A 288,358-nucleotide genomic window follows, 5' to 3' on the forward strand; every position below is an offset into this window, starting at 1 on the left:
AAGCATGATTTTCTTGACCCCGTGGTTAGTTGAACCAGTCAGATCTTGTACTCTGTGGTTAGTTTTAGCCTTCACTGTGAAAAGTTCATTACTTCTGCAGTTTTTCTTACTTTTGACCTTCACCACATCCTTTATTTTTGTTATACTTCCCTCTTCATTTCTCTCTCTTTTAAAGACTGATATAAAGTCTTATTTTGTACAGTATAAAGCTTATATTCCCTACGAAGAAACCCAAGGCATTTTAAAAAGGCTTAAAACTTCCATCAGTTTTACTATACTTACCCATGGCACAGTTTACTTTGTCTGCACATCCCGTTTCTTTGCTTTTTGGATGAAGAGCTAATTTCATTTAGTGCTTGTTCTGAACTCCCTTCAGTGCAGGGACTTCACCTGCGCTGGGAGCCTTGTGATGTGGCTACAGGTTTGCACCGAGACTAGCTTAAGCTGCCCTTCTTCTGCCCCCCACAAGCCATCTCTTACTGCTGTTGCAAACTGCTTGTTCCTCTTCTGAGCCAAGACTTGCTGGTGCCTTTGTTGTGCTGCTGCAGTAGGGCTGTGCTTGAAGCTGGATCACTGCAATGTTGCACTTGAAAGCCACATCCGCCCCCTCGCCCTTGTTTTGATGGCTAGGAGACCAGCTGTTTCCCCTAAACTTTTATGAGTCACCTTGGAAAGAAATGGGTTAAACTAAGGGTAATAATCAGAAAATTTAATTGTTGTAATTGTTGAATTTGAAAGGGCAGCAATCTAAATGGGAATTCAGATTTGAATCTGAATTGCTGGTTTACACCGGGTGATCTACTCAAGCCAGCATGAGTCTGGTGTAAAGGTGCAGGGAGAGATATTTTTTTCAGGACCCAAACGAATTAACAGTTGAATTTAAGTAGCACTTCAGCAAAACAGGCTCTATGCCCTAGTTTAAGACACTGTAAAAATGCTCTTATTCTCAGACTTTTATTATTAGCTCTACTTACTGCAACCAGATTGTTTTGAAGATTACATTTTTACAGCTCTTCTACCTCCTCCTGCATCTTCCCTGCAACAGTGCGTTGGCAGTCTTTGGGTTGTTTAAAGCACTTACGTGCTCTCATTAAAATGATGAGCAAGAAGTAAACAGCTAACAACTGACTACAGGGAGTTATCTGGCTTCAGCTGGAACAGGGTCAAGTTTTTAAACCATTCCCTGGTCTGATGAAAAGGGAGAGGGCATTTCTGAACAAGGACACAGAGATGTGGTCCTCTGGATCTTCAACCCAGTGCAGCCCTGACCTGCACTGCACCAAAGGATGTGGATAGCTCAGCAGGGGCCCTGTTTGCCCTATTTGAGGACTGCACCAGGGCTGTAAACCCCATGGTGAGGGGGAAGCTGTGAGCAGCCATGAAGGAAGCAAACCACAGGGCTGGCAGGAGCACCACCGGCTGTGCCAGGGCCAAGGCAGAGAGCAGCAGCAGCAGCAGCGAGGGCAGGGGATGGCTCCTGCAATGGCCCAAGAGCTGGCCTTGAATCCCCATAACTGTTGCTCCTCACAGCCTTACCTCTGCTTGTGAGACTGCGGGGGATTTGTTTGCCTCAGTCTATACTCCCTATAAGATGTCTTTCTCTGAAACCTACTTTATTACCTACAGAAAGGACACGGACTGTGGTCCTGCAGAAGCACTGATTTTTGTTACTGTGAGAACATCAGCTTGTAATTTATGAAGAGCCATTGGCTCTGCATGGTTTACGATATACTCTTACACCCAGGAGAGGAGGAAGCTAGGACCACACTTACCCCTCTTTTACATGCTGTTTCCTTTGGTGTGAGGGGCTTTCAGGCTGGCAAGAACATGAAAGAGATCTCAAGAAACTTCTGTTTACTGGTGACACTCCAGGGCCAGCAGTGGCTTTGTGTGCCACAGTGTCAGCCAGTGAAGTGTGCTTCTGAAAGGAGGCAAATAATAATGATGCCTGTTGGTACACACGGAAATGCCACTTGTACAGCAGCTGCCACAGTGATGAAGTGTCTGTTGTCTTCTGCATAGGTACGCTGCAAGCAAGGAAGCACTGAGTGCCTGGTGGGGTGAGGATCTGCTGAACTTTCAGAAAGCTATGTCATGCAGGCGGGTGTGAAAATACACATAGATAGCTCCCTGGGGTGCTAGTTCTGGACTTTTAATTATGAAAACAAAGCTGAGTGCACAGTGCCAGGAATAAACAAATGGGCAAATGTGATAAATAGGCGATAAAGGACAACTAGCTCTGTGCATATGAATTGAGATGAAGCTGGCTGCAGCATTTCCTCACTGTGCAGAATGACAATGCCTCAATGTGGTGTGCTGTGACGAGATATATATATCACACCCTATGTGGACAGGCGCTTTCTTGGTGTGAGGCTTGGCAGAAAGCAGAGTACAGATGCTTTAGATGCTAAACTTGCAATCAGATAAAGTTTGTTGCAAATTCCTGTGCCGAAGCAGGTGATAGACTATTTTGATAGGCAAAAAATAATGGTGAAATTTGCATTTGCAGAACTTTCTTAGGCCAGCAAAGCTTGAAGTAGGCTGTGATTAATTCCAAATTACTTGAAAGCCAGGTAATTTGGAACAATGTGATATGTAAAATAGATGTTGACATATGTAAGCCAATTCATATCAGAAGATACAACATACATTGCTTACAGGCATGGCTGTGTTGCTGAGGAAAGGAACCTCCTGTTTCTGTATTGCTGTAAATGGCTGGCACATCAACAGTCAAGAATCAAACAAAATGCTGTAACTGATAAGGTCTGGAAAAGGAAATATGACATATTATAATGCAATAACATTTATGCCTTTTAGTAAAATATCCTCATCTGGAGTGTGTCCAGCTTAGGTCTTAACTAAGAAAGACATAGCAGAAATAATGTTTGGAGACATAATAAAATGTCAAAGAACTAGCACTTCTCATTAGACTATATTGAAAAGACTGACTTAGTTTAGAAGGAGACACCTACAAGGTGGTAAGTAGCTTTGACACTATGAAACTCACTTGAAAGTGGCTGTGAGCAAGCCAGTGCCCCACAGCTCATGGGTAGTGTGGGACACAAATGATTGTAAATACTGACTGGATTTAAGCTATGTTTTAGAGACCAAGACAGATCTCTGTGCCACTGCATGCAGGAGCAGGCCCCGGGCCAGAGCTGCAGCCCGTGGAGAGGAGCCCACGCAGGAGCAGGGGGTCTGGGGGGAGCTGCTGCCCACCCGTGGGGGACCCGTGCCTGAGCAGTTTGCTCCTGGGGGATGGATGGACCCCGTGGGATGGAGCCGTGTGGGAGCAGTGCTTGAAGAGCTGCTGCCTGTGGGCAGCCCCCGCCGGCCCAGCTGGGGAAGGACGGCATCCCTGTGAAGGAGCAGCAGAGAGAAAGCATTTGGGACTGATGCCCTGTTCTTCCCCTGAACAAGGCAAATAGGGGGGAAGGTGTTTTTGGTTTGCTTTTAGTTTCTCACTGCTCTAGTCTGTTAGTGATAGGCAATAAATTACATTAATCTCCTTATGTGAGTCTGTTTACCCATGATGGTAAGTGGTGAGCAATCTTCCTGTCTCTACCTCAACTCTTCAGTCCTTTTTTTCATATTTTCTCCCCTGTTCTGTTGAGGGGTTGCGGCAGGGAGGTGAGAACAGTACGGTGGTGCTCAGCGAGCCTCAGTGTGAAACCATCACAAACGGCTGGAAAAAAGGGCTGACAGGAACCTTTTGAAGTTGAACAAGGGGAAGTGCAAAGTCCTGCGGGGGGTGGAACAAACCCAGGTACCAACACCTGCTGGGGTCCACCCAGCTGGAAGGCAGCTCTGCAGAAAAGGCCCTGGGGGCTCAGGGGGACACCAAGCTAAACATGAGCCAGCAATGTGCCCCGGTGAAGGCTAATGACATCCCGGGCCATGTTAGTATTGCCAGCAGGTGGAGGGAGGTGATCCTTCCCCTCTGCTCAGCCCTGGTGAGACCACCCCTGGAGTGCTGGGTCCAGTCCTGGGCTCCCCAGTATGAGACAGCCATGGTCATACTGGAGAGAGTGCAGTGCAGGGCCACCACAAAGGTGATGGAGGGACTGGAGCACCTCCCCTGTGAGGAGAGGCTGAGAGAGCTGGGGTTTTTCAGCCTTGGGAAGAGGAGACTCGGGGGGGTCTCATCAATGTCCATAAATACCTGAGGGGAGGGTGCATAGAAGACAGAACTAGGCTCTTTTCAGTGGTGCCCAGTGCCAGGACAAGAGGCAGTGTCCCTCTTAACAGCAGGCAACACTTCTGTGCTGTTTGGGTGTTGAGGCATGGGCACAGGCTGCCCATAGAGTTGTGGTGTATCCTCCCTGGAAATCTTCAAAAGCCTTTCGGGCATCCTGCTCTAGATGGTCTTGCTTGGGCAGAGAGCTGGACCAGGTGTCCTCCAGAGGTCCCTTCTGACCTCAGACATTTGGTTTCTGTGATTCACTGAGCTCTTAGTTGTCACTTTTGCTCAGAGAGCTGAGTTTCCTTCTTCTTAGCTTGAGTCTTGCCTACGGCAGGTCTTCCAGAGACTGCTGAAAACCATTACAAGTCACTCCTCTGGGCACCAAGACACCTGAGGGTAAGGTCAGGACATACCTGGGCCAAGCTTAGGCAATCTTGCATCATCCCACTTAGAAGGGCCTGTGTCAACTCCTTGTCCATTGGGACTGTGATATATGCCAATCTAATCTTATCAGTGTATCTAAGGCTAATGTAATTGGCTAATATTGTTCAATCCTCCCTGAGAAAATAAACAGCTACAAGAGACCTCCACTGTTTTTAGTCAGGTAATGACACACAAAATGTCTGCTCTTACTATGCTAGTACAAAGAAGTGTCCTTATCCATCTGACTTCGCATACTTTTATGTTATAGTGCAGCAAGAGGCTCCCAAGCTTTATAAACATGACTTAAATATTTAAAACCTTGGACTTAAGATTTAAATGTAAGGTTTCAACAGGCCGGTGTTCATGGCAAATCAACAAATAAAAACCACAACACAGCCTTTTGTTGGTCATATGTGGAACTGACCCTTTCGGAGAGGAAGATTTTCTTTGTTAAACCACTACAGTGAGACAAAGCATTTGTCAGAAACACTTCAGGAGATGGTGACAAGTCAGCCAGGATGGGGACTGCAGGAGAAAGAGCGCTCCAATTGTCCTCACAACCCTGGGGAAGGCAAGACTTTAAAAAACAAACCTCCAAACAATCAAAAACTGAAATAGGAATTTCACAGCAAAGAGCTGTGAAGTTACCCACAAGCTGCAAGAGGCAAAAAAATAAATAAATTGATAATTAGTTTTAGTTTAAAGTGCTTTGCTCTGTGGATTGAATGTGGTAACTCAGCCACCTTGTTTCTGATCTTCAGACTAATGCTCAGTTTTGTTTTAGCAAAATATTTTCTGTTGCATTTTAAGGTCTGGGCTTTTGTTGGGATGCAACAGTGCCTGTGATCATTGGTTGACTGCTGCTGTAGACTGAGGCTCTCCAAGTTCTTCTCTGCTCCAGCAGGTTTGTGACCAGGGTCTCAGGGGGAGCTCTGTGCTCAGACTCATGGGTTTCCCCAGAGCATTCTCCATTAAATGCAAACTTCCCTCTGCAGCAGCTACTGAGATCTGTCCATCCTGGAGAAGGCCAGGTTCTCCTTCAGGAGGCAATGTACACCACTCACTGAGCCCTGATCTCCAAATCTGCAGGATTTAGTCCTATTTGGTCCATTCTGAGCAGCAACGTGAACCTTCCCTCATGCCTGGTTTCTGCACGGAACCAGGAGTAGAGTTTGTATAACTCTAAGTGGAGAGACTCTGATTGCTCTGTGGATCTGAAAATGTCTTCTCTGGGGTGAGGCCTAGTGTGCAAACCCCACGCAGCACCTGAGCCTATGAAGCAACCAGCCTGTTGCAAAAACCGGATGGGGGGCAGGAATGAGAAAGCAGACAGCAACAACCTCAGCAATCTCCCACTTCTAAACTAATTAATGATGAAAACCAAGTAAATATGTTAAAAACATGTTAATGAAAACACAAGACTAGAACAAAAGTCAAAGCTTGGAATTACCGGGACTCCTTCTGTTGCCTTCAATGGATTACCATCCCACTGACAGAGTACTCCGAATTGCAGCCAGAGCCAAGCAACACTTAAACAGGAGAAAGCTAAAGCTTTTTCTACTCTGCTTCTAGTCTTGCAGATTTAAAATCACGAAAAGATGACATGGGCAGAGTAGAATCCTTCAACTGCCAGCACTGAAACCCTTCAGAAGGGTGCAGACAGGGGTAGTTCTTTGAACTGCTCAGAAAACCCAAGGTCTTTTCCTGGGAGCAGGATCTCTCTCCTTTTCCTCTTGTAACACACAGGAAATACTCTGACGGCTTTACTAAATGCTAATTTTGATAAGTGAAAAGAACAATATATTTTAAGACAGTCATCATGACCAGCTAACTTGTGAACTTTTGAAACAAATCTGATTTTATGCATTACACAGTTTATATGCATGCATCTTTTTTTTTTTTTTTCTAATGATAAATGAAAAAAGACAGTTTTGGAATTTTTCATATTCAACAGAAAACAATACTATGGGCTTTATCATCTTTTGCCCACTGGAAAATCTCAGAAATCTTTACTGATTTCTTAGATAATAATCTTTACTGAATTATACTTTTGATAGAGCTGTTGCTTTTGTTATGTCTACTCTAGTAAGCAGAAATGGGCATAAGGAGATGCTCAGACATCTAAGTCATTGAATTTAGTGAAAAATGACTGAGTTTAAAAAAAAAATAAAAAACAAAACAAAACAAAACCACTTCAATGGATTCTCTACCATTTGTGTTATTATGTGCTGTAACATTGTTGTAACCTGTGGTAACTACAGTTGTTGAGATAAAGTATTCTACAAAACTGCTCTTCAAACTCTCCTCATCTTTCCCTGGCTAATTTGGAGATGAATCTTTAAAGATCTTTTATAGCAAGGATACTAAGTAATACAGAGGGGAAAGTTTGCTAACTGTTAGGAAAATGCACCCTAAAATCACGTTTCTGAGTGTGATGCCACCTGTTCCCCCTCCCCTCTCTCTCACACAGAGACAAACCCTAGCATATGACCCTTCTGCTATTTTGCATCGACTTGAATTTTCTCTGCACATCCAGTGGATTAGTGCAACAGCAGATCTGGGCACGGGTTGAGTTCTCCTTACTCTGGAGTCCTCCCTGCTCTGCTGTGTCTCTCTTTTAAAAGTCTGGTCATGCTTTTGACATATTCTCTGGTTTGTTAACTGTGACATTCAGCACAATCCACATGCTCTCCCTGCTATTTGCAAGACTTGCCCCACTACTCTGATCATTTTATGAAGAAGTGGAAGTGAAGTCTCCATCTGGATGGCTGGGAATGGGAAAAAAAATAGGCTCATATTTCAGCTTCAAGATGAGCTATACTTAAAAACCCAAGCAAATTCCTTCCTTCCCTAACACAGAAACAGGCTCAAGTTACATATTAATCACACGAACATAGATGTTGTTACAGAACACAGAGATGTGTCCAAGTGTGCTTGTTACTAATATTCCCAGGGCAGTTGCTAAGAAGAGATAAAGCAGAACACATGGATGTGCATATACACACCCCCCTTTGTTTTTTCTTAGAAAGAAAAGGTTACAACTGTACAAAAAGTAATTAACTACCTAAATGTTTAAAATCTTAACTGAGATCTCAGCTATGGGGAACGTATCTGTCTCCCAGGTAAGAATTAATTATTTATGTAATAGTCATTAAAGATGTTGAGAGCTAATCACGGTGGAACAGAATGGGACCAGAACTGTTTGTGTCTACTATTTCAATCTAGATTTGCAAAAAGCAATGTGAGCTTTAGTGACCTTTCCAAATACTCATTTCAGTGATAACATTCTGAAATAATTTCCTTAGAGCAAAGAACAAAAATGGAACAAATACTGATGTTAGTCTGTGCATTAACTCATTAACTTTTCCTAATGGCTCCAGTTACATAGCATATACTCCAGTTCAATGCTTTTTGGGAAGTTAAGTCTCATCTTGCTACCTTGTCCTTTCAAAATCAACTGAGTAACCTTGCTAATGGTGTTTCTGAAGCAAGTAGTGATCTTTTCACTTAGTGGCTGGTGGCACAGCACCTTTCTTTACCCAAATCAAATCCAAAGATGGAAGAATTAAGTTTTGGTGGTGAGATCAGAAATCTCTCTCTGATTTTAAACAGCTGCATGCTATAGGTTGCATGACAGTGGCCAGGATTGTCTAAGCTAGGTTACAATTTCAGTACAATAATCTTACCACTCTGAGACATTGAATAACCTAGTGTACTTTTATTAAGTAAATGGAAGCAGAGGTTAATGAACATTTATTGGACCAACTTAACACCTTGAAATAACAGGCATCAGTCAGACTGAGGCAGCATACTGATAAGATCAAATTTTCTTTACAAATCTATGAGCCCCTGTACAAAAAATAAAGTATAAAAGGGGCAAACAGAAATAATTGTTTTATCCCAAACCTAGGGCTGCTTCTGAGGTCATGTTCAGCACAAATTTAGAGCGGTCCAAGAGGTGCTCTGAATTATGCAGTGATATATACAGTACGAGGAGGACCCTTTCTCCAGTTGGAGATTGAATAAGGAAATTGTAACATTAGTTCTGCACCTGCATGAGGTTTCCTCCTGCAAGCAAAACTTCCAGCTGCATTTATGGCAGCCCTTTGCCCTCTACGTACCATACAAATAACACAGATGCACCAGCAGGGTTTGGGCAGGAGGCTGGGGAGGATTGGACAGATGGAGGCATTTTGGGCTTACTCTATGCTCTCTGTAACTGTGTTGAAACTGGTTCATGGAGTTCAGGGTGCTGCGTGGTTTGGCTGTGTGGGAAGCCTAGGTGGATTTTAAGTCAATCTTTTGCTACCTAAGGTTCCTACAAGGAAAACAGCCTATGGTGAAGAGGAAGCAGGATGGTTTGCTAATGGATGGATGTGCTTTACAGTATTTGTCTCTTGATAAAATGCTATGCGGTGAGAATAAAAGACCCAAAGCTTTCCAAGGTAGTCTTTTTACTGTGTAATATTAACTGAATGGTGGCTTCACTTAAAATAAGAAAAGCATTAGTTATATTAAATCACTACTTATTGTCGTCTACGTAAGGCAGAAGCAGCCTCATGGGCTTATCAGTTTTCTTTCCTTACAGGCTGGATATACAGAATTTTCAAGGAATTCATAGTAAGAGTCAAAAGCGTGTCATCAAAACATGGCAGACTATACCCTAATTATCAAAATTATTTTACGTGTTTATTGTCATCAACATTTGAGATGAAGAATGTGTCACTGAAATCAGATACCAGAGATGCTTACCAGAGAAGAAGTTTGCATTTCTAACACCAGAAACACTCCACTGCGTGATTTTCAGTAGGTCTTCTCTTTGTGCTTTACTGGGAAAAGAGGTAGTTTTGAGAGTGAATGAAGCTGTCACCTGGGTGAACTTGGTGAGTATGCAATACTACCAATACTGCCATTGCAACAGTTGATCTACACAAACACCTGCTAGGATGCCATCCAGAACTAAAAATGACATAACACAAATACTTGAAAAATTACCTCTTATGCACTATATAGTACCCAGCTTGTACCCATGCCCTTTTAAAAGGGCTAAATTCAGAACAGATGAGCAGCTGCTATCAATGTGATCTGTTCCTTCTTGTTTGCTGATTTCCTTGCACTGGGCCTGCACAGATTGTTCCTCATTAGCTTGTTACTAGTACTCCACATGCTATAGGCTCAAGGGACGTGGTTACGGTACCCGTTTTGGGACTTGGGTGTGGAACTGTGAATCCAGCTGTGGCATAAATGAGCTCTGTGTTAGGGTAAAGCTATGGATGCGGTTCCCAGCTGTCCTGCACACTGTGAGCTTTGCTGTGAGGGCTGCACAAAAGAAGCACGTTGCTTGGTTTGGCTGGAGCTAGGCTTTGCCTAATCTTTCCAAGAATAGAGATTTGACCACCTGAACTGCAGTACGAGTAGGCAGGAGAAAATTAACAGCTTATGAACCTGATTATTATTGCCCCTATTTTAAAGTGAGAACATTTACTGTTTACACGTGCAGTGGTCCCCCACACCTGAAACAGCCTACAGATCAATTACAGCTGATAGCTCAACCTCTCCAATAAATAAATCCCTTGAGAACACTGTAATTTTAACTTAAATGCTAAACTTCATACTACACCATAGTACAGCCCACAGAGCTTTTAACACAAATTGTTGTAAGGAACATTGTATTTCTGACACCTAAAAAACAAGTGGTAATGCTTCTTTCTGTTAAGCGCTTTCAGGAAAAAAACGTAAACCATCTGGTCCAGTAAGGGCATGGTAAGAAGGGTAACAAAACAAAGTTAGCACATTTAATTAATTTTTCTTACTTGGCACTGCACTGATTCTAAGCTGTCCCTGTGCTCCTGCACCAGGGCCTTCACTTAACAGACTTCAAGAAACCTTTTCTTGCTGCAAGAGTCACTGATTTGTTCTTGGAACTCCCTGCGATGAAATGAAGGACCCAAAAGCATTCAGTTGTTGAACACATAAAAGGAAGTATATTTAAAATAAAAAAAATTGGTCAGACTGTAGAGTCAATTACCATTTTAAAGGAATTTACAGGGATGTTGTAGATGAGTCTTTTGGAATAGTCAGTTTATCGCAATGCCTAAACTGGTTTCTTCATTGCACAGTATTTTCTTTTTAAAATGTGTGCATTTTTAAACAATTACATACATATTAAAAATCAGCATTTCTTTGCTTAAACTTAATTAAAACGTTAATACTCTCAGACAACACAGATCTGAAATGGTGAAACCAGTAATTGCCCCCTCCCACCTTACAACAAATTAAATTGAGACAAAATTACAAACACATTTCACTACATGATTATTATTAATAAAAATCAGTTTTTTTCTTTTTTATAAAGTTGCCCAAAATGCAAGGGATGTGCATAGGTTTACAACTTAGTCAGAATAATATTTTACTTTATTCCCTTGGGTACGTTTTCCCATGAACGGAATGTACTTTGCTGTAGATTACAGTTTTTTTCAACACAGATACACCAACGGCATGAACGCTTGCGACTGTCCACATGCATTAAGAGTCAAGACCCAATTTCAAATTTCTAAAAGTTTTACAGAGTTCTTCAAAGAGACAGTATCACATTATCTGGATGTTACACAAAAGTACTTGAAAATACTATCCTAAAAAAAAAGCGAAGAAAGGCCTTTAAAATTTATGAATTTGTTTCGTAACCACTAGACTAATTATTTCAAATAAATAAAGGAAAGCAAAGTATTCCAATCCATAAAATCAGACTCTAAAAAGAATGTAGTGTTCCACCCCCAAGTTAAGGTAACAGAATCATATTATTATTACTATTAAAATAGATTATAGAAAGCAGCATCTATTTTGTGCAGTTTTTAGGGGCCCTTGAAATAAAAAGCTATGATTTCAAAAAATATAACATTCCAAAGGACTGAATAATACATATATTTAAAGATACACTTTATTAAAGTTTAGGAGAAATGATTAAAAAAAGATACTGTCTCTTTAAATTAGTGTTTAATTTTTTTTTTTCCCTCCTCCTATCTATTAGGACATGACAATAATTATAAATTTAGGTCACACTACATCTAGGTAGTCTCTAGGGGGCCAAGACCTGTTGACACAAGGTCGGTAACGTAGAGGTTTTCCATGTATGAGGTGGTTCCCAGTAATGACAGGCTTTTTCAATTCTCTCATGAGCGGCCTAATAGACCCAGGAGACCGGCACCCACTGCGACGCTGTGCAGACGAGCTCAATGGCTTCCTCCAGGTGCCTGATTGTTTCATCAATTTCGTTGTTGATAATTGTTAGGTCAAAGTAGTGTGCATACGTTCTCTGCAAGATTTCAGACTCCTTTTGCAGGCGCTGAAGAGATTCATCCTATTCGGTGATCAGAAAAGGAAACAGGAGAGCTAAGTCAGATCCTTTCCTATTCTTGTACAATACCTTTCTAGCTATTGCTTACAGGGAAGAAAACAGGCAAAAAAGCAGTAGGTTGGCATGGGTGGTTTAGAACCCATACCTAATTCTTTGAAAATTACAAGGAAGAAATTGTATGTTTTCTGTCTTAAAGTTGACATTCAAACACCAGTTATTTTTTGACGTTACTTGACACGAAACACATACTTAGACTTAAAAAGGCAAGGCGGAGGATGAAAGCTTATAAAAGCAGCACAGACATGGAGCAAAAGAGACCACATATGAGTAAAACATATGAAGCGCACAAATACGAGCTACTTGGCCTACGTCCAGGTAAGAACACAAGAAACAGAATAGGGTGTATTGTCAAGTATCAGCTGTTCCCAGTTTTGGTAATGTTTTACTGTTCAACACCAGTCTTCTGGGTTTACTTCCTTTAACCATCGCTTACTGATGAGGAAGTTCTCACTCCGCGTTGCACCGCAGTTCCCATTTCAGAGTACATCACTTCTAGCATCTCTCAGTGTGCTGTGCTGAAGACCCAATCCCGCGGTCTGAGCTTGAGAAGGGTCAGCTACTGAGGGCTTGGTACTACAGCTTTGTGTCCATTCCTTACAGGATCCCGTTTTGGGGGTGTACTGCCTAATTCTCTGTAGCTTGTGATGCTACTGCAGTGGGCTTTGTCAGTGGGACTTGTGTTTCTGAGAGAGAGAGAGCTTGCAGAAGGCTTGTCTCTATGGTCCTGGAGTAGTTGTGAGTTACAAGCCTGAATTTCCTTCCTGCAAATTCCCTTAGAAATTCAAAGAATCATTTTGTGTTTTCAGGAACTTTGAAATAGCCACAGTGATCAGTTCCTTCCCTCTCTGTGTGTTTGGGGTGGATATAGGGCTAAATAGGAGTTGGACTTCAAGATCCTTATGGGTCCCTTCCAACCCAGGATATTCTATGATTCTAAATCACATATGAACCAGCAGAGACTCCTGCTGCTCTAGTATCTATAGGGTCATCCTCCTTGTTCACACAGTTGTAGGCTGTAGGAAGTACAGAAACAGCTCCTATAGCTGGTTTTACAAGAAATTATTTTGGGAACAGAATTATTTCTGTCTAATAAGAGATCTTCCTCCCACCCCCTTCCTCCTCATTTATTTATTTATTTATTTTCCCCCCCAAGTGTTCTGTTTAGACTTCCGAAGCACTTCTAGCTGCAGTGACACGCCGATGTGAAATGGTGGCTTTCAGGTCCTCTGGAGGGAATAACCTGTGCTGAGGCAGTTCTCCTTCCCTACAGCCATGAAACCAACCGCTTCCGGAGGAGACGTTCTCAACCCAAGTTACAGTTCTGCTTCTTCCTGGAGCTGCAGCCCCAGATGGGGAGGGAATGAGACCTCCACTTGATAATCACTGAAAATCTCATTCAAGGTCAGACAAATGCTTCTCCCGTGCACCTTTGCATAGGGCATGCTGCTTTTATGGACCAACACATGTCTACAGCGATGCCTGGCACTTCTGTAGAATAGCATGTGAAAAAATTAATTTACTCCAATGTCAAACTGATCAACACAGATAAACACTAATATTTTTGTGGAACACTTCATATGGCCCAGTGTCTTTAAGCCAAAAACCTAGCTAAATAGTTATCTGTCAAACTTTCAGAGATTTTGAAAGAAGACATCAGTTTACGTCAGCTGAGGATCTAATCTTTTCTGTTTAAATTAAACTATCATACTTGTCAAGTAGACATCCTACCTGTCAAGCAGAATATTTTCAATGCTTTAATCTGATCTAATTAAGATCAATTTTATATTTAAGGCCAGTCTTAGCAAAATCATACTGTATCTTTAGATGAGTTTTAACCTCATGGCACAAGACTAATGCTAGCTGAAAAATACACACAAAACCTTAAAGCTGTTAATTCACATGTAGCTTTTTAACTGTTATTCAGGTCTCACATCAGTGTCATCTTTGCCATGTATGAGGGTGAACTTTTCTCATTGAAGTGTCTATTTTACTGTGACTGACAGAATAAAAATCTGAAAAACGTACAGCTCATCTTAAAAAAAAAAAAAACACCACAAACGGGTAGATAAAGAAGAATGAATGAAAAAACCCTTCCAAATATTAATATTTACCTTGTACACACATACATCACAAAACCAAGAGTTTTAAAAACACATTAGATTTTAATATTTTTCTGACTTAGCTTCTCCTAGGTCTAACTCTACTGGAACTGAAGTGGGTTCTGTTTGGGAATATCTGAACATCCTAGACCACTGGAAATGTAAGATGCTACTTCTTTCATACACTTTCAGGGGCAGTAAAAGGTTGGGATAGGCCATTGCAGCAACTTTCAGATAGATGCAAAGTTTCTCAAATTTGTGAGAAAAAGACAGGTTACAGTTCTTGTTCTTTGTTTTAAACTGAGGCCAAATGTTACCTGTGTTTGTGATAAAGTATCTGTTGGTACATTCAATACCGTGTCAGAGTTGGCTAGGTGTTTCTTGTGTGTCTGTATTAAAGGCCAAAATTTGTCTTTGAAACTAACACTTCCTCAGCATTTTGCTGTAAGTTCTTCTCAATTTCCTTAAAATTTCTTAATTAAATCTTGAACAGTGAAGATTGCAGAATATTCTCAAGAAGAATATTCTCCAGCAGCTGTGTTCTCAATAGTGTCAAGAAATAAGATATTTATCCATGTGTTCTAATAGCTGAAGACAGACAAATGCATGACTTCATTCATTTCATATTTGGGAGCAAAACATGTCTCTTCTTCTTCCTCAGCTCTCATGTAACAGGTATTCTATGTAGGTCTAGTTGCAGTGTGTCCATTATGTGGAACAGACTTCTCTTTCCTATACTAGCATTCATAGTCTCTTTTTCTAATCTTATTTCAATCTCCACCAAACCTGAGATGGAAAGGAGTGAAAAACACCTTTCATCCATGAAATCTCTCCCACATGCATAATGGCCACCGCTGATGTCTTCAGTCTCTTTCATCTCTGAGATCTCTGAGGGCTTTTTTTTTTTTCCTTAAAGTACATAGGCCAATAGCTGCCACTTGTGACAGTCAAAGCACAGACTAACAAATTACTAGTATTTCTTTTTGAGGCTACGAACAACTTAAAAAGATACCAATCAGGCCTTTGCCAATTTTGTTCCAAGAGGAAAAAAAAATCTCAATTTAAACAGCTGATGGACTGCAAGCATCTTAAGAAAAATTCCTTTTAGTCTTTCCCTGTATAAAAGGAGGAAACATAGCTATAAGGGAGAAAGAAGTTACACATTGCTCAGTGAAGATTTAGATCTACAAAATAGCGCCTGTCAACACCTCTTTGCTGCTGAATGGGCAATGGGAGATAGAAAACACCCACAGGAGAGAGGAACTATTCCACTGTTCCCTGATATGCACTTTCCTCTCTCTGTGTTACCATACTAATAACCTGATTTAAGTTTTCTTAGGGATGAGACAGCAGGGTACACTCTTGGAGATTTCCTATATGTTTTAAATTGGTTTTGTGCTTTGTAGAACTGGTCATAGTGCACTGCTATATATTAAGTCAGGAAGTATAACATTTTGTCTCCTACCTTACTGTGTGATCCTTGTTCCTCTTCACTGTTTTTTTACTATGAAGTTCACAGGTACAGCTTTGAGTGGAAATTTTACTCTCTAGTTTCTTTTTACTAGCAAATAATCCTTACTTGTATCATAGCACCGATATCTAAAGCCTTTATTATATTAAATTTTTATTCCAGTGACAAAAAGTAATGTTGAATGGGAACAAGCAGATCTACATTCTAAAACTACTAAAATAACCAGAACTACCTTTTTCAGCCCCTAGCTGGTACTTACAGGCAATTTTCTGCACCATTTTGGCAGCTATATACAATTAGTACGAGTGCAGGAAAATGAAAAGAAAAGCAAAGATGAAATTCAAGAAAGCATAAGGGAAAAAAAGGACAGTCAATTACAAAAGTGTTCTCAAAAGACGTATGTAAAATAAACAAAGCAGGATACGATGATAGACAGGGACAATCATTATGCATATGAAGCTTTCAAAAAGTAAGAACGAATGGGGAAATACGAAACACATACTTTAGAAATCTTGTTTGCTGCCTTACAGGCTGGTAATACACAGACATAACTTGCATATCTCTCTTCACGCAGCAGAGTAAATTTTGGAAAATATGACTGTATTCGGGTAAGTTCTGTTGCTGCTACTACGATTTCCTGCCTCTCTTTAAGTTTAATTGGTTCATTAATTAGGTTGTTTTTTCAAGTGTGGCCCCAGTTCACCAGCTCTGAACTGAGTGCCTGAGTGAATCCCTATGTACAGAAACACTTTGGTCACAAGAACTTAAAATAAAGACAGTCTTACAGTATGAATCCAAATATTTAGAATGTAGTATCTTGCTTCTATTAATATTTATTTGCCATGAACACATATTTCCCCACCACTACTATAAAAGGTGCATTTCTATCCTCTTCCCAGTATACCATGGAAAACCTCTTCTCCCTCATTAACTCTCCCAAATTTCTCTGTATTGTACCTTATAGCTAGTGGATGAAAATCTATGTACCACTGGCAAATCAGCAAGGCCAAGGACAACAATTTGAGAACTGAAACATAGGTACAAAGCAACAAAACCAGGTAATTACATAATTTTACAGAATACCTGGTCTCCTTGGCATTGCTGTAAGTGCAATGATTATCTGACACATCTTAAGAACTTTTTTTTTCTTTTTACATGATGCTATGCCATTTGCTTGCACAAAGACAAATTCAGTGTAGAATATACATTTTTAATGTTTTTGCAAGATCCTACTGATTTATACCATACGCCAACACCAGCAGTTAGACAAGCTAACTTCACCAGTGTTGCTGATTTTGACATCCTGAGACGGTTTATTCACTTGTGGCACTGATCAGTTATAGTATGGGTCCTTAAGACGCTGTAAAATGACAAAACTTACTGCTGCAGAAGTGAAAAGATGGGAGGGGGAAGAAGGATCTCTTCTTGGCTATATGGTTTCACTGTTTGTTCTGGTATTGGCCATTGTCAGAGCCTTTGTGAGCTGCTTGAAAACTGACAAAAATCCAATGTAGAGCTACAGTAGCTCACTGAAGGGTCTGGTAAGTGCCACGGCCCATGCATGGGCAGTACACGTCCAGAAGCAAGCTAGAGAGAACAGCAACAGTGAACTAGGAGAACACCTCAGCTGCCAGTAAAACTGCAGCTTGAGGCTGGTATTTTTCACTCTGCTTACAATTTTAATAATCATTCAGGGTATGTGCACTTAAATACGTTTGTCTTGTTCCTTATTTTCTTGCAAGCCTCTGCAGCGATGTCGTAGTTTCTTATCTATGCTACTATAATTAAATTTCTATAGAAACATACCAGCTGTAGAGACAGGGCTTCTGACTTTATTTTTGCATAAGGAAGGCACATTTAGGAGACTTGGAACAGATTTATGGTCAAATCCAATTAATTAAATACCTTAGTGTTAGGGTTTAAAAAATGCTGAGCAGATAAAGTGTTTGTATAAATAGTATTTGTCCTGTTGTGAGCTAAATGCAGATTTGCTTGATAGCCTCTGAAATGAGTAGCACCTTGCAGAGTGGCAACTCTATGAAGTAGGAAATTCAGGGTGTGGATCTGCATGAATACTCAACTTAATTCCACAAGCAATTACCCCTTTGGTCAAAGCTTATGTCCAATTCTTAGAGATTTTTTTTTTTTAAATTAATAAGCCTATTTCTGATATATATTTGTGCATAACAAATACTACAGGACAAAGGTGGGATCACAGTGCAGTTACGCATACCCATTTCTTCAGTCGGGCCATCTGTAGTCTATCTAGTGCTATAACTCAGAATTGAGTAATTTTGCTAACTGAGAAATTTGTGCTAATGATTAGTCAAGGATTTGGAAATGTATCTGTGAGGTAGGGCAGGGAACTAAATAAAAATGCATACTTTTAGAATATGTCATGTGGGTCCTTTAACTTTAGTCAACTCAATAATGCTTCTATCCAACTGTCCTTTTGATTCTCTGCTTACAGACAAGTAAATGCTAGACTCTTATCTGCATCTCTGAATCCCATCCTTAATTTTGCCTCTCATAAGACATTAGATTGTAATATGGCATACCTCATTAATGCCTGGGGTAATCGTAGGTGCAGCAATAAAAACAACAAAAGGAGCAAACTCTGCAGTTCTCAGGACCTTCAATGCCTAGGTTAAACAAATAAAAATAAAGTCAGATACATTAGAAGAATCCCCCACCAATCAACGTGAAAAACGTTTAGTCACATAAGCAGAAAATAGGAAATTATGACTTATAATTGCTGGCATTTATTTTTCATTAATCTCGAGTCAAGACCTTAGTAATGTACACACTTATTGTTTCATTTTGAATGTTTTGATACTCAAACTGTACATTTATCACTAAGTAAAGTGATTTTTTGAGACAATAAAATCTTCTGGATTTTCAGAGAGGTTCTTCACATAGTTTCAAGGAGTGCAGAACTGTATTTACATTTTAAGCTGGATATTTAAGACCAGGTTAAAAAAACACAACAGTGATGCCATAAAAAGGTAAAAAAAACAAACTGTATTTTAGAATAAATAATAAGTAGAATATCATTCTTAGTCTGACTTGTTATACAAACCAACACTTTTTCTCATTTTCTGAATCAAATGAAAATGTGAGACAAGATGTTTTAGTAGCAATAATAGCAAGTATAGCATTAATGCAGTAAATGCAGCACTGTGCCCTTGAACTGAATCTATGCAAAAGATGAGTGTTCTTACTAGAAAACTGGACTTCATCATCATCTACTGTGTGACACACACAGCTGCCATAAGTGAAGTTTTGTTTCAGATCCAAGCTATCAACTGAAGTGTAGGATAGTAAGTAAACATACCTCAGCTCAACTCAAATATGTGGACAAGAAAGTAAGACTACTAAGGGTTGTTTTTTTCTTTTTTCTTCCTTAAAAGCAATCCATCCCTTTTTGCAACCTAAATAGGTTTTAATCTCTGCTCCTTGAAACCCATCTGTATGTATATAATATATGTCAAGCTCTTCTAAACAAAAGAGAAACCCCATATTGTCAAACTCAAGGAGACTCACAAAACTAGTAAGAAGTGGTGTAAGATAGCTAACTGATAATAGGTTCATAGACAGGCTGTCCTAAAAGAGCTGAGATAGATGCATGAGGAAGCTGGTTAAGAAAGAGGCTGGCTAAACACATGCTGGAGGATGTGCAGGACAGGCAGCTGTTACCAAATGTAAATACACTCTAATCAATATTAAAATGGCTTCTGAGAATTTTAATGCTTCTGACCAAACCGAGTTTAAAAGTTTTCTCAAGAGAGCTTACTTTTAACAGCTGCTTCATTTGAACTGGCTATAAATGCTGCTTTCTCCCAGAGCAGTTAAATGTGAGATTTTATTTTCAGAACAGTACTATAGCTGTGCCAAATTTAGTCAGGTATCTTATTTCTATTATGAAGTTCTTAAAAAAATGAATTTTTTGAATCAAAGAAGAATGTAGCATTCAAATTTAAATACTTAACACCGATCACAATTTAATTTCTTCCTCCCATTTCCTTCAATCTGCTAGAATAATATAAACATCAAACCTGTCCATATTCATGTAGTTCCCCTTAACAAAATATATAAACACGTTCCTATGAACTGAAAGTCATGACTACATAGATGTTTCAAGGGAAATGTGCCAGAATTTTCCACTGAAGATTTTATATAATGAATGAACAAACTATTCTCGTTTCTTGAGAGCCTAATTTTTTATCCTGCCCTCTTCTACAAAGTATAATACCGTAACACAGAAAGGAGTTCATAAAGTAATGACACTGATCTAGTCATTGTGTAAACAGGATCGGTACCTGTAACTGACCACAAATGTTCCTGACATGGCTAGACAGTGGTATTGGAATTGAGTTAGTTAAGATCGAGACTGCTCTCCAAAACAGCATCAGAGAGAAATTTCAGAACATACTGAAACAAATTGTCATTGATTGTTTTGTTTTTTTGACTGTATTGATTGTTTGCAGATGACACCAAGCTGAGTGGTGCAGTTGATACACTAGAAGGAAGGGATGCCACCCAAAGCAACCTGGACAAGTTTGAGAAGTGGACCCATGTGAACTGAATGAGACTCAACAAGTCCAAATGCAAGGTGCTGCACCTGGGCCAGGGCGATCCTGGACACGAGTACAGACTGGGAGAAATCACTGAGAGCAGCCCTGCAGAGAAGGACTTGGGGGTTCTGGTGGATGAAAAGCTTGATATGAGCCATCAGTGTGCACTTGCAGCCCAGAAGGCCAACTGCATCCTGGGCTGCACCAACAGAGGGGTGGCCCTCAGGTCAAGGGTGGTGATTGTCCCCTTCTGCTCTGCCCTTTTGAGACTCCACCTGGAGTGCTGCATCGAGGTCTGGGGCCCCCAGCACCAGGAGGACGTTGATCTGTTAGAGTGGGACCAGAGGAGAGCCACAAAGGCTGGAGCACCTCTCCTGTGAAGAAAGGTGGAGAGAGCTGAGAATGTTCAACCTAAAGAAGAGAAGGCTTCAGGGAGATCTTATTGCAACTTTTCAGTACTTAAAGGATGATTATAAAAAGATGGTGAACAACTTCTTGCTCAATCAGATAATGACAGGATAAGGGGAATGGTTTTAAATTAGAAGAAGGGAGTTTTAGATTAGAGGTTAGGAGGAAATTCTTCACTGTGAGGGTGGTGAGGCATTGGGACAGGTTGCCCAGAGAGGCTGTGGATGCCCCATCCCTGGAGGTGTTCAAGGCTAGGTTGAATGAGGCCCTGGGCAACCTAGTGGGTGGCATCCCTTCCCATGCTAAGGGGTTGGAACAAGATGGTCTTTAAAGTCCTTTCCAACCTGAGCCATCCTATGATTCCCTAGTATGGTAATGAAAATCAATTGTTTTGATACATTTCACTGGACGTGAGGCTAAAATATTACAAATTTACACAGTAAACAGATTTTCACACTATAGTGGTTGCATACCACTATGAACAAACTAAGAATTAGATTCTGCAGTATGTTCTTCTAACCAAATGATTAGCAAAAATCTACTTCATAGATTGATACTTTGACGTTCCAGGGACTTCTGTCTGTACATATTACTGTATGCACTGCTTTACAATATTGATAAAAGTATCTGCCAATACTGTTGAAGGATTTGTGATGAGTCCCATTTTCATATAAGTTACCTGAGGTTCTACATCAAGTATTGCAATTAGTCCCTGCTCATGGATCTTTCGTATTGTTTCCAGTTTTGTCCCATACATTGCATCCTCATGGCTGCCATATTCCAAATATTCATTGTTTGATATATCCTGCATCATTTGGTCATGCGATACAAAGTAGTAATTTTTTCCATTTTCTTCATCTTTCTTTGGAGGTCGGGTTGTGTCTGAAAATTAAAAAAAAATATTTTTAATGCAAAAGAAATACTAGGCTTACATAGAACATTTTGATTGCAATTTAACAGATTATCATTTGGTGATTAAGCATTGATAAACCACATAGAACAATGAAGTGTGAGCTGGGGGGATGCAGGATGATACTGGGGGACATGTTTGGAAAAGCAGGAGATTAAAGGATGTAGAAAAGACAAAAAACAAAAAGTTAGAGGAAGAACAGAAGGGCATAATTAACCTATACTATAGACTCTAAGACTCTAAGACTCTAAGACTATAAGACTCTATCAGCTGCTTTTAAGAGCAATACCTTTGCTGCAGAAAAAGCAAACAGTATCCTGGGCTGCAATAGGCAAAGTACTGCCAGGAGAGGGAAGGAAGTGATCCTTCCCCTCTAACTGAGCGCTGGCAAGGCCAAACCTGGAGTGCTGGGTCCAGTTCTGGGCTCCCCAGTACAAGACAGGCATGGCCATACTGGAGAGAGTCCAGTGAAGGGGCACTAAGGAACTGAATCATCTCTTCTGTAAGGTAAGGCTGAAAGACCTGGGCTTGTTCAGCCTGGAGAAGAGAAGGCTTGGGAGTTCTCATCAGTGAGCTCAGATATCAAAGGGGAAGGTGTAAAAAGACAGAGCCAGCCTCTTTCCAGTGGTGCACAGTGACAGAACAAGAGGCAATGGGCATAAACTGGAACACAAGAGGGCTCTGTCTGAACATCACGAAGCACTTCTTTACTGTGTGGGTGACAAGAGTAGTGGCACAGGTTGCCTAAAGTGGTTGTGGAGTCTCTCTCCTTGGAGATCCTTCAAAAGCCACATGGACATGGTTTTGGGCAGCCTCCCTGGGCTGTCCCTGCTTGATCAGAGGGTTGGAGCAGGTGACCTCCAGATATAGAGACCTCAAACATTCTGTGATTGCGTAGGCCATCTGCTCCTCTTTTCCCCACAGGCACACTTACAGGCATTTGCCTCTCCTAATATTCTCTGACAAAGTGATTTCCTTTCATATTTTTCCACTGTCACATTTATGCTGGTGACACCGCATTTGAAACACCACATCTCTTCACAATCTAATCTCATATGACTCAACAGCCTTATCATAATTTCAGCCAACGTGTTAAAAAATTGAACTAATGTTCCATTATTGAATACGTCTATTACTATTTTATGGATTAGATAGCAATGTTAGTGTAATTGAAGATAAAATTTCTATAGAAACATTAGTATTATAGATCACAGTTATTTTAAGGAATTCAAGAACAATGGATTATAGAAAACCTATAATATCACTTTAATACTCAATGCTGTCATAGGTCTACTGGAATTACTGTACTCTCCTAAATTTCCCCCCAAATACTCTTCTTTTGTAAAAACATTTCTGTATTTTTTTTTTTCACTTATGTGGTTTTCTTCTTCTGAATGTGAATTCTTAAGTCTTAAAAGTAGGTGAGAGCCTGACTGCTTGTGGTCAAGAGACAAAAGCTGCAAATGTATTGCTTCTGCAAACCTATGTGGTAAGAAACCTGGCCTACTAATCCATTTAATTAACTACCACTGTGTGTGACATAACCTTTTGACCTTTAAGATCAAGTTTTCAGTAGCTAGATCATAAAGCATGACACGAAACTCTACACCCAACTTGAAGCCTGTCTTAGAAGCTACCTATGCTCACCATGATTTTTTTTGAAAGAATAGAGAAAATGAAGTAAAAATTCATCTCTGAGAGTTTGAGAGAATAATTCCAATTACCTAGAGTCAGCTGAAATATAGGTCAGGTTTCCCTAATACTTAAAGAATGTGGTACATTTCACATGATTTATTTCAGATACCTAAAATAAGGGATTACCTTAGGTCCCTAAACACCAGAATAAAATACTATATTAAATGTCCTAAATCTGCCTTAAATTAGATACATCTATATAGTCTGATCAGATATGACACATGAGTTAATGGAGATCCCTGTTCCTCTGGAGTAGGGCTGCAGGTTAAACGATGTCTAAAACACGTATCTAAACATAATACTGATGCTTAAGCACCTAAAATGCATCCTGAGTCCTGGTCTAGCCTTTTCAGTTTTCTTATATAATCAGGGATGCAATTTACATGCTTCCACAAAGCAGGAACCTCATGCAAACAATCTAAGGTATGGTCTTCATGGTATAGGAAAGAAAATAACTAGTTCAGCTTCTACCTTGCCAGGGCAATACACTTATTACTTTAGTTCTTTGTAATGGAGAATATATCTCCTGGGTTCTTACAGTTCCTATGGTTTCTGAAGTCAGCCTGAAACAGACTGGACAGATTTAGCTGATGGGTGGTTTTGTTTCAGAATGCCTATGCTTGAGGAAAAAAGGTGCATCTCCAACAAACCATGCAGTAGGATATGCAGTTCCTGCCATGGTACTGGTGGACATTGCTGTTAAGGGAAAACATCCCTATTGTCTCTTGGCAACAACCCGTTTGGTGAGCTAATTACATTTTATTTTTCTTACTGTCATCTCTGGAAATTTCAGAATTATTTTAATATACTACCAGTCCTCAAGGCTAGCCTGTGAAAAGTAATTAAAGATAGATAAGGTAGACACTAAAAATTTCCTCTAAATCTAGTTTATTTTTCTTCTCATGGGAATTATACAGTTTTTAATCTCATGGTTATTTCAGCCTTAAATAAGCTGTTAATGTAAAATTAGCACAGAAAAATGTAAAATGTTTTAGTCTTCCTTCTAAGTTAGCAAATGTTCTGGGTAGAGAAAAGTAGACTTAAGTGTTATGAATGCTAAGAAACATTCAGTGTAGAAGTGGTATTACTTACTACCTCTCCCCCTGACAAAACAAAACAAGAAAAATATCCAATCTTATCACAGTTCATCCATCTTTAACAGAAGATTAATCTCAGTAGAAATGAACATATGTATGATGTACTACAATGGGTACATGACAAGGACGCTACGTATAATTTTTGCATAACATTGAACATTGCTACTTACGAGGAATGGGGTAAGCAAATCTGTCCGGGTGTTTTGTGATGAGTGTGTTTTTTATGTGTCGTCTTCCAACACCATGTGCACCTAATCCACAACACAAAAATTAATTATACATTTTCTACCATAACGGGTTCAAAACTATGCTGTTATATTCAGAATAATTCAAAATTACCTAGTAAGACTAGTGTTTTCCTTTTGAATGCTGGCAGTTTTACTACTTCTTCATATGTGACGAGATCTAATTGATCAAACACTAAAACAGAAAAGAGACCCCCAGAGGGATAAGAAAAAAAGGCATATTAAGGGTGATAACTAATTGTGCTACAAATGATCATTTTAGCAAGTGTTAGATTTACAATACAAAGTAATGTGTTATGGAAAATAAAACAATTTCATTACGCAATTTTAAGAAAAGTGTTCATTAAAAAAACTGTTAAAAAGCAATAACACAGCTACTGAAATGCTCAGCAAAATTTGCATGTCCTTTCATGCAGTATTCAGCAGACCACAAAAATCAGCTAAAATGGCATGCCATTCATGTTTGCATTCCTAAGAAATAGCAATACTAAAGAAAAATCTGTAGACAGTGACCAACATGAATAACAATATGAGAACATCTATTTACACTAAGGATAGGGATATTTTCATAATCATGTTTAACAAGAACTTTGAGAAATGCATAGAAAATACAGTTAATTCTTTGTGGTATTTCTTCAAAACAGCGACCACATTAATTGTAATTAGAGTTCTCTTTAAACAGACGTGCTAGTTAAACTGACATGCTTTTAAAACTTGTGACAGAATGAAAAATCTTAACAAAAAGTGATGGCATTACATAAAAGAACCTCCACCATATTTAGGGAAAAATTGTAAAAGTATTATTTCAGAAAAAAATTCAACTGCAGTGAATGAATTTCATCTGCCTATCAATCTATTGTCAATTGCCAAGGTTTATAATGATTGACAAATCAAGTTTTGTTCATTAAAAACAACTTCTTACTCTGCTCAATAACACAACATTTGTGCCTATTTTTGAAGAATTCTAATGAATAAACCAGGAGACAGCTAAGTGTATTTATAAAGATTACAGCAATGAGCAACTGTGAACAGAATAACTACCAAGAGTCTTCAGTTCTGTATTTGTGCATGCTGTGAAAAGAAGGGAGGAGAGACTGCATCTGAGCTATGACATTTGTGAGTGCTTCCAAGTCCTAAGGTGGTGTATTCACCCGAACAATATCCTGTCCGTCTTTTAAGGAAGAATCTAGATATATGGAATATCTCTTCACTCCCTGTCCCAAACCCCTTAGGTAAGAAGGCAAGGGCAGGGGCTTTAGTTCGCTTGCTCCAGAAGTTGCCAACCACCAAGAGCAGGTGACATTCAGACTTGGGCCTACCAAAAAGCACATGCTCTTTGTACTAAAGTCCCAGTCAAAGCAGCAAAGGGTTTACTTAATATATTTCTTGTTATAGGGCAGATTTTAAAATTCAATGGCAGTGTTTTTACCCCATAGAAAAAGTACAACTAATTTAATTTGGTCAAACTACAAATTAGTCAACTGACCTACTCAACTTTTTAAGGCCTATGAAAAGATTTGGATTTGAAAACTTCCTAAGTCCATTTAAAGCATTTTGAATTTTATCATGAAGAAAAATCTCTTTCAACCTTTCCCCAAATATTACAGGGTAATACAAGCAAGAAGTTAGTAATATTCTTTTCCACAATCCTACAAACACGTAATTCTTCATTTTTACAACTTTGCATAATTTAAATGAACTATTATTTCATTTCATAGCAGGAATATCTAAAGATCTACAACATGTTAAACAGTTTTACCATTCTAACCATTGTAGTATTACCACTCTGAAGATGTACCGGGGAAAATATCTTTCCCCATTAAAAATAAGAATAAAAAAAAAAAGTCCTTTATTTTCTTCTTGAACAAAACCACATTATGTTAGATACATACACAATGGGAGTGACCAACAAAAATGATACATATTAATGCCTTCATCACAAATTAGTAGCATGGAGAAGATATGTCTCAGTCTACATGGAATTACCTAATGATTGTAGGGTTTTCAAACACAAAAGGGTAATGATTATTTTTTAAATATACACAAGATATGAGGAATACAGGACACATTTAAAGACTGAACTTTTAATGCTTCTGTGTTACTAGCTAATAAAGAAAAGGAGTTCTTGAAAGGAAACAGTAAGAAGCAAATAAAGAGGCATTGTCACTTGACAGGTTACTTACATGCACAGAGGCCATTGGGAGTAAGACAGCATGAAAAATGTACAGGGGTCATTGAGATATGGCTTGTAATATATTAGTAAAATAAAAAGTATATGCACAAAATAAACTTTACCATGCAATAGTCTAAACACAAGGCAAATAAATCACATTAAGAAATGATAAACATAGTTTATAAAAGCTTGGCAATTTTCTACATTATGCATAATATGAAGCACAGTTCTAGTGTTCTGAAGAGTGTTCTCTTATGGAGTCCTGCATCAAAATTTCAGTAAAACAAATTAAAAAAAAAAAAAGTTATCACTGCAGCATATCTCTAGAGCATTTATATACATGTCAGTGAACCTAATACTCAAAAAAACTTTTTTTTCCTGTGGGCTTTAGTTTCAAATAGACTTCACTATGATAAGATGTATGACTGTGAAGATGTCTCTTGAAGGACAAAATATTTTAATATGAAGTACGGAGGAAAGAAAAGTGTGATGGCCAATTTTTCTTGCAAAGGAGAATATCTTTGCTTTTATTTATAAAAAGTAATGGAAATATTCTCCTTTTGACTTCATAAACTATGTCTGATTGGCAGAATAATCAAATTTCTAGTTCCAGTAATATCCCAACATACTACAACAAAATCTTAGCTCTCCTAAGTTATTAGCTAGACCCATGCACTGATCTTAGTTGACTCTGAATTGCTTTAGTAGCTCATTTCCCAGCAACCCTGTTCAGTCTGTTCCCTGAGATAGAAGTAATAGAAAAGTCCAAATAGATTGCATAGTGCTAAATGATTTAACTTTATACTAAACTATAAGAGAAATAAACTCTACTTTCTTCTACGAGCCAGATTATGACATCTGGATCAGACTTCTCACTTCCAAATTCATTATACTTATTTTGGATAGAACAGATGTTTTTAATTCTGAGACAGACACACTAGAAACCTGCAAAAAGCAGTGTTGTAATATTCCTGATTAACAACACCATTCGTTATACAGTATTTTATAGAAGGAAAATTCAGTACTATCTTAGTTAAACTTAACAAATACATAATAGCATCACAGCATTTCAGCGAACCTCTTAATATCCTACATTTTTCTTCATTCCCTGGACTATTACTGGCATCACCTTTATTACCTGAAGGACACCATGATCAATACACATTTCTGAGAGAAATACTGATTCCAGTTTGTGCTTTTGTTAAATGTTTGACTTCTTAGGGGGAAGGGGAAGTGTCAGATTATATTTTGAAAAGAATAATTTTATATGTTAATATTTCTAATTTTTGGTAAACCTTGTACTTTGATGACAAATGTCTACAAGTATTGGCAGTGGCAAGCACTAAGGCGGTCAAATCGTGCAACCAAAGTGCTGTCAACCTTCTCCAAAATGTCCCCCCTAAATCAAGACGGGGAAGTTTAGGTTACCTTTCTTTGACAGGGATTTGATTGATACAAGGTATTCAGGAGCAAAACTAGCTCATTGCATTGTCTGCTTCTTCCCTGACCATCCTCCTTCCTTTCCTTATTCCTCTGTAGTGTGCCATGCTTAGTCACACTGACATTATTAACTATGTAGTTGCGCTGTGAACCATACGAAGAAATTTATCTGTCCTGAAGAAAAAAAGTGTTTTTTGTTGGGTTGTTCTTCAGTTAGTCCTGTTGACAGCACAGCCATGCAAAGTTATACTGGCGCAACTGAAGGGAGTAGCATGCTGTGAAAATGTATGCTGGGCGCAATTAGTAATACTTTAAAGCCGATATTCTCAAAAAGTTCAGGTGGCAAAATCTAGTTTATTCTCAACAGTTTTTATTAAGGTCATAATTAGTAAAATGTGGTTTAGTGTTACTGCAGTGAAGTGGAAGCATTAGAACAATTGAATGGCAAACCAGCAAAAGAAAGGAAACAAGTTAAAGCTTTCATTTAGAGAAAATACAATACAATACAGGTTTCTGGCTAACAAGTAACTTTGTATTTAACTGTGAACATCTTAAATATGGCTGTGAGTTAAGGAGTACAAATGATAATTACTGTTCCTTGACTTTCTTAGACTTTATTTTCAAATGGCTTTTAACTTAACGCAGGTTCTGTAGTACTGATGTATTATGAACTGTGATACTCCACAAAGATTGTACAGATAAAGAGAAATGCAAAATATAGACTTGTATTACTTTCAAAACAAATCAGTTTTTCATCAGTCTAGATAGAAATCCAAATCTCAGGATTCAGGCAGAAATCACTGCAAAGAGAAAAACTTCCACAGTTTGTTCAGTTTGGTAGCTGTAAAATAACAGGCTGACTACACTGTGGTTCCTATTACGATTGCAGCTATAAAGATTTTTTTTTTTTAAAGGCACCTTCATCATGTTTTTACATATATAATCTATAACCGTAGACACATACTAACAAGAATGCTACTGAACAGTCTTCTGCATTGGACAGTCCAGTACCAGACTGTAAAATTGATATCCTGTTGGTTTCTAGTGCTTTTTTAAATATAACATCCAAGATGATGTAAGTCCATACTAGGATATATTATGATACATTTGTTTTGTTGCAGCTTGCTTCTAACTGATTCAGCTGTATGTTAAACAGCAATGAACAAGCAGAGTGTTGTTGGCATAACAAAAACTTTATTTGTATTTTTGTAAGTGACTGTTTAGGTTAAAATAACAGTGCCAGCTAAACTATTAATGGAAAGGTTTAGATTGTAAAGATTTTAACCTCTTAAAGATACTTGCATTTTTTTTTCATACCTGCATTGTGCTTTGCCAAATATTTGTCTTTGTACTGCTTTTTTTTCTTTCCAAACCAAGTACAGCTGGCCTGTTGCTCCTGTTTGGTCTTCTCCATGGCAATACAAGCAACTCGCCTGGCATATGCAGTAGAAAGAAAAATTGTTGTAATAACTGTATTTTTAAAAAGCCATGCATGATGAATTAGAAAAATAAGATTGTTTAATAGCACAAGAGTACAGTAATGCTTTTCCAAACTTTTATTTTTAATGACTTAAACGCACTTATATACTAATATGTTTTGATATACAGAATGTTCTTACTGGTAGATCATTAAAGCTCACAGATCAAGGGAGCATGGGAGGGAAGGTAGCTACTGAAATGGTTGTAGACCACTGCAGCAGACTAGACTGGAAGAGCAAAGTCTAGAAAGGCCACTATGGTCTAAAGTTCAGGGAAAATCTTGTGTTGGGGAAATGTCTTGAGGATGACCTTTAGGATGAAGTACTGCATGTGTTCCTACTCTAGTGTATACTAGTGTCTTCCATATGTCAGGGCTTGCAAGGGAGCTCTCGAGATTCAGTGAAATGGCTGTCTGCCTCTGTTTCTCTTCTACCAAAATTTCCCTTAGCCAGTACAGGTGATACAGGTGCTGTTAAACCCTTTACAGCACTCCAATTCTTTATACAGAATATCTGTGAAATATTTTGGGCTGGATTATCCACACTAATAAACTTCCCTGAGTTATGTCTGTTAACATTCATGCTCCAGGACCTGCCTGCCAGAGTTTGTACCGATATATTTAAAACATTTATGAAGCAGGTTCTGCAGGAGGTTGTTTAAAGGCTCTGCATTGCTTTTGTGGAACTGGGTGCCATTGCTGTTTGTTTTACCTGTTCAGGATTCTCTGCACCATGATTTCTTTCTGCTATTTGGCTTTCACATGAAAAAGGAAAAGGGAAGAAAACCCCCAAATTCCCACAATGATGCTTGACTGCTAGCCACAACCTTATTCCTAAATAACTTGCATGTCAACAGTACCAAAGGCAACAGTGTTTATAGCCTAAAAGAGAAATAGATTTCACCCCCTTATATAAACAATTTGTATGTAAACTCCAGTCCTGGTTTTCTAAAATATATCAGAAAGCACAGGTTTTAAAGTTACTAAAAGTTATTAAACCATGTACTTATTTTTCTAATATAACACATATGATATTTCAAGCAACTCTTAAGCATATATGAGAAAAAAAATCAATGCCACAGAAACAGAGGCAATGTACTTTTTTTTTTTTTTTAAAAAAAAGGAAAGATTACACAAAAATTAGCTATACAACAACGACAAGCATGAAAGACAAAAATGCAAGCAAACCTAAATTCATTTTTACAGAAAACTGTAAAAAGTCATACCATTCTTGAAGTTCAGGAGAAGGAATAAGACCTGCAGTACCATTTTTTGAGTTCTCCAGTTTACCCTGCCACCAGTTGTGATCGTCTTTGCTAATGATTTGGATAATATCACCAACTCGGAATCTGATGCCAGCTTCTTTGCAAGGAATGAGGTCATCCTTTGCCGGATCATATTCAAATTGTGCTCTGACATATATCTATAAAGAAGAGTTTATAAAAGACACTGCCATATTATTACTGGTACAGTATTAAGAGAAACAGATGAAAACTTGATCTGTGCATGTAGCTACATATACTGCTTGCAACAAGCAAAGGAAGAAACAGAAGGGCAAAAGCATAGTTGAAAATGAAACAGAAAAAAATATCAGCAAACAATGGAGACGTATGATGTTATTTTGAAAGCTCGTGCCTTCTACATACTGTAAAACCTGAACAGCAAAATTGAGCACATGTATGCTTCTGAATACTTTATGTAGATCTATAATAAACTGATAGGATCCTTCAAATCAACATTAACTATTGTAAATCATTATAGACCAAAGGCTTATGACTTGAACTGCACTGCACTTTCCAACTGAAGTTCCATGATATGTTTTAAAATGTGTATGACAAGAAATATTACTTGACAACATAAAGGACTTAGGCTACATTACTTGAAAATTTAGTACCATTGTTTCTTTTGTTTAGATTAAAGAGGAAATCCACTGTTAGGCCTATTACATGTAGTTAGTTGGGTGGAATCTACAAATTCTCTGGATAGGGTTTTCAGTAAAAGTCTAATCCTATATAAACGAATTGTCCCATATAATGACTGGAGTAAGGTATTTTCTAAGCAACATTAACAGAAGAAATTTAGATTTTGACTTCACAATTTAAAACAATATATAAATCCCTGCTTTGTGTGTTAGGGAGGCCCCAGCCCTAGAAAATAAAAATAAAAGCTATCACTAGTTTTCATTGCTAATTACAGCCCTGATGCATCCAAGGATCTAAAAAACAAGATTTAAATGTCATGCCCAAGACGGATAATTGGATAATTTCTGCAGTTTATGAAATTCAAACATCATCCTACAGTGACTCAGACAGCCATGTATACTCTACTGCTGATTTCCTTACTAAGGATGACTAGATTAAAAAAAAAAAGCTTTACATTGCACAGTAATATCCTTCATTTAAACTGCAACACTTTTCAACTCTTCTTATAAAACTGTAGCTATGCAATCTTAGGCACTTAAAAAAGTTTATTTCTGTAGAAATCCAGTCTGCAATCCAACATATGAATAAATTAACTTAAAATGACTTATCACTACTATCGTGTACCTGATGCATTTTTATCTATTTAGAGTTAGCAACTGATGGTAACACCAATGCAGAACTCAACCTGTAATATTCCTAATCTGACCTTCATTCTGCTGGGTAGTGGGTGTGTGACTTTAGATAAGCAACCCAAGTTCTTTTTTTCACCTGAAAAATAGGATATTTTAAAACCAAGTACTCTTACTTAGTAATTCACTTACTCTGATGTAGTCAGTATTGAACTATTTCCTTGTTTTACTTTACCCTAACTTAATATAGGTCTAGAAAAGTGACCAGTATTTTTATGATCTAGAAACTTTTCCTTGCTTTTCATGTCCCTGTTGCAGTTTAAGACAGTATCTACAAAATCTACACCCAAAGACAATACTGTCTGTACATGGAACATTATGCACTTCCTTATTTATACCAGTGTATCTATTATCCTTACTGTCTCAAGCTACCAGAAAAAAATATGCTGGGTCAATGGGAAAAGAATCCTGAAATAAAAGGGTAACTATAAATGGTGAGAGAATGAGGGACACTCTGGTTCTGGTATTATTCTGATATTTTCTTGAACACACTCTTCTCCTGGGAAAAATACCTCATGAGAGGAAAAACAAAACCTAACACAACAGCTCGGAACATCTGTCACAGAGCCTCTTCAGGACTACATTCACACAGCCTGAAACTTCAGAAGACAACTGAAAGCTGAAAGAACCAAGATATAAGCTTTAAAAATGGGAAATGAAGCAAGAACAATCTATTCTTGTAATAACCATTCCAGCCAACACAACCAGACAGTAATACAAAAATATTTTCAAAGGCAACAGACTATGAGGTCCATTGACTCTTTTGAATGGAATTGCAAGAATTATTATAAAAACCCTTTGAGTCCACAGTTAAAGATTCAGAGGCATATTCTGGAAAGGTTAACCGTAGCAGTTATTGAAGATGAACCACAAATCCTTCGATGCTATGTGTTGGTTTGGAGGCTGCAGTTAAAAAAAAATATCTTAAAATTGCAAAGGGAATCACTGGGTATCATTTGCAGAGCCCTTAAGGGCATTCTTGAGGTTCTCTGGATGGAAGACCTTTGGTCTACAAGGACATGTACATTTGTCAGGTTAAAGTTATGAAGCTCAGGATCTGGACTTGTGACTGAAAATATGAGGATATCCTCAGACCTACCAGTGCTTAATAGAAATTGTCCTTACTTACTTCTTTGAAGAGCTTTGTTAATGTTAGTAACTAGTTATAAACCAAATCAAGCTTTAGAAGCTTTATCTATACAAAGTTTTAGAGTATTACACACTTGTACTACTAGTCTCCATTTCAGCTAAACTATAATATTTTCATCTAAGATGAAAATCTATACAGGCCACTACTTGACTGCACAACAAGTCTATGAATGCATTCTGAATTAAAACAACATCTCAAGTTAAATTTACAATGAAATGTTACTCTTGCATATGGACACATGAAAAAATGCTACTTTGAATTAGCCACAAACAAATGAGTGAAAAAGAAAAATTAAAAAAAAAAAAGGAACAAATTTTCTAAGCTTAAATGTTTTAGTTCAGCACATACAGAATATGAGGGGAAAAAGGTAAGCAGGGATGTTCACTAGCAGCTAAATTTATAAATTCCCATGGAGGATATCTATTCACCTGTCGTCCTTTTGGTTGTGTTGTCGATGGCAAGTCCTGCAGAATAAAGCCAACCCAGGAGAAGAAATTTTCATTTTACTTTTTAAGGGTATACAACACCATTTGTTAGTGATTCATACTACATTACAGTAAAATGGTAAGTCAGACAAAAGTATAAAAGCATTGACCCATTTTAAAAATACTTTTTTCTTAAAGAAAAATCAAACCCAGGCTGTTTAGCAGCAAGCTGAAGAAAGCAGGTAAATAGTTTAAGCAGATAGAGAATGTGCTTTTTAATATACGATTCAGCATCTTCAACACAAAAGCACCATCAAGTGAAAGAGGCTCTTTATATGAATGCCTTTTTCCACTTAATACTTCATATTATTTTAAAAAGAGAATGTTGGCTATAATAAATACTAAAAATTGTATTATTAAAAATGTATAGTGACAAATTATGCCAAAGAGTAAGATTATAACTATTAATCATATCACAAATTTGATTTAATTCACAAAAATTTCTTAATTTTTTTTCATCCACACCATTATTTTTTATTGTATTAATTAGATGTACTTTACCTTGTGGCAAATCATTTCTCAATTGTAATGGTGTATATGTATTTTTTAATAGTTAAAGGAGTAGTTTCTTAGGATTTTTTTTTTTCAGGTAGTCCCATGACTCATGATATTGACAGCACTCTTACTGAAGGAACTTGCATGTACAGTTACTACATTGGTCCAAACAATGACAAATGGTAAACAACACAAATTTTAACATTACCATACATTAGAAAAACAGGAGATCAACAGCACCTTTCTACCTGAATACATACGAAACAGGAAGTACTTTGTGTTAAAGATGTGATGATAATAGCTTGGTTTGTAGTGCAGTTTAAAGCCACTTCCTTTTGCTTTTCATATCCAGGCAAGGCTCGTATTTCACAAAGTATGTGCACGTACCACAACAGCAGAGGGCACACCAATTCGTTAACTCAGATAGCGGAAACCAGTACACGTTCCAGAGGTCTCGCAAAACACAAAGCTTAAGGAATCTACAAGGTCTCGAAGTATTAACTGCACAGTTATTCTTTCTTCAAACACTGCTTCCAAAGTTTAGGATGGAAATAGGACTTCCACTTGAAACCTTTGCTTAGTTTTGAGGAAACTGCTGACAATGATTTAAGGATGACTGAAGTGTCACATTACAGTTATTAACATTTAACTCACTATATGGCTTTCAATGAGAAGAGTATGTTGGAAAAAACTCTTAGAAAACAAAAATGGGGAGTTACATATGCAATAACCTAGGTTCTATCAGCAGGACAAAATTTTCCACTGACCACACGATAAGTATAACAGTAATGGCAGATGAGCACCAACAAAACTTTCACACTTTCTCTGTGTGGAACTGGAAATCTTACCGAAACAGAATTGTTAGTGCTGCTATGGCCATTAGCTGGGGACTGTCTGGATGTAGAGGGGGAATCTCTCTGAAATAAGACACAAGGTTCATTAACAACACAACACTATCACAGGAACACAGATATATTTTAGAAAGAACAGTTACATCCACAGCCTTATAACCACTTGCGTAGCTGCTTCATCCGTGAAAGTTTCCACACTACAAACTCTGTAAATTTGAAAAGTTTGTTCATAGCTTGAAATTCAGGTTTGACATTTTGATGTGTCTTAGGTAATAACTATTTTTATGTTGCCTCAGCAATCAAACAGCTGAAAATCTGTTAACTCTCAAATCTTCTATGGTTGACAACGCTAAAGGACTTTAGCCATATTGGTGCCTTTGCTAAAGGTAATTACCTAGAAGTTATATGCTGCATACTTGAACTACAACAAGGCAAATATTCCATTTTAAAGAAGCTTCTAAATTTTTTTTTTTCAGCCACATGGAGGTCACCGTCTACTTCTTCTAAGGTTGACCAACTTCTACATGTACTTGTTAAGATGTATTTCTGTAGTGTCTCAAAGACACTGCTGCCAATATAGGAGCAGAAAGTTGGATACTCTTCTCTTTCCTCATCCATTTTACATTATATTGCTTAATTATTATTTTTTCCTTCCAACAGTCTTATGGGCTTAAAAACATTAAACTTTGCAAAAATACATCATTTAAAAAAGCCACCTTTCTTGAGTCACACTACCAGTGTAGTCCTACACTTCAGTGATAAGACAGCAGATGCAAAAATTCTACAGAAAGGATAACAGGACTTTCTGGCTAGCTTTTGCAGAGATAAGAAAGTTACTTGCTGAGTAATCTTTTTCACATGCCATTTTGATCACTTATTCCTTAATTCCGTAATATCAGATCATTGAGTTTAAGTAGCCATCTCTTCAGGAAATTAAATGATTCACTCATGCATTGTGAAAAAGTAAGAATCCCCTTTAGCCCCAAAGGAATTTTGGAATACAATATTCCTTTTCAAAGGTCAATTTAGGAATGTTTGGTAACTTCATGTAACATCAAGGATAGTACATAAAAGGCATAAAAGGGGTAAAACAGTTTTCAAAGAACACAGTTACCCCGTCACATTTTATCAATATGAGTGCCTTTTGTGAACAGATTAAAAAACAGAATTGGAGCTGAACTGTTCATGTAACAGCATTAATCAGGCAAAAATCCTCTATTAATATTCTCTAACTTTTATTCATTATGTGATAGCATCCACAGCTATTTTAAAATATAAAAAAAATAAAATGGCAGGCGATACTTTCTCATTCTTGTTGCCTTCATACTTGATGTGCAACAAATTCATTTAGAACTTCTGCACTTCTTTTGGACTCATTGCATATGATTTCAGAAAGTTCCATATATAGTTATCTAGATGTTTTGATTTTAACACAGTTGAGGAGAAATCTGAAACTATTACCACTGCAAAATCATTGCATATATAGGTCTGTATACTCCTGCTACATGCACACAAACAAAATGCTCATTTGGCTCTTGAAATGGTTTGCAACACATAACGAACTGGAGGAAATCAGTACTAATTATATTTACACGATCACTCCAGCATAACAAGTTCCAAATGTTCAAATGAGACCAAATAAGCTACTCATTATTGGAAAAAAAATACCTAAAGGAACCAGTATTCCTTTTTTTGTGTGTATTGCATATTAGTACCACATCCATAATTAAATAGCAGCAAGGAGATACTTCTTTCCAAATAAAAAAGTAGCAACTTCCTTCTTTCATATGCAGATCTTACCCTTCCTCAGCAACTCTGGCTCTGCCAATTTCTCTCACTTTCAAGAAGCAATGAAGGATAAAATTTACTTTTTGTTGTCCTGTTTTGTTTGCTTGTTTTTGTTTTTAAACCTAGTTTGTTGTGACTACTAGTCCAGTGATGGCTTGGCTAGGGAAAGCTTTGGAAAGTTATGCAAGCACCCAGGTCATTTGGAGAATAACAACTTTAGAGTAATGTGAAGAATGCTGCTATTTCTGGCCTCTCTTGAAGGCTTCTCCCTTTGAAGGAAATTTTCTTGTTTTGAAAATATTTTGATTTTATTCCTCCAACAGTTCTCAGCAGAACACTACTCAAAGCAAATGCTTGTCACAACATATTGAAGAAAACACACATTTTCAGCGCTATTGGTGATTTCAGTACTAACTATAAGAAGATAATACATCAATCTAGTCAAGTAGCATATGTACAATTTTTAAGTATTTAGTTAATTTGGCCACAATTTTAAAGGCAATTAGATTCTTAATTTCCTAGGGGCCTAATTTTTCTTTCAAAAAATATCAGTCTCAAAAGTTAAGAGAAAAACTGTATTATGCACGGTCTAATGAGACAAGTCAATGAGCAGAGAGATCCTTGTAGGAAGCTAGGACTGCTTAGACCTGGACTAGAAAACTTCATCTTTGGTTGTGACTTTGTTCCTCCACTAAATCAGAGAAATTCCTAGTTCTCCTAGGGATAACAGCAGAAAAACACTTGGAGGAACCAATGATTCTGGGTAGTGTAGAAATGAGATTGCAGTATTACTTGAATGTCTAGGCTTTCCAATTTTGTCTAGCCACAAACCAAATAACAAAATGGTACTCTTTTGGATCATTGCTCTTTAGTTCATGCATCACAGCTGAACCCTTAGAGGAAACAATCACAATCACTTCCAAATGATGGCAAAGTGAGTTTCCCATTGATTCCTTGTTGTTATGGGTCGATTCTGAATTGCAAACCTAAGTGTCAGACACAATCCTATAGCAGAAGTCAATTACATCTACTAGATATGGCTCAGTCAAATTAGATGCTGACAAAAACAGCTACATTAATGATGGTGTTGCCATATTCACAAAAAACAAGACTTTAAAAAAATCTGCAAATACATTTCAATTCCAGTTTTGATCACAGAATCTTTTTGGAAGCATTTTTAACGCAAACATAAAAAAGTTTAAGAGTATAGCATCAATGGAAACATTGAAAGGCTAAATAAGTAAGTCAATGATGATTAACAATATATTTTTAATTCCTCACATATATAAAGGCTTCTTAATGAAACAACTTAAGCTTTTCACAAGACAATCTGAAATGAAGGGTGTTGTTTATAAGGAAAGCTCTTTGTTTAAAAAACAGTACAAACCAAAAAAACCTTCCCTTTCTATTTTTACATATCTAACACTATAAAAAGTTCGTAAGTTTTTCAAGTACAAAGTAAGAATGCAAATGTAGCTAGAGCAAAATGCTTTCTCAGTTGGATAAAGTACTAGCTTAAATGTACAAAGAGCATATACAGCCACCAGTCATTCTAAGAATGTGTTGTAATAATTGCTTAAGTTCACATTTGTGTAAACAGAAGTCTGTAATTTTCTGGGTATCTGAAGCAGAACATACAACATCCTGACCGCTATGTTATCTAGATACCTTCGTAACTTGGTCCACAAACCACGCCAAAGATTAAGAAGGTGCTCTCACATTAGAACAACTGGATCAAGATTTTCTACAAGGGAACTCACAGTAGTGTGTTTTTGAGCAAAGTCTATTCCATTAAATAAAAGACTTGGGAATGGAATGGAAGGCACAAATGCAGTAGAAGCCAGGAATCCCTAAACAACTTGAAATTATTCAGTCAAGATTTTGAAAACTGTCTAGGGACACTGAAATCTGTCACATACTATAAGGACAAGACTTCCCAAAATATACAAAGTTGTTTAAGTATTTAGAAAACACCACCACAACACTCATCAACTACAGGAAAGTGGGATGTAAATCTCTATTTGATAAATATGTTCCTCTCAAAAACAACTCCTATATGCCTTTGTATTATAAAGGCATATAGACAGCTTTTATATAAAAAAGCATATATGCATATTACATCTGATTATACTACTATTTAGTTCTGCTTATTCAAAATTAGGTATTTTGCAACCCAATGATGTGATCATGGTAAGAATCTTAAAAACAAAACAAAGCAAAATAAACCCCAAACAATTACTGATTCTATTTTACATTCTTCTTCTGGTAAAACTACTCTACATCAGCATAAATCCACAACTAATGGTGGGCAGGAAAGACCAACAACATAACTTTCTTGAAATATCCAAAATACTGCCAAAAATCTTAACTAGTACTATTAGTGAAGACCCAACATCTCTGAACTTAGCTTGCTGGAGAGTCTTAGTAATATCATTTGTCTATTTTTAGCCTGTATCAATGGTAAAGAATATGATTCCTCATCTGAATCACAACCCTGAAAAATCCTGTGAAAGAAATTCTCTCTGTACCAAAGGACTAGAGGTGACTTAGTAGGATAACTTGAAAATATTGGCTTTTTATGAACACTTCTAACAGTCAGAGCACTAGCCAAAGTCATAGATGTGACCAAACAGGTGGAATAGACTCAGGTACCTCTGATTTTCTGGGTATCTGAAGCAGAACATACAACATCCTGACCATTTGAATGCAAAATGCCACAAAGTGTGATAAATTGTCATGCTAATTTTGTTTCTGTCTTTGATCACACATTTCAGTTCTGCTGTTTTGTCCAATGAAAGGTATGATTCCTTTCCTCTCTTCTATGAAATAAAGCCATGAAGAACATGAAGACAGAAAGCTAAGGAAAAGAAATGACCTACTACTACTAAAATTACATCTAATGGTATTAAAGTTGCATGCTGAATTTAATTTTTGCCAAATAATCATCTTCCCAGGAGGTATATAGTTTCAGCAGTTTCTGTGTTTCAATATTTGGAAGTGTGATATCTTTTATTATTACAGCTATTTACAGCAAAATAGTTGATACATAAATGCATCAGCACACTAGAATTTCTGTTTGATTTTTTTTAAAGCCTTTGTATTTCATGAAGAACTTTTGCTTCATATTTATACCTTACAGGTGAAAATTTGCCAAATGCCTAGTCTCTAAAACCTGTTAGTTCTTGTTGACTTCTAGAACAGAAGGCAACCAAAAAGCAGTAATTTTTTCTTTTACCCAAACAGATTGTTCTGACAATCACAATAGCAGCTTCTATACGTTCTAGCATCTGCTGAGACACAAAAACAATTAGGGTGAAATCACAGCTCTAATTAGGTTAAGGTGTTTGACTTCAACAGGGATTGTGATTTCACTCTTGGAATTCTAATTTGGAAACTGTTTGCGCAATTAAGCATGTGGCACAGAACGACTGGCATCATCTCCATAGTGCATATGCCATCTGTACACTTAAATTGGAACTGTAACTCTCAAGTAGCCATTTTCGAGAATTTAATTCCCTTCAATTGCAATCTGGAACATAATTTTGTGACCAAAAGGGAATTAAACAATGCTACTGTGCAAAAACCATAACACCAAGTTTCTAGTTCAACAGGAACTGAACTCCAAATCTGTTTTTCTTCTGTAATGACAAATACCATTTTAGCATGGAAACAGAATATTGAGCCACATGTAACTGTTACAGACAACCATCACAAATTTACCTCAACAGGGTTATACAGAAACAGATTCTTCAATTAACCCTTAACAGCCCAAAGCAGCAAAATAATGTTTCATGCCTAAAAAGGGAGGACAGCTCCTCAGCTTAGGAACTTTAATAGACTTCCTGGAGAATGCGTTTAAATTGTAATTTTTAAAGGGGCTTCCTAAATGCATGAGTTGAGGATGCCCTCTCCTATTTTATTTATTTATTTATTTTTGTTTATATAGGCTGTAAAGAGTTAGTTAAGGTGCTGATGAGATGAATATGAAGGCAGGGCTGAGTAGGTAGGTGGGACCTACTCGTGTTCCGTTATCTTTGTTGTAAAATTGGTGTGCGTGATCTAACAGGACAGGCAGAAACAATTTCCCAGAAAGCAGTAACATTCAGCCATCAGCAGGCAGTTAGTTACAGGACTGAGGAAGAAATGGGACGGTTCATTAAATACATTACCTCACAGGATGAAGATTGCGTGCGATAACTTGGCACAATCTTAAAGGTGATACTTCCACGCATTTCCCTCTGTAAAAAGAGAAATGCTTCATTAAAGATGCTTAATATAAAATTTCCAAATCAGTAATGTCTGATAGGAAAGCGTCAGAGTTAGTCTGAGAACAGCTGTAGGTTTTCCTGAAGTAAGTATTCAGAAAAGCTAAATTGCTGCAGCAAATTTGTCATTTCACTTACAAATGAACATTTAGAACAAACATTTAGATCATCTCTCATTAATTTAAAAAAACAAACATGCATCATCAGTTTGTTCACCTGACCAGTTTTTGAATGTCTAGAACATACAGCTGTATTTTAAGGTGAAAAATTCATGGATGTCAATCTTTTTTTTTTTTTTTTTTGGTAGCTATATGCTTGTGATCTACACAGTCTTTGCTGTAAAAGTGGTATTTTCTTCTTTCATCATACATGCTAATGAATGCATATGAACAGTTTCTGGAAAAGCTGCATGTCACTTCATTAGAGGCAGAAATGTAAGAAATCAAAATAGAAGATGGGGGTCTGACAGTTTGCATTTGCTACATTGTAAGAATATTCATAACAAGAAGTAACTGTAAAACAGCAGTAGACTATGGCAACGTATTTTCACAGCCATATTTTCTTAAAAGACAGTTAAAATATAAGTGCCACCACATGGCTGACAACGGCAGGACTTGTATCTGGGCAGAAAGGTAACCAGATCACTTCAAATGTTCTTGGAGTTTTTCCTTCTCTCTCTGTCTGGCTATCTTGTAAGCCTCCAAATACTACTTGCCTGGATTTACTTAAGCTTGTCTATTTGGTTTTGGACACAACAAGAGGAATAATGATTATCATCCAAGATCAGGGTTGCATGCAGAAAAAAATGTGTTATGGAATATCAAACTGACTACTAGCAAGGCCCATGATACCATTTTCCTCCAAAAAGCCAGACTGTTTGAGCTCAACATATATTTTTTCTTTGTAACTTCAATAACTGTAAGTCACAAGAGTTCTAAGATGAAATAAGGGATGGTCCAGCAACATTTTTTCTGTATATAGTAATTAAGTATTGGAACTGTTTGCCAAAAGAGGCACCTGTCCTGTTCCTTGGAAATTATCAAGGCCTGACTAGATTTCAACAAAGCAGACTTAACATTATATATAAAAAAACAACTTTTTAAAATGTAGAACAGTTATAACAGAAACTGCTCAGAGAGTCTGGGGAACCTCCACCACTCAAAATCTTTTAAGAGCTGATGACATATACATCTTGCAGTAACAGCTGGGTGTCAGTTACCTTTCTGTGGGACTAAACAGAATAAATAAAACGACACACAGAGGTGCCTTCTACCATTCCTGGGCAGAATGTGCAAAAAAGACAATAGAAAAAAAGAGGAAAGAGCTTGCAGAGTCCTGTAACAGCTGAACAAAGAAGATTTTGCATTATAGGCACCTGGTGGCCATCAAGAATAGAAGAAAAAGGGGAAGTTGCAAAGCAGTTATGGAAAATTTTGTCAAAGTATGACAGACAATTGCATAAAGAACGTGAGAAAGATTTCAGGCACTTACAAGCATTTTTTGTAGTTGTTCTACAGTCTGATTTGCCACACTGATTCCGTTTATTTCTCGTATTTCATCGCCTACATGTAGCGTACCTGTAGAATCAACAAAACACACAATCACCACAATTAATCACACAAACTTAATTGTAAGACAGTAATACATACAAATGCATAAATATGAAACAACATTAAAATAAGTTTTTTGGCTAGATTCATAAAAGGACTGTGGTAGTGATGCATTAGAATCTCTTTGAGACTGCAGTCAATATGCCAGCATGAGATGCCCCAGCACCTTTTATAGTTAATGGGAAAAACATCGGTTCCCTTACAGGCACACTTCAAAAACTCATGCATTGAACAGAAAGTCCCCTGCAACTAGCTGACTGAGTATGTTCAGCAGACACATTCCAGTATTTTATCAGATGACTACTTAATGCAGTCTGGCTTCTGGACATAGTCTTAATTTTATCTGTCAGACTGCTATATTTTTTCATTTCTCTGATTTGTATTTGTCACAACTACAGTATGAATTTTCTGTATGTACACTTGACTTCAGCTTGAATCTAGATGATTGGTGTGACTACCTACAATCTCATTTGATGAAAGAAACATCTACTTAGCTCAGGCAAGTCATAAACTGCCCTGCTGAAGCTGAGATAGGAATGGCATGCCACAATGTGTCTCTTAAGACCCTACAAAAGATAAACAGGGAAGTGGCACCAAATGAATTAATTATCCTCAGGATTAGAAGCAACCTAAGAGGCTCTTTTAGATGACAGTTTTAGACTTGAGTAATTCAAACCTACTCAATTTTCTAGCGATTTTCCATAAAAAATTCTACGGTATGTGCAGGAACTTCTTACTCTTCATATATATATTCTTGTCAGTAAAGAGTATTCTTGACATTTATGAATAATTAGTCTTGCATACCATTTGTGGCTCCCATGACATACACGCTTAACCATCTAATTTTGGTTCCTTTTCTACTGGCTGTGCTATGTTTACTCAGAACATAATCTACCCATGAATTACTGTTATATAACACACACATCTATAATAACAAAGAATGGATGTACTTCTGGAGTAAATGGTTTCCTTCTTTGTTTCTGTAAGCCAGAGTGAAGACAGTTTTAGGAAGTGTGCTTTTACTCTCCACACAGAAGTATGAGAATGCCTACTCTATTACAGAGGAGACAGAACAAATTCCTGGGGTCCCTAACCAGAAATGTGTTTTGTAGCCAGAAGAAAACTCTGTTACTTGGAAACGAAGTGACTGTGAACGTACCATTGTGTTTTTACCAGGACATCACCTGCATTTTGTTAGAACTGAATAAGCCTTACCAGGACTATTAAGTCATTTTGAGAATGCAGCATTGACAATGTACAACTACTGTTTTTCCAGAGTGGCTAAAGGGGAAGCCAGTAAATCCTCTTCCTTCTTTGGAAACCCTGTTTTTTTTTTTTTTTTAAATGCCATATTGAGACCTCTTCTTAAATGGATTTTAATAATGAATTCACTTTTTTGCATGTGTAACCCCAAACCAGACAATCAGCAGGAGAAAAAAAAACACATTTGGGTTACAACACTAAGAGCTGCCACTGTCAGTAGATCTGTTACCTAGTCATTGCTGTTTCTGTCTGGCAATTCTCCACATAGCAAGCAGACAGCAGAAACAGTATCATTAAAAACAAACAAACAAACAAGAGCCACAGACCTTGTCTACAGGATTCAAAGACATGTACTCAAGATGATGACTCAGTGACATTTGTGTTGTTCTTTTCAGTAAAAATATTCTAAATTCAGGCAGTTATATGACATAGTGAAGCTAAGAGGCACCTAGAGCACTCAGAAGATTAGATACACTAAAAACAGATGAGAATACTACAGAAACACTGAAGAATGGTTAAACCTATGTGTGCAAAAGAGCTACCTTAGTTAGATGAAGTATGTATAGAATAGGTTACATTTCACACATTTTGAGAAATCAAATGCGCTATATAATTAAAAAATGAGAATATTAGGGAAAAGAGTGTTTTACACTTCCCTTGTTTCATGCTTTGTTTTCCTAATTCCCCGTTCCTAGCTTCTTTTGAAATAAAACAGTAGGCTTGAAGGAACTCTGGTCTGACAAATTATGTAGACTTTTGTGCTTACAAAATGCAAAAGACAGCAAACTGGAAAAAAATAAAGTAACCCTTTTAAAGGTGTGAACCTAGCTTGCAGCTAATAACAGCAGGGAAGATTATCTGTTTAAAGTTGGACAAAATCCAGCTAATAATTGTTTTTTTACACCTGATCTGTTCACAAAACCTGGAAAAAAGTAGTAGATTGGAGATGAGAAAATATGGATGCTTGCAGGTATTTCTATAATAATGAAAACTGAAAATAAAGATATGTGTTGTAGGGACTAGGGATGTTTTTATTTCATAAATTGCTTCTATAAGCCTCAAAATCAAAAGTACATTGATCTTCAAGAACTGCATGAAAATACATGGAGAAGCTTAATTTTTTTGCTGAACAAGGGTCCTCCATTTTTGCAAGGAGAAGTACTGTAACCAGTCTAAGGATTTTTATTTTTAAATATAGGATTAAATAAGTTTGGCTTCAGACATTATTGGCATTTCAGTCTCTCAGTGAGCTATAACCCCATTCCTCTAATTAAGGCCTAAATGAAACATAATGGGCCCTCATCTCACAACACAAGCAGATATCTACAAGTGAAGGGTGCTAAACGCAGTTAACAGGACTCCATCTAGATAGGGGTTGACAACTATAGAACAGTAGCAATCAAAATGAGGAATATGTGCCGTTACACAGTTTGTACAAAATGATCTAAATCTTTTTTGAAAGCAGAACCATTTATGACACATGATTACCTTGCCGGTGAATCATTCCTCCGTGCATAATTCTTGCCACAATGCAATGGTTCAGCTCATTCATTTTTAAAGTGATTCCCTAGAAAAAGAAGTGTTTATACTCTTAAGATAAAACATTCAGCATTGTGACTCTTGAATGGTTAAGAACAGTCACTGTTCCTAAAACCTTGAGGGCAGAGTATAAATTTTAAGGTAAAAAACTTTGCCACTCATTTAAATATGAGCAATGAAAACAGATGCTATTTATAAGATGAAGATGCAATAATTTCATAAATCAGCATATAAGATTCTGGTTTGTTAAAAATGCAATTTTATATTCAAGTAGAGATTGTCCAGTTCAGTTTTACATTTCAAAGCCTAATCTAGTAATAACTACTACAAGTTCATTTTTAAACAAAACCAGCTACAGAGGTACTACTGCAATATAAATACATGCACAGAATTTTAACCAAAGGATATATATAGGATATATAGGAAGGTAAGGATATACAATGGCTGCTGAACTATTCCATCTACACTGGCAACTTCAAAATGCAAAAACTTTCACTGAATTCAATATAATATCGGTCTTTACAAGTATAGAGTCAAGCAAAACAAGCAACAAGGTTCTCCCCATACCATTGGTTCATCTGTGTTCTTCTGGAACTGCACCAGTCGAACTCGTGTTACATTCTCCATATCCATGTCACCGTTGGCGCTTTCTGGAGAATCTCCGTTTAAGTATGGAGAGGTGGGAGGAGGTGTAACTCTCAGCGCTTCATCACTGTAAACTTCATGTGCCACTACATCATGAGTTTGAAGTAAGGCCTAGAGGAGATTACAGCAACAAAACACCATCATCTTCCACCATCTCTGCTGCCCTTCAACTCATTCCAAATAAATACTTTTGAGGCTCTCCAGACATTAGAGGAAACTCAGGGTATTTCTGCCTCACTTTCTATACAGGGACTTTTCTCTGAAAAGAGTCTAAGATAAACTTTATCAGACTGTGGATGCATATCCACAAACCCAGACTTTAAAATCTACACAAGTAAACATCATTTTCTACTGTAGATATCACAATGAAAATGAGGTTGCTTCCCTCTCCCCCATCTTCTCAACACCTGCAAGGTATCAGAATTAAGTCATTATTATTTATGTGCCACATAAATAAACACAGAATTAGGAAGCTGCCTTTTTAAGCAAATTATTCCACAATAATTACCCTTCAAAAATGAAAAGGTATTCGGATCCCATGGTATTTCATTATAATAAAGACAGACTGTGGATCAGTACTGAATTAAATACTTGTTTTGTTTGTTTACCAGTTTAAACACTTCCATATTCTCCTTCTCCTACTGCATGGCCTAAGTACAACTGCACTGAGTTCAAAATACTTGATGAAAGTTATAATCTAAATCAACAAACTGATCAAATACTGCTTCATTAATTTTGCTTTCTTTCCTGATGCAAAGAATGGTACAATACGTAATAGATTAAATATATTTAATTATATTTGGAAAGCAGAACTACTGACTGTGCAAGTACTCTAAGCTAGGGCAAAGACATGAAGCCTGTGTAGCTGTTAAAAGTGTAACACATTATTATAAGATGAAAGTGAGACAAAGTGTAAACATTTGCAAAGCAGTATTCAACAGTACCAGGCTTTTTAATATTTCACTTTTCTCTAGGGTATCTTTAAGTGCCCTGGAGCATATCCATTTCATACTTGCATTCAACTCTTAACAATGAGTATATTATAGATAAATTGCTTCTGACCAAAAACTAAGTATGAATTATATGTGAACACGCTTGTACTACTCCTGTACTAACTCATCAAGGATTAAACAGAGAAACAGAGAAAGATCCCACCTCTGTAAGCAAATGGCTGGACTTTTCAGAGAAGGACTGATAAATCCAACCTAAGTTCTTACAATATACAGTAGACTTATCAGTCACCACTGTAGTTAGGTCAATATGTATGATAGTCAACATCTTGTTAATTGCCATTTAAATGCTCTTACAAAACCCATCAATCTTGCAAGGCTTGAGATTGACCACCTAGAATTGTTTTTGGGAGAAAAATCTGATTCTGCTACATCTTAGTCTTCAATTAAAATGTTTAAGCAAAACAAACTGAAATAGCAGTTAAAAATGTATTTCTGAAGTGGAATTCAATGAAAAACCGGGATTTTCTTGGCCTCTATTAAATTCTAAATTTATTCCTAAAATAGCACTTCTGAAGTGTACCATGTTAAATAAGACAGCTTCATAACCAGTGTAAGTTACCTCTCCTCAAATCAAACTATAGTTAGGAATTCAGCATTATAATGATGGAACAGAATTCCCTAAACTAGCAATGCTCTGCTCACATTCACTCCTGTTTTTCCAGCATTTCAAGCTTATCTACATAAATACTATTTTACTTAAACACTGAACTGTATCTGCATTTTTTTTTTTTGTCTACCACAAGCTCAAACTTGCAACAATTCCTCTACCTGCATCTGTACTACCTAAAAGCAATGCTTTCTATTTAAAGGTCTTGCCCATAAATGCAAGTCAAAACATTTTAACTAAATCAATTCTTTATTTATTTAATTGGGTATAAACTTTTATGTTAATACTCCTATATAGGTTTACAGCAAACATGCAGATTTAGCTTAATGCTGTATTTCTAAACATCAGATACTCATTCCAGTATCTGAAAGCTGTTTGCAGTTGTCCTAGGTAAGACCAGAGCATCCAAGTGCAATCAGGCCTTAGCTCTGGCTGTTAAAACCCATCCATTCTAGGAGCACAGTTTTGGCTTTGTGTGTGGACACTATTTAGCAGAGCAGAATAATCTTCTGCACCTCCCTCAGCTCTATCTACTCAAAACTACTTATTCAACTTCATGCAGCTGCCTGTATCTGCTGTGCTGTCCACCCTTAGTATTGCATTTCTTATGTAATTCAGTGCCTTACCTTTGTTTCACATCAAATACTTGCCTTGCTTAAACTGTATCTTCAGCAATAATATATACCTTGTTTAAGACTAAAATATGGTAATTGGAACATTTTTAAAGCTTCACAATTACATTAGATGACTTCTGAATGTTTCAACAAAAATTAACACAAATTCATAAGCACAGACATTAAAGTGCACTAACCTCAATTTAAATACTGAAAACATTTAATATAAAGACTGCTATTAGACTTTACCTAAAGACACTTATTTTCATGCATTTCTGTTAATCCTGATCATTTAGATTTTTTCCCTGTCTCCTTATTCCCTGCAGAACATATTAATCCTGCTGAAGATAAAAGTTTAGTGAGAACAACTGCTATACTATATTAAATGATCATTATCTACAAAGAAGAGTGTAGGAAGGCACAAGATGACAGAAAAGACTTCTAATATTTAATTAAATAAAAGTCTTCTAGTACAGCAAACATTTCAATTATTGCCACATACTAAACACATATAACAGAACCTGTTACAGAAAAATCTCTTTGGTGTATTTGCAAAATTACTGATAGCTGTGCAATAGAATAAAAGCTCTTTGAAATTTGTACACAAAAAACAAGGTACTTGATGATCTTTTAAATGATATTTGAATTAATTACTTGCTGGAAGACTTTTATGTAAATTTACATACATTTATTCAAACCAATGTTCAAAATGTATAGAATAAATTCATAATTTATTCCTGTACCTATATGGCACACAAGAGTAAAATAACAGTAAAACAACAAAAACCTTTGAACTCGAACATCTCCAATTGCAATAACAGTATTGACAAACCTGTACATTATTGACTTTGATTCTGTAAAGACCTATACATAGTCTAAACTGTAAACACATATAAACTTGCAAGTAAACGAGACAGATTATACACTATTGGCTTCTAATTAAGTATACACATTAGATAACAATATAAATAGTAGTAAAATACTCTGTTTCAGGCAAGTGTTAACACACATGTTGCTATTTATTGCATTGTATTGCTACAATTCCTACGCATTGGAGGTCAATAATTTACTAACAAGAGTACTGCCCTATATAATGCCTGGCAAAGACATTGAATGCAGACCGACAACACTGTTTAACACGGTTATTTCCTTTCATAATAATATCTATTTTAATGGCTTTTGCTCTGAAGAAGCTTGGCAGAATGCCATTAAAAACAAACAAACAAAAAAGGCTTGCAACATCCTAAAAGATGCATCTAGGAGCAGGAGTAGAATGATGGGAGAGAATGGGATTGTCTCTGACATCTGGAGACTCTTAGGTATCTGCACCCTAAAGGTATGGTGACACAGCAACATATGCTGACTTAACTGCTAGTTTACATGATTGTGTCAGTCCTCCCCTTGCTCATTCTGGCTCTGGCAGTATTCCAGTGGTCCCTAATTCTTCTGGCTAAACTAATCATTGCTTTGTTGGAGTAATTTTCTACACTTAACACAGTGCAATATATGTGTGCAATATCAGAGGAATGTCAGAACAACTGCAAGGGAGAGGATGAAACATGGGAAAAGCACATGAGACTATTAACAATTTAGCTTGGGTTGCCATAGATTAGCTAACTGAAATTATTCCTCATTAAAAATATTTGTTATGAGATTGCAGCTTTTTCATTATCAAAAATACCTTCTACAGAACTGTAGCAAGACAAGCCTGACAGCTGCTTTTAAATTCATGAGGATACCAGGTGGAAATTGAGATATCTAATAAGAGAGGATTTCTGACTTACCTTTCTTGTTGCTTAGTAATTAAAATTTCATATGCCACAATAATTTTTACTGATTCCTACTTCCAAAATAGTTCAGAATTAAAAAAAAAAAAAAAAAGCTCTTTCTCCACACTGCCTAATGTTTTTGCAATACTATGTGGTAATTATGCAAAAAATGTAAATAAAATTAATATCAAATTGCATTTACAAAAGCTAAGCAACACAGAGTATTGTCTGTGGCAGATTTTTCCATTTTTATCTTCCTAACAGTATGGGTGAGAACTATTCTACCTTGTTTTATGTTTTGTTTCAAGCAAGTATTCCTGTATTTGATCCAGATTTGCTACAGGCTTCAGGAGAGGTATCATCCCCAGGAAAAAACATATCAGCATGTTGCAGAATACAACAGAAAAAAATGGTGTTTGCATTAGCAATAGGTGCAATGAAACAATAATGGATTGAGAGAGTAAAGCAGCTAGACTAGTGAGGACCCTATGTATACACTGTACTCATTGCAGGAGTTTTAATTTCTGACAAGTTTCTACCTTTCCCTGTAAACTGTATGACCATCAGCTGCTAGGTTACACTGGTTGAGCTTCTGGAGGACATCTTCACAGTTTTTAAATTTACCTGCAAGGAGCGTAGTTCGCATGCCCTGTACATGACACAAACCAAAGTATTGTAAGGGTGATTCAGGAGATTCATTTGGAAAAAATACTCCTGATCTGATCTAAAATAATAACATAAATGTACCCAAAGCTACTCTGGCTATCAAAAGAAGTTACTGGGACATGTAGCTACCTAGATTTCTTCTTATATATGCATATAAGGTTGATTTCAGCTCACTCTTTCTTGGAAATCAGGTATGCAGATTTACAGTAATTCAGCTTTCAGGTGAGCAAATTCCACAAAGCCCCCTGCATAAAATTCTTGTGTTAGGGAAGTTCACAATTCCTTACTTCCAACTGATGAGTGCAGAACAAAGAGAAGAAAACACTGTTTTCTGAAGTTATGAACGTCATCCATAGCATAAAAAAAAGAAATCCTTTAACTAACCTCTAGTAGCTTATTATAAAGCAGGGACATCCTGCATCCAACAAGATTTTAAATATAAAAAATATGTTTAAAAAAAATAAAGACAAGGGTTAACATTTGCTTACCATGAAATGAGGTTGTGTTAAAATACGCTTTAGCTCCTTTGCATCATTGTTCTCTGGGTAACACGAAATTTCTTCCAATACCTGTACAACAAACAGTAAAGATACCCATAGTAACTGTCTTCTAAAGAAAGCTATTAATCAATCAAATTAAACTCCTCACTGGTCAGTCAGTATATCTCCTAAAGATTATATAAAAGAACATTTTTGACAGAAAAGTGTGTAGGAAACCATCATTCCACTCCAAGAGAATAAAACACCTCATTTCAATTTTCTTACTTTCTGTGACAATAAAGAAGACATTTGATGGAAACAGTTGCTCTTTTTTCAATTGATGGTATTCCTGTAACAGCTAAATATGGAGACAGAAATGAAGCACCAACCTATAGGTCACATATACCACCACCACCAATTGCTACTTTCACACATAATCTCAGCTTATTAAAACCACCACTTTAAAAGCAGAATTAAAAATACTCATAAAATGTTCTCTCCACGAATTAAAGTTTTAAAGACACAACATACAGGTAGTCCATCTGCTACCCCACCTACAAGCTCCAGTTTTTATAAAATCTGGGCCATACTTCAGCTTATCAAGGAGGAGGGAGCAATTTTTAACTCATTTGCCTGCAGCCTGGCAATTTCACCTTTATGTTCAACATATAAGTACTTGGACAAAGAAAGCAGAGTTTTCTGCTCCTGGAAGCACCTCCCAGGATTAGCTGCTAGAAAATTCTGCAGAACAGAACTTTGGGGTTTCCATCAGTGTGACTTCAGTTATTAGACAGTGTTTTGAAGTCTTTCTATTCATTTTATTTTAATAATACTGTAAACATGTTTTTCATGACATTACTCCCCAAAACTATATTTATTTCTATTGATAATATATAAAACAACTATTTTTTAAATTAAATTATTTTTTTTAATTATTATTTTTTTAACTACTTGCAATAAATAAACAAAACACTATGTGTCAGGTATAGCAATTAGGAAAATCTGTGGTCTACATATGTTCTGTAACAATGAACCAACTTTACTGCATCTCTAGGTTTGCTCTTCTTGAAACTGATACTTTTTTTCCCAATTTATATAGCTAATACTAAGAAATGTTTTGTGTAGAACTCATATGAACATCATACTTTTGCTTGAAACCAAGTAATATGTGTGTATAAATATCTAAATATATAATCCTTACAGACACAATGGAATTCTACAAGTTTATGCAACATGTTATGTAACTTAAGTAAACAATGGTAGAATTCCAGAAATAATTCAGATTATGAGCCAGAATACGTACCAGTATGTTAATGAAGATAGAAACATTCCATTTTAAATGTTTTAAAGAATAAAACTTTCTAAGTCAAAAAATATATTTTAAAGCCATTACCTCTTTGGCTCTCTGTACAGCATCACTTGGAGGATTCCTGATTTGTGGTGAAGATTTTGTATTTATTTTGTCATAAAGCTGAAATAACAAGAAAATAAACTATTGAAATCATATGCTACTTTATATAAAGTAATGATGAATCCTAACAATATCCGGCTTATGTTACCATGATGAAGATGACAGTTGAAACTATCCCACAGATGTTTTATATACAAAATCTAGCAGCTTGGGGTTTTGGCTTTTCATTTTTAAACATTTCCTTGTTTGAAAAGTGCCATACATCCAGAGTTTATAGGATGACATGGGAAAGTTCAAGAGGTTAAGGGATTCTGCAAACCTCCCATGCTTTTCCAGCAGATTTACAGAAACTATATTCTACCAGAAGTAATCCTACAAATCTTGAATAAGTACTGTAGATCATACATTCCACTATAAAATCAAATTAAACTGCATATTCCACCTCTCTCAATAAATCAAACATCACACACTCAAGAAGTAGCATTAAATAAAGCTCAAAATATGGGAAAATGCTACTGAAGGCAGAAATTTACAGTAAGTCTTTGAAATGGAGAAAAAGAAACTATTCCAAGAAAAAGAGTTCACAATAAAGCCTACCCTTATTCTATCAGGATTTTCTATTGGACAGAAGAACAATGATTTATTTAAACAGGCAATCACAAAGCTCCCAGGTTATTATTATTATTTTTTATTATTGCTATTTAGAGAGAAAGAATCATATGATACAAAACACATCAGCTGTCTTCAATTTCAGATTAGAGACAGATGGTATAGGATCTCTTTCATACAAACCTAACTGTGCATGTTTTAAAGGAATAAATGTACACTTAAAAATAAACAGGCACTGTACAAAAAACTATTTCAAACAACATAAAGATAGTCACCTCTGTGACCTATTTATGTTAGACCACTTATTTGAAATATAAGACAGAAGATAAAGCTAACTATTTTTAGGATATTAGAGAAACTTCTTTCACAGTGAGATGGTGAAACACGAGGACAAGTTGCCCAGGGAAGCCGGGGAACCTCTCATCCTTGTAAATACTCAAAATTCAGCTGCAAAAGGCCTTGAATAACCTGACCTTACAATGGAATTAGTCTTGCTGAAGGCGGGAGACTGGACAGGACAACCCTGGTCTCCCAAGGTCCCTACTAACATTTCTCCGTGAGTCTAACTAAACACTACCCAGATTTCTACATTATCTTTGAAGATACTACAGGTATCTTCAAAGGACAGTACTCAAATACAAAAAATCATGGATGGAAACAAACATTCAAAATACACAAACAATCTAACACCTTCGTAATATCAAAACACTGTAAAGGATAAGTTGATAAGATCCCCAACATTTAGGGTGCTCAACAAGGAGATATCAAAAGCTTTCCTCTGGGACCATACAGCCCCACTGTTCGGCAGAGGACAAGCCTTCAATGGCTGAAATTGTCAAGCTAAAGAAGTGCCTTCATGTGCCTCTGTCACATGAAATACCATAAAGTTTTAGAAGACAGATAAACTGCAAGGCATATACAGGCTAACAACTTTGCGTTCTGCTGCCAAAATACTGCTATACTCAGTAGCTTTCATTGACCACTGCTGATGTTCTTAAAAGCAAAGCTTTCTGCTAGCTTACAGTTCAGGACATAACTTAGTTGCACATATAATTATTTATTTGTACCTCTTCCTAAATTAATAAACAAAACCCACCAAAACTCCAGGAACCTCCTACATTAATAAACAAAACCCACCAAAACTCCAGGAACCCCAATTTAATAAGTTTCATCTTTATACACCTGTTAAGAAGCTGCATCAAATTTAAATTGTATGAACTGTGTACAGTGTAAAGTGCAGGAGGAGCTGTTGAAAATTCACAATACACAGCACGATTATTATTATTACTATTGACTGTGCTTTTCTAAGTCACACATGCATCTTAAGATTAATGACATTACAGAAAAGTTACCATGAAAATAAAAACACATATATGGCAATATCCCATGAACAATTCATCTTGTCCAGGTTCGTGTCTTTATGCTTTTCTAATGCATCCTTATGAGAATTTAAAATAATACATACAGGACTGTATCAAAAGTAAAATTTTAACTGTTTGCAGTCACAGTAAAAATGAGAACATGTGACCAAGGTATATATCTGTTAAAGCATGTGAAGTCCAAAAACTGCAAAAGGATGTTAGCTTTTTTAGCAATAAACCTACAAGAGTATTTACTTTGCTGCTTCTGATGATTCCACTGTCACACATTGGGACAAAACCTGTTCTATACTGTGTATGTCAAAACAGGGGATATAAGTTTGCAAAATATAAATCATGCAGTTTCAAACAAAGGGAAGAGGCCTCACAACTTTGGATAGTCAACCTTTTCAGGTTTTCCCCATGGTCAGAGACAAGCCTTGCTGGAGGGCAATTCAAAATTTTATCAATGATATTGAAAGGACTGTATTTAAACTATACACACATGAAAGACTGGGCACATTGTTGAATGTGATCAATGAATATATTTCACAGTGTTCTGTATTAAAAATAATACATTATGAAGCATCTTGAATCTACAAAGTCTCCTTTTCTTTAGGAGAAAAGGGACTTTTAGAGACTAAAGCACAAGAGCATCCTTTCACATGCTACAAGTATTGGAAGTCACAACTGAGATTAACACAGCTCTTAGAAATAATCTAATACCAGCAAAATTCCATACTTAAAATGTAGATTATGTTTAACACTCTTGATACAGTTTATTTTCACTTGTAATTCCTTTTTGATTCATTCATACTTTTGCTTTCTAGCTCTAGCTGATTATCATATTTACTTTACTCCATTTCTCCCAGTATTTCCAGTATCAAAAATAACAGAAAGCTCAATGAAAATCTTAAGAAAAAATTAACCTTAACCTCTCCCATCTGCTATAGCAACTTGGAGGACAAAAAAGAGGCAAAATTAACTCAGTAAAGTTGTACTTTTCCTCTTTACTATTTTATTACTTGCTAAATGTTAAGTATTCAGTACTCTTTTACAAAACATAATGTATGGCATTAAACAGAAAACGAACAACATAATTGTTGTAAAATGTCACAGAAAATGTAACCTTTGTAATTTTTTTTGAATACTTGGCATCTCAGTCTCACTCCTCAACACAAGTTTTCTGCATTTCCTACCCAGAAAATTATCAAAATTAAGAGCTTGCTCTAGAAGAGCTTAACAAACACAAATGATATATTAATGAATCTTGATATAAAAACATAAATTGACATTATAGATAATTAACAGAACAGAACTGCTTCTTAAAAAGACAAGTTTTACTTTAAACTTTGCATGCTAGAACACAAATGCTACGCATACCCACAACCAGTCAAGCAGCAACACTATCAGTTCACCAGCTTTCTTCGTAGGAGTTGAGACATTTTGTCTTCTGTCTGTAGAAAGGGAGTTCGTTTCTTCTGATGCTTAAAAGCAGACAGCGCAGAAGTCTAATCCACAATCAGGCAGGCAAGACAAAACAACAAACTTCTCTCTTCTGACTATTTTTTCAGACACGGAGAAATTCCATTTTAACCCTTTCCTATAACAGGAGTCAGAATACTGTCCAAACATAATCCCTATTTTGAGATACACTCAAAATTTTAGATATATCACAAGTAGCAGAAATTTAGGCTCACTATCCAACATAATCTTGAATGTAATCAAAGTTAGACCACACAGTGAAATCAGTAAGTATTTATTTTATCAATCCAGAATCTGGAAGTTTCTGTGATGCAAAGGAGAAAGTTTTGTTAAAACAAAAGCTACCGAACTGCTGGAGCATAAAAAAATATGATCTTTCAATACTAATACACATTTTGTGAGGAATCAATTCAAATGGACAAAAACTGGGCTGCCAACCTTTAATATTAAATCCCTGAACTAAAACAACTAAAAATAGTTATTAAAATGGCCCTGCCATATGTGCTGCTATACTCAAGAGTAGCACTTGGCACTTGTAGTGACACTCAACACATCTCCAGGTGCTTCACAGAACATTATGAACTCAAGACACATTTAAGAGAGATGCTTAGGGTCATGAGGCTAGGTACTGAAAATTTCATAAAGAAAACGTGGCTTTCCAAACTCCAGTAAAAAACTCCACGTACAGGGTCACACTACGTCCTCCTTTTCAGTCCGCATCACAAACAGTTGTGAATTTCTTTCTCTTCTACCATTGAATCGAAGTGTAAGTGATGAAAACAGCCTCCTATATAACCAAACATGTCCTTTTCTTCAACAGAACAGCACTATAAGGTCTCAAGTTGTGCCAGTGGAGGGTTAGTTTGGACATTGGGAAGAATTTCTTCACAGAAAGGGTAGTCCAGCATTGGAATGGGCTGCCCAGGGAAGTGGTGGAGTCCCCATCCCTGGAGGTATTTAAGAGGCATCTGGACATGGCACCATGTCCTGACTCTCTAGGTCATGTTGATAGTTGGATTTGATGATCCTGAAGGTCTTTTCCAACCTAGACGACTCTATGGTACTATGATTTGATGTTTCCTTTCTGAACAATGTAGTCATCTGCAACACGGTGATATTAAAGAAATGTTTTCCATCATTTTTAGTTTGATGTACTATCCAAGAATTCTCTGGTGGAAGTGCTGCCCCTTGTACAGTAAGGTTCACTAACAAGCACCCTTGTTGCTCTTTGCTGTCCTTTGGAGATCCCTGCAGTGGCACTCCATTTACCCCAGAGGTTTCATGGGCTACAAGTTCGAAAGAAATCTGTGACCTATTGAATGAAGCAAGCAGTAATATCCAATAAATGCTAACATGTCAAGTCCCAATTACATAATGGATAGATCACTTTATTCTTTCCTCTTCTAGTTCTGTTTCAGCATCATCTTTTCCATGCAAAATGTCATAAGCTCCCAACAGAAGTCTGCTTCCTTGTGATTCTAGACCCTCACGGAAACATTTCCTGGAAGGTAACAAATCCCACTGGTAAGCACACTAAGTAACTAGGTCACAGTTGGCAGGGCTTTAGCTTTAACTTCTGTTTGAAGGCAGTTTGTTCCTTGTTTTCCACTGTTATGGACTGTGCCTGAAGTTCACTGTGACCTAACATCAGTGATGTAACATTCATTTCCCAGCACAGTTCTTCAGCGCATGTTACAGCCCCATCCTGTATGAATGTCCAAAGCATGTTTAAGACTACCTTGTGAATGGTAGAGGATTACAAGTTACAGCCCCACACAGCTTTGAACTTTTATCCCTGTGATACACTTATCTTAAGGAGAACAGGAGTACATTCAACCTTTGTATTCAAACATCTTACACAGTGAAGTACAGCGCTGTAAAACAGTGACCAAAAGTACTTGAACAGGTTTCACAAAGCATAGTACTGGCTGAGATGAAGGTTTCCTAACACAGCATCCACAGAACAAGCCAGTTTGAAGCAGTCCATGAATTTTGTCCAGACAGAAAGGTTGGCTTCTGCACATGTTACGCAACAGACCTGACACGTGCTCTCATTGCAGCTTGGAATTTCAGGCACTCACACTTCCACTGACATAAGTCATGCTAATTGGAAATACTCAATTTCTTTCTACATATTCACATTCATGCAACACAAATTATCTTTTACACAATGCTACTTTAGAACAGAGTTCCAGCTGCTGCTACCTGTGTCAAAAGTAACATAGAAGCAGATTTTCTTATACCTTTACCTACAACAAGAGGTAAGAGAAAACAGTGCCATGTAAACTCAATCAACCACAGGCAATTTCAACTTGTGCTCTAAGGCATCATGCCACATTTGGACCTCTTCACGTGTTTCATTTTAAATCAAGAACTTAACTTTTGAGGGGAAGAGATGGGAAAGGACACAACTGAACTGGGCACAACATGTCTCTGCATATTATTTTGATTCCCACTGCAGACAAATGACAAATGTTGTCCCTTACAGAGTCAAAATGACAAACATACACAAAACCCGAAATTCTGACCATGCAAACTTGACAGTAATGAAGCTAAATGCAAATTGGAAAACATTTAGTAAGTGTTTACAGCTTGTTAATGATGACATTTCTGAAACATGCAGAGGATACTACGTATTTCTTAGTGGTTAATGCCTCACTATTTGGAGAGGAGGGAATCTATTAACTCAGTCTATTTCAAGAACCACTAGAATAAAATTCCTTGACCCTTTAGCATGCTAGACATGAGAACTGCCTGTCAGATGTGGCCCTACTGAGCTGCCAGAACAGCATCTTGGGAAGGGCCAAATGAGCAGGGTTCTTTCTGCTGAGGATGAATGTAAGGACAGACAGCAACAGATATGGTATCTGTCTTATGGTAGAATACATTATATGTTTGTAGGCTTCTTTTCACAGGGAAAGCATATTCTTTAGCCCCTATGAAGTGCACAGCCAAAGGCCTGTAAATCCACTGCCTTTGTAGTAACCCATGGTGTAAAAAGGAACCCAGAAAGAAATCTTCATTGCATTCAAAGAGTCTGGCTCTTTGACAGACTTGATTAGTAGTGACTTGATTACACAACACTTGGAAGGAAAGCATATAGTCTTTGCCAATGTTGGCAAGAGGCAGATATCAAGTGGCATTACATACATTATCACTCAATATTTTATCATCTCAATCTTGCATTCACATATTTTGTATGCTTGGAAACAATAGGGGAACTAGAAGGTTAGGGTATAGAACAGAACATTAAAAAGGTTTTCCATTCTGCTCTGTAAGTTAAATGGGGTATCTGTAGCTAAACCGTTTGATCAAAACTTAAAAAAGTGAAAATGTATCCAAGTTTAAATTCTGTCAAGAGGTTACAATCCTCTAGCAAAAATGCAGGCAGTCATGAAGTGTGGAGAAATCACACAAAGTTTGACCTGAAACTGAGCCTATATAAATCAGTGTAGTTCCATACACACTAAATCCACTGTGCTTATGTATGTGGGTGTAACCATTTTTTAACCTGTAATTCTTATACTGCTAGTGTTTTGACAAGCAATTTTAGCTTTTGAAATGATACAGCAAATACTTACGTGTATCACATGGTGCATTGCTCTTTACAGTCTTCACAGAACATCAAAGATTTTTACTTTTTTTTTTCTAAATTTATCTTTGATCTAGTTTTATTTTTAAACTGATAGAGTTGATAGCAGATTCAAAGACATGCTTATACTTATAGTGGCTCAGACAACATGGTCAGGTGACAAGATGTCCAGTAATATCTGACTTATATGATCTGTTCCTGTGCAAAGGGATAACTTTTTACCTTCAGCATACATTAGTTACAAAAGAAATGTAGCTCCACCAGAGAATTTACTCCTTTCAACAGAAACCAGTGCGGGCTATTCACTTACTACATAAATTCAGAGGTAAAAGAGTTAGGAAAGGACTATACTTTTACAAAATAAACTGCAATGTGTATGTGTTTTTCCATCCTTTTAATATGTTCCTGTTGATTTGCTTTATATTCACTGTGATTTTTTTTTTTACTTGTGTCACAGAAGCACTGATACTAATCAATTATGTTATCCTTCAAAATCTTACAAGTCATTATTTCCTTCTATTTAATTTCAGGTGTCCCCAAAATCTGAAGTGCCTCCTTTTTCCACTGACTACCTTACCTTGTTCACATACAAGGAATCCAGACTCCAGTATCTAACAGCACTAAATTTCACAATATGTTTTATCATGAAGATTAATCCACTGGTACAATGAAGTAGGACTCCAGCCTATTAATTTGTCTTGTATTTTAAAACAAACTTAAATTAATGACTATCACAAAAATTCCATTGACTGTGGAAGCAGTCGTTCTCAAGAACTGAGAGCAGATGTAAAAAAAATATGACAGACAGTACATGTATGTAGCTTGCTCATGAGGAAGAGGTTGCAAAATTCCACACCATGGGTCATATATGTAGGCCAACATACGTTGTTTCAAATTTGAAAGTGTGATAAACAAAGACAGGGATTGAATAATCTTACATAAATACATGCAACACTTTAAAACCATAGTGACAAAAACATTTAAATTTAAGTAGACTAAACTATACTCCCAACTCCTCATGAGCTCAGTGCAGACATCCAGTGTACTTTTAATTCCTCCTCTCTAGAGTACAAGGTACCTTCCATATGCCATCTAATCTTTTTCTCTTTCAGGAACTCCTTGCCACAAGTCCCTCTAGCTTTTTGTTTTGTTTTGCTTTTAGTCTCAACTATGTTCCTGAATCACAACCCAGATTTTTCTTTGTTGACATAGTAAACCTTTTAACTTCTTTTGGAAAGATTGAAAGAAACGAACCTAGGATGACACAACATTTCTGCTTTCAGTTAGTGCCAATGAACTTGCAGTAGCGATGTGAAAGACATGGGTGGTAATTATGTAGTTTAAAGAAGTATCATATGATGGTCCTCCTCCATTATTATTAGGTTTTGAGCATTACACTTTCAGGTGGATATCAAACAATGTAGAAGATTTCAGTGGAGGGCAACAAAACCAGGAGATTTTAGAAAATATGATTATGAAGACACCAAGAAGCTGATAAAAGTAAACATAAACATCATGGAAAACTAATCCCTCAATGCAAGAAGGGCTAAGACTGGATCACACCTTGATATTTTCTACAGAATAACCTTTGTCCCCAGCTTGCCCCCCACCTTCCAATATGGGCAAGTGATCTACAGTATTAACTGTAGACTCAGGTTAAGCCTAAACAGGTTTCAATCCCAATTCTGTCACTTGAAATAACCCCTCTGGGTTAGAACACCGTCTTAAAGAAGAGGACATCAATGACCAACAACTTCATTCCAGGGAGACAAAGAACCCAAATACAACTAGGTAAGGCTATAATGAGGGTCTAGAAAGAACATGGCTTCTCACCTGCTGTGTGACACCCAGTGTATCTTGCACTGGGAGGTGTGAATGTCAGGATTACAGCCATTTTTGTTTCTCTCTACCCATGTAAGTCTTTTGTAATGACATACTGAGAATAAAAATATACTGCAGCAAGCTCATTAGTACAGAGAACAGTCAATGTGCACCAGACAACTACTTGAATTACTGAGGCAGGATGCAGTGAGGCCTGACTGACTTCAAAGATGGAAGCATATTTTACTAGGATGTTACTGTACTGCCTTTGGGAATCTAATGTAGTCTAAGTGCAGACAGAAATACCAGTCTGAAGAAAACTCCCAGCACAAACAAACCAGAAGCATTATTGAACATTTGTGGACCATATCCTAGGCACTGTAGCATCCCTTCCAACTCAACACATTCCTTATTTTTTCCAGTTGTTAGAATAAGTCCCAAGCTCCTGGAGAAGTAAGATCATCCAAGAATAAGAAGTTTTAACAGGGGAAAAAAAAAAAAGAATAAAAAAACATAGCCCTTATGGTTAAAAATAAATTGAAACTATTTTGAACTACACTCAACATAAAAAGAATTAAAGAAAATGTGGAAAGTCAACCATGAAAATGATCCTTTACATCTTAAAATAGTATTAGTGAAGTTAATTAAATGTTCCACAAGTGTGAGGAATGTGCTTTAGTGTTCTTTGACAGATCAGGGCCCAAAACCATAAGAATACAAAGTAATCAAAGGAATTTTTAGATTCTACATACTAAAATATAACTACACATTTATGCTTTTGGAATAACATAATGTTGATGTGCACAGACACAATGACAAACGATTGACACAAAAGAATTGATATTCGGTCAAGAGAGTGGGCTAAATAGTGTTATCCTCATTTAAAGTACGTTTTTTATTAAGCTGTATTTCACTTGATGATTCAACACATCAGTACTATGCTTAAAAATATTCAGAAATGACAGAACATTAGTTAGAAAGCAAACAGGTTAACTGCAACAAAACAACTGTTGAAGTGCCATGCAATCCAACCCAGAATTTTGCATTGTCATTAAGTGATGGATACATACATTTTTTCAAAAATGAATCTCAATCAACATAAATGTTAGTTTTATTTCTTATTTGCATTATCAGTCTTGTGTTTCAGAGATCCCATCACACATCAACATTATATATTAACAAAACATAGAAGAGAAATGGTTTCTGCTCTGAAGACTAACTATAAGACAATTCTCAATATAAGGCAATTCTCTATATAAATTTGTAAGACAGAGAAACAAGAAGAGCAAGAAAACAATGAGATGATGCTGACTAGCAGACTGATCTACATATCCTGGGAACAAAGAAAATAAAATTCAAGCACATGAAAGAAGTTGAAACTGAAAGGTATTTTAGAGAATGATTATGAAACAATGAAAAAGAAATTCTAGAAGAGACTCTGCTTTTTTTTTTTTTTTTTTTTTTTTCTTCCCCAGATATGGCCTTCCAGACACGTTACCTTTTAGAGAAAAAGCATACTGTGCTGGTGATGAGGATGATGCAGTCCACCTGCTGAAAGCATTCTTCCAACAGTTCTCCCTAAGGCTTGGTCGCGGTTCCTTGTATACTACTTGGGAAAGGAGTTTCCATTGCAGTGGGATACAGTCCCTCCCACTCTCTGGGGCAGAGCATGCTGCCTCTGCTGGTCTGGGATAAAAGCCAGATTTGGTTCCTCAAATAGCAAGGTGCTGTCCTGCCAACATAGTTTCTTTCTTTCCACTTTTTAAAAAACAATTATTTTCCATTTGCCTTTGTCTTACAAACATATCAATTAAAGGATATTTAAAAATAGGAAAACAAGGTGATTTAAAAATGAGAAAGATTTATTTTGTCTAAGCATAACATGCTCTGGGGGAATTTGGCAAGACATCTAGTACACATACAATTTCTGATTTATATTTGGGAAAAAAATGCATTCATGTTTCACTGAAACATGTTCCACTTACTAGTTTTAGCATAATCAGTATTCAAGAGGGTAAGGACAAATGTTGGTCAAAAAACCTTGAACCACACTATGTGCTACACATAGGAAATCATACTTATGCAAATGAAAATAAGGAAAAATGAGACATTTAACAAAAATATTAAAGCTTTTTATACTGAATTGCTGGGTTTGTTTTCTTTTCTGTATCACATACAGGAATTCCACCAGTCTATTAATGGTTTAAAAGAAGTGAAAGAAAAGGGAAATGAAGGCTTTGTGAAAATAGAAATAAAAATGTCTCTTGATTTGCTTTTATCAAATTGTAAAACAGATTTTTCAAATTTGCTCAGAAAAGTGCAAAGCGGGGATAAATACATGAAAAGTTTCGAACATTTTCAAAAGGAGAACTAAAATGTCAATCATGGCTGGACACTGCTGAATGGCTGATACTTTAATAAAAGACATTCATGTGTCCTGCCAACATCTAACATTGGGAGGGTAAACAGAGCAAAACAAAATAAATCCAGTTGAAAGTTTTAGCCAACCATGTAAGATGCTAAACTGAGGACCCAACAACATTCTTTTTAGCAAAAGAGAAAATATGTTTCCTTAAAAGTCTGGACTTCAGGACTGAATCTGTTTGGATGACTGAGTTCAAAAGAAATATTAAGGGAACTCTGAAATGTGCATGCATGCATGTTCCTTTGAAGCGTTACCAAAAGCAGACAAGGAAAACAGACATAAAAGTGAGATTCTCTTGAAAAATCAGTATGCTTTAATAAATATATGCACTTTGAATATAAATTAAACTCTAAAGGGAAGAAGTAGCTAAACATACAGATATGTTTCAGACAGCTACTCCAAAAATTATTTCATTTCATTTAGGTAAAACTATACACGTGCAATGTATTACACCAGCAAAAGGTAAAATAAAATTTCTTCAAAACTCATCCTGTTTCTATTTCAGACACATTTACAGAAATAGCAACACTTACCTCAAATAATCTGTCTAGGAAAATAATGCAACAAACTTCTTAAGTTAACGGCCAAAAGATATCAGCCTAGAGCATGCTATCTGACTGAGGACAGACACAGACAAAGCTAGCAGCACAGAGAGGCCCCAGTCACACAAAAGCTGATATTGTTCTCCCGCTGAGCAAAAATCTCACTTGTAAATCGAACGACATCTGCATTCAGAATCACCCACAGAAACCGTCCCTGGAGAGGTGACCAGACTACTTGACTCAATAGGAGAAAGTTTTCTCGTCTCCTTCTATGTAGGCAGCTGTGTAAAATAGCAGCTTCCAGTTTTACTTTTTAGCAAACCTGGCTTCCTTTGATATATTGATAGAGATCAAACACAATTGTTAAGATCTTCCCCATTAGGTACAGCCTTTGAAGCCCAGTATACTTTTCAAAACAGATAATCATTAAAGTAATATCTTTTGTTACGATACAGAAAACACCAAATACTAATGTCTCTAAAATTAGTAATCTCCTCACATTTGTTTCCAACTTCTTGATCAGTACTGCTGACAAAAGACAGCAGTGCCTCCCAGGATCTTTTTCATGAAAGTCAATTAAAAAATCTTAATCAAATCATTTAACAAGGTTTCTAAAAACCTGTCAGTGGTAATAAAAGGCTGTTTCACTACTTAAATTTACTTCCCTTTTTCCATAAAGTTACTTATATCCTTTACTTAACTTCATTACATTCTTTATGATCTAAACTGGATACCAGAATGAAACAATCTATAAAGTTTTATATAGTCATAAACCCCAAAATTTCTAAGTCCCAAACAGGAATGTCCTACAGCATTCACTGTAATTATGATCACCACATTTCTAAAAGAAGTGAGAAAAAATACCTGTCCAACCCAAAGTTACTTTTTACATTATAAATATCTATTATTAAACAATATTTATATATATATACACATAATGAATATTTCCAAATGCTTGTTTCTAGAAGGGTCTTTTCTTTACTCTCCTTGGCAAACAAAATTAAGATTTTAATACTGAATTATTTAACTTCTGTACAGTAAAACAAGCAAACAACCCCCCCCAATAGTTTCTGTAAAATTGAAGCTATTCAATAAACTCACATGAGGGCATGCTGGTATACTGCAGGATGGGCCCTAGAGTGAATATAAATTATTTTATAAGCAATTGTCACCTTTTTCCCCTTATTTTGAACGGCTTTGTCACAGAAGTGGAAAGAGACTTCAGATAGTTATCTAAGTAGACATACAGAAATGAACCAATTAAGAACTATCAACGGGATGCTAAGAACCCTGCTTTCTGCGGCCCTCAGAGGTGCCTGTTCAGAAGACATCATCTATTTTGTGATCTATACAATCTGAAAAAAAAAAAACCAGCAAGTTTGCACTCTTAACACAGAGACTAGCCTTTTATTTCCTCTCAGAAAATAAGTTAGTTCAGAAGCAAAAGAAGGTATTTCAGCAGCAGGAATGATCTATCATCATGTGCCTAATCTAAAAATAAGGATAACTCTTGAGAAAGAATAAGAACATGAGAACAAATTTAACTGTGGAAAACGGCCAAGAAAGAGGAACAGCAGTTTTTAATGCAAAGTGACAACTTAATGACAGATTACAAAATTCCTTCTTAGTGGAATGTAATATTTCATAGGTGACTTGTTCTGGTGACTTCATTAACCCCAAATACTGGAGAGGAATAAACGGTTTCCCCAACAGAACTTCATTGAAGTACAGACCAGGAGCTCTTCAAAGTTCTGAGAGGAACTGGCGTTGTATCAATGCATAAACAGAAGGTAAGCTCCCTCATTCAAGTTTCTGAAATGTAGAACCTACCCTTTCAAATAACAGCCTTTAACTGGCTTCAGTCTTTCATATGTGTATTTTATAACACTGGAATCTTCTAGAATTTTATTTTGTATTATTCTCTTCCAGATATCTTTGGGAAGATTCTATCATCACCCTTACATACAGCACAATAAAACAAAACCACTTTTTGATAGTGTTTTTCTTCTCACAAATATATTATTACAGAGTGCATTTAGAAGTATCACTTTCTAAGAGAATGACCATGACTTAAAAAGAATGACAAACATGACATAAATTCACTTCAGTATTTTCCGGTTTAATAGGCTACAGCAGACCATTAGAGAAATATTATCATTACTGAAATACAATGAACAGACTACTACCGTAAAGAACAGAAAAAAGTAAAAACATTGCAGAAGCATGAGTTAATGCCTAAAAGACTTATCATGAAGTGAAATACTTCAACAAATGCCATCTAGTTTGAAAAAAAAAAAAAAAAAAAAAAAAAAGAAGTTATATGATGACATAATAGTCATAGAATCAGTCATAGAATGGTTTGGGCTGGAATAGACCTTAAATCATCTGGTTCCAACCCCCCTACCATGGGCAGGGATGCCACCTCCAAGATCAAGTTGCCCAAGGCCCCATCCCCATCCAGCCTGGCCTTGAACACTTCCAGGGATTATTCCCACCTACCATTCTTTGATTTTCAGAGTACAGTGTTACCAGAGCATTCATACTTTCAAATGACACTAAAATAGAAGATGTTGTTCACTCACTAGTGGTTACTCAGTCCACAGGACTGCAGTATAACTAATCTAAAAGGAACACCCTCAAAATACAAAGAATTGTTGACATTGGGTCCTCAGGGTCAAATTTTTTGCTCTACAGATTTGCTATCTTGTGTTGGAGTATGCTAATGTAGACATAGCTCTGCGGATTTGTTTCCTTCATCTGAGTGTTTTCTTGGTGGAATTTGTAGGTTGCTTTAGAAAAAAGCATAGTCTTGCCTGAAAGCAAGTCACCTGTCTTCAACACGAAATATCCACATACCCTGAAATCAAATCTGGGAAAGTTTTTCAGCTGATTGTACTGGGTCTGGCTGGGATGGAGTTAACTTTCCCTGCAGTGGCCCATACAGTGCTGTGCTCTGCACTTGCAGCTAGAACAGCACTGGTATCACACCAATGTTTTGTCTATTGCTGAGCAGTGCTGGCACTGCATCAAGACTCTCTCCACCCCAGCCAGCCCTAAACGGACGGAAGGGATATTCCATACCATGTGGTGTCACACTCAGCAATAAAAGGTGGGAAAGGGGAAGAAGACAGGGGGCTTTCATGATGATCTCTGTCCTCCCAAACAGCTGCTACACATATTGAGGCACTGCTTCCAGGGATCTGGCTGAACATTGCTCGTTGATGGGAAGCAGGAAATATTTTTTTTTCTTCCCTTTGTGCTTCTGATTGGCTTTTACATTTTTTTTCTTTTTCTTTCTAGCATACTGTCTTCTCCTCCCCTCTTCTTTTGAGGAAGGGGAATGAGAGAGTGGTTGTGGTGGAGTTTAGCAGCCCAGCAGGGTAGAACCACCACACTACTTTTTGACCTTTGTATTAGATCCTAATACTGTGTAGACACAGAAGCCAATGAAACATGATTTGCATCTGAATTTGTCCTTCCAAGAAGGTTTTGGAACTAAATATGAGGGATAAACTGTAAGCTTGCAGTGATGCTGAATGTCCCTGTTGTGACCAAGAGCTGAAGTTAAGCAAACACTTCTACCTCAAAGTTGAATGTGTGTTTTCCCAAATTCACACAATTTTGGAGGAAGCATGATGTATCTGCTTGTGAGGCATGCTTTGTTAAAAGCCATTGAGAAATATAAATGGGATTTTTGCATGTGACAAGCTAGGAGGCAACCTTGAAAGCAGGAAGTTCTTAAGTCACAGAAGTCTTTAAGTCACATGCGAGCATTTTTCAAACACCACACTACTTGATTTTCAAAATTAATTTTGCAAAATGGAGCAATTTTCTTGGAAGAAAAATCTATGAATCATCTGACATCACAGTTCATCTGGACATATAGTCAGACAGTGAACTGTGTTGAAAGATAGCTAGTGAAGAATTGGAAACCAGATCTTGATTATGCCGTATCACGAGGCACTAACCTGTATCTTTCAACTCTGTGATTTTTGCATGCTTTTTTGTGGAACATCAGCTGTTGTCTTATGTATTAATGGCTCTCATGAACCTCAGGCTAATGTTGATTTAGATGACTGTGGCTATCGCTTACTTTGTTTAAGTATAGGACAGAAACTGGCACGCTCAGGTGTTTCACACAGAAAAATGTCATATTTTTCATATTTTCAAGAATATCCATAGAATTTTTCTAAGATTATTACTTAAAAATAGTAATAAAAAGAAGTCAATATGCACAGTTATAAAATTACATTTTGGATTTAAAATAAAAAATAAAATCCAGCACTTACCACATGAAAAAAGCTTATTACGATAAATTATTTTAAAGTACAGCAACTAATTCAAACCAAAGCATGAATCACTTACATATGATTAAATTAACTCTAATCTTTCTAAAATATTCTGCATGTATAGTACAAAAATGTACTTCTTTTGTCAAGTGCTAGTTGTTTTTTACAATCCACATCTAAATAAATTAACTTGCTATGAAACAACAAAAAAGAATATATGCAGGATAAAACCAAATTCTGGCTAATGAACAACAGATACAAAAATGTATTCAAACTGTTTATCTCAGAAAACTTACATCTAGTAGCGTGTGAAGATGCTGATCCTGGAAAACACTGTGAAGAAAATCTAAGTCTTTTTCACTGCAATCTGTAAGTGCATGAATTTCCTCCAGGCTGTCGAGCACCTGTGAGACTGCTCCTATGGGGCAATAAATAGGAGGGGGAAAAAAAAAATTAAAACTCGATAGAGCAAAGACTCATGGCAAACTGAACTTTGGAAAAGGAAACTTTTACTAATCTTGTATAACTGGAGCAGGAACTTAAAAAAGCCAGAGTTATACAGGAAAACACACTGAACAAACTTCATGAATATCAACAGTGCCCATATGTAATTATTCATAAGAAATGGTTTAACTGAAGGGAGGTTAAAAACTCTCTCAGGTATTTATTAAGTTTTGCTGGGTTGTACTTAGTCTGGTTTCCAACAACGTCTTATGAAGTCACTTGGGTTATCTGCTCAACCACCTGTCCTCACCATTTTTACTTCGACCTTCCCTTTCTTCACCTTTTGAACTGTTGGCCCATTTCAAATACACATCCCAAATTGGTAGAAATTTGAAAGAAACAATGCATTCAAAATTCTTTTTAAAATCAGCATCTGGATAAAGGAGGGAAGACAAAGAAAGACCTGACTGCTTTGTCCTCTAGAGTACGAATAAAAGGCTGTAAGGTTAGCTCAGATTTTTTTTTTTTTTTTTTTTTTTTCTGTTCTGCTTGCCTGGTTATCTCAAAACCAGACTTAGCACTTGCTGTCTTTTGAGAACAATGGATTGTTTTGGGTCATTGAAAGATGGGGTGATTTTTATATGGGTAAGGGTGAAAGAAAAAATGAGGGATATGGAGACATAAGGGAAAACCGGAAGGCATTGTGGAAGGTGGAAATCCATGAGGAAAGTTCAACTCATAGCTGGGAAGGACAGATAAACACAACATAAATCATAGTAAAACAGATAGATATAAATCTATAAAATAGATTTTTATTTTAAATATAAATCTATAAAAATATAGATTCCTTGTGGAATACCTTGTTTTAAAAATCAGGTATTGATGGAGGCTGCCACTTGTTAGCATTACTAAAATGCTGACATTGGCTTATCTAAACACTTATAGCTCATGTCTTCAGATTTTCCACCATGGTATAAGCAACTGGAAAGATGGTATCTTATGATTCAGTGTTAGCCTGTAAAAATGCCAGTTTTTGACAGTCAGCTGCAGAATGCTCTCTCATAAATAAATTCTTAACTCTGGATACAGAATTCTACACATTCTGCACTTCAGTAATTTCTCCTTAATGCATGTTGTCTGCTTCTTACTCACTTGCTGGTGGCCTAGTTACGACAGTCAGACAATATATATGAAATTCTAAAAAAAATACTCTATTTCTTGAAATTCTACTCTATTATATATGAACAATTCTTATCATCCCTTAGGTGTTTTTGTAGCCTATTGTATTTTCAGAATAAATAATAATAAAAATTAATAAAGATGAAAAGCCACCCCCTCCCAACCACACAAGGAGTCAAGTTAATTCAGTTACTTCTCTGAAAACCTTAAAAAAATGGAAACTTAATTAAATACACTAAACAAGACTTGTGATGAGTAAGTTAAAAATCCAGAAAGTCTTGTATCACATTTAGTAAAAGTCTTAACCTCAGATTGTCTTCTCATTTCTTTGGATACCACGGTTAAGAACTACAGTATTCCACTTGCTCACAACTCATAGGTCATAAGCAATAAGAAGACTTGTTAATCCTCTGTCATTAAATGTGTCTGACTACGTATTTGCAACTGATTTATTAACGTAGGTTACATTTATTTAAAAAAGTGGTGGCTGGATAGCAAGGAGTAAGACATTGTTTGCCTCATTGTAGTTGCTGTACATCAGAGCTAGTGTGCTGAAGAAGAGAAAAAACAGCTCCATCTTTGACAGTGAATAAGTATGCTTTGCTTAGAGGAACCTTCTATACTCCTCTGCCTGCAACATATCTTGCACACTTGGAGACACAGCAGGAAATCTGAGGAAATACAGGAACCCGGAATCTGCTGGTAAGAGCACAGAGAGATGCACAACTAAGCCTCAACGGCATGGAAGAACTCAAAAAGGGACCAAAAAGCAAATGTGCTGAGTTTCTTTTAACATTTTCTGTACGTCAGTTAAAGGCTGATGAACTTATGAGACTGTCAAGACTGAAGGAAAGTGCTTGACTTTCCAGAATACAGTTGACAGAAAATAATTTATTAGAATTCCCTTCTATTTCTATTCTTGTCAAACTCAGAGCTTAAATTAATTATTTTCTAGCAAAACTTTGCTTTCTAGGCTCAAAGCCCTTTCTACATATTTGCAGTGTCGACTTTACGGATAACATGTGAGAAGATTCAATTCAAAGGCTCAGATATGCTGGAGTCTTGTAATACTGCTTGAAGGTGCTCGTAACCACAAAAACCAGAGCCAAAACCACAACCGATGAGAAGCATGCTCTAAGTTCTATTATTACTTCGCCAATCACCGAACGTGTTGGACTTTTTATTTGACAGCATTATTTACTCTGGGAATTTGATTTTGTGCAATACTTTGGGGCCTTTCAAAGAGAAAGAAAAGTTACGATTTCCTTAACATTTGCATCTGAACAATCTTTCGAATACCTGGAAATGCCAGAACATTAAACACTAGCTCTTGTTTCTCCTGCCCGTTGGTTGCACTGGCTGTAATGCAACCAATAGATGGCTGTAACAGAAAGTTTCCAAGAACATTCTTAACAAATTTGATGGCAAGTTCTGACAGTGACTTGATAACCTCTCAAAAATCAGTTTTGCCTTTTTTTTTTTTTTTAACCTACAATCTTGTTGTCTATCTACTACCATGTCCTTCCATGTCATCACACATGTACAAATAACATGCACTTGCATGAGAAAATGGCATAGTAGCAATAGACTGACAGCACGTTATTGTTTAAAATAGTGACAGAATAATAAGTAGGCATTTTTGTAAACACTTAAACTCTGCTACGGACACTTGGTTCAAAGCATAACAATACATTTCAGAAGAGTTTTAAATTCACATAAAAGATACTGTCTAAAATAAAAATAACCAATTTTTGGAGAACACCTGCCCCTAAAAGAATCCTGTTGTATTCAAGCTAATTTCTAGCCTTTGAGAAAAAAAAATACAACAAACGATAAGGTATAAAGGCACGCAATAGGTGTGTAAATGCACTCAACATTTATGGTTATACTATGTATCCTCTAGAAATAGCAATTCAACTCTTTTCGTCATTGAAAATGCACCCATTTTAGCCTCAGCATAGATGAGAAAGGACTTAGGTGAGTTGTTACAATCATACAATCTAAATCTCAGATTTCAAATGGTCTTTAGCAGTAAAAGACAGACATTCTAAATATAAAAATTAAAAAAATGTATAAATATTAGTAAACTGGAAGAAAAAAACAACTTGACTTTTTTTGAAGACTCCGTAAAGCAAACTTTGTTAGAAAATGCTGCTTACTGCCACTGAACTTTCAAGTAGCCTCATCCAATTAGGTGAGATGAACATCACCCTGCACATCAATTTGCTATAAAAATGTATACACACACAATTGTGCAGGAAATGTTGTAATGCCAGGGATAAAAATAGAAGACTCTTCTTCAAAGTAACAGTAATAAAATCCGCACCAAATGTGATTCTATTGTAGTACTTGTGGATCCTACTGTAATTGCATGTTATCAGTGTGTGCAAAGGAACAGTGGTATTCGGGGTCGTATGCATAACCTCATTTTTCCTGTATTCCCATAAGACTATCTAAGAAAGGATGGGTGTGACTATTCACACCTATTTGGTTCCTTTAGCGTTTTGTTTGTTTGGTTTGGTTGTTTTGGTGTTTGTTTTGGTTCCTTTGGTATTGACATTTCTGAAATGCTGAAAACTATGGGTTCTCACCATGTTAAAAAAAACAACAGCCAGATGAATAAACAAAAAACAGCCTGAATGCTTACAGTAGTCTTCTGCAGTCATTACTAATACATGAAACTTGTTTCACGATTAGTAGAATGACTTCTTAAGAATAATACCAAATTGCTTTTAAGAAGATGGGAAGATGAACTGAGTACTTTTCTTCCCATTGAGGAAGATTTATTATTTGTCAGTTAGATCTATTTGCCTTCTAAGACAGTAACTTGGCATTATTTCTTCACCCATTGTGTTGCCAAAGTTATCACAGGTGTTTCCTGCAGATTCTATTACCTAATTTATGACGATGGCCATTCAGAAAAGGTTCTCTCTGAATTCTATCTCTAGAGACTTTGTAGTTCTCATACAGCTCCTCGATTATCACCTGAGGTTAGAGCATCACGGACACTGGTTCATCAAGTTGCAAGTAGAGAAAGCTTTGGTAAAACACAGTACCATTACTGTGTTCTGGCATCTCTAGGTATTCTAACCTGGAACAAATGGTTTGGCTAGAAACTGATCTTTAGAGGTATTAAGTAGCTGCTTACTGCTTCCCTTGAAAAGAAAAAATATCTTGAAAATACTATTCTAAGAAATACCCTTGATATTCTAGAATAGAAATGTCTCCACCACAAAACACCACGTAAGTTTTTTTTTTTTTTTTTTTTTTTGGAAGCTCAAAAAACAGGGCAGGTAGAACTCACTTCCTGTATTATGCAACAGGCAGCAGGGAGAATTAAATTACTAGCTTCCTTTCATGTAGCACTGATACGTGATAGTGTATGACTGAAACAGGGTTTAGGTAAAAATACTTAGATCTTGCTGCTAAACACAGAGACTGCCTGGCAAACACATTCTGAGAGAGAAAAAAAAAAGGAAATCTTATTTTTGTTTAATATTGACAACTACGCATGTACTTTTAAGCCTTGATCAGTTGTAAACCCTCCTCTGAGCAATGTAAATTTGTGAAAGGAAGCCTGACCTTGTTTAAGTATAAAACTATAAAACGGTGACCTTTTAGCAAGTCTCCTGCAATCAGTATTCTAGAAAATGACTCTGCAGAACACACATTAATAGCCATTATAATAATAGTACACTTTCATTAAAGTGACACTATCAAGATCCCAACCCCCTGGATATGTAGAACTGTATTGTATTATGTTAATTTCCCCACACCAACCACTAATTTTAATCCTGCTCATTCTCATAAACTGTCTTAATTTGTAACAATTCTGCAGCTATTCTACCTGTTATTCTACAGGTAAGTAACTATGCCTTAGAGCTTTTACAGTGGCATTTAAATAACTAACCAAAGATTAGCTGCTATTTGTAGTTTCCCTACATACCACAAATCTGTCCTTATGCCAGTCAATCTACACACACCACAAGCTGCTTTTGCCTACTTCACCTCTTGGCTGTCTTCTTGTGTGCAGCCATTGGAGATGCAGTTAAAGAACAATCCTGGGTCTCAAAGCACAGGCATTTTAGAAGGCTGGATTTATATTTCATTTTGTTTATGAAGAAGTCAGAAGCTAGCACATATAGCAAGGACAGCAAAAAAAAACCATCAGGAACTGTTAGATTTTAGAAAGACTGGATGAAGGCACTGGATACAATCTCATAAAAAAAAAAGTTCAGTTCTTTTCATAAAAAATGGTCTTATAAATATTGTGAGATTCTGACAGAGTACATCTGGTGAAGAGATGGTGAGATTATTTTTATCAGCTCCGCAACGAGAGTTTCAAGTTTCATGGATTTTTTTTAAATTTTATTTTTAACATATGACAAGTCATTCAAAGATTCTTTGGCCTTGCATTAAGAATCCAGCGACCTTTAAGCTACCTATTTAGTGATAACTGTATAAATCCATGACTCCATTAGTTTTGTTTTGTTGGCATCTTATTAAAAAAAACCCACAAAACCACAAGCCATAAATGTTAAACAGAGTAGGCTGAGTAGGAAATTAAACACTGCATCAAAAATGCTGTGGAAATGATGGGGTGTATGTCTGCTGAGATTTTCAAATCATGTTCAGTTATACATTAAAAACTGTCCATGTCAGCCACACATGAGTACCTAGGCTCAATATCAGCATAATTATAAATTTCTCTGTCCATGTTAAATGGAAGATCAGATTTGCCTTAGTTAACAGTATATAAAAAAGAATCCCTCTATTGCCACTTTCTGTAAAGAAAATACAAAACATACACTGTTTTCATTAAAGGCAAGCAAAGAATCTTTTACAGACACAGGACCTTTCCACTACTTGTGGGGATGTAACTTTAAAGCTTAACAGAAAGCCAACTGAGGCTCACATGATCTTCCTCGCTTTAAACCACATCTGTGTGAATCACTGAAGCTGAGAGGCCTCTAACCTCACATGGTAATTTGTTGCTCGTTGCAGTGCACTCATTCCACAGCAGCTGTCTCTGTAAGGACAGATGACAGCTGAAGCATGCATATATATATATATATGCCTATAACTTAAAATAAGGTAGGAGATGCGTGTTTCACATATATATGTAACAGTGTAATTACAACTAAAGACAGGCAAGGACTCTCTCCTCTCATTTCAGCTTTATTGTGTTTACTGACTTCTTGCTTCCTGTTCTGAAACCAAACAGCCAAGTTTAGGTATGCTCTACATTTACAAAGACTCTCCTGCATGCATATAATTCTGTCAATGTTTCTGGGAAACAATCAAGACGGTAATAGTATATATATAGATGTACATACACATATATATATATATTTAAAAAAAAGCATGAAAAGTAAAGGGAGAGAACTGGAAAGATGGAGGTTTATGGAGACTACAGTGAAACTGCAGAAAGAAGGCATGTGATGGAAGAATATGGTAGGGAGGTGTGATAGAACAATATGGTAAAGAAACTGGGATAAATTAAAGGGAGCAACACCTCTGGAATACACAGAAGGAAAGAAAAGCATGTAATAGTTGGAGAAGAAAAGCAGAAGTAACAGGTGCACAAGAAAAAACAGGGAAAAAGGCAACCCCCCAAAAAAACAAAAACAACAAAAGCTCCTAAACACAAGCAGGAATGCTGAGAAGAGTAGTATATATGAAACAGGAGAGAAAGAGAGAGAGAATGAGCAAGAAAAAGAGAGGAAGGAAAACAAGGAAGAGGAAATAGAAAGGAAGAACCTTGTGCTTGGTTTTGAAGCTAACCATTGTTTTATGCTGTACACACAGGGGCACTATGAGTTCACATCTCTAGCTTTCTCCATACTTGGGACCTTTACACAAAGTTCACCAGCTCCTTTTCTTAGCTATCTCTCACCCTAAAACTAGGCACAAATATGACAGAAGACAAACCAGGGTGGAGGTAATGAAACATGTAGTGAGAAGGTATTGCTTTTCAGAAGAGACCCACACCTCACAAGTTGCATGTTCACATGCAAACAACCAAAGAACTATTTTAACAAATGAGTGCCCTTCACTACTACTGCCTTCAATACTTTCTTTCGCATTGCAGAAATAAATGGAAGCCCTCTCCTGAGCACTAAGTGGGCACAGCCTTTTATTCAGTAAATTTACTGAAGAAAGCATATTCCAAAAAAAAAAAATCAATGGCTGAGGCTTTATACAACATTTTCTTTTTTACTACAAGTGCATACAAATAATCCTGTTATAAAACTTTTATATAGAAATCCACTGAGTTCTCATTCTTAAATTACTGGACACGCATTCTGAGAAGGGGAAATAGGAGGAAAAGGAACAACCTCTGCAACCTCTGAGATCAAAATAATCAAACAAACCAAAATCCATGATTTTCTTCAGAAATGGGGTCATGTCTTCCTGCCCTGACTTAGGATGGAAGAAGTATTAGTTTACAGATCTTAAAATGGTACAGGAAGAGAAACACTTTCTATAGTTTGTATTTTGAGATGCTGAATTTGTTTGTTTTCAAATGCTTGTGGTTTGTATTACAAGGTCTAGAATCTTGTACCTGCTCTTCTGTCTAGCATAGTCTATAGGTTTAGAAGTGCTTGTGCTTTCAGTCTCTTATGAAGTGTGCAGCTAACTTGTGGCAGAAATCTCCACCCTCCACCTCATTAATATTCCTTCATTAAGGGGACACAGACTGTATAGTTATTTAAATCAGCTGTATGCATATACACAATGTATATGCATAAATCACATACCATGTCAACACAGAATAATCAAGAAAGTTCATGCAAGGTTATCTCAAGAAAATATATGATTAATACTACAGTATATGCTTAGTGTTCAGGAGAAAAAAAGTTGTTAGTCCATGAAAACAGTAATTTTGGAATTAAAATGCAAAACAAAACAGTTTTATCCCATATTAATTTAATGAAAATGTAACCTTATTTCAGTTGTGTTGCAAATACTGAAAACAAACAAACAAAAAAGGTAATTTTAATACTGCCTCTAACCTTGAACATTCAGAATTCTCTGGAAATCATATTATTTCTGGTTAACTGTACTTTGAAAGTTATAGATAGATTTAATCAAAAACATACAGGGTATTTTTTCTTGATTAGGCAGTATTAAAACTGAGAACAGTAAAGTGAAGAGAAAAAAGCTGATTTTTAAACATGCAAAGACACATACTATAGCTGAGTGATATGCCTTAAAGGAAAACAAAGGGATACCTACTTTCTGCTGCTAGAAGTCCTAGTAGGAAGGCAGCATTTGGACAAACAACAAACAGTATGAAGATTTCAGAACAAGCGATTTATAAAGCTGCAACCTAGCATACTACTTGAGCCAAAAATAGTATGAACAAAGAAATTGACAATACCCCCCCCTCCGATTTTTTTTTATTTTAATATGGTTTCTACATCTGAAGCAAATGGGACTTGTGGAGGAGGATGGGAGGAAAACAAGCACTTGGCATTGGGAAAGTAGCACATCTATGCAGTGTTAGGCACCTAAAATAACATTTTTTTCCAACATCAGTACACAGTTTCAAAATATTCAGAGAAAACATGATTTAAAGTAAGAGTACTGTAACAGGTGAACTGGAAAACTATTACGATATACTGTAAATAAAGTGTAACATCACATTAATTGCTTTATACACTTATATTCACTAATTAGAATTGAACAATTCAATTATATTGAATTTTTAAAAAACAAGTTTCAGTGATTAAATTATGGAAACTACTTAGAAATACAACCATTTATTACTGATTTTAATTCATGGTGACTTTCTGTATTGGTACTTAAAAATCTTTGTACCTAAACACACCATAATAAAGATAAATAGCTGAAAAAACATAAAAATAATGGGAAGCTGGAAACACTCAGACTTATGGTCTGAAAACTGACAGTCAGTCATACTTGTACAACTAGGGATTAATGACAGTAAATTATAAGGTGTATACAACTTACTGCCCTTTTTCCATACACTCATACTTTAAACTGTTACACAAGATCCTTTGCAAATATGCAGAAAATCAGTGGTAATTTTTGCTTAACAGTATTTCTTTTTCTTCCTCATGTAGATGAGACTGACAGCTTTTAAGTTCTGGGCTTATTTGGCTCATGTTTCATGGAATCTAAATTCCACACAATTCCACACATGGAATCTAAATTCCATACAATTTCACTGCTAGTGAATTAAACTATTGGCCATGTGTTTGTTGCGTGATTCCACTGTGAAAGCCTATCAGACTGAGCTTTTAAAATTTTATTACTTTCAAATTTGAAAATCAAGAACTCACATTGTTCAAGTTGTCTCATTTGACAGGACAAAAGAGTCCAAAAAGAAAAAAGAGCATGACAAATTTATGCAAAGCACTAATTAGACAAAGTATCAAGATGCATTTATAAAAATGCCATATGAAACTTTTACCTTGTAGTTTGAAGAAACAAGCTAAAACACTATTGTAGACCTTAAAATGCCTGCTTCTTACACAAGAAAAAAGCACTGCCTCTATGCTCATCACATTACACATTTACCACAGAGCTCAGAAAGCAAATAAATGTTCAGGAAGTACTGCAACAGTGCTATTTGGTAGCCTAGGCTAAATAAGTACATCTGGTCAGTATATCTAACATATAATATGCTGCTCTACTTTCTATGTGGTTAAACTGAAACAAAGCATTATAAAATACTTTACAAGAACTTCATAAGTTATTCTGAAACTGTTCATCACATATCAGCATACAAACACCACAAACCAAGCTATACAAGCATGCATTATAGAGGAAAGTTCTTTAACTAAAAGGTAAGATCTGCTTTAATCTAAAAATCAGTTATTCAGTTTTCCAAAGACAAGGGATCTTGTCTTTGAACTCCTAAAGCAACTCAGTAGATGTGAAAATATGGCTAAAAAAAGGATTCTGAAATACAAAGTTGTAAAAGGAATTCTTCATTTTATGGGCTTTGCTGACTTGTTGGCTTAAAAACCTAGATGTCCTGAATTGACTTAAACTCCGGAGTAAACTAAATGGCCTTCCTGAATTCAACTTCCCAAGCAAAATTTTCACACAATTTCACAGTGTTTCCTTGGTCTGGCACAGAATGCGTGACTGAAGAAGGAAAAATCAGAAAAATGCAACGTTTTTGTGCTGATGATACTCATTCTTCAGCCAGAGGCATTGTTACCAAAACACTTGAAAATTATACATTTGGTCTCTTCTGCCATGGGACAAATGGTTATCATATGACATAAACAAAGGAAAACCTCTATCTTGATCTAATGTGCAACCAAATGATAGGAGGACCTAGAAGGGTGGGAGGGAACAGGAGGGGGAAGGTCAGCAAAGAGCAAACTGATTATGAATTTCTCTTTTCCCTCATTAGTTTCATGGTCTACTTTAAACTCTCTACTGAGGCAATTTTTTTCATGTGCCATATTCAGCTTTTAGAGCTGCTAATTGATTACTTCTGCTTTATATTTGTTTCAGAATATTAAAAATATCTAAAACATTTATTAGCTTGGGAAACTAGCATTTTACAATGTCATGAAGACAGGTGGCCTAACAGTCAAATGTTTTAACTTCTAGCAAAAAACATTTGCAAGACACTTGCAATATGAGCTGTTTAGCATATTTACTGGAGAAGTTACTGAACACAGAGTATCAGCAGTCAAGTAATATTTTAGTTTAATTATTTTTTATTATTATTTGAAATTATTTAATTATTAAATATTTACCTAATTTTTCAAAGCATTTTTAAAACTTTTATTAGTCTCTCAAAATTCTGCAAGATTGAATTCTGCTAGGTTGCCAACAGAGCGCTAGCAGGATTAAGTCACTCAGAGGACAATCGCTGATGAAAGAGGGAATAGATAACCAAGAACAAATACATAATAATAAATAGCTGCAGGAATCAAGAAGTTTTAACACAGTCTGTAGCCAAGAAAGGAAAATGTATGCAAAAAAAAAAATCTGTTTGATTTTAAATTTAATTTGTCTGTGTCTACTCATATCTAATTTATTTATGAAATTTGCTGATCCACATTGGAAAGCACTCTAATCAGAATATCCTCTGCAATTATGCATGTCAAAAAGTCATCTGACTTGCTGTCTATAGTGCTTTGGTATCACAGGCTATTGCTGTGGGAATAATATAGGGAAACGCTCAAAGCATCCAGTAATCCCAGGTTCGTGACACTGAGGGAGAACACCTCTAGCCTAATCTGGAAAACAAAACTGAAATTTTCTGTTTCTGTGTTTAGAAAGACCTGGAGGACAGGATACACAATTTGCATAATTTAATAAGCATTTACATTTCTGCATCTTTATCTTAGTAGGAGCTAAACATTTGGCCATTCATTTGGGCAATGACAAATCATTTAATTTTAATGGTATGCTTCATGAAATTTTATGGGAGGATTAAGTAGACAGCTACATTGAAAATATTAAATGTTCTTCACTAGCCTTTATGATCTGAAGTAACATCGTAAATTGTTAGAAAGGAAACTTAGATTACCTGAAGACAGTCAAGTTTCCACGGACATTCAAGGGGTTTATGTCTAATTTCTGTAAACTAGTTCAGTTTAGAAACATCTCAAGAGCCTGTCTCTGCAAGTCAGAAACATCTGAAAACATAATCGGTGCAATTCTGAAGAGGAAACGACACAGATTTCCATATCTAGCAATTTCAGAAGCTGGAAGTCACAGTATCTTTTCTTGGAAGGCTCAGTGTTTATCCTCAGATATTAAATATTTTATCAGCTAGTGTAGTCAGTAAGGGAAAACACCATGAAAAGTACTCACTAAAAATGGTTTCCTGATCACTGTGATCTCCCATCAGTAAGATCGACAATGTTATTTTAGAGAATTATAAAGCTTTTCTAAGAAATCCAAGCTATTGTTTCAGTTATTTCAGAGGTAAACACAGTGCAATAATGGACCTAGCACAGATATTCTGTAGAATTTTTATATGTACTGGATTCACGTGTTCTGTGAGCAGAAAAAAATAGAGCATGTACCCTTGCTGTACACTGATGCCTGCAATTACATCACTTCATGAGGAAGACACATGTCCTGTTGATGTGAGACTGAAACTGGAAAGAGGAACGGCAGTTTTTAGACTAGGAAAGTTACCACTGCCAATCATGTCCGTGGCCTATTCATTTTATTGAAATGAAGGAAGTAGCTGGAAACAAAAATTAAAGCACTGAAAAGTAACTCTGGGTGAAGTCAAATCAACTTATTTTCTTTAAAACTATATACAGTTACATCAATTATGCCAAAGCTGGCTGCCAGAAGTTAAGCTATGAGGCTGTAATTACCCATTTGCAGTTAATGATCTGAGATCCCCTTCATTTCAATGGAATTTATGAGAAGTGAGCATCTTTAAGCACTAAGCAGTCTTTGTATTTAAGTACTCAAACTTGAATTTCAAGAAATAAAATTTCAGAATTTCAACAAAAATATCCCTGAATTTGTATATTAATGACATTGAAATAATTCATGAAGATGACTTGCTCATATGAAAGAAGAGAAAAGCAATACTTAACATTTGCAGCCAGCAAGTAATATTCTCACTTAGAGAATACATTAGCACACAGTAGTTCAGCACATGTAATTGAGTTCTGAAATAATCTTCTAGTAAAGAAAGCTTTATAGTTACAAGCATTCTTAGCTCAAATATTCTGCCAGTACTATCTAGTTGTTTAGAAAAATAAAAGACTTTTATTAGCCTTAGATTTTCTTACAAATTCATTTAATCCTTATTTTAGAACAGTTAGGCCAACGCATGCTTTTGGATTGCAGATTTTGAAAGTAACATTATATGAAAATTAAGATACATATTATGACAGGACTGTTTTAATCAAGGGACTACCAAGTGATTTAAATACCCGACTATGGGCTGAGGACAAAAGTACTGCTGGAAGCAATGTTACAGTCCTGCCCAAGGCCCAGCTACATGCCCATAGAACAGTATGTGTTGTCCCTCTTCTCTTGAAGATTCAGGGATCTGGCTTATAATGCCAGAAATACTGCCCAGCCCGCTTTAAAGAGGAGACCACTTAGTCATACTGTTCTCCAACACTGTCAAGAGTCTCTACTGTCAAGAGTCTCTGGTATACAGTGGTTTCTTTTTGTAAATAACTATTACTAGTGTATGAGAACCTTGCTTCTGCCTAAGAATTCAGGACAAAAATTCAATATGCTTTTACACTGAAGGAACGTAAAGAGATATATGAGGTTATGGTGCTATTGGTAATTAAATACATATACATCAAATAAAAATTCAGACGATTTCTGTAGAATCTTAAAGCTCTGTAGAAATGTTCTCTTGACTCCTGTCACTAATACCATTATGACTGAAATATATGTATGGTTCACATTTAAAGGGTAACTTACTATGCAAGTTTATGAGATCATGAGAAACTAATAAATACTTGGAACTCTAGTCAGTACAGAATTAAGACAGATAGACTGCAGTAAATATACTTTCTGCTAAAATACCTGAGGAGGTAGGATCTTCAGAGAAGTCTGGCAGCTCTTCAGGGGGGTCACCATAGAAGGAATTGAATTTGTGGCTTGACACTGCTGCTAGTACTGCCCCCTGAATAAAAACACCCACAAAGTCTAAATTACACAAAAAAGGTTAATGAAACATTTCCAGACACCCTCAGTCACTCAACCTCTCAAGCTTTCTTGTGTGTACACCTTTTTGGTGAAGAGTAAGTAAATTTCATAATCTTCACCTGCTTTAATATTATCAGTAACCATACATAACAAAAGAGCTGGTCATAAACTAATGAACAGTAACTACATGCTCCGTGAGGGGATTCATGAAAGAAGTTCTTTAAGGGAAAGCACTATAAAATCCTCTTTGATAAAAAGTAACTCAGAACTCAGTCTCTCAATGTTAAATGATATAGAAAAAAGAATAGTCATCCATTATGGAAGGTCAAATTTAAATAAGTTTCCAACGATGCTAACCAACCAAATAAAATGCTTGAAGAATGAAAATATTTTGCTCAGATTATGTGTTAATTTGTACAAGTGAAATCAAAATTGTAAATTGAAATAATTACCATTTAATTTACTGAGGCAGGTGCTAAACCATGGCAATATGTAATGGACATGTCTATGCAATGGACAGGGTTTATCTGAAAGTAATATGATACTTAGACTATAAATGAACTGCTTTAACACAAGGAGAAACCCTTGGACTCTGGAAAACATGAAAGAATTTGGCAAAGGTACTTAAAAATCTTCACAAATCCTAGTTTATCTACATAAAGCCAAATTCAGGATAGGTTGAGGTATGAAACTTACATAAAGTTAGCAAATAATGGTAGAATTTTCTTCCCCCAAACAGATACATACTTTCTATAATAAAACGTCTTGAAGTAACAGAATTTGTCCAAGTTTATTTATGGGGTGACAGACAGGAAAAATCTTTTTAGATACATTTCTGAGCACTGTGATTGGCAGGACATTTCTGCTAAAAGCAACAGGTACTTTGCAAGTTTCCACTAAGTGCACCAGGTAACTTGGGCAGAAATTTTAAATACGCCTAACAATTAGAGAGTAGTCATGAATAAAACAGAAATCTTAATGCCCAGAGAAGTTTCAACTGTTGTCTGCAAATCCAATATGTTTTACAGTTTTATCTCCAAACATTAGACAGCACGTAATGTAACTCTATGGAGCTAATGTCCAATTATATTGTAACTTCAAATTTGCATCAGGTTTTATAAAAATCTTTAATTTTATGTTAACTTCTGAAGTAGAATGTTCGGTAGAAAGAAGATAAAAGGAGCATACAAACTCAAGAAGAAGACAATCGTCCTAGATAGGACAGCTAAAAAAGGAACAAATCATTTTTTTTCCTACAGTTCAACAAATTCCAGACTCTAATATATTTATTATGTTAAAAACATCAAGCAGAAGTACATAGCTATTACCCTAATTTGTTAGGGATGAAAAAAAAACATGGTGCAGAGGCTACAATAAAAGGTTGGGGTGATGGAAGGTGGGATGGGATCTCTAGTAGACTCCCCAAGTAAGCACAGGTTATGTGGTGTGCTGTTATAAATGATAAGAAAAATTCTAAATTTCTGTCAGAAATTTTTAAAAGATTCAGTTGTTAGGATTAGTATTAGTATCTTAATTAACATTCTATTATATCCTTTGCTTTAGAGAGGAAACAGCATTTTTTTCCAACAGAGAAAAAGACTTCATGAAAAAATAAAGGTTTTAGATAAAGTAATAATCATGAGGCATAGATATCCACAGTACAAAGTAAACTAAATAACTACTGTATTTATCTTTTCCTCTTACCTGGACTGGATGGATTAGCAAGTTTAAAATCTAGTCTTTAAGACCAAGCAATACATTCTTATTTGACAAATTCTCATGATCTGACCCTGACAGCATCAGTATATTTGACATCCATGAGATATCTATACGATATAATAATAATCTCAGGCTGCCTAAATGAGTGTTACATGGGAAATTACAAAGCTAGAAAATGGTCATCTGCTCTAACATATATTTACTTGTACAAGTAAAGTACAGTTTATCCACTCAAGTTTTTAATGGCTTATATATGCAAACTGGATAACACAATTTCAAGAAACATTCTGCAGAACAGTGCTTTGGTAGCACTTGTAGAACAAATGGCAGAAAAGAAACTGCACGTATAGATGCTCTCTAGGGAATAAACATACTGGCTTCCCCCAGAAGAAATCTGGGAAAGACCTGAGATTGTGTCTACAGCAGGAAAACAGATCATATTCTAAAAGGTACTAGCTAACATTTTAATGAAAGTGACATACAAACCACCTAAGAGAAAGGGATATCAAACTACAGCAACTGTTGCATCCTAATCATCACTTGCTTTTGCAGCTATCTTCAACTTTAGCAAAGCAGCAACTCAATATCTATTTATATAGTTCTGTGTTTTATTACAAATTCTAAAATAGCTCACAAGTTGTAATACTGCATGTTTCTGTTAAAGTTTTACCAACCTTTCAGAGTATTTAAAATGTTTCTGTTAGCCTTTCCAAGACAGGACTAGTTTACTGTTTTGAAGGAAAATCATGTTGTTTTGGGCTAAAATGTTAACATTCTTTCCAATCTGTCTGAGAAATAATGTTGTGTATAGGGGATTTACTGAAGAAGACATCTTTGCTATCTTTGAAGAAAAGTAGTTAACATTACTATGTTTCTTTTACCATAAACTTAACAGAATAATAACGGAACCCACTATTCACTCCCCTCCAGTAATTCATGTTATGGAGAATTACTGAATTAGTGTGAGGAGAAGACCTCATGCACACCTTGGTTGATACCAGACAATTTGCACTGGAATTTAGTTTGAAAAGAATGAACTAGGAAGGGATGAACATCCCTAATAAGACATCGTTGTGATGGAACATTGTAGATCAGTTTCAACTTTGTTTTTTTACTGCCGACTTTACAGTACAGATTTCTTTTGGTGCTTTTAAAATTAATAAAATATCACTTGAAATTCAAATTATGTAACTATGCTGTTTTAACACTACATTCATTTTACCTTTAGTTTTCGTCTTGCATTGAATTTTCTCAATTGTTCTACTGTTTCTGGAAGATGAATCTTGTATGCATAGCGATCTCTCTCCTTAAAACAAAAACCAAAACAGAACAAAACAAGGATTAAATACAAGATCTTAATATTATCTTGACATTAACATACTAGGCAAGAAACTCATCAGCTACTAAGTATCATAAGAAGAATGAAGTTTTGGTGCAAACTAAGGTAAACTTTAAGGAACTGATAGGGATTAAAGTATTTTGAAAGAATCCTTAACTTGGGGCCAGGGATATTTTTGCTTCGTAATTTTGTTTCCCACTTTGTAGTGAGATCCTAGCCTTATTTTTTACTCTTATGTTGTAAAAGTTAGTCTGTGGCTAGCATTGAACTTGGAAGCTGTCAAGCACAAAGCTGGAGCACACAAATCCTGGCGAAGCAACATGTACAAGCACTCTCCTAAGGAGTTCCTGATACTTGGGTTAAATTTGGGATATGGGGTGTCTGCACAACAGAGCAGGAAATGCCAGCTTGATGGCTGCTGACATAAGGTGCTACCTTTCATGAAGAATTCACCACTGTAGATGCAGACCAAGAAGGTGCCAATAAATAGCATGCAATGGGAAGAGAACTTGAAGCAACTGAGTACTCTCTTCCCTTGCCCCAAACCATCACAGAGGCTATATAAACTTATTAATTTAATGTAAATGTTTATCATATGAACCTCTTGAATCAGAGTGAAATCACTGGCAGAAGTATTACAATCTCTGTATGGTGCCAGATGCCTCTATCCCATATTGTATGTGATTGCTATCTATAAAATGGTTAGAAGAAAATTCTGAGTCAACAGGAAAGACAGTTCATCTTTGGCAAAAGTAAGAGACAACTGATTGACAGAAAGCCATCCTAAGCTTGGAAGAAAGACTTTCTTAAAGTAAATCTTCTCTCTTCTTGTCTTTCAACAAATAAGGGCAAGACCAGCAAGAGACCACAGACAATAAATATGTAATATAAGCAGAATCTGCACATTTACATTACAGAATGAACTTTAAAAAAAAAAGCCTAAGTAGGTTAGTTTCTCAAACAATATAGATGGCATTTTCTTCTGCTTAAATAACCCCCATCAGAACTCTTGCTTTGTCATCTAAATGACACAACATGAGAAAAAGTCAAATTACAGGCAAAGACAGGTCACCTGTGCTTACCACAGACTCAATTACCGGAGTGCAATCATTTAGGATTCCCAAATGTGGTGTACATTCCTAAGCTCTATGAAACATTTGATTCGGTATGCATGCCCCTGATGAACAGACAGAACTTTAGCCCCTTTTGTGTGGAGAGGTTCAAACCTGCAGTTCCCAGTATTCAGAAGAGTGCCATAACTATTATTGCTAACAGGTGCACAGTCTTGCCCTCTTTTTATAAACTAGAATATTCTGTAATTAGGACTGCAAGAGTCAGAGCCAGAAAGAAAGCAGAGAAGTGAAAGAATGACTCCATTCACTGGTAGTTAGACCACTTAGTTGGAGGGAGAAGAACATACCAGCCTGTACATGTCATTTTTGTGTGTGTGTGTGTGGTCAACACTTGTCTTAGGTAAAATGGTCCAGGAGCGGACACCAGAATCCCACCCTTTCCACTTGAGTGCCCTATTTAAGTTAATGATAATATGACTATACCCTGGGCCCACATTACAGAAAATAAATAGAGGATAAAAATGAAAAATAATTAATTAATCAGTTTCAGCCAAAGAAAATACAATGCTCTTAACCAGCACTTTTCAAATGTGCAACACACCCATCCTTTTCCAACTCCAATGTTCAGAACAACTTATTAGCGGGACTGCTGAAAGCCAGGTGTATATTCTCCTGCTCCTATTGTTAATCTGCATTGTCCAGCAACTACTCTTCCACTGGCTCAAATTGGTTTGTAAATTCCGCCACCACCGAAAAACAATTTGATTACCAGATGCCATGTAATTTTATGTAGTTACAGCAGCCTTTGAACAACCCACCACTACGGAGTTACTTCACTCTAGTGAGACATTTTGGAAATCTAAGGTAAGAAAGCAATATACTGCATTGCTATATGCTGCAATAATAAGAAAGAGATTTGGATAGGACTGAGCTAAGAAGAGATCAGAAATTACTCCTCTGGAATTTGAGAACCACAGAAAGACACAAGAATACCTTCTTAAAGCTTATTTCTACGTAGTCCTACTCCCTACACTCTGATGTTGTCCAAGATTCTTAAGCGAGTTTGCTCTTGCTGCTAAACAAGGGTTCAAGCTTGGAAATAACCAAAAACTCAAGCTCTAGTCTCACAAAACATTTAAAATATATTATTACACATTTTATAAAATGTCATGTGTAATTTAAAAGATTAAACAAACATATATTTTTGTCCCTTGAAGAGAAAACTGATATGTAAACAAGTGGTCTTACTACCTTTAACCAGGGATGATTCAGTGCTTCATATACTGTTATCCTTTCTGCTGGATCCAGCATAAGCATGCGGCGTACCAGATCTTTGGCACTTTCAGAAATATGGCTCCACTGCCTAGGATTCATCTGATTACAAGCAAGAAAAAAAATAATATTAGTGATAAGAAGCTGTTATTTATGGAAGGTAAATAACAGAGACTTAAGAGTGGCTGGTACTTGTAAACACTATCTTAATAATTGTGAAAAGAAGTTTTCACACTTTTTAGTAACTCACAAAACTGAACATTAGTTGCTTTTGAAATGGCATAAAAATTTGAATACTCTGAAAGTTGCATCACATAAAAGCATCACATATCCATGGCATTAAAGAATCACAGTATAATTCTCTACCTATGATACATTTTGTTCAGATAAAAGTGACCACTAGAAAAAAAAAAGTGACATTTTGTTCAGATAAAAGTGACCACTAGAAAAAAAACAAAACCACACACACAAAAAAGTAATTAGGATTTGTCTGACAGTTAACTATGCATATGATAAACACAGAAATTAAACCTACTCCTGAAATTGATATAAGGAATGGGATGACAATCTATTTCTATCAACCTACAAGTTAAAGCCACTGATGCTGAGTATGAAGGGAGACATTTAATGCCTGTTGCAAACTTCCCTGGTCCTATCCCACAGACATCATGGACAATGTCTCTTCGCAATAAATTCCTTTCAACCTAACAACATTTAAGCATCTTCAGCCATGAAGACAGGAAAGCATACTGAGATGTGATCAACAATCTGAGCAATTGTGGATTTCTGTGCACTTAGAGCAGAACTTTATATTTATGAAACAAGAAATATGACTTCGAACGTATTTTCATATTGTGCATATACAGGTTTGTGTTCAACTATTGAAGAGGGTGGGTACCCAATAAAAACATACTAAAACAGGAAATTCTTACCATTGCAAAGGATTCTATCCTTATGCTATTTCTAGGACTTTCTTTGATTTATGAAGAAATTAAGTTTTATTTGGATGGCACATTGCTAGTTTTATTAAAAGGAATTTCAAAATTATAACTTGTCTTTTTAAAACATTTCTATCTGTTCATTTAAAAAAGTCAATTTTACTTAAAACCAGTCTGTGACAAAAAAAAAAACCAAAAACAACAAATATTGCTTTAAATTGGAGCACTCTGGAACATTACCTGGCGATGAAATCCACATTTATAGTTGCCATTTGTCTTTTTCATGTCTAATAAAATGAAGGTAATTGCAAATGTGTAGCATGACTGTTTTGAAATCCTTATACTGTTTTCACTGAATAGGCACATTACAGGAAACAGGAATAGAAAAGGAACTGAGAAGACACAATGTGCTGGCCACGATTTTTTTTTTAAACAAAGAAAAATTAACTTGTAAGCATCCAAAGGGTTTTAGCTGTTTGATGGACATAAAGAAATCTTCCATAGAGTAAAACTGGAATGTCTGCCTGTCTATGAAATCAAAAAACTTGTGTTACGAAGAGATCTTTCTGTATCCAGGTACACAACATTTAAATAAATGTCCTCTTGACCAAGTGCAATGCCACAGCTGTCACTTCCATTTTAGTTCACATAAAAAAAACACAACACAAACCAAAACAAAACAGAAAACAAACAAACAAAAGCCTTCATAAAACCTATTACAGGCTATCAGGCAGATAGAGACTGCCTGACTATCCACCCATTCTCTGCTAATACACAGAGCACGTATGGCTTTTGATGCAAAGAGAGCACAATTATGTGTTCTTAGACAAAACAGCAAAAACAGTGAAGTTTTACATTTTTCTCCATAAGGGATCTAGGATGACTACACTGTGAAACATGGTTATTTTGCATGCACACCGATTTGCTTTCAGTTGCAAGTGGCTCCTTTTGAATAATCAGTTGCAATTTATGGTACTTTACTAAAAAGAAAAATGTCTAACTACATATCTACAATAACAGGCATTTTGTTTTAAATCAAGGCAATACGATGATCAGTATGATTTTTTAAAAAATTTGGTTAAAAAATATAAATGATCTATAAAGTGAAGGTCACATACAGTGTGTTATACTTCACGGCTGAAGGTATAATTAGGAGTTAACTGTTGGCACTCATTATTTCATCTGTGTAAATATTTCTGTATTTTTATTAGTAGCATTGATACAGAACACAGTACAAACAAGACATACTGGAGAGAAACCTCTCTCTCCCTGTGTAACATAAGCAGCCTTCTATTAGCTTCAAATTTAAGTCAGGCTAAATGCAAAAATCAACTTCCAGAAATTTTACAAGTGGAGTTCATCTCACTGGAAAAGGACTCAGGCATACTGCCATTTACCTTGTATTTTCCTTTAATAATGCCTTCAAATAATCTTTCCTTGGTTCCATAAAAAGGCAAACAACCGCTTAGCAGGATAAAAAGGATCACACCACAACCCCAAACATCTACAGGCTTCCCATAAGGTTCCCTTTTCACCACTTCTGGGGCCATAAAATGAGGTGTTCCTACACGTCCTAAATGGAAATAGAAACAAAACAGAGTCAAAGTGATGTGTGTCAAACATGTAAATAAAGAAGAATATCACTGCATTAAACTAAAACAGTATTACAAAGTTTTCTTCATAGATCAAACTTTTATTCCTTTTTTTTCCTTAAATATTTATTAAACACATCCAGTGAGACAAATCACTACATTCTATTTTGCTTGATTTATACTTTTACAAATTGAGTAATATTCTACCCTAACCCCACAAAATGTGAAACAACATTTATATAAAAGCACTAAGATTCCCCAGTGGAACATGGCACATAGATGTAAAAATACCAATTTGGACAACCTTGGAAACAGGGATTACTTATTCAGAGAGCACATACAAAGATACAGAAGAATTCTAACTCACACCTCTTACTTGAAAAAGCTGCTATGCAAGGGCATAATCTGCTCTGTTGATCTGCCCAAACCTTAGCCAGTCTGCTGAAATTGCCAGCAAGACTGCAAAATGCTAGCAAATGTGTTATTTACTTATTTGCTGCTAACAGCATCTTCCTGCAGATAAAAAGATAATGCTGATTTGTTCTACCTAGTGCTTTCAAAGATCATCACACAGTAATGGTACTCTACTGATTTTATGTTGGAGAGAATGTACACACACAGAAATGAAACATATTTAGTATCAACTAAGCTTCTGGGTGGATAAACTGATTAGAATGACTTCATTCAATTGCTATGTAACACATTAAGCCAAATAAAAGCAACAACCATTTTATCTCTATATATAAATGTTTCCCAAGCATTCTAAAGATGCTTGTTTTCACTGAAAAGCACTTGCAAAGGTACAAGAGTTACATTTTGAATGATCAGGGCATCACTGATGGTTAATGAACAATGAAGTCTTTGGATAACACTTGTTTCACCAAGCACCAAGAGAAGAAAAAAATTCACAACTAGCAAATTGTTACTGCTTGTATCACTTTCATAAGTTAATTCTTGCTTACAGATAGGAGTTTCAGGAGTTCAGAGTTTCCATTCAAGGCCACTGTGCTGGCTAGGAGAGTTTACAACGTGTTAGCACATCATTTATTCTACTGAGTTTTGTCTTGTAGCAGATTCTTTCTTGACTAGCCTGTCCTGCATGCCATCTGAATGTGATTTAGTTAAGTCACAGCACTGGTAACAAACACCTGGGAGGCTATCTCGCACTAGCTTACTCAGTAATGATCAATCTTCATTTATACCACCTAATGCAGCAATATGACCTCACTATGCTATTTAAACTAGTCCCCATTCTTTTTTTGCATCTATGAGGATTAAGAAGTTGACAGAAAGATGGTAGCTTTTCCAGAGTACTGTTCTTAAGGAGAAACAACACCACTGGCAAACTTCATCTGGTTTTGTGTTAAACCTTTTCCATTTCAGTTTATGAGGTTTTCACTCTATCAAATAAATGTTAGGAATATGCATGTGACAAAGGCATTTTTCCTTGCCACTAAGCTAGGCTGGCAACTATAAAGTCTATGCAGTGTAGGCTGACATGATAGTGAGGGAATAGTTCCCACGCAGGGGGAGTAAAATATTGAGATGCTGTAGTCCAGCTTATCCCTCACATCGCTGGGGAAAGAGGAGGGATATTTACTGTGGACAAAGATGTATGGACTTGGGGAAAGCTAAATAATTCTTTTTTTGTTGGTTATACACAATTTATACACCTATGCCCCATTTTTCAGCCTAACTGATAAACCTCAAAGGCAATTCTCTAAGCTCACAAGAATGAGGGGAAGAATTAACTCCCTTGATAACCCGAAGTCTCTCTCTTTTGGATACCTGGGGTCAGGGAGGGGAATGAAAAGGCAAGGTACACATATCCAGTATGCATACGAAATTGCTGTGAACTTTTTTTTTTTCCATGTGCCTGTAAATATCTTATCTATAATGATTTCCCAAGATTTTTCCCTACGGTGCCATCATTGGTGACAGCAAAAGCGTCAGTATTTCCACCTCTGTATCAAGCACTGCATATACATAAAAAGCAACAGCTGCCTGTTCAAAGTACAGGCATATTGCTAAACCTGCTCATGTGACATTAGTGGTATGCATACCACAGTGTGAAAATTTTTGATATAGTAGACATCATGCAAGACCACAAGGCAGCCTGGCTTACCCAAGTCTTGTTTATTTCAGTGGTAAACTTCCTGGCATCTGGGTGTAGACATACCCATTTGCAGTTTTGGAGCAGGTGTAACCTTTCTTACACATTCAAACGAAAACCAACAAAACACCCCAAAATATTAGTGGTAATAAAGCTCTTGCCCAAATCTTTTTTTTTTTTTTTTTTTTTTTATCCATATGAATGGAAAAATATATTCTGAAGATTCTGCCTTGCTATAGGACTTTCTAATTGCTGTTGTGAATCCAGGAAGTCAAGAGAAAAGTGGTTATTCAAAAGAAAACAGCAAGACAAGATATCACAAGGACAAACAGAGCTATTTGAAAGAGGCATTAAGCTTCAGGGAGAAACAGTTGTCTGGATCAAGTAGATAATGAAACCAAGCAACCTAAATACTAAGTGATACCGAAGTTGATTTAATGTGTGTTTACAGTAATTACATGCCACCACTCTCAGCTTGGGACCTTGTGTTATTAGGAAATAAGCACTGCAGAGGTGAACATATTAAAAAAATTACTATGTATTGTCAGAGAAGTGGACCTAATTTTGTGGTTTCTTTTTTTTTGCCAGCATACTTGTGTCTGCTGGGCATTCATACTACAGGCCTACAGACAGAAGGCCTACCAAGAGTACATCTTGTTCTGAGGAAAACGAGTCCTTGGCAAAGAGTTACTGGTCCTCCTACATTTTCTCCTGTGTTGTAAAATAGCATATTTAACAGCAACACATGCTATGTAAGCAATATAACAGCATTACTGGGTGCAGGTGCTGAGGTTCTGTCAATGGGGGCTGTAGGGGTGGCCTCTGTGAGAAGCAGCAGGAGCTGGCCCATGCTGCACATGGCCTGTAGGAGCTGGCTCCAAGATGGGCTCACTGCTGGCTGAAGTTGAGGCAGTCAGCCAAGCTGGTGGTGCCTCTAGGAAAGCATATTTAAGGGCAAAATGCAGCATAGCAGTGTGAGGAGTGGGGGAAAATGTGTGAGGAACAGCCCTGGAGACACCGAGGTCAGAGAGGCTGAAGGTGCTCCAGACACTAGAGCAGAGGTTCAACCCCTGCAGCTCCTGCAGGAGATCATAGTGGAGCAGATACCCACCCTGCAGCCTGGACCCACGGAGGAGCAGGCTTATCCTGAAGGACTGCAGCTAGAGCTGGGGAAAAGTGTGTGGAGAAAGGAGCAGCAGAGGGGAACCGCTATGGACTGACCCCAGTCCCCGCTGCTGCTCAGGGTGGGGTGTCAGGAGCCTGGGAAGGAGAAGGAGGGAGGTGATTTAATTTTTGTCTTTCCTGTTGCCCCTACCTATTTGAATTGGCAATAAATTAAACTGATTTTCTCCCAGTCAAGTCTGTTTTGCCTGTGATGGTAACTGGTAAGCAGTCTGCCATTCTGTATTTTCTGTCCTTGTCCTGATGAGAAGGAAGAGTTATGTGTGTATGTATGAGTGACCAGTGGGAGTCTGGCCCTTAGCCAAGGGCAACCACGTGGCTGTGCTGGTGTTGATGTACAGAATACTGATGAAATGGGGCAAAATAAGATGATTTTTTTAACAAGAATCGAAGTTGCAGCTTGCTCCTTTCAATCTTTTAATTTCTGGTTTTCATATATTGAGCATCACCTTACCTGAATTAATCACAGGCTGTATAAAATAAGTAATCTACAGTGTCAAGAGTGTATGAGAAGTAATTTTTTTTCCTTTTTCTCTTAAGCAAATAATGTTTCAAGTTAAAATGACTTTGCAGAAATCAATAAGCAAGAAAAATCCTTCATTATTCATGTTTACTTGAAAATATATGCAGAACAGAATACTTGCTTGAAATGGAGCATTAATCAGCTTCCCTAAAGTTTGAAAGCAGTGTCTTGATATTAGACAACATTTTTTAGATTTCCTTTCCTCCCTCTATTTCTCTTCTGGACTATAGCACTAGGAAATACAAAAATACTTACCTAACTACTGAATATGAACAAGGTGCAAACACAGCTTGCAACAGTACACTTAACAAAATTGCAGACAAAACACAACATGCATTTTTATGCTGCACCCTTCCAATATTCATTATCAACAGCCTTCACCATATTACAATATTTTTCCACATATTATTTCTAACAGAACAAGAAAAACACAACGGCTTCTTGAGATTTATTTCCTAATTTCTATGGGATATTGGACAAATTATAACCTTGTTATCTCAGGCTTCCTATTTTGCTTTATCTTGGGGCCATTCAGTGTTATGTCACCAGCACGTGAGGCTGCACATTATTTAGAACACATGAGCTCTTAAAGACAAACTCTGGGAGAAGCTTAAGTTAAGAGACCATCCCAAATCTTCTTTCTCCTGTCTTGGAAGTTAAAGAACTTGAATCACAGGTAGAAAAACTGGATCTTTGTTGCCCTTGTTCAAAACCAGAATACCATAAAAATCCACATTAATGAAGTGCTTGATGTTAAGCAGAAGGACTAGACTGGCAAGGTAATAGGTAAAATTTTACGCAGCTGTGTAAGAACCCAACAGACTGCTGCTGTAACTATTTTTAAAATGATGCTACTTAACAGCATGCTGAAAAATCAGTACTACTAAATGTTAATACTCACTTCAAATTTAAGATGAGAACTACATAAACGCAAATGAAATGAGACAAAAGGCCAGGCTAACCTAATAAAATATAGTCATATACTACTGCTAGATTATAAGTAGTGAAAATAATCACAAAATGATTTGGTTTTGCAGCCTTTCTAATGCAGATTACAAGATCCTGATAATTTAGTCATGTGGGCAGACCACAGTTACGTCTCTATGAAAGAGCAAGCCCAGAATGAGCAGAAACTTGTCTGGTTGAGATCTGAAATGTCCAGTCAAGCAGAAGAAAAATGCATACATATGTGTGTGTGTGTGTGTATATATATATATACACAAAGATGTTTGAAACACTATTAAAAAAGCTAATTTCTGGGGCAGCTGTCATCTCCATGACAACTAGCTACTACACTGGGGTCAGCAAAAGAGGAAATGATGACTTTGAGGTTATTCTAGAAACTTATCTGAGCAAGGAGTACTGCACTTAGCTCAGCAAAATGAATGGAGTATGAACTCACATAGATATTATTTTTCCTGTGTTGCAACTACAAGATCTGTAAGGTGACTGTCAGTAACAGCATAAACTAAATCTACAGACAACAAAGGTTGTAAAATCATGGATACTCAATGCTCTTTAAGCCAGTTATCACTCTTGCTGATAATTACCAAGCAGAAAATTTGCACTCTATATATATCCAGTGTAAGACTTTAATATTGTTCAAAACAGTTTGAGTGTTTTAAAATATTTCAGAAACTTTTGCATTTTCTTTGGTGTTTTTGCAACACCTTTGCATTTTTTTGGAGGTGGAGTGAGACAGAACAGCAAGCAAAGGCATTTTCCCTTTAAAAGGTATCTTCTGCCTGCCACAGGTCTTTTTTTCTTCTAGATACAAGAGCACTCATAAGACACATTCTAATGACTGCCCTTGCAAAATAACATCACTATATTTGCATAAATATTGCATGCATGCACACACACATGATTTTCAGTTGTATGTGAGAAGAAACCTTTCAAAAGACTGGAAATCGATTTGCTCCCTGTCTGCTTCTAAGCTCTCCTTAAGAGTTCTAGAATAGCATTAACTGAAAATCATTATATGAAGATGCATCAGTGGCACCTGTTCAATGTGATACTTGCCCCCATCCAATTCTTTGCAAATGCATGTTGCAAAGTGTATGCTGTCTCAGGAAGTGCTTAATGCCTGAATGGTCACAGACATCAGACATCTTAGTTCTACAGACAAGCTTTCTGACCTGTCAGTTTTGAGGCATATTAGTAGTGTGGAAACTTATAAAATTGCTAATTTTGCTGATCTTTTTTTCTGTGGATAAACAGAGCTTCAGTCTTCAGATGTTGTCAATCTGATACCATTTACAAGCACTAAAGATAAATTTTGACTTACCTTTGATAATTTAGTTTCTATGACTCTTTCCATATTATTCCAGACAATAGGGCTATGCTTTCCACAAGAAGAAGAGTATATAGAGAGACCCAATCAGATTTTGTCATCCCTAAGGCAGGGGATTGATGACCAAGATATCAGAAGGAGAGTCTTTCAACAGCAGTAGTATCTGAACGATGTATTAGGAAACAACTGGAACAAATAATTTTTAGGAAAAAAATGTGAGGTACTAATAAACATCACCATCTGACCTCTCACAATAGTGTACTATGAAATATGTTCTTAAATTAAGAAGTTTCTAAAAGAGTGGGATGTCCAGAATAATGTGGAAGGAATTGAAGAATCACACACATCAGATAAATCGTACTTTATAACTTTTAATTCCTTTCCACATTACTCCAGACAATAGAGATGTTTAAAGCAGATGTAGGGAGAAGATGAGTGGATTAAAAAAAACAAACAGGGAATTCAGCCTCAGCACAGAAGATTGTCTGAAGAAAATCTGTTTTAAAAGATGTGTCAGTAGACAACTGGACACCTGAATATTAGTGTTGAGAAATGAATACACAAAGATTACATGACAGCCAGAAAAATTATAATAATTGATTCACTGGCCTTTTCAGCCATAATACTATGATGTGGGAAGTAAACCTGAGCTGACTTTTAAACACATTAGCCTCCTGTAAGTCCTCTCAAATCAACCTAGATGTGAAGTGGAATTTCTGACACAGTAAACCACAGCTGTATCCTTTAAATAAAACATAATCTATTGAAGACAAAGATTTGAAGCATCTCAATCGTTTTTGTTTTCAAAAAATAAAATAAAATCAAACATAGTGAAATTGTTTTTGTTTTGCAGAGGAACGAAACACTTCCACTTAAGTGAAAGAAGAATACTAGTGCAGGACCTCAGTTTACAAACATTTTACCTGTCCTTGGAAAAAAAAATTAAGATTTACTGTATAATTCAGACACTGATGATGAGATGGAAAAAAAAAAAAAGCTAGATAGCATAAAAAAAAAAATCCAAAAATACAATTTTAAACTGGTGTATAGAAAACCACCAAGAAGATTATTTTACATGAATGGGAACAAAACAAAAATAAAGAACTTAAAAGAGATTTTCTCCCAAATTTCATGGTCTTATTTGTAGGGAAATTTATGGTAATGCCTTCCTTTGCTATTTTTGTAGTAGCTTTTGTAGTAGAAGGCCAGGTGACAAAGAACCAAGAACACTTGGTATTTGTGTGCTCTAAGATTTATGTGCTTAAGAACATACTAGATGTTTTCCATCTATGTGGTTTTGTTAGGATCATTGAAGATACTACATGATTCTGAAGGAACTTAGGGGAGCTAACTTATAGTACATAAAAATCAAAACTGGACTGGATTAGCAGCAACATTTTGCTGCTAATAGAAAAAAGTAAAAATAGGTCAACTGTCCATCAATAAACAAGACTTAACAGCTAGTTCAGAACCTCATACCATTTAGGTCTAAGCAGTTACATTATTTTCTGCTAGGTGAAGCTGGGAGAAAATTAAGTGCAGGAAATAGCACTTGCGGATTCAATGGCTTTTGTTTCACAGCATGGCTGAGGCTTGCAGGGACCCCTGGAGGCCACCTGCCCAAGCAGGGCCACCCAGAGCAGGCTGCCCAGGGCTGTGCCCAGGTGGCTTTTGGAGGTCCCCAAGGAGGAGCCCCCACAGCTCTCTGGGCAGCCTGTGCCAGGGCTCCTCACCCGCACAGCACAGAAGTGCTGCCTGCTGCTCAGGGGGAGCCTCCTGGGCTCCACTTTGTGCCCACTGCCTCTTGTCCTGGCACTGGGCACCACTGAAGCTTCTTCTGACTCTTATCCCACATACTAGCTACAAATCCTGAGAATAAGCATAAATGCTATTTGCTGTCTGCCAAACCTGATGACACATTTATTGAAGCTGGCACCGGGGAGGGTCAGGCTGGGTGTCAGGAAAAGGTTCTGCACCCAGAGGATGGTTGGGCACTGGGACAGGCTCCCCAGGGACGTGGTCACAGCACCGAGCTGCTGGAGTTCGAGGAGCGTTTGGACAAGGCTCTCAGACACATGGTCTGCTTTTTGGGTGGTCCTGTATGAAGCCAGGAGTTGGACTCAGTGATCATTGTGAGCCCTTTTCATCTCAGGATATTTTATGATTCTATGATCATTTCAGAAAGCATTGTGACGACTCATACCATTTTCTGAAAGCAAAATTGCCCATGCAAGAAGACAGAGATCGTAATACAAGACTGCTCTACTAACTCACTGACCTCTCAGGTTCCACTACTCCCATTGCATCATCACCATGCAAACACGGACTGCTTCCTGTCTACAGCCTGTCTCACAGAAGAGTTTCAGTTACAAATTAGGATGTTCCATCTTAAGATACCTACATGAATGCTTCAAATGAATACACATTAGCATTATTTTCTAAATCTGGTCATAAGAACTGCAAGAAAAAGAGGCCTTCAGAGACTGATAGTTCATGGAAACAGTTTCCTGTAACTCATAATTCTTATTCATTGTACTGTAGCTTATAGGCAAATATAGTGGAATAAAAAGTATTTCCTTACATTTTTCCCTTTTGGTCTTATGGAAAATGAGTTACAGCTATGTTCATTTTTTTTTTTTGAGTAGTTGCTTAACAGAAATTAACTTTCTTAAAAATAAAACTCCACCGGGTTGTTAGTTATTCATCTATCATGTTCCTAAAATCTATTCTAAGCATCTTCACTAGTGACTTATAGTATGATGTCATCTTGTTATCATGAGAAACTTGATTTTTCACTTATGTCAAAAGACTGGGACCAGTTTATTTTCAATATAAGCTGGAACTAGCTGTATTACAAAAATCCCCAATTTTTTTTTTTTTCCCCTCAAAATTTAGGCACACCGAAAGAAAGCCGTGTTTTGTTAAGTTCAAAAAATAATGCCATAGTGATAAGTAAAGCAAAGCTGTTCCTAGACAGTAGGCTTAGCAGAAACTGAGGGAGCAAATTCCATCCTATTTGTGTTTTCCTGGGCAACACACAATCTGGGCCTGTCATGCACAGATGTATCAATATAAAAAGGTAAGCAAAATGGCACAAATGCATGAAAGAAAAAAGTTTAACACTGGTAACTGCTAAATGTTTTAGATACAGCAGCTCCTATTTTAGAAGAAAAATATTACCACAGAATAGAGTGACCAGCACGGATACTAAAGAGCTTTTGCTAATGGCTGAGTTTTGTATGCAAGAATAAGGGAAGAGTCCTATCAGCTGAACATCACTACTGTTACATTACTTTTATCAGGGACATGCTTTTTCTAAGGGAAAGCTATCTATTTTTCTGGCTTAGAATATAAAGCAACATACAAGCATACTCCAAGCAACATAAAATAAGGAAAGATAAAAGCTCTTCTATTTTTGAACACTAGAATCATTTACATAGGAATTTACATTAGGAATTTACATTAGTAATGAATATATTCTTCTAAGATATTTTAGTAATACATATTACTTAGATCCAGAAAGATTAGTAAATATTGTACTTCCTGTACATATAAGACAGTGTATTTCCAGTACTGTAAAAGTTTTAAGGTGTACTTAAAACCAAAACAGGTTAGGAGCACACTGGTTTTTAGGGTCAATAAGAGAAGCTTAATGCCATAACAACTTTTATTTAAGTAAGAATTTATTTTCTGATGTATTACGGCTGAAAACAACCACTAAATAAGGGAAATGCCATGCTAGAGGTGAAATAATTGACTATGTTAAGCAGAATCAATTTTTTTAAAACCTATAAATGTGAAAAAGAATGCGAACATAAGCATGTTGGTTATTTTACTGCACATAATCTTATCTGTAAGGACAATTTCTATTTCATTCAGGAGAAAATTGACAAATAAGATCTATTTTTTTATTATTATTACTACAAAACAGAATTTATATGTAGGGCGTAATAAAAACTTAAACAGTTATGTAGACAATTTCTTAAAAGAAATCGATAGGCCAGTACAGACAGTACCATTAACCTTTACATATGGAATGATACTGTAAAGTTGAAGAAATAAAATCTTGCAAGTTCTGTGTAGGGGAGTGTCTAGTAATATGCCTTCAGAAAGGACTCTGGAAGGGAAAAGAACTGCAAGATGTAGTTTGAGGTACAAGGACTGGAATGGAAGATCAGAAGAAAGAGATAAGGAGTCTGTGAAGGAGAAAACTTGAAATAAGTAGTAGAATTGAGACATTATATGGTATATAAATGAAGTGGAAATACTCTAAGTATCCCTGAAAGTGTGAAGAATTTGAAGCTGAAGGTAACAAGTGCTGATGCAAAGATTACAAATTGAAAGTGACAGTTGAGAAAGAGGAAAGAAAGATATAAAGGCATAATGATATGGCAGAGACTGAGACACATCACAGGCAAAAGATAACTAACAGAGAAATGTTATACTGATGAGGCTTATGAAAAAAAAAAAAGAAAAGAAAAGAAGAAGCTTCTGTAAGTACTGCAAACAGAACTAAAAAGAACTTAAAACATTTACATAGGAAAGGAAGGGCCAGGCCAGCACTGGCAGCTGCAAGGAAGTTGAGCACATGAATGATGAATGGGACTGCAGAACAGTGAATGGTAACAGGAAAGGAAGGGCACGATGAATTTTGGGGAAAATGAAGGATTTTTTTTCCAAGCTGAACTTCAGGTTTCTTGTGAGACAGCTAGTAGTCTGAAAGTAAGTACGATGTATCTGATTAGCTCCAGAAGAGTAACTGCAACAGAAAAAATGGATGAAGTTGTTCAGAGAGAACACAAAGAAGAAAAATGAGAGAATCATAAACAAAACTGTAGGAACTATCATTAAAAAATGCAGTGGCTAAGATATAATTTGAGAAACGTGGCAAAAGCAAAGAAAGAAATGAGCTTCTTATTTAGGAAAAAACTTAGCTTAACTGAATGGGTATTTTCTTAGAAAAGACGTATCTAGGCCTGTAGGTAACAAAAAATATCCACAGTATTATTAATTACTGGAAGAGAATGGAAGTGCTGATATGCTTAAATTGGATTTGCTTTTCATGTTAAAGGTCACATAAAAGCCAAATTGACACAGATCTTTAAAGCAATTAGATATGGAAATGTGAGTTTTTGAAGAAGGTACTGAGATGTATTGAAAGGAAGTTACTCCCTTTTGAAGAAAAAAAAAAGCAAAATTAATAAAAGCCTTTGTTGTGGTCTCCTACTCTGGTAATGAAAATACCAGAAAACTGATTGGGTCTTCCTTCATCTGTGCAGGCTGATTAAAGCATAACCCTATTGTCTGGACCAATATGGAAGGCAGCTAGAGGAAATAAAATTCACAAAAAACAAAACACACTTAGTCAAAAAATATACATCATCAAGATATTGATGTCTTACGCAATAATTACAATGAAATATTAAAACAGGAAAGAATTACACATGGAAGCTAGTAAAATTTTGCTATTAAACAGTGTAGCGTTCTGGCAGAAACTGCTTAAGAAACATATGGGAGCATTAAGGATGCTGTACTAAACCCTTAGTCAATTGCTTTGATATACATTTTACTTTTGACAGCATCTATATTTTGTGTGCTTTGTCAAGCATGGACTAACTATGTCAAGGATTGTACTAAAATGGAAAAATCTTTTCATTTTTCATTTTTATTTTGGTAAAAACAGCGTAAGCCATTGTTGAGTAACATTTAGAGGGATTTACTACTCAGTAAATGTACACACAACAATGTAGTACGTTCTACTAGCAGTTCAGATCAGCTGCATGCATATATTATGTTAGCAAAGTCTTTAGTGAAAGATTATTTTTGAGCCCTAGTTTTGCAGGCCAGGCTGCATAGGAAGCACAGAACTCTGCAGCAGAACATGCATAATATTATATAACTTTGAAGGACAGTTTCTTACCTCCAGCAACTAGCCCAGACTCTCCTAATTGAATTGCTACCCCGAAGCCACCAAGCTTTACTGGGGCTGAATTTTCTTTTGAGGCAAGCAGTACACAGTGTGGCTGAAAACAAAAACAATGAAAAAGCAAATTATTATATTATTTCAAAACATACAATTTGCACCTTAGAACTTACTTTCAAATATTTGCAAACAGAAGCTAGATAAAAAAAATGTATTTTTAAAAGAAATTCTTCATTTCCAATATTTTTGGCACAAGCTGCTCTCTCTTCATTGGTTTTCTTTTCACTTGTACCAAGCATAGTAAAACCCTTTCATGACATAATGGAACTCACAAGGAACACAAACTGAAATCACTATAAAATGAAGATAAAAATGAATGCTGATAACTTCTTTCTTAGTATTGCTTTTTATTTTTACCTTATGCCTTACCCTGTTCTAGCTTCACAACAAAAACATCCTGCCCTGTGACACAGTGGGTTTCTTACAGAGAACATAAAACTTGCTTTGAGCCTTAATCATAGAAGTCACTAATCACTTTCCAGCTGCAGGAAAGAAACGTAACATCCCTGTGATGCTTCTAGTAAGTGATGATAAAACTGGTTAGGTTTCTAAACTGTATTCCATGCACAGTCATCCGTACCTTTGATTTTCTACAGTCTTTCACTATAATAGTGAGGTATAACATGTAAAAAAAGAATAGTACTATGTGACTATTTGGAAGGATAGTGACTGTTGTGGGAGGAAGCAACATACTGACAAAATCTACCAAAATGCAATTTAGTATTTAATACACATAGCCCAACTACTGCAATTAACATCGATCAACTTCCTACATTTACTCAGAGCTACCCTTTGCACAGTCAACTGTATTATTTAAAAGGATATCAGATCTGTACACCTCTTCTTGAGGAAATGTTACTGCTTAAATTAAAAAACTAGGAACTCAAAATAGGATGCCCTACATTCTTTCAGTATTTTCCTTCTTTTCTCACAAGACAAGTATGTGCTGCCCTAAGTTAGATTTTCTTGTACACTCGTCCTCCTGCAAGGAACCTGAGAGAACAAAGCTGCTTACCACACAGAGGATCTAAGGTTAAATTGCTTTTGGGGGCGAACTAAACTGCTCAAATCTGAAACAGTGGAATTACAACTTCCCTGTATGGATGACCAAGCAAAGAGTGGAACAATCCACATGCAAATTCTTTCTATACTATTTTGTGCACTACCTGTATTGTATGGTTTTAATTTAGGTTGAGGACCATTTTGTATGACACCCACAGTTCTCTAATACTCAAAGCCAAGCTTACTATATTAGACTTTGAAGGATATAATTATCATATCAGAAGACTGAAAAAGCTCAGCTTACCCATAGTCTCACCTATATACTCACAGAGAGTCATGACCTGTTGTTACCTTTGATACTTATCATTTCACAGAATCACAGAATCACAGAATTTCTAGGTTGGAAGAGACCTCAAGATCATCGAGTCCAACCTCTGACCTAACGCTAGCAGTCCCCACTAAACCATATCCCTAAACTCTACAAGAGCTCTATTTACTTCTTGGTATAGCATGGTAATCAGATTTTGTGACATAACTATAAATACCTGCGCTTACACATTTTGGTCCTATTAATTATCAGGATGGAATTATGATAACATAGTAACATCAAATTTTTTTCTGCAAAACTGGAAAACAACAAGCTTGGCTCTGTTTTGTCTAGTTCAGCTGGGTCTTGAGGAGGACTCAAAAGGCATAAAAACAAGCACAGAACAACTTCAGGTGATCACTGTCCCAAGTATTTGTACTACCTAGTAGCTAACTAGCAGCAAGGGTATTCCAATAAAAACATGTGATGAAAATAAAAATAACACTCCAGACATGTTGTATGGTCTTAGATGGGTATCTTTAAAAGGAAAATAACCATTTTAGACCTTTGAGCCAGACTAGTGCAAAGGTACTACAAGGGGCTCAATCTGACTACCTAAGAAATCATCTGTAACCATCCATTTCTCTTTGGAAAGCTGTAATTGTATGAGAGCAAGTAGCTTCAAGGAAGACTGCAGAGCCTGTTTGCAAGTCTAACTGAAACCCAGTCCCAAACAAGCCTGATTCCTAGACAGATGATATATTAAGAATGTTAACATGCAAATTTTTATTTCAAATACTAAGGGGAATACTGAGACAACATTCTTGAGTTATCATTAAATTCAGGCTACCTTATTTTAATAGTACTTCTAGAACCAATTTTAAAATTTGCAATTTATAAACGTGATCTTCAACCCCTTACATCCTATTTAAAATGTTACCAGGTGGTATCATCTCCAGGTGTTTTATTATACTTCTGCCTTATTGAAACTGTGAAGCTGCACACTTTCACATTCTATCACCACTGCCACTTTGAGTGAAAAAAATGAACCTCAGATTTCTCACTCCAAGCAAGGAGGGAAGGCAGATGGATAAGGTCTACACCAACAAAGGAAAATGTGCCACTTCACTATGGTGTTGATTTCTCTTTACCTTACACATAAAACTTTAAGAAGCAATACTATTTCCATGCTGTACCAACATAATGGCTTTTCAAAAAGGAAGACACTGGCATTAATCACCAGAAATAAACTTTCTCTGAAAAAAAAATCCAAATCTCCAATTCACAGAAAACTTTAAGATAGAAGCTCTCCCAGAAAAACCCAAATTAACAACAAAATCAATCTTTTCAATAAACTGAGTTTTGTTAGTTAAAAATACCTTCAAATAAACACAACAGTTGCAACACTAGTTAAAACTTCCCCTTGTTGCTAATTGCACTGTGTCAGCTGATTTTCATACTTTCATAGAGAAGCTGGTACTCTGGCTTTCTAATAAGAGGACATGCATGTTACTCCTCCCTGTCTTCAGCAGTGGTTTTCAAAATCAGCAGAAGCTCTTAAAACAGAAATGGTAAGTGGCTTCTTTTATACTTAAGATACACTAAAACAAATTACTATTGAAATGTCTCTTAATTACAAAGGCACTACCAGCCTTCAGACTTTAATTCATCTGTAATTACAGCTGGTGTGCATGCCTGCTTACAGATAACAAAACTTATGTTTCTGATGTATCTGCAGTGTAACTGCTTTTTTCCATCTCTCATTCACCTAAAATGTGTAAATTAACTATGCAATTCATGATGTGAAGCATTTTTACAGATAAGCAACAGACATAAGATTTTAAAACAATATATAGATTTTACCACGTATTTGAAGGTACTGCATTCTTTTTAACCAGAAACAACTTTCAAAATTACTTCTAGCTCATACCTTACTAAATGAAAATATGAAAAGACAGCAGTAATTTTAAAACTGCCAACATATTGCCCATATTTAATGCAATTTTAAGATCAGCCAACATGAAATACTAAAATATTTTACCGCCTTCTCAATAATTCAGACTCTGTATGTACATCAGCTTTTACTATGCACTTTGCCTAAAATGCTACCATAGCTATATCACACATTTAAATGCAAATTTGCATTTTTAAGACCAACCATGCAAATAAAAAACTATTTTAAATTTGTGTATATGGTAAAGAGTGTTTTTTTTTTTTTTTTTCCTACTGTTGTTGGAGACATCTGCTCTGAATACCAAAAACAATTTTGCAGTTCTTTTGAGATTGAGAGAACAGAAGCTTGTTGCTGCAAACACCAAATTTTTACCACTGTGGCGTACAAATCAAGGAAAAAAATTATATTATTAATAGTCATAAGTCTCTAAACAGTTCTTTGCTATTCCGCTGTGCTAACCACTTTTTTTTTTTTTTTTTTTTTTTTTTTTTTTCTTTTGGGAGGGAGCTTTCTTTCTTTGGTCAAAGCTGATTTTTATCTTTTAGACTGTACCTTCCTGGTGAAAAATAAGCTCAGTGAAATTAAAAACTTTATGAAAATAAGGAAAGATGTGAAAACAATCTGTTACTGCATAATGTAGTTTTCAAGCTAAAATTAGTTTCCTTGCACAATCTTGATTTATGAACTTGCAACAAAAGGAAAAAATACGTACATTTAAATGAAAATATGAGTTATTAAAAAGAAGCTAACGTAACAGTGCTGACTCACAGTGTTACAACAGATTACATGGCCAAATAAACATCAAATGGCAATTGCTTTTCTGAATGAAAACCAGTGACTAACAAGCAAGGCATTGGGTACTTACCTAAAATCAATAGCATTGAGTTTAGAATTGACTTAATATACATGTATTTTTATGTATTTTATCAAACTGACAGTACTTAGTTATGCTTACACTTCATTGCATCTTAATTTTTTTTCTCAGTGTCAGAAGAAAAAAACCCACAAAAATAACATGAGAACATTTGATTTGTACTTACAGATCAAGCAAAAAAATGTAAATTTCTATTTTTTTCAACAAAACGTAGTAGTTGATTTTAAAACAATTTAAGATAGTAATAAAAATGTAATAATAAGAATAGCAATCCGGGTGAGTACTCTGTACCATCTGTTCTTGCCCACTTTGCATGAAGAAAAACAGGGAACTAAATGTTCTAGCATTACATTATATCATGGTATTTGCCTGAAAGTCCTTCTTCTACTTGGGTACAATTTGGTGCATTTACTTTATTTACTTATTGTCTTATTTGTAAGACTATGTATATACCTAAGACTACAAAGCAAGCAGAGACACAAAAGTGATCCTATGATGATTTAATTCTTAGATTTTCTCTTTGCATCCTTACAGACCAGCTAAGAAAATCCTCATAAATGATGGCTGCAGCTTCAGCTGACTTACTGACCATTCCTCCACACAAAGCCTCCTGGAGTAACCAAACCCACCTAGCCACAAACGCCTCCGAAATTCAAAACAACACCAACTGTTTCTTAGAAGATGATGCGCTGTCATTTGCTTTAATACTTTTTTACTCTGTCATTTTTGTTGTTGGATTGGCTGGAAATGTTATAGCCCTGTTTGCTTTCCTGTGCATTCACCAGAAGAGGAATTCCATCCAAGTTTACTTGCTAAATGTGGCCATTGCAGACCTTCTGCTGATCTTCTGTCTTCCCTTCCGAATACTGTACCACGTTAACAATAACACCTGGATGTTTGGACATATTTTATGCAAGATTGTTGGAACTCTATTTTACATGAACATGTACATTAGCATAGTATTGTTGGGACTCATTAGTCTAGATCGTTACGTAAAAATAACTAAGTCTGTAAGGCGTCCTAAAATGATAACTGCTACCCAAAGTATATATATTTGTTGCGCTGTGTGGGCACTTGCACTAACAGGATTTCTAGTAGTAGTTGTACCATCTTTCTTTAAGAGTGAGGTCAGAAATTCTACTATGTGCTTTCATTACCGAACTAAAAAGAATGCAATGACAGAAGCAGTTTTAAATTACATTATTGTCATAATCTTTTGGACAGTTTTTTTCCTTTTGATACTTTCATATGTTAAAATTGCCAAGAACCTTCTGAAAATCTCAAGAAGAAGATCTAATTTCCCCAATGCAGCAAAATATACCCAGACAGCAAGGAATTCCTTTATTGTACTAATTATTTTCACCATCTGTTTTGTTCCATACCACATCTTCCGATTTGTCTACATTACATCACAGTTACAAAATCCACCTTGTTATTGGAGGGGAATCATTCACAGAAGCAATGAGGTGATGCTCATATTTTCATCTTTTAACAGTTGCTTAGACCCAGTTATGTATTTCCTGATGTCCAGAAGTGTCCGTAAGACTGTATTCCAACTTATTTGTAGAAGAATTCATGGAGATTCAAGCATAACTCTGGAAAGTACTTCAGAAATAAAACTTGGACAATATACACAAGAGCGATTTTCTACTACCACTCCCCACTCAAGTTCTGTTAAGAAGAAGTCTGATCTGATTAAGTAAATGGGTAACAGTTTCTCTCTTTGTCACTCTAGGACATCAACTCAAGATGCACCAAATGCAGTACTGTATGGCTACTAATCCTGCCTCATTCTTCCTGTTAAAAAACGAGAAGTTTTACTTCTGTTTGTGAAAATGAGAAGTGACTTTTCTGAAGTACTCCACGGTTGTTTATCCAAGAAAACAAAACAGGAAACGTCCTTAAGTTTATCTCAGATACCTTCTGTGGGACTAATGTAGAACACTAACTCTTCGAGGAGATTTCTACAAAGTGGTTTGCGCCTGTATAGACATAAATATTAGCAATCTGTGTATGTAAACAGCAGATGAATTTTGTGAAAGTAATGTGTCCTATTCAAAAGAGCTTTACGAATCATTAAAGGTTTTATGTACTTCTCGATTTTAATAGGCTTCAAAGAGATCAGCATTTTACAGAACTATTTTTTGCATGAAAATACTTCAGAATTTAGCAACATATGTGGCTTAAACATGAGGTGAAGAACATGACTGCCACTAATTCAGTTATAATTATAGAAGGCACGCTTTATTAAATATAAAAGTTAAAATATACAAACCTCCTAAACATTTTATTATATTTTCAACATTTTAATGAATGTTGACACTGAATACTTGAGGAAAAGTAGCAATGGCTAAGAAAATTAGAAATTCATGAAGGAGAGAAAACATACGGGTATTTTCAGTTAGCTAGGATTTCCTTCATATTCATATAACTGAACAAATTTGGTGGCTTCAGCTACCCAGAGTATTTCAACAAGGAAAATGCTCACCAAACTGAGCATATAAAGCAGAATATATATATATATATAATTATAAATAATATATATATAAATATATATAGAGAGAGAGAAAGTAGTTCTCTTGCACATTGGAAGCATCAGCTTTGACCTTTGCTTAAGGTCAGTCAACTAGTCTACTTACCCGTTCATGTATTTATAAACTAGAATTTCAAACTGTAAAGTTGTATAGAAAAAAAGAGGGCTGAAGGTGGTTGTTAGACACAAAGACATGCAAAGAGGCACCTATACAGAGAACAATTTAAATGTCTAGCATGAGAGGCCAGAAAGGTGAACAGATTACATACCAGATGGTAGCTCTACAAAATAAGGATCTATTATGTCAAACAAGCAATATTGCTCAGGTTGATTTCGATATTGATTTTAATATTGATCAGTATTTTGATATTGATTTTAATATGACTCAGTAACTTCTCTGGTGGATTGTGTGACTTCTTATACCTAATCTATGTCAAAACTTTCATTTTTTTTTTACTAATCCTGTACAATATTCTGATTTTATAGAAACTACTCATAAAACTCTTACTGAACAAAGAAAACATAACAATTCACCTCTCCTAGATATAATTGTGGTTTAATTTTTATGTGATTTTACTTCAGTTTTGGTGTCCTGGTTTAGGCTAGGATAGAGTTATTTTTCTTAAATAGTAGCTGGCATGGTGCTATGTTTTGGATTTAGGATGAGAATAATGCTGATAACACCCTGATGTTTCAGTTGTTGCAGAGCAGCATTTGCACAGAGCCAAGGACTTTTTGGCTTCTCACGCTGCCCTGCCAAGGAGCTGGGAGGGGACACAGCAGGGACAGCTGGCCCAAACTGGTCAGAAGGAGAAGAGGGGATGTTTGGAGTGATGGCATTTGTCTTCCAAGAAACAGCTGCACACGATAAGCCCTGCTTTCCTGGAAGTGGCTAAACATCTGCCTGCCAATGGGAAGCAGTGAATGAATCCTTTGCGTTGGTTTGCTTGTGCAGCTTTTTTTTTCCCCTCAGTTAAACTGTCTATATCTCAACCCACACATTCTTGCTCTTTTACCTTCCCAGTTCTCTCCCCCAGCCTGCTGCGGGGGAGCGTGTAAGTGGTTATGTGGGGGCTAAGCTGCCTGCTGTGTGAAACCACAACATTTGGTTCAAGTGGATGCAAACAGGTTAACTCAGGTACAATGACGAGGCTGTGTGGTTTATTTTATATATACACATATATATATATTTACAAAAAAAGGGCAGGGTTTCTTAATCTTCAAGAGAGTGTTCTATTTAAACCAGAATTTTCATCAAAAGGATTGCAATTCATGGACTCTGCACTACTGAAAAAAAATAGTATTCTGGACATCCTTTGGTAAATAGTGTAACATTTACTTGGTTACTACAACCTTATTTTGTAAGCAATTCATGAAAAGACAACAGGAAAATGTCAATACTGTAGTGCAAGTTCATGATTGTGGTCCGTTATGTGAATACTATTATATAGGCTTGTTTTTAACTTTTTTTTTAACAGTGAAAGCTGTTAAGTACTTTCTTCCAGAGGAAAGCCTTAAACACCCATATGTACTTGCACTGATTAAGCGGGTTCTACATCACAGCCACTCTCTACAGATTACAGAGAAGGAGCACTACAGAAGCCACGTACAGTATTAACAGATGTTTTTACAGAAATAAATAATTTAGAAGAAATACTGAGTAACGCTTTCCTAGGACCACATGCCACAAACTACAAGTTGTCAAAAGCATTTCAACAGATGATCATCTATCGCTTTCATTAGTCACTGCACACGAGTAATGAAAAACAAATGTTACCCAAATATTTTAGAGATTTTAGGAGCTATAGTTCAGTTGTTTGCATTGGGCCAAGCCGTAGCACCTACAAATAAAGTTAGTCAAACTTGGGTGTATAAGATACCCAGGGAAAAGCGAAGAGATTTGTTTGATGGAAGTCGTGCACCAGTTACAGAGGTGCTGTTAGAGAGGAGCTAGCACAGGAGCTCCCTGAGGAGCTGAGAAACTCTGGGATAAAGGAGATACAATGTAAGTGGACTCTAGCAAGATCACTTACTAAAGGTTCAAAAGAAACCTGGTATGTTACATGTTAATTCTTGCTTTGGAACTCGTTGAAATTTGGAAATAAAGCTTAAAAAGTAGATAGCTTTTTTCTTTGTGACATTCCTCAAGAATATGCAAATAGATAAATTTACAAATACGTTGAATACAATCTGGAATGAGTGACAGTAAGGAGGTGACAAAGTTTTCACACAATATACAATTATTCAGAGTAGCCAACCCTAAAAAAAGGGCAAGACATCAACTCTCTGCACAACAGCAATATAACAGCAGAGACGTTGTTAAAATTAGGAGCAAAAAAAAAGAGAAGTCATCACTGTGATATTGTATAATTTGTATGATACAGATTCTATTCAGAATACATTAAATAAATCAACTCTTTGGCTCAGAAATGGAAACCTGAAAGAGGGCACAATAAGTTTGTAATGCCAGTTATGGCATGGAAGAGGGGAAATGTGAAGTATGATATGCTCTTTGTCTGAGTCCTGATATTAAGAGAGCAGCAGTTAGAACAAAAACAAAACAAAAGAAACAAAAAAAACAACAAACAAACAAGTGAAACTACTTCATTTTAGATTTCCACGACTGTGTAAATTCAAGACCTTCGAGATGTTAAAGGTCTGATGGCTTTAGACTGGCTCAGAAAGAGATCTGAAACTAGACAGTACTGTCATGTAGGAAACAATGACTACTGCACCAAAAGCAAAGGCAGGTACTTTTGCTATGTTTTAATATTTATTTATTTTTTTTCCTGAAAACAGTTTTCCCAACTTCTGAGGGCAAAATGTTGGGTGCTGCAAACTGGTATTACTGAAGAGCAAACAGCCTAAAGCTCTTGAGAGGTCTGCTGAAAAATACACCATGAAATTTCAAGTGACCATGTAATTAGTCACTTCAGTAGTGTTGTACTGTTTGTTACTTCTTGTCTTAGCAACGCTACCTAAGTGGTATGAGGGCCAACTTGCAGTAATTACTTGCTAAGTAATTCAGATCACACTTTTTTTTTTTCCTCTTTTACTTCCTAGCAGCAAACACAATTGTGATGCTGTATTTATACATGTTATAACCTCAGAATAGCATGCAGGTTTCAGTGGCATTTCTGTAAGACATGATAAGCACTGCTACAAATTGCAAGACAGTCAGTTTACACCAATTTACAGATTCACTTATGTATCATAGAAAACTCTGGGATTATTCCTTCAGTTATGTTCTTCTTTCTGTAAATACACACTAACTCAACACGTTTCCATAGTACCCATATGAACTTTATTTTCCTTCTTTATTCAAAATTAGAATTACCCAAATTTCAGCCAGTAAACAAAAATGCCACCCTTTTTAACATGTAAAATGTTCATATTCTTCATTAGAAGAAATACTAATTACATATATAAAGAAAATGCATATAAAGCATACATGCCAGCTAGTCACTTTTATACTTTTTAGACTTGACAAATGTATTTATAGCTACATTCTCTTACACATATTCCTTAAAATAAATGGGAAAAATAAGCCAAGAAACAAAGCTGTTTCCCAGAAACAAGCTTGTAACTTGAACTATAAGCATATCCAAATGTACCTGGTTTGAGTAACCAACTTTTGTTTCTACGCTGAAATTCACTGTTATTACCCTTTTAACCTGCAAACCATTATTTTTCACAAGGGAACGAAATTACCACTTATAACCCAACATGGAAAATTTTAATTGAACACCTTTCACAACATCAGTCAATGAAAGCATAAGAGAGAAGTGCAACTTACACCACTGATGAATAAGCAAGAGTCATTATTATTCCCCCAAATGGAAAATTCACATGTGGACACCTTAGTTTTATGCTCTCTCTGAAAGTGCATACAGAATCTGGGGGACAGGAGGGAGCTGTACACAGTACAACAGCACAAATAAAGCAGACAAAGAAAAAGAAACCACTGATAATATCCTAGCAATCCAAAATGTATTTTCAACATATTCTCTGTAGGGCTGGGAAACTTTTGCCAGCCTTTTTTTCCATGCCTTACACAAATTCCCAATTACTGAGGGTACCCTAGTGAGGGAATCCAAGAAAACAGGGAAAGCACTACAAAGCTGTTACCACTCACTGTTTAGAGATGCAATAGGTAGGAAAAATCCTTAGTACAAAAGTTGTTCACAGACATCACAAGGGTGGGAATAGCTGGGGGTAAGGGATGATGCTGCAAAAAGCCTTTACAATCAGACTCCACAGTTAGAGTGGTAAATATAGATGTAAGTACATGAATGGTAGAGAAATGTCCGATTGTGTATCACGCTACTTCAAAATGAGAAACAAAATGAGGAAGAAAAGAAAATCAGTGTTTATTTCTAAGTTTATATTTTAATGAACTGAATCAATTACTTAAAATATATCAGAAAAATATAATTTGCTACATGATGCCTTCAGAAGTTATCTTGCTTTTGTCTGTAAATCATGAGTCCCGGTTCCTTTAAGTTTGCATACAGAGGGACAGACTGCACACCTTTGATCTTATCAAAAAGCAAGGCCAGCTGCTACAGAGAACTCTCTAAGCACAGATATAAATGACCATGTGCTTTTAAAAGAAAAATATACTCCCTCTTCCTCCCACAAAAACTCCCACTAGGTAAAGATGCTAACATATGGTCAACAACACATTGAAAGCTTCATAAAAAGACTTTTGCCAAGGGGCCTGGGAATGTTGTTTATCAGCAAGGAATTCCTTTTGTAGACAAAGCTCCCCAGTTTAGAGCCAGCAGAATCTATCTATTGGTATTTGAATACCATTTTCACCTTTATTACCATATTTCAGGTTTTCATTTTTTGCTTGGTTACTTTTGCATTTCCTCAAAAGCTTAAGAACCACCTGGGAAAGCCAAAATGCTCTTACATACAAACATCTGACTTGAAAAATACAAATTACAGTATGGTAAAAAGAAAAAAAAAAACAAACACAAAACAAACAAAAAACACACAAAAACACACAAAAAAACAAAACAAAAACAACAGAGAAAGCTACCTACTTGACTACAACAATCATTAAAGTTCTCATGTCAAGAACTGATTTTGGAAGTTAAAAATAAGAATTATCATGACCAATATGCAGTCACTGCTTTTTAAAAATCAAATATTGTAAAGGAGACCTCTGGAGGCCACAAAAAGAATTTCACCAGGGGAAAAAAAAAATCAAGGTTTTTAGCATTGAAGTCCTGAAGTCTAAACATTTTAGAAGATGATTTTTATTGGCAATATCAACTTCAAGCTAAGTTTCCCAGCTTAAAGGCATTGTTTAGCTTGTGTTTTCTGTGTGTAAAACAACTACCTAGAGAGCTGTGAAACACTTAACCTTGCATATTGTGACAACCAAATGATCATATGTATGGGTGCAATATAACCCAATGTCTATATCACTAAGGATGCTAGAAATACTACAAAGTAGTAGTTGCTAGAAATATGCAACTTATATTGCATGCACTTGTAACTCATCAAACAACATAAGAATACTCTTATCTATTTTGCTGAACTGCAAGGGCAGTTCTTAAGCTGATGAAAGTAAATCATTAATTAGTAGCAACAGGAGACAGTCTAACAGAGATCTAACTCAGACCCACCAAATATTTTATATCCACTGATTCAGTACAGTGCTTGATTCAAGTAAAGTAGATTTCAAAATGAACTTAGAGGACTTCACTTTGATCAGGATTTCTCACAATATAAAATACATATACTGACTTAGAGCTAAAATCCTCATCATATCAAGTCAGAAGGGCTGGACACACACCGGGTCATGCCGTCAAGGAGAGCTGATAAACAGGCAGGGAGGAACCATGGTGGTCTGCACCAACTCTCCTGATCTAGATGTCCAATTAAAAATGGATACCATGTTGTGCTTTTGTCCTAGAGTTTATGCAGTCAATAAACTTTCAATTTTAATGTTTAATTAAAAACAAATACACAAAACAAAAAACAACCCTCCAAAACCCAACAATGCAGTAAAATTAAGTACCAAAAGTCAAAGTTCTAAGCAAGCTACTTGGTAAATTATTTTTTGGAAAAGAAACATGGATTGCTCACGTAGTAGTCAAAGCATCTTAGAGACTTATCCTGGTATTAAAAGCCACCCAATAGATCAAATTCCAAGTACGTGAAATTATACTTCAAGTTAAAGGCTGCTGCATGTTTGATGTATGCTATACATTTTTTTAGGATGATTCATTCTTAGCATTCATAGTGGATCCATTTAGAGGCACCCACCTTTCTGTGCCCTATACTAGCAGTTGCCTTCCATCCATCAAGCTGCAGAGACTGAGTGCATCTCTTGGGCCTTTCATGGCACAGAGAGAGCTGGGACTGCTACAGGAGCCAAGGGTAACTGGGCTGCTGCCTTCTTCCATCCTATGAGGAGCAGCTGCTGCCAATCTACTCTATATCCTGTTGTACAGCAGGAACAGTTCTCCATCTAGGTTGTGACAGGCACAAGGAGATGAGGTTGATTGGGCTGTCTTCTACCATCTTGAGAATATAGAAGGGAGAGGCAGCAGACGAGTGGTTTGCATGCGGATCACTCTGTCATATATGGTTGTACTAAATAATAAGAGTTAGGTATGAGTTATAAATGGCTAAATGAAATAAGTTTCCTCACTGTGAATTTCCTTGTCTTTGCAGTTTTGAGCCACAAAAAAGGTTTTCTGCAAACAGCACCAAAAGGCAACATATATTGCTTGCTGGCATATAAAATCCAGTAAGAAGTTTAAATTGTAAGTAACCATGGTTTAAGAGTGCTGAAAATATAAATAATTGAGGTGAAGAAAGTAATTGAAGACCATTATGAAGAACTTACGAGTGAATTGCATAAGAGATGCACATGGACTGTTTGAGTATCATCAAATGTATTGTAGATAAAATAAACCATTTATAGGTTAGGTGGATGGAAATAGTCCACCTAAAGAATGAGAAAGGTGCTTACAGTTTTGAACTAATTACATACTTTTGGTGTTTTTTGTTGTTGTTGCTGATAGTTTTGTTTTTCTTTTTACTTACAATATCCCATTCCTTTGTTGCCCATCTCACTAACCAGTTGCAAAATGAAGTCTGATAGACTGTAATTCACTGTGTTAATCTGTTATCATACAATAGATCAGAAAAAAAAGTAGCATTATCTCTTCGCATAGCAAGAATTATGATCACTGAATTAAAAATACTACAGGCTACTTGTAATAACCAACTGAGTAATAATAAAAAAACTGCTGACTTTGGGCAACCGCACCTTTTGGCATCTGACCACGGTTTCCCCCTAGCACATTTTCAGTATATCTATTCTTGTGTCTAAAACTGGATGGAACACCACAAAAACAAGGACTTCTAAGACTGCTTAAGAGACTATTAGATATTTAATTAATACAAGAACCTTTCTATTAAAACAAATTTTTACACAATTATATATTCAAAAGTTGAAAGAAAAGGTAAAACTAAGCTTAACGGGAACAAAAATTAAAATATGCATGCAAACTAATTACAGCATTATGAACTAATTACTAGTATTTCTCAGCAAGTTCCCCTCACTTAAATTTAATCTTAAACGAGATCAATTTTTTAGTATAAATAAAAGGCCAGAATACATGTCCATCATTTTAGAACAACAACAAAAAAATGAACAATTAAATCCATAGTAGATCACTAAAGTGGATTATTGGATTCTTACAGTGGGTGCTTAAATGCGAAGCAAAGCAAACACAACGAGAACCTTAGTAAAACAGCAGAAGTTTTTTTATGGTATCTCCTCTGTTCTCATAGAGGAACTTATTTAAGGCTTTTGAAAACTCGTATCTGACGACCACAGATGTATCAGAAAGAAGGAAATTCAGAGCTAAGCGGAGTTTGACTCATCTGTGATCAACACTCTTCTTCCGGAGGAGGGAAAACATCCTTTGTAGCCTTCTGGGTGGTTTCTGTAAAACACCATTTCTTGGACACAATCTGAGTTGGTTTTCCTGAATGATTAGTAAGCCTAGAACGCATCAGCTGTTAACTGCTCCCACAGAATCCAGCATGTGACTAGACAGAAGCGATCTGTTCATTTGGTCACTGGCACGAGGATATGACATGGATACACTCTTATTACTGCAGGTGGGTTTCAGGAACAGAGTCAGCTTCATGAAAACTCTTGGAACTGAAAAACAGTTAAACTGCACTGAAAATAAGTTCTCATGCATAAAATATCAACTTTTCTTTTTCATTCTGGGAAGTGGGCAGTCTTAAAAGAGCATGACAGTAACAATTCCTCCACCCCCCAAAGGAGGAAAGAACCATATAAAGTATTTTAAGGTATTTCTGTGCCATAGCTACATGGCCAAAGGACTGTTACAATCATTCTTCCACTCTTCTGTATTTCATTCTTTTTAATTCTCTAATGGAGCTGTATCCTGACCTAACTGCAAAGACTTTTTTTTGACAGACATTTTTGGCTTGAACTTTAAAAGCCTAGCTGACTTCTGACACTGCCAAAGAAAAGTGCACTTTCTGAAAACCTACCTATGTCACAAAGACATTTTTCGTAACTCTATTTTCCAGAATTAAATATCATCCTTCTCATTGCAGCAGTGGAGATAAAAAGGACGTAAGACAAAAATTCCCTCTCTCCAAAGGAAGGTGCCTGCAGCTTGCATAGGTAAGCTTAAAAGTGCTACTTCTTTGTTTCACCAGATAAAATCTGTTGGTTCACACAAAAATGGTCATTAGATTTCTAAATAACTGAATCCAACAATTACTTTATGAATTTAACTCATTGCAATAAAATAATTTAATATAATTTGGTTCAATGATTGATGTGGGACTTAGGCAAAGATGCAACAGCTACAAAAAAACTTGGTTTAACTTGCAAGTTGTCAAACATGACCTATGGCATAATTTTTAAATATGACTTTTACAACTTCTTGTTATTTATCTATCTATCTATCATCTTGGTGTATAGGTGTTCTATCATAGTTACAAAGAATATTCTTTGGTATTTGCTTATAGATGTTTCAAAAAAAAATTACTCTCAACCTGTAAATTTGAAATCTGCTTTTTTTTCCCGTATGATTTTGTATGGAATAATAGCTAAGTTGGATACACTTCACTAAACTTGTGAACGAGAGAATCTCTCTTCACTACAGGTTAGTAAGTGAAAGGCACATTTTTATGCGCTATAATTGTACAGAACTTTAAACACCAATTAGATTTGATTTCTTACAGTCTGGAAATTGAGAATAAATTGAAGAGTGAACTTGGAAATACATCATTTTTCAGCAACTGTTTCATATGTTCTGACTAAATCATTCATGCCAAATGTGTATCTCTAAGATTAGATCTCTAAACAAAGTAACATTAGATACTGATAACAGTACAAAATAAATGCACCCAGACAGGTCCCAGAATCATGTACAGTTTAATTCTTACTTAAACAGAGGTACAGGATACTCCTCTGCATTTCTGCAATTACAGTAATGCTTTGCATTTCTTTTGCTTATTTAACTTGAAATAGTCTAGAAGTGGTTTCCAAAGTAGGTTACAGATGTTCTAGGAGATTTAGAAATACACCAAGACCACATAAATTATTGTCAGACCCTAGCTTAAACCTTCCACTTCCTCATTTATTTTATTAGATTCTATGCACATAAAATCTTTGTTTTTGACATAAGCTAACACTATTTTTCCTTCACAATTTCTTTCAAAGATAGGAAGTAGTAACACTGAAAAGCAAGAACAGTTAAAATAAGATCATAAAAAAAAAAAAGATGCTAGATATACATTACAGAGGAATAATTTCTCTAATTGTGTTTCAGCTTTCACCATTTATGCAAGAAGACTCGGCATAAATGACAAATTCAACATGTGTTCTCCAGCCATCATTAGCTACTACTGTAGCTCTACCCATCATCTACTCTTTCTTATTTACAACTGGCGGTTTTGGAAATACTCTCGCTGCCTGCGTATTTTTAAGGCAAACACTCAGAAGAAGAACACAGTACATTTATCTGGTAAATCTTGTCACTGCAAATTTGCTCATATGCAGTGCTATGCCTTTCCTGGCTGCCTATTTTGCAAATGCGCATAAGTGGACATACCAATCTGGAATATGCAGGATAGCGTACCACCTTGGGACTACCATTACGCATGTCTGTATGTATGTTACAATTATAATTTTATGTACGATTGCTTTGAGTCAGTATGCAACACTGAAGAAAAATAACGATGCACAACAATCTCAAGCAGTTAAGGAGAACTTCAGAAAGCGTGTACTTAAAAAGTTCTGTCAGCCAAAATTTGCTAAATATTTTTCTATCTTTATATGGCTTATTGTAATGTGCATAACGGTAGCAACTATAATATATGATGCCCAGGAAAGGCCTAAGGAAACATTCCCCGTATGTTATAACAAGAGGGTAGAAGCTGGTGAATTTACTGCAAAGATTGCAGCGTCTTTTGTTACAGCTTGTTTTTTTCTATTGTTTGTAACGGTTTCGTTGTCATACTATTCTCTTACCAGGCATCTCAGTAAAATACAAAAAACCACTTGCATTGGACAAAAACATCTGATTTACAGAACAGTGAAAAGAAACATTCTTGTGATCCAGATAATTTTAACTGTCTGCTTTCTTCCATATCATGTTTTTAGACCAATTTTTTATGTACTGCTTCTAGATGAAGACTGTTCAAGGCTAAACTATATAGTGGAAATTAAAAATTTCCTTGCTTGTCTTGCTGTTTCTAGGAGTAGTGTAGACCCAGCTATAACCCTTCTACTAGATAGAACATTAAAGAAAAGTTTGTATGATCTGTTTAAAAAATCCACACCTTAACACCACCAACATAAACCTGGTACTTTCACTGAAAAGATCCCCTGCAATGTGACATAATGTGGAAAGAATTTAGTAAAACTGAACTAACAGTAAGCTCATTTTGACTCCTATAATCAGACTTTTACATGAAATGGTAAATATTTAAATAAAATGACAACATATTACATGTATATATTTTTTAATATGATCTTGTTTGCTACATCAACATTAGCCATAATAAATCCTAAGTGTATATCCAAATGAATCCAAGTAATTCATACAATGAGCTGTGTACTGCCACTTTATCCATGCAAAGCAAAAGACAATTATGTCTGAGCTATGGACAGTGTTTTCTACCTAAATGATCAAGGAAGATGGCAGAAACCATTCTGAGACTGAAGACATAATTCTCTTCTGTAACCAATATTCCCAGGTTTTGGACATGGGCTTTCTTTATGGAAAAGAACAAAGCATAGATGTTTTCTCTGGAGCGGGGAGATCATATAACAAAGGCTTAAGGAAGCAGGCACAGAGAACTACAAAACACATTCAAGACTGACATGTGGTTTTTTGCTCACGAGTATATGGGTAGAAGGCTGATTCCTCCCTTCCCCCCACCCCTGGGAATGCATTTTTTATTCTAGCCTTCACAGGAAATCTCACAGTTAACAATTAATTAATCACTCTGCTCTGGTATTTGCTATTGTGGGCTCAGAGTGTCATTGCAATGACATTTGCAACAGGATGATTCTGAAGAAAAAGGCTGGATGATGACTGCTAACTTATAGGGGTGAAATATCCACATAGGAAGACAACTCTGGTGGCCTAGGATTCAGTGTTTGAGACAAATTGGTTTTATATGTGCACTGTAGCCTGGTCAGGAACTTTTTTTTCTCAGAGAACTATCCATGGCAGCTATGTGTACTAGCTGAGGCACTGGCTTCCTTATTGGTGCATAGGCTTTGAGTACTCAGGACACTGTACTGTGCTGCTTTCACCTAGGATAGAGTTAACTTTCTTAAATAGTATCTGGTATGGTGGTGGGTTTGGATTTGTGATTAAAATAATGTTGACAACACACCAAGTGTTTCAGTTGCAGAGCAGCTCTTGCACAGAGCCAAGGCCTTTTCTGCTTTTTGTGCTGCTCTGCCAGCGAGGAGGAGGCTGGCGGTGCCCAAGGAGCTGGGAGGGGACACAGCCAGGACAGCTGCCCCAAACTGGCCAGAGGGATGTCCCATCCCACGTGGCATCATGCTTAACAGTCGAACTGGGAGGGAGCTGGAGGAGCTGCCACCGCTCAAGGACTGGCTGGGCATCAGTCAGCAGGTTTGAACAACTGCATTACACATCACTTAAAAAATAAAATAAAATTATTCTCCCCTATTACTCCCCCCTTATTGAACGGTCTTTTTATCAACCCATGAGTACTTGCACTTTTAACTGCTTTGGGAGTAAATAAACAAACACAGAATTTCCATACTCCTAGTCTAATCCTGTGAGGCAATTTCTATGGTCTATTTAGAAAGGCATACATGCTTATTATTTACTGGTATACAAAATACATGCAATAATGAGCATTTAAAGATGATGAACTGTACAGAAGGAGTGCAAAACAGGAATGGTTTTGACTTTTTTTTTTTTCGGATGTAGAAGTTAGACTACCATGATGACTTATCTAGGTTTTTCAGTTATTTTTAACAATTTCTGTAGAAGACACTTCAGATTACATAATCCTTATCCCTTGTACAGTCTTCTCTGCAGCTGAGATCAAGATGAGTTGACCACTGAGTGCAGAAAGAGCAGAAAGTGTTACTGAATACTAGCTGTTGTGAGAAGTTCGATCACCCACGCAAAGCTGAAAAATCACTCACTCCAAACTATCCTACCCTGAGCTCTGTAACAGGAACACTAAACTGACCCCAAATTAGCATACACAAATATCAGACCTTCTCTCGAAGACACCCCAAGAATTTATATCATTGGACACCTGCTTTGTATTCTGCAGAAGTACAATAAAGAGGCAAGTGAAAAAGAGAGAATCACAGGAATGTAGTATTTTATTAATATAACATTACTTGTAAGAACAGAATTAATTGTTTCTTTAACACCATTCCCATAGCATGTTTAGCAGATGACTTAGAGAAAAACCTCAAGCAGGCAGCTTCAGGGTCTAACTCTTCAAAATGCTGTAGGAAACAGTTCTTGAGCAAAAGAATTTGGTTTGTGTGGGTGCGTGTTGCACTGCACAACTGATGGCAAGATGCCCCAGTTCAGGTCTCAACTAAGCAGTTTAAGTCTGCGTGAGAGCACAGTGTTGCTTAGATTACTGTGTTTTGATCAGTGGTGGCTATGTCTGCATGAGCAAAACAGTCTACTGTCAATGGACTTTTATTTTTTTCACAGGCCCCTAAGAACCTGCAACTTCCGTCCTTCCTTAAATACATTCTTACAGTGAATGCACTTCTCAGGCTATCTCAGCAGGGCGCCTGAAGATATAATTCTCAGTACAGAGTTATTTTGTGGCTTAAGTAACTCTTCTCTGCTTTTCTAGTCACAGTCACTTGTTCTCTAGTGCTGATGTTACCAAAAAGGCCAGAAAATGGATGAAATTTTGGGAACTACTAAGCAAACGTAACTTTGTGGTAGATTAGTAGTAAGAGCCCATTCCACCAATTCTACACACTACCAAAAAATGATACATACTTTTAATTTTTTCCCATGGACCCTGTTTAAGATGGCGTCTCCTTTACATTTCTGAATTGCATCAAAGTCAATTTATCTTATTTTAAACAGTAGAAAAGCTTTTGTGCAGTACAGGCAATATGAGAAACTGCAAATTGAGTAATACATTGGTCTAGCATTCGATAGAATAGTTCTCGGAGGAAAACCCCTCCAAAAAAAGAAAGGCATGAGGGAAAGGCAGAGAAGTACTTCAGCAAAACACAGCTCATGCTAAACTTCATGCAATGCTTAGACATCCTGGTGGTAACTCAGAATTTAGTAGGTGACTTGTGAATTATATAATCATAAAGAAAATAATTCATTTCCATAGCAAGGAATACAAAATCCTAGAACAAACATGCACAATAGGCACTTTGCAAAGAAGTTTAAAAGACAACAAGTGTCTGCCTCCTTTCTGGTTAACCCATTCATATGTGCTGCTTGGGTGGCCAGTTCATCAATCAGAAGATCCCCCTTTTCTGAATGGCTGGGTAAGTGACCAGAATAAACAAACTTCCTGAGAAGTTACCCTCTATGTAGCTGTTGAGCTCTGCAGCAGGCCAAGCAGTATAAATTCTCAGCAAGCAGCACTTCTCAGCAAAACTGCTCCTGAAAACCCAGCAGCCAGATAGCAGTGTGCTAGGAAAACGGCAAACAAAGAAAGGGCGACTCTGAGATAGGAAGCACATGTGCAGAAAGGGACATACTCATGGGGAAAAAGAACACAGTTGGAAGAAATACTGAGGAAAAATATTGTGTATTTTATTCTTGGAGCCCCATAGCTTCTGCACTGAATTGTTGGAAACTAGTATTCATACCTACTGAGAGATCCATAATAAAAATATTGGAGGTCCGACAATAAACTTGCCTGATTTCAGCGTACCAATGGTTTTACCGATCCTACATACATAGACAAGCACTAAAACTACATGTAAATCACATAACATAGTGGGAGCATTTGATGTGAATCATATTCAGCTACTTATAACAAACCCTCCCCTTTTTAAAATTGTAATTATTAAAATAATTGTACAGCATAGAACTTCAGTCCATTGATCAGTGATATCCCTTGTAAATAGAAGTTAGAGATTTACTATTTATTTTTCTTTTTCTTGAAGAAAGTTTCCAATCATAATTAGTGTGCAATATTGACAGCTCAAGAGAAAGTGTCTGACTTCAGTGACAAATGATGCTCAAACTCTTGCATATATTTTATCATGAAAAAAGACAGGCATCTCTCTTCACAGGCGCATTCCTCCCATTCCACTTTTTTGTTCTTTTGCATAAAGATAATTCTGTATCCAAACTATTATATAGTAATATTTTGTATTAAAAAAAAAACCACCATTTCAACATGGTTACTTTCTGTAGCCATCTTTTGGGTGTTTCTGTATCAAGGTTCTGAAAGAATAAAAGGAATGGCTGAGTCCTATTTCACCAGGTTGGCACAACATGAATACATGCCATAGTAAGAGAAAAAGTCCTTGAGATTCTTGGTTCTGATACATAGCTGTCTTGTGTTTTCCACCCTTCTGCATTTGAATTTTCTGCTTTACTTATATATGATGCAACTTCCAAGCAGTGAAAGAATGCAGGAACACATGATCTGAAGGGGAAGCAAAGGTCACGGATTACAAAGGCTTTAAGTTACACTAGAGGGGGACAAATGATGCAAGGAAACTCAAGAAATTCCTGGTCTCACAGAGAAAGGTGATTAAGAAAACTACAGGAAGGAAATTAAGGTAATCAAAGTCCACCTTGTGAAAGTTTTCATGTTTTGATTCTGGTGAAGGAGGTGAGGTTGGAACATATGTGAGTTTATCAAAGGCTGCAGTTGGCTTTGGTAGATCTTGTCACTTACAAAAGACAGGTGAAGTTTCTGTCATCAGACCACAGCAGAGTGAAGTATTCCTAACCTAACTCCTCCTAATCCCTCGAGAACTATGTGAGAACAAAAATGCCCCAAAGACACCTAATTCTAACAACAGGGACAACAAGGTACAAATTTTCTGGTGCATCAGATCTGCTAAATGCAGAATGCCTTTTTTAAACTGCAAAAGATGTTTTCATTCACAGCAAAGAGGAAGAAAATGCAGAATGATTACGTCAACATAACAGATTTTTATTTGTTCACTTTCATTCACTCAGACAACTTGGAAATTATTCATTTGCCCTACTTCCTTTCAAAACACTGTCTACAGTGACATCTAGAGCTGAGATATTGCAGTTAACTTAATATTGCATGCCCAAGCTTTGTAGTTATAGTACTTTTGCGCAGCTTTTGCTAGGATTAAACATTGTTTAACGTGGTTTAGCATAATTTAGACAACAGATTAAAAAACTCTTACTCAATCATGTAACTGAACAACTCTACTTCTAAGGATGGCATTTAATAAAAACAGCGATTTTCAAGTTTTTAGAATATGGACAAGCTGTACAATACACTCACATTTTACAGCTTTAACAGCTTTCATATTTAATTTCAAGGAATGAGGCCCTTGAAATTAAAATATGTTTTGTACAAACATGTTCCAAGAAGAACCCATACAGCTTTCAGGAAGGCAAAGCAACATAAAGACAGTGTCCATACTAAGATTCTCATGTGGTACCAAACCCAAACAACAAGAACAATATAGAATCTTCACAACAGAACACAATCAGATATTCTACCAGCAATTAGGAGGACATCTTTGGAATTTGCTGTAAGAAATGACTTTTAGAATATCAAACTTAAAAAATAAAATAAAACAAAATCCTATTAAATAGAATAATTTCCCTGGTTGTCGAGGGTAAGGAAAAAGAGACCAGTGAAAGGTCTGCAATGTCTGTGCATGCAAGACCAAATGTGTGTTTAAGTAAAAAAGTTCTGTGTCCATACTCTTTTCCCTCACAGATCACCCTGTAAGTATTTGAAACACAGCACACCCTCTCCCAACCTGCTTTATTCACTAGAACACAAGATTCACTTTGCAAACCGCACCATCAGAGCTCATTACAACTTACATTAATTCCTATAGCATTTGACACGGTTTAGATAAAAACAAACCCTTAGAGAAGACAACTTGGAACAGTTACCTAAGACAATGAAATTAAGAAAGAATATGTATTCAAATTGAAGAGAGACAAAAACATTTGGGTTAAAACTCCCAATTACTTACACTACAGTACTTTGAGATAAGCTAGTTCCACAAATAAACACAGAATTTCACCAACTCAGAACCGGAATGTATATACATTGTTTTTAAAGACCATATTACTCCTCCGAAACTTTTTCATAGTAGAAAAGTTTACATAGTAATAAATGTTCAAGACTGTTTGCAAAAAGTTGATAGTGCCACAATATTGTTGCATTTAAGAATGCACGTCTTGAGTTTTACTCTAAGTGAATACTATCATTGTGCTGTCAAAATGATGTAATTAATCTACTAATTCCGGTTTAATTTATGCAATTAATTTATACACACCTTTTCCTAACAAGAAAATAAATACAAGCAGCTTTTATATGAATATTCAAGAACTAGAAATCAAACTGACTTTTAAAGTAATTTGCAATCAAATGCATAGCTAATTAGTGAATAAAGACTTCCTTAATGTTCTATATTGATAGAATTAGAGACATTTTAATTTCATGACACAGTAAAAGTAAACACATGCTCTGCAAATAACTTCCTTTTGTACAGCTCCCCCCTTCTTCTAAGTTGCAAAAATAATCAAAATGTAACAGTTTGCATTAATGCAGTGAGGGAAAAAAAACACCCACACCTTACCTTCACATCTCTGTGAATTATATTATTATCATGACAGTAACGTAGAGCTTCCAATATCTGTCTCATGTAATGACTGTAAAAACAAAGACATCATACATGACAAACCTGCAGGAAAAATTATTATACAGGTATAACAAACTAACTTTAAAGAGTCTAGCCATATAAAAATAATCAACCAACTTAACTGTATACAGAATTTAGTAGAAAGTATGTTTAATGAATAATACAATCTAAAGTTGGAGGATTTTTCTGATTGAAGCCAAGTGACAAATGAGGAAAGAAAAATATGTATTTTCAATTACATACAGATTTCAAATGTTCAACAATTGTGTTTCAGATGAAGGATTCAAGATCCTTTTTTTTTTTTTTTTTTTTTTTTTTAAATAACAAAACCTTGAAAGGAAAAAAAGTGGTATCAGTGCCTGATTTGAAAGAGATGGAACCAAGATCTGAACTTGCCTGATGCGGACTGAAGACTACCTTTTTTTTTCCCCTAGAAGGGAGACTGAACTTTGAAGAAGGTTGCTCAGAGGTTGTCAACTCTCTATCCTTGGAGATATTCATAACCCAACTGGACATGACCCAGAGCTACCTACTCTAGTTGACCTTGAGTTTAGCAGAGTGGCTGAAGTGGATAATCTCCAGAGGTCCCTTCCAACCTCAAGTCTGTGATCAGATTGGTTTTAGGATGTAAAAGATTTCAATAACACATTTTATATGCTTGGTGTAAAAACCAGAAACCTTCTTCCTTTTTGACTCTCTGAAAAAGTTAAACATGACGTCTGACTTGATGTTAATTTGTTGTGTACATATTTCATAAAATCATGTTCATGTTCTTTTGCATGCAGTACATTTCTAGGGTACTTATAAGTTCTGAATCATTTTGGTGATACTTATCATGCTATATCTCATCAATGACCTTGAGGAAACAGAATACATCCTCACCAACTTTTTGAATGACATCAAACTCTGTGCAGTACGCACACTGAGGGCAGAGCTGCCCTTAGAAGGACTAAGGCTAGAGGAAAGGGCCAACAGAAACCTTATAGAATTCAACTAGGACAAATTCAACATATTGCACTTGGGACAGACTAACCACTTCAAAGGTACATGCTGGATACAGGCTGCAAGTGTATTGGCTGAGTAGCAGCTCTGCTGGAAAGGGTTGATAAATGGTTGATAGTAGAATTTTTGCGAGTCAGTAGTGTGCCCTGGCGCACTATCATCTTGATAGGCCCACAGCATCTTGAGCTAACTCAGCAGGAGCATAACAAACTCTTCAAGGGATGCTGATAAACTTGAGTGAGTTCAGTGCACACCAAAATGCACACAGGGTTACACATACCCTATGACAAGAGGCTGAGGGGAAGCAAACGTTTAGACTGGAGAAGGGGAAACTTAGGAGAGGACCTTGCAACAGTATTTCCATACCTAAGAGCAGCTATGGAGATGATGGAGCCAAGTCCATAACTGAGCCACACTGGTAATAAATTGAAACAAGGTAGGTTCCAGCTGGTTACAAGAACACATTTTTCCCCAGGAACATTACACACACAAAGCATCAAGTTGCCCAGGGAGGCTGCAGAATCTCTATCCTTGAAGGCTTTCTAGAACCAGCTGGACAAAGTCCTGAGCAACATGATTCAAATGCAACGCTGACCCTGCCTTCAGCAGGAAGTTTAAATAGAGACCTCTTCCAGCCTGACTCCTATGATGCTAAATATCTACGGTGACTAGAAAAGCAAACACAGAAACTAATGAGGTTTGAGCTTAATTTTCATGCCATTAGGACATGGTGTTTTGCTGTCCTTGTGCAATTTGATACTCCTTGATCTTAGTTCATTTGGTAAGTGAGAAGCTCAAGTGACTTTATATATAAAGTGATATATAAAAAGGAAGAAGAAATGAGTCCAACTAGTACAGCCAATAAGTCACCTAATGCCATCATATGAGATCCCAAAGCGAAAAGACAGAGAATATTGGATGTGAAATACTATTTTATTCAATAATCTCATCCAAATACACAATCAGTAAATGACAAAATGCTCAGAAAGTCTTTTATTACACTAATTATTGCAATAAACATTCAGATTTGGAAACATAAATATTTACAGTATTTCTACTTTTAGCTACCAGACTGTGCAACAATATAGTCCTTTCTCTTCCATTCATGCTGTGGGAATAATTAAAATTAGAATACATACCTGGCTACAGCCTCGCTGTACACAAATCCAGCATCTGCTCTCTTCACAATTTCGAAACACAGATCTGCTCCATCCATACTGCAGGTAGAAAGAGGAAAAAAATGCTTAAGACAGATAACTAAAATGAATTACATAAAACTGCTCCAAAAAGTCTATTTATTCTACTTATGTAAATCTTATATAAAACACCCTGGATACACATACAATGCATTATTGAATAAAATGGCATTTAACATGATATGGCTTGCAACAGGTTAACCTTTTCACATCCCTCTTGTCTGTCAAATGCTTTATTAACAAAACCAAACACTTTTTCTATTGCTTAAACAGCTCATTGAACAAGGTGGGTGAGACAGGAGAAGGCCAATGCCCTGTACAAAGCAGCTCTGGAAGTTAACAATTAAAGCATGATATTAAGTGCACTCCTAAAAGCATCACAAATGTGACTCTAAAAGATTGTAGTTACACAAATTCTTACTGAAACTGTATTTAAAATGGTGACTTTCAAAAATACTCTGAAACTGTAGTATAATCTTCCCAGTTAGCATTCTTGTAAGGATAAATAAGGAGACCAGAACACATTGTATACCTTACAGCCTCCCTGAAAGCACCTGAAAACTGTGACACCACACATACTATATTACTAGCTCTGGTAACTGCCTGTACTCTTTCTGATAAACTGATTTCCTACAATGGGTAGGGATAACATGCAGATTCAGGTATACTATTTTCATAGTCCTTAGACTGAAATTAGACTACCATTTCTCTAAAACCAAAGCAGCTTGATGTAGCATAAACTGTCCTCCTTTTCTTCTCCCTGTACATAATGTAGAATAGATTTATATCTTAGAATGTTCAATGCTTGATGATGGGAAGGAAAGAGTAAAAAGAGTTAACACACAATAGAATCATATGTAGTTTACATCTAACATGGCACTTGCAGAAACGTCAAACGTAACATCTGTCAGTGTCAGTCTTCACACTTTTTATTTTTCCTCTCTACCAAAGACTCAAGGGAAAAAAAAAAAAAAAAGAAAGAAAAGGAATTCACAGGGCATCTAGAAAGCTGTCATCACCAAGGCTCTTTCTGTAAGCTTTCCAGAATGTCAGCATACAATAAATTTTGCTTTTTTATACACCTGTAGCAAGTGTAGTTTAAGGAGACACAAGCAATGTGCAAAAGCTTGAATTCCCAAATAGCTACAAAATATATCCCCATGCAAAATACACTATTGTGTAGATAGAGTACTGGCAACTCTAAGAGAGACTGGTGACCAAATGAAATGCATATTCATTTAAGTTGGAGGAAAAAAATTCCTGGCCAGTTAGTTCAGCACCTGATATAGAATCACAGAACCAGAGTGTTTTGGCTTGTAAAGGCCCTTTAAAGGCCACCTGGATCCACCCCCCTGCCATGGGCAGGGACACCTCCCACTGACCAGGCTGCCCAAAGCCCCATCCACCCTGGCCTTGAGCACCTCCAGGGATGGGGCACCCACAGCTTCTCTGGGCAGCCTATTCCTGTGCCTCACTGCCCTCTGAGTAAAGAATTTCCTCCTAACCTCTAATCTAAGCCTACCCTCTCTGAGTTTAAAGCCACTACTTCTTGTCCTATCCCTATACCCCTTGTCAAAGAGCCCTCCCACCTGCTTTCCTGCAGGCCCCCTTTAGGTACTGTCAGGCCACTGTAAGGTCTCCCCAGAGCCTTAGGCTGAACAACCCCAACTCCCTCAGTCTCTCCTCATAGCTCCAGCCCTCTGAGCATCTTCCTAGATAACAGACTCCACACATCGATTACCAATGACTGCGCATTGCTGCATCAATATATTCCTCCTTATTTTTTTTTTTCCTAAGCAGTTTTTCCTGTCTTTCTCCATTTCATAAAGCTTATCTGTATACATAGCTAAATATTACTCAGACAACACACTGTGTTGTGCTATACATGGCACCTCACAGCAGCAACAAGGCGAGGTTCAATGAGGACAACATAAATCTGGATTTAGCTAGCTCACTGAAAATAAACACCCCATATCAGCTTCCTTTTTAACCCTTCCTCCCAACAATTCAACTAATTGGGAAATGAAACTGAAACCTGAGCAATAAAAAACATACGAAATGTACAATTAACTACTAAAATTAGTAGCTGTGATTCTAATAAAGCAGCAGAATCTAATTTCACTCCAAATTGCTATGAACTACAGATGATTAAAGATCCAGAGGCACACAAGGTTGTTAGCAGTATCAATAGTTCCTGAGACACTGAGTCTACAGTCTCATTCCTTTATCCTGGCTTTTCTTTTAAACAAGGTGCTTATAATTAGAATGGTCTTTTAACATGTATTTCTACTTCCCACGTATACATACTGGCATGCTTCATTAAATTATTTAAATTTTTTAAACAGGAAGTGGCAGTTTGAATTTTTTTCACAAACATTTTTCAATTAATTTAAATTATAGTTACAGTAAAAATGGCTAGAGGCCATCAGTGGTAATATTTCAAAGTTTTATTCCATGAGATGATGATTGGTTGCACACTGGAACAGGCTCCCCAGGGAAGTGGTCACTGCACCGAGCCTGTCTGAATTTAAGAAGAGATTGGACTGTGCACTTAGGCACATGGTCTGAACTTTTGGGTAGACCTGTGCGGTGTCAAGAGTTGGACTTGATGATCCTTAAGGGTCCCTTCCAAGTCAGGATATTCTATGATTCTATGATTCTATGAACTCAAAGCACAAACATGCTCCATGCCCAAGCAGGGCCACCCAGCGCAGGCTGCCCAGGGCCATGCCCAGGCAGCTTCTGGAGGTCCCCAAGGAGGAGCCCCCACAGCTCTCTGGGCAGCCTGTGCCAGGGCTCCTCACCCGCACAGCACAGAAGTGCTGCCTGCTGCTCAGAGGGAGCCTCCTGGGCTCCACTTTGTGCCTACTGCCTCTTGTCCTGGCGCTGGGCACCACTGACAAGGATATGGCCCCCAGATTCTATCAATTCAGAAACTGAAAGGCACATGTCATGCAAGAGCATTAAAGTTTTGTGATACAGATGAAATGAAAATTCAAGGATGGATGCCTTAAGGCATTATCAAGGATTATCAGCATTAGGCATGTAAAAACTGAAACAAAGTAAAATAAAAATTAAATGAATTAAATTGAAGCCTATTAAACTAAACACACAAAGATATATATATATATATATATATATACATTTAGCATATGTGTGTGTATATATATATATATATATATATATACACACGCATGCTAGAGACAGAAGCTGAAGATGCAAAAAGTTGGTAAAGTGATCAAGTTACAGCACACAATCTGAGAGAGAATCAGCCGGTACCAGTAGAGGGCACTCAGGAAACTAAAAAAAACGACTTGGTGATTGGTACTTAGCTGACAGGACCAGCTAAAGCAATTCTGAACAGTGACTTAACAGACATCTTCCCAGAACAGCACATCTGAATTGTTTCAGGTATCAGTAGCAACTATGTCCCTCGATTTCCCATACCTCACTTTCGAGTTTTCCATTGTTTTAGCAGAAGTGTGCCTAGGTTTCATCCCTTTGCATAAATGTTTCTTTCCATAGCTCTGGTCAGTGGTATACTATTCACCTTCTATGCTTTTCTACTGTTCTACCCAAATGTAACGAGGAGGTTTTTTTTTTTTTTTTTAAACCCTGCAGGCAGCTAAGAGATGCATTTCAGTGCTCTTCATAAACTTGTTCCAGTTAGAGTGACAAATAACAAATCACTCACTGAGTAATACTCAATTCATATACATGTATTGTAGTATGGATGATGAGCTGAGGAGGAGTAAGTAATTTTAAATAGGTATTCTTTGACACTAATGTTTTCATAGCAGTGGTCCAACCTGATTACTAAGCAGCAGTAAAGAAAGAACATATGCATCCTTAAAAAAAACACTGATTTTGCTGTTGGTATTAATATAAAAAAAATACTCTACCTTACCTGAAGTCTAATTTAATCCAGACTCCAATCTAATGTGAAAATCTCCATATGTTAGCCAGTATCAGGAGGCCATGCAAAAGCACTTTACAGCAATACTGTGTGAATTATTTCAGGCTTATGTAAATTCTTAAAAATAAAATTTTATGATTTAACATTTTACATTGGCTTCTATGAGTTAATTTTGCTTAAAAGTGGGTCTTCTTAAGTTTTTTATTAAAATACTGCAACTTAAAAAAAATCAATAGACTGTGATAATTAAAGTTATAAAATAAAATAAATGCAGAAATTTCAATGCATCAATGTTTTGAAATGCACTGAATTTTCAGTTTCTCTGACAAGTTTTGGTATTTATTAGAAAGAGCCAAAATTCCATCCAAGATAAAAATCCTCTGATTTTCAAGTCTTGCCTTGTCACCAGGGAAATCCTCAAAGATTGTTCTTCTATCATCAAAACTAATGAACTCTGGTTTTCTATTAACTCCTGTCCATCAAATGAATGAGAAAAAATATTAAGCAAGGTAAGATGAAAATCTGATATAGCAGGTAAGATGAAAACCTGATATAGCTTTCCTCAACCGTAAGCTATCTAAATTCTCCTATCACTTTGACTGTAATCCATCACTACTTCAAAGGCCATCAGATATGAAAAGAGAAACAGCATACTCAGACCAGGTAACTGCTTAAATAAATCTACAACATATAGAATATATATAACAAATTGCTAATTGACAAAAAACCTCTCCCAGTACAAACTCAGTGAAAATGTGAGTTTTATGTCTTTATATCATAAAACTCACATTTGTCAATATGTCTTTAGGTCACAAAATTTGTTGCTCAGGATATTTAATACTTGTTGGAATTTCATTGCCTTAAGGTATTTAAAATTACAGTTGGTCACTTTGGGCTCCCTTTTCAGTCCAGAAGGAAAACCTGCACATACAGAGATGCCTCAGATTTAGATTTTAATTTTTAAACAACTAGAGTTAGGGCAGAAAGAAATTCTAGTTTAATGACTTAGATAAGTGTACTGTAAACTTTCCAAGTGCATTTGAAAATATTTAATTTCATTGGATATTTTCAGTGTCTGACCTGAACTTTTAATCTAGAAGCACATGAAACTTTACTTTTCTTTGATAAACACAGAAACCTGTTTTGGTGTGAAAAATACAGAACTATTCTGATTTTGCTTTTAAAAGTTAACATCCCAGCATTGTTTTTTATCCTGGATCACATACTATGAAAGCATGAAAAAGAAAAGAGGTATGGTAAAGCCATAAAAAAGAAGAAGGGCTCTATCTCAGACTGCATTTAAAAATAAAACTGTAACTGGAATCCTAACATAATAAAGAAGTGAAATAATGAAAAAGAGTTTTCACTCCACAAGATAAGAAGCTGTCCTATTTCACAGTATTATAACAAAGCAGAATAGACAGCAGTCCTTTCTTCCTCTTCTTTTGTCTTAACACTTCAACAAAATGGCATGATTGAATATACCAACTATAATTTAAATGCTCATTTGCATATGCTTATCATAAACCCAAGTAACTGTAACCATTTTAAATTACTTTTACAAATTTGCAATTTTAAAACTCAGGCATTTTTACATGTGCTAGTTAGTTGAAAATGCATAGTTGTATGTTTTTAACTGTCTATACAGCCTAACTGGTAAAGCTAAACAAGACTGATATCCCAAGAGCCAAATCTTTCTTAGAATACACTACAAAAAGCAGGAACACTTATGTATAGTGGTGAGGGAATATTCTGCAAATGACCAGATATTAAGTATCTGAAAGTACTGAGTATCACTCACATTATCTGAGATCTTCAGTATGAAAGGTAAGTACTCAGTCCACATACTTTGATTATACTGAGGATAAACTGCATGCAATGCACTCTTAAGTCCAGAACGTGGTTTTCAGATGTTTCACGTAGAATATTTGCTTTGTTTTAGAAATACTGAAGGTAGCTGATCTTTTGTAAAGTATTCTCATTGGTAAAAACAATGGTCATTAAAGAAACATAATAAGCAATATAATATAAAAGCCAAATACAAAACAGCATTCTATATAAAAACAGTGTTTACACCATGTACACGAACAACAAAGCAAATGTTATGTGACAGGACAGCACTGTCTAGAATAGCATATAATTAGTAGAAATATGAAAGAAAAGAAATTGCATATTTTTCCCCATTTCATAAATGAAAATTTTAGATAGCTTGTATTTGGCATCATGTTTTGTTCTATGCATGGCACAAACTTAAATGATTGCTTTAACGTCTTTTGATGCTATAAAATGCTTAATGTACTTCAGTTGACTTCATACTTGTATTAGGTAAAGGAGTGCCGGAAGTTGTGTATAAATGATGCTAAAAACACAATTATTTTTTGGTGTTAAACTTCATTGCTACAGTTCATGTTCTACAGTGCTTCTGTGAATTACGACTTTTAAAAAAGCATTTAACAAAAGCTTTCAAAATTGGGCACCGACTGTATTTTTCTCCTCAAGTAATACAATCTCTTACTTTTAACAGATACACGATGTGTTTGCGTATTTAACTTGTTTCTTTTTGTAACTATAGATTTGGCAAAATGTTCAGGGTCACTTTAGCAGCTTCTCCATGTAGTTCACGGCTTATGAAACAGCAGTGGACCTTATGTCACATTTATGTGCAACTGGTTGTACAAAGTTTTAGGTTCAGTTATTGCGTGTGGTTCATGTGTTGGTTCTGAATTTTCATCACTGAGTTTCTTCTTATGGTCATTAATTGCACACTACCACTAACCCTGTCAAACTTGGACAATGCACTGCAAGCACAGTCTTCTGTTAAATCACTTTATCAAGCATCCCCTCCAGCATGTCACAACTCTTCCATTCCTTCCTACATTTTGAGAATAGGTGTTCCTACTATCTCATTTTCTATCACTGTTTGTTACAAAAGATTGATGCCTATAGTGCACAAGGACATATGGGATGGTAAAGAATTATTATGCTTCAAATACTTTAGCCTTGTATTTCCTTCTTTCACTTGGCCTTAAGTCAGGTACAGTATTTGTGTAGTAATCCTCATTGTTTGGACTTACTTTTTATGTATAGAAACATAAATGATAATAGGCCTGTCATTAAAAAATAATTATCTTTTGTCTCATGTTTCTGAGCTCCTGGCAGGGTAAAAATAAATGTAAAACCTTTTTCTTCATTTCAAAATCTTGTTAATTGTCTGCCTCCCCACGGTGTGCATTATTTTGTAATAGGATAATTATAGTCCCTTGGTCCATGTTTTGTTATTTAGAAAATAAAACAGAAACAATCAGTACTGAAACAAAACTTACAGAAAGGAATGCAACAATTACTTCACACAATCATATGTTTATAAACTTCCCTAAAAAACAAATGAAAAAGGAAGACTTCAAACAACAACTTTCAGCTTTATACTACTTGTACATTACTTTTTTGCTGTTACCACCTAAATTCCTCTCTACCACAACAATGAAACTAACATGTGAAATTTGTTTTTAATGTACATGTAAATATAACAATTTTCCCTTAAAGGATGAATTTGGTGCTTTGAGGGCTGTCCCCTGACTTTTTTTGTTTCTCACTGTCCATGAAGAATAGCTGCACACTGCTGAGAAGTCACATTTTGTTCATCCTTTGATATGCAAACAGTAAATAGACTTTTGTTCAGGCCTCTAAAGCATCTTTCACCAAAATGTCCCTTTTCGTATGAAGTGAACAGGTATATTGATTTACAAGAATACTTAAATAAAAAATAAAACTTTTTGGAGTATCTACTAAAGGAAAAGCAGAGCTGAAGAAACAGTAGTCTGGAAAAAAATGAACAGAAGTTCATATGTGCAACAGAATGCCATCAACTAACTAGCCAAAGATGATGACTATCAGCAGAGGTTTTAAACTCATGGTTTTGTGTACCGTATTAGGTACATGGCAGCCAACAACGAACAGCATATCCGACCTTAAAAGGCCACTGATGAACAAACTGAAACTAGCCCCTTAGTCAATGTGACAGTTTTTTTGTTGTTTGTGAGAACCTGTACATGCCTGAAATAAATATTTTCACAGAACTCAAAGCTTCTGAACTACAGAACAAGCAGGTGGAAGCAGACATACTTTAAGGACTTTATTTAGCAAATGACAACTAAGAAAGCAAAATCAAAGAGAGAAACTTACAACTCGAAAACCATATAAAGCATTCCATCTGAGCTGTATGTCTCCAACAGTTCAACAATATGAGGATGCTTCAGCATGTGACAAATACTGGCTTCCCTCTTCAGATCTGTGGAAGACAAAAAAGTAATATATTAGCTGTATATTCAAGTTGTTGAATACAAAAGAAAAACTCAAGAATACGACAATTAAAATACAATGCTTGGAAAGATGTAAGCCTTTGAAATTTCTAATATATTCTTTAATCTTTATAAATAACACTTATGAGATGATATTTAATTATTCTCCTTCACAACCTAACTGTTAAATTACATTGAACAACTAATGTATATCTCAAAATGTAAAGACATAAAGCCTAACAGGCTTTCCTGATTTGACCAAATGATAAAAGATTTTCTGGGTCATAACCTGAAGAAGTAACTGTAATACAGATTGAGAGAGAGAGAGAGAGAGAGAGAGAGTCACAAATCATCTAGGATGGAAAAGACCTAGACCTTTAGGATTGTCAATTCCAACTATCAACCTGTCCTACCAAGCCCCATCATTAGAACATGTCCCTTAGTGTCATGTCCACATGTCCCTTATATACCTCCAGGGATGGGGATTCCACCACTTCCTTGCACAGGCCATTCTAATGCTTGGCCTCTGTCTCTGTGAAGATACTCTACTTAACATCAACCCCCCTTGATGCAGCTTGAGATCATTTCCTTACATCCTATTCCTTATCAACTAAGAAAATAGACCAACAGGCTCCTCACTGCAATCTCAGGAATCTAGTATTATATGCAGACTTGCAGAGGGTACACTCAATTTCCTCATCTAGGTCACTGATAAAAACGTTAAACAGAGGTGGTCCCAGTACTGAGCCCTGGGAAACACCATTGGTGAACAGCTGCTAACAGGACTGACCTCCAGACTACACCAAATTTTCAGCCTAAATATCCAGTATCACTGCAAAATTATCTCCAAATAGAAAAGATGGGCTCTTTCACTGCACTATAGTAAGAACTATTAAAACATGGAGGTCCCTAGTCCAACTCCTCTGCTCAACACAAGGTTATCTAAAGCAGGTTGCCCAGGACAATGTCCTGTTGGGTTCTGAACTTCTCCAAGAATGGAGACTTGACAACCTGTACTGGAGTCTGATCATCCTTATAATAAAAAATATTCTTTCTGATGTTTGAATTTCCCACAGTTTGGTTCTTTAATATATATATATATATTAAATCACAATATATGAAATGACACTGACATAAACTTAAACCAACATACACTAGCATGCATCCCTGTTCTAGAGAAGGAGAAAGACAAACAGTTGTGAATAAACAAGGAGCAGAAACTGCTGACATCTCTCAAAGTGTGACAGATTGTTTTTGATCAATCAACACTTTTCTTCTGAGCACAAATCAATACTTTTTATTAAAGAAAGGCAAAAAAAATGACAAACCATACAGAACTCATTTTCTTTCCTCTGTATTGAAAATATTTGCTATTTATATCACTTAATCTTCCTTAAAACTCTTCTTTTAAGTTACCATCAGTATTCTAAAAAATTAGCAAAATCTTGAGTGAAGCCTTGATAATTAGGATGAAAGGATACCAGTCTGTAGTCTGAAGCAGATATTTTACTTTTCTATTCTCTTTTTGTACAATTTTTCATTGCTCAAGAACCACCTACATATGTATTTCTGGGAAAATATAAATACTGCTTCTTGATTTGAGAATGCTTATCATATTTTTCTGCTACACAGTGAAAAAAAAAATGTTCTATTTTCTTATGTGTCATATTACATTTCTAACATGAATTAATAACATTCAAAATTACTACAAGTCAGATGAACTTTCTTTCATGTGAGGCACTTAACAGGTTATTGAGATTAATGGTAGACTCACAATCTTTAGTCATTTATAAATTCAGAAGAATTTGTAAAATGTCTGAGCTTTAATCCAATAAAAATGTTCAGATTCACAAAGTGCAAATTTACTTCCTATAACTTTCACATTACATTTACATTATGTGCTTCCTCCCTCATCCTTGCAAACCTAACCTAAAATCAAAATGAGCAGAGTAACCCCTTCAAAACCATGATGGTGAAACAACATTTTGGGTAGTGCAAACAGAAAAAATGTGAAAAAAAAGTGAAAAGATGCAAATAACTATTTTGGTGATGCAGATGAAATTTAAGTAACAAAATTCACATCAAATTTGTCCTTAATACAGAGGTAAAATCCTATCACACACAAAAACAACAGAATGTCTTTCATTATTTAAAGATACCTACATACTACTGTCTTCATACAGAGGATCTACTACGGTAGTTACCATATGGTAACATTCCCTTCCATTGTGCTAAGGTATGGATTCAACACTATATGATTACCACCCCACTCTTCTAGGCAGTACGATTCTCCTTGTCATTCACCGAAGTACGCATCCAGTCCTTCCTAAATGGCATCACAGATAAGTATACTGATAGATGGTTTAAGAGAACAGAAAACTACATGCTTCTGTAATGACTACGATCTCCAGAAAATACAGCACTTATTTTGCTTTTTATGATCTAAGGATGTTAATACTACCACACCTTGCCATGGTTATCTGATACCTATTTTCATATGGGAAGTGAAAATCCAACAGGAAACTACAGAAAGTTCTGCTTTCTTTTTGGGTAAATATTGTGTTCAAAATCATTTATTTTGGCTGCTTACTTTATTCATTTCTTGTGATATCTATATATTTTCTGCAGGAAAGGAGAACTATGAGAAAGAAAATATCTTATGCTGCAAATTATCTCATTCCTTTGTGTAATATTGCACGAGCAAAACAACTGCTCACTGACCGAGGAAGAAGAATGTGGAAAATACAATTTCTGAGCAGCAAAGCAAATGAATAGAAGTCACAGAACAAGGCTTTAGTAAGACCAAAGTGGCTTAGGGCTAAGAGCAGAACAAAGTCCTATTTTAAAAGCAGTAGGAACTTGTTTAACAGGGGACCTATTAGGGAAGAAGAAAACTTGGTGTAGAAACAGACAGATACATACCGCATTGATTCAAACAAGCCACAAGTCAAAAACCATGATGGATTCTGAGGTCCATTTGGACTCTGACCCAAATGCCAAAAGGTGTTATGCTTAAGACCAGTAAGAAAGCACAGGAAAGGAGAAGAAAAGGCAGAGATGGCATATATATCATCATTTTCACTTAAAAAACATCATCATCATCTACTCAGCCCTTTCTCAAATGGTTTACCCAGACTGAGTTAAATTTGAGCTCCGCACACTCCTCAAGGGGTAATTAAAATCCTAACCACCCGCAGATACTGCTGAATAGAATAGTTCTGAATAGAACCTAAAGCCAAGCAAACTCTTGGCTGCAAGCATGGGACCAGAGATGCCCTAAGAAAAATCCCATTATTATTTTGTGAGCCACCATATTATCTGTAACTTAGCATTCTGAATATAACATCATATAAACTATTTCCTATCTTCTGTTAACTTTCCTAAACCTCTACTAAATATTTTGCCATATGTTGTTGTAATAAAAGTCCTGCTCATCCTAAGTCAAAACATGCCTTCCTCATAACACCCCAAAGAGATTTAGGACAGTTCAAGAACCTGCCAATGGATTAACTCAGTTTTAAGGAGCAAGAGGTGGCATGTACCGTTTACTAATGATTACGTAGCTTACATTTTGAACATCATCCTTCAACATTAAGCAAAATTTTAGCCAAAAGAACATGCTCTAAGAGTCACTGAGATTGTTAAAATGCCATTGAAGTTCACACTTCTATAACAAATAGAAAAGTTCTACAATGGAAAAGGAAATTCCCTGTGATAAACAACACAGAGAAAACACAGTTTTGTGCTCGGGCAAGGTTGCAACACTGAAAATGGAATTGCAGGAAGCTCTGAAAAGATAGCTGGTCTAAATAATGTTAAGAAATAAATATCAGTCTTTGATACAAATATGAAACATGAGCACCACTTAAAACTTATATGGGAGTTAACTATCTATATGCATCCTTGACAATTCTGGCAAACACCAAATTTCCTTTCAAATCTGATAACCAAGTTTTTAAAACATCATCTCAAACACATCGAACATATTTTGAAGGTATGCTCATGCTATCCTACAGCATGGAAGAGCTAGATGCTCCCTAGCAGCCTGAATTATAGCACTATTATAACATCTTTGAGGTATAATCACAATCTTTCTTAGTGAGACAGAAGACATAGAAAATCATTTTTGATTTTCCCAGTTCAAGCCTTTAAAATATTAGTTCTCCATCCACAGCTTGGGTATGACTGTATTTGAAAAGAAGTATCTACATTAGTAGTAAACTGTTTGCTTAAATCACTTCCATGTATTTTGCACAAAGAGAATGTGATCACATAATTTATATAGATGTCAGTACTAAGAATTAAAATGAAATCTATCTATCTATATTTCTTTGCAACAGAGAAATGATTCCTGGATTAATCATCTAATTAACATCATTATGTTGTAATTCAAAGAAGATTTCAAATATCACCATGGCTGTAAACTGCAGATAGCAACACGACAGGTGGTAACCATTCCCAAGTTTTATTTTGGGTCAGGAACATACTTTTGAAGAACATCTCCCAGTCATTCCCACCTACAATCTTTTGGTATGCATCCCAGAGAAGCTGGTGTTTACTTCTGCTAGATCCAACTGAACTGAATGATGTGCTTCAGAAATGTGCCTGATGTGCTTCAGTCACGAACAGCAGTCAGGCTACAGGGTCAGACTAATCAAAGTTCAAAGTAATCCCCCTGAGGCGTACACAATACAGACACTGGTACCTTCACACCAACTGCTTCACTCTACAAATACGTCAGTTTTGGTTTTGTGGTGGGTTAGCCTTGGCTAGAAACTGAACTCCCACCCATGCTCTTCTTCCTTGTTCTGCTGCTCCGCAAGATTCAAGGAGAAAATAGGAAGAGAAACAAGAGAGCTCATGGGTTGAAACAAAGATGAGGAGGTTGCCTACCAATTACTGTTGCTGGCAAAAAAAAAAACACACCTTGATGTGACAAAATTAACTTAATTTATTGCCAATTAAAATAAATGTGTAATTATTGATTCAGGTAGTGGGAAACAAAGAAAAACATTGGAACAACACCTTTGCTCTCACTTTTGCAGGCTCATCTTTACTCTTTCACTCCAGACTCTTCTACTCCTAGTAGCACAGGGGCATCGGGGGCTATGGTCAGTCCACAGCAGTTCCCCTCTGCCACTTCTTCCTCCTCACACCTTCCTGCTGCTCTCACATGGGTTCTCCACAGGCTGCAGTCCTTCACACAAAAAAAAAGGCTGCTCCAGCATGTATCCTCCATGGGCTGCAGTTCCTTTAGGAATATCTATTTATTGCCTCATGGGTCCTGCAAGGGCTACAGTGGTTATCTGCTCCTACGCAGGCCCTCCGCAGGCCACAGGGAGTATCTGCTCTGCCATGGATCCACTCTGCCATTTGCTTCTCCCTTTTTTTTTGTTCCCTCTCACTTTCTCTCCCTCCTACATTTCCTGAGATATATTTTCATAGAAATGCCACGTATGTGGCCGATAGGCTCAGCTTTGGTCCATTGTAGAGCCATCTGCAACTGGCTGTGTCTGGCATGGAGCAGCCCCTGGTCTCTTCCCACAGAGCCTGCCTGTACAGCCCCCTCTCTCCCTGCCAAAAATCAAAACAAAACAAAACAACTTTGCCACCAGCACTTGAAAGAGGTCTGCACCGCTTTGTAGTCCAGTAAACTGCAGTAGCCACCATGCTCCTAAGGACTCCCCAGAAGATACGACTACATCCAAGCTGAGCACGCTGCCATCTACCTCTGCCTCAAGACAGCACGTAACAAGAGCACGATGCACCCTGCACCACAGCCAACTCTTGTTTTTACCAATCGTCCTGCATCCGAGGCTGCAGTTCCAAAGACAGGTGATCTTCCAGGGCAAGCTTAAAAGCTTCCCTATCCCCATCTCTGCTTGCTTTTTCCCACCCTCTGAGAGAATTACTCTTAGGCTTTATTGTTCTAATAATATAGAAAGTAAGTCATAAAAGGACTCGTCACAACCAACATACTGCAACAGGAACAAGCAGCGGGAGGTGGGAACATCTTATACTGGCATTGGCAATGAAACCCCTGTACTCTAGAACCACAGCCGTGTTCCTGCCCCACAGATTTTTTATTTATTTCTTCCATGACAGTCTTCCCGTTTCTCTGACTTCTTGCCTCAACAAGCAGTAAAAGCATACCTGCCTCCCTTCCCATGCACTTTAGGGTGGCTAAAGCTCCACAGAAGCCAAGCTGATTTAATTTAACTGCTGGCTCTCTCTCTTCATCCCATGCACGTTCTTGCCCTCTGCTCCACTGTGCAGCAGTCTTGAGCTTGTCACACCACATACCAAACCACTTCAGTGTGTTAACTTGACAAAAAAACATTCTCTTTTTTTCCCCCACTGGCTCAGTGCCCTATTGTATGAAAGAACCATTCAGTGAGCAATCTCAAGTATGGAAGCTGGCATAAAAGCAAGGACAAGAATATGGAAGCAGGAGACAAACATGACCACAAAAGCCAGCATCAGGAGCTGCTTAGGATGTTGCAAAACACACGTAGAAGCACAAGTACATACCTCCCACTGCATCACCACCAAATCTTGTATTTCATAATCAAACTGTAGCTTACCGAACATGATAAAAGCATACCAAAAAGAAACAAATGTATATAGTTCACAAATGGCCCTTGATGAAAAAAAGCCACTGGTAATCAACAATTACAATGACAACGTGAGATAATCAATATTCAGTATCTTTTGTTTCAAGGCTACTGCAGAAACAAAAAGAGGGGGGAGAAAGAAAAGCAAAACGTAGTTGCAACTAATACTTAGCAACCAGATTGCATTTCTAATCCCCCATATGCAGAAACCTTTGGAAATCTCCATCTCATGGAATCAAACTTTAAAGATGCTCACTAAATTCTGAGTAACATCCATTTTTCTACTCTATTCTTTCTCAGTGTTTGGACATAAATGTAAACATATTGATGAACTTTAATGTAGAATTAGGTGTCTTGAGACATTTAAAAGGCAGTTCTCCTTCCCCAGTTCACACTCCATCAGCTATGAAAACATGAAAAGTGTGGAAAAAAAAACTTTCCCTCTCTCTCATGACTGCCAATGCCTCCACTCCACCAGATTTATCCAGATCAATGTACCAATAGATGGTTTGTGTCCATGAAAGCAAATCCTTCTTTCTTTTACTCATTTCCTCATTTTTATTGGAATACAAATAAGCAATGCTTCATAAAGAAAATTGTGTATTTTGGATAATGAATCAACCTGAAATAATAAAAAAGTGTTTAAGAATGTATGAAAGAGTATTAACAGCTATTGCAGATAATTAAAATCATTTATTAACAAATGATTTACAGCATGTTCAGCTAGGTAGGAGGACAGAGGAAGAAGGGAGGAAATGATGAAATATGAAACCAAGGCTTCCTGGATTCATTTTTTCTTTTCTTTTCTTTTATTTTTTTTTAATTATTTTTTCCTTCTTCTTTTTCTTCTTCTTAAGTCCACAGTCTATTTCAAAACACTGCTAGTAGTTCTCCTGGTGGCAAAGCAGCAGTTTCAGAAGTGTGGCAAAACCTAAGCAGGATCATGACATTAGAAATAGTTTCATAAACCCAGTAAATTAATTCAAAAAGGAGTATGGAGAGGTGTCTCTGTCACAACTTTGGACATGCACACAGAAATGGAGGTGCTTGCTGAAGATGTTCAGAAACCTCTGCAGTAAAGTCTATAACACTTTCTCCTATCTTTGATCTGTTTTCAATAATTTATGAAAGGAAATTGAAAACAGTAATTGACTCTCAAAATGCGATCAATCACATAATGAAAGCGTGTTCACTACCGATAACTGTATTATACTAAATCCCATGTTCCCACCTGCTATGCAGCACTGCATAACAGCCTGATACACAACACCTTTTAAATTACCATAGGCCACATTGTTACATTACAAACCACCATTTTAAACACTTTGCAATACAATGAATTTTTTAACAGAGGTAAGTGAAAGGGTGTGCGGCTGCTGGTCTGTCAGAATACGCTGTGAAACTTCTTTTTAAAATAGGACAAAAAAAGACAGTTAAACACAAAGTGTGTATTTGGTAAAAGAATGCTACATGCTGGTCAGAGCACTGAAATGGCAAAATGCTCTGCTGTAAAGTCACAATAGCCTTCTTTATTGAAAAGACTAGAAGGTCATAATTTCATAAAATTACACATACTGTTTTTCCTTCTAATAAAAGTGAGCTGACAAACGCTTTAGTCTAGCAGCCCCATTAAAAGCAACAATTGTTCCCTCCTCTGTCATCTCAGTCTCCCCTCCTGCAGCATCTCTCACCTTCATGCTAGTGAAGCTGCTTGTGCAACTGCACAATAAACAGGATTGTGGAATCGGTCCCCATTGCAAATAAACTTCTCCCCTTCCCCTCAGAGCAATTTTTGAGCAATTTTTCAGCCAGACTAATTCTGCATGCACACATATAAGAACAATATGTCTTGACAGCACAGCAGCAGAAACAAATGGCTACGTTACAGCAGTATTGCCCATCTCAGGGGCACAGATGGATTAAAATGTTTGGACAGTATGTCAAATCACAGGTTTTTATTAATTTGCTCCTCCCAAAGACTAAAGAAATAAGAAAACTAAGAACACTAAATTTCACAGTATTATCAGGACATGCTAACATGCAGCAGCTTTATACTTTTGTACCCTTAACTGAAATTAAAATTCACACTGAAAAATGAATTTATAAATCAAGTGCTTTTTCTCTTTCCTCCCTGTAATTTGTGAAGTTTATGCAACTCGAAGTCGACATGTCTACCTACAGATTTCTCACTAGGTGGCAACACAGTTCATACTTTGATCCGCTATGCAGTCAGTAACTGAATACAAAAGGTACCTGCATTTATTTGGCTGTCGAGAGCTTTATGTTTGGGTAGTTTTATACTTATTGATCTGTTTAATGATGATGGTAAGAATTCAGACTTAGGAACACAAACAAATACATGCCACCTTAAAATAATTAAGGTGCACCCAGGGCTAATAAACACCCTTTTATCAAGACTCTGTAGCAGAACCTTCTCTCCCACGTGCTTAATGAGTCACTCCAAGCTTATGACTACACCAGTCGTCTGTTGTGCTGCACACATCGATAACTGGGTTACACAACTATAATAAATTTAAACACGGTCTGCTGTTGGAAGCCAGAAGTTTCTCCTTTAATCCACGAAACTGTAACAGAGTGGTATACTTATTGCTTTGAAGTCCAGCAAAATGCTCTAAAAGTCTCATAACTTGCAAGTAGTTCTGCTGAAATCACTGGAATTTCTCCTGTTTAGAAGTTACATTAGGTTGTGCTTCTTTTTTTTTCCCACCCTCACTGCTCTCACCCCCAGGGATCTACTTATTTATTTATTTATTTTTGCTTCAGGGTGTGCAGGTTGGTGCATTTAAGTCTTCTCTTTAGCCTTTGCCCAGGGCAATACAGGTAATGCATATTTGAAGCTGAGCTAAAAGTACCATTATCAAACAAATTCTGGGTGGCAGAAAAATTCAACACCAGTCTTTGACATCTCTTTAATATTTTGGCCAATACTCATTTAGGCAGTTCAGGTTAGCTAAAGGCTAGACTTTGCAGTCCTTTAAGGGAGTTTTTAGTAGGAAGAGTAACATTTGTATCAAGTGCCCTCAAAGGCAATAGCACATTACCAAGAAAAGAATGTAAAGAATGTTACTTCATAGAATCACAGAATCATTAAGGTTGGAAAAGCCCTCCAAGATCATCTGGTCCAACCATCCCCCTACTACCAATGTCAACCACTAAACCATGTCCCTGAGCACCATGTCCAGCCTCTCCTTGAACACCCTCATATACTTGAACCAGAAAAAATAAAAATTACTTCTGTTGCTTATGATCCTACTATTTGTACTTTTCCTTTTGCTTGTAATGATTTTTCTTCTCTAGCTTAGTTTTTACCTGAACACAATGACAGGGAAATTTACTTTCTGATATCAACAAAGAATCTCAATTTTACAGGAAGAAGTCTGGAATCTGAAAGACACAAAGGAAATCTATTCTTAACATATCGAGCTAGTCTAGACAAGCTGTTCCCAACTCCTACTCTAGGAAGGGTTAAAGAAGCCATTAGACTGCAGTTATCGAACATTAGCAGCCAGAAACGGAGTGCCCAAAGTCACCCAGAAGACAGAATCGACTGTTCAGGCTGCTTCTTATACAGCCAAAAGTTACGTGCTTGTTTGTTTCGATCAAAGTTTCTTTGGTCTAGAACCCCTGGGCTCTATATAGGCAACACAAAACCAGTTGCTCACTAATACTAGAAATGGACTAGCATATTTTGTCCATACCATTAAGTCCAGAGAAGCCAGGCAAAACCAGAATTGAAAATATCAATCTACTCTGATGAAATCAACTCTACAATGTCAGGTAGCTCAGTTAATGACAACATTTTAGCTGTAGCACAGCATGCAGGACAAGTTACTTTGCTGTTTTTCTCAGGCAATTTAGTGGAAATTGCAATATATGCTGCTGTACTGAGGCAGCCTGAGTACCAAAAGCTTTCTCCACAGCACATTGAACTCTATGATGAACAGCATCTACAATGCACCAAGGAGATGCATGCTGAGTAATAGATGACTATCTGGTAATTTTTAAGGATCATACCAATTCTCTCTAACTAGAAAGTCCTGTAGAGAGAGTGGTATCTGAACCCCGAAGAACAAATGACTTGTATTGGAGCAAAAAACAAGAACAAAACTTGTATTCTGGCTCAGTGACAGAACAATGTAAGAAACTAGAAAACTCTTTCCAAGCAGCAGTAATACACAATCAGAGAAAGCAACCAGTTTTGTTTTCTTCCTTTTCTACATGTGCTTCCATTTGCAGTTATTACCAAAAGTCACAGACACTTTTTTTCTTTTCTTTGTTAACCGACACATTATAAAACAAGTCACGTCAAACAGATGTGCACATCAGCAATAAAAAACCACTACAGAATGTATTCTTAACCAGCACTTACAGGATTTCGTGCTATGACCTAGCATGAAAAATTTCAAATAGACTTGTTGTTACTTTCACACATTTATAAAATACTTTGAAGTACTTCCTATTAAGTTTGTAGTGCTTTTTCTCTTTTCCCCCATTTTCCCTTTTCCTTTCGTGCAGTTGCAATACTCCTTTCAAGCCTCTGAAATCAGTACCCTTCAATCTCATCCCTCCTTTTCATTCCACAGTAATCAAATGTTAGTGATTAAACCAGCGCTGCTGAGCTCAAACTTGTTCCTAACCACATTCAAGTCACAGCTCTAAGAATGAGGTTTTAACTTGTCCAACTTGTCTTGGACTGTGCAACTGGCAGATGTAACATATCCCCATAATGAACCTATCCAATGACAATTTGTCTGTGAATGGATTTGGATGCTATGTCAACGAAAGGTCATCTGAAAAGTAATTTCTTTCATAACTTTCACATGAGTCTCATGATATTTAAGGGACAATTCTCCATCATCAATCCAGATAGAAAGAGTTCACCTCCTTCATCTCACCCAAGAGTTAAGAAAACAGTACTTCATTTCCCCCCTATTTTCTCGTGATGAGTGAAGATAAGAAAAAAAAAAAACACACCTGAAATTAATACTTAGCCCAAAACAGTTCAGTCACCTAATCCAATCAGTGCAACTTGGAAATTGTATCTGAAAACAGGAGATACAGACGTGGAAACAGCACATCTGCATTGCTTTTTGACTCATTTCTGAGGGAGTTCCCAGTGCCTCTGAAACTCCACGTGATACGAAAGACAAGAATCCTGTAGTAATATACCAGTTTCCTTCACTGTTACAGGGCATTTCTATAAATAAATATCTATAAAGCCTTACAATAAATAGCTGGCATAATGGACTGCTTCTGTCTCTTGACAGAGCAAAGATTATTTAAGAGCTTACACTCATAGAACCGAATCAACTTTCTTCAGGTGTTAAGGAAAGGCTTGCCTCAAATTCATTGCAACAACTAACATGTTCTATCTCACCTCTCCACGTTCAGCATGAGATCCACTTTCTTTGGTATCCAAATGGAAGTGATGATCAATTAAAGTGAGAACACAACATTGTGAGTTCTATCCATTTATCTCACTCTTAAATGGAAGAGCAACCGCAAGCTTGTATATCAATTAAATGCCCACTGTTATATAGAAGGGCACAGGAGTAGAGTAAATGACAATAATCTGTATCCTCTGCAAAACAGAGCTTTGTAAGAGCAGGAAAGAAACAGTTAATATGGTTAAAAGAAAGAACCAAATCTTCTTTCCCCACAAGTTTGAAAAAGAAGTTTAAATATGTCTCCATTAAATGCCACTAGGGTAAAGAATTTCATTGACATGATGGGATACTTGGAAACGTAAAACATAAACCTCACACAGGTCAGCTTCCACAGTTTCTTGAGAAACTTTTCCTGCCTACAAAACAAAATGAAAACTCTGTTTAAACATGACGACATGTGACTCACAGGCTGAGTGTAGCACTGCCCAGATACAGAAAATAATCTGAAGCATGGTTGCACAAGATGCACTCCCCATTCCTTCCTTGAAGGAGAAGCAAATAACAGTTCTCAGCCTGACCTTCCTTCCATCACAAAGCTCTCCTGGTGAAACAAGCTGTTCATGTCTCATGCTGCTCAACCATGTTCTGAATTTTCCAGAGCACTGTAGTAGGCAGAGGAAGACAAGACACTGAGCTAGGGTTGGGTGTACTCACCACTACAGAAAGGGGACGAGTTATTCATCTGTGACTACAAGTAAAAGTAAAATTTGCAAATCCATGAGCTGTTATTCAGGTTGTATGTACATCTGCAACACTATTAAAAGCCAGCTCAGGTCTAGCAGGATTTATTAGCTCAAATGCAGTATATGCAAAACAGCTGTGCTGCTTCAGGTCATGATGACACAGTATAGTATCTTTCAGTCAATACCTAAATTAATAAACCATGATGGACTTGAGCTAGCTCCATGCAAAGTCACTTAAAAGTCACAGTGACCCTGATTCTAAAGGATTTATTAGCTCAGCTAAAAACAAGCTGTGGGTATGCTAATAAACAATCCCAGAAACAGAGTGCCAAGAAAATGGTGCTGATAATCTACAAAGGGTCAGTTCTAGACTGGTATTAAGACAGAGCTCACAAACCTCAATAGATACAAGCTCACTGTGCATGTTTTGCACAACCACATGCTACCACATCTGACTGGACTTATTTATTATTAGCCACAGTACCCCCATCTGTATTTACCAAAGAAAAATAAGATTTGGCTGCTTAAGTCATCTCACTGTATAAATCTTCATCCATGAAAAACTAATTAGGGAAATAAAATGGCCTTAGAGAATAGAGAAGTTCATGCAGTTTATACATATTCCATGTTTTGCCAAATGCTACAGTCAATTTGGAAAGCCTATTTGTAAATTCTACGTAAGCATCATTTTAAAACACAGAACACTTCATTGTAACATTCTTAAACTGGAAAAAAATTAACTCAACACTTTATTTTTTTTTAACCTTTGAACTTTTAGCATTAAATGTGAACCTAAAGCTTTCAACCTTTCAACTTTCCTGAGATGTGCTTTATTAAATTATCTCTCACTTTCTCTTTTCCAAATGCCACAGAAGATCATGAAACTGGAATCCATTTAAACCTTTTATTACCACAAACATTATCTATCAAGTGATGCTCTTACTGACTTAAGTACAATCACAGACACAGAAGTGCAACGTGCTGCCAGCAGTGAATACTAGAATCAAAGAATGGTAGCAGCAGACAACAATGTGCCTGTCATAAGAACTAATTTCAAGGAGTTTCTGCAAAAATATGTACCAAAAGTCTAAGGTATATGCCAAATTAAACTTTGAAATAATCACAATGGCTTATGGTTGACAAAACTGTAACTTACTGTGTGTAGGTAAGAATGTAAGCACTGCAGAAGTGTAACAGGCATTTCTCCTATGGACTATTTTCTTTGCTTAACTGTAAACTCATTTTCCAGTTTCCAAAGTATTGATAATAATCTCATGATAAATATGCCATAAAACCAGCTGCCTACTACTATCAATGAAACCTGCCATCTCTAGTCTGCAAAGGTATTTTAATATGCAAATTATTGCTTACACATATTGTAATAAATAAGCACAAATTTTAGAAATTCAAAAATCTGCTTCTGCTTTTAGTATACACACATCCCTCATTACTATTACGCATTTGCAGTATAATCACCTAACACGGCAAGTTACAAGAGCTTCAGCAGAAACTCATAGCTTGGAGCAATCAGTGATTAAAATCTGTTGAACAATGGACTTGGACATTGAAATACAGTATCAGCACAGTATCAAATGAAAGAGAGAAAAATTTAGCTTTCTATAATCTCTGAAGATCTAACAAACTGTGGAGTTGCAACAGGAACCAGCAAGGACTTGCCAAGAAATCAGGCTCTAGAGAGAAAGACCTAAAACTGAGTTGGATGTTCCTTAGAAGCTCTTTCTTGAATTTCAAATACAAAAACCATGCCATCCTTTTTGGAAATTGTTCAGATGGCTAGAATGACCTACACTGCTGTAACAACCAAAGCAAAACACCTGACCTCAGAACATTCTTCTGGGCTAGCCTCTATGCAAAAATGTACAGACCAAATGGAAATGATGGAGGAACAACGTAAGCTACTCTACACGAACAAAACTGTTCCTTTTTCTGTTTAATCATGGGGTTACAATGGCTGCTGCTTTATCGAGTCACGTCAAAATGCAGCATGGAAATCTCAATGCCCACAAAGACGTCCAAAAAGCAAACAAAGAAAGCAGGTGCATCTGGATCACACTAGTAGTAGATGTGAAAGGGCAATAACCCAGCTTTAACTCTCCACCAGTGCTACCAGAATCCAAAAAAAACCATCACAAAGACAGATTTTCTAATAGCATTTTAATTTAATTTAAGTTTGACCAATTTATTAATTCATGACTGCCACAATGTAGAAGTGACTGCAAACAATGAATCTGCCTTCCTGTCAAGTAAACTGTCACCACCTCACAGCCAGCTCTAAAACTCTGCTCTACAATATAACATTTCTAAATACAAAACCAGAAGATAGCTAATTTTATAAACTATCTCCATTTTTGTAACACTAAAGAAGCAAATGTTTTTATACTAGTTGCTACTACATGGAATACCTGAAAAGAACATCTTTTTTTTTAAAAAATGTATTATTTCTACATAAAAACCACAGAATAGTTATTATTTTTCTTTCAAATATTGCCACATATCTTGGCATATGTATATGCATACCTTCAGTCTTCAGACCAGCATTTGCAACTCTGATTACCATGCCCTGAAGCAGGGAATAGCTCTGTTAATGACAACAACCCCATAATTCCTCAAAAATTGTTATGAACTATGCTCCACAGAAGAAAGTTACTAAATGCAAGCAAATAAAGGTAAATTTTTTTCCTATATTGCACCAGGTAAAGGGATGAGAAAGAAATAAATAGTACTGTGGACTGAACTCCTACAATACTTAATTAAGCCATTAATTTACCACGACACTACCTGACACTACCTGACAAAAGCACATGCCCAAGCCTTAAAATAGGACAGTAAAAAGCAAGATTGGCAAAGACTGAGAAGAAGAAAAGAGTGAAATCATAAATTCGTAAGAGCCGTGAGGTGTGCGCTGGGTGTATATGGCGTAAGTGGCCAGGTGTTTGTAATGCTTGAAGCTCTTTCCTCTCACCTCCTTGTTAACATTACCTTCTGCGTGCACTTTCTCCAGCTAGTTTGCTTGCTTGTTATTTAAGGCAAAAAAGAAAAAAACAAAATGCCTATGAGCTGATAAAAAGGAACTGTGGTAGTAACCACAGCTGTTTACAAGACATGCTCATATACATCCTATTCCAACCTCAGTTTGCATTCATGTGTTAAACAAAGAGCCACTGGTAGCCCTTAAAAGAAGAGAACCTCTCCTTTGTTTTACAAGCATCCCACACTGGTTTATTATCTTTATATTTCCTCTGAAGCCTGTATCGCAATTCCCTGCTGAATAAATTCAAACTACTCTCTCTTATGCCTTCCCCTTAACAAGGCAATTCCTCTTTAAATGTGACAGCTTTCTAAACGAGGAATCAAGCCAATTAACAAGAAATTAAAGACCGGAAGACTTAGGGTGCAAGACCTCTGCTCACTTTTTTCCCAATCCAGAGTCAAAACAGATCCATTCAAAGGTCAGAAAAGTACCAAAGCTGGTGAAGCAGCAGGAACACACAGTTAGGGATCTGGGCCGAAGACACAGAGTTTGCCTCCCTCAGTCAGCCCCACTGAGGGCAGAGGAAGGAGGCACGAAGCAAAGAGATCCCCCCACTCTGCACAGACACTAAGCAGCACCTAATAATCCTAAGTATTAGCATCCTGTTTTTCCAGAGTGTAATGGTTTCTTCCCTGGTTTTCCCCTCCAACAGATAAGCTTCTGAGAGACTGGAATGGAAGTTGCTCTACTGATATGCAGCACTGTAAGAACGGAGATTGTTCCAAACTACAGCATCAGAGGTGAAAGGCTTCTTTCCAAATACACCAACACCGCTTGGCCAGCCCTGTGCTGGAAACAAAAGCTCTGGTTTGTCACAGCTTTTCAAGGAGAACTACGAGGACGAAAGTGAATACAGTGACAATAACCTCCACGGACCTGAAAACACTGAAGTGGAATACATGCATATTTTAATAAACTTTCATGTAGTGGAAACACTGGACTCAAATACTTATTTGGTTTGGTGAAAGAAAAAAAAAAAAGTCAATTCAAGCACAGTAGCACTTCATAAGCAATTTTCACTATTTATGACACCATAAAACAAAGCCATATTTTCACCAGTTTCTGCAATTGTCAGTTTTCACTATACCACAGGCAATATTAAAGATGACAGTTATTAAGAAATCTACAAAAATTGGATATGTCACAGTAGATCGAGCACTATATTTTTTAACCAAACTTTATTTCGTCAGTCTTCTGGGAAACCTGAGGAAATCAAGAGGCTTCAATTTTATATTGCTGCGTTTGCCAGTAACTTTCTGTGGAACTTGGAATATGTCTCAAGTTCCTCAGTTCTGTAACGTATTAAAAATAAATTCTTATTTATGTGCCTTAACAAATGCTAAGGCATTCTGAAAGAATAGAATATTAATTTTTAGCACCAGCCTCATTTGCAATCAGCCTTTTTCTTCTAGAACAACTTTAAAAAAAGAAAAACATTGACTACTGAATATTTTAGGCAAATTAGGTCCATAGCGATCTTCTCCCCCAACCAAGAAATATACTCTAAAATATACTTTATGTTTATGAAGCATTCTTAAAATCCAATCTCCAAGAAAAATCTCTGTCATAGATATTAAATAAACCCACTAGGTATCACAGTAATTTTATTTACACTGTCAATTTGCTTACTGTCACTGTGTATATTTCTTGGTTGGATTCATATTATGAAATCAAGTACATAGAATACAATCCACATGAGTAAGCTATCTGGGTGTCCCTGATAAGTGTCTTCATTAAAATAAATGACTTGTAGCTGGAAAATGACATGCCAGTATGTCCTATTTCAGACTTCTCAAACTGTAATAACACACTGAACAGTGAAAACTCAAGTCTGCTAAAGCCTTTGGCACTAAAACCAAAAACTTGCTATGCCATAATGCTAAGAAAAAGCAAGTATCTTGCAATGCTGTTAGACAAAATTTAATATTCTCATCCTTTTATCTTCGAGGTAGTTAAGTGATCAAAGCATTTTAAAATCATACATCTTCCATTCCATTACTGCGGAGGGAGGGGAATGACAGTTGTCTTGGTTAAATTCCTAAAGTTACTGATTATATATGTAACAGTTTTTAACTCTAGAATTAGGTGGAAATTCAATTCTGTATTAAAGATAAAACTGAATTCATATAATGTGCATTCATTAAATTTTAATCTTAAATTTTACTGTATAGATAATCACTTACTGTTTGTACCTCACTTCTTTCATTCTGTTAAAATCATTAATATACTGGAACACAACTGACATAATATTTTACTTTGACATGGTAGGATTAGAATAGTAGATAACGTGTAGAAAGTCTTTAAGAAACAGAATTAAGTTCATATTTCTCTTCAGAACCTCCAGGTTTCTGATTTAATTAAAACTAAAATTCAACTCCTCATTGAGGAGCTAAAAATCACCAATATTCTACTCTGCTAGTCAACACTACTTACAAGATAGCTTCTGAGCAACAAATATTTCCATCTGTCTTTCTAACAAGACAACTTAATTGTTCCTCTTAAATTTTGATTTCTTTTTGCACCCAAGATTTTCTGTAGTCAAAAAGATTACAAGACTTCTTTTTCCACTGACGAACAAAGCACCTCTTATCATTGAAAACACCCACTGTTTGGCAATTTTACAAGTGGACTAAACCTACTGACTTACACTCAAGGAAGTCTGATATCTTTACATTGGTACAATTTAACACATGCTAATTTTACGGAAATTATTTAATTCTCACAAACAATTGACATACAATTTCCTGAGCCTCAAATATTTTGACCTCTGTTCTCCTTAACGTGTTTTTATTCTCCCAGACAATGACATAACATGGAGATCTCTCAACTTCTACATACTTTATGTATTAATCATAAATAGTTTATGATACAGATGCTAGAATGGAAATTTCCATGAAGATTACTGTTCAGTTTTTGGAACTGCAGTGTGGATTTGGACAGTGTGGACAGTTTGTCCATTTTTTCCATACTTAATATTTCAGTTTGAAGACCAGATAGGTGGTAGGAAGATTCTGCAATGGTTTGGTTTTAGCAAACCATTTCTATTTAAAATCACCAGTGTATGTGCAATAAATTTACAAACTAAATTAAGAGCTTTTATTTACAAATATTGATACATCTTTCAGCAATTGATATCAACAATTAGGTAGCTATTTCATAATTTTTAATCAACTTGTCATGAAGGTGTCAATATTGAAAACATTTTGATCTCATCAAAGGTATATTCTTGTTTTATCTTCTGCATTTTTACCAATTGTAAAAGCAACTTAATTTAGAAAAGAAAATATCTGATCTAGAAGATTTTTACTCTGCACATACACAGATACTATCAGTATAATCACATGTATGATTCTGTAGGATAACACATATCTTACATAGCAAGAAGATGCCTCCATTTTAAAAGATTTTTTTTTCCATCTTATTACCTAGGAGGCCCATCAATGTTTGCTAATACGTCTTTACTTCTACAAAGTTTGACTGTCCATAAGTCAAAATATTGTTCATCTATAATCTAGGAAAAATATTAGCACATGCAGAAGATCTTCAAGTGGAATGTGTTTGCACATGATTTGTAGGAAAATTACCCAAGATCATGCGTTCCCCATCTGAACTTATGAGAAAACTCAGAAAAGTACAAAAGAATAGGAAACTATGGATCACAAACCGTGACGTTTCTCTTTTGGAAAACAGAAGATGTTAGACAAGATTTTCAACGGATGTAAACTATCCCAGGCAAAAATCATGTAACTTGAAGACTGAATTTTTGTCATGGCTTCCTGCTATGGCAGGATACAGGTTTGTCTTTCTAACATGTAAAGTATTTCCAGAAGTATGATGTTTAACAGTGATAGTTATTTATCATATCACAGTGACATACATTTTTAGATCAGAAAACAACAAAAACTAGCATTTAAGAGTCAAAGAAGGGTCTCTTTGGATCAATGAATTAACAGAAATTGCAGCTCAGCTGCAATTAGTTTTGAGTTCTATTGATTGTGCAAACCAGAACAGAATACACGCTCCCATGCAAACAGAAAATATTTGAAAATACAGCTGATACTTATTATCTTCCCTATGTTTGTAACTAGCCTGAATTATGGCAAGCACAGTTAGAAGCCTATTTCTGGACAACTATTGGCAAGAATCACCATCAGTTAGATGAGTACAGACTGTGTTCTAAGACAGAAGCATTTTGGAAAGCATTTTCATTTTTCAGAAGATAAGTTGGACATACCTCATGCATTTTGCAAAAAGATTAAAGACAACACTGTTTAAGAATGAAGAATGGGAGCATATTTTAAAGATACAGTTCCAGAATTCTTTGCATAAACTCAATTATGAATTTGTTTTGCAAAGAGGGCTAAGAAACACACCTTTATCGTTTGGCCTATTGTACTTATAAAAGCTCCAAGCATTACTTGACGAATACCGAAGTATTAATACCTTGCTTTCTTTTATCCCAGCCTGTATTTTTCTCAAACAAACTTTACGTGTATACCGTTTGATTTCTTCAGCAAGGATACAGCCATAACTAAACCAGGGTTTTAGACAGGAAGAATGTAGTTAGGTTATGTGATAAAATCTTGTCTACACATACACAAAGTATCACAGAGAAGCAACTGTGTGTGGGGTGAGGGGGACCCAAATAAAGACCTGCTCAGCTTCTCCCAGGCCCATCACAGGATGGCTATTTATCCATCACAGGCCCATCCCCACAAGCCCAAGGGAGCACAGGGCCACAATGGAAGGCAGAAACTCCAATTAAGGACTTGGAGAAAATGATAACCTCTCTGAGTCCCTAACAGGGCTGTCCCAAGACAGTCTTAGCCTTGGTGGCCCAACACGAAACCCAGCAAAACAGGCCATTGGGATCACCATTTAGACTAAGGAGGTTGCTGCGCCTAGGGGTGTTGGACACATTATGGGATGTGGTGGAAGAACACTCTGATGTTACATAAGACTTATTATCAGCTGTTTAGATGAGGAATAGAAGGTAGTAAAAAGAAAGGATTTAGGGAGAAACAAGTGTGGCAAACAGAGGATATGAGAATATGAGCTCACTGTCTCTTGCCCTGTCACTAGGCATGACTGAAAAGAGCCTGGGTCCATCTTCTTTGTACCCTCCCTTCAGGTACTTATGGACATTGATGAGATCCCCCTGAGCCTCCTCTTCCCGAGGCTGAAAAACCCTAGCTCTCTCAGCCTCTCCTCACAGGAGAGGTGCTCCAGTCCCTCCATCACCTTTGTGGTGGCCCTGCACTGCACTCTCTCCAGTATGACCACGGCTGTCTCATACTGGGGAGCCCAGGACTGGACCCAGCACTCCAGGGGTGGTCTCACCAGGGCTGAGCAGAGGGGAAGGATCACCTCCCTCCACCTGCTGTCAATACTAACATGGCCCAGGATGCCATTAGCCTTCACAGGGGCACATTGCTGGCTCATGTTTAGCTTGGTGTCCACCTGGACCCCCAGGGCCTTTTCTGCAGAGCTGCTTTCCAGCTGGGGTTGTTCCACCCCACCGTGCAGGACTTTGCACTTCCTCTTGTTCAACTTCAAAAGGTTCCTGTCAGCCCATTTCTCCAGCCTGTCCATGTCTCTCTGGATGGCAGCACAACCCTCTGGCCTACCAGCCACTCCTTGCAGGTTTGGGTCATGTGCAGACTTGCTAAGGGTATATTCTGCCTCATCATCCACATCATCAATGAGAATACGAGACAGGGCTGGATTCTGTATTAACCCCTGGGGGTACACCACTAGTTATCACCTCCAACTAGACTTTGCAACACTGATCATCACACTGGTGTTGATGTAGTCTAGACAGATAATATCCGCTGTTCTCCCTTCATCCACCAGGCCAGTCATTTTGTCATTGAAGTTTATCAGGTTGGTCAAGCATTTCCCCTTGGCCAATCCATGCACACTACTCATTATGATTTTCTTCTCCTTCATGTGCCTGAAAATGGTTGCCAGAATTAGCTGCTCCATCACCTTCCCAGGAACAGAGGTGAGGCCGACATGCCCGTAAGTACCTTAGGTCCTCCTTCTTGTCCCTTTTGAACATGGGAGTGACATTTGCTCCCCTTCAGTCTTTCGGCACTTTTCCCATTAGCCATGATCATTCAAAGGTTATCTAAAGTAGCCTTGCAGACAATGGCCAGCTACCTCAACACTCATGGGTGCACCCATTAATGGCTGAAATCTGTACATATACTTTGCAGCAATGAATGCTGACAATATTATTATACTCCTAGCTAGTTCAGGCTTGTTTCTGATTAATACAAAGCAAAGAGTACTTAGACATCTCCTTTACTGCGTACTTCATATATTTAACATACCAAACTTAAGCACATAAATCATCATACTCTTTAATTACCACACGCATGCAACTATAACTCTTTAGTAAAAGGACAGACAAGACTGAATTAATATGAGGTTTTAAAGCCTATTTTTGAATAACAGCGAAGTGTGCCTGTGGTATTTTATTTTGCTTGTTTTCCAGGGGGAAAGAGAGAGTTAGTATGGAAAACTTTTTAGAACTCTGCTCAGCTACAATCTTTTTCATTACAATTTGGTGGATATGATTTGGAAAATAGTACCAGGCTCAGAGTGACTGATTGTGCAACTATAGCTGACTAGGGTGGACATCTCAATGACAGACCTTCCACTGGAGAAAAAAAAATCATAAAACAAATCTAGAACTGTTCTTTTCCAATACTTTTGTAATGACATGTCCCACGCCAGTCATCATTTTGCTAGTCTGCTTAGAATAAATAGTATCAAATGCAGCTCATCTTTTAGGTTCTGTGATTTATGCTCAACTACAAGCACAATCTGAAAATGTTTTTCCTAAATTCCAATATTCCAATATGAGTTTAGAATATTTTCAATGTTCAGTGAAACCTGCATTCAAAATGGTCGAGAGGTCCTAAGCACAGATGGGATTCAAACAGCTGACTTAGAGGACCAGTCAGTTTTAGTCTAGGCTTAGCAAAAATGATGTATAAGCACAAGTGTGTATGTAATTTTCTTTAATTAGTAAATATGTCATGACTTGAGACAACTAAGATGCACATAATTTATGTGCATTTCTATGAAAAAGGTAGGGTATTATGTATTGCCCAACAAAGCTATTTCCATTCAGATTCAGACATTTAACAAAACTAGTTATTTCAGTAATTAGTGCTGGGGGGAGGTGCACTCCTCCAAAGCCCTTCTGCGTTCAGTACTACATTAAATCCAGTATAAACAGATACATATCAAAAACAAACAAATGAAATCATACAACAAAAAAGCTGTTCTTATTTTAGAGACTAATTATAAGGAATAAAGAACCAGTTGCTTGCAGTGAGTAAAAATGTAATGATTTTCTTTCTACATGATAAGAAATAGTTCATCAAAATTACATAAATATTCGTAGGTGCTTTAAAGTGGGCGTAATGAATTCTTACGCTATGCTTTCCCTTCTGAAGACAAAAAGGGAAAGCATTACATCAACACCACTGAGAATGTGCTTGCAAAATTTGATGTTCTTGAAATAACGTATGACTATATCACCAGTCTTTATACTTGTTGCTTGTGATCTGGGTGAACAGCCTGATTTCCTCATATATCTTCCTCTTTCCCTCCTTGGTCCAACCAGATTCTTATGCGGACTCCAAAGGAGGTCAAAACAATAACTTGACCAGGGACACTTCACGCCTTTATCCTGCTCCTGGAACCCTGTATCTGGGCACATTCTACAAGCAGCACCAAAAAGGACCCTTAAAATATAACCTAGCATTTTACACTTTATATATATATATATTAAGTGTATATAATATAATATGTATAATATAATATATATATTAATATATATATGTGTGTGTGTGTATATATATATATAATGCTGTTATGTGAAGCGTTGCCAAAGACTGAATTCCATATTTTTACCCCAAAAACACATGCACCATTTCCGAAGTGAACTGATTTCCAATAGCATAAAAAATGGAGTCATTAAAAAGAAATTATTGTTATGCTTTCATTCGCATGATTCATCACATCTATTATATGGTTAACATGCTTCAGGACTTACAGAAATGTCTTCTAAGGGGTAAAAACAAACTAACAAAAAAACCCTACAGTTCCATCTTTTATGCTGTATTTCTGCACAGAAGCATTTAATTTTAATGACACTTCTTATGAAAGTTATAGTAGAACAGTAAAACTTTTATGAAAGTTACTCATACAAAATAGTTAAACTGAATTTTAATTAAAAAAGCCTATGACTCCTCCAAAAAATGAAAAAAAGAAAACTCAAATATTTCATTAAGTTAAAACAAAAACCCTCAGAAAAACTTAGGTAACATTTTCTGTACTTGAATAGGGACAACTATACCCACATGTGAAAAGAATGTCAGAATTAAGGTAGGAACTATGCATTTCCCAGAAAGATTACTGAAATGACAAATATCAAAAGTAGTTTTAAGTATCAGTCGAAGTTCTGTTGTTAGACACAAACTAGTGCAAGTTCCTTGCATCATGACCGTGACTCCTGTATTTTTTTTCTTTCCTAAAAGTAGTTCTTTTTATAGTTGATTGATTAAACTTAACCTCTGATGGTCATCCAATCCAATGTTGATTCAAAGAGAGGTTACTGCCAACGTTAGGTTAATGTAGCTATACCTTCATCTAGCAGAGTCTTGAGAACTTCCAAGGACAGAGGTCCGAAAACCTCTCTGGGATGCCTGCACAAAACTCTCAGCAGACAAATTTTTCTTAATGTTCAATCTGATTCTTCCAAGCCATGATTTCTTACCATTAATATTTGTTATAATACCTGTCACTAACAGCTTGGCTGTGCTGTTTTTGTAATTTCTGATATAGTTGTACGCTACTATTATGTCACCCCCTCAGCCTTCTCTGCGCCAGACTAAATGAACAGCTCCCTCAACCTGTCTTTGCCTGTCATGTTGTTTAGGGTCCTGACTATCTTCATATTCCTCTGCTGGGCCCTTTCTAGTTCTTTCTCATCACTCAGATTGCAAAGTCCCAAACTGGACACAATAGCTCAGGTGTGGACACAGTTTTTGATTTATTTTCCTTTTATTTTCCTGTATTTCCCTTTGATTTATTTTCCATTTTACTTTCCAGCATATAGCTTGCCTTAATGAAAGTACTGTTTTCTTCATGGATTTCTTTTCGGTAAATCACAGTGAAACGGAGTACAACACAGAAGTAGCAACTATGTGAAATTCCAGATAGCTGCATGTTTCTAAATCAACAGCAGAGATTCCCCTGTTCTTCCTTCAAATCTAGTCTACATATGGTATAGTACCAAAAAATGTGGTGACACAGTTTTGCAATATGTTTTGCTCAAAGACCAGCTCAACAGTAACACTGTATTTTTGCTTAAATCCTTGAAAAAACAGGGAGAGGGCTGCAGAATCTTGGCCAGATGCTTTTGAAAAAAGTAACTTGTGATTCACCAATACTGAATTCCAATATCAAAAGGTTAAGATATTCTATCGTGCATCTTTACTCAGAATGATGTAAAGCTTTTCAAATGAACTGGATTGACAAAGTCATTTAGGAAATGGAAGCCCAAGTAAAAGAATTAAAAATATATATCTTTACATCAACAAGGGTAAACTACTTAAGGAGATAAGCAGAATAAGAGTTATGTCTCATCTGTGAGAAAATGACTCACAACCTGGAAATATGTCAGGATAAAAATCTGTAGGCCCTTTATAGGAAAACAAAACAAAACAAAACAAAACAACTCAAAACAACAAACTGATGCCAACTTTCATGTTTTCTGCCTTCCCTCCTCAATGAAATAATCTTGGAATTCTTGTCTTAGTATGGATGATACACAGTGATACCACTTTTGATGCAATTTACCTTGCCCCTCTCAGTGCTAGAAGTAGTCAATAGTATATTCAGAACACTTCTTTCTTGGCTAAAATTTTCTCCTTTTTCACAGCCAAAACATTTTGTTGAGACTGTCTTCACAATTCACCTCCAGTAGAACCAGTTGAGGTTCTAAAGGAAACCTGAATCGTTCCTTACCCGCTTATCTATTCAGCTTCACAGTGGCTTGCATGCATACAAACCTGTACAGATGTGTACAAATGCCTAATAAATAAGATCTGTCTAGCCTATTAGAAGGTTGTGGAAGTAGTGGTATTTTCTTTTTTTAATCAAAATGTATTGTAGATAATTAAATCTAATACAAGCATTAAATCTTGAAAAACAACTCCAAAAAGACACGCGCTTTAAGTACAGGGCACTGCCCTTTACATTGCTTTAGAAACACCTAGAATTAATTAAATATTAAGAAAGGGGAAACAAATAATGTGTGTTGGCTTTCACTAAGCGGTAAGAAACTGACCAACATTCTCTTTTTGAGAATGTGTTTGTATTGCTAACAGATGTTTGGTGTTAGAACAGCTAACTAAAAGCAAGATATGCCAGACACGCAGAGAAAAAATAAAAGGAAAACTCATGGGATGTGAAGAGCAGCAAAAGACATGGACAGTAAAAGGTAACTGGCGTGCACTATAATAAATTCAGATATAAGGAAAATGAGTTTTATACATCTCTGCAACAAAGGTTCTGAATATATCAGCTAACAGCTGTATTTGAAAAAAAAATAATTTACACTGATGTTATTATACCTCAAATGAGTAGCGGAGCTTCCTATAGCAACAAGTACTCTTCCATATGAGCCCTCTAAATTGAACAGTACAAAATACACTCATATAAACCTAAAAATATTCAAGCTTCACATTTTCTTAAGTGTAGTTTGGTATTTTTTGGTACTCTGTAATATGAAAGCATGGTGAACTATAGTACAATCTGTCATCATGTAAAATAACCAACATTAATCCAATACAACATGAGGCCACTTGAACAGTGACAAGGTGTCAATAGACTTCATTTGTATGGTTAAATTACAACATTACTGAGATTGAACACATACAGTATGCAAGACCATGAACACTAATACTTAAATCCAATAGAATTTAGTCTAAATTAGATTTGTTAGCTGTCAGGCATTGCTACACAGCATTATTTTCTTCCCCCGTTAATAAACCATTCCAAAGAAGCACACAGGCATAAAAATCACTCAAGATTTATGCCTGAACCTTGCAGAGAAAGAATATTATACTAGATACTTGTCTTTTCACTGCACATCTGTGTGAAGAGTTTGACTCTCATTGCTCTATGCCCTTCCATTTAATAGTTGAAGACAGAACTAAACCTCATCTTAGCTTTTCTTCTTAAGGCTAGGCAGACCCAGTTCTCTCAGCTTCTCCTCCTACCTCACATACTTCAAGTCCTAAATGTCTCGAGTCCATCTCTGTTGGACTCATTCCAGTACATCACTTTATTTCTTGTATTGGGGAAAGCAAAATTGCACACAGTGCTCCAAATGCAGTCACACAAGAGCTGGAGAGAGAGAATAATTGCTTCTTTCAATTTGCTGGCTATACTCTCACAACAGTGTGCTATGCAGTTGGCTGCCTTTGCCACAAGAGTACACTGCTGACTAAATAAAAACATTACATGAAAAGTTCCTACCCATAACTAAATGTATAGGCGTATTCAGCCCCTACCTCTCAGCACTCTACATGTATGTGAAATTAATGGAAACAATTGCCATCAGCTCTCTTGCACTCAGATTTCCTTGTGGGGCTCTGATTAAGAGTGGAAACACACAAATAATAAGTCTCTCTTGTTAACAACTTCCCAGATAAAACCCCAAGCAGTGCATCCCAAAATCTACATGATTTCCAGAAGTGTTGTTAAGAAACACTGATTGCTCTTCTGTAACATGATTACGTCTCTGCTATAGCACAATTCTGGGTGAAGGTTTAGAAAGAGCTGTTGTCAACCCCTCTCAGAAATCAGACAGAAAACACTTCCAGAACTGTCACAGACTAACATTCATACAAAAAAACTGAGTGCATTCTGCTTGGTAAGTCTACCTTAATGTCCTCATAACAGGCCTAATACAGTCTGTTACTCAATGCAGTCAGTATTTGTGATGAGACAGCCCTTCCTTCAGATTTCTCCATCATTAACACACAGGAGTTCTGAGACTTTCTGGAGGATTGTTCCCTGGACTTAGAGGATCAGAATCAAATGTAACTTTAGGACAAGGACATTTTAGAGCATAGCAGACTGAATAAAGGAAGCTTGACTTTTTACAAGCTATCTTCCTGGGGGGTTTTCCTTGTTTCATGATTTACAACCGTACCTTCTCTCCCACTCGTGTCTCAGAGAAAGACTGTGCATGGAAAGTTGTAGAAAGATTACCCTCAAGACGAAAATAGTCTTGCAGTGGACAAAACTCTGGGGTAGAGAATGTTCCAAAAGATTAATCTTACCACTCCATTCCAGCTTACACTTCAACACAATTACAAATACTACTTCCCCCATGTAAGTTATCTAATATTTTCTTTAATCTAAGTAGCACCATCCTGGCTGCAAGTCATGGCTCTCCCCCAGTGTGTTTAAGGAATGCCATATCAGAAATAAGCCAAACAAATTCAAAAGAAAATTGATTATTTTTGAAAGATGGAAGCCTAAAAACCTGCACTGAGAACAGGTCCACAAAAAAAAAAATAAAATAGAGAGAGAGAGAGTACACTAGCTGGAAAGAGTTTGTGAAAAACAGATTCTTTATGTAGAACTAAGGATGCAAGCATATACATAACTAAGCATATACAGCTTGTATGTCTTAACATTACCAAACTAACGCATAGCAATTCACAATCTTAAAAGTAAGCAACAACAAAACAAAACAAAAAATCCACTCCAAAACTTAAACAAAACAACAACAAAAACAATAAAAACTCACCACTAAACCCAGAAACTGTTTATGGTCAATTAAATCAATGAACTTCCAGCTTGTGTTATAAACATATCAATATAACACCAGTGGAATGGAAAAACAAACTCAGTATACTCCCAAGCCTTTATTTCCAGACCCAGGCAGGAAATGCAAGCCATCAACAGCTTTCCTTTTTTTCACTTGCCATCCAGAGGGAGCTTGACAGGCTTGAGAGGTGGGTTTGTGAGAACCACATGAGGTTTAAAAAGGCCAAGTGCAAGGTCCTGCACCTGGGCTGGGGTAAGATTGGGTACAGGTTGAGTAGAGAATGGATTGAGAGCAGCCCTGAGGAAAAGGACCTGGGGGTGTTGGCTGACAGAAAGCTCAACATGAGCTGGCAATGTGTGCTTGCAGCCCACAAAGCCAACTGGGGCTATGGGTCTGCTTTATCAGGTATACTGGTCTGCATCAAGCAAAGCGTGGCCAGAAGGTTGAAAGAAGTGATTATTCCCCTCTTCTCTGCTCTTGTGAGATCCCATCTGGAGTGCTGCGTTCAGCTCTGGGACGCCCAGCACAAGAAGGACACAGAGCTATTAGAACAAGTCCAGAAGAGGGCCACTATGACGATCAAGGGGCTGGAGCACCACTCCTGTAAAGACAGGCTGAAGGAGCTGGAGTTGTTCAGCCTGCGGAAGGCTCCAGGGAAACCTTATAGTGGCCTTCCCATACCTAAAGGGGGTCTGCAGGAAAGCTGGAGAGGGACTTTTTGTCAGGGAGTGTAGTGATAGGACAAGGGGGAATGGCTTTAAATTAAAAGAGGGTAAATTTAGATTAGATAGAAGGAGGGTGGTGAGGCACTGGCACAGGCTGCCCAGAGAAGCTGTGGGTGCCCCATCCCTGGAGGTGCTCAAGGCCAGGCTGGATGGGGCTTTGGGCAGCCTGGGCTGGTGGGAGGTGTCCCTGCCCATGGCAGGGGTGTGGATTCAGATGGTCATTATGGTCCCTTCCAACCCAACCCATTCTATGATTCAATGAACCTATAATTGCTATTGGCTTTTCCTTTTTTTCCTGATCAGTCCTTGCTCCTCTGTGTACTCGTTCTCTCTTCCTTAATAGCATTGAAAGGTTGAAATTTACTGTCAAGGAGTGACAAAAGCAATACTACTGCGAAGTTCAAATGTTTCCTAGCACCCAGCAATTAAGATGAGGCTCAGGCAAAGACCAGAAAACAGAACGTCAGTACTTCAGAAATCGGTACAAGGCAAAAAGAATACTCTAACAGATTACTTTTTTTTTTTTTTTTTTTTTAAAGTAAAAGCACATTAACATGAAGTTCAATGTTTTTGGTATTACCTGCCAAAACCATAATGTGGCTATATGTAAGCTCAATATTATGGAGTGTGTGGCTTACATTTTTTGGGAGGAAGGCTAGGAAAAAGAAGCAAGCAGTGACATTATCTGATTTAAAGGAAAATCTCTGGTAAATCTGAAGCAAGACTTGAGAGTTACTTTGTAAATCAAACTAGCCATTAAGACTTGAGATAGTATTTGTTATAATCACTGAGAAGTCATCGAGCCTTTTTTTCCCTCAAACTTTTTTTCAAGTGCTATAAAAGAAGCACTTCAGTGTACACACATGCTGCATATTCAGCTTACAAGAGACATATTGTATTACACTACAACAGGAAACACTAAAAGCTACAGCCTTTTATCTATACTCTTGCAGAGTTGTAGAGCATCATTTTAAAATCCCGACTATATAAAAAATATATACAGCCATTCTTTATATAGTTTCACACACTTTAATCACAAGTTTTGTCCATTTTAAAATCAAATTACTTGCTAGATCTAGAGTGGTAAAGCTGATGTGTTTTCATTATACTTCCCTTGTATGCTTTTTTGTTTCCAAATTATTATTTTTTGTTTTTAACAAATTCACTTTCTAAGAAAATATGTAAAGAAATGGAAAGTAACGTAAAGGAATAGCAATGGCTATTAGACGTAGAAAAGACCTAATACCCTTTTTAATCTGTATCACGACAACTGAATAGGTATAGTTATGATTAACAACTGTACTTAAGATTAGAAATGCACACATTATGTTAGATCAGATTACACTAGAGATAGAAGATATTGTTTTAAAATGTCTACAAAATATAAATCTGAAAGAATCTTATGAAGCAAAGAAAAATAGGACTTGTCAACAAGCCAAAAAGACACCTGCTTACAATGTGCTTCATTTTTTTCTTACCTTCTGTGCTTAATCCAGGACTTGAAGTGAATTTTGCTACATCGACAATCTTTACGGCAAACTGTTGCCCTGTTTCCCTGTTGATACATCGCCGCACAACGCTGAATGGACCCCTGAAACACACATGCACAAAAAATCAGCAATAAATAAACCATTCTCTTTTATGCACTGAGCTGTAATTTCATTACTTTTAAACAAAATTTAGATTCCAATATATAATTCAAGTATAGTAACAGAAGCTTGTACTTCTAATCTTTGCTCCCCATGAACCATAAAACATAGTTTTAACAACAGACTAGAGTAAGAACAGTAAATGAGTTTCAAATTTACTATATTAAGGAGAGCTCAAATATATTCTCTCATTCAACCAGTTGAGAAAGGCCATACTGTTGGAAACCACGTGTAATACACTGGCACATTATCATTACATTTTAAACAGACTTTTTTTGATGCATAGCTCAAATGGGGGAAAATGTATTAAAAGACTATAATGTGAATTGCAAGCTTCCTAAACTGTTTCTAACTTGGGTATTATACTTGTTTTATACTGTAAAAATACTGTAAATACTATATTCTGCAATTTGTATTCATCTCCTCGATTTCCAAAATGAAAATTTGACAGGGATGACTTCAAAATTTGACTCACAGTACCAGGTAGAAAGAAAGAAAGAAAAACAGAGGTGAGAAATATATTCTTGCTTTCAGTCCTGAACTAAAGTTAAGAAATTACCATTATTTGAAAGAACCGAAAAGATATTCTTTAGTAACAATGATAAAAGAAACAAAACTGCTAAGTCATGCTGTTTGGGTTGGTTTCTCTGTTCTACACAAACTCGGTTTATTTTAAGCTTATTTGACACCACTAGATTATGAACAACTTCCCTTACTGCACTTAAAGCTTATCATTTTCTCTCATCCTAAGCACTTCAAGAACCCCCATAAAAATTACAGATAAAGAAGATCTATTAAAATTTGTTCAGACAGATGTTAGCGTTGCATCACTAAAGCTAGCTATTGTTCAAAACTGAAGTTACGTTTGCTGAAACATGAGTTAGAACAATGGTAACCCTAAAAAGCTCCACTTTAAAAATATCACCATCAATACACATTTATGGGAGCTTCTTTCACAGTACATAATTTAAGTTCTTGATGCCTTGACTTAGAATATGGAAACTTCCATTCACTATTAATAAGAGAAAATAGAATCAGACAATTATGGTGTGTCAAGCATTCAAACATGAAAAATTAATTAGTTGTGAAAACAAAACAGGGTTGTTTCAAGACTGCAATATAATTGACCTTGCCACTACTTTTTTTACTCCTACTGATTTAATGACTGAATTGATAGTTCTAAGAAATTCATTCTAAAATCTTCTCAAAAAGACGTAAGGACAAATCTGAGGGTGGAAAGAGCCTTTGTTTGGAAGTTCATCTGTTGAGTGAATATTCATCCACTGAGTGAAATAAATGGATAAATATAACAAGAGAAATCCTTCCACTCAGACAGTGAACTGGAAGTTGGTTTCTGAGCAATAAGACTGCAAAGAAATGGAATTGTCAAAATAAAAGTTTCTCTGAGAGGGGAGAGAGGTCCAGCTGAAGATATGTACTCACATACGTATATAACTGGTCTTTTGGAATTTCTTTACATACCAGATGATTCAAAAAATGCAATTTTTTACCCTACCAAATCAAGCTATTCCCATAGATAAAATCCATTTTTGTACCCTATAAACAACATACTTGCAAATATTTCTTTGAATAACATGATTTTTGACACAGAATACGAATGCTAAACCAGGCCATGAATCACAATGCAAACATTCAAAATTAAGAAAGATATTTATTAACACAACTATCTAACTGTGAATTATGCTGATGCACTCAGACACAGCTACCTACTCAAGAAAATAATTTTTCTCGCTCGTTTTCTCACTCCTAATGTACAATGAAATCCCCCAAACTGATGACTGTTTTCTTCTTTGTATCCATAACCCAATATTATTCAGCATATAAAAACCCCAACAGTTACCACAAATATTTTTAAAAGATACTCAATTAAGAATTTTAATATACAAAAATCAACTTTTATCTGTAAATACAGAAAGCTCGTCTAACTTCATTTGGCTACAGATGACTAGAGCTATTGACCTGAAACACTCCCCCCATATTAAAGAAAGTAATCTTTTATTAAAAATAAACTGACATTTTATACAGATCAGTGTCACCTTCTTATCCCGAGTCCCTGCTTACTCTTTTAGCATGTCAAAGTAGGATTTGTTTAAAATAGCACAAAACCACATTTAAATTATGATAATTTAAAAACATTTCAAAAACCTAAACTACAGCTTCAGAATAATATTGGCAATACTTGTTTTTCAGACATAATTTGCTAGAAATTACATGTATTTATTTAAAATTGATCCTTTTTCTTTTCATTCTCACTGGTTTTCCTCACAAAGCCTTTATGAAGTTATTAAATAAAGGTTTTTAATATAGTCTGACACAGAATGATAGATTATTGGAGTGTAGAAAAACCTGATGAGAACACCATGCCCTTACAGGCTGACCCTTGACTTTTGTTCGTCGATGTAACTACAGAAACCCTATGAATATACATTTTTCTTCCTATTGACTACGCTACTTCTAGTTTTCCTGGTTTACTCAAGTCTGGGCTGAGAACTTGCCCATTTACCTGAGCGTGTATGTGCACATACTTCTAGCAGCCAAGAAGAAAAAGATGGCTGGAAAAAGAATAAATGAAAAAGGAACATCCAAACTACAGCTCCAAGAAGGATCAGGCTTGTGGTCATCCTTACCACTCTTGTAAGTATGACTTATTTTTTCTTTCCATCATGTATTAACATTTTAAAACCCTGACTGGAGCAATTTCCATCCTGCATTTTCAGTCTGGGACAAAAAATGGATGTTTCATTCAATTCCGTAACAGAGTATAAGAGGCGTCATGACAGTCTCAACCTTTATGGCCATATTTAAACTTAGCTATGCTTTTTAAAGAGCCTTTTCTACCTATAAAGATGAATGCCAGAGTCTTAAGTAAATCAAAGCTGCTGTAAAGCTCAGAAGACAAGAATTCAGTGGTGCCCACAATTAACTCATTCTCTTAAAAATACACCAATTTAGAGTCTCTTATGGAAATCAAAAGAGATTTTAAACATAATCCAAAAATTCATGTATTTACAAGCCTCAGATTTCCAACGTTTCCAAAATTAGCTCTCCCATATTCAAGCCACAAACAGCCTCAAAATAGCATACATGTTATGACTATAGATTAGATGAATATATTCCATGACAGAAGCAGTGCAACAAAGGCTTGAAGTATCCAGTTTTAAATAACTTGTTATCTCATGGATATTTAACACATTCACGAGAGGTACCCTTATGATTTAAGCAGACACCCTTGCTACCATGTGCCAGTTAACAGAAAGGAATGTTGAAATAAATTATGGTTGCAGTTAGTTTTTTGACATCTTCCTTGTAGCTTCAATGAAACACAGACATTTTACAAACAAAGTTACAATACCCCGCAGTGATATTACTTAATTTGAGCCAGAAAACAAAACCCCATGCTTCCTAACACAATAGTTTCCAATCTTATTCAGAAGCTAAGTAACAAACGTCTTTCAGGCCACACTCTTAGCATTAAAAATGATGCTTGTTTCCCTCAGTCAGGAAAAGGACTAAGTTACTTGATCTTTCAAATGATACAAGTAGCTATTCATCAGTTTTGTTTGTCACCAGGGAAACATATCACATTCTGGATAAACGACAATTTCTATAGCTCAGTTTATTACTGCAGCTCAAATCATATAGGATCTAAAACACAGAGATGATGCAAAGGGGAAGGAGCAGCAGTAAAGATGCAGGTCATCAAAATGGTAACAGACAGATCAGACAACTTATCTGAATGTTTGTTTATTAAAACAGATGAACTGGGTTAAGTTGAATAATAAGAGATTTCATCCTCTAACAGTCATACAAACTAAAATTATGATGTAATGTGTTTAATATTTCACTCCTCTCTCTGCTACCCTTAACAGACCCACCTACTGAGATGCACAGACCAAAAAAACACCATCTTTCCACCTTCCCCTCCACCTTTCAGAACCTTTCACTGTGGTTAGCACGGACAGAACAGACTACACTAATACACTGCTAAGTCTGAGAATCATTAAAATACTCAAGTAGTAAGGACAAATGCTTTTCTTTCACTGATACTTGTTTTGTTATTGGCAGCAACACATCCCAACATCTGCAATTCTTTGATTCGTGCTTGCAATGTATATCAAAGCGCAAAATGTATTTTCTTAGACTGAAGTTGGAATGCATGCTGAGTTTTGCTGTTTACTGCAGATGGAAATCAAAGCATCACAATACATTATTAAGGAGGTTATTGATTACATGTAGGCCATGAGAAAGTGGATAGGAATGCTGAAAAGGTGCCTCAATCATTTTTTTTTTTCACGTATCCTAAATTTCAGGTTAGTAGGACAGCTCCTGATATAATCTTAACCCCAATTAAACTGTTTCTGGTGATTAATTTTGGTGTATTAACAGAACAGTTCGTTTTCATATCAACTAGACCTACCCATGTATACAAAGGAGTATAACATTTGAACTAGAATGAAGTCCTAAAAATTTTAGACCACCAAAGCCTCTTTTTTTAAAAAATTATTATTATTATTATTATTTTTTTTTACTAAGTCCTTCACTTTGAATTCTTTTATTTGGTGTATGTCATAAGGATTTCAAGGATAAAGATCATAAGCCATCATTTTTCAAACCTTTTATTTATTTATTTATTTAAACTGAAATCTTGCTGGTTTGTCTGTTCTGCTTCCTTTCCTCTTCCCTCTAATACATGCTGGTGTGCAAGAATGAGAACAGGTTGGGATTAAGATAAAGTCTGTTCATTCCTAACAAGCACAAATAGTTGTAGCCAGTAAGTAACAGGGACAGGGTATTTTTGTAGACTGAAAATGTTTGTTGTACTGTTATGCTTCAGCTTCAGTACTCTTCTAGTCAATCTGTAGAAAGTTCCATAGTGTTTCTATGACTCTTACCATGTCCTGAAATAACTAAACCAACTCATTGGAATGGAGTTCCTGCTGATGAATATTCTAAGGACACCATGAACCTCTATGCTTCAACCCCAAAACTTTCAGAGTATAAGTTATTTACATATCAGATCACCAACAAATTGCTCAACATTTCTTCCAAGCGAATCATGTTTTTTCCAGGAACATAGCATAAAGCAATGCATTTTGGCTCTCAAACTCAGTTTTCATAACAAAAAAGCTGAATATTTTCTCAGTAAAACCAAGAGCAAACAATCTCTTCCAGTAAATACAGAATCCCATTGCAATTGAGTTTTCATTGAAGAATTGAAGGCTTTTTCCTCCTTTCTTAAGAAAGCTTAACTATTAAGAACCTGAAGCACACAGTGTGTGTCTGTTATTCAACGTTAAATTTTACGTTTTACATCTTAAATGTAAATGAATATAAAAAGAACTATGTCAGCTTGTTGCATTAAGAAAGTATAAGTGTATACAGAGTCATGTAAGAAAAGACATATATACCCAGATTTTTTTTCTCTTTTTTTTTTTTTTTTTTTCTCCATTTAGAGGCTATGCACTTGCTTAGCTAAGCAGCAGACAACACTCCTTTGAACTAACACGGTCAATATTTTAGAAACAGTGGTATCCAAGTTAAAAATATTATTGGAAATAAAGCAAATTACAACCACATTCTAAAGACATAAATCTCATCCCCACTCCATTCATCCCTGCCCATTTAAAGATATACACTCTTCCTCTAATTTTCACTTTGAATAAAGTGAATGTCTTTTGAAAATTAAGTACTTCCAAGATTAATTAAACCTGCAATTAGCCAGTGTATCAGCTCATTTACACATGGAACTGCAGCTTGAAAGGGTGATTGATGATCTCTGTAAATAGCACACTGGCTTCGAGTGCAGCCACTTTCAGAAAGCCATCACTGGCCATACTGGATAGCCATTTTTTATTTTATTCTCAAAGGAAAATTTTAAATACTGCACTAATGTGACACTGGCACAGAAAAACATTTGGGTCAAAGATCTGATACTTCTTCAGAAAATTGCATATGCCAGTGCAAGTCACAAAACAGAGTTCCTAAGTGGCAACACTTCTATCACAGGTTTGCTTGACAGTATCTTAGAAATCAATCACAGAATCACTGAATGGCCGAGGTTGGAAGGGACCTCTGAAGATCATCCAGTTCACCCCACTGCCAAGCAGAGTCACCTAAAGCACATTGTGCAGGATGGCATCCAGGCAGGTTTTGAATATCTCCAGAGAAGGAGACTCCACAACCTCTCTGGGCAGCCTGTTCCAGTGCTCTGTCACCCTCCCAGTAAAGAAGTGCCCTTGCATATTCAGCCGGAACCACCTGTGCTTCAGTTTGCCTCTCGTCCTGTTGCTGGGCACAACTGAAAAGAGACTGGCTCCATCCTTTTGACACCTTTCCTTCAGATATTTATATATACCGATGAGGTCTCCCCTCAGTCTTCTCTTTTCCAGGCTAAACAGGCCCAGTTATTGCACCCTGTTCTTGTATGACAAGTCTGTATTTAATTCAGCTTCATAATAAAATATACAAAAGAACAAAGTATAATACAGCAGTTCACTGAATCACGGCTCAGTGTGGACACAGCTTGTAACAGATACTCTCCAATATTAATCCAAGAGAACTATAAAGAACAAAGAATGCAGAGAGAACCAAACCTGTGGTTCTAAAGTATGCAGAAGCAAATGAAAAAAAAAAAACCACACACACAAAAAAACAACCAACGAGTCTACATGTTCGTTTTAGCGAGACATGATCCTTTAAACTCCTTCAAAAGTACTGAATCATGGTGCTTACTTAATGTATATGATGAGTATGATATAGATCTCTTTTCTAATGATTCTCTAAATCATAAAATAACTGGAGAAAGGTTACTGAGAAAGGCAGTAGGGTTGGAAACAGGTTTTTAAAAACAGTGAAACTAAAGTCAATAAACGTTTGGAAATGGTAGGCATTGTTAAAATTACAGCATTTAAAAAATATCAAGAATATTACCTAAACAATAAACCAAGATGTATAAGAAATTATTATTAAAGTTTAAAAATATTCAAACTCTTTTTTAAAGGCTTAAGCAAGCTATTGCTCATAAGGAATAACAATTTCAATGAAAACAATTGTCAAGAAAACTTTAGTTACTAAAGAGTACTGCTATACGATGTAGAAATACCTCAGCTGGGGTGGGGGAGCACACTACAGGACGCACACTCATATCAGTGCAGTGCACTGTAGGAGCTAGTTAGGCATCCAGAGCTAACTTCTAACTCTGTCTTTCCATTGCAGAGTTCAGTACAACTCCAGGCAGAAACAGTGGCTGCAAGCATAGACCAGAAACCCAGTCATGGTCCCCCGTATGACCTACTACCCTTCCAGCAGTGTTCCCCTCATCAGTGAGTCATTAGAACCCGCTTCCCACTTTCTCAGCTCTCTTTGAAGCCTTATCTGACACGGAAAGGGAAGAAATAAAAACTGAAATTAGAAACACCACCAGACCCAAAAAGTTGGCAGAGCTACTCCATAGGAAGGAGAAAAAAAAAAAAAAAAAAAAAGCAGACAGTAGCAGCCTGCAGCCTTTTTCTCTCTCCCCTTTTCTTAACTGATTCTTTCCTTCCATAGGAAACTATAGAAGGAGTACCTCCTACAATGCTTGTGCAAGTGAAACACTCCCCAAGAAAACCTTAGGGCATGCTTAGAATTTATGCAACATACTGAAAAAATATTTACTTACAATTTTAAGATTCCCTTGTATAATTCAGAAGCTTAGTTATATGCTTTTGTTACTATAAAAGCAATATGCCAGCAGAAAGAGATCTGTTTCACTATCACGTCTTTTTTTCTATAGCCGACCTGCAAGGGGGATAAACTACCTTTAACAGATCTGTGACCTAGATCAACAGAAACAATGTCTGTGGCCTACATTTTATTTCTCATCAGGAAAACAAACAAACAAACAAAACCCAACAATTAATTTATCTATTATTCTAGTTTTTAATATATGAGGTATATCTCTGTTTATCTGTAAAATCTCTCAGGCATACATATCATGCAATAAAAAGGTGCTGATATGTTACAATGCCTTTAATGTATATAGTTTGTAAACACAGAGGTAAAATGCTCGGTAGATTATCTTTTCTACCACCATGAAGTAAAAATTGTAGCACCAGACATAAGTAACATTCTTCATGAGCAAGCAATTCAGAATATATTTTTATGCTCACATAGACTACAGGACCCTTTATTTTCAGAAGTCATAGTTAATGCACAATTACCCTTGTAAATTCTTCCTCATTGTACATACAGAACCACAGAACAATTCAGGCTGGAGGGGACCTCTGAAGGAAGATGCTCAATAAGCTTTGTCTTGACATCTACTTGTGGCTATCAAATACCATACTACAATGTTAATGTGGTTTAATTTAATTTTATTTTAACCCCCCTTCCTCGCCCCCTGAAAACGACCATTTACAAATAATTATTCAATTCAGCATACATACGAGCAAAATCGTATTTTCAGTGATTATTGTAGTGATCAGTTTCATGCCCTTAAAAGAGTTGCTCTGAAAGCTGCAGCTGTAGCAGAAATAGTAATAGTAGGTGTACTTTGTTAAGGCCTATAAGCTTTTTGGAACAAGATCAGACATTAGCTGCTGGGAAGTTTGAGAAGGGCATGCTCCCACAGGACGAGCCACATGGTAGATAAAGAAGATGGAAGGGGTTTTAGAGCAAGATTGCAGTAGATAATTTCAAGTTCGCATTTGAATGATACTGAAGTATGACTGTTTTAAACAGAAGCAACAGTTACTGACATAGAACAGCCCCTGCAAGAGCTTGTCATCAGATCTTTCTTTATACCCTAATTTGTCAACTCATTAAAGGTCATTAGCAAGCAAAAGGTCAAGGCCTCAGATTCAAGGAACTCCTAAATAGCCTCCTGAATGAGTTCAGGATCTTGGCTCTAGGGCTTCTGCTTTTAGATTTCTTCCTCGATAATCTGTTTCCAGAGATTCACTAGTAATTTGTTTTTCCTGCGAGATTACTAAGTGCACACTACTTGCACTTTCCTCAATAAGTATATTGTTAAAAAAGCTATGCTGGCAGCCTCAGTCTTCAATAAAGTGACTGATTATGTGTCCCATGGACGGCTTAGATGAAAGAACAAACCCCAAATTATTTCTAAGGCATGCATGTACTAAGCACACACAAGCCAAAAATGAAATATTCTCTTAATTGAGATAAAAGCAGTTATTAGAGCCTCAGAAAATTGTGCTTTTTTTTTTTTTTTTTTTTTTTTCTTTTGGTTTGTTAAACTGAGATTAAGTATCTTGTCCCTGCATTGGTAAATAACTCAAGAAATATGATTCTCACTGCTCTCTCTGGTTCACCTCAAGGCAAGTGAGAATCTACATCATACCCAAGAAGTGATTTAGGGCAGGTGGAGACTGGTACTCAAAGCACAAAATCTATTTCTTGAATGGGGATGGGGGGCGGTTAATAAAGAGAGCTTTGTTCACTGGTGAGTTCCCTCTGGAAATACAGACTGCAATACAAATATGCAGCCAAAATTCCCAAACTTTTATTTTTGTGCTTTAAGATGCTGTAACCATTCACAGAAATATGCAAAACATCGGCAGATAAATCAAGAGCATCAGGTCAAAAGTGCTCCAAACCCCCCTGACGCTGTTCTCCTAACAGATGCCTTTAATACCCAAGCAATTCTTTTCTCTGTGAAGAAATATCTAGTGCACTAGATCAGGAGGCAGTGAAGGAAACATGGGGAAACACTTATAAAAACTGAATTAGACATGAAATAACTGAATGGTGAGAAGAAAAACAGCAAGAAAGAACTTGTGTGTTAAAAGGAACACTTCAATCACCTTAACAAAAGAGGGTGTATTAAAATATTAGAGATTTGGCTCCTAAAGAATCAACAAAGGTTGTTGAGTATCTTCAGTCTCATCAGATAGGGACAATGGTCATTATTTTTCTGCTTCCCCATTCAGAGATGCGCCTTTTTATCCCATCTGTGCTACCAGGCCTCATTCCATCTGGGGCCATGGCTTTACCAGCATTCCTTTAGCAGCAGCACTGGTTGAGCCAGCAACCCTTCTAGCCGTTGGGTTGTCCTGAAACACCCTTGGTATGATTACACTGAACCAGATCAAAGAAGAAACAAAAACCACTCAAATATCCTCAACAAACCACTTTTTTTTTTTTTTTTTTTCTTTTTCCGGTGTTACTTTTCATCCACAGCAGTTCCTTGAAGTGGCTTCAGTCATGGCTACATGAAGAGCTGGGGCAAGCAAGACAAAGCCAAAACCAGGAACAAACAGCAGCAGCGCTACCACAAAAAGTGAGTGCAATCTCAGACCACAATGGTTCTTCACACATGCCTGCAGCCCCCAGCCCCCATTCCTGCACCAATACAGCACACTCACAATCACGCAATGAACCAAGGGAACTCATGTAAATGAGAGTCTTTGGTATACACACACATAGTTGGCTCCACCATGCATAGTTTTTCTCACAATACAAGTGTTTTTAAGAAAACATAGCACAGAGCAAATTCAGAAAGAATGAGACTATACCAGCAACCCATGCTGCCAAAAATTCCTTCATGAAATTATGCCCTCAGGTGAGCTTACATGCATCAACTGCTCCCAAAAGGGAAAACTCTCACACTTCCCTCTGTCCCGCACTGTCATTCTACTTTAAGTTTCTGTGTTTCGATTCTTAATGGCCACTATAGGTACATTAGTTTTTCTAACAAAACTGAGCTTCATACTACACCCTTATCTCTCTCTTTCCCTCACTGTGTTTGCCAAGCCTCACAAGATGCACCTTTTAATGATGGGTCTTCTTGCTTCAGAATCTCTTCCCTGCATCTGTTCCTGTTTAAATTTCACTTAACAGAAGCAACCAGAACTGTGATGAAGTCCTCGCAAAAGCTGGCATGATGCTCATAATGCTTTCTTCTCTACCAATACTGTGCCTAGTATCCTGCACTTGGCTTCTCCACACCTGCATCAGATGGCCACCTGGATGCTGGATTCTTATCTTCTGTTGTTTCCAGCCAATCAGCCTGAGCTTACCCAAAGCGCTTGTTACTGGTTTTTCCTTTCTTAAGTGGAAATGGTGCATCCCGAATGGAGAAGTCTGTCATTTCCACTGTGAGTCCTTGTTGCTTTTTTCTTTTTCTGAACGCTGAACTATGAAAAAGGAAAGCAAGAGGGAAGCACTAGCAGATCTGACTGATGGAAGAGGTTTTGTCATTGCGTGGAATACAACACTGCTAATCCAGTTGCCTCGAAACTACTACTGTGTTTAAAAATCAATCAACCAATAAATCAGATGATTCCCATATATTCGTAACAACAGAACATTCCCGTATATTCGTACAACTAACTTGCACTGGCCACTACAGAAGTAATAGAAAAACTGAACGCTTTTGATGGAAATAACCTTTACATTCTGCTGTTATATGTATGCAACAACATGTGGCTTTAAAAGCCTAACACCTTTACATGGCAATGTACAGAAAAGGTTCAGAAATTCTTTGAGTGCCTCTCATTTCCCCATAAAATTCCCATCCCATTTGCCACCATCACACAACAGCTAATTCTCAAGACTTGAAAATTTCTCTATGTATCAATTTGAGGAAGACTTTTCAAAAGCTTCGTTGCTGTTCTTTGAGAATAGATGAGTGGTCATTGCTAGGACCTGATGAAATTTGTAACTCAAAAGGAGGATTTTCTTGGGACTTGTAATTTGGTTCTTTTGATATTTGAGATTTTGATATTAGTGTTCCATCATTAGGGATGAGCATGACAAAAAGTATGTATAACATTGAGTATGACGTTGAGTATGACAAAAAGAACACAACTTCAAAACAGTAATGCTTGAAGATCTCAGAGGGAATAGTAAAGCAAAACAATGTTTTTAAAACATACACAGATACTTGAAGTCAGTATCCCAAATTAGTTCTTATAGCTCAATACCTGAATTTTGCATAAAAAACAAACAAAAAAAACCTCAGTTCAGTGCAGCTGTCACTTAAAAAACGATAGCCTTGAAGATATTTCTGCGTGCATACAAATTTACAAGACCCTTTGAAAACAGTACACAGAAGTTACTGAGGTCTGCAAGACAGACCAAGTTTCCTAATGGGAAAGTTCTCTAGTGTGGCACTGATCAGTGAAGGTAAGTTATCCTAAGAATCTTGATCCAGACAGACAACTTCCTGCATTTCTTTCTTGAGTTTGGCCTCTGAATTGCCAAACACCTTCATGTGTAATGAAAAGTATCTTGACAAGAAAGTTCCTCTTATACATCTCAGAAGTATGCATATTCGTTTTAAATGCCCTAAGTTGTCACCAAGATCATATATGAAGTGAAGGAAAACATAAATATTTGAGGTTTTCTTTTAAACATGTTGGAAGACTTCCAGTATGTCAGAAATCTAATTTATGACTCAAATCACCAGCCTTTAGAGTGATTCATAGCATTTTAAATTATGGAAGGATTAATGGGATTTATTAAGAACATTCAGCTGAATATTGGGAAAAAACTTCCTGGTTCTGTTATTTATAGAAGGCTGCTGAATTCTCTCTCCAGGGGACAAAGGAATGAATTCTTACCTCTTGAAATCTGAAGCTTTCAGCAACATACTGGAATGAAAAATCTGACACAGAAAATATGTAGTTTCTCTTCGCCATCTGGATCTGTTAGGTTCCTAACAGTAGTTCTTGATAAAAGTATTTCTATATATTTAATGCATATAAACTACTGTTCATAGGCAGCTTTTCTTTTTAATAGATTGCATTTCAACAGCCTAGATATATCTATTAAAATACATTAATCTCTTCTACTTGCATTAGTTCAGCCTTTCTCTAAAATTTGAGCAAATGGCTTTTTAGGAGTTTGTTTAGAGAAGTTAACTTTCACTAATTTCAAAAAATAAAGATGTCTTGGACAAAGCCTAAGCTTTAAAAACCTTTAAAACTAAATAGGGCTCTTCACCTTACTAGATGTTTGGAAGGCATGCTGTTACACCAGTAGGAAAATTAACTACTGTTGTTTGTATATGTAAAAAATAAGCAGAACACTTAAACTGGAGAGACCAGCTTCCTGAAAACAATTGTTCGTGAATTTTAAGCTCAGTTCTTCATATGCTAATTTAAAGGTCACTCCTTACCACAATCATGTCATTAAAGAGACTATACCATACAAAATATCTCATTAACTACAACACAATTAACTATAATCACCTACATGACAATTATTAATCCACACAACATAATGTAATGTATGATCATCTCACGATTTCGTTACTGAAACAAGCCACAACATTATTTTTCTAACTACTAAACATTTAATAGAAGTGTTCACAACCTTCCAGAGCAAACTACATATAAAGCCATTGCTTACAAAGCAAATTTAATTTTCTTCCTTTTTTATTACAAAAAAGGAAATGTTGCCTGGATCAACTTCTCAGCCAGCTCAGAGACACAGCTGTACTAATGCTTGCGCCAGTACTGGTGTGGGACAGCACAGGGATGCTACCTACCTGTGTGGTGAGAGGACAAGGTTTTTAGTACTGCCTTTTTTTTTTTTTTTTAAACAAACAAACAAAAACAACACAACCAACCAACCAAAAACCAACCTATTCCTGGAATTGTGAAATCAGTATGGATCAGAGTACTGACTCCAACTCATTTAAGTTGCCTGCATTAAAAAAATCCACACTCCTGCAAGTGATTATTTGACCTTTGGGTTGACAAGGCTGACAAGAATAAGAAATTGAATTCATTGTCCAGGCCAGGAACAGTCTGGCATTTCAACAGCTTCACTTATTTTATTCAAGGACTGAATAGTGAAACAGGGCGGATGAGCAACACCTTGTGTCCACGAGCAGATCTCAGTTTGCTCCATTACAAACCATCACACCAACAAGCAAAAAGTCTAAAGGTTCTTTCAGATCGAACTAGAATTGATTTCAACTGCAGTCATAACTGCAGTGGTCTCTGCTTTGGACCACGGGATAAAAGTCATTCCCTCAGTTGATGTCTCAAAATATCGAACCACTTGTGTGCTAATGGTCTTAAAAACTAAATAGAAATAAATCCACTGACACTAGTAGAAACCCTAAAGAAAGAATTAGGAGACTGTTCAGTAAGCATCTTGCTACTTGCTGCTGCCTCTTTGAAAGATTCCTATGTTTAGCTTGCTTGGCTGCCACAAGCTCCTGCTATCACCAGAGAGGACCCAGAAGCAGAAATAAATGCAGCTTCCAGCTTTGTTCTAGGCAATACGCTTCTGGAGGACGAAGCATATATCCCCACCAACTTCCCTGTCTTTTGAACAAGCAAGAAAAATTGAATTTATCGCTTTAATATAGCTATTTTTGAACAAGCACATCCTCAGAGTTATCAAAAATCTTAAGTATTCCAACAGCGAGGCTACAGATTTGAACAAAAGTTCAAACTGCCAATTACTTCTGGACTGAGCATGTATGAACACGTGTTACGGAATCCTACCACTGCACCTTTCTTGCTTTGCATTTCACATTGATATTTCACTACAATTTAAGCCCACCCACATTTTTAGACGAATTAGAACTATCCAAACCAGAGCCAGAAGTTAACTGCTAAGAAAGGCAACATTTAGAAGAAGGGAGTAAAAAGAAAAGAGCTGGCAGGGAGGATGGGAAGAGGAAACCAAACTACCACACTATTTCTTCTTCATTATGCTTTTCTAGTCAAACTTGTTTAAAGAGAGAGAAAAAAGAAAGAAAAATACTTTCTGTATTTCACAGAGTATACATAAGGTATGTTTAACCGCAGAAAGCAAGTTCCTTTTGGCAGGGGTTTCAAATAACTGTGCAGCCCTACTTGTAAAGATGTAAAAATATAAAAATACCTGACACCCAATAATTTGGGTGAAACATGTGCAAGTGAAAATCATAAAACAACCAAAAACAAGCTCCAAGACTTTAACGAAAGCTTATGTTTGTATTTACTGCCTTCAAACACCCATGTAGGAGTTTTAAGTCATACTAACTAGGACTGGTTGTGCAGCGCAAGTTGTCAACGGGGGTTTATTGGGCTTTTAGGAGCATGGGATCCTCTTTGAGGATCAAGGACTGCAAGAAGAGGCAGGGTGCACCCAGGTAGGACAAAAGCCAGCTACGAATGTTGGAGGAGGGAAACAAGGACCAGTCAATAGCCAACAAAGGACCAATTTGGCAAGCCCGGTGAGCAGGATGATATGGATAGGAGAGACTTTGTAATGAGCGTGAAGGCTAAAACAGACCAATTTCAAGCTTCATAAAGAAGAAGCACCCACAGGACAGCACAGGGACAGAGCTCCTACCTTTCCTGGGTAATCACCACAACTGGCTGCCTCTTTTAAGTGCCTGTACGATAACTCACACTACAGGGAAACAAACACTTGTTCAGATAACTATCAGAATGCGAGTTTTATTCGTATGTCAGATGAATACACTAGTTTCCAACTTACATTAGTGTCTCTGCCATACCCAAATAATTTCTATAACAAATTATGGCTTCATTAAAAGCTCAGAAACATCCCTGCAGATGGAAATGTTATTAAACTGATAGCACTAAACTAAGTTTTATACTAAAATGAACAATGTGTGAGAACGTATTTAGAGCAGCAATTTGTGCATACCACAGGGAACTCCCGTTTCCAATTCCCTGGCAAAACTAATACAGGAATTGAAACACTCAAAATAACAGCAATTTCAAGGAGATATCCAAGCTGGATCTAGCTCTTCCATGGAGTTTCAGCTGAGGTAGTTGAGTAAGGACATCATCAGTTTTACATATCTGTCTATGTATACACACACAGACACACAGACTTAAAATTGCTGTATGCCAAAGAAATTCTGATACTTTCAAGTCAAATCTTCCATGAAGACTTTTGAAATCTAGTTTTCTTCTCTGAAAACTAATTGTATCTGAAAGTTTTCTACTGAACCTGAATTAAATAGTTACCAGATCATCCTTCTATAGTTAATTCTACTGGAGTTCTTATCCTGCGTAGCCCAACCATGCAAATTAATTCATGGTAACAACAAAAATTTACCAGAAATATTTATTTCAATCTAAAGGAAAAGCCTGATAAAAGCATCAGTATAAATTTTCAGTTTTCAGTTACATCCACTCTTTCATAAAATACAAATGTCCGTGGTGATAGTTTTGTTACATTCAAGTTACATATTCTAATTATTGTAGCATACCAGAACAAAAACATTTTGTGTAGTGGGTTGACAGTGGGAGAAAACCCTAATAATTTATATGCTGATAATAAATTTGATAATGATCAGAAGCATACATAGAGTCATAGAATGGCTTTGTTTAGAAGGGACCATAATGACCATCTGAATCCACCCCCCTGCCATGGGCAGGGACACCTCCCACCAGACCAGGCTGCCCAAAGCAGGCCTTGCCTGGCCAAAGCCAGCCTGGCCTTGAGCACCTCCAGGGATGGGACATCCACAGCTTCTCTAGGCAGCCTGTGCCAGTGCTTCACCGTCCTCTGAGTAAAAATTTTCTCCTTATATCTAGTCAAAATCTATCCTCTCTTAGTTTAAAGCCATTATTCCTTGTCCTGCCACTGCACTCCTTGACAAAGAGTCCCTCTCTAGCTTTCCTGTAAGCCCCCGGAGGGACTGGAAAACCACTAAAAGCTTTCCTTGGTGCCTTCTTTTCCCTGGGTTGAACAATCCCAGCTCTCCCAGACTGTCTTCATAGGATAGGTGCTCCAACACTCATGACTCTCCCCTCATGACTCGTTCAGGCCCATGTCCTTCCTGTGCTGGGGGCCCCAGAGCTGAACACTCCAGCTGGGGTCTCACAAGAGCAGAGCAGGGGGGCAGAATCCCCACCCTCGCTCTGTTGGCCACCCTTCTTTTGATGCAGCCCAAGATAGAGTTGGCCTTCTGGGCTACAAGTGCACATTGCTAGCTCATGTTGAGCTTCTCATCAACCAACACCCCCAGGGCCTTCTCAGAGCTGCTTTCAGTATATATCCACAATGAAATTGCTGATCACACAACATTTTAATCCATCCTGTAAAAGTCATACCTGAGCAAAATTCATCAGTCACAGATTTTAAGTTTGCTAAAAGACACAAAAAAGACACAAAATTGCTCTCGACTATGAAGTGCCTCAAAATTTAGCTTCAAAGACCAGGAAAAAAAAAATGACTTTGATAACTCCTGTCAGGCTGTCAAATGATAAAACCTCTTTCATTAGCTTTTCTACTTTCTTTACTCTTTTCACCCATTACCTAAAATCTACGGATTAGTAAAACCAGAACAAGTACATAAATTTTCTCGTTTCTTCACAAAAGTTAAAAAAAATCCCAATAAAACTGCAAACTCAATGTGTTACTGAAATTTACCATGCCCCCTGGCAATTACCGCTGTGCAATTTTCAAGAATAACTGTCTTTAGCACATGGAAAACTCCATATCTACAAATTATGAGCTAAAAAGGAGCACAATGAGCCTGTTCTTGTTTTGCAAAGTCTATATTCATGAATTATAAAAAAGACTGTATTGTATTTAGTCAAGATTTGGATTTTTGGTTAGAATGTAAAGTCAAGTCCTATCTCCTCTGTTTTGCTATCTGTCTTACAGATCTATCGAAAAAGGTTTAGCTTCAGATCACGATCTTACCAGAGACAATCCTACACAATATTTTAATCAATACTTTATGTTGTGCATTAGATCTTTATCTAAGAATGCCAGGAACGGAATTTAAGTTAAAAACAAAACAAAACAAAAAACAACCTCTATGGAGAGCGGAAACGAAACAGAAGAATACATTTAGAAAACAGACCATTTACAACAGCTGATAGTTATTTAAGTCCATAGGCAAGATTTAAAAAATAATCATTACCTGAGTACCACAGAAGTTTAATTTCTGAAACTCTTACAGGAAAGGCATGTTAAAGGTTCTGAACACCAGCTATGTTTTTATGTTGATATGCCTACCATTCACAACAGCACATGGTAGCACAATGATACCTTGGTATCTATCGTATTCCCTCTCCCCAGGTAAACCCTTGGTACCAGTAACAGAAGAAATCTGCAGTGGACGCTGCTCCTTTACCTTTTGATTCTTCTGAAGGGGTGGGAGGGAAATGCAGAGTGTAGAGAAACTTGCCATCTACCAACATTATACAGCAGAATCCCCCCCCTTTTTAATACAGTTCTCTACAAAAATGAACATTCTAAAGCTGCATCATAATATGCCTAAATTAAGTTCCCAATTGCTCTACTGAGACCAATAAGACAACTCTGGGGTGAGAAAACAGCAGTTTATGGAGGTTCTTATTCGGAATTTAAGTAGCCCTGTGATATTCACCAACAGAGGAAGCTAGCTCCTGTGCTTTTCACACACAAGGAAGAGAAATATGGATGTCACAATTTTTCTGATGAAAATAAAATACAAGTGGATGATGCTCCTTTTCTCAGAGCTTTCCACTCTTACATTTTGCAAATGTTACGTTGAAAGTTAAGAAAACAAACAGATGTCAACAAAAGCAACAGATTACAATCTGATCAGACCTTCTTAATATTACATAGGATAATCAATACATTATTAATTATTCTCCTATCGTATAGGAGAACTTCATAGTAAGCTCTTAAATTCTACTCCTCTGTATGGTCCTGAAGTTTGATGGAACTGCGACAGTTCTTCTATTACTTAACCTTACAGCACTCAAAATTACCATATGCTCTAGAAAGCTTTAGATAGAACTCCTTCAGTAATTGAGTGACTTTACCTTGTTAATGGAGGCACTTCCTATTAGCAAGAGCTACAGTTTCAGTATATTGTTTTTCCCATATACTCGACATATTTGTAATATCATTAAGAAGTTCTCCATAAAAGCTAAACACTCAAGGAAGTGAATAACAAGAAAAAAACATTAGTCACAGGTAATCAACTAGAGTTCCTGGAAATGCATTATTTTCACATTTTCAGCTGACTGCTTGCCTTACACATGACATCCTTTGTATCTTAAGACCAACAGAGACCATACCAATGTCATTAAACACTGCAACTGTGACTGAATGACAAAGTTCAACAGTCTTCATAATTCAATACAAGGCACACAAAAAATTATAATGTATCTGAACAGAAGTCTTCCAAGATAGACTGCTTTCCCAGCAACTTTCCTTCCCCAGAGCAACCAGACAGAAGGTTATACATTGGACAGACTGCAGGAGCAGGAATCTACTATTAGCTGTCAGTAGCCTCTCAACAATTTCCTTCCAAACACAGAACAGGCTATCTAAAATCAAATGCTGGGCACACTGAATCTATGCCCATATGTCAGGTTTGACAGTCCTTCACCCCATTCTCATGCATCCACTCCAAAAAGGACAGGGCTTTCTCCTCAACGCAGGAACAAGTTGAGAGATTCAAGCTGGCCACCAGGGCCAAATTTTCTAGCACATAATTTCTTCTTCACCAACTCTTTCTGATCAGTGCATGTTGTTCATAGCTCAGTAAGCAACACAGTTAAAAAAACAACCACACAACAAACTTATGAAGGTGCAAATCTCCACTGTTCAAGCAATTATCACCAAGTTCAAACAAGATTAACACCTGCAGGACATCCAGATTCTCTCTGGAGGATGTTGGTCAGTTCTGTGTGGCTTCTGGAGCTTTAAGACACAAGTAGTGACCTGGCTTACCCATGAGAAGCTTGTTTTCATACATAAGAGATTGTTTCAAAAAGAGATTTTGAAATGTAAATTCCAGGTGCTGCATGTATCTGCAGCTTTTATCATCTCCCTGCCTCTGTAACTCTCTTCTACCACTGACATGCAGCTTTTGCAAGTGCTACTCAGGATTTTAGCAAACATAGCTTAAATATTAATAAAACAATTTACAGCCATGGCACATTTAGCCAATTAGGTATCCAGAAATTACAACAAAAAGGTTATTTCTGGATATATTATTAGCAAAGCTGATAATATAATGTTTATGCATGATTTGGTACTATGATGTTTAACAAGTCTAAAAATACACTGTGTTGAATTATTTAACAATTTTTATATGTTGCAGTTCAGACTACTACTTCACACCTAAATACAGATAACAAATGCTTTCATTTTATTCGAACGCATAGTTCCTGCCCTCACTGCATCACATAACGAACAAATGAACACAATACGAAATGTTACGCAGATCTAGAAAGAACCCCCGCAAAAGTGTAAATATTTTAATACATGCCTTACAATAATTTAAATGTAAGTTAAGTACCATATTGGGTCAAAACCAAATAGTACCAATTATATATATTATATAAAACTTATCATGAATTTGTACAAGCAGACAGCTTTCCATGCTAGGCATGTATGCGGCTCATTTACATGCAAGCAGGTTATTTTAGCCAGACATCAATGACTCTTTCCTGTGGTCTGCTGCACCTCTGGACCTTTTTCAAGAGCAGAAGAAGGTTGGGGAGACTCCAAAAATGACTCCGGCTGCCACTTGGACTACAGCTTGATAATTTCTTTAAGCTGAGCCATTACGCAGGTAATTCATCAAATGAGGAAACTGTCCTTCCAGGCACGCGTTTCTGTCAGGTTCTTTACATTGGCATTGGCAGTTGTGTGGCCTCAGGAGTGCGACAAGTAAGAAGTGTACCTAGTGGAAAACAACCCATCACAAAGAACTGGTCCTAAGCGTAAGGGTCAGTTTTCAATTCTCTGCTGGTCACTGGAAGTATCACCTCTTTCAGAAGCACTTCTTACTTAAATCAGCTTAAAACAAAGATATGAAAGCATAACTCCACTGTCTATCCATGTTAAAGGACAAAAGATTATGTTGGCAAAAACAGGTCTAAATAAAACATCTGGAAAAAAACATTTACAAAACAGGTCTGACTTTTCATGTATTTCACAGACTCAAAAAATGGTTGAGGTTACAAGGAACCTCTGGTAGTCATCTGGTACAACCCCGTGCTCTAGAAGGGACACCAACAGCAGGTTGCCCAGGACCGCGGCCAGGCAGCTTCTGAGGATCTCCAAGGAGGGAGATTCCACTGTGCCAGTGCTTGGTCACCCTCAAAGATAAGAAGTTTTCTTACACTCATATGGAGCATCCCATATTCCAGTTTGTGCCCACTGCCTCTTGTCCTGGCAGTGAAAAGAGTGGTGAACCCAGAACAGGACTGAGCACTCCAGGGGTGGTCTCACCAGGGCTGATCAGAGGGGAAGGATCACCTCCCTCCACCTGCTGGCAATACTTTGCCCAATGCAGCCCAGGATACCATTAGACCTCTTTGCCACAAGGGCACGTTGCTGACTCATGTTTAGCTTGGTGTCCACTGGGAACACCAGGTCCTTTCCTGAAGAGCTGCTTTCCAGCTGGGTGGCAGCTCCCCATCTGCAGGACTCTACACTTCCTTCTGTTCTACTTCAAGAGGTTCCCAACAGCCCCTTTCTCCAGCCTGTCCAGGTCCCTCTGGACAGCAGCACAACCTTCTGGCCTACCAACTGCTTCCAGTTTTGGGTCATCTGCAGACTTCCTGAGGGCATGCTCTGCCCTCATCCCCCAGATAGTTAATCTTAAAACAGGGCTGGGCCCAGTCTGAGCCCCTCAGGTACACCACTAGTTACTGGCCTCCAGTGACACTCGGCACCATTGATCTCTACCCTCTAGTTTTCAGTCCACCTCACTGTCTGCTCATCCAGCCTGTACGTCCTCAGCTTCTCTATGACGATGTTATGGGAGAAAAAGTCAAGAGCTTTACAAAGTCTAAGTGGATGGACAATATCCACTGCCTTTCCCTTACCTACCAGGATGTCATTTCACCTTAGAAATTTATCAAGCTGGTGAAGCATGGCTTCTCCTTGGTGAACCCAAGACGACTCCTGATTTTCTTCTTCTTCATGTGCCTGGAAATGGCTTTCAGGATTAGCTGCTCCATCACCTTCTCAGCGATGGATGTGAGGTTGACCTGCCTGTGGCTGCCTGGGACCTCCTTTTTGCTCTTCTTGAAGATAGAAATCACGTTTGCTTACTCCTGTCTTCCAATACTTCTCCCAGTCACCACGATCGATCAAAGATAATCAAGAGTGGCCCCGCAGTGACACCAGACAGCTCCCTCAGCATTTGTGGGTGTACCACATGAGGGACCGCAGACTTGTGTATGTCCAGTTTCCTTAAGTATTCCCAGACCTGAATTTATTATTTCAGTGTATATACTTTATTGTATGCATCAAATGCATGCATGTATTATATAATATAAAAAATCATATTATAAATTATAAAAAAATATATAAAAAAGAAAAACAATCAGCAACACTATAGTGTTTTAACTATACAATACACAGTACATTGAACTACGGTATTTTGTTCTGCTGTTACAGGACAACTGAACTATGTATAAAGTCTACACATCAGTGTTGATAATCACGTTTATGTGGGTCTTAACACATCACAGCCAATATCTGGAACCTCACAAATCAAAAGCTATCCCCTCACGTACTTGAGTGCCTTTGAGATTGTCTGTTTCCCTAGGACAATTCAGCTGCACGTACAAATGAGTTTCCCTGGTGAAATGAAAATAATCTCCTGTCCTGATCAAGTTTTCTAGATGGTAAACTGTCAGGTAAAAGTTACTGTATTTCTGTCTGCCAAGATAATCTTCAAGATAAAGAGAACAAAATTCTGTAGTCTCTTTTCGAATGTCTAGCTTGGCTGGGACAGGAGGGAGCACTGAGCCACCTCTCCTCCAAAATCCCAGGAAAACGGGACAGTCTGTTTGAGAGTTCTTCCTTACCATTCGTAAAAGCCAACAAGAGTAGTTTCAAAGGTATTTATGTAAGAGGTGACCAATTTGTGTATTCTCAGGTGTCACTTTCGTTCCCAGATGGGTGTGCCAGACTGTTAAACCAGAAGTACAAGACACTGCAGCTCAGCCAATAAATACCACTAGACCCACCTGCAATTCAACAGTAACATCCCTGACTTTGGGATGGGCTGTCCTGTGTCAGTGTTTCTCAGGGCCATATAAATCTCTCTTAACTGTCAGATCTGGCCTTCAGCAAACCAATTAGATATCTTGGTTTATTGCACCTTAAAAGATATCAGTTGATTCCTTGCTTTCATCCATACTAAATTTCAGAAGTTAGCAGCAGCCAAACTACAGAGCAGCACTGCTGTTGAACCTGCCCACTGCAACACCAAGAACCTGGAGTGTAGCTGGCATTGTCCCTGAGCAAGCCTGCTACATGCTGAAGGTCACCCCAGAACAAAGCCACACAGCAGTCTCACTTCAATAAGAAAATAAACTCTGGTGATGTAAAACATGGCACAGGTTTGTCTCTATTTAAAGGGCAAGCTCATTATAAATAGAGCATCAGTGATGAAACTTTCACTTCTGTTTTTCTGATATAAGACACAACCAAAATGTGATGAGGTTTAAATCAGTCCATACTAACCAAGTCAACCCCATGTGATTTCCCTATTGGAACAGCAGAGCTGTGGTGAATGTAATACTGGCAAAAGGTGGTTATCCCTGCCTTTTCCCATCCTCTTCAGAGTAGCAGTAACTCCCTATCTTTAAATGGTAGTATTCAGATACCTAAAGCAATAAAACTACTATCCAGTCCCACATACTTCATTACTACTGCATTCACATGCCCTAAAATGTTTCAGTAAATCAATCTGTGTCAATAGTTTCATCCAAAAAGAGAAAAAGACAACACGTCAAATAAAGCCATTTGTCAAATTCAATAGGACAGCCGAACATTCTGCAACACCTCTACTGTCAAAAAATCATTTCAAATTACGTACCAGAGCACAAGTCTACATTAGTAAGAGGTGCAGTGCAATAGGAATAGAATGGTAAAGTGTATTGAGAACCCAGACGTTCAACACTGCAAGTGTCTTCAGAGGTTTTGCTCTGAAACCACTCTAGTCTGGTCTGATGGACTAAATACCCATTAACAGTTGGAGGGCATTATGCGCACCTATAGAGCTCACTCTTCAGTTTAGTTTTGTTCAAAAAGAAATCAGTTCTCACTCTGAGATCACTCTACCATATAAAATACATCAAAGCACATTAAGGTTTGACAATCAGGAGACTTAATTCAGAAGAGCAGTTGTGATCTGAAAAATACCCACCACACTGCAGGTCTTTTGATTAAAAAAAAATAATATTGTTATAAAAAAAATCTAATCATTTCTAAAAATTACATTGGAAATATGGCAAAATATATCACATCATTATTTTAAAAAAAATTTATGCTGCAAATAGAAAGGGATTTACAGTGATGTATGTTTCTTGCACATTGGTTTTCAGGGAAGTGTATGCTAATTTGCATTTATTAAACCGTCAGAAGATTTTTCACTTCAGAATTTGTGAAAGTCCAAAGAAGTATTATGGCTCACACATTTCTGATAAAAGCCTGTGTAAGAGTCAAACCTCTCTTCTCAAACAACATTAGGAGAAAAGTATGTTATATATTGCTGTGGCCTAGAAATACTAAGTTATACTACTGTGAGACAGACACCTACAGAAAAACATCACCACCAACAAAGGAAATACCAGACAAATGAAAAATTGTAAGAAATAATAAAATTATTACATAGTTTCCCTTTGGAAAAAAAAATCTTTAAAAGTGACTAGATAAATCAATACACACTATCTCAAATTTATTTACATCACCTAATTCATCTCTTGACTTTCCCTTTTTTTTTTTTCTGGAGAATTCACAGGGGGTGTACTATAGCCACTGTACAACGTAAGAGGTATTACAACAATCTTCCAAGGTCTACAGAAGCACCATGTACTCTATGTGCAGCAGTATCGTTACACTCTTTCATTCTTCTGCTATTATTAGACCTCAAGAGATCATACGTACTTTTCTGTGCTCTAGTTTTTGTAGATGTACTTATTTTTTGCTAAATTTAATTATTTTTTAATTAATTCTGACCATCTCTTTACATTCTCCCTCTGTAATCACACCAACCTGCAGTCTAGATAATTTGGAAAAAAAAATAATAAAATACCCATACCTAATTGTTTCATATCTACTATAAAGTTAGGAACATTACAGTTATAATCGAAGGCAACAATTAAAACATTTATTTCAGCTTACAATTTTGTACATTGGAGCTGGAAATTGACCTTTAAGCTGTGTAGTTTATGTCTATACAGCCAAATAAGAGAATCAAAGAGCAATTCCTGGAGTCAAGGTCAAGCAATAGCACTTGGCTCGTATCTGGACTACTTTCAGCCAGCCAGATCTACAGAAGGTTTTTTGGAGAGGCAGTGGGCTCAATCCTAAACTAAGCCATGGACAGAATTAACAAATAAGCAATTTAAACAACTGGATTTGTTATTTTATAGTTGAACTTATTTGCTAGCCTTTTAATCAAGATCACAGGTATATCCCCTAAGGCATAATATGTATACTTTAATCATCTAGAGGCCAAAATATGTGCAAGTTGTATGAAATCTATTTGCATTCACTGTATCAAACAATTCACTGTATCAAAAATAGATACAATGAGATAATTTCTTTTACTGGCTCATGTTCTCTCTGTAGTGAATAATGATGCTTATACTGGCAACCAATACAGAAAGGAGTTTAAAAAAAAGGATGGAATTTAAAAATAGGATTTATTTAACCACAGTTAAGTAAGTAGTAAATAGTAAACCTGATGCAACTCTTTTAAAGATAGGTTGATATTTTCACTATAAAAATACATTATCCACAAATGATCTTGATATACATTTGCTTCTGTGTATTTAGAAAAGACAGCACAGAATTCTGTTTGAACGGGTGTTAACTCAATTTATGCGAAGTATTTTAACTGCAGGAGTAAAGCAAGCCATGATCCAGAAATGGGGAAAGCTTCTAAATGCCTCTAATATCTGAATTATAGCCCTATTGCTACCGGTATTAAGGAAACTAAGCAAATAATTTTAGCAATAGCGTACTATGCTTAGATTGCAACAGCTACAAAAGATCAGTGTTTGCAAGCAGAAGTTACGTAGCTCTGCTCATACAGGTTTAAAAAAGCTTTCAGAAACAATACTTCTCTAATGAGGTCTGAAAACAGTTTAAGGTAATTCTAATCTCCTAACAACACGCATTTTACTGATTGCATTCCAATTTTGTTAGAATATATCATAATAATTTAGCATGAAGAAGCAGTTATTCTAACAATATTAACTTCCCCAAACACATAAACAGCGTAGGACAAAACACGTGTTACGACTAGTAGAAGTTCTAGGCAACCAATAGTTTTGTCTCTGAAAGAGAATTAAGTTGCTCTCATTAACTCACAAAATGTCATAGATACAAATGATGACATCAAGTGTCACAAAGCTGGGCACTCTCTCCATTGGTCCAGTTTTAATCACAGGTCAGTGATACAGGCATCTAGAAAAACCACACATGGTTACAAAAGGAATTTAGATAACTGCAGTCTGCACATCTAACAAAAAATAACACACTACTCATAAGGGCCATGGCAAAATGAAGCTCCTTGCAGAACACCAAGTGGTATAATCTGAGACACGTTTAAAACTAAATACATGGAACTATATTCTGCATATATTCCTTATAGTTACCATACTCACTTAACATTATTTCATTCCTTGAAACACTGTAGAGCTTCCACATGCACAGAATATGACTTCAACACAAAATATGCATCAGTTTTGGGGAGACTGTTGCATGTGTATTCTTTATTTATAAGCTAACTTTTAGGTCATAGTTCATGGACAGGAATATTATAAAAATGACATTTAATTGTGCTTCCACAAAAGCATTTCAGTATTATTTTGAGGTGTGTTTCAGTTGTTGGAGAAGATGTATGGAGGACAGTTTATTATAATATCCAGCAGCAATATAGCAGACTATATCCTGTCCTCCCATGGAGGAGCCCCCGTGGAGCAGGTGGATGTGGCCTGGAGGAGGCTGCGGCCCATGGAGAGCCCCCGCAGGAGCAAGCCCCGGGCCGGAGCTGCAGACCATGGAGAGGAGCCCACGCAGGAGCAGAGTGTCTGGGGGGAGCTGCCGCCCACCCGTGGGGGACCCGTGCTGGAGCAGTTTGCTCCTGGGGGATGGATGGACCCCGTGCGACGGAGCTGTGTGGGAGCAGTGCTTGAAGAGCTGCTGCCTGTGGGCAGCCCATGTGGGATCAGCTGGGGAAGGACGGCATCCCGTGGGAGGGACCCCATGGGGACCAGGGGCAGGGAGGGACCCTGAGTGAGCAGCGGAGACCAAGCCTCAGGGACTGACCGCAGCCACCGTTTCCCGTTCCTCTGTGCTGCTCAGGTCAGGGGGAAGAGGTAGAAAAGTGTGGATGGGGGAAGGTGTTTTTGGTTTGCTTTTAGTTTCTTGCTGCTCTAGTCTGCTAGTGATAGGAAATAAATTTTATTAATCTCCCTGTGCTGAGTCTGTTTTGCCTGTGATGATAACTGGTGAGTGATCTCTGTGTCCTTATCTCAACCCTTGAGCTCTTTTCCATGGTAGGGAGGAGGGGAGTGAATGTTAGGGTGGTGCTTTGGTAGCCATCAGTGTGAAACAATGACACTTAGTTATCTAACACCAAAAGAAAATTAAAGTTCTATGTAAAATACCCAAAGAATTCATTCTTCAAATATTATTCAAACTCATTTCTTTATTTAATTATATTCTGTATAATTCTGTATTTGCAAAAGAAGTACTTTCCAGGAGTTCAGGGCTCATGAAATCCATTGTCTTTAAATACTGGTATTAAATGTCTTTGCCATAATTATGCTACAAAACAGTTTTATTACAGAATAATAGAAGTTTATTTATCATTGGCTGGCTTAAGGCTACAGCAGCCATCTCCTTAAAATCCAAACAAATTAAGTTCAGTAGAAATGCACACATGCATTACTAATACTCTCTGCACAAAGAAATTCATATAAAAAAGTTTGTCCAAATTGTTATTTGCTACCATACTGGTTATTTTTCAGCTACATTTTTCAAATCACTAACAATGAAAAACCATTAGTTTTCCAGCTGATGATTTCAGTAATTGTGTTTTGAAATTAAAATTCTGTGTGACTAGGATGAAAATCAGAAACATGTCTCATGTTCTAAGAGGCCAATACTTACAAGCTAGCGGCTACTACAGCTAATTCAAGCATCAGGTACAAAAGCAAAAACAGCTTGCAGACAGTATATAACTGGCAGATTTCAATACTACTGGCAGTTAAACACAGAAATCTTGGCACTGTGAATCAAGATGCTGCTTTGCTTCTCATGAAGTTCCTCCCTCTGTCACTGCACTGTGCAGAAAAAAGCACGCTGCTTTGCAAAAAAAACAAACACCAACATTACAGTGTACAGGACATCACCTCAAATACGTATCTTTTGTTTGTATGCATAATGCATAATAGAGAATAGTTTTGATGCACTGAAGCCACTTTTATATATACATGTATACTCAATTTTAAGCAACTCAGAAATAAGTCTAAATATACATTCTTTAAAGAGCTAATTATTTATCAAAAGACTACCATATCATTTAAGTGATAGAAGCAATGTCCTGTTCCACTGAAACAAATTTTAAATTCTCTCTCTCATATATATTCCATTTGATCTCCCATTCTATTGTAGCAAATTTTGAGGACATTCTTTCCAGTTACCTTATCTGTGCTCTAAACTGGGACACATGCTCAAATATAATTAAACTATGAGATGCATATTTTATGTTTACTCTTCCTGAATAGCAAGTTCAGAGCAGTTGGTCTTCTATGCTTTTTCACATATCAAATTTTTACTTGTGTTTTTTCAGCCATTGAGGAAATTATAAATTGTGTGAATTTTCATGTGTTAAGTATAGCATACTCAAAGAAAAACAGAATACTCTGGATATTTGAGGATTCATTTATTCATCTCATTACAGTGGTAGCAATGACATGCTGTTAACTCTTGAAGATTTCAGAAGAGCTAAAATTGCTAGATAGCCACCACCCTCTCTTTCTTGACTCTGAATTTCACTTCTTTACTTTCACCACTGAAACAAGTTCCATTTAAAAAGTGAGCTTACTCACCAGGTGGGTCTCCCAGACATACACAGCTCTAGCTGTAAAGCCACACAGAAGCCTGCTAAGCAGCCGGCTGCCAAGGACTGGTTTTAGATCTATTTATAGCAGAAACATGGTGAAGGCCAGATAAATCTTATTAGCCTATTTAACAGTTACTTGAAGACTTATTTATTTAAGATGCAATAACTTAGAAATAACTGCATGAGCCTCAGTTTGTTCAAAACATTGTAAAGCTTAAGCAACACCCTATTAAGTTTGTTGCCAACACCACTCTCGAAGCCCTTCACACCTTTAATAACTATAGAGCATGTTATATTAAAGGATGCCATGAATTCAAACAAAGTAAACAATTACAGCAAACAGGCCATTCATTACATCACCTTCAAGCAGAAGCCTGTACATACATACTAAATTAGCAAGACAAATTCAAGAACTAATACCTTTCTGTAAGTAGATTTAAGTAAGCTAATTTTGTTCTTTGGCACTGGATCTCCGTAACAGGAGAGAGGCTTAAAACTGCAGAGCCACATGGCTAACAAAGAGAAGAATAAACATTACAGCTGCACAGGTGTCTCTGCTTGCAGAAAGATGTAATACACAAAAAATAAAAAGAATGCGATGAAAAAATAAAAAAAAAGAATCTGAAATCAGTGAATACAATTGGGGGGTGGGAGCAGGGATGGAAGATGGTATACTTAAAGACCATGCCAAAGAAAGTTCTATTAGCATCACTCATGGCTACATTAGTGTAAATCGAGGTCTTAAGAAATGAATTCCTCCCTGTAAACACAAATGCTTGATTCACAAAAAAAAAAAAAAAAAAAGCAGAACTGAAGAACTGATAACTGTTTATGATTTGCATGCAGATTGACACATTTTGCTGGATTAATGATGACCTAAGTTTACTATGTCTCACTTCCAATGTGAGGTACGTCTTCATATAGCACTCTAGAGGTTTAACACTGTTTTAAGCTCACAGTCATTTAAGGAGGCAGGCAAGGAGAAATACCTTCATAATTAACAAAAGGGTTTTAAGTTTATGAGGGATATTCACATCTGGTTTAGTAAAGGTGGTCCAATGACCAAGTCAAGTGATCAAATTAATTTAACTGGGACTGGCTTAGAAAAATAACTACGTTGTACCTAGCTGTTGTACCTATTTACTTTCTTTCCCTTTTCTATAGGAAACCACATGGAAAACATACCAGGAACACTCACGTTCATTTGTGTCTCTGTGACAGAAGCAGTGAAAGACTACTTTTGGAAAGACTACTTTTCCATATCTTGCTTCTGTTTACAATGCAAACCAAGAGATGCCTATGAAGCCACTAAGACTTTAACAGTAATTAGGTTTACTAGGACACTATCCCCATGCAAGCCTTGTCCATGCTGACAGCTTCTACTATAAGAAATCTAACTTCAATGTGGTGTTTACCTGGGTAGCCTGCTCTAAGGAACCTGCTTTGGCAGGGGGGTTGGACCCGATGATCTTTCAAAGTCCCTTCCAACCCCTTCATTTCTGTGATTCTGTTCGAAGGGTGAAAATATTAGGATCCTTCCCAGATGAAAAATCCTAATCCTGACACCCTTCAAAAGAATTAATTATTTCAAGTTATGTTACTAGCCTTACAGAGTTAAACACAATAGCACCACACTGTGGGAAAAAACATATTTGTACATATACAGGAACTGAGGCATCACAAAATTTTTCCAAATGTTTTGGAACGTTTTCTTTTCAGTTTCAAAAGGATATGAGGCCTTGAAAGCTCTCTGGTAACTCTATATACTAAATAGAAAACAAATCCAATTTATGACACCAAAACTTAAAGGTATGTTCCAGCCAGGCTTTCAACCTATTTTTGATCAGCATAAATCTAAGCATGTGAAGATGTTCATTCATCTGCAGAATCTTTATAAACTGCAAGATATTTAAAATGTTTTCATAGGCCATTCCACTCAGCTACATCAAAAGCAGCCCTATCTGCCCCTCGGGCACACCTCTAGTTAGTGGCCTTCAATGACACTTGGCACCATTGGTCACTCCCTTCTGGATCAGGCCATTCAGCCAGTTTTCGATCTACCTCACTGTCTGCTCACCCAGCCCATGCATCTCCAAAAGGAAACGGGAGATTTGGTCACCCAAGATATGGAGAAGGCTGGGGTGCTCAGCAACTTCTTTACCTCAGTCTTCACTGAGGAGAGCTCCAGCCACATGGCCCAGACCCCAGAAGGCAAGGGCACAGACTGGAAGAGTGGCGAACCACCACTGTAGGTGAAGATCAGCCCTGAGCCCCCCTAAGGGACCTGAAGGTGCACAAGTCTGTGGGGCCTGATGAGATGCATACTCTGGTCCTGCAGAAACTGGTGGATGTAGTTACTAAGCTGCTGTCCATCATATCCGAGAGGTCATGGCAGTCAAGTTCTCACTGACCAGAAGAAGGGAAATATAAGCCCCATTTTTTAAAAGGGAAAAAGGGAAGACCTGGGCAACTATAGGCCAGTCAGTCACACCTCAGTGCCTGGCAAGATCATGGAAACCAGTGGATGAGGAATTGGCTGAATGATCACACTCAGAGCTGCATTAAATGGCTCAAAGTGGAGATCAGTAACAAGAGGTGCTCCTCATGGGTCAGTACGGGGACTGGTGCTGTTTAACATCTTTGTTGGTGACACAGACAGCGGAATTGAGTGCACTGTCAGCAAGTCTGCTGTTGACATCAAGCTGTGTGGTGTGGTAGACACACTGGAGGGAAGGGATGCCATCCAGAGGGACCTTGGCAGGCTTGAGAGGTGGGCCTAGGTGAATCTCATGAAGTTCAAAAAGGCCAAATGCAAGGTCCTGCATCTGGGCTGGGGCAACCCTACGCACAAATACAGGCTGGGCAGAGAACGGATTGAGAGCAGCCCTGAGGAGGACCTGAGGATGGTGGTTGATGAGAAGCTCAACATTAACTTCTCAATGTGCACTTGCAGCCCAGAAAGCCAACCATATCCTGGGCTGCATCAACAGAGGAGTGCCCAGCAGGCTGAGGGAGGTGATTCTGCCCCTATACTCTACTCTTGTGAGACTCCAGCTGGAGGGCTGCGTTCAGCTCTGGGGCCCCCAGCACAAAAAGGAGATGGATGTATTAGAACAAATCTAGAGGAGGGCCACAAAGATCCTCAGAGGGCTGGAGCACCTCTCCTACAAAGACAGGCTGAGGGAGCTGACGTGGTTCAGCCTGAAGAAGAGAAGACTCTGGGGAGACCTCACTGCAGCCTTCCAGTACCTGAAGAGGGCCTGCAGAGAAGCAGGAGAAGGACTCTTTGTCATGGAGTGTAGTGATACAACAAGGAGTAGTGGCTTTAAGCTCAGAGAGGGTAGGCTTAGATTAGATATTAGGAGGAAATTATTTACTCAGAGAATGGTGAAGCCCTGGCACAGGCTGCCCAGAGAAGCTGTGGCTGCCCCATCCCCGGAGGTGCTCAAGGCCAGGCTGGATGGGGCTTTGGGCAGCCTGGGCTGGTGGGAGGTGTCCCTGCCCATGGCAGGGGGTTGGAACCAGGTGGTCTTTAAGATCCCTTCCAACCCAAACCATTCTATGATTACAGCTTTTCTATAAGGTACTTATGGGAGATAATGTCAGAACTTTACTGAAGTCTAAATGGAGGACATGCACTGCTGTTCCATCATCTACAAAGAGATGTTTTGTAGAAAAAAAAAGATGGAGATGTGCCAACTGCAAGTAATGACCATTTAATAATGTTTCATCCGGACACAGGAAAGCATTTTTTTCCCTAGAAAAATTAAACACTAGAATAGGCTGCTTGGGAGATTATGGTTCTCCATCCTTTTCTAGACTCAACTGGAAAAAAACAACTAAGCAATCTGCTTTGAGCAGGAGATCAGATTGAAGATTTCCCAAGGGCCCTTTAATCTGAAAAATTCTATGAAATGACTTTTATTCTGTTTGCAGTGGCCTAACAGCATATACGTAGTGAGCACACACAACGTAACTCATTCATTCTGAAAACCTCATTCACTTATCTGAGTCTTCAGGGTGTTCCGTTTGTTTTGCCAAGGGGACAACACAACATAGGTCTTATTTATCTGTCCTGCTGCCTGTGGACTGATAGGTCACCATGCGGGAAAGAAATGCCATTGCAACAAAGGGATATCCTCAATTTTTATCACCCATAAATCTTCAGACATTCAAAATAGTCAGCAGCAAGAGTCTGTAGTGCATTCAGACTACATAATACATTAAGCATTTCCGCCTCAGACTAATCAGACTGGAGAGTTGACAACCACCTGCTTCTTTCCAGCAGCATAAAAGACAGAAAAAAAAATCCTTGGGGAGGAGGGACAGAGCACCACTTCCAGTTGTTTATATTCAGTCAACAACTGTCTGACTGACACAAAAAACATCCTGACTACTTCCATACACTGCAACCTTCTTTTTCAGTGACAGGTAAGACCATTACATGATTCTATAGAGACATGAGAAGCCAAGTGGCATCACAGTACCTTGCACATCTGAAGAGGGAAATGTAAAAATTAAAACGCTTCACTTCCTCTAAGCCAGAATAAAAACGCTACACGAGCAGTGGCTTTTTTCTTCATTTTTATTTTTATTTATTTATTTTTTTAATCTTTTATATTGAAGATTCTTGTATAGAAAAGCAGAACTTAGGCAGAAGGTAATTTCCAGGTTCATATTTCTAAAATGAGTACTTCTGTATGGCAGCCTCCTTCCAAAAAACATTTAATCAAGTGTTCTTTCTTTGCAATGTGCCATCAACAAGAGCAGCTCTCCAGGCCAAATTCTACCTGTTGGCAACCTTGAACAATCCTGCCCTTACTCAAGGACAGTGTGAGAACATGATACAGGAAGTCATTGGGTTTTACTCCATTGTCTGTTTAACAACCATATGCTGACTCTTATAAAACTCATTCAGGTCTAGATGGCAGATTTTAAAGCTCACTCTGCTTATAGTATTCACACTGCACATCACAGGAAAAGTGGAAAGATTCACACTTGCATTTTCTGGCTAATTTTAAATGTGGTTTAAGAAAATATACTATTAGTAGTGCAATGACATACATGCATGTAGAAATGTGAACAAAGAACAAAATACAAAGAATCTCAGGAGAAATGTAATTCCTTCTGAAGAAAGCCAAAAGGTACAAGCATATAGCTGAGAGAAATCCACATGACTCAGAATTATAATTACAACACTGAATACTGAGCATGCAGCTTTAGGAGACCTAAAAAAACCACCAACAAAACAGTCTGTTGTGACCTCATGATTTAAAAAAGAAAAAAAGTTCCTATTTTCTGCAGTCTGAAAACAGCAGCTCTGCCAACTGGGAGCAAGTCACCAAATTTTGCCCAGAAAGTGTTTAAGCTAAGCTGTACCAACAGATAAATCTGTTAGTAATGCCATTTACTGACCCAAATCTGCATAACCTTTGCATTATGTTACAAACCTTGTATTAATAAAGGAGAAAGAATTGTACTAAGTTGTGAATTTTTATGTATTCACCGTATAGCTGTAATAAGATGTGCGCATGCAGGATCAGAGAATTCAACCTGGCATAGGGCTATAAAGCCTGGCTACAACCAACTGTTATTTTCTCTGCCAGAGTTTAAACACACTCTCATTCCTCACCTTGGTTTTCCAGGCAACTGTTCCCTAACCGGCTTTACTCTGAATGGGTGAGGTTTGCAAAGACATAGTATTTGAAACATTTAAATTAAACCAGTCTGTTTAAAATGAAATGAGCTGTGCCATAAGCACTGGGAACAATGGGGAAGGAAGACCAAGAATGAAGATGAAACAGATAACTTAATCAGTTAAAACACAGGATTAAAAAATAGGGAAAGCATGAATGGAGTTGGCTGACAAAAGTCAAGTTACCACCCACAGCTATCCACTACCATTCAGCTCAGTACAGTGTCTAAACTCAATGTTACTGTGTTAACAGTCAAAAAATAATCATTATTCTGTGTGCACATGGCTAAACTGCACATAAAAAAAAATAAATCACTTTAAGTAAAAAAAAATTCTACTTAACCACAGAATAACAGCAGAACCACCTATGGCAGTAATCTTGTCAGCCATTCCATCCCTACTTGAGAACCAATCTTTACATGTGTCAGTCTACGCTGCCCTGCAAAAATGGCCTCTCATGTTCAACTATACCCTTACTAATCCTGATCTTGCCCTTCACAATTCTCATCTTGCTTCTATTTGCCTTCACCCAGACCTCCTCAGGTACCATCTGCATTTTTCCCACAATCTTTAGCTCAGTTGGGACGTTTTCCCTTTCAGATTTTTGAAAATTGTCATTAACCTGCGAATTCTTTTCCACTTGCTACTCCCTTCTCTGCCCCTCAACCCATTTGCTCTGTCCTTGTAGGCTGGCAATCACAAATTCTGCTCATCTGGTTGATTACCCAGTTTCCCAACCACAATTCCTTATTCCTTCCTTCATACCAGCCTACTCATCCTTTTCCCTCCTTCCTCCTACTACACTCAATCCTGGCTGCAATCTTCCCTCAGCAGCTCCCAATTCCAACTCCTGTTCTTGTCTTCCTCATCCTGCAGCAACTGCAAACGCACTCTTGAGCGGAACTGGGCTGGAACATCCTCCACTCAGAAACCAAGCTCCTAAAATCCACCTGGCCAGGATTTCAATGATTCCTGCTCCCTCTGCCAGGAATAACAACAACAAAAAGAAATAACCCTGAAAATGCTGTATTCGTTTTAAAACTAGGGTTTAGGTTTTAAGCAAAATAACTGAGTTTTCACAGCCTGTTACAGGAATCCTAAAATTTGAGGTCCTCTATGTACCAAGCATAAAGAGCAGACCAGTCATATTTTAAAGTTATTAAAAGAACTCTTAGAATTCATATTTTTCTGATGTATTAACCTTATGCGTGCCAGTGGCAGCTTTCTCAGATCTTTTCCATAAAAAGCTATAATGCTGTAAATCTTAAAAACCTAACTCATTTTCCCATTAACATTGTAAATTACCTTCTACTCTAGAATGTATTTTTTTCTTGTCCATAGTAATTATTTCTTTGTATTTATTCTCCTTACAGAAAATTTGCATGTTGAATTGAGAATGTAACTATAATTAACTTCACAGAATTCTAAGAACTGAAGAAGTTCATGTCATTTAAATGTCAACATCTATTCTACATCCTCCTTCTCCTAAGGACATCTTCTGAACTTGTTAAATCTGTCTTTAAGACCATTAATGAAATTCTTCAATTTCACCTTTACTACTTTTACTGTGATGTATCTCCTTTTATACGAGCAAGAAATTGTGTTTTATATTACTGCATATAAGACAGTTCACTTGATAAACTGGTTAACCAATCTGACTGGATATGCTGAAATCCTAGACTGCTCTAACACTTCTGCTCCAAAGGCCTAGGTAACTCTTCAGTACAGCAGCACTGACGATGTATAAGTAGTATGAGAAGCTCTGACTTCTATGCTGGAGTTCCCTGCTACTTGGAGCACTGTCACTTTTCATTTTTGGGCACACAGTCCCACAGAACAGCAGGATTGCAGAGTCCCACACCTAAGTCTGACTTCCAACACAGCACTGAAGGCACTTGGTCCAATCCAGGTCTCCATCAAACCAGGCTGGTGCACTAACCATGCACTGGACAAAAAGGAAGTCACTTCCCATTCTGTGCACGTGCACATGCACATCCCTGCCCAGCTTTGATCAAAACTAACCACGCTCTGCACTGAGTTCAAGATACTCGGAAATGGCCAGGCATGATTTAAGCAAGCCCACATCAAAAACCAGGAGGTCTGAGCATGCATTTGTAGACTTTGCTAAACCACAACAGTAATGTACAGATCCAAAATGTACCCATTATTTTTCAACACCATGGGAAATTAAGGTACATCTGAAGTTTTAGTAAGTAAATAAATAAAAAGTGAAAAATGAATGACAACCTGTAACAGAGAGTCTACAAGGCTTCTGAACGTAGAATTTGAATGAAATCTATGGTCTGGCTGTAGCCCTAAAATTCTGCTTAACACACAGACGTACGTTTTTCCTGGACAGTTCTATTCAAGCAGTGACTGGAACTAACCAGTAATTTCTGAAATTACATTATATGACTAAAGCAAAATCTGTGGATAAAAGCATAAAATAAAATGGCACTTAAATTATCCTACTTAATATTTCTGATGTGTAAATTTATCTTTATAAACTGCACATTCACTGTTACCAGAACAAAAAGCCCACTGACGAACTCAATGTCATTAAACCACAGATAATAATCCTTTGAGTTAGAGACAAAATAACAGCTCAAACTTTTAACTTGCTTTTATACAATACAACTCGTAAGAGATGAGTAAGCTTCTCTCTCAAAAAAAGTCTGCACTGGTAATGCTTAGGAAAAACAATTATTTTCTTCACCTTAAAGCAGCAATGGCCAAATACTGATCAAGATAAAATGCACCAGCTCAATGAGCGACTGCTAACAAAAAAAAGGGCAAAAGTTACATATTTCAATTGGACACAACACTATCAGAGTAGTTCACATATGTCCTCTGGATATAGATTACTTTTTCTTATCTAAGGTGTCTGGAAGTCTTTGGTATCTGTTAAGACCTTCAGACACACCTGAGTGGAAAAAAATATCCCAGAAATTGAATTAAATTCCCATAAAACTTCACATTAACATGTAACAGTTGAATGTAACAGTATAATTTTGAATAAAAATGGTTTGCAGATACTACAGTGTGTGCGTCTACCTGTCTGCTTGAAGTCTCAACATAGACAAGGCTCAGTGTTGACTACACGTCGCTGGCAAAAAGATTTGAAGCACATATCCTGACTGGTGGTGAAAGCCTTCTGAAGACATGGTACTGGATATAAACCTGAAACAGCCTTCTGCAGAGATGTAACTTCAGTACAGCTGCAAAAACTCAAAAAAAAAAAAAAAAGTTCCAAGGCTGTACTGCATGAACCTTCACAGCTGGAATAAGGTTGAATGCTGAAAGGAAGGATTTAATGCCAGGCAGCTTGTTCAAAACTCCCCCAACATGCTAAAAATTATGCTATGCATATGCCTGGAAAAATAAACAAATGAACAACCCTCTTTTTTTCCCCACAGACAGTTATCAGCTTATTATAAAACTCTCTGGGGTAAGCTTAGACCATATTTCAAAAGTTAATGTACTAATTAAAATAAGGACCTTGCAGCAGCTAAGTAAAGCGAGCTTTCTTTAATCACTTTGTCCAAACATTCATTTTAAATCTATCCCACCTCGAAAAAAAAAAGCCTCATTTACTTCTACGTGAAGGTGCAGACAGACAGTCACTGCTATCATCTCCTTCTCCTCCCTGCATTCTGTTGAGAAGCAGCCGACAGGTCCAGAACTGGGACCTTAACCAGCCCCCACAAATGAAGCCAATGGAGATTTCATATCCTGATTCTCAGTGCAAATATACTACAAATTGAATTGAACTCCCCTTCCTCATTTTTAGGTTATAGTGCAATTAAAAGAAATAAAACAATCCTCTGCATATGTCTGAGATTCAAATGATGCTTTTCTCCTCTTCGTGTGAAGACTGTGAATGCAGAATAAATACTACCTTCTCTCAGCCTAGACTATTTCTCCATGAATACAAAGAATCTCCCCGTTTATTATGGAAATCCTACTCAACACCAACTGCTACAGCCAAAATGAGGTCCTATTAGCATCAAAAGTAGATGACAACCCATGAAAAGAGTGCTCTAACATCTAGAAATCATTTTGTATCATTCTGAGATGTCATAGTTCAGCCACGTGTCTAGGGTAGCTGCATATATTTCTTCTTTGCTCTTTAAAAAAAGAAATGGCTGAGGCACGCTTTCAAAATTGATTCTCTATTTTGAATCTGACTGCTCATTTCCTGCCTTGAGGAAAAAAGGATTCCCCTCATAAGGCTAGCAAACTCCACGCTTACATTCTTGTCCTTTCCCCAAGGATCTGTCTGTAACAAAGCTTTAAAACCATTCTTTCATTATGCAGAGTCTAGACCGAACGTGGCTTCACGTATAAGCTGGAGGGAAATTATGTCAAAGTAGAACAAGTTTTTTAAAAATATGTATATTCAAAATTGCTAATGATCTCATAGTCCTTTTAGCTCCTCCTCTTTATGGACTTTTTGGGAACATTCAAGAAAGGTGCTGGCATGGTTCTCAAAACAAGTTCTGTGCATGGAACTATCACAGGGCAGGTAAATCTGTTTACGATATGACAACCCTCGGTGACAAGCTAGATTCCAAACATCACACATTCCACGTATTACTAAGTGAGCCTACACCACCAGTGCCTTCCCCTAACAGCGTCGTCCAGCTCTGAAGCATGTCGTGTCACAACCACACATAATCCACTGAAAAGCAGAAAATACTTATTTGGAACGTGGTTGAGGGTGTGGAGGAGGCATCACCCATGCTTTCCTTACAAAAACAAAGACGTGATCTTTCTGATGAACTGCTTTTTGGCTCAGCTGTTTTCATGACAATACATGGCTGCTCGCACTGCACTTTGATTGCCCTGATTCCTATCCAGGTAAAGAGGAAGGTTTATAGAGCAATTGCTCTGTACTTGCAAAACTGGCCAGAAGCCCTGGAGAATGACTCAGTGGGAAACTTACAAGAGGAAGGGGGCGGGAGGGGGAGGTGAGCCTCTTTTTAATCCCAATATTTATATATATTTTTTCAGTCTAGCTTAGGCCCAAAACAGTAAACTCATGACAAGAAATGACAAACTGGAGGGGGAGGGGGTGAGACGGAAAGGGAGGAGGACATCTGAAGGAACACTGATGGGCAGATTTCTTTTTAAACTTCATTATATACCTGTCACTAGAAAATAACAATCTTTGAAAGTGATTTTGTACAGAAATGCTTTTCCGTACAAGCTGAATCAATTTAGGTTGTAATATTAATATTTTTATCATTTTCCACTACTTACCATTCACTTCCTCACAAGGAAATAACTCCCATTTTACAGAAGTTAAGATTTTCATAATCTGTATAAACATTAAGAACTGTTTACGTAGACCAACAGAGATTGTAACTTAAATAACCTGCTTTATTACATCTGTAAAGTTTTAATATTAGCATCTATTACTACCAGACATTTTTCAAGAAGTAAATCGAGACCCAATTTTAACCCCTATTAACTGATGATAGAGCATGTGCTACTCAATTTTAATGAGCAAGTCACTCTCAACACAACTCTGAAAAGCTAAGCATTATTTCTTCAGTCCACTCTGAATGATACAAAAAAAAATAATCATAAATATCAGCATATTTCCATCATTGATTACTAGCTTGCTGAGTAACGCCCTTTCCCAATAGATTAAGCTTGAAATTCAAGTTATGAACTACAATGCAAGCTTTAATGAGAAACAGGACCAGGGAGAATATGGAAAACATCTGAAACAACTAAAAATATATATGAAAAAAATCAATGCCTAGCAAATAAGTTTTCAAAAAGGATGCTTTCATATTACATCAATTTTAACCACTTTCTCATTCCTATTGCATGCAGTATGCCAGGGTCAAAAGTTTGCTCCTGAGAAAGACACTGACCATAAGAATTGAGCTCACATCGTTCCTTTAAAGCAGACAAGAACAGAGGTTTCTGCATGTTTCTTAGGGTCTTAACTCTGAAGAAGAAAAACACTTAATTAACACTTGGTCAAATGTGAACATGGACTTAGCACACTTCTGTGCATTGGAGCCACTCCAAAGAATGCTCATCAAAAGATTTTTGCACGTCTTTAAATAGCAGCCTACTTTCTTAAAGTTTATAAACACTATTCCAGAGAGCATTTAAGCTGATAGGACTGATGATCATATTTAGGTTTACAAAAAAATGAGGGTTAATGGGGAAAAAAGCCTGAAGAATTTCACCATCAGCTGGATGGAAAAAGTTAAAAAAAAAAAAAAAAAAAGTACAGCGTTAATGTCATCTCATTTACTAACAGGGCAGTATCCCATTCCCTCAAATGAAGCTTACTAGCCTAAGCTTTTCCACTGAATCACAGAATCATCACAGAATGTCTTGGGTTGGAAGGTACCTTCAAGACCACCTGGTTCCAACCCCCTGCCATCCTGCAAGAATGCCACCCACTGATCAGGTTGCCCAAAGCCGCATCCAGCCTGGCCTTGAGCACCTCCAGGGATCCACAGCTTCTCTGGGCAACCTCTGGAAGTGCCTCACCACCCTCTGAGAGAAAAACTTCCTCCCAACCTCTCATCTAAATCTAAGTCATCTCTCCTCTTTTGGTTTAAAATCATTCCCCTTTGTCGTGTCATTGCCTGCCCGAGCAAAATCATAGAATCATAGAATCATAGAATATCCTGAGTTGGAAGGGACCCTTAAGGATCATCAAGTCCAACTCTCGACACCGCACAGGTCTACCCAAAAGTTCAGACCATGTGCCTAAGTTCACAGTCCAATCTCTTCTTAAATTCAAATGCTGCTCTCCATCTTTTTTATAAGCCCTGTTTAAGAACTGAAAAACTGCAATGAGGTCTCCCCAGAACCTTCTCTTCTCTAGGCTGAACCCCAGCTCTGTCAGCCTTTCTTCACAGGAGAGGTGCTCAGAGAGCTGGAGCATCTTCATGGCCCTCCTCTGGACCCGCTCTAACAGCCCCACATCCTGGTGCTGGAGGCCCCAGACCTGGGTGCAGCACTCCAAGTGGGGCCTCACAAGGGCAGAGCAGAGGGGGACAGTCACCTCCCTTGACCTGCTGGCTGTTCCTCTGTTGATGCAGCCGGCCTTCTGGGCTGCAAGCACGCACTACTGGCTCATATCAAGCTTTTAATCCAGTAAAACTCCCAAGTCCTCTGCAGGGCTGTTCTCAGTGAGTTCTCCCATGTCTGGGATTGCCCTGACCCACGTGTACTGCCTGTAGCACCTCATTCAGTTCACATGGGCCCGTTTCTCAAGCTTGTCCAGGTCCCTCTGCATGGCATCCCTTCCTTCTGGTGTATCAACTGCAACACTCAGCTTGGTGTCACCTGCAAACTTGCTGAGGGTGCACTTGATCCCACTGTCTAGGTCGTCAATAAAGATATTAAATAGCACCAGTCCCAAGACGGACTCCTGAGGGACACCACTCATCACCAGCCTCCACTTGGACACAGGGCCATTGACCACCACTCTCTGGGTGCAAACTTCAAGCCAACTCCTTATCTACTGAATCAAATCCATCTCTTTCCAATTTGGAGATCAGTGTATCACGAGACCATGTCAAAGGCCTTACAGAAGTCGGGGTAGATGATGTCAGTTGGTCTTCCCTTCTCAATTGGTGCAGTCACTCCATCACAGAAGACCATCAGATCGGTCAGGCATGACTTGCCCTTGGTGAAGCCATGCTGGCTGCCTTGGATCACCTCTTCATTTTGCATGTGCTTTGACATTGCTTCCAGAAGGATCTGTTCCAGGATCTTTCCAGGCACAGAGATGAAGTTCACTGGTCTGTAGTTGTCCAGGTCCTCCTTTATACTGTTTTTAAAAATGGGAGTGATGTTTCCCTTTTTCCTTCACCAGGGACTTCACCTGGCTGCCACGGGTTTTCAAATATGATGGAGAGAGGCTTGGCAACTGCATCAGCAAGTTCCCTCAGGATTCTGGGATGCATGTCATTGGGCCCCACAGACCCATACCTGTTCAGTTATACATATAATACTGAAGAAGACATTACTTTTTCAGACTTCAGAGATAGAATTTTCCACTGGAGGCTTATGTTTGTGGAAATAACAGGATCTTGAACATGGGAAGTAGGCATGCAAGTTTCCATTTCCTGAGATTTCAAGAGTTACAAAAGTAGCAAGGAGGAAAAATATTTTTTTTAATCTTAGAGGACACCCTCCCCTCCCACACTCTACCCCCCTACCTCATTAACAGCTTGTACTTATTAGGTATAAAACATCCTTGTGCACTGAAAAACCTTTACAAAAGTAGCAGAAAACCTGCACATGCATGCTGCTGAGAAGGTGACTGCCATGAAAACAGTCCGTGCAACTAATTTCAATTTGAAAACTGAAGTTGTTTAATTCACCTCCAGACACCTTTACTTTCTACAGAGGAAATTATTAGCAGACAAATAGGCAGTTTTGAGGTTTTATTTTCCTAGGGTTTGCATTTATTAATTTGTTTTCAGCTATAAGAGAATGACAACTTGTAGCAATTACCAAATAACTGCATTTAGCAAACTGATTGCATGGGAAAATAAGAGCAGATGACTGCTATTACCTGACTGGATGAGAAGGGCTGCTGCTTGAACACACCGAAAGGAACCGATTAGTCCTGCAGAAAGGGCAGGGAGTGATGCAGATGTTAAGACTACTCTGCATTAAAAGTAGTTGAAGGGCTGTATTTCTGAAATTCACACCCAAACTAGCCTGCCACACTACTAGCAGGCTGTAAAGGGCAAATACTGAAGAGAAGATGAAGAGAACACAGTCATAACAAATAAGTAATAATGGGGGGAGAGCAGCACTGAAGAATACCACACTACAGAAGATCACCAGTTGTGTAATTTGATCTTCTGAACCATCCTCATGCTTTCTGGCAGAAGTCTCACTTCCCCAGTGTGATCCAGATACATGCTAAGGTCATAATTCTACTAGGACATCAAAATAAGTACTTATTCTTTCAAGTTTGTACCAAAAATTTGGAATTGTTATATTTTTACCATGATATATCTTAAGAAATCACACCATGAATTCACAACTGCTATGTACCAATTTTGCAGACTTTAATTTTATTGTCAACTACTGACCATCCCTCAACAACAGAAGCTTTTCACTTTACTGGCTTAAGATGCAGTCACCACTTGTTATTACATTTTACAACACAAGCTTCATATTTTTAAGAAATAATAGCAGAGTATATGTTTTCCTAGATTTGAAAAAAAAAAAAAAAAAAAAAAAAAAAAAGGTTTGCAATTCTCTGTAAAAAGACTATGATTTGCTAGTGTTGAAAACAGACTGAAAAAATGTAACTATTATACCCAAATCCAGAAAATTCTGGATAATTTTTTCCCGCCTCTATTTAGAGCAATCATCTTTTCCCCATAAAAAGTAACACACAACTCATAAATTATACTGTGCACAAGTAGAAAAGATTAATAGGAGCTAATGAGACAAGAACAACACAAGAGCACAACTCTCCTTTTCCCTGAACTGATCAGGCAGAGAAGCATGGTTGCTCAAACAACAAGGCCAAAAAAAATGAGTGAGAAAAGATTAGGGAAATTTCCTTTTTGCACACATGCTCACGGAGACACAAATGATGTACAGAGCTATGGCTCCTTGAATTTTAAGCAGAAGCAGTGAAGCCACAAAACTTTTTCCATGCTGCACAGGCAGAGGAGAGTCAACTCGCTAAAAGCAAAGCTCTGCCCCCTGTCTGGCTTTTACAGAGGTTATGAAAAATCAAAACACAAGAAACAATTAGTCTAAAAAGAACACATTAATATCTGAACTGCTGTCAGGACTTTCAGGAGTCAGTAACAGAACTGGTTACTGTGTACCACTCCCTTTACGGAGAACAATCCAGGTGTCAGAGCTACTGTCTCAGTTGGCTGCAGATTCAGAGAGAGAAGAAGAGTAACAGTGAGTGACGCTTTTCAAGATGTGGCTCTTCTGTCTATGAGGACCAGAAGCACTTCTCGTTACTTTTGATTCAAAAAACGTTTAAAGTTGAAGCTAACTTTGTTGGTCAACTCCTTAGCAAACCATAGATTCCGTGGGAGCATAATTCAGATAGGCAGGCATCCTGCACAATAGCATGTTGGGAGGCCAGCAGGTCTGAAGAAGGCCGAGCAAGATCTCAGTGCATGCCAGCACCTATGCTGTGAAACAACATATAAAATATTGACACAAAAAAAAAAAAATAAAAAAAAAATGGAAGGCAAACTGGAGGGGGTGTAGGAGGCAGAAAGAAGCTTTAACAGAGTTACAAGGAGCTTTGTATTAGAAAAGAAATGCTGAAAGACAACTAGGGAGACATCCCTAGAAAGACATTAAAATACATTGACACTCGAAGTGGGAGTAAAATTCTGGTCTTAAAAGGGACTATCGACTAGGAAAAAAACCCAAACCAACCAAACAAAAAAGAACACAAACTGTTCTATGTTCATTAACAGAATGACAAAGAAGGAAGAGTCAGATCCAGTACAATCCCTATCTTCCAGATCCTCTGAAGGCACTCTGACTAGGAATCGGGAGGATGAACAAAGCCAGGCTTTACAAAAGAAAAATACACCTAAAAGTGGTATAGGATAGTATATTCATCTCCAAAATCAAACTAAAAACTGTCTGAAGAACCTCTTAAAATTACAGAAAAATAAACTAAGATTAGAAATGTAAAGCACGGAACAGGAGTAAAATTTATGAATTTTAACAGTCATTATTAGAGAAAAAAGTGCTAAAAGTTTCCTTAGTAACTACAGCTGCATCTGAAGATGAGGCAAGAAAGAGTACACGGTATTTCTCTTTAAAGAAACTCCCTCATGTTTTCTAAAGGAAATAAACACAATACACAGCCATCTTCTTCAGTGACGCAGGCTTTATAACACACACTCTTCCAAAGACTCTCAGTCACGAAAACTGGCCAAAGCTTCTCTTTTTAAGAGTACAATTCAAAATGTAGGACCAAACAGCAGTTCAAGATAAATTTCCTCAAGAAACTAGAGATGGCAGCAAAGTCTCAAGCTATCAACTGAGGGGAAGGGAAAAAGGTAAATGAAAAAGTTCTGAATAATCCTTACAGCCTTGTTCAGTCAGTAAACATTTCAGGTTGCTTTTTTTTTTTTTTTTTTCCTTTTTCAAAAGTGACAAAAATTGGAAAACCCATGAGAAAGTACAGGTTTATAAGCCATAGTAAGGCTTCTTTTTTTCCCTTTAAATGCAGTGACTTCACAGAACAATTTTTAGCACATATCACAGAGCATTTTGAGCCACCTTTCAACAAAATACGCGTGTTTAACTCTATGATGTATCACTATTCCCAGAAGGCACCACTGACTTCTGAATATTCCAGCCATGTATCTGAACATCTGAGACACATTTCAGGAAGGTATTATTATGCTTTTCCTTGGCTTTGCAACTGCAACAAATACTGAAAGATGGGGAATAGGCTGAGTGTCAAGAAGAGAATTTCGAAGTCTCAGCTTTCTGCAACACTTTACTTACATATTTTTTCAAAACTTTAACGTAGGAAATAAAGACATTCTGAAAAGACACCAAATATTCAGGGAAAGAGTCGCTGAAGATTCACGATGTGATCTCTGCTAAGCTGCATGCCCCCAAAACTCAAACTCCACACTTCCAAGTTTGCCATTTAATTCTAAAACAAAGAGCCACGTGTATTGAAGAACCGTCCCAATAGCAATGACTAGCTCAGTATCTCGTGACCAAGCTTGCCTAGGAGAATGCTCAAACCAGAAGTTCTCCTATATGTTTTGCCTAGCTACTAACCAAGATGCTACAAGACAGGGGAAACAAAGATATTCTCAACATCTCCAGATGACTTTTTATGGAGTAATATAACAAACACCAGATCACCGAGAAGGGAAAAGGAGCATCCAGTGATGACTATTTTCACTAAGGAGAAAAAAAAGTCTGATTCCCAGTCCCTAATCTGAGAGAACTGTGTATTCCATACAGACAAGAGGGAAACCAACTCTACACCCAACCTATTTGAAAACATTCCTAACTGGCAGAGCAAACAGACACTGGCAGAGCAAATTAAAGCCTCTGCAAATTTCAAAGTAGGAAATTAAGAAACTGAGAAAGAAGATACAACTGCAACAGTTCAGAAAGTACCTTGTCTCAGTAGCACCTATGATGTATTGAACACTTTCCAATCAGAAGTGCCTGCAGCTGATAAAAAAACCTGACACACTTGAGATCTAAGATTAGAGGAAAAGCTCCTGACATTTTTAAGCACCGTGTTTACTTTATGCTATTAAAGACAGTTGAACCTTAAGGGCTGAACAGCCAAGAAATCCAGCCAACAGGTAACCATTTTTTTTTCCCCACAGAGGAAAAAGCAAAAAAAAAAAAACCAAAGAAACCAAAAAAGACACCTTAATCTAATAGCTGTAACTGAGCAGAACAATTCTGTCTGACCTTCAGTTTTCAAAGCCCCTTTTGTTGCTTTCATCTCTATAGCACTAGAGCTCTGGAATGATGCTTGCAGGAATGTAGTAAGGAAAAGATTACCTTTGTTTTGGGGAGCACGAGGGAAAACAATGCTTTCTGTAAGCAGAAATTGGTACTTTGCAATCTAAACTTGATCTAGATACACTAACAGAATCTTTCTTTGAAAAAAGCGAACATTGTAATTAAAGCAAGTTTTGATCAATACACTATATTTTAATTTTAGGTTTATAGCAAAAAAAAATGTAAAAAGATAGCTCAAGAAAATTTCAGTTTTGAACTTGAATTCTTGCATGTAATCACATCAGAGCTGTAAGTAACAGAATTCAGTTTGTTTTCTGTAACAATTAGAAGCAATTACAAACACTAAGCATGCTTGAGGTTCAGAGTGTAAGCTGTGCATCCAGCTGCTAATACTTAAATCCTGAAGGTCCGAACAAAATACATGCACACTTGAAGAGCATTTATAGAACTAACCATATCATAAGCTAATATGCTTTAAAGAATTAATTCAAATATTCAAAAAAAAAAGTATCAGATTTACAACTGATTTTCTAACTTTAATTTGTCTTTACTGTGTATCCAACTTGAATCCCAAATGAGGTGAGGTCCTGACAAAGTTGGAGCTCGATTTTCATTATGGGGAATGTTTTTATGTATTGAAAGAAGAAAGAAACAAATTAAGAACACAAAAACAACTAGGTGTGATTTTGCTTTTAATAACTGCAGCTTAATTTGTAACTTTTCTTTCCTTTAAAACAAACAAACTTTCCTTCCCTCTCCCCCACTGTCCTTGCTATTTCCTTGACTGTTTCAGTAATTAAGAGTCTGGGGACTATCTTCACGTTTATAAAGCATAGAGGATGAGTAGATAACGCACCAGGAATGGAAGTGGGAATGGAAGCACATAAAAAAGAACAGGATCTTCCTCTTCCAGCAACAGCAAACGATTCATCTCACATCAGAAAATTGCACTCATACACTTCTACAATGCCTCATACAGGAGCACGAAGAGGAGAAGAGCTACAACCACCACATTTACTGAATCTTCAGACTGCCTACAACTTGACACAGCTCTCTCTCAGGAATCGGGAAGTACTTGGAGGCTGCTTCAGCCAGTGCTCGGGCAACCTGTGAAAGTGGAGATGCAGAATTTCACCTCACTTCCCACCCTGGCTTGCTACTCTGTACAGATACACTGGTGCTGACCACAGACAGATAGATGTTTGCTCCAAACCCTCCTGAGCTCAACCTATCTGGTCCTGCTGGATTCAAGTTCAACCCCGGCAAACCTCTGTTCTGGGAACAGTTATGAAGTCTGATCACTGCTGATGCAGGACAGATCCTATCTCTGGAAGACATCACGCCCTAATTTTTTTTGTAATCTTCCCAAGCTACCCTACTCCCACCTTCTCTATCATCTTTCCCTAATCAACAGGGGGAGAGATAAGATTACTTCACTTGCTTCTTCACTGTTCTTCACATTTACAGGTGTATAGGTCCTTCTAGCACAAGCGTCAATGAGTGCTTCCCTGATATTCAGAACTGGTACCCTCAGTTCAGAACAGAGGGCAACATCTGGAGCAAAAAAAACCTGCAAAAAGTGGGCAGCTAACAGCTCAACTCACAGCAGCAGCTGCAGGATTATCCTGGAGGAGGGTGAAGGAAAATGACAGGATAACCTACACTCTTTCAGGCTTGCACATCCAGAATACTGCCAACAGTTTTACTCATAGACCCTCTCCCCAGATTAAACTGACATAACCAAGAAGATGAGGAAATATGTCCGAAGATCTTGTCAGGACAAGTGAAACTTCCTTTTAGGGGAAATATTTAGAGTTTATATATATATATATATATATATATATATATATATTAAAAAAAAAAAACCTCTCTCCCCTGCCCCCCCCTCCCCCCCCCCCCCCACAAAAAAAAAAAAAAAAAAGGAAAACATTATTTCATGAAAAACAACTGAAGAGAGGTGTCAGGGTGGCAAAAAGCAATGAACTGGGGACTACTTTTGTAAGAGTGTGTCTTTTTTTTTTCTCCTCTCATTATGACAACAGGTCTAATGCTGGGAAAGGCCACAATGAATCAAATGAAAAGAAAAATGGATACTTTACAAACCTACATTAGAAGGCACCTAAGTAAATGTAGACTTCACATACACTTCGGAATATCTTGCAGGCCTCTGTACTTGAGAAACCTCAGCCTCACTACATAAAAACTTTTTTCATTACCCCTATGGCTCTTTGGGTCAAAAATATCCAAATGTGAACTATCTTCCAAGCCCTAGTAACAATGAGTTTAAGTGAAATTCTGGATTAACCAAAGAATCAGGGGTTCCCTAGAAATTCTAAAAATTCTGTTCAGAGGCAAGCTCTTCACAGTTTTCTTAATTCAGGTATCATTAGAAATTTACTCAACATGAAATCCTAGCAACAATCACTTACATATACACTATTCAGAAAAGCAAATCAGGACGTTAGTCAAAAATGAAATCATGGTACCTGCAAGCCACTGGAGAGCCAAACAGGTTGAAAGAGCCACATGAAAAACTACTTAACCAAACGCTATTTAGAAAACTCCAGTTCCTTTAGAATTCAAGGGGCATACAGTGAATGTTGTCAGTGTGTAGGAACTATGCATCAAATATCGTTGTCTTCACATGGTAAAGACACGCTTCAACTACTGGTTTATTAAAAGACTGAGTCAGTGTATAAAACAACAAAGTATTGACAATATAGAAATTCCGAAAAGTTTTTTGCATGGGAAAAAAAGTTATTGTCCCAATGTACCTTGAAGACTACAGTAAAAGACAGGAGGTATGTAGTAACTCCACAGCTACCCCATCTTACCCCATTCCAGCAAAAGGATGTGAAAGAGCAAGGCATGTGTCAACCAAGGGAGGGTGACCTCTCTCATTTGAAGCTACACTAGGAAATAGCTCTTTTTTCCCCAACTAAAATGAAGTACTGCATTTGAACAAAAACAAGTGCCTGGGATCACTTACACCTATAGTTTAGACCCCATTCTTGAAGGCAACAGAGCTATTTTAATAAAAAGATCAAACTCTTAGCGGATCTTCAAAATTGAGGCAGCTCTTTTGTCCCACAACTTCTCAGTCAGCTGATCCAGAATCCCAGTGGCTGACTCGTCTCAAGTCTCATAATTTGCAACCTAAAATTGCTCAGGACTAGTCTGCACACAGCTGCTTGAGTGTTTTAAGCACAAAAAAGTATTTGCAAAGCCCTTGCACAATCTTTCTCAGGTTATCTTTTCCTAAACTGTGTTTCTTCAAAATCCCCTCCTAAAAATGACTCTACCTCCCAATCATCACAGTTGTCTTGCTCACATCATAAGGATGTATGAAAGAAAGCATCTGCTTATCAAAACAACACAAGAAGAAGCCAAACAAGTAGAAGGGAGAGTACCAATGAAAGCGGTGTTCTCTGCAACTAAATATTTTAAATCCACCCTGCACTCAGCTACAGCTGGATAGAACTTCTTAAGCAGAACCAGGTCAGTATTACAGTTACAATCTGTAGCACACTAACTTAGCTAAGAAGATAGTCTATCAACTGTACACTTCAAATAATTTGATGTCCGTTTCCTAAAGCAACGCAAGTTATTATGACCCCACACTTAAACCAAACATTCATTTTTAACCTGTTCATCTCAAACACTTGAACACAAGTCAGCTGACAATGCTTTATTAGCACACTAGTATTTCAAACAGGAGTAAGAATTTAAAACACTAAATTAGACAAATGGCTTTCCATATACCTGAAAAGTTCCCTTCCTTCCCCCTACTTCCCAAACAGTGAGTGCACACTGCAATTTTTTCATGCTTTCATTTGGCTTGTCAAAATTATACCCAGCAGTTATTTCAATTGGTTTTACAGGAGATGCAAACTTGAACAGTGTACTAGAGAAAAAACACATTTGAGACAACAGTATTCTCACTCCCACACAGAGAAAACGGAGGCAGTAATGAAGAACGGTATCACTGAAACCATCAGAATGCTTCTAGATAGTTTTGTTATCATCAACCTTAAGATCACTGACGTATTTCTTGGGACTCTATCTTGAGAGCTCTCCCCTCCTCACTTTCCTAGTAACGCTGACTGTGATCCAAATCCAAAGCATGTTCACCTCCAGGTAACAGCTCAGGGACTGCAATCACCCTCCTCTTGTCCAGCTGGAATGGGAAAAGAGGCCTTCATACTTCAGTGCAAAAAAGAAGCCCTCTGTCCCACTGCCTGCTCCTAGACCCCGCATCCTTCCCCCTTCCCTCACATCTGCCACGTTCCAGCACTGCTGGTAGGCTGCAGTAGAGAGGAACTCTTCAGGCTCTGGACACCATAGCTTCTTCTTACTAGAGGGAAGAGCCCAAGCAGAGAGAATCATCCCATCATAGGAGGAGGGCTGGAAAACTAAAACCCTCAGTGTGCAGCACAGGAGAGAGCTGGTCTGAACCCAAACACATTGCAGAGAGCATCCTGAAAACTAGAGTAGCATTAGCACCAATCATGACATTGTTTTTTGATACTAAAAATGCCAGCAACTACACTATTACTATGCACAGTAACTGTACGTATTCATGGTCCACAAGTAAAAGACAATTAGAAAAAACTGTAGTTCATGTGACCATCGATATGAAGACCAGTGACTTCAGTTGTGACCAATGCCCACTTTAACACAAATGAACTATTATCACATTCTATTTATAACTTTAAAATTTGGAGATGTATATCAACATAAGAAACTATACCAAAGCAACCTGCAATCCTACTGTTAGAAAGATCAGACAGTCTTTATGGTACCCCTCTAATGCTAACATAAACCAACGTCAACTTTAATAGGTGCAGACAGTCAATATCTGTTTTTAATATCTGAAAAAATCCCCTCAGAACAAGGACTGTAGCTGCCATAAAAGCCATATTTGGACTTTCGATTCGATATCAGCTTTGCCTGTTCTAACTTAAAGACAGGCGTTCTCTTTGGCACAAAGAAAGCTCCTCTTATATTTATATGGAGTTCCTACGACAAACTCAGAATAGTTCTTACTCAGATGAATACCCAAGATGTTGTAGCCCTACACCCACTGTTTTATGAACTACTCAATGCATTCTGAATGCAAATGTTACCATCCCCGGATACAGCAACATGTTTCTGAAGGCCAAGCTAGAAATCCCCAGTAACTTCTTGCATGAAGCGTGCTTGCGTCAGCCAAGTCTGAAGACAGGACAGTAGCCTAGAACACAACAGGGCTGGTGAAGTAAAACTACGTGACTAATGCTAGCATCATAAACACCACTTTACAAAGTTTAACAAGAAATTGGATTTATTATTCCAATTTTTATCCCTGCATAGCTTTCAGCAATGGAAATGGTATATTGGAAATGCATGCAAATGAAGACTGCCCTTCATTTTTTTTCCTAAAGGAAACATGGATTAAGATTTCTCTCTATCCCTCCTGGCTTTTCTCCTGCCCTCTATCTATTCAAAATGAAAAATGCATGCTTACAGAACTTAAACACATTAAATGCCACATAATAAACAGTTTATCACTCTGTCATTCCCATCTACTCTCTCACATACTGTGTAATACACTGTTACTGTTGCACACTCCAGCAAAAAGCTGTTATCCCTACATTTATACAAAACAAATCTCATCAGTTTATTTTATTTAAAATCGTTTAAAGTTTACTCAAGTTCAGAATAGGCTTCAACAAATCGGAACACAGTGTCAGCTACTGAACTCCCATAAAGGGCTCATTTCTCAAGTCAGTTGTATGGGAACTTTGGGATTTCTTTTACAGAGTTAGATGAAATATTCCATCAATTCACAATCAAGGATCTCTTTCCCATGCCCTTTCTGGAAATACCTTTTACTACTTGAAATGACAGTGGTAACTACCTCTTTAGGAACGATAAACTATACATGTTTTAACATTTCTTGTGTCTAACACGCAAATTGGGGGCAGATGTGCTATTTGCAAGAACCAGATTACTGTATCAATCAATAATAGCTCACAGGAATACGCAGACATTTAGTTATGTTTCACTGAAAGATATTTAGCAAGACGCATATGTAGCAATGCAAAGCAGATTAACAAAGGTTTTCCTCAAGTTGCTTAAAGATGAGCTGGGTGCTACCAAAAAATCAGAATGCTGAATAACGCTACCACATCCCTGGTTCCCCGGAAGTCAGCTGCATAGTACTTCAAAGAAACAGGAAAACTACTTGTACAACCACACACGAAAATGTGTGTTTTTTATTTTTTATTTATTTTTTAAGAGGACTGACGTGACATCTGTGCAGAAAACCCTTCACACCATCACCGCTGCTATTTTCAGTGATCCATCCTAGTTTTGCCACAGTGCTCTTGGCATTGTTGTGCTACTATGATTCAATATTTATCTGTTAGGTCTAGTTACATCGCAACACACCTACAATACTTAAGTCTCACATGGAACTTCCTTGGCCAATACCTCTTTCACAGTTTTTGAACCTTGAATCCCTTCAAAATTCTCTGATCACAAAACAGAAAGTCATCTGAGATGTGTAAACATCTGGACTGCTGTGAATTATCCATTCCCTGAAAGAACGTGCAGTCACGTCAAGCATAATCACTTCACCTTCTTTCTAACGGTAATCAGGTATGCAACAAACTGCGTGTGAACTGCAGTGGTTAGCATAAAACCACTTGTGAAAGGAGCTTGCCAAAAATCATCTTCAAAACGCGCCTAATAACAGAGTTTTGCTCCTCGGCTACGGAAGCTCCCCACCAATAACCAGCATTAAACTAAAGTGACCACATACAGCTTATGACTTCAAACAAGGCCCTTTGAGCTTCATGTTTCTAAGAGTTGTTTGTATTGAGAGAAAGGTAGTAATACCCTGGGAAATGACAGAACAGACTGCTGAAACTTCCGCTGGCAACAAAGTAACCTGCTAAGTCCAAGACCTGCATTTTAGTATAATCCCGAGGAAAGATTAATTCTGGAATATTTTTAGACCTAGCCTTGGAAGCAGACAGCAGTAGATGAAAAGCATACTGGTGGGGAGTGGGCAAGAGAATACATGCAGCAAAACCTCTTTGTTTACAATCAGAACACAGGGAACGTTCTTCTTATCAAACCCACTGCCAGGAAGAAAAAACTGCAGGCACCCAGCACAGTGTCACTACCGGGGCTCCCCAGCAATCTCAGCTCCCGAAGGAGAAACACACAGAAAACTGGGAAGTCACAACACTGCTATGTCTTCCACGTCCGTTTTGCAACACAAGCACAACTACAGAAGATATGCGAAAGATGACGGATAAAAAGGATTTCGAAACAGGCAGTCACGAAAATCTGGAGGGGGGAAACCGAGCTCAGCTTCTATTCTTTATCACAGTCTGATTTGGGGGAGGGGGGGGGGGGATGTCTGCGTTTCCTTGGGGCGGTTGCACACAGGCTGCGACTTGAGCTGTCACCTCCACCCAGCCCCAAAGAAGCGGCGACCCCAAGGAGGGACACGCCAGCGACTAGCTCAACTCCCGGCTTTGAGACGAGCCTCCAGCACCGCTTTTAACACCAACAGTTGCATAATGGGACTTGGGAAGGCCAAGTTCTCCCCCTTGCCTCGCGCACAGCCCCATCTCTCTGAGCCGAGAGGGGGGCAAGGCAAGGTCTGCACGCAAGCCCGTGCGCGCCACCGGTCCTGCCGCTAACAAGCTGGTCATTGTGCGGAGAGAAAGGAAAAGGGAGAATGAATAAATAAATATATAAATAAAGGAATACCACCCGACACCTGGCGTGTGAGGACACCCGAGGAATAGATGGATTTATGGAGGGGGGGGGGGGGACGACACCCAAGGAATAGGTGGATCTATGGGGGAAAGGGGGTGGGGTGGGGGGGGGAGAGCTCCTCTTTTCCTTCGCTGATGGGTGTGCCGAGGATGGGATCCGGGAAAGTGGGGGGGGGGGGGGGGGGGTTGGTTGGAAAGGCGGAGGAGAAGAAAAAGGGGGTGGGCAGCGGCTGCCGCTTGCTGCATGCAGGCAGGCGGGCTGGGCGGTTATCATGGTGGCTGAGCAGCCACCGGGGCGCTTCTCTTCTCCCCCGCCCCACCACCCCTCCCTCCCTTCCACCACAAACCCCACCAGCAGCGCGGGGCCGGCTGCCCAGCAGCATCCCTCTCCCTCTCCCCGTCCATCCCCGTCGTCTCTCCCCCCCCCTCCCCGAGTAGTCCCTGCCGGCGGGGACTCACTTGCCGATCACCTCGCACAGCTCGTACACGTCCTCGAACAGCACGTCGTCGTCGGCCATGGTCCGCCGGCGGGGGGCTCGCAGGGGCGGGGGCTCACACAAGGGGCGGGGGAGGGGAGGAGAGGGGAGGGGAGGGGAGGCGCTCACCCCCCCCCCCCGCCGCGCCAACGGCCGCGCCAACGGCTCCCCCCCCGGCGTCAGGCGGCGTGAGGAGGCGCCGCCGCCGCCGCCCGGGGGCTCCCGCGGCCGCGCCGGGACTCCCCGCTCCTCCTCCTCCTCCTCCCCGCTCCTCCTCCTCCTCCTCCGGGCCCCGCACGACCCCACCTTCCTCCCCCTTCCTCCCCTCCCTCCCCTCCCTCCGTCCGTCAGCCGGCGGCTCCGGCTAGCGGGGCGGCGCGAGGTCCGTCATGGAGGGGCAGGGAGCGGCGGCAGCAGCAGCAGCAGGAGGAGGAGAGGAGGGAGCGGGAGCGTGCACCGGGAGGATAATAGCGGGCGGGGGAGGGGCTGTGCGCGGCCGTTGGGCGCGCTCCCGATCGCCAGCAGCAGCAGCAGCAATAGGGCGCTCGCCCCGCCAGGGAGGGAGGGAGGGAGGGAGGGGAGGGAGGGGAGGGAGGTGCGGGCGCGCTCCCGAGCGCCGTCACGCAAGCGCTCGTGCGCGCGCGCGCACGCAAGTGGGTGGTGGTGTGTGTGTGTGGGGGGGGGCGCGCTCGCTTCCTCTCCCTTCCCTCTCGCCCCGCCCCGCCCGCCGCCAGGGGTGCGCAGGCGCGGATGACGTCATGGGGAGGGGAAGGGGGGCGCAGGTGCCGGCCGGCAGACGTTGCCCTCGCCTCAGCCGCCCGCCCGCCCGCCCTCAGGGACCAACGGTCCGGTCTCTGTACGCGTGTTTATCGCGACGCTGCTTATCGTGACAGAGCCCCCCCCGTGACAAGAGTTGGTGCCCCGCGTGCTGGCCGGGCGCGGCGGGAGTGGTTTTGTCCCGCCAGCCTCGTAGTTTGGAGTTTTCTGTCAGGCAGCGCTCCTCGCTGTCCCTCAGAGTGAATTAAAACCACCTCTTATTAACTAATAACGCATCCAGCTTATTAGTTACACATCCAGCCGGGCGGGTGCCTGGTTGTGCCCTCTCGACAGCTACTCAGCCATCTTTCCATGTCCAAGAGCTCCAGTGAATGTCAAAGCACCCAGTCCTCACCCTGCTGGATCCCATCCTGCAATGTTTAACATTTTCACAAAAAGCGCCTTACAAAAGATGCCGAGTTGCCCAGGTGTGCTTTCCCGAGCCTTGGCTTGTAGGAGAAAGCAAGGCGCTGCTGAAGGAAGCAGTCATCGCTCTTTCGGTTTCCCAAGTATTTATTTTGCTGAAGTGCTTTGGCACCCGCGCAAGTACTTATAGCTCATTAATGCAAAAGTAAGTTATACAGTTGTTCCTCACACACAGGAAAAAAAAAAAAGAAAAAGCCTGTCAGAGCAAGATTATCTGATGAAATAGTTTAAAGGTTAGCTTTAAAATGCAGAGCCGAGAACGCTTTGTCAAGAACGTCTCGTTCCTGTCTCCATACAAATTCAAAACAAAAAAATAAGAAAATCAGCAAAAAATAATTACACCTGTCTGCTGCACAGTGGTAGCATATAAGGTGAGAGACACTCCCATGAGGCTATGGTCTATGCCATTCAGACCTTTAAAATATTAAAACAGCATCCACTATTGCTAATGCGAATAAGTGGGCAGTACAGTTAGATTTTTGCTTTCCCAAATTTCACACAGGTTAATGTGAGCAATCTTTTTTTCCTTTTGTGAAATGAGCAGACCAAGTGCCACTTAGGCCGCACAGCAGTAATTTTCAGCATATGGGTGAACATTCACTTACGTTTTGAAAAGAATTTGCCATCTGATTATATGCAGAGTCATCATTGGGAGCTAACAAGAAAAACTGGTACAAAGACACACAAGGAAGAAAACTGTTCATAACAGATCCATCCCATAACTGAGGCAAATGCGTTTACGACTCTAGCAATGGATGTCTCACCTTCCTCTGAAGGCCAAGTGCTGAGCATTGTACCTGGGTGCGACAGATGAAACCCAAACCAAGGAACACTGAGCATAGTAATACATGGGGAGCTTCGGGCCAAAATATTGTAATAGAACAAGCCCTCTGAGAACTTTGGAGGGTAGTTGGCTACATTTGGGGGAGACACAGGACATAAACATAATTTTCTATTAATGGTCAGAGCACAGGGAAAAGAGAGACTTAAAGCTGTTGTAATGAGAAGGTAGTTTCTTGGAAGACAAGAATACAAATGAACTTTCCTTAATAGAGGCGCTTCATTCCCTAGGATATAGGTTACTTAAAGTGTCCTACTACCTTCCATGAAGGAGGGTAGTAGCTTTATTTTTTTATTTTTTATCTGATGGGCTAAGCTTCCTATTTTTTTTTTTTTTTTCTCTGTTCTGGAATGAACTTAAGACCTTTGTTGGAGCAAATCTACCATTCAATGCCTAGGTTGGCAACAAAGCCTGCAAATGTTGGAGTTCTCAAAGCCTGCAAATGTTGGAGTTCTCCACGTTCAGTGCAGGGAAGGGTAAAAAGAGATGCTACCCTTTATGCTGCATGAGGAGAATCTGTCTGAACTAGGATCTGTATGCAGATCTGTTTTATCCAAAGTTGTACACAGAACCAGCAGAAACAGCAAGTATTCCACTAAATCAGAAATTACTAGAACTTATGCTGTGACTAATCTCGCGTTCAGATTGAATGGGCTCGAGAAAATACAAGCATTAGTTTGCCAAGTTTGTCAACAGCCAATACCCAACAGCACGACCATCCAAGCAATATATATGCAGATATGTTTGTGAGCACAAATTTCATCCACAAGTTTGGATGTAGTCTTCCCCTTTCACAGTTAGGCATTATTCATTTTCACCCACATACTCAATACATCTCCTTGATAGACTCTGAGTTTAATTTAAAAGTTACAGGTTGAATTCTGAAATTGGCATATCTAACATCTCACAGAAAAGTAACTAACAAAATAATGTTTGAAATACAAGCGGAAAAATCTTTATGCTTGAGACCTAGAATGATTTCTTTGTAAGGATAATGGTTGGTCTGGAAACAGTTCAGGGCATCAACTGTTGCAGGGCTGGGAGAAAGACTTCACAGGAAAAAAAAAAAAAAAAAAAAAAAAAAAAGGAGAAAAAAAAAGGAGAAAAAAGGAGAGGAAAAAAAAAAGGAGAAAAAAGGCGAGGGGGGCCCTGCTGAAGGGAAAGAAATGCTTTATAGTCTCTGGTAACCCTCCCCATCCACTGCATGTTTGAGTGGCCTTTCAGTCAGATTCTGAACTGCCAGGTTGCAGTGTTGTATTCTTGGGCAAACCACTACTGTTTAATTCAAAAGTTTATTTTAAACTCCTATGAAGTAGTTAAGTGTGGGCTTGGGCACTAGAAAGCCTATTTCTTAAAATCATGTGGTGCCTTCAAGTTTTGTTTGTCTGTGGCCTTTGCAGGGTTTGCATATATGACCAACACACTGTGGATGAGCCACAGGCAATGGTAAGTTGTTCAAAGACTGTTTACAGAACCACAGTTACCAGTTGCATTATATGAGCCTTTATAATGATTTCATTTAAGAGTGTGATGTAAAAGGTATGTGGTGATGAACAAGAAATTTTAAGGGTTTGACAATGTTCTGTAAGTGAAAAGATGTAGGAAGCACCAACTTGTGTGCTTCAGTATAACTACTCCAGGTACTTTGACCTGTAATCCAGGTATTAATTCACTCCTTGATACAAAGTCTGAGGATGACACTGGCACTGAAGATGAGTTCTGTTAGCAGTTCAGAAAAGAGAATGTTAGAGATCTACCAGATTTCTGATAAACAGTGCTGTGTAGTTAAGGCATGCAAGTTCTGTGACCTGGAAATAGTTCATATTTTGGGCAATAGAAATGTATTTTGGTTGCAATCAAAAGAGGCAATGTTTGGATCACACCAGACTTACACAGTTTTAATCTGTGTAAAAACATTTTCCAAGAATACTGTACGAAGTCATCAGCCAACCCTGAAGAAGCCCGGATAACTTCTTACAAAAGTATGTAATTAAATCAGCTTTGAAATTTACTATGTGGCAGAGCAGCTTGCAGTTGCAAAACTCAGGTGCAGCACACAGAACAAGTAGTTCCACACCCAATTAAGGAGGCTGGGTTTCACATGAAAGCAAGTGAATGATGTTTATCTAGGAAGATAAATCTCCAACTGCATTTTTTTTTTTAAAGTTCCTCCACAGTGTGAAGTCTCCGCTGTTCAATGAGAAGTGGACTTTCACTGCCACCGCTCTGCACTGGATACGCTATCAGGTCTCCTTTCTGCAGCCCCCTATCTTCAAAAGGCCGTCAGAGCTTATCTCTGTACCTTGCCCCCATCTAATTCTGTTGAAATTGACCCCCAGGTTCAAAAGTTCTTGGGAGAGACACAGATGTGTGTACATGTATGTGAACATGGCAAAGCATAAACATTTTCTCAGGCAACCAGCTAAGGACTGTCTTTTGTTTTGCTTTGCTTTGTTTTGTTTTGTTTTGGATGAGGAACTCTTTTTCACTGACTTTCAAACCTGATGACCACATCACCTTTAGAAGATACTCAGCTCATACTGAGCCAGCTGGGAGAGAATGCCAAGTCAAGTAATCAGGCAGGTCTTGGTCAAGGAACGGTAAGAGAAAGTCACGTTCCTTATCTGTAATTAGATCGTAGTCACAATTAAATATAAATGACAGTAACACTACTGAAGATAATACACTAAACCAAAGCTGAGTGTGTCTAATACTACCAAAGACACTCATGGTCACCATTCAAAGTCAGTTTCCAGCAGTGAAACAGTCCCTTGTAGGAGCAGTTTTCAAAAGAGAGGGGAGAACTCAAAAATGACATAAACCACTGCTTAAGAGGGTTTTGTTTTCAGCCACTCCTTGCCATTTCATTTTTCCTCTTGTTGTATACTGTGTACCTGCAAAAAAACTTGATTGGATTACTGGAGAGCTTAAGGACACACACACATTTTTTTCTCCACAGTTGTAGCTTTTTCTCATTGACAGGTATGGATTAAGTAATATATATTGTGAAGGAAATCTCCCCATGATCCTTTTACAGCAACTTTTTTAAATTAAAAAGGTCTTACAAGATATACAGGGGATAAAAGCAGGTAATAAAAACACGTCAAGATACTGGCTATCTTTACATCATTATCCTAAACAGAAACTTGTGACTATATCTACCCGTACATAGATAAATAATTTAAAATCACATTATAAGAACAATCTCAGAATGCCACATGCTAGCACTAAAATAAAGAAGAAGAAGAAGAAGAAGGAAAAAAAAAACCCACACGTATATTTTCCTGCCATTTTTCTTCTTTCTTTCATTTCTCACCTTCTTACTATACTTTGTAAAATGTATCAAGCTCTTTTGTGTAGACAGATGCCACCCTAATAGGAACTCCAGAAGGGCCTCACAAAGCAGAACCAATGCCCAGACAATCCTTGGTGCAGTTAAGTGCAAAGGAATACTGCATCTAGAGGAAATCCTAATCTACAGCATCCCTGCACAGTGCTGAATTTGGAACTGGCAGTTACAGCTGCAGAAAGAGTCATCCTCACAGTTCTCAGAAACCATTGCTGCAGGGTGTAGCAGCAGCCAAAAAAAAAAAAACAAAAACACACAAAACAATCAAACAATCAAACAAAAAGTGAATAAAGTACTGGGCATCATCAGGATAGGCATGAAAACAAGGCAGAATGTGTCATTTTCTCTCTGTAGAAAACTCCAGTGCACCCACAGCTGGAGGGCTGGGACAGCTCAGGCCTCCCCGTCTCCAGAGGAACACAAAATGTTGCTGGTGATGTAGAAAGGGAACTGACTGCAGACAGGGGCTAGGCTTTCATGTACTTTCTGAACTCTATCTCCTTCTGCCACTGCTCTGTTCTCATTTTTCAAGGTGTAAATACAGTCTTTCACTACAAATTATGCAGTCAACTTCTCCACATTCAGGGAAATCACAAGTCAGCATGCTGGGAATGCAAAGAATACACCTTACACCAGGAAGACCATGTTATTGATCTCTGTCTACTGTCAGGTAAATAGAGCTAGGTGAACCCATTAGGAGATTTCTTATATTCTCAGCCTTTCAGTTTCACCCTGTGTTTCATTTTTCATTCACAACTTTGTTGTTTATTTTGTCCTCATTCTGCCACCACTTTATTTTCCAAACCCTATTTATTAGGTTTGAGACGCCTATTTTTTTTTTTTTCTTACTGCATTCTCCAACTCACTATTTCTATTAATGCAGTAATACAATCCAGTAGCTGACAAGCCTTGCAGTTCTTCTAAGACACCTTTTTGGCTTTACCACTTATCCTCTAGCCTCAGGGTAAGCCAAGCTTACCGCATTTTAGAACTATAAGAGAACACTAATTCTGTAAATAGTTATTTGCCACGTGTTCTTTCTTCATCATGTTCCAGCTTTTTTTTTTTTTTTTTTTTTTTTTTCCCTCCTAGTCTTCTCAGCCTACATCCTTTTTTACATAGGGTACAGATTCACTGAAGGGAGCAAACACTGCTCTCCCTGGTCACTTGGCTGCTTATCACCTGCTTCTCTTTCTTGCTTTCCCTTGCTGAAGCATTATGCCAACATTGTGTAATTATTCCCACACAAGCTTAGAGACTCTTTTATCCTTCAAGAACAAAACCACCTGTAATGGAAGGAGTGAAGGAGTTAGTGTTGACTTCCTGATTTGGACTGGCAAAGTTACAATTCAGAAAGCCTCTTGTACTTCTTTGTCTGTAGAAACCCAATTCACAGATTTATTTTATTTTTAGCAGGTCTTAAAAATTTAGCAGAGAAAAAGTCCTGTAGGGCAAAGATGTGTGTTTTCTGTGTCCCATAAAATTCTGTCCAGGTTTGACAGATGGAGAAAGTGGTATATATATATATATTCATGTGACTTTCATTGTCAGCACAGTTCTGGCAGCCTACAAACCCAACACTAGCATTCTTACCTAGGGCAGCACCTAGTGCAGCCAGCTTTGTGCTGGTAAAACCCAGCACAGCTGGGCTATAGCTAAAAGGCTGAAGCGAAAGTGAAGCTCAGCAGATGCAGAGAGAAAAACAAACCACACTTGGTGATACCTCTCTCTAAACCCAGCAATGTCATCTCCTTAACCTCTTCTTTTATAGGCTCAAGAGCCCCTGTATTTTAGAGAAATTTGAGCCATACTCCCATGATGATCTGCTACATGTGGTTTGAATCTCATCACAGGTTATTGTGAGTAGGTTGGAGCCTTTTCATTTAGGAGGAGAAAGTACTTTTCAAAAGGTAAAATATTGTTTTTCTGTTTCAAAAAATATTTGTGTGCTATGTGTGAAATGATTATCAGGACTGCTCTCCTATTTGCTCTAACTATTGGAATGGCAATAGAGAATGTAGCAGAAGGTGGGAAGAAGCGGAAGGATAATCCTGGTATTAGGAGATTCATATACAGATGAACAAATCGTTATTTACTTTATTGTAAAGTGTTGTCCCTGGTGATGTTTTTCTCACTGTTTACACATGAGCCCAATGTGCACAGTTTCAAGTATTTTTGGCCACCAATGCTTATCTGGAGACAGGACTTCACCCTGAATTTTCGCAGAGCTCCAAGCATACAGCAACATCAAACACATCTCTGTTTCTTCACCAGTATATGTTGCCATAGGAGCAGGGGAAAAACAAGGATAATAGAAACATATAAACGCTTCCAAAAGAACTGCAGTCACAATGAATACCTATTCCTCCTTAGTATGCATTTTACATATGGTGACTCCTAATCAGAAGTTCTGTCTGAGGCTGGTGATGTCTTTAGCACACGTAACACAACAGCATCTGGGAGAATTAAATTCTGAAGGTTGTATTTTTACTCTAAATTAAGGAGTACAAAGATTTAGGAGTCATTATGTGTTTTGCGAAGAGAAGAGCCAAAAGCAACACTTTTTTGATGAATTTATATAATTTCTGTACCAGTCACTGTAGAGCTGAGCTCTGGATGGATGTATTGGCCTCTTCAAATGGGACTTAACAAAAATTGGAACTCTGAAGAGGGATGAAGGCGTATATACTTTAACATCTCTTGTCTTCCCCAGCTTAGGGAATGGGTAGTTGTATTACCTGTCGCTCAGATTCTGAACTACCCACTTACAGTGAGTTGTTTTTAGGCTAATGAAGGCCATCAGTGTTGCTGATGGTCCACCTCTGTGCTGGAACAGGCAGGGAGTCATAAAAGAAAAGCATCTCCAAGGCTGCTGCAGAGCAGGAAAGCAAACTGGTGTCCTTGCCACGCTGCCACCATTTGCCAGTCAGATTGCTCAGACTCCCTTGCTGTTTGGGTTCTCTTTGAAGAGGATTTACAAATACAAAGTTGTTGACTACATGCTCCAGACCCACAGGCCCTGGGTGTGCCCATGCTAAGGCATTCTGGCCTTGGGTAAAGGGCAGTTCTTAGACAGGAGCCTTGAGTTCAGTCATAATAGCTGATTCTCTCAAATAAGAACAAAAAGGATCAAGTGTGTTCTCTTGTTTTGGAAAAAAAAAAAAAGAGAGAGAGAAAAAAAAAGAGATGCTATCTAAAAAACTTCTAATAATTAACAGCTAAATATTTATTTACAGTAATTGGCAGAACAATGGGTAAATACCATGAGAGGAAATGCTCTGGATCATAATCCTATGCCTAATGGTGGTTGTATTGTCCTTCTTCTTGTGTCTTTGGATGAAGGTATGAAGATAATCCTAGAGCAGATGTGCTGTGCACAGAGTACTTGTATCCAGACAGAAGAGTATCAGCTGAAGAATATGAGGGGTATGTACACCAGCTACGGTATATATACAGGAAAAGTACCATTGCCTCAGCTATAGCTACAGCCAGTGCTCAGCCAGTCAAATCAAGATACCTCTGTTGGCTATGGATGTTTGGCACCTCTGATGCCAAGGCTGAATGGTCAGCTGAGCCTGGGACAGGAGGTTTTACATGCTCTCTGGTTATGCTGGGGAGGCAGCAAATAGCTCCAGGAGCTATTTGCTTAGGCTTTCTTTCTCAAAAATAGGGCTATTTTACCTTTGATATTTCAGAGAGGATACTTTAAAATTTTCCATGAATATAGTAATGTGTAACCTAACAGAGAAGAAGAAAATCAGTAGTTTAGGAAAGTAATTTTTTTTTTTATTTTTTTTTTTATTTTATTTTTTTTTGTGGTCTGGCTTCTACCTTCCACAGAAGTAAAACAGATCTCTCTTCCATATGTGTGGGTTGTCCTGTGACCAGTGGGCACCAACGAGTTTGACAGGGATCTGCCCTGCTCAGAGTGTGAGCTCTTAGCAAGAGCATTGCACTTTGCAGGCTTGCATTTAACAGCTGGTTCCAGCCAGACCCTTTTAAACACACGGTTCTCAGCAACTTTCCTCTGCATCCTGAAATTAAACATTAACATAATAACAAACTTCAGATACTAACTTAATCTAACTTAATGAACAAACATGTGTTCAATTAGTCTCTGAGGTACTCTGCATTGATTCATGGAATTGGAAATCTCTCTCAGAGTATCAATACTCTCGCTGTCAGATAGCAGCAAGGCTGCTAGATCCAGTTGTGCTGTGTTCTGAAACTAACTCATCTCAATCTACTGCAGCTGTGGGCTGTCAGAATTTCTCACATACGGTGGTAATGTTGGTATTCCTCCTCTGGAGAAAGTGTCACTTAGTCCTCTGCGTGCGTCCACCTGGTATGTCAACTTCATCTGACCACAAGATATTTCTTGTGACATTGCTGTTTGCAGTTACTTCTTTTCAATTGAGTTATTCTCACTGTTGTTTTTTACAAAATGGTGACAGATCCTAGCACCCCAGAATAAGTTTTCCTTTTACCTTCCCTTCCCTCATCTATTTTCCCATGTATCTGCTAGTTGTCATGACTTTGACATGAGTTTCTAATAGAGCAGGCACTCTTGTTTCCTGTTTGCTGTTGAAAAAAATGCCAGCAGCTGACAAGTCGTGTTATGTTGGTGTCACTCGGTTATTTAACAGTGCTAACTATGCATCAGAATTACCATCCATTGCTGTATATTCTTTAACATTTTCCACTAGCCTGCAGAGGCTGGAGGTAATGGAGGTAATAGTTATATGACTAAACTCACTACTTCAGAGCAAAACAGTTAAACACAAACCAGATACAAGCCAGCTATTCCTATATCAGGTATACCAGGCCTAGCATATCAAATCATGTTTGGGTGACATCTTTCTAAGCTGTTACGTTTTCTAACAACTCTATCTAAGAAAAATGAAAATATGAATACACATCTATGAGTAAGGTACTGCTGATTATTTATTTTCCTTTTTCAGCCAGGACATGCAAGTTAGTTTCTTCTTTGCATTGGGAACAAATGTTTGCAGTGCCACGTGACAAGTCTTACCACTTCCTTAATGTCACTGTAATTTAGGATCAGGACAAATCTCTAGTCCTCCTCCTAGAATTTCAACCCCTAAATGAGTTTACTCTGTCCATTTTATCATTTTTCAATAACGTCTTAACTATGACTGCTGTAATGTCTTTATGCATCCATCTGGTACGAAGAGCTTCACCCAGCTCTAGAGTGATAATCAGTAAAGGCAATGTAATGTGCCGGGCACAGTATGTAAATAATTTTCATTACATTTTTTTTTTAAACATCTCATTTGTTAGAACAGTTTTAACAGTCGAAGTCCATATTCTGTTTTTACTGTTGCTTTTTATCTGCCTAATTCATGTGAAACGTAAATCTGGACTTTGAACCATTGCCCTATTGTTAAATCCTCTGGAGAATGTGCGTGCAATCACCAAAACTGTTCTAGGTTTACATTTAGCTTGTAAATCAGTAGCCGACTGTCCCCCTTTACTCTGAAGTACTATTTCTCAGACCCCTGTGGCTGACAAGTCAGTTTTAACTAAACCTGAACTCTCAAAAATGAGACATCAGCCTGCCTAACTGCTGGGTTATTGACCACTGCTAGGATCCCTCTCTTTTTGAGCACACTGGCTTTTCGTTGCTGCTGCTGTGCAGTTGTGCAAGCCTATTCAGAGACGACTGACTCCTGCCACTGCCCTTCTCATGTCAGTGACAGGCGACGTAGTTTTGTGATTACTTCCACAGGCATCTTTGACTCCTTCAGTATCTCAAAAGCTTTGTCAGTAGCGTTGTCATCAGTTTCTCAAACACTTTATCATGTCCTTTCCTTCGTAGAGTGTCAGTCTTAGAAATCTGGTTCTGGCAGCTGGATCAGGCACAAATTTGCCTACACCATTCATCTCTCCAAGGAATCTTTATACCTTTTCTTGTCTGTCAGGCTAGGTGTACTAATGATAACATCTACCTCCCTCATGTGATCATTTCCTAAACCATTCTAGAAAATGAGCTGGATTAATGAAGACCTATTATTTAAATTGCTGAAACTACCCAGGTCATTTCAACTGAACACGTGAGCTCGTAACCAGGATTGCTAGAACCAGAATGGATGTCTGGTGGTCCCTAAGCATCCAGCACGTCCCAGTGGCAAGATAGTGTGCCTTAGTTTGAACCGCATAAACTAAAGCAGCTATGACTAAATTTCAAGGAGTATGCTCACGCGCTAAGCTAGTTGTAAATGACAGCATGAAGCTTTGCATAGTTTAATTGGTGGTGCTTAAAGATCATCAATTTAACTTTGGCTCAGATATTTGTACTATCCAATGCAGTCTTCTGTGAAGTTATACCCTTAGTTCGTTTTATTTTGGTCCTGGGCTTTGTTCCATAAACATACAGAGCTAAGAACTTTGAGTGAGTCTGATTCATTCCCTGCTTGATTTCTCACTGACCACCATGGCTTAACCTGGCTCTCTGCACCAGCTATTGTGTTTTTTTTTTTTTTTTTTTTTTTTTTTTTCCAGAGCTCCTGAAAGTAGTAGTTCCCCCCAATGAACAACCTGACAGCTGATACTGTCAACTAAGATCAGCTGGGGTGCAGAAAGTGTTCTCAGATCTTGTACTTTGAAGTCTATGGATTATACTCCTAGCAATCACCCACCTGAAAGTGTTTACAAAAAAACAAACAACTTACTGTGGACAGGCAAAAAATACTGGCAATTTAATTGCAATAAAAGTTGTTTCAGCACTAAGGGGATTCCATCTTAAATGTGAGTACGTAACAGGTCTCAGCAAACCTGTTGCCCTCAGCAGACATGTATGCTGTTACTCAGCATACCCTTATTTTACTAGAATTACATTTGACATCATAAATTATGATTTTCAAGAGAACTTCTGGTTTTGGTTTTCTTTCGGGTCTTGCCTCTCACTTCAAATAAGAGGAGGTTGGTAACATCATTTGTTCCATTTCTTAGATATTATGTTATGCATTTTTCTCATTTTTTTATTTCACCTTTTACTCTTTGTGCTTTAATTTTTCATGTCACATAAATGACACAGTAGCCCTAAATATAGCAGAAGATTGCTCATGAGGCTCTCTCTTAAATTAATCTTATGAAAAGAATTGATTAAACTTAATTCTTGACTAAAAATTAAATCTTCTCTTTTTCTCTTTGTTAGATTGAAGGTCAATTTTAAGCACCTTTGTCATTCTTCTACTGATTGGTAGACAAAATGTTTTGGAGAACATTTTGAGAGCTAGAAATAGCATAGAAAAAGCTTTGTTCCCACAAAATGTTAAACACCTGAGCTTCAATCCTGCAACACACTGAAAAATCACAGCTGTAATCTGTTTCCTGAAGTTGGTATATCTCATAGGTAAGAAAAGGACATGTTTAAGCATCTGAAAGTCCTCCCTTGTAGGGGGAGATAACACAGGAGAGGCACTAATCAAGGAATCCCCTGTCAAACTCAGCTCATAGCCTCCTCTGGATATTTACTTCTCTACTGCTGCTTCTTGCTGCAGAAAGCCAAGCATTTAGAATAGATCTACAGGTAAGGTAGACTGGTAGACTGGACATACGAAATGAAGAACGCAATACTTCCTACCCCAACTCTGTCTATTTTTACCCCCTTCTTAGTACACTTATGGAAGACATGCTAAGTGAAAAGTGACCCAAACAAGATCTTCTTTACAGTATGACAGATTGTTGCCAGGAATTCAGCGTGAGCGATCAAACAATTTTCAGTCTTTCAAACAAATGCAGTCTTTAACACAACATATTGTGATAAGGAAAAATTGTGTCCTACACAAATATAGCACAAGATCAAAATAATATTTTCTGATTCAAGAGTCAGCATGTGGAAAAGAAAATTAGAACTTTGCTCTCAAGTCAGCCATTTAGACAGTATTTTGGCAGAGAGAAAGTCAAAAGTCCTACAGAAATAAGGAAATAAATATGTGAAACATGGAGATCAAAGTCATACTACACTTTAGGAGGACCAGCTGGTATTGGCTAGTACCTTTGCAATATATTTACTTAAATATGAATTTAAATACATATGTATTCAAACAGTAATTGTTCTACATCTCTAAAGCTCTCTCTTTCACTGCCATTTGCATATTGGTCTTGCATCAATTTGAGCGGGACTAAATTGCCTCACTAATTTTCATGTCAGCTACTAATATTTTAAATGAAGCTGCCAAAAAGTTATAACCATAAGTTACCCAATAGAATTATTGTTCTGAGCTTTTCTACAAGCTGCTGACTGAGTAAACAATTTCAAAAATCAAAAGATGTAATTTATCTAGGATTTTCTGTAGTTAGGGTCCTCTGTGATGTTTTATGAAGCTGAAAATCAATACAGTGTTAAAATGACAATACAGGAACAAATTCAGATTCTCTAATTACATTATGTACGTTAAGGCATTGAAACTAATAGCTGCAGTATTCCAGTGTGTTAAAATTAAGACTGTATAGTTCTGTCTTTGAGAAAGAAGGTACACATTTGCCAAAAAAAAAAAAAAAAAAAAAAAGTTTATATTTATGTTTACATGGACCATTTAAAGGACAGTTTAGGACAAAAAGTGGAGACTATTGAGACAGAAACCAGAAAAATGGGCAATACACTTTTTCAGCAAGAAGATTTGAATTTTCATGAAAATTCCTGCTGGCCCAGCACTAGAATGGTTAAACTTGAACCAAAACATTTGGCAACTGTGCCCTGCTTGGAAATATTTATAGAAGGCTAATACTTAGCAGGTGGTAAAATTTTCCTTCCAAAGATCTCAAAGCATTTTACAAAACGTTAATAATCAAGCTTCATAAAAATTCATGTGTAGCTTTTCCAGATGTGTCTTCTCCCATAAAGCAGACAGTTTGAAGCCCTGCTTCTGCCCCTGTGGAACCAGCCTCTGCTCAGTTCACATGAAGCGTGCTCTGTCCAGTCCAGGATGGAAAACCTTGGAAAGCTGGCAGAGTATTCAGAGACACAAAGAGGAGCATGTCATCCTGCCTGCTCTGTGCCTGTGTACACAGGCTTCTAATACTCTGATTGAGACACCTAACAACCCCCCCAAAAAATCTGCACTAAGACAAAGAGAACTCTCAATTCTATCCCTGCGATGTAAATTGCCATCGGCATTTCAGGAAGGAGGGAAATTCAGAAAGGCTGGAAAACTTACTTAAGGTTACACTGCCAGTAATGGGTAAAGCTGGAGCAAGAATCCGATGGTGACTCCAAGTCTTCTGCCTGCATCACTAGGCTGTCTTTTATTCAAGGGAAGTACAGTGCAAATGTTAAATGAGACACTGCAAAGGTATTAGACAGCTGAACAGATTGTAAGTGCTGTGGACAATCTTGTGATTACAGCCCTTGTGAGCTTTGCTTCACTGCTGTGTAAATTGGATTAAACAATTACGAATAGGTACAAGACACCTAAGTGACCATACTATGGTAGAAACAAACACTTTTTTTTTTTTTTTTTCCATTTGAAGAAACTGTAGGATTTTCCACAGAAATTAACTTAAAAATATTTAAATTCTGAAAATTTTCTTTTTAGGAATCTGTGAAAAAATAATTGTTGTGGAGGAAGAGAAAGTTGTTACAGAAACACAGTGAGACAGATAAAGAAATAAAAAAAAGAAGAGGCTGTTTTTAACTGGGCAGAGATCAGTAGTGGGACGGCCCGAGGATGAGTACCAGTACTCAATGATTAAAATATTTCAGAGGCTGTTTAAAAAAAAAAAAAAAAAAAAGAGCAGTGAGGTGGCAACATTTGCAATATGACAAAATTGTTCAGGATAATTAAAACAAGAGAAGACAGAGGAGCTCTAGTGAGATAACTAAGCTAGGTCACTGAGCATCAGATGAAAATTGGGGTGGATATTGTATTTTGGAAGAATTGTCTGAACCGCTTGTACAGATGTCAGAGCTCAAAGTTAATAGCAAGCAATAAAAATAAAGTTTTGAGTGAACATTACAAATCTAGGAGTGGCATGGAAGAGTGTACGGAATTATTTGCTAAATAAATCTGTGGTATATTTATTTGGAACATTTCAGTTCTGGTTATCATATAAAAAAGAATAAACAGCAGAAAAGAAGAATTTATATAGATTTTTTTCCATGGCATTCTTCCCAGTTGCTTCTAAATTTAAAGTTAGGATCATCTAGAAAAGGTGTGAATGGGTAGCTGTAGAAATGCACACTAAAAATAGTAAGGTTCTTGTATCCAAAATTATAATACAAAAGCAAGGAGATACTCAATCAATTGAAAAGTAAAGTGAAGATATTTAAAGAAACACTGTGTAGCAATGGATGCAATACTACAGTATAATCCTGAGGCCAGGAGTGGAACCAGATGGAGGAAGGGATATTTGTGTCTTCGGTTAGAACATACTACGATATGCCCAGGACTGAAGAGGAAGGATAGTAAAAATGAGCGTAATTCAGGGACTGGCTATTTCATCTTTGCACAAAGAGTATTCTGCTTCCTCATCTGCAGCATCTGGGACTGTCAACAGCTGCTGACATGATCCTAGATTAGACTGTGTTATCTAGTCTACCCGTTTGAAAGTCAAAGGTGCTAATTACAGGAATCAAGATCGCGGGCATATGAACAATAGAAAAAACAACAGATCGCGTCACTGTCATATTTGGACAATCAGATGCTTCATTTTGTTTAATCAGGAAGTTTATTTTTCACAGGGGATATATAAAATTGAACATAATAATTAGTTTAGGCAATATGTTTATCCTTAGAATCAGATATTTCAGTTTATAATGAGCACTTTTATAGGTATTCTCAGCCTTAATCAGCAGGAGATGGAAAATGTATGGGCATGGAGGGGTTTCTTTATAAGCGTTGAAGAGCACATGACCTGTATATCCCTGCCATCTGCCTGTCTTTTACCCCAGAATAAATCTGCCTCAGTAAAGTGCTTCATAAATGAAAGGAGATACAGCTATGGTGATTTTATTTTATAAACATCAGAACAAGTATCAGAACAAAATGATTCTGTTGTTGCACCCTGACCATGGCTATCTGAACAAATCAGAGGTCAGAAATATTTACATTTAAATGTAAATAATCATTTACGAAATGAAAGGTTATCCCACAGGAACACAGACTTCTGTCTCCATCTTTAATTGTTTTGTTCACTTGTGCCTTAATTACCGGCTTTCCCATCCTGGAGAGAAAAAAAAAAAAAAAAAAGTGCATAAGATCTTTGAAGCTCACAGTCTAGTCCTCTCATGCTGCTGAGTTTGTCTTTTCCATTTGCCTAATAGTGTGAATGTCTACAAACTAAGGATTCTCATTAGCTGTATCTTGTCAATTGGTTTTATCTTTTGATCAGCTCAATGCAATGTGATGTAGAGGACAAAAATCTGGAAAACAACTTTCACTTTTGTGATGTAATTGGAGTAGAAGCAACAGTTAAACAGTACAGCCTGTGAGAGGAAGTCAATTACATGGTTCAATTTGAAAACCCTTTTTTAGCACATATTCCTTTCAAAAAGAGACTCACTTGCAGACAGTGCTGGGCATGTAAAATACGTAACTAAGGGGACTGGTGTGGTGACCTGAGTCCTCTTAGTAATGTACGCTGCAGCAGTACCTCAGGTTACACCATCACACAGAAGTGGCTGCACTGGCTGCAAGCTGTGAAACCCCAGTCACCCATGGTTGCCTCTAGCTCAGTGTAATGAGGTATAAATAACCACTGGTTTCCTAATCTGGTTGTTATAGAAACCTTCCCCCTATATTATTTAATCACCTTGTTAAAAGTGGTTGCGTTGCTCCTGTGAAGGGGTTAGGTTTTGGCGTAACAGGGTCACACACAGATCCACAGAGAGCAGAAAAATAGTATTGAATTTAAAACAGATTAACCAGCATTTAAAGATCTTACATTTAAGTAGCTTGCTGAAAATTTTCAGTCCACACTTACATCCAGTATTTTTTTTGTTGTTTCTTGAAAAAGTAAAGTAAGACATGCTAGGCAGAAGAGAAAGTGGAGGCATGTTTCTGCTCAGCCATTTGCTATTCTATCATGGAGCTGCATTGGGTAAGTGCACTCTGCCAAAAGCCCAGTTAGCTATTTCCACAGCACTCCTATAGGCATAAAAGTGTCATTCCAGGCCTTATAACTCATTTAGAAACATCTCCATCCTCTGTTGCATATTGTGGCTCTTGCTCTAGAGACCTGAACTTGACTGAAAGTGAGTTAGTGAGAGTCCTTATTATAGAATGTTCCCAATATGAAGACATTCTAATCTGAGAACTTGGTCTTCCATTCTGCAAACAAGTCTTATATTTATATCAAGCCTTTTCTTAGTTCTGTATTTTAAAATCCAAACTTACAGCCTTTCAGACTTTAATTTCAGGTTTTTAGTACTCATAAGCTTCCTTTGGTCCAAAAATGTGTAGCTTTATTCTTTATTTGGATCTATAAATAAAAAAAGCTTTTCTCTTAATCTCAGAGTCTGTGTCTCTCTGTCTCTGTCAGTCCTCACCAAAGGTACACCTTTGAACTTTAAAATCTTTTCTATACAATATTCCCATATCATTCTTCATGTCCCATTCTGACCTTTAACTCATTTCTTACATTCTTTTAATACTTCTTATCACTTCTTTCTCTGTTCAGCTTACCTTGCAGTCTGCATGAAGCTACGTGAGTGTCTGCCTTGTTACACTTGGCTCCCTCCACTGGGACTTCTCCTTAATGGTCAGTTCAGGTTTCCAGAGTTTCCCAATTTCCATTTGAGCAATCCTGTCTAAGAAATATCACCCCTTTTAACCCATCCCTTACCACCTACCAATAGTAGGGCTTTTGGGATTTTTTTTTTGGTAACCTACATCTTTGCTGCATTGAAAGTCTATAGATTTTAACAGGCAAGTCATTAAAAAGTCACAGAGTGAAAGCTGTAAGAGTAATATATACAATCTTAGCTATTAAAGGAGAGTGGTTTCTAAACATAAGAAGAATTGTCAGGGAGACACTGCCTGCGGCCCTGGAAGCACTCCAATATACAGTTCATGAGCGTTTTCAAGGTGGCAGAAGGGTGCGTGCAAGTACATTTCTACCTACAGTTCAGCTTGGATGGTTGTTGTAGTTCAGTTCAACTAGTTAGCAGCATCAGAGACATGTTACAAGTGAGGCCACAGATCGTGATTAGCTGAGGTGAGGGTGTAGTAAGAACTCTCCAGCCTCTCTAAGGCCACAGATCATTTGCTGCTCTGTACCCTTTACATCTCTTTTTCTAAGATGGTGCCACGATGTCTTTTATATGACAGTGATTAGAAACTGAGGCTCACCTACTCTGACTAAATCAGGTTCAGCAAGGAGTGCAGCTGCTTTAACCATCATCCAAGAGGCTGGAGGGAGGATGTCCCATTTGGCTGTGTTGACTTCAGATGTTTTCCCAGAGATCTGGCTGACTTGCTGGGGATTCAGGAGATGCAATTCACAATTCCACTGTCTCTTGTGGGTTGGCAATCTCTTAGCCTGGCTTTAGCAATTCAAACTGACAGACACTACCAACCTGGTGCACATTCAAGAAACAACTGATAAAAACTACCGTTAGGACACTACAGCTCTAAACTGACACAAAACTGTAAAATTTGTCAACAGAGGACAGGCTGCTATTTCTATGTCAAATATATTCCTTTGTCAGATGCCAGCTTAGCAAATACATTCTGCAAATTAAGAGTGTGTTCTCTATATCTTATGAATGATCAGCCACAGGAATTTTGAATTTGGGATGCTGTTAATGGGTCTCATTGTGATTCTGGAAGTCCAATCATTCATAAAGACATCCAAATTTAGGCTCCCAGGGCTATATGCTGTAGTTAAGAAAGCAAAAAGTAGTGAAGGCTAACATCTGTCTATAAAGACTGGGTGACTCAATCTATAAAGGAAGCAGACCAATACAACTGAGAATTGCCATTTCTGAAATAATTTCCTTCTGTAACTACATTACAGGTCACTTTATTGGGAGATCCTGTTTACACAGAAATAAAGCCATATCATTTTAAATTTCATATCAGGCTATTTAATTTCACAGTGAGCAAAGACAAAATTTGAAATATGCATAGAATAAGTTGTTTGTATCAATGGTAACAGCAAAATACTGAAACCAATAAAGCCCCCTAAATAAACCCTTGTGGGTGAAACTCTGTGCTTAAAAATCCAATTGCTTTTTGATGAGTATGTGAAAAATGTTGTTTTTTCCTCCAGCCCAAATACTGTCAAAAAGATATTCATATCTATATGCTCTCTGGCTGTTTGGTAGGAAGATTGCTACAAGCCTTGCTTATCAAGATATTTGTGATGTATGTGTAATGACATCACCTCAAAATCTATTCCTGGCAGTAATGGAAATTTGTAGAAAGTGTGGAAGTTCATATTGTTTTTATTTTTCTCATTTATCTACTAAACTTGGGATTTTCTTGTCTAGCATTCTTGGTGATGTTTTATGTGTATGCTACCGCTGAAGCAATAGTGATGAATATCTCTAATGTGCAGAGCGAAGAAAGTATAAGTAATATTTACAGTATCTTTACAATTTTGGAAGCCTTGCAGGTTATTTCTTTATGATTAACCTACTTAATATCCAAGAATTAAATCAGAAGAGGGAAGTAAAGGAGAATCATACCAGAGATGAAACAATGGGAAAGATATCATTCATTGTGGAAGAAATAACAGAGTGAGGGAAAAAACCCACATGCTTGACTTCTTCCAGGCTCAGAGTGTTTACTCCTCCCAAGGCTAACACTTAAAGATCTAAGAGAATGCTTAAAATTCACACATTATCATCCCAGGAATAAGAATTAGGTTATCAAAAAACAGAAGTTGATATCCACATTTTGTATTGTTAATTCAGGAGTGGGTGGAAGGTGCATCGCCTGGAGATAAAGTGGTGGAGATAAAGCCCTGTCAAGGAGATGTACATCTATGGACATTGGTGTGAATGCACTTCCCAAACACCTTTTATCTGTCAGGAAATGAATTAACAATGCTGTGTTTAATGGCAAGATTGCTGAGGGAACTGTTAGGGTAGCAAATTAATTTAGGGATGACATTTTTGACTTGGGAACCTAGAACTCTTCTGGTACAAGGATTTGATTACGTGATTTCACCTGGATGGAAACGCAGAGAGCAGTCCCTAACAGTTCTGACCAAAGAGACAAAACAGGCTGTAGGGCATCATTTCCCTATGATACATGACCATGGGAAATTAAATCCTGTTTAAATTCATGTGCTTAAAACACTGCAAATATTTCAATAGCAACCGATTCAAATTCTAAAATAACTCGTAATTTCTTTTGAAAATTAATTGCAATCTAGGCAACAGACTTATTTATACAGTTACAAATTATATTGAGATATAAAAATTTCAGATGTAAAACAATAATCATTTTTATTATTATTAAAATGGCATCACTGTACCGTAAACTCTCATAAAGGCAGCACTGTTTGATTTACAAAAAAAACACGGTATGCATTTTCCTATACTCCAACTAATAAGTACTTGAAACAAAAAGGAAGATTTCAATGAAAGCAGTCCTATTATAATAGATGTTCCATTTTTTCGCCTTTGGAGTATGGATTTTTTTTTCCCCCTTATTATTATACTCCTTTCAGCAGCTTATACGTATACGATGTTATTCTGACCTTTGTGAACCTGGGCTTGTCTGAATATTGCTCTCAGTAGAGTCAGGAGAGGTTCGTCAGTCCATCAGAAAGGGGAGATTTCTTCTCCAAGGATTCTCAGACAGGACCTGAGCTTGGGGACTCAGATTTGTGGATCAGAGGTTTAGCCTGAAAGGAAAAGGTTATAATAAAGGAGTGCCTACAACCTTTGCTAGGACTTTTATTGAGTAAATGGAGGCTTTACTGAGGTCAGGTCTCATTCACATAGTGACTGGCCTAGCTATATGGCTTCTTAACTTAATCTCTCATTCTTACCATCAGGAGATCAACTTTAGTCCCGTCTCTGAATTAGCAGACCCAGGCTGGCCTGTTCCGTTCATGTCTCTTATCTTTGAGAAAGAGATGAAGAAAGAAGGACTGAACCTTCATTCTTACATTTTTTTCCCTCCACTAAGCACATGAATCCCTCTGGAAGGGCAGCAGCTGCTGCAGTGTTGACAGTTATTGCCTGTATACATTTGGAAATTGTAGCCTGCTCTGTGAAGATTACTATAATCGTGAAAGCGTTGGATAGAAAATACACCTAAATATTTTGGGCCAATTATTGACTACAGTTAACAAGTATGTGGGGTTAGGGAAACAGCAAGGTTTGGACTGCCCCCTGCACATTCTTGCTGCCCTGTAGATAAGGACACCGATATTGCCATATTTTCCCCTAAGCTGGCTGGTAATTCTGGGCCTGGATCATGCACTGTATTTTTCAAAGATGTAGCACTTGTTAGCCCTGAATCTGCTATCTGCTGCATGTCACTGAAGCATCACTAGAAGCATCCTGGCAATTAGTACTCATAGGTACCCTAATTGCCTTTAGGAGGTATGGATTAATTTGCCTCCTTATCCTTACATCGCTTTATTGGGCCATGCATTCCAGTGGGAAGCTACAAGACTCACTTTTTTTTTTCAACATAGAGAGATGAGTAGTTTAAAGTCTATGGAACAAGCAGTTTACTATTTTTTTGTGCCTAAACAATTATTCATACTGCATAAAGTGGCAGTTATATACTAGTTCTGAGCATAGTTACCCACGTTCACTTGTCCGTGATGCAAGGGGCAGTTGGTGATGAATTTGACTGTGAAAAAACCATCAAAAACATTTTCATTAACACAAGATTACCCCAAACTTCTTACAGAAATTTCACTTTTCCTTTCTGGAAATCATTTCGTCCATTAAACTGAATGTGCTTTAAATTGTATTGTGTGGTACTGACTACTTAAGCTAAATATTGAGTGCAATGCAAATTTGTTTTGTAAGTTGGATTTTACTGTTTGAAGATGAGGCAGTTCTACCTCATGTGAATAATGGTTTTGTTCTTAACTAAGCTAATGTTGGTAGTGTCCCAAAGCACCAAATTATGAAGCAGGAGAGCATGTAGGAGTTTAATTTGAAAGTTTATGAGGGGGTACAAAACCAGCTCATCTGTTAGGAGCATATAGATGAAAGAGAAAACTGCTGGATCTAATAATAATCTTCAAGAGTAAGATGTTTGGTGACAGTAATAGTTGGAAAATTACAGGAATCTCTCTAGGTTTCCATGAAACATAAACTTCTTCGGAGAAGTAAAATGTTTCTGTTTGTACTGTATAGTCTGCAGAAAGGATATTGCAGTTACATACAGGATATTGCCTGTTAATACAGGCAACCTTCTAGAGGGAACAAGAGAGTAAGAGGTTATTTTTATTTATTTATTTTTTCATTTACTTATGATTATTTCTAGACTTACTAGAAATGAGTTACAGAATGACAAAAAACACTCCCATGCCTTAGGAACTTAGGCAGATAAGGATATTTTATATAAAAAAATGTATTTGTCAAAAATTACTAACCATGCTAAGTGTACTAGATTTTGGTCAGCTTAAGTTATGTAATAGTTGAAATTCATTTTTTCCCTCAAGTCTCCAGTCTCACAGGTAGGAAAGTGACCTCTCCTATATGGCCTTAGCTGTCTGGTCTGTACTTACCCATTGCAGAAGCTGAGTGTTTGGTTGCAAAGTCTGGTGTAGTGGTAGTATGCTATGGCATTACGATGGCTTCCAAACCTGCTCTAGTCATCTTGAAATATTCTGCCTTTGTTGGTTTCTGAAAATGAGGCTACATATATATATATATATATATATATTTTTTTTTTTCCATAATTAGTGTGTGAACAAATCTTTAGGGAGATGGTAGGTGTCCGCATATCTGTCCCCAGAGTCTTTTCTCTGGCAGGACAGGTCTGGTGGTCACCATCAGCCACAGACTATCCCTCCAGCAGGGTGCACAGGTGAATGGGAGAGCTCCTTGTCCATCCATTGGTGAAAGGGCAGATGATTTGTCATCTCCCGTGTGCTCTCCCTTTCTACTTCATGTGTTTGGACACAGACCTATAGTGCTAGTAAGCCCTGGTTTCTGATCCCTTCTGATTCCTGTTCAGTTCAGCTGAGACAAAGAGGTGCTTAACACATCAGATAAACACAGACTTTCTGTAAATGCTGCAGCCTGTGATGTGTGTTTGAACTTTTAGTCCCCCCTGTAACAATGATGTGGAATGTTGTTCTTGAAAGGTTTTGTACAGTTTATCCCTATGTTATTCTGTGGCTGTATATCACATGTTTCTATGTGTTATGATATTTCCAGATGAGATGAAAAGGTTTTAAACAGGATGAAAGTGTCAAACATTCAAATACTGAAGTTTGGGAAGCATCAAGACTCCATCTGCCCCCAACCTCAGGCTGGCAGTGTCTCATTGCAATACAAGCACTCTCCTAAATATAGAGATAGATAATTGCTTCCTGTATTTTCAAAAACTTCAACATTGGGGAATTCACTCTTGTTACTTTACAGCTCCGTCCAGCTGGCAGCACCTTCACTTGAACCACAACAGCAGCAGGTAATTGTAACAGAACACTCCCTGTCAAAACAAGCGAGATTTACTACACCAGTGGATAATGAAATGGAACAGCTCATGCAAGCAATAAAGAAAAAGCACTGCTGGAAAGATGGAAAGGCATATTCAGACCTTTAAAGACTATAAAAACAATACAGTAAAAGAGTAAGCTGTTGAGTGTATCACTGCTCAGCGTCTCAGGACTAAAGAACTGCATTCACAGACGGTGTCTATAGACTTGCTTTGTGTCTAGGGAATGCTTGCTGAGCAGCAGTGATGATCATTCCCAGCATCATTAGCACCTCCCATATCAAATCTCATATCAGGAACTCCTTGTTGCCAGTATGCTAGTAGTTTATGATACCAGCCTATGCCAAACAATTCAGAAAATAATGTGAGAAACAATTATGAAATATATCATCTGTAGTCTTCCTGAATTGTAACACTTAAAAGTGAGTTTTTGCTGTTGCCTTTAGAGTTAGTGTTTCTTAATGTCTGTGCATGATTTCTCTCTTTTACTCTCATTGGACAGTATATACAAATGCCTACCTTTTTTGGAACACCACTGATTTGTTGGGTGTAGTAATGTGTGTAGGAACTCCATCAGCTAATTATGCCTTATGTGCAGAAGTCTGTCCTAGAAGAGTTTGTTTCCTATTTTACAGAAACTGCTCATTTTTTTACTTGTGCTCTTTTATGTGGAAGAGTAATTAAGGAGTGCCTATTGATCTGTTGTAGAATAACCATTATTAATATACGGATGTTTTTGTAATACTTCATGCTTCACATAATTATTCAGCCCTGCCTAAACAGTACACTGAAGTCAATGTGATTGCAGCACTACACTGGAAGGATGCTCAAGCCAGTTTTAAGTTAACTCCCATAGCAGTTGTTTGCAGCCCAGTGATAGCAGCTCCAAGTTCAGCCTGGGCTGCCAAACCCACCCAAGAAGCAATTAGCTTGCGCTAGCAAGGCAAGGTCTGCACTGCTGCACTTACAGTAGCTCTTGCACCACAGACAGCAGCGTGTGTATACCTTGATCTTTCCAGTCCTTCCTCCTACAGAGGTTTTGTCACCTATTTCAGAGCCCATCTATTAGCAGCTATCTTTCTTTCCAGGAACATATTTCTTGTGTGTTTATATACATTTCCTTTTTTCAAGGAACGTAAAAAGGCTAAGTTCTTGGATGTTCCAGAAATACTGCAGATAAACTACAAGGGCATATATACATGAGTAGCAAGGACTATCCTTTCATTTCATTACTCGGTATCATTTCCCTCTGGTAACTGCAGTGTTTTTTTCAAACTGTGCTGTGTCAAGGACCATACAGAGGCAATAGACACATCCTTAGGATAACAGCAGGAACAAATTACTGTAACATTGCAAAAGGGAAGAGGTAAAGGCAGCCTAGTTCCTTACCCTCAGAGCTTTTCTCTCCCTGCTCTCTCTGGAATTTCTATTTTTACCTCTACCCCCGGGACTGTGAAGCAAAACTAAAGGCTGTAGCTCTCTTGTAGTTGCACAATAACACTTCCAATTGGGTGCTTTTGTGGACCAAATTTTTATCTAAGGTTTGGTGTCAGAGGAATTTATATTATTTACTATGTAGTGACAGCAATTTTTAGTATTAAGTGCTTTTCCTACATTGCCTCATTCAAAGGATAGAAAGTACCAAATGCAGAAAGAAAAGGGAGAAATCTTATTTGTCTGTGGGCAACAAGCTAACTTTTAGGGCCATGAGGTTGATCAGAGGGCTGGAGCACCTCTCCTGTGAAGAAAGGCTGAGAGAGCTGGGGCTGTTCAGCCTAAAGAAGAGAAGGCTCCGAGGTGACCTCATTGAAGCTTTTCAGTACTTTAAGGGGGCTTATAAAAAAGATGGAGAGTGACTGTCTCCATTATCTGTCCAGTCAGATAATGACAGGACAAAGGGTAATGGTTTTAAACTACAAGACTAGAGATTTACATTAGAGGTTAGGAGGAAATTCTTCACTCAGAGGGTGGTGAGGCACTGGCAGAGGCTGCCCAGGGAAGCTGTGGGTGCCCCATCCCTGGAGGTGTTCAAGGCCAGGTTGGATGGGGCCTTGGGCAACCTGGTCTGGTGGGAGGTGTCCCTTCCCATGGCAGAGGGGTGGAACCAGCTGGTCTTTAAGATCACTTCCCACCAAGCCATTCTGTGATTTTATTTAAATTTTTGTGCTATATACATGTATATACTTTCATGTGTATATACTTTCAGGCAGCCTGCATTTATTACAGAAGCAGTGTCACCTCTAAAATCTTTGGAGTTTTGCCTTTGAGAGAAGATAAGATTACCATATTATTTCTTAGGTGTTCTGTTTCCTTAACTGAGGGAAAGCTTTGAGTGTATTTAAGCATTTATATAGATTTTTATTTTTGACAGCTCTAATGTTTATAATATTTACATATGACTAATTGCACTTTGACAATGTGTATATAATGGGATATGAGTTATAGTCAATAATATTTCACTATTTGAAACACAAAAATAATTGCTTTCCGCATTTTGTGTAGGTCTAAGTGAACAATCTCAATGCAGAGGGCAAAGTCAGACAAAGTGTGTCTGGAAGATACCACTGGAGAAATTAATTTGTATTCTCCTTGGATGAGAGTAGATAGGAAGTATTTCTGCTGTTTATACTGTTCATTTCATAGCCCTGCTCCCTTTCTTCAGGCTAGCTCTTGTTGCTCCTTCTCTCCCACTGGCATCATTCTTACATAGCTCTGTTGCATGTGGTAAGAAAGATGATATATACATTTATGTAGATATATACAAGCTATAAATTGGACAGAGGGTCCCTTTACATGCCATCACTCAGAAGTTTTTGTCTGTTCCTCATAGATGTTTTCAGATGAGACTAGAATATAGTTTAAAGGCATCATCATTTTTCTTTCTTATTGTTTTATTTTTTTTTTCTTCAGTACTTCATATAATTCAATAACACTAAGAGTTTGTTTTATTTAGTGTCAAAAAGTGCCGTATTTTAAAATGAATCTAACTTAGACTTTGAGGAATCTTAAATGGCAACTCTCTGGAGTGGAAGCACATGATTGACAATGTTTGCAGAGCTTGCGGCTGGTAGCTGTGTGCCCTCAGCATTCACAGATTAAATGCGTACATGGCCTTTTGGTTGCTGTTGCATTACTCGATGTGAAATGTGGTGAAAAAACCTGCCAGAACCATACAGAACAAAGGCTGCTAGAAAAACACCACTTTCTTGTCGTGTGACTTGTGTCTTTACTTAAAGATACTTTCACAAGGCTTTTAATGAGAAGAAAGTACAATTATTACATGAACCCAGTCATCTGTTAGGCTGGCAGTGCAGACAGTTAAAAATTAATATAATTTAGATAAGGGGCGTAAATGCCTGGCAACAGTGAGTTTAGAGTGACAGCATACATTAATTTGCCCTCAGACTTTCCCATACAAGTTCGTGGTATATCATATCTAAGACTGACACTGTGTAAATTTTGTCATGATTGCAATAGTCAATATTCTCATGTTCAAATTAAGAATTCCTTTCCCAAATAAAGGAGAAAAGGAAATCCTGTAGTGCACAGGAGCTTCTGTCTGACAGAAAAACTGTTTGTAAAATATTTCATATGCAGGAAAAGAATTTTGAAAATCTGTCCTGTCTTCTGCATTTCTAAAGCAACCAGCTCATCATTGAGCAGTGACAATGGGGGGGGAAGAAAGAAAACGGTCACAGTGAGCAGACACAGACCCTTGCTGCACAGCATTTCCATGTAGTGCTTTATGTTTCTTGCCTTCTTCGTACACCTCAAGTGATGCAATAAAGTTTAGGCCCTTCTCAGATCTGCATCCTGTTACATCTTTCTTATGTGTACTGAAGAGCATCAGGCACTGCAGGCACTTGCTGTTCAAGATGCAAGTCAGAAACCATAGGTTTGAGGAGGTTTGCACTACCTTCAACAAGGCACAAAGAAGTGATCATTTGGAAAGTGTCTACATTCAAGAATGTACTTTTCCACTTGAACTGATAAGCAAATATCATGATGCACCCTCTAGATTCACAGGCAAGACATGATGAATTCTTTCAGACAGGAAAAAAAATTAAAAGAAAAAGAAAAGAAGAAATAATTAAACCTAAAAGTTGAAAAGAACACTAACAGATATACGTGACTAAACATTGAGGTCTATTACAGAATCAGTGATCTGACACAGAAAACTCCCTTTTCTGAAAAGAGAATTACCATTTCTTCTCTAGTTTCACCCACAGGATTTAGGAGTAGGAATCTTCTCTATTCAAATTAGGCAGTGACGATAGAGAAATCCAGCTGTTTGTTTAAATAACCGAAACAATAATACATGTGGGATATGGAGTAATACACTGGCAGAGGTGAGTGCAACCCATGCTTTTATTTCCTTGCATGTGGTAAAAATTACATATCCATTTGTTCTTCATTATTTCTGATGCTGGAATAACCACGTAAGTCTCCTGCCATTTATTTTGCTCTGTAATTAGATAACTCTCCTTGTAATTTATATATGTGCTAGCGCCTTCATATGAACTTACAGATGTATTGGTTGCTCTTTTCCGAGGAAGAAAAACCCTCCCAGCTTTGACTGAATATGAGCAAAGCACCAAATGCACTATAAATATCAAAGCAAATTCCAGATTTTCAATTCAAAGTGTTTGGAAATACACTTTGGCATTGTTCACCTAAGCCAAGGTAGTATTTTTATGAAAATATCTTTGCTGTAGATATGAAAAAGACACTTCTGCAAATCACTAGATTGCCAGCAATGCCATGAAGGTGAAGGGAAATAGAGTAGTGTTTGATGACGGGAAATTAAAAAGCAAAAAATAAAAGTGTATGGGTTGTAGCTTCAACTCATGCCACATACAACACTGGACTGACATAGTTGGCTGCTGTTTTTGGAAAGGCAGAGGGCAAAAATGTTTTCAGTTCCAGCAGCAATTTCAGTCAGTTTGGCAGAACAGTGTGTCTGGATCAAGTCACCGTAGGGAAATGCTCTTTTATTTTAAAGATTTCACAAGTGCTGAGCACGACCGAGCAGTTAACGTAGACTGTACAAGGAAACTACAGGGTGGATTCTGTATTCTGCTCAGTGCTTTCTAAAATGAATGCTAAAACATTTTTTGCTCTGTGTTGTGCTGGTACTTAGCAAGTTGTCCCCATTAGTGAAATGATGTCAAGTCCACTGCTGACAGCTATTGCCAAGAAGCTGATCAGATGGTATGAATGAACAAGAAAGGAATTTGGCCTTCTTACAATCTGAATAGAAAGAAGGGGGACCAGGGAGCGGCGTGTTTGTTGAGATGTGAAAACCCAAGTTGCTGAAGCCAGAAGCTGCATCAGCAATGTACTTAATTCATCTACTCTCAAGTATTCTATTTTCTCCGTTTGTGAGTATGCTGTAGCCTGTCATTATTCTCAATGAGCGTGCTTGGTTGGGCTGTCTGCTACTCCACTGCTGTCACAGGCCATTTTTAGGGAAGAGAGGCATGTTGTTTTTCCTCAGGTTAATCAGAGGGCAGCTCTGTTAATTGAACCTGGGCTCCCATGGGCAGTGCCAAGAGGCTTTTGGGTGCTGTGGAAGACTCAGATGTCCCAGGTATGGGGTCTATGAATCTCTATTAATACCAAAGAAATTGAGTGCTGAGCACTGCAGAACCAGGTGGCAGTTTTGTAGTGTCTGTAAACTGGACATACCTTGAAGAGAGGGAGACTAGAGGACTCTCCTATATGCTTATAAAGCAAACTAATATCTCGGTTAGTAGCATTAAATGCAAAGTTTAAAAGCACTCTGGGTATTTACTATCCAATAAAAAGAAGTAGGAATTACAAGGCAAAGAATAAAATGGTCAGGAGTTATACACATTTAGACATAAGAAATGCTTTAGTGAGCAGCGCAGCTAAGCAATTAACAACACTCCCACACCCCATTATAAAAATATGTGCTACAGTTAAAATACATGCATTTTGGAATTTGAAGCAGGGCTTATTAAAGCAGAATATGTTGAGCTAAGAATTGGTGGTGCTAAAAAACAGCACCATAAATACTGTAAATCCCTACTGATGGAAACACGACATTGATCCAGTACATTGCAAGTGTAAGGGATTTGCTATCTTGTAGCTCTGTCTCATTCTGTCACATCTCACCTTCTCCTGGTGAGCTTCTGTGTCTGACCTCAGTTGATTTCATGTGTTTCTTGCTATGAAATGGCCATTTTCCCAGACTGTTACAAATCCCTTTCACCTACTTTATACCATTTTATAACCCATACCCTAATCTCTCCCATGTTCATTCCTAAAGAGCAGAAATGAAGATCCTTATTCCTGAAGTGCAAGACTTGTATGGACCTCTCTACATGTGATCTCTGAGGGGCAGTGAACGCAATTCTCATTCCTGTCAGGGTTTTGTCACTTTTCAGTAAAGACTTATTCCAAACCTTAGATCAACTTTGAAGACGCTTTTAAGGATCACAAATTATTGAATAATATTTTAAATAAGGAAAACCTGATTATGTTCTATAAATATTAATCTCAGAGTATAATTGCTCTACTACTCTATTCTATTACAATAACCCTGCTGCTGTTGCAGCATCTTAAACAAGTGCTAGATGATTTAGTTTATTCTAATGTTCTTCATAGCAACAATCTTCAGTCTTGAAACAAGATTGCAATTTGCTGATTTAAGAAGCATCACCTAATCAAGTGAGATTGCACTAAATATTTCATTTTTGGAACATCTTTTCTACTCTCACTGTTTAATTGGCATTAATAAAATGTTCCCAACACAAAGAAGGTATTGCATTTTTGAGGCATATGATAAAGGTTTGGAAGTGTTGTCTTTGAGAAACTACCCAGTGTGAAAGCAGTTCCTCAGGATGTAACTTGTTAGTGCAAGTTTTGATGGAGTAATTTTTTTTTTTTTTTTTACTGGCTACATACGTGTATATAATGAGTTGGGGAAGGGAATTCAGAGGAGTTGATTCTATTTACAGCTAATTCTGCCACAGAATAATGGGAACTGCATAATGGGACTTTTCTTTGGTAAAAGTACCAAGGTGTCATTCATTGACATGGAACAGCTGCCCAGATGTATTATGTGTTCTGGCTCTTCTGTCCATTCAAGGAGAAAGAGCTACATGCAAGACACGAAGAGAAGATATTAAATTGGGTGAAAAAGGCCACAGTGTTTTTTTTTTTGCTGGAGTAAAGCACTTGATTTGAAGCTGGTATTTGCTTTCTCCAGTCAAAATGGAGCAGTGGTGAAATACATGCCAAGAGATGTGTTTCCCAAAACATCTCATTCAATTTAGCATCTTATTAGATGCAGTCAAATATTTTCATAACTCATGTCTGTGCTGTTAATGATCTTTTTGTCACACACAGCTGAAGTGAGAAATGAACTTACACATAAAGTGAAAGTGACATTTGACTTTTAAATAAATGCTCTTATAAACATTTATGTACCATTCTTTACCCTTCTACACTTTGTTATAGTCTCTACAGGCAAGCCCATCTGAAAGTTAAAGACATATTATTTGGAAAGGATAAGTGAAACTGGCCTTGTTGAAGTGACTCAGAATGAGTTGGCTTGTTGGTATAGTGGAGTATCTGAGGCCTTTAATCTGTCTTTCTGCTGGGGCTTCTCATTGTCTTTCCCATTTTTCTCACTTCATATTCATCATGCTGTATATGCCTCCTTTTCTCATCAAATTGAAATTGCTCTAAATAACACAGAGTATTTCCCTCATAAGACATCACCTAACTTTAACATATCTCTAAAAAGTGATAACCGCAGTTAGAGGGCTCAGTTCACATTCCTATGCATGTGGACAACCTCACTGGAGCACCCTGCCTGCAAGGTAGAATTTGACCCAGATCGAGAGCAAATGCAATCTAATCATATGACAGGTAAATACCATAAAACCATGTGCATAAGAATTGAAGTTACCACTGTGTTCTCTTTTTCATTTTTTTAGCTTCAAATTTCTTGGGAAGATGTGTCTTTACAGGTCTTCACAAAATACCTGGACTGATGGAGCCCTGATGATGAGAGTAGCTTGGTGTGTGGCACATAGCAAAGAAAAGCAATCAGCAGAAAAGTGTACTAGCTAAGTTAGAGTTGCACAAATAGTCACAGGAAGTGAAAATGTTGTGGATGTGCTTAGGTGTATGTGACAAAGATCATAGTCAATGTAATTTCTTTCTTCCTTTCCAGGCTTGTTAGTATTTGTTTACCAGAATCCTTTATTTTTTTATTTTCCTTTTTTTTTTTTTTTTTTTTTTTTTTCCTTTCTTTCTTTAATTTTCCTTATGGAATGGTTTGAATATCCTTTTATTAATCATTTTAAATACTAGATTTTTATTTGGGGTATAGTCTATGCTGCAAAGATGGATATGAATGGAGGGCAGAACAGCAATATACAGCCTGTTTGTAAATTAACAAGATGTACCGGTTTGGCTGTAGCAGTGCCAAGCCAAGCCCAGTGGCTGGCTGAGTTGTCCCTGGTCTTTTAATTTCAATGGACAGTATTTAATCAAATCATTTTAACTATGAGAACTTTAAGAAGAAACTTAACAATTAGTTACCACTGGCTTTACAGCACGTTGCTGTTAAAAGTAGGTAATTTTAGCTCTGTGATGGCAACCTGAGAGTGATGTGGGAAGAGAGATTGCTTTCTTAGGATTTTTCTTAGGATACTTAAAAAAATGTATAATCAATGTAACAAGTAGGTGCAGTTGCAGTAACACACATGTATATTACAAAACACCTAGTAAATTAATGTATTTGAAAGTAGTTGCATTGTTCTGTTGCTCAGGAAATCTAAAATGTCAAGTAGTGGATAAATACTCATTTTCTTTTAAAAGCAGTTTGTCATTTTCTCTTGGAATGAAAGATTTCCTCAAATTCAAGCACATTTCATTGCTGCAGTTAAAAGCCGAGTGAACAAAATTGCATTTTTCAAGTAATAAATTCTCTAAAAAGGAAATCTCATTAGTTTAATGAATACAATGAATGGTTGTTTGTTATACACAATTAACCTCCATTAATTGGAGTGGTGTGCTCACAGAAGAGGGATTGTTTATTAGACAGAATGATTTTTGTGGAGAGAAGAAGACATTTCAGATAACTTGCCAAAATAACTTCATCTCTGGCTGATGGCATTAAGCTACTGAGAGTGGTACAAATGAAAGCTGTCGGGAGGGTTAGAGAAGGGCTTAATGGCACTGAATGACCAAGTAGTAAAAAAAAAAAAAAACAACAAACAACCAACACACACAACAGGTGAAATTCAGTGCTGATGGATAGAGAACAGTACACATGGAGACTTTCTCCCCGTATTATGTGTACGATGATGGGGTCTGACCTGGCTATTGCTGCTAGAGAAAGACCTTGGGCTATAACAGACAGTTTTATAAAAACAGCCATGTTCAGCAGCCCACAAAAAGTCAAAAAAGTCTGCCTGGAATTGCTGGCAGAGGCGTAAAGAACAAAACAGAGATCACTGTTGTGCTATGGTGTAAATCCTCAGCTCAGCTATCTGCTGAATACCAACCATTGCTGTGCTCTCCACAGCTTAGAAAGCATGTCTGCACCCCAGATGCTTGTGGGATTCAGAATCCCTCAGCCTCTTGGCTGCTGTCAAGTGCATGCCAGTGGCCCGGACACCAGATTTTGGTCATGTGCATGGACTCAGCTAACAGGATTGCGCACAGGTCCAGGTGGGCCTGCAGGCTGTGGTATCAGTTCTAGACACCAGGCAGCACTTCTGTGCTGTGCAGGTGAGGAGTCCTGGCACAGGCTGCCCAGAGAGCTGTGGGGGCTTGTCCTTGGGGATCTCCAAAGGCCACCTAGGGATGGCTCTGGGCAGCCTGCGCTTTGTGGCCCTGCTTGGGCAGGGCTTGGAACAGGTGACCTCCTGAGCTCCCTGCCAAACTCAGCCATCCCGTGATCCTGTGATTCCATGATTCCTTACTGTATGCACTTTGTGCTCACAGTCCCAGTTACATGCATGTAAAGAGGCATGGCCGTAAAATGCAAATCAGACACAAATCAGCATAGACATTTCTATATGAGCCCGAGGACAATCCAGTGCAACAATTTGCAGAGCTGGGGACTGCTGCTCCCTGCTGTGGAGGCACTGACCTCGAAGATGCTGGGGGCAGCTTGAATGCCAGCCTGCTGCTAGGCCTGGCCTAGGTCTAGAAGTGTGTGGAATCTGTGCTGCCCATCGGGGAGGTGTTTTTCAGAGTTTGGGATGTTAGTGCATAAAGATAAGGGGGAAGCCGGGTGTCAGAGTTTTATCAAGAGCAGTGCCAGGGAGATGTTTAATCTCACCATCTATTTATGTCCTCAGGGAAAAAAATGTTGCTGGCTCTGTCTCCCTCTGTTGAATTTAGCAGCCTTTGGGGACAATTGCTCAGTCACAGAAAGATGAGTTTCAGTGACTGGAGCCCTGATACCGCAAGCTTTCCTGCTTCTGTAAGCACTGAAGTCTGATATATATCCAGTGGAATGGAGAAGATACTAATTAACACGTACTTACTATCGATTTTCTTTTTTCCCATGCTTCTGGACCATTTTACAATCAGCTTTATAATTTTATTGGTAGATCTGCATGGTTTCTTTCTACCATGTTAATTTTTCCTTGTTTGTGAAATGGACTTGATGTTGCTGCTAGAGATCTCTGCTGTTTACTATCATCACAAGTATAAGGAAAACATCATTATCTTTTCTAAACTTGCACTATCAGTTACTCTTGCAGGTAATTCTTAGGCATTCTGTATCGTTGCTGCTGCCTATAGCAAAGCCAATAAAAAGCTAATGAAAAATGGGCCGATTCTAAAGTGCTTCAATCAATATGCAATACTTCTTACATGCTAACCTTTACCATATGGATTTAATATCACATCTAATTTACACCTAATATAACAAGTCACTGTCTCTAGGGTCATTATCTCTCTCTCTCTCTCTTTTTTTTTTTTTTTCTCTTTTTTTTTTTTTTTTTTTTTGGATGGAGCATTTTCACTTCAGGTGTTGCTGTATGTTGTATGTTGCTCAAGGAACCATTCTCTGGCTTCAGCAAGTTCCCCACACCCGACTAATCTGACTTCAGCACAAAAAGTTATTCACTGCTACTGTCTTACAGCAACGGGCAGAACTGGATCCATTCTTCCAAAGTCTGCTTCCAGTTGTGGTGGTTTAAACCTGGGTTAAAAATGATCTACTTAGAAGCACTCTGAGTTTACCACAGTAACCATCATGAACGCCTGGTACACCACCTCTAGACTTCTTGGTAACACTTTAACCAAGCTCTCATACCTTTCTGGCTGTGGTCATCAGATATAGCTTGTAATTTTGACAGCTAGAATTGGTATCCTGCTCTCCTGGTTTATAAACCTGTTCAACCCTATTAATCTCAGTTGGATCACACATGAGGTCACTCCAGGGTAAGCCTGGACTGCTGGCATTATGGCTAGCTTGTGGGTGTAGATGCTGCAGAAATGTTCTCCTGGAGCTTACTATGTAGGAGCATATCCCATGGCTGCTTTTGTGGAAAGACTGGTGCTGCTACCTCACGCAGTGTGCTTACAACTAACACATCCTATTTCAGCCCCTGGATATGTTTAACAGATATTCTGTATTTTTCTCCTTTAATGTTTTTATTTGTCTCTCTAAGTTATAATACTTCAAATGTTGACTTCAATAAAAGCATGGGTAATGATTTTGTTCTGTTTGATTAATATATATTTATCACCAAGCCAGCTGAGCTCTGGTAGCAGCAGCAGAGTACTTCAAAATGGTGATGACAACAGGTGCATCACAAGATATATTGCTCCTGGCTGTGCCAGGACCCATGTAGAGGATATTCCTGGGTCCCAAAAGGACATACCACAAGTCCAGTGTATCTGTATTTTTCCAGAACAGTTTTTCCCATCCACAAATCCATGTGTGTAAAAGTGGTACTAACAAAGGAGCATGTCCCTGTCTTCTCTGGACTTCGGCCTCGAACACCTAGAAGCAGAATGAGAAGCAGAATGCAGAAAACCTAGAAGCAAATGAGAAGGTTGGTTTGAAGCCTGCTGTTATCATATTTTTGTGTCAAGACAGAGTACTTGGGTTATAGCCTGTAGGGGCAGTGGGCTGTGGCAGGTTGAGGGCTGATGGGGTGTCCTTGGAGGACTGGAGCAGGCCAAAAGCATAACATTTAGCATGCATGTAGTCTGAAGGGTCAGTCCCCACCATCTGTGCTCAAACTTCCCTGTCTAGAGAAGTAACGTAGTCCATAGCAAAGACTTGATGCAAAGTAATGGGTCCACTGTGGGGAACTGGAACTTCATGACCCTGGTTGAAGATGGGGAGTGCTCCACCTGGAAAGCATAGAAGTCTCAGCAAGTCATGTGTGGGCACCTCATGCATCCTTACAGGATGCTCCTGTCCAAGACCAGGCTGCACCCAGTGAAGCAGCTGGAACAAGTTTTGTCTCACACATGCCACAGTTGTGGATTTCCTTCCTGGTGTGTTTGAGACAGGATCTCCAGGGATTTTACCTATTGTTTTCAGGAGAATAAAGTTCTGCTTCAGGAGATCCACACTTTTTTTTTTTTTTTCTTTTTGTGGCCTTTTACTTTTATTTTATTTTATTTTATTTTATTTTATTTTATTTTATTTTATTTTATTTTATTTTATTTTATTTTATTTTATTTTATTTTATTTTATTTTATTTTATTTTATTTTATTTTTCCCCCATTCATTCACCTTCTTCATTCTGTTTTCAGAACTGCACTATCTATGATCAACTTCTCTGCAGGCCTTACACCCCTGTCCACAGGCAAACCACAAGAACTAGCTTAATTCCTAGCATGCTCATGTATTCTCTTTTCTTCCAGCTTGCTCTGAGCTCTGTATCACACCTGACCACTCACCCTGTTAGAAGTCAAAAAAAAAAAAAAGAAAAGAAAAAAAAAAAAGAAAAAAAAAGTGTTAGAAAGTTCTAAGGCCCAATTATTTTAGTTGTGCTACTGAATAATAGACTGAAAAGCAGGATGCCTGGAGTGCATCAAAGGCCTAGTGAAGGTCTATGGAGACACCTGTGTTATTTTAGGAAGAGATATGTGCAGCTCAAGTAATGCATAACTACTGCATTTAAAGATCTATGACAAGAAGAGAACACAGGGTGCTTCTAGTGACAGGAGCTTGAGACCAGCCTTGGCATGGAAATAAAGTGACTAACTACAAAGCATATGATGTTTCCATGATGGTGGATGATGATCAGGAGGAGAAGTGGTATAAAATAGCCCAAGGGACAGGATAAACGGAGATGGAGAGGAGCTATAGCTTAGAGGTGTGGGGCAGCGAGGTCCATCCATGAGCTGTGCAAGAGCCCATGCCCAATGCTGTGCTTGGGGCCTTCTCAGCAGGGAAACCTGGGGGAAGATGCTATGAGAGCAGAGATAGGCCTGAGGTGGCCCCTCTTGCCTCTTGTTCCCCCAAAACTTCTTAGACAGGTAGCGAGGACCAAGCTCACTGTGAGACCAGAGAGGCTGGTGTTGGATGAGGAGTTGTATTATTTAAGCAAACTTTAGTAGGTCCTGATGCCCTGTGTACAATCTCAGTAACAAATGAATTCATTATATCCAGGGGTGAACAGGAGAAAATTGCAGGAGTCCACGCAAGCCCTGTGCTGACTTTGTGGTGAGAGGCAGGAGCCATGTCAAAGCAATAAACAGCTGGACACTGTGCTGGTGTTGACTCTGCCACAAAGAGAATTGCTCTTGTATTAATTTATGAATTTCATAGCCCAACTGCCATTATGTATATGCAGATTTATAGGCCTCCCCCGCCCCCAAACTCCTTCGTGGCATCTGGCTGCTGCACGTGAGACACACAGTTGCAATTACAAGACATCCTCAGAAAAGCTACCACCACCCCTCTCATCAGGCTTGGGGCAGCAGGGGGCTGACTGCAGGCTTTGCATGGGCCTTGCTGGCTTGGCACCTGCAGGCTCAGAAGCACCCAGTGAGCACCCAGGGCTGGACCAGTTTTACCCAGAGCCCACCCCATACTGCAGCTCAAGTTTAAGCTGTACCAGTGCTAGGACCAGTTCCTGTGCCAGGTTGCAAGCTGGGGCACATGGGCAGGGACTCTTTCCCCCAGCAACAGCAACAGAGGACTTTGTTGTGCCGGAGAACAATGTGGGCGGCTTTAGTCCTCCCTGCTATTCACGTTAGGAATAGAAAGAAATCAGTTTGTTTATTTAGTGTCTGGTGCATTCTTTTCTCCTGTGCAGTTTTTTATTATGCATGGGAGCAATAATGGTACACGTGGCAACTTCTCTGAGTGTTTTGGGCTGTCTCTAGGCTTGGGCAGTATTACTGCAGGGTTGTGCAGGGTTGTCTTTTAAAGGATTTCGTGTATGTATTTTTATAGTTTTTCATTTCTGCTGCAAGCTACTTTGGAGTTGTGTGCATCATTGACTGCAGGGAGCTGGGATCTGCTTTGAAGCCCTGCAAGGTGAAAGGCGAAAAGCAGCTCAGGGAGCATGGCCCATGCATGGAGGATATCTGGATACTGGTATCTGCAGGTGCAATGCTAGGACTTCAGAGAAACAGTAAAGCAAAACATTGCTCTTGCTGTGAGAGATTAAATGAGAAAAGCAATCTTTGGAAGATAAAAGTGTTAAATATTCAGTATATGTTCAGGAGGGTAACTGGTACCTCTAATAACAGCCAGAAGCAAACAGAGAGCACAGCACATGCTTGTATGCACCACAGTATGGCATGCGCATTATGTTTTCTGCCAGACAAGATTTCTCAACATATTTCAAAGATAGCCTCAAGAAAAGTGTTTTTAGTAGTCCAGATGTGAAGCTAAAAATGCAAAGAAAAGAACTGCACAGTCACCATTAGAAGTCAACATTCTCTACCTATCTCACCGTGCTTTCTAAGGAGTCTATTACTTTCACTCCGTGTGCTATGCTGAACTACAGAGATCTTGGTTATGATGGTTTTGTTGCAGAGTTGATGGAGGGTTCAAGGAGCTGACATCTGGCTGATACCTGATTCTTCAGTGTGAGTGCAGAAGCGTTAGGAGATGCAGCCCCACATTATTATATTTTACTTCACAAGAGCTTCATCTCCAACATATTACCCTGCAAAGCTCTTTGTCATTTTAACACTTCTGCTTCATCTGCTTTTGTGCTCTCATTGAATATATTTGTGGTGTCTAGGAGTTACTGCTAGTATCTGTGTTTTTCAGAAACTGAAGAAAGCCACTTAACTCTGTATAAGTATACATTTTCTTTTTCACACATGCATTTTTATTAATTAGTTTTAAAGATACCATGTTTGTTTTAAAGATTATTGCAGAACTGTTCTGATGCTGTTGACAAAAGCATTAAGTAATATTTTTCTATCGTTGTGTCAATAATTCATAGGATATTGCAAAGATTATGTTCTGTTTAAATGAACTTAATTATCTGTTGCCCTTTCACTTCCCAAGCTTTTTTACATAAATGTTAAAAAAAAATAAAAATCTTATTTCTTATCCATATAGGTTTGCAAGTGTTAGTAGGAAGTTCAATAACAAGAGCTGAGTAAAATCTAAAATTCTTGACTAGCAGCTTTAATCCTGTTCTAAAAGCATAGATATGCACAGATAACTTTCTGCACCTGTCAAAACCTCTTTTGTAGCCATCACTTTATTTATTTTACCACTTTATTCATGTCCTTTAAATTCAAGTCTTCTACACAGAAGAGCTGTGTCTCATCATGCTGTGGACTGAGTAAGTGAGATAAGCCCATTTTCCCATAAGAAGGTGTTTCAGGAGGAGAAATAATCGGTGGAGGAAGAGAATAATTTCCTAAGTGGCATTTCATCTTTACTGAAAGTTTCGATGCTTTTGTTACACGACTGTCATCTTTCAAATTCAAGAGTTCCATCTAGAGGAATACTATTTCATGAACTTGGTTTTGCTGGCTTTTTAATGTGACATATTTCCTGGCTGAAAATAGACTAATTAGTTTTTTCTTCTCAGCTTTTTATTTTATTTTATTTTATTTTATTTTATTTTATTTTATTTTATTTTATTTTATTTTATTTTATTTTATTTTATTTTATTTTATTTATTTATTTATTTTTTATTTTGACTACCTACAAATTCCATTGTTTCTTCCTGGCAGTCTTTGGAACAACACTTTACCATCAGTATTCCCTGCTTATACTTAAGATATTGTCTCCATATTTCTGCTTACCAAGGGCACTGAAGAAAGAGAAATTCTGGTCATGTCTGACTGTCACTTATGAATTTGTAGTGCAGAAAGTTGCAAGGCTCAGGTTTTCCTATCAACAGAAATAAAATATATCCTTAAGCAAAAAATATCTAGAGTGGCTGAACAGACTGGCAACAGTGAACCATGTAATAATATAAAAATATTGAATGCAGACATACTCACTGAGAACTAATACTTCAGAAAATAGATGTAAATCTTTTTTTCAGTCTGTTTTTGGAGTCACAGTTTCCAAGTCTCTTTTTCTTAACTCCTAAAGAAGTCTGGAAAAAAAATGCATCTGAAATACAAACACAAGCTATTTCCTACTACATTTTGGGGCTCTGAATTAAATTTCTGGTTTTGTTTTGGTTTGGTTTTTCATCTAATGAACCTTCTAGTCCTTTTTGCAGCTCAGATACTCCAGCTGATCTTTTCTAATATTCTTTGTTTGTCAGATGCAGAGATAAAATGCCTTCATAATATTTAGTAATGAAATCTCATATCTAAAACTCTATTAGAATGATCTTTTTATTCAGATGTGTGGAATTTGCTAGAGACAGAAGCCAGCTTTCTAGATGTCAGAAAGAAAATTTTGTTTCTTAAAACCATGTTAGTAAAAGAGTGACATGGTACAATAAAGGAAATGATCTGAAGAAATTCCATAGTTTATGCTACTCAAAGTTAACTACTGTTGTAATTTCATTTGGTTAAATCAAAATCAAACAAAACAGAACAAAAAGTAGTTTAAGCTTTCCCACACCTCTGATTTCCCAAACAAAATTAACCATACCTTCAAAACTCATACCTACACTATTAGTGCAATGGCATTCTTATGCTGTATGATCTCTACTGGTGAAGCTGTATTAGCAAAACCTTCAAGCTTAACTTCAGATTATTTTTTAAGAAAACCCTGTGATGTGTCCTTAAAAAAATGACGTGAGCAGAGCTGTAGTGTTTGTGGATGCTAAACTAGAAAACAGAGGGCAGTTCAATGGGGTTGAGATTGTAAAGGCAAGTTGCCTGGACTTTGTCTGTATTCAGCAAAAGAAAACAGATGAGTTATTGCAACAGAGCTACATGGAATAGCCTGTATTTATAATGCTTAGAGCTAGTCCCTTAGCAGCAGATCTGTATTGGAAACCTCTGATTCAAACAGTCATCAACAGAGCCTGCAAGGCATGACCTAAGAGTTGACTACTATGGATGGTCAGAAGGCCAGTCAGATTGCCCTTGCCCCTTGGCCAGCTTTTATTTAGAAGTAAGGATTTGCCCTTGATGACATGGTTTACATAAAAAATATAAATACCTCTAAAAATATAGCTACATAAATTCTTTTAAGCATGACAAATACAATGTGTTTCTCCACTTAGTTAATTCTTATTTTTTTCTTTCAAGTTCAAAGTAACATGGATTAATATTTACCTACACATTATAAGCCTAATTGTATCTCTGATTTTCAACCTAAATTTTATTTAAATTCTGATTATGTTGTACCAAAAATAGAACTTCATGCAGTATTGTCTTTGGTTTCATTTTCTGCCAACATTTTCTGAAAATTTTAGATGTCATTATAAAGACAAATTAAGGTCAAATGCATAACCCTAGGCTTAAATTTGTTTGTATTTTTAATGAAGCAACATTATGGAATGCAATCATAATTTAATTTATCTGATCTGACACCTGCCACCTTGTTTCTGTCCGTGTTGGCTTGAGAGCTTATTCTAGTTTTTCTCAACTTTTTCCCTCCTCATTTTATAATTAGCTTTGCAATTAGGTAATTTTAGGAATTCAGCAGAGGCAAAACATAAGTAGTCATGATTTTTACTACATTAGCTACTGTGCTTAGAAGATGCTGACCACATGGATGTTTTTGAATAATTGGATGCAATTGACTGTGATGAGAAGTTTACTTAGAATATGTTTCAGGAAAGGCCACTATGTCACATTCTGTTTTAATATTGGGACAGCTTTAACAAAGATACCAAAGGACTGCTAAAGTCCTTGAAGTGCCCAGAATGGGTTAATAATATGGTAAAGCCAGTACCAAGTGCATGGGTTTAGCCATTGAAGTGGCTAAGAGCAGATAAAGTCTTCCTAGGCCATTTTGACAGGCAGCTCCTTTCAACTTACCTGTGCAAGGTGGAACCCTTCTGCAATGAATTTCAGCCACAGACCATGGGTTTGTTCTTCCTGGATACCTTTCAAAAACCCTTGGAGAACTAGTTCACAACTGCCTCTGGGTTCATGGTTCGCAGGCTGAAAAGCATCTCTCTGCAGCCAGTAAAGAGAGTTGGTGATTAAAATGAGTTTTGAATGGCTGAGGATGTATCTTGGGTGTCGAGGTTTCTGAAATAAACATCTCAGTTAGATACCTCAAGGTACATTGAAATAGATTCAGGATAAAATACAGAGGTAGAAATTTGAAGGAAATTTTCGTCCTTTGTGTCAATACTGGTAGAAATACTATCTCCTTAATATTCTACTTGACAGAACAGAAATGAGCTCTGAAAAATCTCATCATAAATAAAATCTCATTTTGGCAATCTTAAATTCCAAATAATGGGATCTTTCAGTCTTTGCCAGGACTGTGATCTCACGCTGTGGCCTTGTAGTTAAATGCCACTCTGTGCAATATCCACTAAAAACCAAGGACTATGTTCTTGTTCACTCACTATTGTGTTACTGAGGTGATGAAATTATGGTTCTGTGCCAGAAGAAGGTCAAATTTATGGACAAGTATTCAGAAATAAGTTGCTCAGTTAAGGTCATCCATTTATTTGCACATATATTTAGTTTACTCGCTAAGAATAGTTTCACCTTACAAGTAATACTATTTGAACAGGATAATTTCTGGAGAAAACATGTGATCCATAAAAGGACTTCGCAAACAAGATAGCTTTAAGGCAGATTTAATTGTGAAAAAATATTGCTCTTGAAAACAATGAGATGTTTTTATAATGGTGAAATAAGTACTAAAAAATCCAGGAAGCATATAGTACAAAGCCTACAACATTCTTAGTTTTACTCCCTGTGTACATACATGCCCATCATCCATCAGCTGAGGATCCTAGCTAGCTGTCATATGAAATGTCACTCCGGAGTGTTTACATTTGCCTTTTGCATGGTGATATTTGTACTGAAACTTACTGCCTATTAAGTTTTAAGCTGTGGTCTAAACTGATAACTTCAGCCCAGAGAAACATTTATATATATGTTAACAACCAAATTAAATGTATTTTGAATGCTCCCTCAGCTGAGATCCAGGATTTGGTCTTAGAATCTCTCAAGCTCATGATTCGATATATAGAAGACCAAATTTTTTTTAGGCAGTAAAGAAATGAATGGTGCTAACTGTGAACTGCCCTGGTCTGAACTGTAGAGAAACCTCAGGAAGAGCAGGCAGTGGAACAGAAGATGGTCTGATGCTTCCATAAATAGAATGTGGAAAATGTCTAATATCCTAATGGATTTTTTTCCAGTGGAAAGTATATAATTAAATCAAGGTGGAAATGTTTCACAGAACTGTGTTGTTTTCAGCATAACTAAAAAATAAGAAATAAAAAAATAAACCAAACCAAATAAAAAACCAAACTATTCAAGTATCTCTACCATGATTATAGTTATAGATTTTGTTTTAAAAGGACTTTTAAATTAGAAATTTAATTTTAACAACATTTGACATAGATTTAATGTACCTATTTTAATCAAAGAACACCTGACATGAGATTCTGTTTTTTGAGGGGGAGTGGGGAAGTTTATGTATTTTGGCTCTGTTCTGAATCAAAACCAAAACAAGTCTTGGATACTTAATGTTTATAGGGATTTTTTTTTTTAAATATTATTATTATTTTTCACCTGAACACACATATGGGATCAGGCTATAGCTGGCATTTGAAGGCGAATAAATGAATTAGTAGAGGATACCATAGTTTATATTAAATTTCCTTCCTGAGAAATCAGCAGAATTTAGAAGTGCTTGAGTATATTCATTGCCAACATCTGCAAAGAATATTCATAAAAGGAGACAGGCTAGTGGTAGATGACAGGATGATCGTCGGAGGCCAAGGACTTCACTTTCCATTAGAGAGATACAAGGGCAGAGATAGGGGACATTTATGTAAATTTGATTAATTTAAGTCCCCAGACAAATATAAAATATCTCCAGCCATCAAAATATGATAGAAATAGAAATAGTAAACATGATATACTCATACCCTTCCCTAAACTTCTCATGGGGTTAAACTGGGTGCAGGGATCACTTTGGTAACAAATCCTCCCTTGGCCTCTTGGCAGAACATGGCATTGTCAGCTTGGCCAGTGGGAAAACATCAGTTCATTTTTGTCTATTTTTTTGAATTATGAGTAGCCAAAACTCTTGGTATAAAAGAAAAAAGTGTTCAGGCATTCTAATATAATTGACTTTAGAAGAAAAATTGTTTTGAAACTTTAAATAATGGATCATTACCATTATTGTGTAATTATTTACTTACAGATCAGATGACTCTTTATTTTTGTCTGAGCATAATGTAGCTCTTCTTAGCTACAAACCCAAAATATTGATGAGTCAGGTAGCTAAAACAAGAAGCAGAATTCGGAATGCTTCAAATAATGCCAAACATTTTATGTAAGATATATCTAATTAAAAATTAGTCTCCTACTTATTAGCAGACAACAGATGTCTCCTGAAGTAAAGTACCTTTTCTTCCATCTTTTTTGTACATAGGATGGATCTGGATCCTGACTGAATATATTTTCTGTAGTAGTGGGTATAGTTATACCTTTTGTATAAGTAATATTGTATATACTTAGGCGAACTTCTTTTAACCCATCTAATTTTGAATTCATGTTTCTTTTCTTGTCTTCTGGTGTTTAAAAATGAGAAATGTAATGCCAATACCAATAACAATAAAAACAAGGAACTTCATCTTAGAGGTCCACACAGGCTTTAAAATATGGATAGAAGACAAGCATTCTCACTTTTATTCCAATTCAGAAATTATGATAGGACTATACATGAAAATATACCACCCAGAAAGCTGCATACCATCAGTTAAAATACACCCCAAGTAACTCTGAAGTGCCAGACCAAAAAAAAAAAAAAAAAAAAAATGTAGACTGCCTGGGAACTCTGAAACTACCAAGCAAAGATGCTCACCTCCAGATTTGAAACCAGTGACTGATGTCTCTGCTTGTCTGACCACTGCTACTGGAGGGAGCTGGGATCCTGTGATTACTCTGACAAGTTCAGTAGTGTAGGCAGCCACAATGGTCTTTTATTTTAATTCCTGACACATTGACGATCCTTTAGCCCTTCTGGAAGAGATTTTGTGTTTGAAGGCAGATGTAGGTCTTCAAAGGCCTGAGAAGCTCTTCAGTGTTTGTTCTCATTGTTTTGACATTAGGTACATCACCTCATCTGTTTTGCCAGCTGCCTTGGAGAGATGTGTTTCTGTAAAGTCTTATCCTGCAAGTTAAAAGGGAACAGTTAAACTTGTTTGTTTGTGGTATAAGTTGCTTTGCATCCAGGCACATAAGAAAGTCATTAAAATCCAAATGACAGAAGGTGAAAATACTGGCACAACAGTTACTGTGTCATGATATCATCGATTGCTCATTAGCAGTTTTAGAGGTGTGCTTTTCACAGTAGGCCTGTTGTATGAAAAATTAACCAGGTCATAAGATCTCGGAACACGCTGTTACAGGTGTTTATCCTCCTGCCATGATGTTGGGACAAGTATTTCTTCTCCTAGCACCATGGAGATCATTTGCCTAAGAAGCAAAAGCTGATCCCTCTTCTACTCTTTGAAAGTTTGTGTGCTAAATTAATGCAGATATTAAAAGGGTAATATGCAGCATCATTTCCTGTCCTAAAACATGTGGGAAAACATATCTTTTTTTTTCTCATACTCTTTCTAACTTTTCCTGTAATTTTCCCTGTCGTATTAAAAAAAGTAATCCCAAAGGTATTCTGAGCTAACAACAGTGAGAATCAGCAGAAGTCTGTTACAGTTTTAGGTGTTCTACAGCATGTACTTGTGATTACAAGTTAATGTACATACGATGTACTACATTAACTGATGAATCCTTACAACATTTCCAGAACTACAGCTTGCACTAAACACTTTAGTGTCTGGATTCCATCATGTATCCCAGAAAGATGCACATAGATATTAAGAGTGACTGAGTAGTTTATGTTATGTATGGGGATAGCCAGCTAGGCCCTGAGCACAAGGATGAGAGTTTAGGAACCAGAGATCTGACTTCAGGTCATTACTGTGTGGCAAATCCTTTTTCCTTTGTTTTTCTTCTCCTTTTTAATCACCTTTCTTTCTTTCGTTCTTTCGTTCTTTCGTTCTTTCGTTCTTTCGTTCTTTCGTTCTTTCGTTCCTTCATTCTCTCTCTCTTTCTTTCTCTTTCTTTCTCTCTTTCTCTTTCTTTCTCTTTCTTTCTCTACTTCTCTCTCTCTCTCCTTCTCTCTCTTTCTCTCCCTTCCTTCCTTCCTTCCTTCCTTCCTTCCTTCCTTCCTTCCTTCCTTCCTTCCTTCCTTCCTTCCTTCCTTCCTTCCTTCCTTCCTTCCTTCCTTCCTTCCTTCCTTCCTTCCTCTCTTCCTCTCTTCCTCTCTTCCTCTCTTCCTCTCTTCCTCTCTTCCTCTCTTCCTCCCTCTCTTCCTTCCTTCCTCCCTCTCTTCCTCCCTCTCTCCCTTTCTCCCTCTCTTCCTCTCTCCCTCTCTCTCCTTCTCCTTTTCTTCCTTTTCTTGTAATCTGTGGAGGAAAAGGACTCTCCCTTTTAATCTGTACAATGTTTACCACGCACAGGACTGTAATCTCAGTTTGGGCTGCTGAATACCGCTGTAGGTTGGATGTCGCTTAATAATGTGGACAAAAGTTAGTACAACTTTAGTTGTTGCAAAGCCAGGAGCAACTCTGTAGAACTTTCCAAGAAACAACTGCTACAACCTTAAGGCAAAGCAGCACTATTCTGTATCCTCTATAAATCTTGCTTTGCCACACTTCTTGGACACTTTAAATATATCTTAGGGATGCTCAAACACTGTATTAGCACTGTGCTTTCTTTGTATACATCAATATGTAAGGCAACTGAGCAAGTTCTTGAGTTACCATGGAGCCGAACTGCACAGGTCTTGGGAGACAGTGAAAACTAATAAAACAGAATGAGAGAGTAACTCCCTGGGAGCTGGATTTTCAAAGTGCAAATATCTGAACGCTGCATCAAATATACTTTTGCCCATTTCTTAAAAGATAGCAGATCTGGATGAACTTTGCTGGTCAGATTCCATTGTCAGGTATATCCATGATGCACAGCTGGAGTATTTTATTTGCAGACAAAACATAGCCAAGCATTTCCCGTAAGATAAATTTCTTAAACCTCTAAGAAGTCCATTGGACTCTGCTAGAGCCTCTGGATAGACATAGCTTCTTCCTCCTTTCATCCTGGTAAGTGGTCATCAGGGGGACTGCTCCTGCAAATCAGAGGTTGAACATCAGCCCTCCTCTTGGGTGGAGGTGAGGTGCAAAAGAACAACTTGGCAAATGCAAGCAGCTTCTTGAAAGGGTGTAATTCATTTTGCTAAATGTGGGTACTTTCATGTGAGCAGGAGGTCCAAGTCACTTGAGAGAAACACCTGCTTTTAAGTCTTTATTTTTGGCTGAGAGGAACAACAGCATAGGCCCCCACAGTTATATTGATTAGATTGACATTGATTATGAGGAGACCTTGAGACGTCTCGCTGTGCTGGAGATATCAAGACTGCAGGAGAAGAGCATGTGTGGTGCTCTTCCCCAGCAGCTTCTGGACAGGCTGTCTGGTGGTGGTGAGCATTTTGTCCTAGATGTTCATATGCCATGGATATGGTGTTTCCTCTTGCCATTGTCACTTCTTCCCATAAAAATTGTTCATTTTGCTCCTCAAGCTCTGAATTTGAGAAGGGAAGATAAAATACAAAGGATGGGAATGCAGACTGGGTGATCTCTGGAGATGAGAGTGTTTCATTCTCTCTTTACATTTGTAAAGTGTAGAAAAGCTTCTATTTTTCCATTTCTTTTGGGCATTCTACAAATGACTGGGTGGTTTAATTTGTTTTCCAATCTGAGCAGCTTTGTTAGCCAATTTAACATAGATTCCTATGTGTATTGAAAGAAATCATCTATGCTCCTGCAGATTTTTCAAGAATGTCACAAAGAAACTACAGGTAAATTCCACAGAGGTGTAGACATTACTTAATAATCACAAGTAGATATTAAGAATGCTTGTTCTTGTGCATCAGGCCTTGCTGAAGAAGTAGCCAGTTAATCAACTACTACACACTTCTTTTCCCATGAACAATAGAAATAATTTGAATTTCTATTTCTGAATCAAGTTTGAAATACTGAAATCTTCAAACCCCAAAATGGCTCTTATCAAGCTTCTGGTTAAAATACTCTCTGTGTTGGTCACATGTGAGGGGGGCATCAGAAACAAACAATATTCTACATGAAATATGTTGGTTTATTTAACTAGTGCCTGCTTTTTTTTTTTTTTTTTTTTTTTTTTTTTTTTTTCCCCAGCCATTCAACTGAGGCCTCATCCCTTCCCTCCAGAAGAATCTCGGTGGGGATGAGGGAACTGCTTTTTGTGACAACTTGTCTTGAGCTATTGAGTATTAGGGCAGTTGCTCTCCTATGTCTATGGCTGTTAGCAAGCCATCTCACCAGGACAGGGTGCCACATGAGGCAGTGACTGGCCAGAGAGTCCATGAAAGCAAAGAAACCAGGTAGGACTCACCTGCATGTGATTTTGAACTCTGACAAATCTTTTGAGGTGTGCTAGGGGCTGAGTCCTCTTACTGTTCAAACAGAAAGGGAAAACAAGGTTGTGCCAGGCCACCAGGATGTGTGGTTATGCCATGCACGTGAGTTTGTGGGTTGACACTTCTCAACTGTAAGAAAACCCTGCAAAGAAAGTTGTACTTGGGTACACTTAATCACACCAGTAATCATGGGAAACACTGGAAAATGGAACAGAAATATATATATATATCTAATAAGAAGACAAAATGATGACATTTGGAAAAAACAAACAAACAAACAAACAAGAGAAAATTCTGCATTTCTGGAACTTTTTTCTCTGAGATCTGCAGGAGAAACCAGCTCATAGAAAGGTGGAGAAAAGCTCAGAGCACCTGGCCTTTTTGTGATGAAAGGGAAAAATACCTAAGTGACAAGGCTACTACGCTGTGTAACTTCATATGTACTGGCTCATCTTAAAAACGCATGAAGGCTTTCTAGCTATCTTGGGAAGCATCTAACCCTCATTACTCTGGAAAGTAATCCTTCAAGACTCACTTAGCCAGTGAACTGGAGGATTATGTTTATTGTAGTGGAGAATATCTGCCTGTGGCCAGTCAATCTTCTGATATCAGACAGGACCCTCAGATGGGGAGGAGCATGGTGCTATTTTTAAACTTCCTAAAGCTTTTCCATAATCTGTCATGAAAACTGGTGGATCATGAGAGATATTGGTTAATATAGCTAGAGTACAGCTGGGTTTATTTTTCCTCATGAAGAATTTTTGCTGTGTCCATTAGAGATTTTGAAATTATTTTCAGTGAAGGAGATTCACAGAAGTTCCCATTCCCTTCTTTGCAAACAAACATCAAAATTCACTTCACCTTGAATAGTTTGGAAATGATAAAACCAGTACAAAAACCTTTGCATGGATTCAGCAAACAGGCTGGAGAAGCATAAAATAACAGCCAGACAGTTATGACCAGCATGAGATTATGATGATCAACAATCTAAATTATTATTGTACATCCCTAAGTAGCCAATTCTGTCAGCTCCACAACATATGTAACACACTGTACCTTCTGCTGCTCCGTATCTTTATAATTGGTTGCTGGTAATTTCTGTCTTCATCACGATATTTGATGTTTGGTGGATTCTTGCACTGGTACAGATACAGTCAACAAATAAAATTTACATTCACAGTGCTTTCAGTTGCCTCAGTTCTGCAGAATTTTTAAGTTCAAGTAGTTGGAAAACAGTCTTGATTTAAGTTTAAAATAAGTAAGATACGATTAAAATAATCTAATTGACCATTAAAAATGTTAACTTCAAAGGAATTAAAACCTTCTCTATGACATGTTGTCACCTTGTAGTCCATTTGCTCTAATTTGAGCACTTTTATCAGCAGAGAATCTTAGCAAAGGCTTCATGAACACGGGAAAGAATAAAAAATAAAAGATCAAAGCATGCAAACAAATCTTGTTAATAACCTCTAGCAAAAGGGGATTGTTATATAATTAAATATGAAGCAAACTGAAACAAATATTTGGAAAGACTGAAGTGGGATCCTACTGTAGGTTTTAGCAGGGTGCGCTACATGCGTTGTGAAGACGTTTTTGTCCTGTTGTTGTTGGTGAGGATGGATACTGGGTGGGGGGTTTCTTGTGGCACCTCACTTCTCTTCCACCAGTGTTTTCTTTCTCCAGTGCCATGCTCCCAGATAGCCTCACAAATCAGCAGCAAATTCAATGCAGTTAAGAGGCAGTGGACCTGAAAATGTTGTGTCAAACCCTTCGGCTCAGCATCAATACCAAGTGGTCTCTGCTGGGAGGAGGGAAAACTTGGCCAGCTCCACATCCCATGCAGGAGTACCAGTCATCTGGGAGGTTTATTTAAGTTCCTTGTGCCTTCTGGAACAGGCTCAAGAAGCAGAATTCATACTGTGGGCTTCTGTAAATCCGTTTGCCACTAATGGTACCAGTATTACATCTTTTGAGGTAGCATGTGAAGACTGTGACTAATTTGCCTTTGTCTGTGGTTAAGCATACAAACAGCTTCCCTGGATTCCAAATAATGGACTGAAATATTCCCATTTCCTGCAGATGAGTGAAAATAAACAGATCCAATCTCAGCTGAAAGAATGCAAGTAGAACAGGACTTCATTTGTAGGGGAAAATAAACTCTGCTGATCCCTTAGATCTGGGACTATAAACAGCATCCTTTTTCTCCCAGGGCAGTGCATAATGTGAGCGCATGGTTTGAACATCTTCAAAATAAACAGCTAATCACCCTTTCCGGCCTAATTAGGTTATGTTCTGGCCCCTGGCTCTAGGCTTCATGCAAACTCCTTTCTCCAAAGCAGCGTTGAGGGAAGCTCTGCTCTTCTGCAAAGAAAGAGATCCCGTCCAGCTCTCTGTTTGTTAGTTAATATTTTCTCCCTGAGGACATCCAGTTTGGGGATCTTCCTTATAAGCTTGGCAGATCCGAGGCAAGAATATTCTCATTGCTCCTGCCAGGAACAAATGTAACCCTACTGGGGACAGAAGCAATGGGAGGATGAGCAAAAACTACCCCCCCCACCTCCCCCCCCTTTTTTTTTTGGATTTGAACTGTCTCCCTGTTCATTGTGTATCAGCAAATTGTAACTTGCTAGGCTTCTCATATGGGATTTTATTCACTCCTTTCCATACAAGTGATTTATCAGAAGTACAATTTAACTGTCAGCATTCTGTGTAATTGGTAATTAATTAATCCGTAAGAACTGCATAAGGCCACTGCTTTTACTACAGCATTATAGGCAGGGGACTGAAGCACAGACATGTTGTATGACAAGTTCAAGCTGATGCTTTGCAGGGGAACACCTGAGAACACGGGAATTGCTGACTGAAGCTCACAGGCCATATCCTGCACTGCTGGGTCCTCTGTGGGGCTGCTGTGAATACCGCTGTGTGTGAGCTGCTGCCCCGTGAATATTAGCAGGCAGAATTAGTACAGACAGAAACCAGTGGCAAAGGCCAAGTGGGCTTTTAAATCCTGGTCTGTCAAGGCTTCCTGAGCTGTGGCATGGGGTCTGTGAGAGGAGAAAGACCAATGAGGCTCAGAGCATTTCACCATGCTCAGAGTATATTATGGTATATTGGAACATTTGTGGATTTCTTTTTAAAGCATGCTTAGATCTCTGAACATGTTCCTCTCTCTCATTGCTTTTTTTAAAAAGCTGTTCTTCCCTATCAAAACAGACTGTCCTAACTTTAATCCCCCTTTCAAAGTTTCTTTTCCTTTTAGGAATAGCCAGAGGTACTCTGGGGACTGTTTCACTCCTGGGGGCACTAATTTCCTCTCCTTTCCTTTGTGACCAAGCCTTCCAGCAGCACTGGGGCAGAGCTTCTGGGGACCCTGGCTGGGCCCATTCTTCCCCAGAAGTCACCTACAAGACCCAGAGGCAAGAGCACGACAAGACCCAGAGGCAAGAGCACGAGCAGCATTTGCAGTTTAATAGACATGTTTCACGAGGGCCAGTTTGGGCACCTGGAGGAGTGACAGGGCGGCTCCCCACAAGCTGCGTGCCTTGTAAATCTTGATGACGGATGCAAATCACTCTCAGCCAAATTAAGAAAAATATATTTAGGCACCTAGAGAAATAAAGAGGCACTTAATAGGATTTTCAGAAGTGCATAAGCAGATTAGGCAGCCAGTTCCCATTGAAATCAATGCTGATGGAGCGTTTTTTAAAAGGAAAAACTTCAGTATCTCAGTGCTGCTACAGCCTGGGTGTCTTTCAGGGGGTGAGCAGGCTAAAAGCCATGCTTTGTTCAAGATAAGCCTTACAAGTAATAGAGCTCCCTGGTGGTACCAAGCCTCCAAAACCACAGGAGCAAGTTCTTAAGCTCCCGCAAAAGCAGAATTACACCGGCCTGTGAGAGTAAAAGAGCAAGCCCTGGAGGGAGATGTAATGAGCCCTGAGTGCCTGGGCATGTGGGAGATGTGTCAGGACTTCCACAGTAATGCAGAGCTGAGGAGACAAGAATCACTGGCTCGGTGCTCTAGAAACAGCCTTGTGATGGATCTGGTTTTACATACAGAGCTGGATGAAAGGGTCCAGGCAGAGAATCTGCTGGTGGTTTGATTGTGACAGGGAAGCAGCACTTCTACCACCCCTGAAAGTAAGCAGGTGCAACCCAAAGAACTGTGGCCAGTATCTCCTCCGAGCAGACAGTCCTTGCTGGAACCTGAATTTTGCTTAACTCTGTGGTTCTTGTATGGAGTACAACGCAGTAAGGTCAGCTCCCTGCTTTCTCTGAGATGCAGCTTCCAGTTTGTCGAATTGAAATTCTTCCTTATTTGCTTTACGGAGCAGCAGTGAGGATACATACATTATGGACTGTGAGGCACTATGGTAACCGGGGCCAATTAACTCCTACCTAAGGGCAGTTAGCTCCCAGATGTGGAATATCAGACAACTGTGAACCTACAGAATTGCTAACAGATCACTCATTATTCTCCTCCTGAGACTTTTAATTGGGGAATTAACGCATGGTATTTTTAGTGAGAGTCCTCAGAACATTTATCTTTTTCTACAACATGTCAGTCCCTCAGGGAGCACTATTTGGGGACCAACCACTGCTGGAGGTGACAGAGAGGAGTTATCTCATATGAAATCCCTGCTGACACCAGTGGCTGATACAGATGGAAGGCAAAAGATATGCATGTCATAACCATACTCCTAAACACATGAGTAACCTTGAATGAATGAAGCGATCTCACATACCTCATGGGCTGCTAACTTCAGCCTTAGACTGCTGGTTTCTGAAGTGAACTTGTCTATAAACCTCTGCTGTGAAGAAGACCAAGTGAAATGAGGTGTTGGAGAATTTAGAGCAGTTATTAACATTAAATGTGCTGGAAGAAACAGGCAAGGGAGGAGGCCGACCTATGGGCCAGCAGACAGCCTCTGGCTGGGGAAGTCCCAGCTAATAAGGAGACAACAATTCTGGAAATAGGGAAGGAGACTTTTCCATGTTGCATCTTGCCTTATCAACACCATCAAGAAATAACTGGGACAAGTTTCTAGATGCTGCCAGGAGGAAGGAATTTCTCAGAGTTTCTGTTCTTTTCACCCTTTAATGCTCTTTTTAGAAAAGTTGGGCCCTTCAGACCTGACTGCAGTTGTGAAATATCATACGTGCCTACCCAGAAGGAAGGCAAAAAGGAACCACGACAAACAGGGCATGCCTATATTTACTTATAATCTTTTCTCTGGGTTGTAAGTGCTGAATTATTAGTGTTATGCTAATAAAGTCCATTTGAGCTCATGGAACAGTCTCTTTCTCATTTAAGAAGTGAATTTGGTGCTTTGCCAGCTGCCTAACAGGATATTAATCAGACGATACCTAGGGACCAACACCACTATATTGCTTTTAATCTTTTGACCAGTAAGGAAAACAGGAAGAAATCCATTTCCCTCCTTTCTTTGCTCAATGGGATAACCAGCTGGTACAGAGTAGCTGCAGCTCAGCTCAATTTGGGAGTAAATATTTGGGTTTTAGCTGGGTAAATGAGAGAGCAGCACTACTCTCTTCACAGCTGCCATGTAGCCGGGTGCCATTCATGCTCACATCAGGGCTCCTGCAGATCTCTGGCTCCTGGAGTTGTGTACACACAGCAGAATGTCACCTTGTGCTGGAAAAATGTATAGCTTTGCTCAGACATCCCCAGAGAAGAAAAAATTGTCCAACTGTGCCAGTCATTTAAGGAGATGTCCACGTACAATGTACAGGACCGGATTTGCAGCCCATGCACTTTCTGTGTAAGTGCAGCCCCAGGCATGAGGGGAGCCAAAACAGGGACCACCAAGTGGCTGGGGGCTTGGTAGGATGATGTGAGGGCATCTGGCTTCTTTGTCCCCAGCCGTGGGCATGTAAAACAGAGCTAGGTATGCATTGTATTTCCAGGCCCTCACAGAATTACTCTTTCAGGATAGTGGAAATGTCCTCCCTGAGGCTGCAGGCAGTCCTGCTAGCAGTGGGGAAGATGCTCTGTGGCCCCACATTCATTGCTGGCTAAAGAGTCCTTGTCTACCTTTGCTGCTCAGATTTTGTTGTCATTTGTTCCCATTCTCTGAAGTGTGGGTGTCCTGTGGCAACATTTTGGGACTCATTGGTGGGGCTTAGGCCTGACCTCATCTTGTCTTGTTTCAGTATGTTCTGGTGAGGAGTAGAAATGAATTAACTGAACCTTTAAGGCAGGTCCTGTACATTTTGCACAGGCTCTTCTGATCAGCAGTGAAAGACTGAACAGAAAAAGCACTTTTTTAATATCCCAAGGCATGCACATGGAAGCAAATGGCTTGTTCTGTCTCAGCATTTTTCTCCGAGACTCCTGAACAGCTCCTGCAGATGCTGCTGGTGGCGACAGTCATTTCCCACATGGGCATAGTCCCTGCTATGCTCTCCTGTCCAAAACAGCATCACCTGCTGGAGTGAAAAGAGGCAAGCTAGTCCTGCAGGAGCCCTGAAGAAGAGCAATCTTTTGAAAAGAAAAGGCTTTGTTACATTTCCTTCCCATCCAGTGAATGAGGAAGCTGTTATCTGTAGAAGAAATGAAGAATGCCATTTTTTTTTTTAATTTTATTATTATTATTTTAAAATTTATTTTGTTCTGTCAGAAAGAAAATCTTTGAGGCATTTTCTGGCACATGGCTCCTTGGCCAACTGAGCTGTTTTCATCAGATACATGGTGATTTAACCCCATCAGTAACCTGTGATCAGAAAATGAGAGTTTTGTTGTACAGAAGGCCTACATGAAAACCCTTACATTTTGGCTAAGATATCTAAAAAAAAATCCAGATTTAACAAACTAATGCAGACCCTGTGAGGTGAAGACATGGCATCTGACTCTTTTCTGAAAGATAAAACACTGCAGCCATTGCTGGCCAGAGTGCTGGGAAGCATTTCAGCCACGTTGACCTAAAGTCTTCTAATGAACCTTTTAACCTGTTGATGAAATAAAATTAATTTACCACCAGATTTTTCTTTTATTACTCAGAATGTATAATGACTAAATTAGAGATACAGCTTTTGGTGTAAGCCAGCATAATCCTTTTACTATTAAAATATTTTGTTATATAGTATTCTGAGTACACACTCCCTCTGTGAATGTGTGTGCACATGCAAAATTGCTGTTTAAAATGTATTCCTTCAAACTGACAATTTTTGGGGCAAATGTGCTAAAAAATTCTAAAAGGAAATGATGCAAAATAAAACTATTTCCTCTTTATTTTTCTGTGTGGAAAATGCTTGATTTATGCAGAGTTTCAAAGGCACTTTTGAAGGCACTAAAACTGTTTGGTGTCATACTACAATGATATAATTTCTAACGGGCTGGCTAAATTATTTTCAGATAAATCCCTAACAATGACAGTTCTATGTTTGCAAAGGGGTGACAGGTAAACTTGCCTCATATCGAGGTTGTGGAAGCATACTTCTCTGGAGTTTGGAGCAGATCAATACATAACAACAACTGACTTTTTGATAGCATGTCAGTAGTATGCCACAAGGGTTGGTATCTCTGCCACAACAAGGGGTAACCACTGAAAATTTCATCAATGATCAATGAAGCCCCGCCCCAAAAAAAAAGGCAGCATATTTTTGAAGCATTCTGCTTTTCCCAAAATATTCCTGAGTTTGGGAAGGGGACTTAACCTAAGGGTGAATATTAGTAAGTGCTTACTGGGGCTGGAGGTACCTCCTCTCTATAAACTCTGCTGAGAAGATTCCCATTGCCTTTCTGAGTTCGGACCAGTCTGCATGTGAAGGAATTTCTTTATCCTTACCTGAGGCCCATTGAGAAGCCTCTGTGAGGGAACTCATGGTCATTCAGTTGGTGCTTGTGGGTATAATTCTCTGGAAAGAGGATTTTTTATTCTGTATTATCTCCTAAGAACCAAAGACCCTGACAAGATCTGGCCCTGTATGAGATGTAACTTGATTATACAATAATTTTATTATTCAGAACAAAGCCAGAAGTGATCTTTCCATTCTATGTCGGGGAAGTTAGGCAACGTGCAGAGTGAATATGTCAAATAATGGAGTTCTGTGTATAGCAATGAAGTCAACACTAATAAAAGCTTTCTGTCTTTCTGAAATGGTCTTGTTCATGACAGTGTCAAATGCTCTAGGACTTCTAATGCATGAAGACAGGATGTTTCCAAGGCAATGAGACGAGCCTAATTAAAATGTCAGATAAAAGAAGTTTAGATTGTTTGAAACAGATCTTTATGTAAGATAGTAAGATCTTCATTAGAGGGCCACAAACGAAACTTTTTCATAAACAATAATCTTAACAGTTTCTTACATCTTCATATCGCTGCTGCCTACAAATCTGGACTGATACATCCAAGTACACATAGCACTTAATGTTCCTGTCAAACCTGAGCTACAATACATGGACTTATTACCTACTTGGAGGGATATTTCTATACAATTTATCTAATATAAAACATGGAATAGCCAGATGTTTGTTCTTCTAGAGTATGTTATGCTGGGACAAATACCGCATACACATCTTCCTCTTGACACAGAAAAATGAGATGCATCTAAAAATAAAACCAAAAACCTCGGAGCCTCCGATTCAACGTGTAACCAGGTCCCTGCGACCTCTGAACACAAGCCCTGTGCTTGCACACCAGCCCTGGCAGGGTCTGGGCTCCATCCGGGGCATGTCTCAGGCTGCTTTTCCTCATCTTGGACCATGAGAGGACAGAGAATAGAGCTTGTCATAGGAAAATAAAGACACTTGTTAAAAAATCAAACTGAACCTCAGCAACAAATCCAAATCCTTATTTCAGCAACCTGGTAATTTGTCAGTGCCAGGCTCAGCCCACTATTAGTCTTTTTCTGGATAGAGATGACAGAGCTCTGCTGACAAGTTGTGGGACGTATTTCAGGAGCTGGCACCTGGTGCTCTGGCACATCCCCATGACGGTCGTGCCGTGCTCCTTGAAGCTGTTCTTGGCTCTACAGAAGTTACAGCCTGCCTGTTTGTCATCCTGGATATTTATTGCCATAATAACTTCTGCTGGCTGCCCCAAAAAGAGCGGTCGGGGCCATCCCTGAGCATACTGAGCACAGGGACCCTCTCCCAGTGGCTGCTCCCCTCCTGTTCAAGGCCACCACCCCAGGGTTTCCTGAGCTGTGTATGGTGTCTGATCTGGAGCTTTCCTGCTCCCTCTGCAAGAAAATATTTAGCATTTCAACATCTTTTCACATTTTTAGAAATAATTTATGTATGAACATACCCAGTGCTTACTAATCATTTCTCAAATGAATGTGGAGTTTTTCTAAAATTAAACTATCATTCTTTCCTCCTCACACTTGGCTGTCATATCTTTCTTAATGCAAATCAGTCATTGACTAGAGACACCTACTGTAAGAAGCTATTTTAGCTGTCTGATCGGGTATAAATTGATTTTAAAAGTGAAGACCGCTTTGGGGAGATAAGCTGTGATTGCTGGGGAATGGAAAAAACTAATTCAAAGGGGAAGTTTTATATTTGAATGTAAGTGACCATTTATCTCTATCTTAGGGCATAGGCTGTGATCCAGGGGTCCTCTCTCTCTTTCCTCCTGCTCTTTGAGACCACAAATCCTCCACCTACCATGACCCCATACAATGCAGAGCCCCCAAGGACCAGAAGTGGGTACCCTGAGGCAGACCCAAGGGAAAAAATATTTCTCCTTTCAGGCTCCATTTGACACAGTGCAAAAGGAAAGGGGGAGATTGTAGAGGAGCCTGGTTGCTTTTCTATTCTACTGCAAGTCCCTTAGTGCAAGAATAAAAAGGGATCCATTATGGTGAGTTTCAGAGAAATCTCTCTCTGCTGCAGTATTTCCCCCTGCTATGCTTCAAGTGCTCTTCAGAGGGAATATTCACATTTTCCAGGGAAAGAAAATGGCTTTACTAATGCAGTAGTGGTCTGTGCAAAGTGGGAGTGAATCAGAGAAGATTTACTGGATGAAACTTTGAAAGTTGGGTAAATGAGATTTTTTTTTTCTTCCCCTCTCTTTTACCTTTTCTGCTGCTCTCTCTTATTATTTATTTATTTATTTATTTATTTATATTTTTTTTTTCCAAGGCCAGCTCTGATCTAGTCTGCTGGGACTTGAAAAAGTAGCATACTTTGTTTGGCCTGCCTGACTCCTGTCTTTGGATTTTGTTCTGTTGCTTGCTTTGCCAGTTCTTAGCATGCAATTAAAAGTACTTAGACAGTGACTGAGATTTTAAATTAATTCAGTTTGAGTGAACATGCTCACAAACTTCAACACTACTTTGCGTGCTATGCCTATAAAAACAATGGTTAGACTGGTGCGAATATTGGGCAAGAGTCAATTTCCAAGCCACACAGATAAACAGATGTAGAAATCAACCTCTATGTACAAGTACTTCTGTGCTTTGCTGGTCTGTTAAATGGTTTATTTTTCCCTAACAAATTACAGCCATGCAACACAACTTGGATTTTGATTACTTATGATCAATCCACATTGTCAAAATTTTGAAACAGTGTTAATCAAACGCAATTGAATAAAAAATGCATGTAACTGCTGCAGTATGTAGACATTTGGAGAGCAGAAAAAGAAGTTAATAAATCAGATCAAATACAAATTGTGTGTTCCTTGCACAGCTCTGTTGTCTCTGGAGTGCTCATAATTGGAAGTTCAAAGCCCAATATCCTTTGTTAGTTTTGTACTGTTTAAAGCAGATTTTTTTTTTTTTTTTTTATGCCTAGACATGAGGTTGCTCAGATATTTGTAACATTTTCTAATGTGCTCTGTTTAATACAGAATGTGGGGCTGTTATAATCCTTCTTTACACTTGAGTTAGAAGCAGAGTCCTGCCATCAAACTGCAGTTTCAGAAGGAGGCCAATTGTTAAAGAAACCAATTCTTCCTCCCCAGGTCCCATTTCCCTTACAAGCACAGCCTGCATCGGTGTGGAGGTGCGATGCCTCTGGCGAGGCTGCGTGCTACAGCCCGGAGCCACCTCAGCGAAACACGCTGTAAGGGGAGAGTGCTTCCTGGCTCCTTCTGACAGCTCCTCACATCAGCTGCGCTCAAAGGCTTGTGCCATCTGTTTGCATCTTTGCTGTAACCCATGAAAGCCTATTTTATTAAGAATTCTATTTTATTAAAAATTCAGCACCAGTGCCTGTGCTACAAGTGCATGCAAATATGCGACTCAGTTGCAGAGGTGCGGCCTAACAGGCTGAGGCCCCTCTGTCCTGATCAGCAGTGATGACCGACCCGATGGGGCAAGGAGTGCTGGCCTTGCCTGCTCCCCAGGTCAGGAGATGGATGTGCCATTTGCAGCACAGCAGGAGGGTCCATAGCAGTTCATTGTCCCATGAGGCTGCACCCCACACCCTCAGGACATGGCATGACCCACCTGGGAAGTCAGCTGTACAACTCCCAGACTTTCCATCACACCATTTGTCAGGACAGGTTGAGACTATCTCATGGGCATGGGGGGTGTCTCTAGGTAGCATGCACTACTGCATAGTGCTTGAGTACCTAAGTGTGTCTTCCATGTCACAGACAGCTTTGCGTGGCCAGTTATGCATCAGGTCCTTCCTCTCTGATTTGATTTGGGACAAACAGTATTGCACAGTCTGAGGATGTGCTCCTCATGATCTGGATGACCTCACGCACACAGGTCTGCCAAGTCACCAACACGCAGCCTCCTCTGCCTGGCTCAGCTGGGTGCTGCAGAGGCTCCAGTCTGATGGCTGGGTATGTCTATGTGAGCTCTTCTCAAGCCACATGCTGCACCTCACTGTGCTCTGCCTGGTCTCTGCCTCTGCCATTGTGTTTTTCTTGGCTGTTAACTTGGAGACCATGACATTCATGTGGTTGCAGAGATGGATCTTCAGCTCCAATCCAGTTGCTGGCACTCAGAACCTCTGCTACATAAAAATACACACATTGATCTCTCTGAGAACTTGTCCAGACCTGTGGTCACTCCAAAACCTGGCTCTCAGAGCCCTGGTCTCTGGCATCTAGCCTCTGACCTGTGGTCTCCCTCCTATCTAGCTCTCAGATCCCTTATCCTACTTGTCAGCAGGTCTGGCGTGAAATTTTCTTAGAAATTACACAGCCATGTACTGACAAAGGACTGATGCTTCCTAAGGAGACATGCACATACACCATGCAAACACATACCAGTCTGTCCAGTTGCTGGCACCCCAAACAAATGGACCATCTGCCCCATGGTCTGACTCCAGCTGCTGCACTCACACCCCCCCATGTGAGTCCTGTACATCTGCACCCCACTTGTTCTGCAAGGATGTCTGGTGAGAGCAACTCCCATGGAATCCTCCAACTCCTGGACCGTGGATGGGCTTTCCTCTGCTGATAGCCCTGGGAGAAGCTACATCCAGGTGCTCTCCAGGCAATGGTTAGGTTATTGGGGTTCCTCTGCTTTCCTGGAGAACAAGTCCTACAAGGAGCGGCTGAGGGAGCTGGGCTTGTTCAGCCTGGAGAAGAGGAGGCTCAGGGGCGACCTTATCGCTCTCTATAGGTACCTCAAGGGAGGCTGTAGCGAGGTGGGGGTTGGCCTGTTCTCCCACGTGCCTGGTGACAGGACGAGGGGGAATGGGCTTAAGTTGAGCCAGGGGAGTTTTAGGTTAGATGTTAGGAAGAACTTCTTCACTGAAAGGGTTGTGAGGCACTGGAACAGGCTGCCCAGGGAAGTGGTGGAGTCACCATCCCTGGAGGTCTTTAAAAGACGTTTAGATGTAGAGCTTAGGGAAATGGTTTAGTGGGGACTGTTAGCGTTAGGTCAGAGGTTGGACTCGATGACCTTGAGGTCTCTTCCAACCTAGAAAATTCTGTGATTCTGTGATTCTGTACCATCCCTCTACCCCTCATCCTCTGTGTTTGTGGTGTTTGGAACTTCATCATATAGACTAATGGATCCCACACTGGAAATCTGGATGGCTCTCAGAAGAGTAATCCCTGAATTGATACCTGTAAGGTTCAGCAGATCCTTTTAAATACTAAATGGGTTGGGACATCACTAGTCAATCAGTACTTGGGAGTGGGAGACAACCCTTTAGTTAGAACCTACCATCAACTTCCAAACAAGATGTAGTGCTGCTACTAAATATTCTTATTTAGGTGTACTGGACATTGGGTGTGAGCAATGCTGATAGACTTCAGGAGGCAACTGGGAGAGGATACCTTTATATTTTATAAATGGAATTGCTGTTCTGTTGCAAGTTGAAAGACTGTATCCAGAAAATTTAAGACTGCCTCCAGAAAACCCATAAGTTATTGTGAGACATAAATGGTGGAAACACCATCATACATACTACAGGGTTAGGGATGGGATGGGGCATTCCACATTACAGACCAGCAGAGCACACCAGAGATGCAATGCATGCAGTGCACTGCCCTGCATTCCTGATGACTGCTACAGACCTAGCATTTGGCATGTGCACTTGTTTGCTGCCATATCAAAAGCAATCTAAAAGAAATCTGGAAAGATGTTTTGGGAAGTCACTGCTGTGCAGACTACCTGCCCTGTGCTGTCTTCCTTGCAACAGGCAGGGACGTTAGGTACCAATAACTGGGAATATTGTAGTTTCCAATGTAAATGTTTTTGATTAAGTGCTCTATGCAAAGGCTATGTGCATAAACTCACAGGCCACATGGAAACATTCCTAGGATGTTGACTTCAAAGCCATTTGCAATCTTCTGTTTACTATTGGAAAATGTTTCCAAGAGGCATGTTTGTGAGGAATATATGTAGAATTTGGCATCGTAGTTTGAGGCTCTATCCAGCGACTGATGAAGGGATGGCATAATACCTGTGTTGTCAAGCTTGACAAAGTTAGAAATGAAGCAATTATGCAATTACTTCCTTTCTTGGCCATAGCCATATTTGACATTGCCCACTTGGAAGAGATTCTTAAATGTATCAACAATGTTTTTAATAATATCTGCCAAGAGAATCTTGACTGAGTCCTTTACAATTACTCATGTTTATAAGCCATGCATTCATTTAAAGTATAACTCAGACATCTAAAAGGTGTTGAAAATGAAAACAAATAGCCTTTTGTATTTCCTCCATCTCTGTCACTAACTTTAGGGGTGAATTAATAAAATTGTCCAGAGAAGAAGACCAGACGTGATGTTTAAATTCCTCCAGTACCATGATTATCTGGACTTCTTTGGAAAACAAACTACTCTGCAAGACAGATCTACTAATTAGCCAACCAGCTGCCAGAGCTATCTTAAAAATATGTGGTACTTAACAAAGGCTCTGAATCTTGTGAGAAATGCCATGGTGTGTCCAATATAAGCACACTGTCTGGGGTTGTGGGTACTGGTTGCAAGACTTGGCAGTGGAGAAAAATTGAGTGAATCACTCCTCCAGTCCTTAGTCAAGTTCCTCCAGTTCCTAGTCTTTCACAAGACTGGGAACAATGTAATACAAGGATAAATGATATGACACCATTCCCTAGAGTATGGGCACATACCTCTACTTCAGGCTAACCATTTACTACTGCGAGGAACTCAACTTCACAAATTGTGTAATGAGGAGGCAGAGGCAAAAATTATTTTGCTTGTCCTCCAGGTCTCAAATGGTGGATAAAAGCAGTCATAATCACTGCTGAAAACAGTGATCTTTTTTGAGTTCAGCAACTCTATCTCTTGCCAGTGCACTGGAAAATTGGAACATAGACTTGGGAAAGATTCACTTAGAAAAATAAATTATATGTTGGCTTGAAACTTCCATATACAAGGCACCGACTGTCTGTATGCTTTTTATGGGTGCAATAATATTGATTTTTTCAAGACAGAGGAATTCTGGGAACCTAAAATCCATGCAAAGGGGGTGCACTTAACAGAATTCTGCTGAGCTTGGGCAAACATAGGAGCTTTCACCACAGCTTTCAAAAAGTGTAGGAA

General features: G+C 37.9%; 3 protein-coding genes across 7 annotated transcripts; 2 read left to right on the forward strand and 1 right to left on the reverse strand.

Moving 5' to 3' along the window:
- Positions 1-10,567: 10,567 nt before the first annotated feature.
- Positions 10,568-224,883, reverse strand: CASK (calcium/calmodulin dependent serine protein kinase). 4 transcript variants are annotated; one of them, XM_082779339.1, is made up of 26 exons: positions 224,297-224,883; positions 168,643-168,755; positions 137,642-137,747; positions 129,487-129,564; positions 127,283-127,355; positions 103,215-103,317; positions 90,989-91,164; positions 88,633-88,755; positions 86,192-86,275; positions 83,128-83,227; positions 69,288-69,409; positions 52,853-52,930; positions 51,469-51,549; positions 46,234-46,422; positions 45,616-45,694; positions 42,746-42,831; positions 41,159-41,227; positions 35,199-35,267; positions 33,799-33,834; positions 30,836-31,032; positions 29,450-29,565; positions 24,614-24,694; positions 24,445-24,525; positions 21,252-21,454; positions 18,149-18,232; positions 10,568-11,963 (listed from the first exon to the last, which is right to left on the reverse strand). In XM_082779339.1, exons 1-26 carry the CDS (start codon positions 224,353-224,355, stop codon positions 11,787-11,789), a joined length of 2,763 nt encoding a protein of 920 aa, XP_082635465.1. In that variant the 5' UTR covers positions 224,356-224,883; the 3' UTR covers positions 10,568-11,786. The 4 variants fall into 4 exon arrangements, with proteins under 4 accessions (XP_082635465.1, XP_082635466.1, XP_082635467.1 ...); XM_082779340.1 differs by lacking the exon at positions 33,799-33,834; XM_082779341.1 differs by lacking the exon at positions 35,199-35,267 and having other exon boundaries at positions 224,297-224,882.
- On the forward strand, positions 106,069-112,306 carry GPR34 (G protein-coupled receptor 34). 2 transcript variants are annotated; one of them, XM_082753616.1, is made up of 3 exons: positions 106,069-106,157; positions 107,949-108,880; positions 109,150-112,306. In XM_082753616.1, exons 2-3 carry the CDS (start codon positions 107,972-107,974, stop codon positions 109,216-109,218), a joined length of 978 nt encoding a protein of 325 aa, XP_082609742.1. In that variant the 5' UTR covers positions 106,069-106,157; positions 107,949-107,971; the 3' UTR covers positions 109,219-112,306. The 2 variants fall into 2 exon arrangements, with proteins under 2 accessions (XP_082609742.1, XP_082609741.1); XM_082753615.1 differs by having other exon boundaries at positions 107,949-112,302.
- On the forward strand, positions 117,311-121,423 carry GPR82 (G protein-coupled receptor 82). Its single transcript, XM_082779379.1, has 3 exons — positions 117,311-118,101; positions 118,573-118,642; positions 119,799-121,423. The coding sequence occupies exon 3, from the start codon at positions 119,832-119,834 to the stop codon at positions 120,813-120,815; it is 984 nt and encodes a 327-aa protein (XP_082635505.1). The 5' UTR covers positions 117,311-118,101; positions 118,573-118,642; positions 119,799-119,831; the 3' UTR covers positions 120,816-121,423.
- Positions 224,884-288,358: the final 63,475 nt, after the last annotated feature.

This window comes from Aythya marila, assembly GCF_965140915.1.
Source record: "Aythya marila genome assembly, chromosome: 1".
Lineage (NCBI taxonomy): Eukaryota > Metazoa > Chordata > Aves > Anseriformes > Anatidae > Aythya > Aythya marila.

What these genes read in the sequence shown, in the direction of transcription:
- GPR82 (XM_082779379.1), top strand. Translation starts at nt 119,832, where the DNA reads ATGACAAATTCAACATGTGTTCTCCAGCCATCATTAGCTACTACTGTA.
- CASK (XM_082779339.1), bottom strand. Translation starts at nt 224,355, where the DNA reads ATGGCCGACGACGACGTGCTGTTCGAGGACGTGTACGAGCTGTGCGAG. An exon ending in TAACACAACCTCATTTCATG is followed by an intron (nt 46,423 to 51,468) that starts GTAAGCAAATGT and finishes AATCTCCTCTAG; the next exon opens with GCCTTACTTCAAACTCATGA. An exon ending in TCTCCTGAACTTCAAGAATG is followed by an intron (nt 29,566 to 30,835) that starts GTATGACTTTTT and finishes TGCATATGCCAG; the next exon opens with GCGAGTTGCTTGTATTGCCA.
- GPR34 (XM_082753615.1), top strand. Translation starts at nt 107,972, where the DNA reads ATGATGGCTGCAGCTTCAGCTGACTTACTGACCATTCCTCCACACAAA.